Source organism: Chiloscyllium plagiosum, unplaced genomic scaffold (genome assembly GCF_037043375.1).
Source record: "Chiloscyllium plagiosum isolate Xiang-an unplaced genomic scaffold, Cpla_swu_hap1 HiC_scaffold_7, whole genome shotgun sequence".
Lineage (NCBI taxonomy): Eukaryota > Metazoa > Chordata > Chondrichthyes > Orectolobiformes > Hemiscylliidae > Chiloscyllium > Chiloscyllium plagiosum.
Window position 1 is genome coordinate 105628212 of NW_028270145.1, and position 250024 is coordinate 105878235.

A 250024-nucleotide genomic window follows, 5' to 3' on the forward strand; every position below is an offset into this window, starting at 1 on the left:
AGAGGAGAGAAAGAGAACGAGAGAGAGAGAGAGAGAGAGAGAATGAGAGAGAGCAAGAGAACGAGAGCGAGAATGAGAAAATGAGATAGAAGAGAACTAAGAGAGAGAAAGAGAGAACACGAGAGAGAGAATGAGAGAGAGCGAGAGAGGGCGAGAGAGAACGAGAGAGAGAGAGAATGGGCGAGAGAATGAGAGAGAGTGCCGCGAGAACGTACGAGAGAGAGAATGAAAGACAATGAGAGACAGAGAGGAACAGAGAAAGAGAGCACGAGAGAGAGGGATAGAGAACACGAGAGCGAGAGAATGAGAGAGAGCGAGAGAACTCAGAGAGAGATAGCAAGAGAGAGCGAGAATGCGAGAGAATGAGAGAAAGGGAGAACGAGAGGATGAGAGAGAGAGCGAGAGCAAGAATGAGAAAACGAGAGAGAGAGAAAACGAGAGAGAGAGAGAAAGCAAAAGAGAGAGAGAGCGAGAATGAGAGAGAGAAGAACGAGAGAATGAGAGAGACAGCGAGAGCAAGAGAATGAGAGAGAGCGAGAGAGAACAAGAATGAGAGAGAGCAGGGTAGAACAAGAGAGAAAGGGAGAACGAGAGAATGTGTGAGAGAGAGAGAGAAAATGAGAGACGAGACCGAGAGAGAGAGGTGGTGAACAAGAGAGAGAGAGAACGAGAGGAGAACGAAGAGAGAGAGAGAACGAGAGATAGTGAGAGAACAATAGACACAGAGGGAGAGCGAGAGAGAGGGAGAGATGGTGAACGAGAGAGTGAGAGAGAGAGGGTGAACGAGCACGAGATAGCGAGGACGAGAAGAGAGGATGAGACACAGAACGATAATGAGAGCGAGAGATGAATGAGAATGAGAATGAGGAAAGAGAGTTAGAACGAACAGAGTTGTTGTCTCTGGTTTGTTACCCGTGCCACGTGATAGAGATTCGAGGAATAGGAAAGAGAACACTTAAATGCGTGGCTACAGGGGATGGTGCAGGAGGGAGGGATTCCGGTTTTTGGATAACTGGGGTTCTTTCTGGGGACGGTGGGACCTCTATAAACAGGATGGTCTACACCTGAACCTGAGGGGCACCAGTATCCTTGGGGGGGTTTAAACTAACTCTGCAGGGGCATGGGGACCCAGATTGTAGCTTCAGGGTGCAGGGCCTGGAGTGTAGGAGATTAGGAACATGGAGAGTTTCCTGACACAATATGTAGACAGGCCAACAAGAGGTGAGGCCATACTGGATTTGGTTCTGGATAACGAACCAGGCCAGGTGTTAGAATTAGAGGTAGGTGAGCACTTTGGGGATAGTGACCATAATTCGGTGATTTTTACTCTCGTGATGGAGAGGGATAAGTGTGTACTACAGAGCAAGAGTTATAGCTGGGGTCAGGGAAATTATGATGCAGTGAGGCATGACTTAGGATGTGAGGCTTGGAAAAATAGACTCCAAGGCAAGAGTGTAAATGATATGTGGAGCTTGTTCAAGGAACAACTATTGAGTGTCCTTGATAATTATGTACCTGTCAGGCAGGGAGGAAAGGGTCGTGCGAGGGAGCCGTGGTTAATAAGGAATTGGAATCCCTTGTTAAATGGAAGAGGGCGGCCTATCTCAGGATGAGACGTGAAGGTTCAATTGTGGCGATTGAGAGGTATAGGGTAGCCAGGGAAGGACCTGAAGAGAGAGCTAAGAGCAGCAAGGAGGGGACATGAAAGGTCCTTAGTTGGTAGATTAGGGAAAACCCTAAGGCTTTCTATAGGTATGTTAGGAATAAAAAAATGACTAGGGTAGGAATAGGTCCAGTCAAGGATAGTAGTGGGAAGTTGCGTGTGGAGGCGGGAAGAGATTGGGGAGACACTGAATGAATACTTTTCTTCAGTATTTACTCAGGAACAGGCATTGTCGTCGATGTGAATACTGAGTCACAAATAAGTAGAATGGATGGCTTTGAGGTATGTAGAGAAGAGGTGTTGGAAATCCTGGAAAAAGGTGAATATAGATAAGTCCCCTGGGCCTGATGGCATTTATCCTAGGATTCTCTGGGAAGCAAGGAGGAGATTGCAGAGCCATTGGCCTTGATTTTTATGTCCTCTTTGTCTACAGGAGTAGTGCCAGAAGACGGAGGATAGCAAATGTGGTTCCCTTGTTCGAAAAGGGGAGTAGGGATAACCCTAGTAACTATAGGCCGGTGAGTCTCACTTCTGTTGTGGGCAAAGTCTTAGAGAGAATTGTAAGGGATAGGAATAATGTGATCAAGGATAGTCAGCATGGTTTTTGTGAAGGGCAGGTCGTGCCTCACAACCTTATTGAATTCTTTGAAAAGGTGACGAAGGAGGTTGATGAGGGAAAGCGGTAGATGTGGTATATATGGATTTTAGTAAGGCGTTTGATAAGGTTCCCCATGGTAGGCTACTGCAGAAATACAGAGATATGCATTGAGGGTGAGTTGGAGGTTTGGATTAGGAATTGGCTGCATGGAAGAAGACAGAGGGTAGTAGTTGATGGCAAAGTTTCTTCATGGAGTGCCGTCACTAGCGGTGTTCCGCAAGGATCTGTTTTGGGACCATTGCTGTTTGTCATTTTTATAAATGACCTGGAAGAGGGGTTAGAAGGTTGGGTGAGCAAGTTTGCGGATGATACGAAAGTCGGAGGAGTTGTTGACAGTGAGGAAGGATGTGGCAGGTTACAGCAGGATATAGAGAAGCTGCAGAGCTGGGCAGAAAGGTGGCAAATGGAATTCAATGTAGCTAAGTGTGAGGTGATTCACTTTGGGAAGAATAACAAAAAGATGGGGTACTGGGCTAATGGTCGGATACTTGGTAGTGTGGATGAGCAGAGGGATCTTGGTGTCCATGTACACAGATCTCTGAAAGTTGCCACCCAGGTAAATAGTGCGGTGAGGAAGGCATATGGCGTACTGGCTTTTATTGGTAGAGGAATTGAGTCCGGAGTCCTGAGGTCATGTTGCAGTTGTATAAGACTCTGTGTGGCCGCATCTGGAATATTGTGTGCAGTTTTGGTCGCCATACTATAGAAGGATGTGGAGGCACTGGAACGGGGCAGAGGAGGTTTACCAGGATGTTGCCTGGTATGGAAGGAAGATCGTATGAGGAAAGACTGAGACACTTGGGCTGTTTTCATTAGAGAAAAGAAGGTTTAGGGGTGACTTGATTGAGGTGTACAAGATGATTAGGGGGTTAGATAGGGTTGACAGTGTGAACTTTTCCCGCGTATGGAGTCGGGTATTACAAGGGGGCATAGCTTTAAATTAAGGGGGGTAGATATAGGACTGAAGTTAGGGGTAGGTTCTTCACTCAGCGAGTTGTAAGTTCATGGAATGCCCTGCCAGTAGCAGTGGTGGACTCTCCCTCTTTATGGGCATTTAAGCGGGCATTGGATAGGTATATGGAGGATAGTGGGTTAGTATAGGTTAGGTGGGCTTGGATCGGCGCAACATCGAGGGCCAAAGGCCTGTACTGCGCTGTATTGTTCTATGTTCTATGTTCTAGAGAGTGAGAGAACGAGAGAGAACGGGAATGAGAGAGAGAAAGAGAGAAAACGAGAGTATGAGAGAAAACGAGGAGAGAGAGAAAATGAGAGTGAGAGAACGAGAGAGAGAATGAGAGAGCAAGAGAACGAGAACCTGAGAGTGAGAATGAGAAAACGAGATATAGAGAGAACTAAAGAGAGAGAGAGAGAACAAGTGAATGAGGGGAAATTGAGAGAGAACACGAGAGAGAGAGAAAACGAGAGACAGAGCGAGAAGAGATACAGAGAGAGTGGGAGGGGGGAGCAAGTGCGAGAGAGCGAGAGCTCGAGAAAGAGAGATGAGAGAATGAGAGCGTGCCGTGAGAATGTATGAGAGAGAGAACGAAAGAAAAGAGAGAACGAGGGAGAGAGAGAGAGAGAGAAAATGTGTGAGTGAGTGAGTGAGAGGAGAGAGAACGAGAGGGAGAGAGAACGAGAGGGAGAGAGAACGAGAGGGAGAGAGAACGAGAGGGAGAGAGAACGAGAGGGAGAGAGAACGAGAGGGAGAGAGAACGAGAGGGAGAGAGAACGAGAGGAGAGAGAACGAGAGGAGAGAGAACGAGAGGGAGAGAGAACGAGAGGGAGAGAGAACGAGAGGAGAGAGAACGAGAGGGAGAGAGAACGTGTGAGTGAGTGAGAGGGGGAGAGGGAGAGGGAGAGAGAGAGAACGAGAGAACGAGAGAGAATGTGTGAGGGAGGGAGGGAGGGAGGGAGGGAGGGAGGGAGGGGGGAGGGGGGGAGTGGGGGAGTGGGGGAGAGGGGAAGAGAGAGAGAACGATGGTGAAGGAGAGAGAGAGCGAGAGGGAGAGAGAGAGCTCGAGAAAGAGGGACCGAGAGAATGAGAGCGTGCCGTGAGAATGTATGAGAGAGAGAACGAAAGAAACAAGAGAGAACGAGAGAGAGAGAGAGAGAGAACGAGAGAGAGAGAGAGAGAGAACGAGAGAGAGAGAGAGAGAGAACGAGAGAGAGAGAGAGAGAGAACGAGAGAGAGAGAGAGAGAGAACGAGAGAGAGAGAGAGAGAACGAGAGAGAGAGAGAGAGACGAGAGAGAGAGAGGAGAGAACGAGAGAGAGAGAACGATGGTGAAGGTGAGTGAGAGAGCGAGGGGAGAGCGAGGGGGAGAGCGAGGGGGAGAGCGAGGGGGAGAGCGAGGGGGAGAGCGAGGGGGAGAGCGAGGGGGAGAGCGAGGGGGAGAGCGAGGGGAGAGCGAGGGGGAGAGCGAGGGGGAGAGCGAGGGGGAGAGCGAGGGGGAGAGCGAGGGGGGAGCGAGGGGGAGAGAGAGCGCAAGAGACCGAGAAAGAGAGACCGAGAGAATGAGAGCGCGCCGCGAGAATGTACGAGAGAGAGAGAATGAAAGAAAACATGAGAGAGAGAAAAAGAGTGACGAGAGCACGAGAGAGAGAGCGCGCGAACGAGAGAGAGCGAACGAGAGAGCGAACGAGAGCGAACGAGAGAGCGAACGAGAGAGAGAGAGAGAGCGAACGAGAGAGAGAGAGAGAGCGAACGAGAGAGAGAGAGAGAGCGAACGAGAGAGAGAGAGAGCGAACGAGAGAGAGAGGAAGCAAACGAGAGAGAGAGAGAACGAGAGAGAGAGAGAACGAGAGAGAGAGAACGAGAGAGAGAGATGGTGAAGGGGAGAGAGAGGGAGAGAGGTGAACGAGAGAGAGGAGAGAGAGGGTGAACAAGAGAGAGAGAGAAAATGAGAGATAGCGAGAATGAGAGAGTGGATGAGAAGAGAGAATGAGAATGAGAGAGAGAGACAAAACGAGAGAATGAGAGAAATGAGAGAGAATGAGAGAACAAAAGACAGAATGAGAGAGAGAGAGATGAGAGAGAAACGAGAGAATGAGAGAAAATGGAGAAAGAGAGATAGAGAGTAAATGAGAGAGAACGAGAGAGAGGAGAACGAGAGAGAGAGAGAATGAGAGAGCAGAGAACGAGAGCGTGAGAGCGAGAATGAGAAAACAAGAGATAGAGAGAGAGCAAGCGAGAGAGGGAGAGATAGAGAGAGAGAGACCGAGAGAATGAGAACGAAAGAAACAAGAGAAGAATGAGAGAGAGAGGAGAGAATGAGAGAGAGAGGGAGAGAATGGAGAGAGGGGAGAGAATGAGAGAGGGAGGGAGAGAAGGAGAGAGGGAGGGAGAGAATGAGAGAGGGAGGGAGAGAATGAGAGAGGGAGGAGAGAATGAGAGAGGAGAATGAAGAGAATGAGAGAGGAGAATGAGAGAATGAGAGAGAGAGAGAGAAGAGAGAGGGAGAGAGAGAGAGAGAGAGGGAGAGAGAGAGAGAGAGAGAGAGAGAGAGAGAACGGGAGGGAGAGAGAGAACGAGAGAGAGAGAGAACGGGAGGAGAGAGAGAACGAGAGAGAGAGAGAGAGAACGAGAGAGAGAGAACGAGAGAGAGAACGAGAGAGAGTGAGAGGGGAGAGGGAGAGGGAGAGGGAAGAGAACGAGAGAACGAGAGAACGAGAGAGAGAAGAAGTGTGAGGGAGGGAGGAGGGAGGGGGGGGGGGGGGGGAGAGAGGAGGGAGAGAGAGAGAACGATGGTGAAGGAGAGAGAGAGCTCGAGAAAGAGGGACCGAGAGAATGAGAGCGTGCCGTGAGAATGTATGAGAGAGAGAGAACGAAAGAAAACAAGAGAGAGAAAGAGAGAGAGAGAGAGAGAGAGAGAGAGAGAGAGAGAGAGAATATGAGAGAGAGAGAATATGAAAGAGAGAGAGAGAGAGAGAGAGAGAGGGGGAGAATGAGAGAGAGAGAGAGAGAGAGAGAGAATGAGAGAGAGAGAGAGAGAGAGAGAGAGAATGAGAAGAGAGAGAGAGAGAGAGAATGAGAGAGAGAATGAGAGAGGGAGAAAGAGAGAGAATGAGAGAGGGAGAAAGAGAGAGAATGAGAGAGGGAGAGAGAGAATGAGAGAGGGAGAGAGAGAATGAGAGAGGGAGAGAGAGAATGAGAGAGGGAGAGAATGAGGGAGAGAGAGAGAGAGAGAGAGAGAGAGGGAGAGGAGGGAGGGAGAGAGAGAGAGAGGAGAGAGAGAGGGAGAGAGGGAGAGAGAGAGAAAAAATGAGAGAGAGAATAAATGAGAGAGAGAATGAGAGAGAGAAAGTGAGAGACAGGAAGACAGGGAAAGTGAGAGACAGAGAACAAGAGAAAGAGAGTACGAGAGGGATAGAGCACCATCTAACGAGAGAGAGTGAGAACGAGAGAGAGCAAGAGAACTCGAGAGAGAGAGAGGGAGTGAATGAGAGAACAAGAGAGAAAGTGAGAGAGAGGTAGCAAGAGAGCGAGCGAGAACGAGAGACAGAGAGAGAGACCGAGAATGAGAGGGACAAGAGAATGAGGGTGAGCGAGAGCAAGAAAGAGAGAGAGAAAACGAGAGAGCGAGAAAATGAGAGAGAACAAGAAAGATAACAAGAGAGAGACAGCGAGAACAAGAGAATGAGAGAGCGAGAGAGAGTGTGGGAGAGAGAGGGGAAGAACAAGAGGGAGAATGAGAGAATGAGATAGAGAGAAAACGAGACACCGAGACCGAGAGAGAATGAGAGAGACCAAGAGCGAGATCGAGAGTGAGAACGAGAACAAGAGAATGAGAGCAAGAGAGCGAGCGTGACAGAATGAGTGAGAGAACGAGAGAGAGAGCGCGAGAGAATGAGAGCGCGCGAGAGAGGTGGATACAGCAAGAGAGAGAACGAGAGAAAGCGAAAGAACAAGAGAAAACGAATGAGAGAGAATGAGAGCGAGATCGAGAGAGAGAAAGTGAGAGAGTGAGAGAGAGAAAGTGAGAGAGTGAGAGAGAACCTGAGAGATAGAATGGGAAGAGTGAACAAGTGAGAGAGAGAGGGAGAACGAGAGAGAGGGAGAACGAGAGAGAAGCGAGCAAATGAGCGAAAAAGTGAGATGAGAGTACGCAAGACATAATGAGAGAGAACGTGAGAGAGAAAAAAAACAAGAGAGACAACGCGAGAGAGAGAGAACGCGAGAATGCGAAAGAGTGAGAATACAAGAGTGAGAAAGGCGGAGGGAGACAGAGACTGAGAGAGGGAGAGCGAGAGAGACTGAGCAAGAGGGAGAGAGAGCGAGAGGGGAGGGAGGGAATGAGAGGGGGAGGGAGGGAATGAGAGGGAGAGGGAGGGAGATGGAGGGAGAGAGAGAGAGAGAGAGAAAGAAACAGTAGGTTCATGGCTGAGTAAAGAGAGGAGGAAGAGAGAGAGTAAGAGAAAAGAAAGTGATAGAGAAAGAGAGAAGCTTCTTAGCTGAGCAAAAAGAGAATTTAAACTTGAGAAGTTGCAACTTAGTCAGCAAAGTCAAGTTAATAGGATGGAGATTAAAAGAGATGGTAGTGATATATATTAATATGTCAAAATTCTGCCACAGTTTGATGAGAAAGATGTTGAAGCCTTCTTTATTTCATTTGAAAAATTAGCTACGCAGATGGTGCGGTCCAAGGATTTATGGGTAATGCTAGTTTAGACTAAACTGGTAGGCTCTTTTAAGTGTTCATGGATTCGTACCAGAAGCATTTAGACAGCAGTTCAGAAACAACGGAGGAACCAGGTCAGACTCATGGTAAGTTCAAACAAATTAAACAGTCATTTTGATAGATGGATGCGGGCCTTAAAGATAGAGAAGACCTATGAGGTTCTCAGAGATTATGCTGCTGGAGGAGGTTAAAAACTCACTTCAGAGATAAGAATTTATGGGGAGGAATATAAAGTTCATGAAGTGAGAAGGGCAGCAGAGTTAGCAGATGAAAACATGTTGGTGCATAAGACAAGCTTCCGGTCAGAATTTCATCCTGTGAGGGATAGAAGTTGGGAGAAGGGGAGATCCGATACAACGAAACAAAGAGTAGAGAATACTGATAAGAGTTTACCACAGGATAAAAAAAAGAAGCCCAAGAGAGTGGAAAGCAGGTGAAAGGACTCTGGTGATTTCACTGTAACGGAGTGGGACACAAAATTACAGTGCCAGTGGTTTCAGAAGGGCACGAGGAAAAGGCGTTTTCGCTGCCAGGAGGTGGAACATGTAAAGTCACAGTGCTCGTCATTAAAGAAAGGCACTGTGGGAAAAGATGCGGTAAAAGAAGCTAAGCCAGTGGCATTGGTGAAATAGTAACGGAAACCTCAAGAAGAGCCGAGATGCTGCAGGACAGTGCACAGCCTAGGCAGGGGCTGGGTAGGAGTTAGTTCCTGATCTCTATAAAGTATTTGCCTCTGTGGGTAAAGTTTACTCAGAAAGAACAGGGGGAAGGGGCAAAAAGTTATAATTTCAAGAGATACAGGATCTAACCAGTCGCTGATAGTAAGGGATGAGTAATTATGCACTCTTTCTAATTTGTTACCCGAGATTGTGGTAATTGTGCTGAACAGGCTGGGGCTGTTTTCCCTGGAGCGGAGGCTGAGGGGTGACCTTATAGAAGTTTACAAAATTATGAGGGGCATAGATAGGGAAATAGTCTTTTCCCTGGGGTCAGTGAGTCCAGAACTAGAGGGCATAGGTTTAGGGTGAGAGGGGAAAGATATAAAAGAGACCTTTGTAGCAACCTTTACCACACAGAGGGTGGTACGTGTATGGAATGAGCTACCAGAGGAAATGGTGGAGGCTGGTACAATTGCAACATTTAAGAGGCATTTGGATGGATATTTGAATAGGAAGGGTTTGGAGGGATTTGGCCCGGGTGTTGGCAGGTGGGACTAGATTGGGTTGGGATATCTGGTCGGCATGGACGGGTTGGACGAAAGGGTCTGTTTCCATGCTGTACATCTCTATGACTCTATAACCTCGAAGAAAGAGGTGCTTAGATTCTTGGGATTTAGCAGATTCTATCAGAAGTTTGTTCCAAACTTTAGCAGTACAGTGACAAAGTTAACCGAATAGCTTAAGAACAGTTTTAGTGGACAGAACAATGCCAGGAGGCATTCAACCATTTAAAAGCAATTGTAACCACCACACCAACTGTAGCTACACCAAACGTTTTGAAATCTTTCAAAGTCACCATCGATGCTAGTGACATAGGAGTTGGATCTATACTACTACAGGAAGATGGAATTGAACTGCCAGTTGGTTACTTTTCGAAATATAGATAAGATTGCTATTTATTCATATATATATATATATATATGGGAGAAGTCAAGATGAATTTCAGTTAAAGTTATCTGTATGTTATGGTAACCTGGTTAAAGAATAGAAAAAAATGAAGCCATCATGATGGTTTGTTTTTTTTTCTTGGTGGGAGGGGGGAGGTGTTATGAAGGTGTAGAGGTGTACTGTACCTTGAAGCGAGAGAGGAAGCTAGCAAGGACTGACAGGAAGCAGAGTGTCCTGAACAAGGTAAAAATGTAACACTTGGTCAAAACGAACAGCTGGAGTTGCCATGGAACAAAAACAAAGTCAAGTTCAGCCAATTTAAGTTATGCCCCAAAAAACAAAATCCAATCGAATTTGAATTTAGTGTTTTGATGACATCAAACCAATGAAATGATTCAATGTTTTGGGGTATAAAACCAGACATTTTGAACCGTTGGGGGTGAACTGCCAAGAAAACCAACAAGAATAGACTGCTACATGAATAGCTCTCTGAAAGGTACCTGTTCATATGAAAGACTTGTGAAGCAGAATACCGAGGAAAAGACGAGGGGGGAAAACTTACAGAGGAGGATACAAGGAGAAAATTCAATAGCTGGCTGGTTTTAAAACTTGAATTAGTTTTTTTAAACATGTTAATCAGGGTTATGAAGCGGACCAGTATTGTCGAGCGAGAGGTAAAAGATAGGTTTAAGAGAAAAGGAGTTGTAAGTAGTTGGTTTTAATATTCTCTGTTGGACTGAGAATAAAGTTAATTTTTACTTTAAATAACGACCTCTGGTATAGTTTGTTGCCTCAATTTAACAGATTACAGCGAGAGATGAGCTTCTGTGTGTCAGATTTAAATTAGCAGAGGGGCTTACCCAGTGTCGTAACACAGTCATCATGAGTGGTGCTGAATATTGATTGTACAATGAAATCTCTGATATCTGGCCTTATGTCGGAGGCAGAGATGAAGAGCCTGAAGATATTTGGGCCTGGAACACAACCCTGAGGAACACTCAATTGAAAGCATGGGTGGTTTACTGAGTGGTGATTAATGGGACAAAAAAGTCCTGAGGCACCTCCTATAGTGATGACCTGCAGCTGAAATGGCTGATCTCCAACTACGATCATCTTATGTGCCAGGTATGACTAACCGGAGGAGCTTGCTCCCTGATTCCCAATGATCCCAGATTTGCTAGGGCTCCTTGCTGTCATACTCAGTCAAATGCTGTTTTGATAGAAGTCCATTCACCTCTTTAGTCCATGTTTGAACCAATGCTGTAATGAGTTCAGGAGCTGAGTGGCTCTGGCGGAACCTTAATTGAGTATCACTGAGCAGGTTATTGCTGAGTAGGTGCTGCTGGACAGCACTTGGCGATACATTGAATCACTTTACCTTCATTTGCTATTAACAATAAAGTCACCATAATCCCAGAATTCCATTTGGCTGCTCTCTCTCATGCGAGAGTGAAGATCTAGACCCCCAAGGAGGGGCCTCTCGGCTCGGAGATCAGTCAAGTGAATCATTAGGAGTCCGGGCTATTTCAGCAAGGTTCACCAGTTTATTACGACGTCAGGCACAGGTTTGTCCAGCAACACAGGTTAACAGCTTCTGTATTCCCCGGATGAAACTGCACAATTGAATTTGAACAATAAGCCATTTTTGTGTTTAAAGATGCAGTACAACCTTAATTACAAAGGAAAACCAATCCAATGTAATAAGGTGACATAATGGACAGCAGGTTAATCCAATGATATTTCCTGGGAAACAGTATTGTCTCTCACACATTGTGTCTCGTGCTTGCAAGTTCAAGGTTAGGCAGAATCTTCAGTTAATGGCTTAGGATTCATTTTGTGAAGACTTCATTGTCTGCTTTGTCTTTTAATTCAGCCAGCTCAGCAAAGCAGGAAAGCAGCCTTCAACCATTTTAGCACAGTATTAATCCTGAAACAATTTTGTTAGGTTAGTTTACATTAAAATCCATTGTTATTAATAAAAAGCTTGCATAGATTTGTTGCTCCTGACAAGAGCTTAAATCCAGATTTTTAGATCCTCAAGACTAAAGGCTGATGAGGAGTATAAGCGGAGGGTCACACCACATTTTAGGTGAGGTGGAAATCTAACTCATGGCATTGGGGTCATTCTGCATCACAAACCAGTTGTTCAGCACACAGATAGATGGGACAGTAATTGGTCAGGATAGATTTGTTCTGTTTATGTATAGGACATACCCTGGGGAAAATTCTCCACATTGTTGGGTAGATGGCAGTGTTGTAGCTGTATTGGAACAGCGTGGCTAGTGGAACAGCAAGTTCTGGAGCACAACTCTTCAGCACTAATATTGGAATGTTTTCAATGCTCATAGACTTGGTGTCCATTTCTTGATGTCACATGGAATTGGCCGAATCAGATTGGCTGAAGCCTGGTATCTGTAATGCTGGGGATCACTGGAGACCGCAGAGCTGGAACATCCACTCATTGCTTCCAGCTGAAGATCGTTGCGAATGCTTCAGCCTTATCTTTTGCACTGATGCACTGGGCTCCCATCACTGGGGTCAGGAAGGGAGTTTCTGTGGAACTTCTTCCACCTCTAGTGAGTAGTATTAATCATTCATGAGTGGATGTGGCAGGACGTGGATCCAATCTATTAGCTCTTTCTATGACTTGTCGTTTACCCTGCTTGGTACACAAGCCATCCTGTTTTGTAGTTTCACCCTCACCTCCTTCCACCTATCGTATTCCCAGCGCCCCTCACACCTCCCCCCCCCCCCCACCTTTTATCTCAGCCCGCTTGGCACACCAGCCTCATTCCTGAAAAAGGGCTTATGCCCGAAACATCGATTCTCCTGCTCCTCGGATGCTGCCTGGCTTGCTGTACTTTTCCAGCACCACACTTTTCAACTCTGGTCTCCAGCATCTGCAGTCCTCACATTTTTCTTGTAGTTTCATGAGATTGACGAGAGTTTCCCTAAAAGGTTATTTCTCCTACAACCAAATGTCCTTCTACTTTTATGCTACTGAGTCCAGAGAAAGGGGCAAGAACACAAACAAATTCCATAAGTATCAAACACATGCAACCAGAAGACCAGTTTTATTTCTTTGTGCACTAGCTATGAACAGAGCAATTCCAACTACATTACATAAAATCACTGGGAATGAGCGATATCACAGGTTGTAACACCACACAGAAGTGATCAGGGCTGCTTGCATCTGAAAAAAAACAAACGGATCAGAACACAACGCTTGTGGAAGACACTGAGATAATTCACCAACAGAAACTTTTCAATTAACAAACTAATGTTCCAGTATTGGAAAACTGACAATCTTTTTTAAATAGGACAATACTGAAACAAACCACTTCCAAAATCTCACTGTTGGGAAACTATTATATTTACATATAGTCATACAGGTGGCAATGACTCACATTGAACATAATAGACACAAGATAAAAGTATACAGATGGCTAGCTTAAAACCTTGATTGCAAGGTAAACTAATATCTCACTCACGAGAAAAAATACATGGTTGCAGGACTTACAATAATTAAAATACTGGTAAGTCAGGCCCCTCAGGATTGGAGACAAACCTGCCAAGGCTACAGCAGCATTTAAAAAAAATAAAAGATGATCAACATCTTAATTCAGACCGCTTGCAATGAGCTGGACAGGTTTACAAGAACTCGAATAGGGCTCATGGGTTTATTTGGCATCAGTTGTCCCTGGGGTAGGGGAAGGAGTAAGAGTAAAAGTGAAAAAAAATCTCTGCTCCAGACTGTTACACACATTATCCAGCAGGGGGCATGGGGTATGCAGAGATGTCAAGGATTGGTTCCACCATCATGCTCATCTATCAGCTCCCACCATCCAATCCCTACAGAATTGACTGAAATACCTACAGGCTCCAGCAAGGTTCAATGGACCTCATGGCCAAAGTCCACAGGGTTAGCAGTAACCTCTTGCTTTGCCGAAAAGGAGTTGAGACCGATGCAGAAGGAAGTGTGTGATGTTTTGAGACTGGGAGTCATTAATGCTTCAGATAAAACGCCTTACAACCTGGTTGAGAGAATCAATTTCAAATTCATGGAAGACAAATTAACCTTGACCAAGGTTGAATGAACAATGCCAATCTGATATCACCCAGGGTTGCCAACTCTCCAGATTTGTCCTGGCTTCCTTGGATTTAGAAAGATCATCTCTGACACCACAGGAAAAGGATTTTAACATTTCTGCTCTTCTTTTTAAAAATGAGAGTTCGGAAAGAAAAAATGATCAAGGGACTGTCAAGAATCAGCCAAAGAGTAATAATGAAGAGCCTTCTTACTTTCTCATTGGTCAGATGCATTGCCGCAGAGCCAATGGGAAAGGGCTGTAAAAGGGAATAGGATGGAAGGTAGTCTTGGAAATATTCTGGGATGTTTAATCTCAAATGCAACTCTATCGAGAATTAGCTGCAGACTAATCTCTAACCACTGTTCCAGCCTATGAACAATGAGAAAATAAACTCCCAAACCAAAAGCAAAAACAAAAAAAAACAGAAGACTGACTTTCTACCTTTTGATAATATATCAATGAAAATCATGACTCTCCTGCAATTCTCTACAGCAGGCAGGCTCTTGTAGCAATCACCCAACAATTGCTTCAGAGATTCATTTTTCTCTCGCTCAAGAGTTCTCATGAAAATAATGAACCATTGAAAATAAACCAATGGACACCCCTTTCCAGAAATTATATAAAAAAGGTAGAATCAAATGTGGTTCAAGGGTATGAATAGCTTCATGTAAATTCAGTTCTTAACTGCCCATTTCAGTCACTGCCCTAGGACCATCCAATGAACATAACTTGAAAGAATGATCAAGCTTTACATTGGCTGTTTAAGGATCACACATTAACTGCATCACTTACATAATTGCCTCCTGAAGCATTTGGAAGGTCAGCTCAAAGACCTCTTAAAAAGCAACACCAGTAGCTTTAAAAACAAACACAATCAACCTTCTCCCACTTCTAATCTGGATATCACATAATACCTTAGATATGTTTGGACTTTCCCGTATGCTCAAATTGTCACAACAGAACTTCATGCAATGGAGAAACTAGAGTAAATTGCTGTTTTAATGGTAGAACTGCTTGTTCCAAGCACCAGCTGCCCTTTGACTAGCATTCAAAGCACCATAGCCCAGAGTTGGTAAACATGAACCACAGCTGAATGCTTCACATTTACAATGGCAACTTCTGCATTTCAGTTGACAGAATGAGGAAATTGCACTGGTGTGGGTCTTCCATTTGCAAGTCCCACGAGTTTCCTCCCACTTCTCTGCTCTTTCCTTTCCGACTGGTTATTGAACACGCTCAGTAAAGTTTGCTGGGAACACACTCCTGGCCGTCTTCAGATCTTTGCGCTGAATCCAGTCAATCTCCTTTATGCCCATGAGCCAGCCTTCATCCTGTGGAGGAAAAGATCATTACAAATAAACAGTGATGCAACATTAGCAAGAATCAGCTTTCCCATCTCAGATGGCATGGAGTTCAATTTCTGCTCACCAGTCAGTTTTATCACGATAAAAAGGGGTCATTTAGGACCTGCCCTTTTGTACCTTTCCCCAGGTTCGGGTAAAGGTCGCATGCTCAGCAGAATTTCAATGGTGAGGGACAGAGAGCTAAAGCCAACATTTAGATACACAAACATACATTTGGATACACCATTTATTTTGCATGGTATGTACGCAGAATGCACCCTGTTCATCTAGAGTGTCTCCCATTTTTCATTCACTGTTTTATATGACTGGTCCAGTTCAATTTCTGATCAACGGTAACCCCAGGATATTGGGAGTGGGATAATTCAGTAAAGCCAATGCCATTGAATGCCAAGATAAAATTGGTGACTCAAGAGTGCTATGGAATTCAGGAATGTATCAGTATGAGAAGACATTACTTGGGAGCCTTGTGTCTAGACCTGAAGTTAGAAGGAACAATACACTTAAAACTTGCATTTTTATAGAACCTTTCACAACCACAGGACTTTAAATGGATGTGAAGTGCTTTTGAAATCTAGTCACTTACAATACAGAAGTGTGGCAGCCAATATGCCCATAGGATAGTCCCACAAACAATGAGACAACTCACTGTCTCAGTCAAATTATATAGTGTCAGATGTGGCTTTGGTCACCAGGGAAGACTTCATTGCTCTTCTCCAACATAGTAGCTCAGAACCCTTATCAGAGGGCAAGCAGAGCATCCATTTAATCAGTTCTATCAGATGAGACATCTGAGAATGCAGCACTTCTTCACCATAAGTCAACCTAGATCATGTTCAAGTGGGATCACATTACTACAATCACATTCCCTGCCAAATACCAACTGCTCCTTTACTGAACTGTGTGAATGCATTGAACTTAAAATCAAATTGCAAAACGTAGGCTTTAAACACATCTTCAGATAGAGTTCCCATTTCCTCCTCTCCATTCCCATATCTCAGTAATCCAATAACTTTTGATGCTTTGTGCTGCAAAACGCCTGATGCTTATATCCCAATACTGTAAAGGAATACCATTTCCGATTTCTATCGGTGAAGCAGCAAGTTTTGGAAATATTCAGCAGACCAGTCAGTATTGCTAAAACAAAACACAAAAGGTAATATTATGGATCATGAAGAAAGCTTGAAGGAAGGTCTCTGACCAGAGATTTTAATGCTGTTCCTCTCTCCACAGTTACTGCCAGGAATGAGGAGTGCTTCCAACGGTTTCGGTTTATGGCATGGAGAACACATTTGCTTTGATCTTAAACCATATTAAGTGTTTGCCACTGCACTTTCAATTGATGCGGAAAACGGAAAGGAGGTCACATCATAGATGCCATAACGTCGTTTGGTCATGGAGAATTTTATAATTTGGAAGGCAAAGAACACAAAGGTTTTCGAAGCTCAGAGTAGCATCATTATTTCATTTTGTCCATCACCACTTGATTGAAGCTTGCAGCATTCAAATTGGTTGCCATGATTCCTATATGACTTTCAAAGTTAGTCTTGGTTTTAAAAGCACTTCGGGACAACATGAAGTTGTAAAAGGCAAACTAAGGGACTACATGAAATGGAAGATTTTCCACCTCCTTTTTCAACCCCAAATTTACCACACAACATTCTACACTGAAATAAAGTTGTGAAGTTCCTCTGACCATAGTTAATGTTTATGAACTGCTCACCTGTTCTTCTGGGTTTTCATGAGTAACAACAAAAATGACATCGCCTACTTTAAGGTTCAGCTCGTCGGTGTCTGTTGCATTGTAATCATGGAGAGCACGAACCTGCCACAACAACAAAGTTCATTACAATTCATGCGCTTCCGTTCTATTCCACAAAAATTTCAGCGTCAATTCTCATGGGTCGCTGACGCCAATATTTCCTTGGCACGAATCAGCAGCTTCAAGTTGTCTGCATTAACCAAAACATCCAAGGTGGTCACTGACATCAAGGGCTTAAAGGAGGGAATTCCAGTGCTCAGGGCAAAAACTGAAGCCACAGCTGCTAACAATGGAACTGAAGGAACTAGAAAGGTGTGGGCCACCAGAATTGAAGCAGTTCAGAGTTGCAGGGCTGAGACGACTGGGGAATCAAGGACAGTGGCATTAATAACCCTTTGAGTTCGAGCGGCAGGAGCAGAGAGCAGAAGAAGCAGAGGTTGCTGGGAAGGTAAGTGATTGTTGTTTTAAGTAGGTGCTATCTAAACCATACAGCCTCCCTCGCAGCTACCACCACTAACCTTGAGTTTGTAGACTCGGTTAGATTAAGGAGCCTTGGATGACGAGAACAGAGGAGCTTCACGTGAAAAAGAAGCAGGCAGGTTACGTAAGGTGGAGGTAGCAAGCGTCTAGCACAGCTTTACAGGATTACAGGCTTACCAGAAAGGAGCTCAGAATTGGACTGAGGAGAGCCAGGAGGGGGCACAAGAAAGGCTTGGCAAGAAGAAGGATTAGGGAGAACCCAAAAGGCATTTTACTCATACGTGAGGAATAAGAGAACGATCAGGGAGAAGGTAGGGACGGTCAGGGATAGCGTAGGGAACTTGTGCTGTGGATGCTGAGCAGATAGAGGAAGCCCTACATGAGTTTTTTGCTTCAATTTTCACTCAGGAAAGGGACCTTGTTGTGAGTGAGAACTTTGAGGAGCTGGGAAACTGACTTGAACAGATAGAGATTGATGAAGTTGATGTGCTGGAAACTTTGGCAAACATCAAGACTGATCATTCCCCAGGGCCAGAGCAGGTTTGTCCTCGATTGCTCTGGGAATTGAGAAATGAGGTTGCTAAGCCACTGGCGATGTTGTTTCCTCTCTCCATGGGAATAGTACAGGAGGATTGGAGGGGGGCAAATGTTGTTCCTCTTTTAAAGAAGGGGAATAGGGAAATCCCTAACAATTACAGACCAGTCAGTCTTATGTCTTTGGTCGGCAAGGCCTTGGAAAGAATTCCAAGGGATAGGATTTATGACTGTTTGGAAAAGTAGAGCAAGATTAAGGGCAGTCAGCACAGCTTTTAGGAGCAGGTCATGCCTCAAATCTTATCGAGTTCTTCGAGGTGACAATGAGACAGGTCGATGAAGGCCGAGCAGTGGGTGTGGCGTACGTGGACTTCAGCAAGGCATTTCATAAAGGTTCCCCATGGTGGGCTCATGCATAAAGTCAGGAGGTATGGGATACTGGGAGATTTGGCTGTCTGGATTCAGAATTGGTTGGCTGACAGAAGGCAGAGAGTGGTTGTAGATGGAAAATATTCTGCCTGGAGATCAGTGGTGAGTGGGGTCCCAGAGGGCTCTGTTCTTGGGCCTTTGCTCTTTGTAGTTTTTATAAATGAATTGGATGAGGACGTTGAGGGGTGGGTTAGTAAATTTACCGATTACACAAAGGCTGGAGAAGCTGTTGACAGTATCGAGGGCTATTGCAGGCTGCAGCATGACATTGACAGGATACAGAGCTGAGCTGAGAAACGGCAGACGGAGTTCAACCTGGATAAATGGCAAGTGATGGATTTTGAAAGGTCAAACTTGAATGCTGAATATAGGATTAAAGACAGGATTCTTGGCAGTGTGGAGGAACAGAGCGATCTTGGTGTTCAAGTACATAGATCCCTCAAAGTTGTCACCCAAGTGGATAGGGTTGTTAAGAAAGCATATGGTGTTTTGGTTTTCATTAACTGGGAATCAAGTTTAAGAGTTGCGAGGTTTTGCTGCACCTCTACAAAACCCTGGTGAGACCAGACTTGGAATATTGTGTCCAGTTCTGGTCGCCCTATTCTAGCAAAGATATGGAGGCTTTGGAGAGGGTGCAAAGGAGATTTACCAGGATGCTGCCTGGACTAAAGGGCTTGTCTTACGAAGAGGTTGATTGAGCTCGGACTTTTCTCCCTGGACAGAAGGAGGAAGAGAGGTGACTTGATCGAGGTGTACAAGACAACGAGAGGCATGGATAGAGTCGATAGCCAGAGACTTTCCCCAGGGCAGGACTGACTGCCATGAGGGGTCACAGTTTTAAGGTGTTAGGAGGAAGGTATAGAGATGATGTCAGAAGTAGGTACTTTACACAGATTTGAGAGCATATGGAATGCGTTGCCAGGGTTGCAGTGGAAACAGAGTCATTAGGGGTATTTAAGTGACTACTGGACATGCACGTGGACAGCAGTGAATTGAGGGGAGCGTAGTTTAGGTAATTTTATTTCAGGTCAAGACTTCATAGTAACCCTGATTATTGTAGTCATTCCAAAAACTGCTGCACATGGTAATGATACCAACTCAGTCACAGTTACATTTGGCATGGTTATTCACTATATTGCATTTATGTTCATGTGCTCTCAACTCTTTGTAGAGTGTAGTAGTGCGTCTTCTTCCACAATGTGTAACGCCAGTGGTATTTATACAGTGAGGGACAGCTCCATGACAGTACTGCAAGTTTGTTGAAGGGTCCTAATTTCCTTAAAAACACAAATGAATTCTCTACGTGCTTTTCCCAATTTAAATTTCAACCTGTAAATTGTTACCCTCCACACCCCTCAAAGGTAGTGTCGTAGCTCCAATAGTGGACAAGCTTTTCTCACTGTGCTGACCTCTGTCCATGAGGCTAGTGTAGAATACAGATGGGATATGGAACTGCAGTCTCTCCCATCCCCACACATTCAAAACAAAAGCCCTGCTGAACATACACTAACTGATGGACTTTTTATTTTTCTGGTCAAACTTGATTAAATTAGATTCCCTACAGTGTGGAAACAGGCCCTTCGGCCCAACAAGTCCACACCGACCCTCCGAAGAGTAACGCACCCAGATCCATTTCCCTCTGACTAATGCACCTAACACTATGGACAATTTAGAATGGCCAATTCACCTAACCTGCACATCTGTGTGTGTGGGAGGAAACCAGAGCAGCTGGAGGAAACCCACGCAGACATGGGGAGAACGTGCAAACTCCACACATACAGTCACCCAAGGCTGGAATCGAACCTGGGTCCCTCGCGCTGTGAGGCAGCAGTGCTAACCACTGAGCCATCGTGCCACCCCTAAAGATAGGAGTAATATGAAGTAGTAGCAGCTACTTCAATGCATTTTGCTACCAAATTAAACTCGACACCCACCTTAAACTGAAATCCAGGGGGCATTTCCATATCCTCAGCAGGGACTGTATCGTACACAGCTCCATTTGTGGTTGCTGGAAGAGTCTCGGTCACTACAGCTGGCAACGCATCCTTGGGCTTAATTTAGGAAAAATAGGCAGCATTTAGCATAATGCAAATTTCAGCAGCACTGAAGTAACGTGGAAAAACTAAACCATACTGCTTACCTACTCCACCTTACACTTGTACTGAGCCTTCAATGGAGTGCTTTATCAAATAACATTTGACAATTATTTGAACAAACACGAGGGGACAAAGGCTTTGTCTAAAAGTATCAAGGAGGTTCTCAAGATCTGCCAAGGATACAGCAGTTTAGGTGGGACTTCCAGAGCTCAGTGCCTAGATACCAGAAGGTACAATCAAAGTCTGGAACATTTAAATATCAGTGCTATGGCCATGGCTCCCCAGAGCTGTAGGGGACTGAAGAAGGTTACAAGATAAGAGCAGGCAATGTGAAGGATTCTAAACCTCCGAGGATTTTTTTTTTAATAAGTTGAGGCATTGTTGGACCAGGAGCCAAAGCTAGTCAGCAAGCAAAAGGGGTGTTGGTGAATGGAAATTGAAACCAACATACAACTAGCCCAGAGAGTGGTGGGGGCATGGAATGCGCTGCCTGTGGGAGTGGCAGAGTCAGAATCATTGGTGATCTTTGAGTGGCAATTGGATAGGTACATGGATGGGTGCTTAAGCTAGGACAAACGTTCCGCACAACATCGTGGGCCAAAGGGCCTGTTCTGTGCTATATTGTTCTATGTTCTATGTAACATTTGGCATGAACAAAAACTCAGTTTATTTGCCATCTTGTCATTTCAAACAAGTGTAGCCTTCACCATCACTTTAGGAGAGAACCTTTGAGACAACTCAGGAGTAGGCACCAATTGCGGTCACCCTTTGGGTGAGATGCTGAACCCCCTCTAAGAAATCCCACATCACTAATCCAGGAATACCAGAGGAATTCTCCTTGTATATGCTGGTCAACACTGATCTCTGAATCATCGAACCAGCACCAAATCTGATGAAGTCAGCTTGCATACAAGTTGTGGGATAGTTTTCTGTGCAGAATGGCTGCCATAATGGTTGGCAAAACAGAAGCAACTGCAGTATAAAGCTATACATTGGGGGCAAAGTGTTTTTGGACTTTGGACGATGTGAAAGGTCCTTGCAAGTTTATCACCCCACCGTCTCCCAATTCAAGTGGGCCCTTAGGGTACATGAAGATTTAAAAAGGGAATACCAGTGTCTGGGGGTTAAATCACTGAAAAGACAGTCAGCGCTGGGGAAGAAAAAAAAGAATGGCAAGTGTAGATGTGGCTGGAGTCAGAACCAATTGGGTTTTCAGAGCACTGACTCGAAACAGTGGGGACTTGGAGGGTTTGAAATACAAGCAGTTTGCAAATTTGAGACATTAGGAGACAAGAATTCAAGTGTAGGATGAATTGTACCCTCTAAGTTTGGCTTCCACGTGATCCTACTAAAAAGTCTGCACAGCTTCAGTTCAGTCAGATGTCAACAGGTCCACTCTGCTTTACTGTTTTAACCAATTCGCACATTATTCAAGTCCCAGGGTAGAAGAAAACCCAAAAACAGCAGCAGAGTGGAACGGATGCTACATATGAAAACGACAGACAAGACACCCGCTGGGATGAACAAGATAGTTTAACCAACATCCTTACTCCAGATTCCCTGAAAACACAACTAGGTTATTAATGACTATGAAATGTTACAGAACCAAGCTAAGTAGATGGACTTGTAATAACAAATCAACCACAATCTAACAGACGTGCAGGGCTGAAATGCCTCTATTGCTATGGTAGAAACTTCTCTCGATATTTCCCCTCACCATGGCCAGCTCTGTACCAGCTTCATTTTCCAAAAGTTCGTTCTTTGGTTCTGGCTGGGCCTCCAACTGAAATTCAGGGAAATATTATTAGATGGAAGACTGGCATCCAACATTACAAATCATATTCAAATAAAATGCTTTGATTACTAAGGTATAATAGCATAGCCAATGTCCAGAAACCCAGAGGCCCAAATGCTCAGAGACAAGTTCAAATCACAGCTAGGTAATTAAAATTCAACTCACCTAGAATAAAATCTTAGTCTGATGACTATGTTGCTGTAAAAACCCAACTGGTTCACTGAGAATCTTGAGTGGGGAGTGAGGAGTGAACCAGTTTTCCTTCTTCAACCTTCCACGTACACAGCTATGTGGCTGGCACTTGAGCACTCAGCAAACCACATGTGGGATTGATCCTCTACAGATGATGATACCATGTACCTACACAGTGTAGCAGCCCCTCCCCATCAAGGAGGGTCAGGGAGGCCAACAAATGCTGGCCTTGCCACTGATGCTCATGGGCCCAGCACAATTTTTTTTTTAAAAAGATGCTTTGTTAAATTGAGGTCTACCTGCTCTTCAGGTGATGTTCAAAAAGATCAATGGTCCAGGGCAGTACAGAGGAATGCTGCATAGTCAGTGGTGCCGTCTTTCACATGAGTTTGCAAATGGGAATAATAGAATCATGAGATAATCATTTAAGTGAATCAGTGGAGTCCACCCTGGTGTCATGAGTCCACAAATCACCACAATCATGCATCTCACTTTTACTGTGTATAAAATGACTCATCCTTAAAACATGGCCTATACTTTAAGAAATAAGTCATTGGAGGCAAAAAACATATCAGCCCAATCTACCAAAAGGTGCCAGTATAAACATTTTCTTCCACTCTGTCCATTAAATGGTGCGGACAAGTGAAGAGAATAAAAGTTCCAGAGAACTAGCACAGGCATGGGTAGACTTGCCTCTGTCTGAGCGACAAGATTCATTGCTCGAGTTCATCTGTGACAGTGAAGAGCCGAATAGCCTGCTAGCACCTTCTCAACCTGCACTCAGGTACTGACTGTACAATATCGATTGCTACTTTCAGTGCATGAGGGGAAAGAATTACATTGCACTTCTAAATTCAAGCTCCAGTCTTGGCAATGGTTGCTGGACGGGGGTGAGCACTTATGTTGGTGGATACATGGATGGGTGGGAGTCAGAGTCAGAGGCCAGAATTGGAACATCCTTTGAACTTCAGCCCTCAAAGTCTGCCTTTGTAATATGCACTCCATTCAGTAGAAGAAATAATCAACTTTCCAACTTACTCACTATGACTAACAAATCTGTCCCCTTTCATTTCCATCTCATCAGCAATCAAAAGGAAGTTGATCAGGGAAGCAATCTAAGGAACTCCATGCTTTGCTACTGAAACGAGCTGTATTTCTGGCCCTAAATTAGTTTCATCTTGATCTTAATATGAAAGAAAAAAATGAAACATCTGATTTCAGATGCTGCAAAAACCAAGCACAAAGCCAAATGATGTATGAAAGTCACCAAAATACACTCATACAGTATTAGTTATAGAAAGTCTTGGTTCCTACAACAGATGTAACTTTGTCTTCAGCTTCCTTCTCTGCAACTTCACTGGTGGCATTCACTTGCTCCACTGTCTGCAACAGAACAAAGTATAAAATTATCAGAGGAGCAATCCGTCAATTGAAAAATCAGAAATGCACTGGGGTCACTTATGGTCAATGTTGTGCACGACTTAGATGGCAACTTCAACAATAGGAAACACCCCAGAAACACTATCAAAGTGTGCCACTAACCTTGCAAAGTAATTAAGTGACTAAATTTTTAGTCGAGGAAACCAGTTTAAGTTGTGTCTTAAAGGAAGAGGAAAGAGGTACATCGTCAAAAAGTACCATTAAGTCCTTAATTGAGAACAGCACTCCCTTTGCCTGTCTGCATGGTATCTAAATATTAAGAGCATCAGTAGTCATATTCTACACTTTGTTCAAATGTATTTAAGATGGCAAAGTGTTAAATCCATACTTTTGAAAATATCAAATGGAACTCTTCAAGCCAGAGAAAGTTTCAGCTTAGTTTTGGGAGAAATAAGATGAAGAACACCTTCACAAAAATCTATGAACGAGGTGCCAGAAGACTGGAAGGTGGCTAATATGGTGGCAATATTCAAGAAAGGTGGAAAGAAAGAAAAAAATAACTATAGACCGGTGAGCCTGATATCAGTGGTGGCTGAGCTGTTGGAGGAGATTGAGGGACAGGTTTCAGATGAATTTAGAAAACACTGATTAGGGATAATCAGCATGGCTTCGTGCATGGGAAATTATGTCTCACTATCTTGAATTTTTTTGGGGGAAGAGGTGACAAAACATTGATGAAGGCAGAGCAATATATGTTGTCTATGTGGACTTCAGCAAGGCATTCGACAAGGTTCCACACAGTCGACTGGTTAGCAAAGTTAGTTCACATGGAATTCAGTAGGAACTAGCCAACTGGGTACAAAATTGGCCTGAAGGCAGGATACAGGTGGTGGTAGAGGTTTGGTTTTGGGACTGGAGGTGTGTGGCTAGTGGTGTGCCACAAATATCGGTGTTGGGTGCACCGTTTTTCTTCATATATTTAAATTCAAACTGTTTATAAGAGGTATGATTAGTAAGTTTGCAGATGACACCAAAATAAATGGCATGAGTATGGAGTACAACCACACCTTGATCAGATAGGCCAAGGAGTGGTGGATGAAGATAAATGTGAAGTGCTGCATTTTGGCAAGACAAATCAGGGCAGGACTTAGATACTTCACGGTAAGGTCCTGGGGGATGTTGCTGAACAAAGAGACCTTGGTGTGCAGGTTCATGGCTCCTTGACAGTGCAGTCACAGATAGACACAGTGGTGAAGGAGGCATTTGGCATGCTTGCCTGTATTAGTCAGTGCATTGAACATAGGAGTTTAGATGCCATGTTGTAGGTGTACAGGAAATTGTTAAGGGCACTTTAGAATACTGTGTTCAATTCTGGTGCTTCGACTAAAGGAAAGATTTTGTTAAAGCTTGAAAGGGCCTAAAAGACTTAAGGATGCTGCCAGGATTGGAAGGTCTGAACTGAATAGTGGCTTTTTCCACTGGAGGCTGAGGGGTGGCCTTAGAGGTTTATAAAATTATAAGGGACATGGACAGGGCAAACAGCCAAGGTCTTTCAGTTCACAGGTCAAAGGTGAGGCACAATGCTTCAATTCTAAACTGAAAGTGTTGTGTCCAACAGTGATGGCATTGTCTAAATGAGAATCGTATTCATGGCAAAGTTGGAGGTGATGGGAATAGCAAAAAGCAAATCAATGACATTACTAAAATGTTCAGTCTGAACATCGGGTTAGATGGCATGTGCACGTGCGTGCACAGAAATGTTTTAACAGCAATGCATCATGCTCCACCCCAACTGCCCATCAGCAAGAAACCCAGATCAAGTGCCAAATCAGGCATTAAACGGTGACTGGATGGCTGCAGGCTTCTCAACCAGACACATTTGGCAGCAAAGATGCCTCACCCCACCTGGAGCTGTCAGCCAGAGGCCAGCTATGGCAGTGTACAGCAGAGGGAGCAAAGCCAAGACTACTGGCCGAATACCAGCTCTTAAGCAAAATATTACTGCTTCGATTGGGAGTGCGGGGTCAGCAGTCAGAGTCAAGGCAGGCCATACCCCGAACTTCACCTGTGCTCCAAATTTCCTCTAACTTGGGCTAAAACCAAATAGGCTTTCACGAAGCAAAGGCCACCCATCTTTTGTCTGCTAGTAAGGCTGATGGCGGGTACATTTATCAGTTAAGGGATTTAATCGGTGCCTTCCTGCTCAAAACTTCCACTGTCAAGATAGTCAACACCTACCTGGTGCCACTACTCGGTATATGCTCCCCCATGATTTTCCTGGCCATTTGTCAAAGGGAAAATCCTGCCCAGTGTAAATAATCACCCAAGGTTATGCATGCCAAAAGCATGATGCGAAGAACTACCCTTATTCTGGAATGGTGCCAAAGGTCAGTTCCAGTACAAACACCAGAACATAACCTACGAACTCTCTCCCTGACCAAGTGCCACTGTGTTTAAAATCACCATTCTGATTTCAATCAGACTCCAGGTGGCATAGCAGGGCAGCTGCTGAACAGCCAAAAATAACTAAAGAAAAATAACTGGGTTCTGAAAGGTCACTAGACTTGAAGCACTTGTTTCTCTCCATAGATGTTGCCAAACCTGCTGAGTTACTCCAGCAACTTCTGTTTTGGTTTGTTTCTGATCTGGAATTTTCTCCTCCCTAGTGGCATTGTGGGTCAACCCACAGCAGGTGGATGCAGTGGTTCAAGGCGGCAGCTCACCACCACCTTTTTCAAGGGCAACTCGGGACGGGGCAATAAGTGCTGGCCAGCTAGAGATGCCCACATCTCATAGATGAGTAAATAATACTTCCAGCATCTGCAACTTATGATAAAAATAACAGCTTAACAAGTGACAACGTGGTAATTCTGTGCTCAACATTCTAGTCGGAGCCCTGATAACGGCAAACATTTGCAGGGCAACCTACAGTGCAGATATTGTATGTTTGCAGCACATTGTTCAGAAATGTACATCTAAAATTACACAGGCAATTATTTACACTTACTTGAGCAGGGGCACCTTCATTCTTGCTATGCAGGCTGGGCTGGGCTGACCAGTCCACTGCAAAATTGCTCTCACCAAGACCATCACTCATGGCCATACTAGGAGACGGGTCCATGGACATGCTGTTAGATGCAGTTTTTTCAGGCTGTACCATTCAGGGAGAAAAGATAAAGAAAGTAGTATAGTAAAAAGGAAAGACAGGCTCGCAGTGAAGAGACCCACATTAAAAAGAATGGCATGCAAACAAAAATGGCTTTTATCGCTACAGAGTTTATAGTCGGTCAAAACATTACTCCAATGAATCTTAAAGCACCAATTTTGTTTTTCTCAAGAGAATTCGCACTCTACTGAATGTTTGTAGAAGAAATTTTGTTCAGATCACATTGGCTCTAGCTTCACTTTTACTCAATACCATTATAAAATACTTCTGGTAAATACAGTTAGATTATTGTACTTTACAAGGCCTTCATGAACGCCATGATGCAGAACACCCTCTGCATGTATAGCTTCCCACTCCAGTTTGAAGGAAATGAACAATGAAAATTTACAGTTGAGTAATAGTGTTAAATGAAGACTCCACTACAAGTTTTGCAGAATTGAAGAAAAAAAAAGAGATAGGGACTTCACCAATTTACCGCCACCCTCCCCAGTAAAACAGTTACTTACCTACTTTAAAAATAATCAGTCCAATAAATTAATAACTCAATTGTGAAGTCAAGCTTAACCCCATAGTTACCACAGACTGCAACTCAGTTTAATTCCTTGGGATAATTTAGTTTTTTGCTCATGTCTGCAGATTTCAATATATGCTAATTTTGCATTTGATTGCTATCACTGTTGTAGGCGACCAGCCTTGGCAAAGACAAAGATAACTGGCAACATCTCACTGCAGAGTGTAACTATTTTATACCTAGGGAAAGATAATGCAGTGGTTACATTACTGGATTACTAATCCAGAGGCATGAACCAATGTTCCAAGGCATGAGTTTGAGTCATACCGTGGAACTTAAGTTCAATTAATTAAATGAATCAGGAATGAAAGTTAGCAACAGTTAGAGATTTTAAACTATTCAATTGTTCTGTGGTATACGTATGCCCTTTGGCAATGGACACATGCCATCTTTATCCAGTATCGATTGTACTCCAGTCCCATATTTCTGAAATGACCTAGTAAGTCACTCAGTTAAAGGACAATAGGAACAAGCAATAAAATGTTGGTCGGGCCATTGACATACACGTTCCAAACGTATCGAGGGAGAACATTTTTCATGAAACTGAACTGTTTTCCCAAGATTTTGTTCAGGACAGTTTAAAAGGAACACAATTAGAGCAGAAATGTTTGGATTTTACTGGGAAAATTAATTACGCCTAATTTTCACAATACTTTGTTTCACTAAGTAATTATTCAGGAGAGGTGTCAAGGACTCTCTGCATAATAAGGAGTAGAAACTCCTACTGGATTGCTTCTCATTCTTCAGCTGGGGTTAACGGAAGTCAGTTAGATGGGAACTTTTACTGAGAATGGCTGAGCTCATGTGAATGATTAATGCCAAGTCACATCAGCACTGAATCAGGCACTCTGATGCCTTAATATTTGGACATGCTACAAAACGTTAAAAGATCTCCACTGCTCTTAATCCACACAAGGGTCATCAATACAGTAAAACAGGTTCAAACACAAAAAAACCTCTTTGGAAGATTTATGTTAATTTTAGTGATTAAAACACCACATCACAACCACAATCCCACTGGTGCTTTACTGTTGGCATCATAGAACATGAAACATAAATTTCCAACATTATCTTCAAATACAACAAATAAAATCCTTTCGGCCATGAGAAGTTACCAATAAATTGCGTAGTTGAAGTGACTTCAATCTGACAAATCTGAGAGCACAAGTGCAAGGGGTGCCAGTGTACACAGATCCTACATGTCTCCTTGTAAGAAAATCTATTATTTAAACAAATTAGCTAAAGAAACCTATGATATTAAATACATATCTATACAAAAGAGCAAAAGAAAAAAGATACAATCCCCATAATTGCAGAAGACTTCAAAAAAAGTGCAACACTGCAACCTGATTAAAAACCGAAAGAACTGCGGATGCTGTAAATTATAAGTAAAAACAGAAATTGCTGTAATAGCTCGGGCAAGCCTGGCAGAGTTAATGTTTCAGGTCGAGTAACCCTTCCTGAGGAAGGGAAACGTTAACCTTGCTTTCTCTCCACAGATGCTGCCAGGCCTGCTAAGCTTTTCCAGCAATTTCTAATTTGCTTCTGCAATTTGATTGGACTGGTTGCAAGCAGAACCTATCCATCCCATAAAATGGGACTGATGGTACAATTCTGATGATCTGCAACATTGAATATTCCTCTCCACAGATGCGTCCAGATCAGAGTATTTCCAGCATCCTGAACTGTGCTTTGAGGATCCAATCCAAGCTTGCTTACATTGGATATCCTCAATAATTATCTTGATCACTCAGCATAGTACAACTCCAGCAGTGCATAAAACCATGTTTCACATGGTTGGCTGATCCCCAGAGTCAAATTTATTGATTTTCTTTTTAAAATGCCTTTACATTACCCACAGGTGATAAGTTTAAGGCAGCAACAGGACACAATTGGCAAAAGAAAATAACTGGATGTGTAGGTATTAAAGAAACTATCCCAAGTCAAGATTCTTTAGTCAGCAGGTTAAAAAAAATCACTTAATCTTGTCCATTTTGACTGTAAAACACTGAAACAAAGTACAAAGACAAAAGTAACAGGACATAACAGATTCGCTGCAACTTGAGAAGCCATTTGATAAAGATAAAGACAAGACTGGCACAGATGTAGGAGGCAACATTCACTTGTACAAGACATTGGGCTTTAAATGCAAAGCAACTGTGAGCAAGGTGCAGAGAGTCACAGGTTGGGTATATGAAAGAAGTTATTTTGCACGAGAAATAATGAACAAGTGCATGCTGGCGAACATTAGGAAAAGCACCTTACTGCTCATTCAAGCTCAGGCTCTGCCAGTTGTTCAGAACAGCACATGGACTATATATATACACACACACAACTGGATGGGCAGCAACAGGCAAGAATTGGTGAACATGCCAAAAGTTAAGTGTGTTTTAAAAATAAATGATCTATGGTGCTTACCTCCCACAAATCCCAAGGTAAAGACTAGCATGTTGAATAAAATACATAAAACAGGTGAATTGAGCAGGTGCTAGTTACATCATCTTGTAAGAGTATACTATACCTCAACAAGAGAGGAAGTGCATTTTAAAGATAATCAGTAAACACCCAAGTTAGAGTTAAATTAAACCTAGCTAATCTTGTGTTAGTTGACGAAACTAAATTTTCTTTTAAAGTATTTACTGGTGAAAAAGATCGCTGAATTACACAAGAAAGGAGACCATTTCACCAGTTTTGGCCCCAAATCTCAAATTTCTCCTGTTTCAATTTGTTGAACAAGATAAGTGGAAGGGAAAAAAACATTTATAGGGATATGGAGGTTGAGGGGACTGGGTCCAACTGGACAGCCCTTTGAAGAACCATGGGGACTCAATGGGTCCTGCGAACTCCTCCGAAATATTTTTTCCAAAGAAAGCATTCAGATATTTTAAGATGTGGCACTGAGGCAGCTGGGACTTGAACCTTGACCTTTTGGCCCAGAGGTAGGTACAACCATTGCGCACAAGAGCCTATGGATTTCTTCGATGCTGAATGATTCCAGCTTGATAACACCATGGCTTGATCCAATCAGCAAGCACTTCAAAAAAATAAACCAAAAGATGTTTCAAATAGTTTAGAACAAGTAGACGAAAGGGCAGCCTATGGCTACAGCCATGCTTGTCTGAAAACACCTGATCTCAAGCTAGACAGACTCAAGGTTGGTTAGGACTTGATGGGAGACTGCTCGAATATACCAGGTACAGTCAGGCTTTAAAAATGCTCTCATGGTGCACTGGTAATGTCTCTGCCCTCTAATCCAGGAGGCCTAGGCTCAAGTCCCACCTGTTCCAAAGGTTTATAACAACATCTCTGAATAGGTTGATTGAAAAAAAAAGGTTGAGTTAGAAAAAGAGGAAAGATCAAGAATTGCAAGTGTCTGACCAGTAGTTTTTAATTTAAAATTGCTTAGTGCCAATTAAACAGCTGTTTGAGCAAGTCACAAAGTGTGCTCTCCATTCGGTGCAATCAATGGGAAAGCTGGGTTAGAAAGCATAACATAGAAAAATCACAATGGGCGGAGGGGAAGCTTTGGAGAATCAGTGTGAAAGGTAGTCTGCACAGTCATTCCAGTGGGTTTTTCAGACCCGAGGACTAAATATTGGCCATGCTGCCAACACCACACCTACATAGCCTGCTTGTGGAAGGGGTTGAATGCGAGAAAAAATGACCGCCTCATTCCTGCAAGCAACCATGGGCAGTGGCAACATACTGCAAATACTTCATCATACACAGCCACAGGAAGGGGCAACCAGAAGCAATATATTTAAGAGCACTGGAAACTAAGGTGGAGGTAGATAAGGAGCAGGAATAATCTTTCTTTGGAGGCATTAGCAGATGCAGGGAAGACCTATGGGTGGCAACTCAAAACATCTTTCTTAACTTGACTGGGATTTGCAGAGTTGGTATGCCAATTACTGCTCAAAAATTAGTTAATTTTCTCCAAACCTTTAGAACTGTGAACATACACTGTCTAAGACAGACCATGCATTAAGTTAATCAGTGAGGGTTAATTTCCATTGTACCTTGGTGTGGCTTTTAAAAGCGTCAAGCAACTAAAATCTACAGGCTATATTAGGTCAATGCTCTTTCAGTCTCTTATCCTAGCTTGGTAGGTTCAAAATCATAAAATGCATTATCTTTATGATTGATGCTTAAAGTTCCTCTGAAATGGCCTAAGAAGCCAGACAGATAAACAGGAATGGGTAATGCCTCACCACAACACGATTAGTAAGTCAAAATAAACCTTAGCATTTTGTGCTCCATAGCACCTTGGGAGCACCATCACCTCACTGTTTAAAGTGGCTCTAAACTAGCACCCTAGGCCGTCTAGGGGCAGGCAATTAAAGACTCTTCTCCGAAGGTAATGGTGGTTAAAGTTTCAAGATGCATTGTTCTCCATTAAACCAAGAATGTGGTCAGAATCTTTGTCCCCACAATCGCAAACAGCCCAAGTTCCTCTCAGGAAAACAAGATGGTCTGATTCAATAACCAACCCTGCCTCCAAGTCGGTTCAATTTTCTACATCTTGAATAGTTGGGGCACTAACTGGAAAAAAGACTGAGCTAAACAAACCTGAGAGACTGGCGAAGCTGCTCTCACTACTGGATTGGACTCTGGCTTCAGAGGATCAAAGTCCAAGTCCAATAGGCTTCCTTCATCCTGCAGAGGCCCAGGTGCCTCAAACTAAGCAGGAGTGTGCATGGGGAGAGGAAGAGAAGAAACAGAAAAAGCAGTTTACTCATTTGTTACACAGGTATGTCATGAGTAGTTAAATATGACAGAAACACATGGAGGTTTCAGAGCAGCAAAAGATGGGGTATGTAAACAAAATGAGGCCAAAGAATGATAGTCTTTCACAACAGCAATTTTAAAGAATTATACTCCAAATGAAGAGACTGACAGACCAAAGCTACTTGCAGCAAGTTTGCCTTCATCCATATCTACAATCTTCATGGAGCCAAGGACTGAAGTCGTTTGTGATCAGACAGTGATGCCTTCTGCAGTAAACTAGATGAGACAAAACCTCCCTACAAGTCGCAGCAGCTCACTATTACCTTTTCAAGGGCAATTAGGGATGGGCAAGAAATACAGGCCCAGCCAGCAGCAACAATAGCCTGCGAATGAATAAAAACTGTTGATTTTGCTGTATACCTTTATAGGGATAGAGAGAAGAAAAATAATTAGGCAAGGACAATCAAATTCATGCCTTGGATCAGAAACGTTCCAACAATTGACTTTCCAGCAAGATTGACAGAAGATCTATTTGATTTTGTTTGCTCCCAGCATAGGAGTGGGTGGGGCATAGGGTAGATCGAAGGCAAGACATTTCATTTGGAATTAAGGGTACTGATCAGATCAGAGCACAGGTGGGAACTTAACTCTGATCACTGAAAATAGTACAGAGAAGTAGGAGACTATAGAACAGATTACTGAGCGTTCCATTTGTGGACATCCTATTTATTGAGTGGGACATGGCTCAAGACAGTTTGCAAATCAGTTGTTAACCATAATCCTAAATTAGCCTGAAATTAGTTGATTAGATGGCAGTTGAAACAATTCCACAGCAAAATAAAAGTTAAGAGCCCTTTAAAAATTTCACAGCAAAAAACATTGATTTGAGAAACAGACTGAACACATGAAGTTGACATGACAACACCCACTGCAATCCTTTTGCAATTTCACATTTACTTGGATCGATTTCAAACGGTGACCAGATAACTACAGGACGTGTCGATCAGAAGAATCTGTCACTGCAAGGGTGCCCTCCCATTCAAATCTGTGTTCACGTCACAATCATGGTTTAAGTTTTCACCACCTTTACCTCCTCTGCACCATCTGGTTGAAACAATTTTCTGAAGTACCTAGGAAGAGGTGAAATATCATACAAGGGACCCCAAGTGTTCCCTTATGTAGCCACACTTCATGTTACCATGGTGAAAATCGTGCAAAAACAAAACCAAGATGAATTAATGCAGTAGAGAAAAATTTAACAAAATGCAGGTACTGTAATCCCTTGCACTTGCTCTCTCAGAGGAGATGAGAAAGGAGAAGGGCTCTATTGAATAACATACTGTTCTTTGTTTGAAGTGGATACTCAGGACCCAAAGTTCACATCGAATAGATAGAAACTGGGAGTTTCCTCAGTATCTTCCTCTGGCCATTAGAAGGCAGTGGGCCAGGGAATGTAGATTTGTTACTGAAAAATGTCATCTGCACCTCACAGATGGTTTCTCAGAGAATATGGAAGATGCTAAACAAAAAATAAAAATAGTTTAGATAAATGTGGTGTTGCATTTTGGTACGACGAGTCAGGGCAGGACTTATACAATTAAAGGTAGGGGCCAGGGGAGTGTTACTGAACAAAGGGACTGAGGGGTGCAGGTGCATAGTTCCTTCAAAGAGCTGTCACAGGTAGCATAGTGAAGGTGGTATTTGGTATGCTTGCCTTTATTGGTCAGTACATCGGGTATAGGAAATGGGATGCCACATTGTGGCCAAACAGGATAGTGGTTAGGCCACTTTGGGAATACTGCATTCAATTCTGGTCTCCCCGCTATATGTTAAATTTGAAAGGGTTCAGAAAAGGTTTACAAGGATGTTGCTGGGATGGCAGGGTTTGAAATGTAGGGAGAGGCTTAACTGGAACTCTGACTATCAAAAAGTACATCTAACAGTCCCTACCATAAATAACAAACCCACCAGATGATCAATACGCTAAATTACAGCCTTTGGGAAAGTGTTACATATTAGTCTGCATTAACAAAACATTGAGGAGACCAATTACTTGAGTAATCAGAGGGGATTTAACGGGGTAGATGCTGAAAGGATGTCTCGTGTTCGAAGGGGACAATTTAAATATAAAAATGGTCACTGATTTACGATTGATATGAGGAAAATTTGAAGGCCACAACTGTGTGGAATTCTCTTCACAATACAGGGTGGAGATAAGGTAATTAAATATTGATTGGATAGAGATAGATTGACTTACTTGTCTGACTGAACTAAGGCCACAATCAGATCAGCTACAAACCTACTAGATGACCCAACAGGCTTAAGATGGCCAAATGGCCCAATTGGTGCTCCTAAGCAGTAGTTTTATATTTTAAATGAAATTTACAAAATATAAAAAAGGGTTAGAGGTGAAGGTGAAAGACTTTGTCGGAAACATCTCAGCTTTCGATCAGTCTACAGCGATTGTATTCCCATTCCCTTAGACTGGCCAAAACTCTGGCAATCCTAGAGCCCAGAAACAGATGCTGCTGTTCATCTCGTCCACGTTGACCAGACATCCCAGTCTGACGTAGTCCCATTTGCCAACATTTAGCCCATATTCCTCTTAACCTGTTCATATACCTATCCAGATGCCTTTTAAGCATTGTAGTTGTACCGTCTCCACCACTTCCTTTGGCAGCTCATTCCATACATGCACGACACACTGCGTGAAGTAGTTACCCCTCAGGTCCCTTTTATTTCTTTCCCCTCTCACATTAAACTGATGCCCTGTAGTTTTAGGTTCCACTCATCTGGGAAACAAGCCTTGGCTATTCACGATCTGTGCCTCATGATTTTATAAACTTCTGTAAAGTCACCCCTCAGTCCCCAAAGCTACAGGGAAAATAGCCCCAGCCAATTCAGCCTCTCCCTTTAGCCCAAACCCTCCCGTCCCAGTAACATCCTTGTAAATCTCTTCTGCACCCTTCAAAGTTTAACAACATCCTTCTGACAAAAGGACAACCAGATTTAGATGCAGTATTCTCAAAGCAACCTCACCAATGTCTTGTACAGCTACAAGATGACATCCCAACTCCTCTACCCAATGCACTAACCACTAAAGGCAAGCATGCCAAATGCCATCTTCACCACACTGTCTACCTGTAACCCCACTTTCAAGGAATGATAACCTGCACCCCTAGGTCACGTTGCTCAGCAACAATCCCTAGGGCTCTACCATTAACTGTACAATTCCTGTCCTGCTTTGCCTTAACCAAACCTCATTTATCTAAATTAAACTTCATCTGCCACGCCTCGGCCTGTTAACATATCTGTAACCTTCTTCACTGTCTCCTACACCTCCAATTTTGGTGTCATCTGCAAACTTTCTAACTGTACCCTCCAATGTTCACGTCCAAATCATTCATAAATTAAGCCCATTCCTCTGTTTGAATGGTGAAACAGCCTGCTCTATTTTGTCAACTTTACTGTTGCCTCAACATTCCTGACTCATTCACTTCCCAGTATTATCTACTGGGAGTGGCAAACAATCTGCTATTAGGTCAGGAAATACTCTAAGATAGTTTCACAGGTCACTGTGGCTTTCATCCAAGCGCCACATAAAATCACAAGTTCCACTCTTTCCATATTCAATACTTACGCTTGTCCAGGTACCTCCTCCCTTCTATAATGACTACAAAGCTACCTCTCCTCAATGATCCATTCCAGAGATCAAATAAACTTGGAAAACAACTTCTTCCTATATTTAAACCAACTCTTTGCCTATGGATTCTTTTGTAACGAAGCATATAGTCTAGGAGCCAAACTAATTAGACCGTATTCACTGGTATTTTAAGAGTTGATCTTAACAGATTGTCAAAATGGGCAGCACTATTTTTTTCAAATTGCTTAACTCGTCAACAGGTTGAAAAGTAAATAATTCTTTATAAAACATTCAAACAATTGATTGAAATTTGAGCAAACAGAAATGCAAAACCCATTTGATACCTCAACTCAGTAAGTTAAAACTTTTACTTTATAAAAACCATAACTTCCATTCTGGATGGACAGCCATTATTGTTGAAAAGCTTTAAATATTGATACCATGTAAGCGATTAGGGTGAAAACAAAAGCTGCTTATCAGAAGTCCATTGCTCAGATTGGAGCATGCAGACGACCACCAGTTTCCTCTGAATATACAACAACACGCACTGAGGAACAAATAGTAGTTCGATTTTACAGTCCATGGGAATCCCACGTATGCATGCACCGGCAAGAGATTGTACTAGACTTGGGCTGCCATCACAAGCAACTACAATTTAAAGTCAAACATTCAAAAATCGGGTTTCTTCCCCCCACCCCCAAAAAATTATTTTTTCACACAGATCCGTTGAGATTTACATGTCAAAACAAAACTCACATTTTGGTTAGAAATTGGTAAAAAGGTGACAGCCCCAATCTAGCTGTATGGAAAACAAGACAAGTGGTAGAGAACTGAAGGGTTGCACCAGACATGAGAAGCCAACAATAGAAACAAAGCATGCTTCATGCACAATGGATCGATGAAAATTAGTCAAGTGGTGAAGATGGAGGGGGAGTGTTAAGATGATGGTGGTGGAGATCACAAGTCCATGGTGATGGGTGGGTGAGGGGACAATAGCTAACCTGTGAAGGTGTTGTCACACTTATCTCAGGGATGAAACTGTCGTCAAACAGATTGAGGATATTTTCTTGCTTGATGTCCTTGGATGGTGTAACCTTTGGTGGCGGGGGTACTGGAGGACCTTTCCTTTGCTGCATATGCACAAAAATACATCAATGGCAACAAAGCAGGATAAAAAGGATCAACATAGGACAATGGTAAACTCTGCAACAAACATCACTCTAAAGACCAAGTGAATTGAGGAGTAGGAACAGCAGAGTAAGGTGGGCCTAGAAAGATAGGAAAGAACATATGCATCAAGCTGGCAGATTTATAAAATCTTGCTGTTTTTCACATTTATTTAGTTCCATTTAGATAAACATAAGAGGAGGAGATCTTCAACCTAGCAGGTGCCCATTACTCAGTAAAACATTATCCAATCTGACATGCCTTCCGAACCATCCACATGTGGCATCAAAGTGCTTTCTAAATGCAATGAGAGTTTCTGCCTCTACCTCACTCTTAGCCAGCAAGTGCCTACTGTCCAAGGTGGAACCCTCTTTCTTCAACACCCCAACCCTCTGTCTGAATGCTCAAAATCTCTCTCCCTGGTTATTGACCTGTCTGATTATGGAAATAGGTTCTTCTTAACCACCATCAAGGTCCCTTTAGATTGACTATAATTGATTTAAATTCCCCTCAGCATCCCTGATCTGAACATGTTAGTTTACATTAACTTTCATGCAGTTCAGCCTTTCAAATAGATGGTAAAAGCATTGGATAAGGCGCAGAAGTCTCTTACAATGCATCCAAACCTGAATTTTAAGACGACATGTTGCCTCCCAACCTGCAGAATAAACAGTCCTATACATCAATTTGTGCGAATGTACCAAAGGCTTAGACAGCCTTCATAAATGACACAATTGTTAACTGAGCCTCAATTGATATTTCATTACGTGGCCTCTACCTCTTTTGCTGGTCACCTAATAATTGGCCATCTGGTCACTGGCTCTCTTGCTATTGAAGATAATTTTATTTTACATTAAAAATTTAAATCATTGTAAACTTCCCCTGAAAAGGTTAAAAAGAACAAACCAGCTTCATCAGCCCTCCAATCATCAACTACAGTGCAAAATAAGAACACCGGGTCAGAGCTCAGTCAGACCGTGAACCCACAAGTTCCGGAAACACAAACACTGGCGCTCAAGCTCTAGTGTGCATTGAAAAAAGATAGAGTGGAAGGAAAAGAAAGTTCCCAGTTACAATTGAAGAGACTTCAGAAAGTAATTGGTGACAAACCAAGCAAAAAACAATACTCCACTACAGTCAGCCCTCTGATCATTCAAATTAATGTGGTTTTACTGCAACGACTGCATTTTCGGTGAGCTCTTTTCAACCTAAACAGACTGAAAGCAACATTGAGGTTTAAGCTGGGCTTACAAATTCAGAGCTACATACATTATACAGCAGAAAAATAGCCTATTTGGCCTGAAGGACTGTGGTGTTCATTCTACATAGGTGACTTTTCTAACCCTATCACCCTGTACACGAGTGCAGCTGACAGAATGGAAGGTTTGGGAGTTTAATAAGTTTGGGAACTTTAAGGCATAATCATGCTTTAAAAGTAGTGCTAATATGATTTGTTGTTTGAGTTAAAATTAAAATCTTAAGTTTCTTTAGGCTTTAGACAAGGAAGCTCTCCACTGAAACCCATTGTAGTGTAGTTAGAGAGCTAGTTAAAGCCAGCTCTTGTATAATAGCAGATCAAAGACACAAGCAGTAATAAACACAGGGACTGGAGTGTACAGGCAGCAGAGTGGACGGTTGGGAATTTGCTAAGTGTGGAAGTTTGAAAAACTGGGTGAAGGTGCTACACAGTTGTGCTTCCAATCTTTTTGCTGCACACCACTTCTGTTAGGAGCCAGCTCATGCAGAGTTTCAAACACAATACAAGAAACAAAAAAGGGACATGGTAGAAGTCTGCGAGGTTGATTGACCAAGTCCTGACATATAATTCATTTCTAAATGTTATCAGTATTTAATCAACAGTAAAGTTATGGTAAAGAACGATGAATTTTACAAAACTAGTTAAACATAATTCAGTAATATGGATCACTTAGCATAGAGACAATGGAGAAATATGCATCATATCATAGCTACAGAGGGTAGAGGACTAGATAAGGAAATGTAGAGGCACTTCTGTACAGTCACAAGCATGGCACAAGGTTTTGTGGTCTTCTCAGTGGTAGGATTCAGGTCATCTCATCAGGGCTTGACTGGAACTTATTGGGAATGTGGGAAAAAGTCAGGACTGCAGATGCTGGAGATCAGAGTAGAGTGTATGGTACTGGAAAACCACAGGTCAGGCAGCATCCGAGGAGCAGGAAAATTTGAGCATAAGCTATTCATCAGGAATGAGACTGCCCGACCTGTGCTTTTCTAGCACCCCACACTCTATTCTTATTGGGAAGGTGATGATCCAGGAGAAAATAAGGACTGCAGATGCTGGAGATCGGAGTCAAGAGTGTAGTGCTGGAAAAGCATGGGTCAGGTAGCATCTGAGGAGCAACAGAATCAAAGTTTCAGGCATAAGCCCTTCATCAGGGAAAGTGGTGATCCAGTTGGCACAGTCCATGCGGCTATCAATAACATTGGTATAACTTGGAAAGAACTTGGGGTCTGGATGGGTGGCGGGTCGGTGTGGACTTGTTGGGCCGAAGGGCCGGTTTCCGTGGGCGGCACGGTGGCACAGTGGTTAGCACTGCTGCCTCACAGCGCCAGAGACCCGGGTTCAATTCCCGCCTCAGGCGACTGACCGTGTGGAGTTTGCACATTCTCCCAGTGTCTGCGTGGGTTTCCTCCGGGTGCTCCGGTTTCCTCCCACAGTCCAAAAATGTGGTTAGGTGAATTGGCCATGCTAAATTGCCTGTAGTGTTAGGTGAAGGGGTAAATGTAGGGGAATGGGTCTGGGTGGGTGGCGGGTCGGTGTGGACTTGTTGGCCCGAAGGGCCTGTTTCCACACTGAGTAATCTAATCTAAGTAATCTAATCTAATCTAAATTCTGCTTAAACAGAGCTAATCACTAAATTGTAGAACAGAACCTCAGGTATAATCATCTTTGAATTACTACCTAAGCCACGTGCCAATTGGTTGAGGACACAATTGGTGAAATGAAGGAATAGCTCAGATTGGCAGAAATGGATCCTAGCTTCTGGTACACTGGTGTCAGTATTCATGAACGTCAGGAACTGTACTTATCCAAAGGGAAAACCCAGTACAGTAGGACTTGGAAATGAATGTACTGGTTATACTGGAGCACTGTTGAGGTTCAGAAAGCATGTTGGACTAGTATGTGTCACATGCAAGTTTTACTGAAGAAGAACAGACAACAAATAGTGGGTGTGCATGAGAGGTGTCTGAGAAACCCATTAAAATTTTAACAGAATTATATGCAAGATTCCTAATGGTGGTGGAGTCCAAAGCCCAGGGTCACAGTCTAAGGAAAACGTGGTAGGCCATTTAGGATTGATGAGAAGAAATGTCTTCACTCAGGAACAAGGGACTGAGTTGGATAAATCAGCCATGATCATATCGAATGATGGTGCAGGCACAACTGGCCTATACCTGTACCTGTGTACTATTTAAGTGCACTTTGATCTAAACAGAGATCGTTTTGCACTGCTGATAAAATGTAACTGCAAAAGGAAGCAGTCTTACTGAAGCCTCAGATGAAACAAGGGACAACAGAAAGCGCACGCACTTCAGAATCTTCTGCACAGTAGCAACATTTCAAAGAATATTTAGTCAGTCAAAATTTGAATTTGAATATTGTTCACTTCTGATATGATAATACACCCATTGTCCAAGGTTAAGTTCTAGGCAGTGAATGGATGGAGACTAAAATTGATCATATGGCATTAACACTTTTTAAGTAAGAGGGAACCCCAAACAGCTGGCCTTAGATTCAGTAACTGGAGCCAGATTGGGCTATGTATATTACTGAAATAGGTCCCATAGTCATACAGTATTAGGCAACAGTGTAGGAGCAGGAATTTATGGGAAATATAATTTTACGCAATGGCCAATTCACACAAGTGAGGTATGACTAGTTATCAAACCAACAAGGCACTTAAGAATCAGTAATCTCCTTTCAAACATCAGTCACCGTTCACAGTTTGTTCTTTCAGATCTTGTAAACTGTCCAAGTTTAAGCATGTGAAACGCTTTTATAGGTAGGTCATAAAAACATGAAAATCAAGTCCATTTGTTTTTAAAATGGCACATTTACACAGTATTTCACTAGTTAGCAGTAAATATTAAAATAAGGTCTAATTGTTTTAATAGGCAGAAGTGGCAATCACTTGGGGCAGGAAGAAACAAGACTCCAACTCCCATTACACCTAGTCACAGTGGGAGGTATATGATGCATAAACTGATTAGTCACTACAGGAGGGGCAGGAGCATACTTAATTTTCAGAATGGAGTTAATCCAATACATACACACATCAATCTCACTAATCCCCTTTTCCTGAGACAGGCCGGTATTGTATTATACTTGTACAGATCAACTTATTGCCTGTGGCTGAAAGCTCAAGGCTGGTCTGACCTCATTCGATAACTCCAAACAACAAAAGGATCTCACATCAGAGAAAACAACACAGGTCTGTAAAGGCCAGTACTGTGACTGAACGTTGAGGAAACTGAGGGCAGATTTTCAACTCCAGGAATAAGCTTTCCACTACTGTAGTGAAGGTGTAATTATGGGCATTTGGATTCTGTATTGTCCATACCATCTGGAGGTACAAGTAGCTGGGATGTCTAGAATAAGAGGGGACAAACCTTCGAGGAAGGCCATGAAGCAGTTCTGAACATCAAATGATTAAAATGAATGGCTAGACAATACGATGGTGTATGAGATCATAAGATATAGGAGCAAACAAATTTCATTCTATCGAGTCTGCTCCACCATTTGATGACAGCATATCTGATTATCTTTAACTCCACTTTACTGTCTTCTACCTTTAATTCTTCATTCCCTTTGGGATTTGCCTCTCTCAGCCTTAAATATGATCCAAGCTTGACAGTCCTCTGTGGCAAAAGAGTTCCACAGATTCACTACCCAAAGGAAAAAGCATCATTTCACCTTTGTCCCAATTTGGCAACCTCTTACTCAGATTATGTCCTCTGACCCAAAAAGGGAAACAATCTTTCCATACCTACCCCATCAAAGACCCCTAAAGTGTTTCAACAAGATTCCCAAATACAGACTCAACCTACTCTGTCTCGAACAGTTTCTGGAAGCCCAGATTCAACAGTGAAGTTTCTCTGGACTGCTTCCAACGCCAGTGCCTTTTTCTGCACTCGTGGAGTAGGGGAGAGAAATACATACAACTTGATTCATTTGGTCAAATGAATACTAGCCATTCTTAACTGAAGAGAGCAAATTCATCTATGCAGTACTACTATGAAATCAAACACCAATAGCATTGGGTTTGTCATCTAGAGATAATGGACTATTAATCTAGAGACCCAGGTAATTTTCTGGGGACCCGGGTTCAAATTTTTCCACGGCAGATGGGGAATTTGAATTCAATAAAAAAATCTGGAATTAAAAGTCTAATATTGGCCATGAATCCATCACTGTTTATCAGAAAAAACCCATGTGGTTCTCTAATATCCTTTATGGACAGAAATTGCCATCCTTACCTGGTCTGGCCGACATGTGACTCCAGACCCACAGCAATGTGGTTGACTCTGAATTGCCCTCTGGGTAATTAGAGATGGACAATAAATGCTGGCCTAGACAGTGATGCTCTCATCCCATGAATGAAAAGAAAACCTAATCAGTTAGTTATACTTCTAATATGAGGGTGCAAAACTGCAGCCAGCTTAGACTCAAAACCCATTTAAAATGACCAGAGCCTCACCCAGTGTAACTGGTGCTCATTTGCAATTTACAAGATGGAAGCTCATCTTCACCAGCAAATGCTTCTGATCCATCATTCCCAAAATCCCAACTTCAGTAAGTTCGCATTTCAACATTGGAGATGTCATTCACCACTACACTGACTACTTTAAACAAAGTTCTGACAACATCATAGGGTTGTTATTCACATTTGTGATATTCCACCAAATTATAGACCACTTTAGCTACTGGGACCTACTATTCAGTCACTTAGGAGAGAGCATGCCAGATTTCAGATTTGAGAGTCAGGTGGTGCAGGCCACTGAATGTGGGACGGAGTGGCACTTGAAATAGCAAAGTCTGTTGACTACTCTTGAACCACACCATGCCTGTGCAGCACCTTGCTAAATTGTCCAGCTAAGTTGCCTTAAAATTTTAATTGAAGTTGCTGTAACACCATCAGTTTTTTGGGTAGGCTGATTTGAGAGTCTACTTGCATCATTCAGTGGAGCATTAGTTTATCATGCTATGCACAGATAAAATGGAATAAAATCGAAGAACATTTCAGTCAGCTTCTCAATTTTAAACAGTCTCATCAGGAGAACACAATTCCCAACAGGTGGCTTAGAATAAATTGACAGCATATTCACAACAGAAAACCTGGTAACTGTTTTTACTTAGTGTACAATCAGCAAACAACTAAAGAATGGAGGAAACAGCAATTGGATGTGCACTGACCAGTTTAAACCATATGCTCCATAAAGTATACCATGGTCAGGTGGGCTTTCACATGGTTATGGCAAACCATTCCAAGCTGCAGTATTCGAGAACTATTCGCAAACACTAATATATATCCTGAGTTTACTTCCTATCCTTGTTACCGGGGGACAGATCTCCCACAGATAACACAAAAGCATGAATAGCACTACATTAGAAATCCCCAAGCTACTGAGGGAGACTGTGCAATCCACTGAAACCTGAATTAGAGAAAAAAGATCGGAGGGGGGTGGGGGTGATGACCACACAAGTACACAGATCCATGGGAGAATGTCCTCATAAAATGAGATGAGAATGTAAATGCACAAAGGATAAATAACATTATTTGATTGAAGAATGTAGGTCAAAGGGCAGCTTGCTACCAAAAAGACAAATGATGAACTACATTACCTGGGACGGTGACTTTGGTATAGAAGGAATATGTGGTGTGGGAGAAGTTGAAGCTACATGATTGTCGTCCTTTGTCACGGGACTGCTCGGGGGAGACTCATCCACTGGTGGTGATGCAGACTTCTCAACTTTCACGGAGGCTCTGTTGGAATAACAAAACTCATGAAAATGATAGATTAAATTGATTAAACTTCATAATGTAGTGTTCGGTAGTGTTTCATGGGATATTCCTCCTAAAAAAAAAAACAATTTTCATGATTTTCAGAACATCAATATACCCATCTAGTGACTTTCCCTTCATTAGTTTCTCTTACATTTGGACTATTTCTTTCAACTATTCCATGTAGTAGTGAGTTCTATTTCTTATCTTCAATTGTGTGCGCATTGGTTGGGGTCAGTTACCACAATTGCCTGGACGGCAGATTTGCATCAGAGACACCAGCATGGGTTCAATTCCCACACCAGCTGAGGTTACTATGAAGGACTCTGCTGTTCAACCTCTCCTCTTATCTGAGGCATGGTGACCCTCAGGTTAAACCACCACAAGTCTCTCTCTCCCCAATGAGAGCGCAGCCATGTGGTCCAGTAGGACTGGCGTAATGTTACTTTTCATATGTAGTAAGCACTAATTTACTCACTTATGTGGAAGTGACCACCTTTAATGCAGTACCTCATTTTTTTGAGATCTTGGAAATCTCAATCTGACATCAAGTCACACAAGTAGTTAGAATAAGTAACCAAGCACATGAGAGCCATGCCTTACTCACAAGTGCTTAGAATTTTCAAACAGAATGACAACGTAATTACACTTAGAGTGAAGTTGCTCAGCTGATGCTCCAGTGCAGTACTGACCAGAGTTCTGCACTGGTGAATATGCTATTTTGCAAGACAGATATTAAGGTAGAGATGGTCAGTTCATCTTTCCTGCCAACACTATGAAAATACCTAGGGTCCAAATCAAACAGCAACATGCTTTTCTAATAGAAATCTCACCAAGGTGCTTCCTAAGAATGCACATCAAGACTAAAATTGACAAAGGCAAGGAAAAGGATGCCCATTTGATTGCCAAAAATCTTCACTTAATCTAGTCTTGAGAAATGTAAAGACACCTAGCACTTCAACAAAGTAATTTTTTTTTGCCAAAAACAGCAGCCAAATTCTATGCTCCAACAAATGACAATTTGATAGCAACAGACAAGCTATTTCAGTGATGTAGGATGGGAAACAACTATTGGCCAGGACAGAGGAGAATTCCCCATGTACTCCAAAGAATGTGGTTTGGAGAACCTTTTACATGCACCTAAGAGTTTAGAGGGAGGATTAATATCACATGTTCAGCTGCAGTGCAGTACTGAGCAATTACTGTTTAGGCATTGCAAATTTTATATTGAAATCCCTACAGCCACATCTTCAGAGTCAAGAGCACCATCCACTGAGCCACATTTGAAATGAGGTAGTAAGGTAGGGAAATTAATGGAAAGCACTTCAGAGCTTCGAGACTACTTTGAAGGCACAAAGAACCGACAATATGCAAGAGGTCAGAGCTGGAGGTGCGCAAAGGAGGGTGTGGTGGGTTGCGAAATGCAACCTTCAGAAGAGGGACAAGACCAAAACAGGGTCTTCAATTCTATCAGTTTAAGGGATCTATTTTAGTAAATGTGACCAGTCCTAACTCTTTATCACAGCCATTGTACGATTACAAGACCACTTCAAAGCTCAAACATAAGATGATGCACAGTCTCTTGAAAAACCAGGTCCAAAATTAAAGTCTAATTCAACTGTTTCTCATACAGGAGTTAAGACGACATTCTTAATGCCTTTTAAACTGGGCAGCGGAAGTCACTAAACCCAATCAGAGACATTTTTCTTAATAGCAGCCACTCACCATAAGTGACTATCCCTAATGAATGTAACAGAACTTCTGCTAGAAAAGTGCCAATGTGGGTAGCAGCCAGATATTTGAAAAAAATCAAGTTGATTAAGAATTAGGCATCCAGAACTTCCACTAATCTCATCATCTAGCCTCTAAATTGGAGGGTATCAAAACCTGATTTACCAAGTTCCAATCACCCCTCATCCCTGTATTTATTGATTATGTATTGCCTCCCGGTCTGGCAGGCTGAATTTAGAAATTCTTACCGTGATTTTCAAATCCCTCACTGGTCTGGGCTCTCCATATGTATAAATTTCTCCTATCCCACAAATCTAAGATATATGTGCACTTCTCTAATCGTAGCCTGAAGCACTAAGGTGGAAGGAAGCACATGTTTAATCGCACTTCTCACATCAAAATGCTCCAAGGCATATTATATCTATTCAATACACTTTCAGGAGATATTCACTGCTGTAATATAGAAATAACAGCAATTGCACACAGCGAACTCCTACAATGACAATAGAACAGGATTGTCGTTAAGGATGTGTTTATCTGCTCATCTACTGATCATGAGCTAAACTAAAATATTGAAAGGGGGACCAAGCTTGGTGGTGTTGAGGAGGAGAGAGAGAGAGCACGCTACTCTGAAGCAGTCTCTATAGAGGGACTTGTCCATAAATCCCAAATGAAATCAATAAAAACAGTTCACACACCATTGCTTAGGTGGATAGTCACCCAGGTGAGTTAGGAACAATTCTGGCAACATCCAGATTGAAACCAGAACAAGTCAAATCCTGATGCACTTAAAAGATTTGTGAATGCAATGTCAAGGACATTGCAGGTTCAGTGCACAGGACCACAAAATCTGTTAGCTTGGGTCAACATTTTCAGTAGATTAAAGCGGTTTGACAACAGAGATAAATCACTGATGATTTGTTATCTTATTACACAGTAAGAATTTGTTACATGCCACTGTACAGCCACAGGAAGTCCCTGTTTGACAGCTAAAGTAGTGTAGCTGCTGTGTAATATAATGTAGCGCAGGAACAGGCCTTTTGACCCACAAAGCCAACACCAATCCCTAATCTCATATAGATCTGCTACTTACTGCCCAAATGAAGTTTCTATCTTACTGTTCGCACCCCCCCCCCCCCACCCCCACCCCCGGCACCCCTGCCCAGTTCCTGTGTCTATCAAGATACATTGCTAACATGCCTGTTTCCACCACCTCCACTGGCAGTGTGCCAGGCACCCACCCCACTGAAAAAGTATCCCCACACTTCTCCCCTAAAATCTCTTTGCCCCCTCCTCCCCCATACCACCTTGACTCTGTGCCTTCTTGTAATTGACCTTTCCACTCCGGAAAAAACCTGCCTACCCTATCAAAGCCTCAAGTTTGTAGATCTCTATCAGGTTGGCTCTTTTCCCAGTGAAAACAACCCCAGTTTATCCAATCACCCCTTATAACTAAAACCATCCAGACCAGGCAACATCCTGGTAAACCTTCTTTGCACCCTCTCCAAAACATCCATGTCCTTCCGATAGTGTGGCAACAGAACTGCATGTAAATTTCAAGTGTGGCCTAAAGTTTCATATAGCTGAATACAACTTGCCAACTTTCATTTTTGATACCCTGGCCAACAAAGGCAAGTGTGCTGTATACCTCCTTGACCACCTTATCAGAGGCGAGAAAAAGAGGTGAAACGAGGGCGGCCGGGAAGGGTGAGTTTTCCCGCATTAAAAGGGACTTACCTCGGGAGTCGGGCCTCCATTTGCCGAGAGGTGCAAGGGAAGAGCAAAGGACTTCTGGGAAGTCATATTTGCGTGGTTGCGTTACCCAAAACACTACTCGGGTAGTGTCTCCCACCCATCCTCCTGTAACCAAACAAAAGGACCTGTGCGCCAGATTGATAAGGTAATGAGTATTCTTTTATTCCTTATTTTTCATCAGTCTCTTTGGGAATTTAGAATAGTGGGAATGGAGGTTAGGGCAGTTGAATGTTCCTCCTGCAGAATGTGGGAGGGAAGGGTCAGCACTAGTGTCCCTGCTGACTACATTTGCGGGAAATGCACCCAACTCCAGCTCCTCGAAAACCGCTTTAGGGAACTGGAGCTGGAGCCGGATGAACTTCGGATCATTCAGGAGGCAGAGGGGGTTATTGAGAGGAGTTACAGGGAGGTAGTCACTCTTAAGGTACAAGAAAAAGGCAAATGGGTTACAGTTAGGGGACAGAAAGGGAACTGGCTGGCAGTGCAGGGATCCCCTGTGGCCATTCCCCTCAACAATACGTATACCGTTTTGGATACTGTTGGGGGGAACAATTTACCAGAGGAAAGCAGTGGGGTACAGGGCTCCGGCACAGAGTCTGTCCCTGCTGCTCAGAAGGGAAGGGGTAAGAGGACCAGAGTAGTCATTGGGGACTCCAGAGTTAGGGGGACAGATAGGAGGTTCTGTGGGGATGAGAGAGACTCATGGTTGGTGTGTTGCCTCCCAGGTGTCAGGGTTCGTGATGTCTCTGATCGTGTTTTTGGGATCCTTAAGGGGGAGGGGGAGCAGTCCCAAGTCGTGGTCCACATGGGCACCAATGACATAGGTAGGAAGAGAGATGGGAATTTAAGGCAGAAATTCAGGGAGCTAGGACGAACATAGTTGTCGTCTCTGGTTTGTTGCCCGTGCCACATGCTAGTGAGGCAAGGAATAGGGAGCGAGAGGAGTTGAACACGTGGCAACAGGGATGGTGCAGGAGGAAGGGTTTGGATTCTTGGATAATTGGGGCTCTTTCTGGGGTAGGTGGGACCTCTCCAAGCTGGATGGTCTTCATCTGAACCAGAGGGGTACCAATATCCTGGGGGGGAAATTCTCTAAGGCTATTGGGGTGTGTTTAAACTAATCCAGCAGAGGGATGGGAACCAAAATTGTAGTTCAAGTATAGAAAAGGTTAGAGTAGGGAGGTCCGAAATCAAGGTTCAGGGACGCAAGATGGCACCGGCAAGCAAGAAGTTGGTTTGAAGTGTATCTACTTCAACGCCAGGAGCATCTGGAATAAGGTGGGTGAACTTGCAGCATGGGTTGGTATCCAGGACTTTGAAGTTATGGCCATTTCAGAGACATGTATAGAGCAGGGACAGGAATGGCTGTTGCAGGTTCCAGGATTTAGATGTTTCAGTAAGAACAGAGAATATGGTAAAAGAGGGGGAGGTGTGGCATTGTTGGTCATGACAGTAATTACAGTTGCAAAAAGGATGTTTGGGGATTCATTAACTGAGGTAGTATGGGCTGAAGTTAGAAACAGGAAAGGAGAGGTCACCCTGTTGGGAGTTTTCTATAGGCCTCCGAATAGTTCCAGAGATGTACAGAAAGGATAGCAAAGATGATTCTCGATAGGAGTGAGAGACACAAGCTAATTGTCATGGGGGACTTCAACTTTCCAAATATTGACAGGGAACACTATAGTACAAGTACTATAGATGGGTCAGTTTTTGTCCAGTGTGTGCAGGAGGGAAGGTCTTACGAGGAAAGGCTGAGGGACTGGAGGCTGTTTTCGTTAGAGAGAAGAAGGTTGAGAGGTGACTTAATAGAGACATAAGATAATCAGAGGGTTAGATAGGATGGACAGGGAGAGCCTTTTTCCAAGAATGGTGACTGCGAGCACGAGGGGGCATAGCTTTAAATTGAGGGGTGATAGATATAGGACAGATATCAGAGGTAGTTTCTTTACTCAGACAGTAGTAAGGGTATGGAATGCTTTGCCTGCAACGGTAATAGATTTGCCAACTTTAAGTACATTTAAGTCGTCATTGGACAAGCATATGGACGTACATGGAATAGTGTCGGTTAGATGGGCTTCAGATTGGTATGACAGGTTGGCGCAACAGAGGGCCGAAGGGCCTGTACTGCACTGTAATGTTCTATGTTCTATCCACCCGAGTTGCCACTTTCAGGCATCTGTGGATCTGTACTCCCAGAACCCTCTGTCAATGCTCCCAAGGGTTGTGCCATTTATGTTTCGTTTGCACCTGAATTTGATCTTCCAAAATGCATCACCTTGTATTTGTCCGGATTAGAATCCATCTGCTTGCGATTTCTGCATTTATATGGCAACTTGTCCAGCAATTTCTCAAACAATGTGAAAATGACCAGGTAATTTATTCTTGTGCTTTTGACTGAGAAACAAGCAATGACAAAGAGACTTGGAATAAATTTCCCTGCTCTTTAAAATTCTGTCGTAGAATTGTTTGCATTCATCCGAGAGACTTGGTCCATCATTTCATATGAAAGACTGCATCTAAAACAAGCCTCCAAGTACTGCACGAGAGGGTCAGCCCAGAACATATGGCCATATCTCCAAAATAGTACTCAAAATCAACATCAACTTGAAGTTAAGGTGTGTTGTCACAGCCACAGCTAACATTGAGGGGAAACATGTTACTACACAGACATGGGCCAGTTGAAAAGTGACTGTTGCTTCCCCCCAGAACTTTACATTAAAATATATACAAGGAAATGCTTAAAGGAATCACAGCAAATTTAACACATCCATCAAGATTTCTACTCTAGAAAAAGAAAACATTAATCCACACCAGTCAGCGAACTCCTACTAAAGCATCACAATCTTCAGCCCAATCTTCGAGCAGACTGGTGACTGGCTTTCTTCACTTTCACAGGCTTGCTCCTTGCAAATCTTCGGGAGGCAGGAAAGGAGACAGTATGGAAGTACCTGGTGAATACCAGTGAATTTTCCAAATATTTTCAGAAACAATATTGCATTCTATCGAATACTTTGAGCCTTCCCAACACATCTCTCCAACATTTCAAGCAGAGTTGTGCAATCTTATTAACAGCAAGATTTGACTTGTGCATTAAAATACATGTGCAGAAAGCCTGCATAGGTTGGGGGCATTTGGCTCCAAACGCCTGATCCACCATCCAGCTAGACTATAGCTGACCGTCTACCCCTCTGTCATTTCCTTGCACTTTTCTCATAGCTCTGCAAAATGTTCCCCTGCAACTGAGCCTCCACACCATTCAGGCAGAGAATTGTGAAGATTCAATACCCTAATTGGTCAAATTACTCATCAGTCCTCCATGACCTACTCTTTCCCAATCTCTCTCTCTCCTCATTCTCAATTGTGCCAATCAGTAACATCCTTTTACATCCACCTTGTCAAGGTGTGCAAGCAGTTTTTATACTTTAGGTGAAAACACCACTCTCACATTCTAAACCCTAGGGAATAAAGACCCAGATACACAAACCTCTCCTCAATCCCAACCATCAGTTTGGTTTACCTTCATTGTATTTTTCACAGAGGAATTACATTCTTCCTGACAAATCGAAACAAACTATATACCACACTCTACATGCTGTTTCACCATGCTTACACAATTGCAACAAGACAACATTCCTTCTGTACTGAAATAATCTTGCAGTAAAGAGTACCATACCATTAGCCTAATTTCCAGCTACACATTGATATTAGCTTTTATTATGAAAAGACCACCCAAGTCCCACTATGCAACAGTTCCCAATTTAGCATTTGATACTACTTGTTTTTCCACATTATGTCCGATCTGTTATGTTAATAGTTAATTATTAAACAAGTCTAAATCCACCTGACAGGGGCAGCAGTGGCTGCCCCTGCCTCACAGCAACAGGGTCCCGGGTTCGATTCCAGCCTCGGGCGACTATCTGTGTGGAGTTTGCACATTCTCCTCGTGTCTGCATGGGTTGCCTCCGGGTGCTCTGGTTTCCTCCCACAATCCAAAGATTTGCAGGTTAGGTGAATTGGCCATGCTAAATTGCCCAGGAGAAAGTAAGGACTGGAGATGCTGGAGATTAGAGATGAAAAATGTGTTGCTGGAAAAGCGCAGCAGGTCAGGCCGCATCCAAGGAGTGGGAGAATCGACATTACAGGCATAAGCCGAAACATCGATTCTCCTGCTCCTTGGATGCTGCCTGACCTGCTGCACTTTTCCAGCAACACATTTTTCATGCTAAATTGTCCAGTGTTAGGTGCATTAGTCAAGGGTAAATATAGGGGAATGGGTTATCCTTCGGAGGGTCGGTGTAGACTTGTTGGGCCGAAGGGCCTGTTTCCACACTGTAGGAAATCTAATCTAATAAGTGTTCACACCCTCTCAATTCATCACCAACTTTAGTCCCGACGTCCAAATCATTGTTAAAAATTGCAAACAGCTGGGGTCCCAAGCATTGATCCTTGGAGCATCTCATTAGTCAGTCAGTCAACCCAAGAATGACCGTTTTCTCACTGTTAACCCATTTCCAATCCATGCTAACATATGACCATTGTTCATTCTAACTTTGCTTACTCAAGGCCTAATCAAAATTCTTCTGAAAATCCAAAGAGACACCACATAACTGACCCATGGGATTTAATCAAACTTTAAGTCTCACCAATCTCTCATGTACTTACTTTTTATTATTTTTTTAATTTTTTTTTTATTTTTCTTTACAATCTATTCCTCATTCTTCGTCCCTTGATATTCCCATTTCTAGCGGATTCTATTTAATTCTCTTTGAAGACAGTATATTTAGTTTCTCTACCATCTTATAATTACTCATTATAAATGTTCCTGTCTGACTGCAAACTGCCAAAATTTGCTTTAGTTAATATTTTCCTTTCCACATGCCTATTGAAGCTATGATGTTTCTTGCTAACTTACTTTCATGCTCAAGTTTCTCTCAGTTTCCTGGCCTTCCTTTGCAGGATTTATTCAGGAATGAAATAGTTTACTTTCCAGAGGATTTTGAAATTAAACTCTGCTCCTCAATGGTTGCGGAAACAATTAAAATTCAAAACTTGTGATCAAAAGAGGTTTCTTAAAAGTGTGTACAAGAGTGGGTAAATGAAATGGAAGCAGACATCAGCCACAATTTAAACTGAATTAGAGACAAAAAAAACTGCAGATGCTAGAATCCAAGGTAGACAAGCAACATGCTGGAAGAACACGGCAAGCCAAGCAGCATCAGGTGGAAAAAGTCAACATTCTGGATGCAACTCTTCTTCAGGACCGGGGGTGGGGGGGGGGTGGGGGGGGGAGGCGGGGAGGGTGGTGAGGTGGGGATAGGTGAAGACAGATAGAGGGTACAATTTGGTTGGTCAATGGGAGGAATGAATTCGGTTGGCGGCGAGAAGGAAAGGTTGATGAGAGGAATGGAAGGGAGAAGGTGGGGCTGAGAAGGGAGTCAGGGAATGGGAAAGGTGGTTATTTGAAATTGGAAAACTCACTTTAGGCTGCTAAGGTGGGAGATGGGGTGTTATTCCTCCAATTTATGATCGGATTCATTGTGGCAATGGAGGCGTCCAAGGATAGTCACGTCGGAAAGGGAGTGGGAAGGTGAATTTAAATAGGCGGTAACTAGGTGGTCAGGTCGGCCCCTGCGGGCCTCGCTGAGATGGTTGGTGAAACGTTCCCTTTGTTTACGTTTGGTCTGCCCAATGTTGAGGACAACACTGGTTCAAAAGGTTAAATGGTCCACACCTGGTCCCAGATATTTGGAGAAGAACCTTCTGCAGCAATTCCAGATATGCCCTTCTGTTTTTTGTTACAAGTAATTCAGAACCAATAAATTGTTTCGAACTAGGTGAAATGAGAGAAGGCAAGTTCACAATATCCCATGGATTTAAACACCAAAAGCAAATGTTACTTTAGTCAGAATAGTAAAGCAAACGGTACTGTTTGCCTTCTACCATTTAGAATTCATAAAGTGAATGCAAATTAAGAAAACCATGGTTGAATACACAACACATTAAATGAGATGCTAGCAGGACAGATCCCACAGATTTCTTAGCAACTGACCCAAACAATGATCCATGAGTTACAACATTTAATATGAACACCTTCTCCTTCTCTAGGCAATTCTTCTACCAAAAGATTTGGCTTCTGAATTTTCTTAAAAATCAACTCAAATTGCCTCAATTAATGTTCACCTCTCCGATGACTCAAACAAAAAGTGAAAAAACTTACGTCTAGCAGTACCCATGGTGAAGGTAACAGTCTAATCCGCCTCTCCAAATACTTTCAAAGAAGGCGTCTCTTCACACCTCTTCCCACAGATGGTGCTATCCTGAGTTTCTCCAGTACATTTTCCTCAATGGTTTAATCTCTTTTCCAGAGAGTGGATCCCTCCAAAGCACAATTCTAGCCCTTGCATGTCCAATTAGCTTCACCAATTTATCATGAATTTTTTCCAAACTCTAGCCTATCTGTGCACAGATCTAAAAAAATGGTTCACAAGGCTTCTGAGCCATTACCCTCTCCACACAACAAGTCACGTTCTGGTGCCTTCTCAATGTCCTAGGGCTTCAAGTCCCAAAGGGAACCAAATAGCACTGCCTGGAGCATCTTTCTCCTCCTTCCAGCTATGACAGGACTCCCTTTTCAGTGCATACTTCTGTGGTAGCTTTCATACTAGATCATGCAGACACAACTTGTTTGGATAGCCAAACCGTTGAACTGTCGGAGGAAACTGGAACACAGTCATACTGTGCTCTATGCAAAAGTGGAGTCTGCCTGAAAAAAAACATTTGACTTCTGCCTAGAAATAGACTAAGTTAGCTTACAGAAATTCAAATCTTGCTTGATGACCAGAGGTAAATATGACCAGCATAAAATATTTGAACCAATTATAAAAAAGTGGATTTGTGAAATCTGTAAAATTTGAGAGCAAATGGTGGATTACAATTTGCCACATACCAGATATTAACAGAACAATAAATGCTAGAATAGTCTTGTACAGTCAATAAATTGGGTTAAAAAAGAAAAAAATCAAGATCAAGCTTCTTTGCATCTTGGAGCAACAGGTTTCTTTTCAGACAAAAAACCCAGTTTGAAGTGTGGCCAGATAGCATGGTTTGTCTTCAGCTTTTAGTATTCAAATGTTATACATGAGATATGCTTGGTCAAAGAAGTAAGAAAAATGAAATTAGCCATGAAAGATTACAGTTCAATTGGTTGATAAGGTAATAAATAGAAGATCGACTGACTATATTATGCAAAGATAACTTAATAAAACACATTCCTGAGAGGATTAAGAATCAATTCAGAGGTAGCTTTGAAATGATCAATTGTTAAAATGGATTCCAGAAAAGATAACATCTTATTGAAGTGATGCACCTTTTCTCCTTTTTACATACTATGTTCCTTAAAGTTAGGAGAAAGTGGAGTTGACATTGAGCCCAATGACCCTTCTTCAGAACATTCTGAAGGAGCATCACTTGACCCAAAACATTAACTCTGCTTTCTCTCTACAGACACTGTCTGTAAGTCATTCCAGTAATTTCTATTGTTTCTGATCTTCAGCATCTGCAGTTCTTTGGTTCACTTTCCTTAAAGTGTTCTTTGGAGGCCTTAAAAGACAGAAGGCAGAAAGCCACTCTGTAGAATTAGCCAGAAGCTGATTCCATGTGCAGCATCATTAAGTGCCTTGTTTCCCCTTCTGTGAACAGAAGGAAGTTGACTTAACTGTTTAATGTTAACATAGCAGCTCGTTGAGAATGCTTTGATTTATGATAATGTTAGGTATGCATTTCCCTCTCCTCCCAAAACAACCAGACTGTTACACCAAGATATGAGTACTTCTTTCCCATATGATCACTGTGTCCCTCAGATGTTCCTGTTCACTGTATTCTCAGCATTCAAGAGACCACTCACTTTTTGTACCATAATTGGAAAGAAAGTAAGTTGGACTGCTGTACTGCTAAAAGCATCAAGAAAGTTTTTGAAATTTGAAGATCAAGTGGTATTATGTTATGTGTACTTTAGGTGCACGTGTTACATTTTGGAGCAAGTAGTTATTTTTTGAGACAGCTTGATACCAAGAGTCTTTGAGTTGAGGGAAAATTGCATGACAACAGCCTTAGATCTGGTCCAGCTACAAATTATCAGAGACCTGAGATGTGTACTCAGACATCTAAAAGACTACTAACAAGAAACATCTGCCACCGCCTGAGTCAAAAAGCCAAAACATGACAAAGTAACAGAGCAGATCTGGGCCCACCTGATCACCTATTGAATCAAACATCTGCTCTGTGTCATCATCTTGAAACAAGCCAAGAGAACTGAGGAACAAAAAACTCGTCCCACGTTGTAGTCTGGATTCTAACTACAGAATTTGTTCTCTAAGTCACCCATCATAAATATTTTCCCACCTGTAACCAGAGTTCCTTCTAAATTTCCGATTGGTTTTGTGGACAACCGAGGCCTGTGCCCGGCTTCTAGACTGGAGATCAATGCCATTGAGCTGTGTGCCATGACAGGATGGCCATGTGTGGAATAGTCAAGTGGCTGCTCACACGCAAGTAGCCTGGAGAGAACATTGTTCAGAACACATTGTGGGCGGCACGGTGGCACAGTGGTTGATCAAGACCCAGGTTCAATTCCCGCCTCAGGCAACTGTCTGGTGTGGAGTTTGCACATTCTCCCCGTGTCTGCGTGGGTTTCCTCCGGGTGCTCCGGTTTCCTCCCACAGTCACAAAGATATGCGGGTCAGGTGAATTGGCCATGCTAAATTGCCCATAGTGTTAGGTTAAAGGGGTAAATGTAGGGGTATGGGTGGGTTGCGCTTCGGCGGGTCGGTGTGGACTTGTTGGGCCGAAGGGCCTGTTTCCACACTGTAAGTAATCTAATCTAATCTAAAAGTAATCTAATCTAAAAGTAATCTAATCTAAAAGTAATCTAATCTAAAAGTAATCTAATCTAAAAGTAATCTAATCTAAAAGTAATCTAATCTAAAAACACTTGTGTCAAGCTCTGCTTTGGTCTGTTTTATTTGTAAATGGGAGCCTATATTTAGGGTTTTACAAAAGGTATTAACTTAATTTGTACATAATGAATAAACCATTTCTTGTTGGCCATTTGTTAAAGTAACTGTTATAATAAACAGTTACTTTACTGTTAATCATAAAACCCAGTGTGAATTTGGTCCCAAGCAGCAGTCAGGCAGATAAATTAACCATCTTCATAGTTTAATTGGATTGTTACAAATTTGGAACAGTTTGTGAAAAAGTGGGGTTCTATTATCAATGTACTCTTCCCAATTGAATTGTAACAAGGACAAGTTTTCTTTTTGTCTCCTTTCACTGGATTGCTATGTTAACCCAAGCCTCACCAAGACATCATTCAGTCTCTTTTGGAACCAAAATAATTCCCTTCACAATTAACTATTAAGCAATCAAGCATCGACTAACTGCACAGCGAAGTTACCAAGAAAGTGACTAAGTTTTTCAACAACTAACACGTTCTGCTCAACTTCCTTTGGAGGGGTTGGTAATAAGTAAAATTTGGATTTTTGCAGCAACAGAGAAAATGAAACTTTTTTCAAAAGGTTTTAGCTTAACAAAAATCATAAACATGGATTACAAGCCACACATCTCTACAGCATTAAAAGCAATGATACAATCTCTCTTAGAAGGAACTCTGAAGTAATCCTGTACATCTTATAAAAAACATGTAATGTGTTACAACAACTACCAATCACCATACTGCACCATAATTGGTTCACAGCATGTTACTGACCACAAATAATTTCAACCAAAAGTAAATCTCCCACAATACAATCAGTATTAGAAGATACGTGCAAGGACTGGAGCATAAAACCACATCATGCAAGTGTGGGTCAGCTCAAGTGCTTCTACTCTTTTAAAGGTTAAACATGGTCACAAGTTTCCATTCAGACTGTACAAAGCAAAGGCACAGGTCAACTAGCAGCTAGACTGGTTCAAATGATTTCATTTGCCCACGAGAGGTCTTTGAGAAGCCAGAATCAATTCCTGATAAATAGTGGAGTTCTCTGTACAACCCAAATTAGATTAGATTAGATTAGATTTCCTCCAGTCTGGCAAGTCCACACCGACCCTCCGAGGAGCAACCGACCCAGACCCATTCCCCGACATTTACCCCTGACTAATGCGCCTAACACTACGGGCACTTTAGCATGGCCAAGTCACCTGACCTGCACATGTTTGAACTGTGGGAGGAAACCAGAGAACCCAGAGGAAACCCACGCAGACATGGGGAGAATGTTAAAATTCAATGTTAATACTCATGGACGGCACGGTGTCACAGTGGTTAGCACTGCTGCCTCACAGCACTAGAGACCTGGGTTCAATTCCCTCAGGCGACTCTCCGTGTGGAGTTTGCACATTCTCCCAGTGTCTGCATGGGTTTCCTCCAGGTGCTCCGGTTTCCTCCCACAATCCAAAAATGTGCAGGTTGGGTGAACTGGCCACGCTAAATTGCCCATGTAGGGGAATGGGTCTGGGTGGGTTGCGGGTCGGCGTGGACTTGTTGGGCCGAAGGGCCTGTTTCCACACTAAGTAACCTATCTATCCACATGGACAGTTGACTGAGGTAGGAATTGAACCCAGGTCCCTGGTGGTGTGAGGCAGCAGTGCTAACCACTGAGCCACCATGCTGCCCAAATTATTTAAAGCAAATGCATGAAATCAACACAATTGTGCTTATGTGTACAGAGGAAACCAAAATATGCAAAGCAAATCTGCACCACACCGAACACATCATAGATGATACAAAATCAAGTTACTGGAATAAGTCAGGTCTGGCAGCATCTGTGGAAAGAAAGCAGAGTTAACATATCGGATTCAATGATCTTTCTTCAGAATTGATAACAGGTAGGAATCAACTAGGAGAAAGTGAGGACTGCCGATGCTGGAGATCAGAGTCAAGAGTGTGATGCTGGAAAAGCACAGCAGGTCAGGCAGCATCCAAGGAGGAGAATCAACGTTTCGGGCATACACCCTTCATCAGGTAGGAAAAGACCTGGGGTTTTGGGAGGAGGTGGGGCCTTAATGGGGGCACAGCCAATCCATTTTCACCTCCTTATGGTCCTCATTATCAGCTTGTTTCCCTCCCTACCATTATCTTTGTCTAGCTTTCCCTGAGTTGTCTCCATCTACAATTTACTCTGTTCCCATCCCAACTTCAACATATAAACACCACCTTTTCCTCGCCGCTATCCAGTTCTGAGGAAGAGTCAGTAGAGTGTAAATCTTAACTTTGTTTCTTTCTCCAACAGGTGCTGCCAGACCCTCTGAGATCCTCCAGCAACTTATGTTTCCAGCATCAGCAGTGCTACATATTTTTAAAAATCTTATTGTAGATACATTTTTCTCTGTCAAGAAACACAGTTAAATCTAAACCATTGAGGTTACAAGCATTGTAAGCTTCATATCTACAATCAGAGTAATTTAGCACAATAATTCTACAGCACTCTAAAATGGATCAACAGGGTTCAACAGACATTTGCCACCACAGCTCAGTAATCCATCAAGTCCATGCTGGCTTTCTGCACAGCAATCCACTCAGTGCCCTCCAACTGCTCAAATTCCTTAGCTCAGCAGTCTACTTCCCTCAAGTGCCCAGCCAATTTCACCCACCTCTCTTCTTCCCACTAATGCCCATCACCTACAAAGCACAAGTGTGGTATAAGACACTGGCCTGATGGAAGCAGCACTCGATATGTTGAGCATCCTCCTGTATGAAGCTTGCCACACCATTCACCACTTTAAATGCTAGCTTTTCCAACCACCACACCGGCAATACATCTATTAATGCATGGGAGTAATTCATCAAGATACCGAAGACAGCGTCTTCCAAATCTATGACTTACACCTAGAAAGCCAAAGGCAGCAAATGCACAGAAGCACTACCACCTTCAAGTTCTCTGATTCCCGCCCCACTGTCTTATAAACAAGCCACTGGCTTTCACTGTTGATGGATCAGAATCCTAGAAATCAGTCCTCATCAACATGTGCGCTCACATACACACCAAGAACAGCAACAATTCAAGGCAGTAGCTTACCTTCAACTGCAAGGGCAATCAGACATGGACAACAAAGGCTGGCCTTTAAGGGCAGCACAGCAATTCAGTGGTTAGCACTGCTGCTTCACAGCACCAGGGACCTGGGTTCGATTCCTGCCTTGGGTGACTGTCTGTATGGAGTTTGCACATTCTCCCAGTGTCTGTGTGGGTTTCCTCCGGGTGCTCCGGTTTTCTCCCACCATCCAAAGGTGAATTGGCCATGCTAAATTGCCAATAGGGTTAGGTGCATTAAAGGGAAATAGGTTTGAGTGGGTTACTCTTCAAAAGGTCAGTGTGGACTTGTTGTCTCTCTCCCACTGCAACCCCCAGGTCATCTCACCTTCATCTCCACCCCACTCTGACCTAATCAACTCCATCCCCACCCCCGTTCACCTATTTTACTCTATGCTACTTTCTCCCCACCCCCAACTTCCCTTATTTATCTCTCCACCCTGCAGGCACCCTGCTTCTATTCCTGATGAAGGGCTTTTGCCCAAAACATCGATTTTCCTGCTCCTCGGATGCTGCCTGACGTGCTGTGCTTTTCCAGCACCACTCGAATCTAGACTCTGGTTTCCAGCATCTGCAGTCCTTGTTTTTACCTAGGACTCCGTGCTGTCAGGTTTTCCAGTGCAGTCATGCAATGCTACTAGCTATGAGTGTATTTTCCCTTACTGCCCCTCAAACAGACAATAAAAATTGCCAAGTGTTGGCAGACACAAATATCCGATCAAGCAGCTTTAAGGGTCTACTGCAAACCACAATGCAAAAACAAAATTGTACTATATTACTACAATATTCATAAAAGAGTTTAAAGCCAGTCTTACAGGTGAAAAATAGCAAAGTGCAGCCCTGCCTATAGTGGTCATTGCACCATTTCAGAGAGCAGGGCAGTTTTGCATTGGCGTCCCAGCCAAACTTTATGCCTCACATCCTTCAGGCCATCATTACATTGGTGTGTGGCAGATTATTATACATAATTTGGGTGCCATGTTAATTATATTTCATGAGTACTTTACCAAAAGTGCCCTGAAAGATACTATGAAAATACAAGTCTACTATTTTTCTAAGCAGGATTGACAACGCCATTCCTAATGCAGAACACTTGAGTCTGAGGTTAGCTATCTCTGTGCAGACCAGAAATCAAATCCAAAGGCAAGTTTAGCAATGGAGGCAAGAGACCATATTGTTCATATTTTCACAAGATCAAAGTAAAAATATTCAAAAGAAATCCTCAAAGCAAATAAAGGAAATACTCTTAAAAGCAACTTCACATCTCCTTAGTGCACCCTTGATTAGACGAACCTGTCCACGTATTGCAGCTCCAATTGGTTCATCACGGATCCAAGATTTTGGTTCAGCTGTGAAGGAAAGAAAAAAGGAATGAGTCATCAGGATGGAGAACATCACATGGGGGATGATACAGCTAACAAGGAAACAAATGTTTCTTTGCCACAAGTGTCACTGGAATATGCAACTCTACACTACCTGCAGTGATTGACAGAAACAACTTGGATGAGTAAATAGGAAGCTAGATAAGCACAAGGGAGAAATGCTTAGCTGGGGGAGAGATTAAGTCAGTAAAAATTACTCATGGCAGTTAGTTCAGGTGGCTGGTTTCCAATGCAGACAATAGCATGGTTGAATACCTGTACTGGTTGAGGTCACTGTGAAGTTCCCACCTTGTTAATTGCTCCCCTTGCCTTTAGTGTGATGACTTTTAAGGTTAAACCAGTTGTCTCTCTCAAGTGAGACAGCAGCCCTGTGTCCTCTGGGACCATGCTGACTTTTACTATTACTGACATGGAGTGATGGAGCTTAATGCTTCATCTCTATGCCAGAAATAAAACCAAATTTAAACCAGTCCTCTAGAGAAGGTAATGAAGGGAAACAAGGACACACCAGCCACAGAATCTGAGCAATAGCAGGAGAGCATCACAGAATACCAGATTGTGTTTTGCAATTCTCTGCAGCAATGTGGCTACAATGACTTTAACAGCTTAGGATCTACAATGGAAATTGTGTTCAAGAAAATTAAGTGTATTATTCCACACACTAAGGCCAGACAAGTCATCGAACAATTGTCAGTCACATTCAAACTGTCAAGTTTGTGCAATGGTAACACTATTTAATCAAACAAAACAAAGTAGTCAACTATTGGGATAATTTGCTTTTGTGTAACCATTTCGCTCATGCCAACCAACCAGACCAATCCTAAACAAAGCTTCTCCCAATAAACACATTTTGATAAAATCTAAAGCAATAACTAATTAAAAATACAATTCACATTCTTGTCTCCAATTTTAATTTGATACTGCATAATCATTGCATGATTTCAATATTGCCAGACTCCAGAATAGATATGCTATGTTAGAATTCATAGCATATGAAGGAGTCCATTCTATCCATGACACCTCTAAGCTCTTTGAAAGTGCAACCCAACCCACCCCACTCCCCCACCATTCCCTTTAACCTTGCATGTTTTTGCTATCTACTCAATACTTATTACATTAAAGGCTGATCATACACAACTTTTCTATGAATCTCAAACTGTTCTTTCATCCCTTCAATCAGCACACTTGAAATTAACTGGCCATTACTTCATCTGCACCTAGTCCATCCTACTCTCGTGATGGCATTATTGAACAAAGATTACTGCTCTTGAAGACCCTTGGGGCAATTTTAAGTAAAATAACATCAAGACAAGAGGAGATATTGGTCAGATGAACAAAAACTTCAAAATGGAGAATCTGGTCAATGCAGTGTAAGGTGGGAATTCTTCAGCTCAGGGCCTTGGCACCTGAAGGCACAGCTGCCAATAGTGAAACAATTAAAATCAGGGATGCTCAAGAGCAGAGAATTACTGAGTGAAGGCTTCAGTGTGTCATGGGGCTCATGGAGTTGAGAGTTAAGGGGGAATGACATGGAAGAATTTGAGAGCAAGCATGGGAATTTAAAACATATTTTTATTATTTTGGGACCAGCAATACAGGATAAGGAAACAAGCCTTCATGCGCTTTAAAACACAGGCAGAGCTTTAGATCGCCAAGTTGACAGAACCTACGCTCTTCAAACATTAGAAATTAAAACATCAAGCCGACTAATCATCACATACCTTGCTCATTTCTTTATGAAACGTTTCCTCCAGACCAGCTATATTTTGGAATGTGTTCACATAAAAACCAACACGGCTGTGAAAAGCAAAGAAAGAGACACTCAACAAGAGCAAGGTAGTATGCAGTTAAGAACAGGATTAATATCACAGATCATTGCAAAGTTTGATTGTTACAACAATTCAAGTGTTTGAATGCAATGACTTCTTAAAATAGTAATGGTTGGAAGTGGAGAAAGTCCACATATGCAAGTTAAAATGTCATAAAAAGTTTTGGATGTAGGTTTGCTCGCTGAGCTGAAAAAGGTTCATTTCCACGACGTTTCGTTACCTTACTTGGTAACATCTTCAGTGGATCTCGTGCAAAGCAATGCTGAAATTTCCTGCTTCCTATTTATATGTTTGGGTTTCTTTGGGTGGTGATGTCATTTCCTGTGAAATTACTTCCTGTTCCTTTTCTCAGGGGGTGGTAGATAGCGTCTTACTCTGTTTGTTGATAGAGTTCCGACTGGAATGCCATGCTTCTAGGAATTCTCGTGTGTATCTCTGTTTGGCTTGTCCTAGGATGCATGTATTGTCCCAGTCAAAGTGGTGTCCTTCCTCATCCGTATGTGAGAATACTAATAAGAGAAGGTCATGTCTTTTTGTGGCTAGTTGGTGTTCATGTAGCCTGGTGGCTAGTTTTCGGCCTGTTTGTCCAATGTAGTGTTTGCTACAGTCCTTGCACAGTATTTTGTAAATGACGTTAGTTTTGCTCATGGTCTATAGTTTCAAGTTCATTAGCTGCTGTTTTAGCGTGTTGGTGGGTTTGTGGGCTACCATGATGCAATGGGGTCCGAGTTGTCTGGCAGTCTTTTTCAAGATATCTTTGAAGGAGGAGTGTGGCTCGGGTTTCTGGGCGCGTTTTGTCTGCTTGTTTGGGTTTGTTGCTGAGAAATTGGCAGACTGTTCATTGGGTACCCATTCTTTTTGAATACATGGTAGAGGTGATTTTCCTCTGCTCTGTGTAGTTCCTGTGTTGCAGTGTGTTGGATCGTTGAAATAACGTTCTGATGCAGCTTCGTTTATGGGTGTTGGGATAATTGCTTCTGTAGTTCAATATTTGGTCTGTATGTGGTGTTTTTCTGTAGACATTGGTTTGAAATTCCCCATTGGCTGTTCGCTCTACTGTGTCATCTAGGAATGGCAGTTTGAAGTTGTTTTCCTCCTCTTTAGTGAATTTTATGCCAGTGAGGGTATTATTGATGGTCTCGAAGGTTTCCGCTAAGTTGTTTCATTTAGTAATGACAAAGGTGTCATCCATGTAGCGGACCCAGGGTTTGGGATGGATGGTTGGCAGAGCTGTTTGCTCAAGTCTCTGCATTACTGCCTCCGCTAAGAACCCTGAAATTGGAGATCCCATGGGTGTTCCATGGTTTGTCTAAGTTTTGTTGTTGAAGGTAAAGTGGGTGGTAAGGCATCAGTCCACTAGCTGGATGATATTCTCCTTGTTGATCAAGTTAGTGGTGTTTGGTGTGTGTGTCTTTGGGTCTTCTAATAGTGTAGTCAGTGTTTCCTTGGCCAGGTGAATGGTGGTTGACGCAAACTAGGATGTTACGTCAAAGGAGACCATTATTTCATCCTCTTCTATTTTAGTGTCTTTGATGGTCTTCAGGAATTCTTGGGTGAAGTGGATGGAGTGGCGTGAGCCTTCTAAGTGTGTTAGCTTTTCGTGTAGCTCCTTGGCCAATCTAAAGTTGGTGTTCCGTGCAAGGACTGTAACAAACACTACATTGGACAAACAGGCAGAAAACTAGCCACCAGATACAGGAACACCAACTAGCCACAAAAAGACATGACCCTCTCTCACTAGTATCCTCAATGATGAGGAAGGACACCACTTCAACTGGGACAATACACCCATTCTAGGACAAGCCAAACAAAGACATGCACAAGAATTCCTAGAAGCATGGCATTCCAACCGGAACTATCAACAAACAGAGTTAGACCCCATCAACCACCCTCGAGAAAAGGAACAGGAAGTGACTTCACCACAGGAAATGACATCACCAACCCAAAGAAACCCAAATGTGAATAGAAAGCAGGAATTTTCTGTATTGCTTCGCATGAGGTCCACTCAGAGTAAGGTAAAGAAACGTCTGGAAATGAACCTTCAAGTTCAGTGAGCAAACCTTCATCCAAAATTTCAACCTGAGCTACAAATCTTCTCAAAACTCATCATAGAAAGTGTGGGGAAATCTGTGGAATCTGTTTGAACACATCTGTTGTGAGGTGTTTATTTATCCATGTTTCTGATCTATTATTTCTTGGTGTTAGAATACAAGTTTCACATTTATTCAAAACGGTGTCACTGCTGCAACATTACACAATTGTTTGTTCAAAATCTTGAAGCTGGCTCTGTTAGATGAAACTGGAACTCTATCAACAAACACGGAGTTAGACCCCATCCACCCCCCCCCCCCCCGGAGGAAAAGAACAGGAAGCAATGTCACAGGAAATGACATCACCAACCCAAAGAAACCCAGACATACAAATAGAAAGCAGGAATCATCAGCAGTGCTTCACCTGGAGACCCACTGAAGATGCTACCTAGTAGCATTTCCAGAGAAACCATCTGGAAATTAACCTTCTAGCGCAGTGAAGAAACCTACATCCAGAACCTCAACCTGAGTTACAAATCTCCTCAAACCTTGCTAATTTAAAGTAGTGGTTAGACCCCGCCTGGAGAATCGTAAGCAGTTCTGGCTCCACATATTAGGATGGATATATTAGCCTTCAAGGAAGTGCAGCATAAATCTACAAAAATACCTGACCACCATGAGTTAAGTTACAAGGGGAGAAGCAATCCCACAAACTTGTATTCCTGGAGTTCAAATGGTTGATTATAGTCTGATGCAAACATTATGGCAATAATTAAGTTTCAGCCAAATATTCTATTTCCACTTATCAGGGAACATAGAGTTAGGGACTAATACTGGATGAGCCTGGTCTTTCAGGAGTGAAGCTAGGAAATATGCCTTCATGTAAGATTGGTCAGAGCTTGGGATTCTGTTCACACAACTCAAAAGCAGCTCAGCCAGCTGTTAATTTTAAACCAGACTGCTAGATTCTTGGCAACTAGTTAAGGACAAACCAAACAAATCATAGGGCTATGTCAAGTACAGTTGCATTAAACTGACAGAATAGGCATGAGGTATTAATGGCTTACTCCTGTACCTCTGCTTTAAGAATGAAGCAGAATGTATAAATTTAACCAACAATCTCAGTAAATGTAGGTATAGACACGAGGATATAAAAGTGCTTGAGATGGAATATTCAAGGTTGGAACAAATAAGTTTGTATGACAAAAACAGGTGAAGGCAATAAGTGAGGATAATAGGCTGCAGAATATAAAAAGGTTAAGCAAATGCTTAAGTGACACTTCAAGCACTCATCCAAGTACTTTTTAAAACTTGAGGTTACTCAAATCAAATAGCTCTCAGTGCATCCAGACCCTGGCTACCCTTTTGGGTGAAGAGTTCTTTTTCTCTCACCTACCCTCAATCTCCTACCTTTCACCTTAAGTGTGCCTCCTTGTAATTGATACTTCAATGAAGTGGAACAGCTGCTTTCTATCCAAGCTGTCTATATCCGTCAATCTTATACACCTTTCTCAGCTCCTCCATCAACCTTCTCTGCTCCAGGGGTGGGGGCAGAGAGGGGGAGGGGAGTTCTTGTGGTGTCACGGTACTGTTCCTACCTCAAGCCAGGAGGTAGGGGTTTAAATCCTGCCTACTCCAGAGGTGTTTGATATCACTGGCAGGTGGATTAAAAAAAGTACACCACCTTTGAAATGAGATTGTGGGTCATCCTCTGCATTGGGTTCCATACTTTGGCTAACAAAAATCTGCCAGTTTGCCAGATGACAATGGCTAATTTGCTGCAGATCTCTGACAGAAAGAGCCTTCTGATCTCGATGTAGGTTTGCTACAAGAAAGGTTCATTTTCAGCTATATCCAGAACCTCAATCTGAGGTACAAATCTTCTCAAAACTCGCTAGCCTTCTGATCTATTCAGAGTTTAGATCAGAGTGGTGCTGGAAAAGCACAGGTCAGGCAGCATCCGAGGAGCAGGAAAATCAAGAATAGAGACAGGAAGCCTCCAGAGTGGAGAGATAAATTGGGGGGAGGGGGTGATGCTGGGGAGAAGGTAACAGAGTACAATAGGTGCATGGGGGTGGGGATGGAGGTGATAGGTCAGAGGTGAGGGTGGTGCGGATAGGTGAGAAGGGATCTGAAACCAGCTTTGACAAAGGGTCAGTTAGACTCAAAACGTCAGTTCTTTTCTCTCCTTACAGATGCTACCAGGCATGCTGAGATTTTCCAGCATTTTCTCTTTTGGAGGTGGTAACAGAGATTGGCAAGTAGGACAAGTCACGAGGACAGTGCTGAGCTGGAAGGTTGGAACTGAGGTAAGGTGGGAGGAGGGGAAATGAGGAAACTGGTGAAGTTCACATTGATGCTCTGGTGTCGAAGTGTTCCAAGGTGGAAGATGAGGCGTACTTCCTCCAGGCATCAGGTGGTGAGGGAGCGGTAGTGGAGGCAGCCCAGGACCTGCATGTCCTCAGAGAATGGGAGGGGGAGTTGAAATGTTGGGCCACAGAGCAGTGGGGTTGACTGGTGCAGGTGTCCCAGAGATGTTCCCTAAAGCGCTCTGCAAGGAGGCATCCAGTCTCCCCAATGTAGAGGAGACCACATCAGGAGCAACGGATACAATGAATGACATTGGTGGATCAACATATCATATAGACAGATAGGATGAAACACTGAAGCATTTTGTCAGGTTCTCCAATCTTACTGGTAAGGGTGAGAGTAACCAGGGTGTGAGTAACCAGACGATACAGAACTGATGATAGCTTGGAAAAGTGGTTGGTTATGCAGAAAATAGGGTGCAGGGAAGGGAGAAAGAGTCAACAATAAGTGGAGACAGAGCCCAAAAACAGAAAAGAACAGCTAGGCTATGGAACAGATAACCTTAGCCCAGGTGAATGAATGGCTGTTAATGCAAACTATTAAAGGCTAAGAATGGGTAGTCTGGAACAGCAGGCATGTGATAACAGGGCCTGATGCATGGGGGTGGTGGTAAGGGCATAGGGAGAAGGTGCCTCAAGCCCTTAAATACTTGAACTTGAAAGAGTCGAAAAGGCTGTAACATTACTCAAGTGAGAAATGAGGTGCAGTTTTTGCAGCTTACATTTTAACTAGTAATTGCACTGTTGTAAATTGGGAACAAAAAAAAGGAAAAAAAAAAGTGAGATGAACAGAAGATCACAAGACACAAGTAGTCAAATGACAAATTTTGTGGTGCAAGGCCAAAATGAATTGGCAATGGGACAAGGAACGGAACAAATAGATGAACCTAGAGGTTTACCAGCAGAAAGATGAACAGTTCCCAGCCAAAAGTAAAAACAAGATTAAAAACAATCAAAGCAAAGCTTGCAAAGCAAAAGGAAAATAAGGGGACAGACATTGGGCCTGAAATTGTTCAGTCCAGAAGCAGATAATTTAAAACGTTCCTCAAAATTATATTGTGCTTTATCAGAATACCACAGGGAGATCAAGGACAGAGGTCAGATTGAAACAAGTTGGAGAATTAAAATGACAGCAAATTTAGGGTCACACTTGGGGACCTAGCAAAACTGCTGCATAAAGTGGTCACTCAATTTTCATTTGTTGCCCACTGCACGTCAATCCACATCATAAGCAGTGATTATACTGACCTGGAAGGAATCTATGAATATCACTATCACGTGGAAGGAGTGCTACAAACCATGGTCATTCAAGGAGGGTTAAGGAAAGGGTAGTTGTTGCATATCCTGCACTTGGCCAGAAAAGCACTATGGGCAGGGGCTGACCCGGTTATGGCAGAAGGAATGTCTCTTTCAGAATCTCGAAAGCAGGGAGGAAAGCATGGCCTTTACCACCATGTCATTCTTACTTTCAGAAGTTTGTTCTAATGCTACTCACACCTCCTCTAGAGATCTTTGATTACTCATTGTGCTACTAAACTTCAACATTACCTTTCTGCCACTTACTCTAAATCTCTCCTGTCATCCACTCTCAAATTTACTCACCTGCCTGAACCCTCCCACTTGTACATTGAAAATCTAACAGTTGCAACTTTTCACTTCTGAAGAGGAGCCAATCATTGACCTGAAAAGCCAACTTGTTTTCTCTTAGCACAAACACCAACTGAATTTTCCAACATTATTCTTACACATTCAGGCTAGATGTTACCTGAACTGCAAGTCACTCAGCTTTGAAAATAACAGGGCCAGCATGTCAAAATGTTCTTGTAATAAAAGACAAAATGCAGAGAATTTTTATCAGAGCTTTGGCCATTCACAAATTAAATCAACATCAGTTATTTCTCAGTACAATAGGAAAAGCATTCAAAGAACAAACTGACCACTTACCTGTTCCATAGTGATGGCAATTCTTCCTGCAAGTCAATATTAATTTCCTCAAACACTTTCTGGGCTTTTAAAAATTCTTCTTCTGCCTTGAAACGCCAAAAACATTCCAAATAAGCAAAAGGCATTTTAACAATCACGATAGACCAAACACCCAAGTAAAAACATGAGCTAATTTAAAGGTTGAATTTCAATTGCCAGATTTAAAGGTTACTCATGGAAGACACTACACAGGGTAGCAGTTGCCATCAGTTGAGCATTCCAGAAATTCAAACTACACACCCAACTTCTACCTCCCTTGACAACCAAATGCTCTCTCTTTTTTGTTCTGTCAGTGATGAGTTGATCAGCTGTTCCAAATGCATCACCGTCAATCCTGTCACAGGCAACATCCCCATTCACATTGCTTTCCCAGGTCAATGAGGAACAAGGGCCACAAAAATACTCACTGCTGGTTTTGGGCGAGGCAGGTCAATGAAATTTAAAGCATTCAATTTGTGCACTGACTCCATGCTGAATACATGAATTAGATCTGCTTTTTTTATAAAGGTCTCCACCATCTACAAGGGAAAGTATTCCAAAGACTTCTGTCTCAAATGAGAGATCCCTACCTCTAGATTCATCACAGGAGGAAATTACACGGTGCATATTGAGGGGTCTGTCCTTTCTATCTTATGCTTCAATCAAGCAGCTTCTTATTTTTCTAAACTCTAGCAGATAGAAGTCTAACCTAATCTCAAATAACCTATCTACTAAGCTATCCCTAAATTGTATCCAATATATTTCATCCTTCCTTAAGCAAGCCAATAATGTACACAGTGTGTCAAATGTGATCACGCTGAAGGCCTGTACAACCGAAGCTCAACCTTCCTAATTTTAGAGTCAAAGTCAGTTTTATCATCACACTCAGCTTCCTGTGACTAAGCCAATTTTGGCACCAACTTACCAAACTACCTTGGATTCCATTTGCTTACTTTCCTGGTTTATTCCTACCACCCCTTTGAATAATAGTACCACATTAGCTATCCTCTAGGCCTCTGGCACCTCTCCTAGAGCCAGAGAGGATTTGAAAAATTAATATCAGGGACCCTATAATCTCCTCCTTTGTCTTTCACACTCACCTGGGAAACATCTCATCTGTGCCTGGGGATTTATCTAACTTTAAGCCCATTAAAGTTACTAATAAAAACCACAAAAACTTTTCCTCAATGTTGATTTGTTCAAAAATTTTGCACAGTCAACCTCCCTGACTTCTGTATCCATGTCATTTTTCTCTATCATAAAGAGATATGTAAAGTACTAATTTAAAATCTCTCCTGTCTTCCAGCTCCACGTACAATTTTGCACATCGGTCCCTCATGGACCCTCCTCTTCCCCTGGTTATTCTCTTGCCCACAATACATTTCTGAAATACCTTGAAGTTTTTCATGCCCCTGTGCTTTTCTAGCATTTTTGTTTAATTAACCCCTAGAGTAACTAGGGAAAGGAAAGGACCATTCAAGGACAATAGACAATAGGTGCAGGAGTAAGCCATTCTGCCCTTTGAGTCTGCACCACCATTCAATATGATCATGGCTGATCATCTTTAATCAGTATCCTGTTCCTGCCTTATCTCCATAACCCTTGATTCCACTATCTTTGAGAGCTCTATCCAACTCTTTCTTAAATGAATTCAGAGACTGGGCCTCCACTGCCCTCTGGGGCAGAGCATTCCACACAGCCACCACTCTCTGGGTGAAGTTTCTCCTCATCTCTGTCCTAAATGGTCTTTTTTTAAGCTGTGTCCTCTGGAAGGAAGGGTGTGTTTGGAATGCTTCATATCAGTATTCAACAAAAAGAATTACATTGACGGTGGTAAGATAGTCTAAGGGATGCCGATATTAAATAGGTGATGTAGATAGGTCCGCAAGGCCTGGTGGAATCTATTCCAGGAAACTGAGGAAAGCAAGGGAGGAGATCACTGAGGCATTGATAGAGATCTTTGGATCATCTTGAACTACAGGCAAAGTCCCAGAAGACTGGAAAATAACTAGTGTTGTTTCTTTAAAAGGCAACAGAGATAACACAGGAAACTAGTGTCAATAGCTCAGATTGTGGCAACATTAATGGATAAGGTGTTAAAGGCAACATACAGTATGCTTCCCTCAAAATTGGTCAGGGAATCAAGTATAAAGTTGGCAAGTCATGTTGCAGGTGTACAAAACATTAGTTAGGCCACATTTGGAGTACTGCGTGCAGTTCTGGTCACCATGCCATCCCTCTAGGCCTGCATAACCCCGTATCACACTGCCTAATGATCCCGAACTAGCCCTCAACATTCAGCTGGTCAGGGTTACACCAGAGCCCAAAGCGAGTCCTATCTCAACTCATGTTTGTCAAGAAGAATTGTCACACTGATGAGCATTCTTTACATTGCCGTGTAACAGTCTGTAATCTGGTTACACCCAAGGTACATCCATCTTTGGAGAGAGTGCAGCAGCAGCTCAGCAGGATGTTGCCTAGATTGGAGTGCAATAGCTGCAAGGTGTTGGAAATGTTTTCGCTAGAGCGAAGGTTGAGGGGTGATCAGATAGAAATATAAAAATTATGAGGGGCACAGATAGAGTAGATAGTTGTGGAATGTGTTTCACAGGGTGGAAAAGTCAAATATGAGGGGCCATAAGCTTAAGGTGAGAAGAAATTTAAAGATGTTAGAGACAAAGTTTTCCTTTAAAAAGAGGGTGGTAGGTGTCTTTGACATCCTATCATGCATTCTCAATAATGTGATTGCCCCATTTCCTTTTGAAGTGCTCAATTGAGGAGCCAGTGATGTCATCATTGCTTATTGCAATAGGTGATGAAACAACATTGTAACACCATCTCTTATACCCCTCCCTATCTCACCTGAAGTTTCTATACCCTACAATAACTCTTCTTTTCGCAGGAAGATCCAAGACTTTCTACATTCTGGAGACAATACAACACAAATAAATTCTTTGCTATACCCTTTAAAAACTTATCCGTTTGACTTAAAATTAGGGCCAATTCCATATTCAACAATTTCAACCCATCTCTCCATGCTGCATTTCATTTGACATTGGTTACCCACTCAACCTGTTTATAAATAGTTCACAACAATCAAGCACATTTGACATTTGCAAGTTCATAGATTCCAGCTTCACTCAAAGAAAACACAGCCCTATATACCAGATACAAAGACTTTTCAAACAGGAACATCGGTTTGTGTATTAAACCCACTGTTTCCAATTTATGGAGACTGTTTCCAACCCCACTCCAAATTCTACTTCCAAGGAATTGATTCCATCCTTTGCCCAAAAAAAGATGGCACCAGACACTTGAAACTGAGCTGTAAGATTTGACCCATAGATAACTTCTAACCTCATTCACTGATCAAGCTCACCTCAATTTCTGTCTCAGATCAAACTTTGCCATTCACCGTTCAGGCCTTCAATATTTCTAGATTCAAACCTTCCATGCACCCTTAATTCCCATATTTCTCCCACACCCATACCCTTGAACATATCTAAAATTCTGCTGCCTGTGGCTTATCATCCAACTGTTAGTCAGCCTAACTAGCTCAAAGTTAAGCTATATATCATTTGAAAACTGTCACCTGATCCCTGTATGGTCTCACTCCTTCCCATCTTTGCTTTTCCTTCTCAGCCCACAACCCTCCAAAATATCTGCTCTCCTCTAATTCTGGCCACTTGCGCATTCACAAGTTTTAATCACTTCACCTTTTGCAACCTTACCTAGACTTTCCACACTCTGGTTTATCCTCACCTTTCTCTAAAGAGTCTTTGCACGTTTAAAATCCTCTTGAAAACTGATCTTTTTAACCAAGCATTCTGTCATCTTACCCAATATCTTGTTCAACTCTGTGTAAACTTCTATTTCATTATGTTCGCGGGGGGGGGGGGGGGGGGGGGGGGGAAGGAGGGTGCTTTGGTACTTTTCATTAAAATACACATTCTTCCTCAAAATGAGTTGTTCAAGGTCACAGCAATTGAGCATACTTCCAGGAGTAGGAACAAGGCTCAGTGAAACCTAGACCCTCATCACTCAAATAACACTTCATTTTACGAATGAGCTGTATTTTTTAAAAAACTCAATTGGAAAGGATGACTAGACCAGGCCTCTTTAGAAAAAAATGTAAACACAGCTAATAGAACTCAAAGCTGTGAATGGGTTTCATAGTACAGATGGAATATGAATGTTTCCTGTAATGATTGTAATGAGGTTAACCAGGTGGAGCTGAGAAATGGGCTCCATGATTGGGGCTGTTAATCTCACCCAATCAGGAAACATCAGGAGTTTGAGGTTCTGTGCACTCAACTGACTTGGAGGAACCCATGACATGTGTGAAGGGTGACTTAGTGAGGGGATAGCGGCGTCTATAGAGTTATTTCAGTGGCAAACAGAGACAAAAAACAAGCTCCTGAAGAAATTCACTCATCTTTGAACTGGGGGACTTATTCAATTGTGAAGACTGAGCCCAGCATATGGAAAGAATGCTTTTGTTTTTCTGATCAACTGACACTGGTGTAGACGAAGTGCAAAAAGAATAATTCTCCTGGCTGCTTGTGGACTTGCAGCTTTCTCAGTTATTAGAAGTCTAACTTTCTCTGAGCACTAAGATACTAAAACCTTACAAGAATTATAAGCGGCATGGGCAGCATGGTGGCACAGTGGTTAGCACTGCTGCCTCACAGCGCCTGAGACCCGGGTTCAATTCCCGACTCAGGAGACTGACTGTGTGGAGTTTGCACGTTCTCCCCATGTCTGCGTGGGTTTCCTCCGGGTGCTCCGGTTTCCTCCCACAGTCCAAAGGTGTGCAGGTCAGGTGAATCGGCCATGCTAAATTGCCCGTAGTGTTAGGTAAGGGGTAAATGTAGGGGTATGGGTGGGTTGCGCTTCGGCGGGTCGGTGTGGACTTGTTGGGCCGATGGATTTAGTTAAGGAGTATTACGACTCAGGGGCTCCTCTAATTCTGAGATACTATCAGTTTTACTTGGCATTTCAAGAACCAGGGGAATCAGTATCAGGATTTTCAGCAAGGCTAAGACGATTGGCAGAGGCATGTATGTGACTTTGGTTTAACATCTGAATGAGATGCCAAGACACCATTTGGTATGTGAGATCAATGATGTAACCATGCAAAAGTGTCTACCAGCTGAAGCCCAACTGGCCTTCAAACAGGCACAATTGATTCTGTCATTAGAAAATACAGCAAATAGAGCATGAGTTGCAGGGTATGTCAATGGAAGTTGACACCTTTGCCAGGCTGAAAGGGCTTGCAGTACACTACTTGGGTGAAGGCATGTGCATAGCCTCACTCGGACGTATCTTGAACAGAGGGACTTTAGATCAGCCCACAGCAGAATTCCCCAAAAAGGTCAAGCCTTGGCCATGCGGTTAATATTTTCTTCAGAGTCTGGGCCAACAAGTCATTGTAGCCACGCTGAAGATGTTCTATAGAGTAGAATGCTGACTCTCCGACGAGGTATGAAACAAAGAGCTCATCTGTTTGGGAGGACATAATTAAAAACAGGAGACAAAATAGGAGAACAACTGCAATGGAGAAAATCCTCCAATTCTCAGTAGACATCAAAGCAAGTTACACATTTATTTTGTGGGCTCTTGAAATGCACAAACAGGTTGCCATATGGAGCAGATGGTTGCAAAGTGGTAAAGACACAGGTTTAGTAATCTAGAACCCAGGCTAATGGCGCGTGAACATGGATTTTAATCCCACCATGAAAAATTGGATTTATGAGTATCTGGAAAGGCACTGCTTGATTAGGGACAGCCAGCACGGATTTGTGAAGGGTAGGTCTTGCCTTACAAGTCTGATTGAATTCTTTGAGGAGCATGTGGATGAGGGTAGAGCAGTGGATGTAGTATACATGGATTTTAGTAAGGCATTTGATAAGGTTCCCCATGGTAGGCTTATGCAGAAAGTCAGGAGGCATGGGATAGAGGGAAATTTGGCCAGTTGGATAGAAAACTGGCTAACCGGTCAAAGTCAGAGAGTGGTGGTAGATGGTAAATATTCAGCCTGGAGCCAAGTTACAAGTAGAGTTCCGCAGGGATCAGTTCTGGGTCCTCTGCTGTTCGTAATTTTTATTAATGACTTAGATGAGGGAGTCGAAGGGTGGGTCAGTAAATTTGCAGATGATACGAAGATTGGAGGAGTTGTGGATAGTGAGGAGGGCTCTTGTCAGCTGCAAAGGGACTTGGATATGATGCAGAGCTGGGCTGAGGAGTGGCAGATGGAGTTCAACCCTGGAAAGACAAATAAGAATGCGGAATACAGGGTTAACGGTAGGGTTCTTAGTGAGGTGGAGGAACAGAGGGATCTTGGGGTCTATGTTCATAGGTCTTTGAAAGTTGCCACTCAGGTGGATAGAGCTTGTAAGAAGGCCTATGGTGTATTAGCGTTCATTAGTAGAGGGATTGAATTCAAGAGTCATGAAGTGATGTTGCAACTGTACAGGACTTTGGTTAGGCCACATTTGGAGTACTATGTGCAGTTCTGGTCGCCTCACTTTAGGAAAGATGTGGAAGCTTTGGAGAGGGTGCAGAGAAGATTTACCAGGATATTGCCTGGAATGGAGAATAGGTCGTATGAGGATAGGTTGAGAGTGCTAGGCCTTTTCTCGTTGGAACGGCGAAGGATGAGTGGTGACTTGATAGAGGTTTATAAGATGATCAGAGGAATAGATAGAGTAGACAGTCAGAAACTTTTTCCCTGGGTACAGAGTGTTACAAGGGGACATACATTTAAGGTGAAGGGTAGAAGGTCTAGGGGAGATATCAGGGTGGGTTCTTTACCCAGAGAGTGGTGGGGGCATGGAATGCGCTACCTGTGGGAGTGGTAGAGTCAGAATCTTTGGTGACCTTTAAGCGGCAATTGGATAGGTACATGGATGGGTGCTTAAGCTAGGACAAATGTTCGACACAACATCGTGGGCCGAAGGGCCTGTTCTGTACTGTATTGTTCTATGTTCTATGTTCTAATGGTGAAATCTGAATTTAATAAAATTGCTGATGCAAACATGATCACATTCTGTTGAAATCATAACATGTCTGGTTCACAGAGCCCTTGAGAAGAAAATCTACCATCCTGAACTGGTCTGGCCGAGACATGTGGCTGGTTCGCTAGATGATGAGGAATAGGCAACAAATGCTAATCTAATCAGTAACACCCACATCCCACAGATGACGAAAAAAAACATTCCTCCTCTTTCTCCTCCTTTCATAAAACCAGAGCATTTAAAGGCTTCCACTTGCTGTGAAGTGATTTGGCATTTCCTGAAAGAATGAATTATTGGCATCAAGACACAGTTAAGTAACAGCTCAATGTGCTTCCATTCTGTAGCCATGGAAACCTAAAGATACACCAAAACAGGAAGGAATGAAAGTAATGACTCACTTACATGGCACGTTTTACAAACCTGATGACACATGCCTTAAAGCTAAAGTGGCTTTACAGATGTACAATACTGTTGGATTGTGGGAAAAACATGGCAGATGACATGCAGACAGCAAACTCCCACATGGGAGAGAATAATTAGCAAATAACCCTTATTAGTTGATTGAAGTTAAACCCTAGCCAGGGAAAATTCGAAAGCTCTTCAAAATAGTATCAGAGACCTTTTGTATCCATTTGAAGTAACAAACTTGGCTTGATTTAATATTACACCCAAAAAACAGCATCCCCAACAGCACAGTACTCCCTTATCAATTCACTGGAGGATCAATTGGATTTTTTTTTAAAGCTGAAGCCATTGAACCCATCATCTTATGATTCCAAGGAAAAAGATGTTGCCAAACAAGCCTCAGCTAGCCAACAAAGGGTTGCACAGGTAGCCCACAGATGACAAATTTGCTTCAAAGACTTAGTAGGACAAAAGCAGTAGATGTATAGTTACACCATTACCTGCAAGCCTCCCTCCAAGTTACACACCAACATAACTTGGAATTAAACTACCATGTCACAAGGTCAAAGGTCTGGAACTCCCTTCCCACCAGGGCTGCATATGTACTTATACAAGATAAACCACAGTGGTTTTGGTTGGAGAAAACAGCTCACCACTACCAAGGTAATAAACACTGACCTAACCAGTGACGCACATATTGTCTGAACGAACATTAAAACAAAATGGAATTTAGGAGCCCCTGAAAAGGTTGAATGTGCAGAAAAGCAGCTAATTTTGGTCAAACAGGTTATAAAAGCAGCCACCAAATAGCAGTTTACCGATGCTCCTGCCTCCCTCAAACTTTCCTTTTGAATCTTGGCTTCCCATTTCTAGTCTCAAAATTTAAAACTAAGTGAGATTTACAGTCATCCTGGCTGTGGCCAAGTTCACATTTGTCTGCTCCTGTTATGTCAGGAATTTCTGACAATTTCAAACTGTAGCAATGAATCCTAGACCCACAAAAATTCTATTACAGCAAATGGATCAAACAGATTTGAATACCCAGTACAGCCTGGACTAATAACAGACAAGCCTCCTCCCATCCCTTGTCTTTACTACATCTGCATATCATTCTATTCCTGTGTGAAAAGGACCTCGCTTTCGCCTTAAAACATAACCATGCTATGTACCTTAGTTATACCCTGTCGTCATATATTCAGCATTCGCCCCATTTCTGACAAAGAAATTCCACCCGATTTCTCTATTGGAAACAAATTAGTGACTTGAATTTTTTTTCAGTTTCCAGCTCTCAATTCCCTCACAAGTGGAGATGCTTTTCTTTTTCAAAACAGGAAAAACGTTCAACGTATGTTTGGCAGGCACAGTGGTTAACAGTGCTGCCTCACAGCCAGGGACTCAAGTTCAAATTCAAGTCTCAGGTGACTGTGTGTGGAGCTTGCACATTCGCCCCGTGTCTATGTGGGTTTCCTCCCACAGTCCAAAGGTATGCAGGTTAAGTAGATTGACCATGCTAAAATCGGCCATATTACCCAGGGCTATGCAGGCTAGGTGGTCTGGACTCTGTGGGCCAAATGGTCTAACTCCACACTGTAGGGATTCTATGATTGCACTTTGTTTCCCAAAACAGAACACAACTACTTACAATCCAAGTGCTTCGTACAAGCTTACGGATTTGCAATTCCAAGCCTCAGGTTTGTTACGCAGTTTTTGTGCTCTGATCAATCATTTGTGTTTTCAGTTCTTTTTAAAACATTTAGGAGTGGAACACACCATCAGACACTCAGCTGGCAATTACTTTCAGCACAGATCATAAACTTCCGTGAAGTAAAACTTTAATTTAAAGAAACCGTGGACAATTCCAACTTCTCCTCAATTTCCCTACAGTCATCAACTGGATGATGCTGTCTATCATAAGTAATTCTGTTGTGGAGGTGCCAGTGTTGGAGTGTGGTGCACAAAGTTAAAAATCATACAACACCAGGTTTTAGTCCAACAGGTTTAATTGGAAGTTCTAGCTTCCAGACACCATTAACCGCCAGCGTAAAGTAGAAAGGAACTCCAAGAAGATTACGCATATCGACTGAGTCCAACAGGTATGCGATCCTTTGTTTTCATGGAGTGTGGAGCATCGCTTTGGCATGTGAACAGGTGACCCATCTCCACACCCACTCAAACCACATCATTCAGATGTGAGGTGGTGTTGCCAACACTGGTAGGTGTCAGTTGCATCTCAGTGCTCATAGTATTCACACATGCGTCCGCTGTTAGCTAATTTTTTTTATTTATCCAAAAATGTTATTCCGAAATCCGTAAAATTCTGAATTCGAAAAAACTGGCCCCACGGATTTCTGATAAAGGATTGCGTACTTCCAACTAAACCTGTTGAATAACCAGGTGTTGTGTGATTTTTACAAGTAATTTTGCATTATAGCTCCATACTCACAAGTCTTTCACAGCTAAGCCGAATGCCAATTCAGCAGTGAAGATGGTTTCAAAGCCAGTGATTAAAAGATACGGCACAGTGGGAAGCAATCCCCAAATCACTACACGTGTGAAAGATAGTTATTCCAAAATCAGTTTAGATTGAGTGCACTGAAGTAGACTTGTATTCCAGAGAGCTGGATTAAAACTTCAAACCAAAGTAGTCCGTGAATTTAAGTGGATGAATTAGATGCGCAAACAGGTAGATAGGTACAATACATATGGGATTAGAAAAACATGACTGTAGGGCGAGAACAGAATATACAGTTTTTAGGAAGGACAAAGACAAAAAAAGTGAGGTAGCAATATTGGATAAAGGGGAAATTAACCGAATTAGAAAATGACACATATCCTGTGCAAAAGTACAAAAGATTCAAAGGATCAGAATATACTTCGAGTCAGAGATGTACAGCATGGAAACAGACCCTTCGGTCCAATCCGTCCATGCCGACTAGATATCCCAACCCAATCTAGTCTCACCTAAAACAAAATCATTGTGGTCAACTGTCATTTTTCAAATTCAGAGTTGTGCTATTCAAGTATGGTTTGGACTAGTTTCTGATCCCACAAACAGCATGGTTATTTTTAAGAAAACAGAAGAGGGGACTAAGCAGTATCCGTGAAGAGGGAGAAATAAATTCAGATTTGAGCAAAAAGGCCATTGGCTTCAAAGTCTAAATGCTTCTCTTTGCATATTTCCTGACCTGCTGAGCATTTACTGTATCTTCTGATTTTGTAGACAAACAAACACTGCAAATCTAGTACATTTCCTTAGAGTTGGCCCCTAGTTAGAGTAACATTTCACATTTACAAATAACACATGGAGGAAAGAAAGATACATTGGGATAGGTGGACAACAAAACCTAGCCAAATCCAACCCCCTTACCAAATTCCATTGACCCGCTGCCAAGATGACAAACATGAATCAGGAAAGTGAGCTTCCTTCCCCTCTAACCATCTCCCATCCTGACAATACAGGTTAACAATAAATGCTGAGTATTTACTCTATCTTCTGTTTTTACTTCAGATTTCAAGCTCCCATAGCACTTGACTTTCCCCAAGCGTCACTGGCCATTTACAGTCTTCTGAAAAGACCATCAGGTCAGTTGAGGGAACGTTACAAAGGGCAGCCACACCGGCCCAAATGGATCATCACAGTAACCAACCACCAACCTCCCTAGGACAACTGGAGATGGACAATGAACTGGCCTTTCAAGGCCACACCGAGATTAATTTAAAGTACTTGGGCTGAAGGGCCCAAGTCAGCTACTGCACTATAACATGTTGCTTCAACTGGACTTTGCAGTTGAGAATGGAGAACTTGCTCACCACTTTATTGGATCTATCTCTTAAGCCCCTCTCTCTACCTGCACCTCAGTCTCTAATTAGTTACTGGCTGTTTTAAACATGCCTCTTCCAGTGTTCACTCCCTCCTCCCTCACACAGCAGCTACACAAAGCCTATTTGCAATGAGCATATATGTTAAATAAAGGAATAAAGTCACGCACCAGAGTCAAACACTTATTTACTGATTAAAGTAAAACATTTCAACCAGATAGGTGGTTCAAGGGAAGTCAGAGCGAAATTTTCTGAAGCAGCAAGGTGTTAAAAATCAGCTTTGCTCTCAACTTAGCATATATTCAGTTAGAAATAACCTCAAACTCTGGGCACAAATGCCAATGAGCTCTACAAACCAAAAGTGGAGGAGTTGGAATTGGCTCTATTCAGATGTCTTCAAGGGTGGCTGCTTACTTTTGCATGGCAATCTAACATTCCCCAGGGGGTGGTGGTTGCCAGTGGCAATGAAACAGCTAAACAAATAAAATTGTCCCTACTATAATCTTTGAATTCTTCGATGAAAAGTGCTCCTGTGCCATCAGCTGCAGTAATTGGAAGTGTTCAAAACACAGAGACACAGAGGGCTTAAAGCACCAACCACAACACAAGCAGATAGACAGTAAAGCACAGCCAGAGATATACCACACCAAGACAAAAACAAGTAATGTGGTCACCTGATTTCGGAGCAGATTTGATTGGGCAACGATATGCGCCACAAGCTTCCCCTGGCACCACTGAGGCGCAGCTTTCTCAAGCAACGAGACAGGCTAGGGAGGAAAAAAAACAAACAAAAAAAGCACACAGAAAGATTACAGCAAGAGCAACAGCTTGGTGAATCAGGGCTGTGGGACAGGTGAGGTAAAAGCAGCAAGGGAAAAGGAAGAACATTTTATTAATCAACAGCACCGAGCCACAGATACACCAACTTCTTGTGGTATTTCCCAGCAACAGTTAAACAAGAGCAGGTCAGCTGCAAAGAATAGGTTAATAAGACAGAAGAGCAGTTAGTCACAGCAAGTTACCAATCTCAACAATGCAATACATGGAAACACTTTAGCAGGAAGATTACAAAGTCATTTCCCAAATGACTCAGAAAACTATACTGGCAGTGCGCTTGGATACAGGAGAGAGCAATAGTTGTGCAAACCGAATGACCTGTGTTTCGCAGGCAAGCCTCTCCACGGGTGGTATAAACTGGTCAGGATTAGTACTAATTCAGGACAAACACAGCCATTTAACCATCAGTTACAGCACCTTTGGGTAAATGACTGAGGTGGTGTTGGACTTGGGTGTACAAAATTAAAAATCACAACACTAGGTTATAGTCCAACATGTTTATTTGGAAGCACTAGCTTTCGGAGCACCATTCCTTCATCAGGTGGCTGTTACCTGATGAATTAGTGATGCTCCAAAAGCTAGTGCTTCCAAATAAACTTGTTGGACTCTAACCTGGTGTTGTGATCTTTAACTTTTGGATAATGGCTGATTTGGGGATGGGAGGTGAGGATGGTGGAGTGTAAAAACAGTGGCATGCTCTTACACATCCTGACAGTTAACTCGAGTAACCTGGCTTGAGGGGAACAACCAGGGCAAAGGACAAGAAAATAAACAAAACACTGCAAATCTAGTACATTTCCTTAGTGCTGACCCCGGGTTAGGGTAGCATTCTAGATTTACAAACGACACTCAGTAATGAAAGATACGTTGGGATAGGTGGACAACAAAACCTAGCCAAATCCCACCCCCTTGCCAAATTCCTGTGACCCAATGCCAAGACGACAAACTTGAATCATGAATGAATTTTTTTCCTCCTCTAACCATCTCCCACCTGACAATACAGGTTAACAGTAGCTTCCACTGTACTTACCCAGAGATAGCCATTCACACCGGACCAATATGGACCATGAGGTCTCCTATCAACATGCAAAAGACTGAGGCAGCTCCATTCATTAAGAAAAGAGGCAAGTTCAGAAGCCTGCAGCACTGGCGTTTGTCGGTTCACCCAGTCCTATTCAAGTCCACTGAGGCAAGGAAACAAATAGGGTGGCATAGACAATATCACGGGACTAGTAACCCAAAGGCCTGGGATGGCGCTCTGGGATACTGTAACAGCTGGTGGAATTTATAATCAATTAATGAATAAATCTTGAATTGAAAGCTAATATCAAGTAATGGCAACCATATCCTCAACTGTTAAAAACACCTGGTTCATCATCAACCTTCTAACAGAAGGAAATCTGCAATTCTTACCCAATCTGACCTCCCCACAGTCTCAGACCCGCAGTAACATGATCAATGGTCAACTATTCCCTCAAATGGCTTGTTTAAGGGCAAATGCAGGTCTTGCCAGTGACATACACACAAACAAATGAGAGTGCACCAGCTGAAAGAGACAATTTGCCCAACAAATATTCAAAATAGCAAATGCTGGAATGATCCAAATTAAAACCAACTAAATCTGAGGCTTCCATCAGGTCTCCTTTAGTCTCATCTATTCTAGTGTCACAAAGCTAGCTCCTTCTTTTCTAAAAGCTGTACCTTGATCTTGTTTCAAAGGGGCAATAAACCAGACTGGAGTCTGATCAGTCTGGTTTGGTACAGAGTGGAAAAGGATTTTGAGGGGCCTTTTGTTTATATGTAAAGGTGAGACTTCAGGCCAAAGTGGTCATGTTTTAGAAGTGACCTGCATTGGGAAGGGGGAGTGGTCAGCTCTCTACCTGACCTGAATGGAGCAGTTTTTGCTCAGTCTTGAACTGGGAAGTTCAACAGGGAACTGTGTGGAAACACTCTTCTGCCCTTCAGCTTCGACCTAGAAGTATGTGTTCCAATTATACTGGTTTTTAAAGGGAGTTTGCTTATTAAAACTGTTGTGTATATTCAGAACAGCATAATTAAATCGAGTTGGATAGATTGGGTTCTGTTGAGGTTCTTTATTCTGTACTTTGTTTCATTGTGTAACTTTGTGAATAAATTTTTGTCTGTTTTAAAACCTGTTGGTCAACATAGTTACCTTAATCTGGGTAATTTTCACTGTACACTTACCAAAACAAATTGCAAAGTTATGGTCTAGCTTAGTTCATAACACTAGTGAGATCCAAGTATTGACAGAATCCCAGCCTCCCATGATGGGCAAGGTTACAGGAATACAGCTCTTAAAGAGTTTTAAATGAAAACTTTGCTTTGAAAACTAAAATAAATCTGAAAGACTTGATGTGTAATTGCAAGCCTCATTGTGCTTCCAATAGGATGGTTTCTGCACTGCATGCTTTGGAGACTGAGCAAGGAAAAAAAGTCTCCTGAGACACATACTGGCACCCCACTGTATTTGGTAGTTGGAGTCGTTTCACCACTTTTGCCTTGATGTAGCCCACGTCGCCTAGTTTCCCAAAAATAAAATTTTCAACAAAAAAAACAGAAATGCTCTGTGCTTACTCCCAATCCTTCAGAAAGGGAAGACATGGAAGTTTAAAAAGGTGACTATAACAGACCCTCAATGTTTGAAATCTATATCCTACTGACTCTAATGAAACAAAATATTCTCATTCTTTCCCAAAAAATCTTCCCCTCCTGAACATGGCAATTTAGAATGGTTTTAATCAGTGTGACAAGACTACTAGCAGATACAAATCTCAATTCTATCCTTACCTCAATATCCCCGCAAGAACTTCGCAGGGGTTGCCAGACAGATACACCTGAGGAGCAGACTTGAGCTATTTTCCCATTTCAGAGAACAGGCTACACAAGCTTTTAAAAGCCACTTAGGATCTTCCAAGAGCACCACATACCAGCTATTGAAGATTGCCACCACAGATTTTAACCTTCCATTGGCAGATGGGGGTTTCTCAATCTTCTCCACAGCCAGAAGTATAGTGGCTACAATGAATATGCTACACTGACAAGTACCTTGGAAAAAGCTGGCAGTCAGATGCACAGAAAAGATGCAGCCAAGAGCCCAAATAAAGTGAGTCAGGATAAGATCCACTTCGATATGGCTTTCTCCTTTTGTTCAAGAGCATGAAAACATAACTGGAATAGATTAAGGTTCACATTTTGGGGGACTGAATGATGGAGAAAACAGATTAAATTTTGGATGATAATCCATTTCTTCTCAAGAGGTCTGCAAAGTAGTGCCTGCTCACTTCAAGATACAGCACAGGCTGGATACAGAATCCTATATCCCCATTGACTCATGGTAATAAATCTGAAAATATTCTAGTTCTCTCTCATTCTCTCTCAAATTTCCTCCACTTCTGAAGATGAAGTCACATGTTCCCTCCGGTGCTTTTTAATATTGGACATTTCCAACCATTGCCAGTGTTAGCAGATATCACGTCCAATGCTATCTTACCCCAACATCCATATGCATAAACTTTGCTGCAGAAACAGAGGAGGAATAGATTTGTCTGTGCCTGATGCAGAAGATTTAAAACAGGATTATATATTTTTCACTAGTGGAGTTATATTGATAGCTCAGAGTTTTGCTTACCTGTGGCGAGAAAACACCTGTAATAAACAGCAGTTAAGTACAGGAATGTGGTCAGTGTTTTGTGCTAATTGGATTTCAAACTAATAAATTGCATACTCCGATTAATTTATTAATGTGAGGAAACAGTCATGGAGCTCAAGATTCAGCACTTTCCTCAAATAGTTTGCAACACAGTATAGGACTAGAGTCTACTTCTTACATCAACCAAATGGAAATGCACATTCATGTGCATTCTCAGGATTATTCAATAACAGCAGTTCCTGGAGATAAACTGAAACCTATGAAAGTCAATTAGCATTTATCAAAATAGGAGGGAGACTTTTCAGGGAACAACAGACCAATATCAGAAAGTACTTTTAGTCAAGCTGTGTCAACAATCTAACTGGGCAAAAAATTCATTATCAAGTTGGCAGAGACTTTTAACTTATAATAAAAGGTCCCAACCTATTATTTCACTTTAGAACAGAGAATGGTGGAGAAATTCAGCAGGTCTGGCAGCATTTGTTGTTGGAGGAGGGGACAGACAGTGTGAGTGAGAGATACTTCATGACAGCTCTGGTACAACGCTTTAAAACTGAAAGGTGTAGGTATTTTGTTTAAATACTTCTGTCAGAGGCAAAGGAGGAGCAAGGGGACAGATGGCATAGATTCATTGCTTTTCCTTTACCTGTCAAACAGAATAACTCAAAATTCCCAACACATTTCAGTTCAGAAGAGGAGTCATACCAGACTCCATGCTGACACACTCTCCCTCCACAGGCACTGCCAGGCCTACAGGGTTTCTCCCATTTAAAATATTGCAAATTTATCACCAAGGGGTTCATCATTTAATAGAAATATTTTGGCAATTCAAAGGCAAACAAACTACTGCAATTTTAGCAGAGCTCTCCTGGCTCTCAAAAACAACATTAAATATTTTCCAAACTCATTTCTGGCCATCATAATTCAAATTTCAAATGATTCCATCCTCATGCAATAGAACAGTATTTCTAGTTAACAACTGAATAGCCAGTTCTTCACATCTTGCACACATCACTCAAATCACAGAATTGGATATTGGATACAAGATGACAGTTTCTAACAGGGATCATTCAATAACCAGTGGAAGCACATCCAATGTGATTAGCAAACAACTACAACAGACATTCTTATGAATGTAATACAGCAGGATAAGATCGGGAATATCGGAAAGGCTATGGAAGCAGATTTTAAAAAGGTAGCTTTCAAAAGCTGTTAATTAATGAATAAATAACCGAAAAGGAATGTTTTTGAAAAAATCCAACTTTAATATGGTGCAGGTGGGCCAAATTGGATCGTTCAAAACGCCAGTACAGAAATTTTGGACCAAAGGCCCTTCTTTTGTGCAAAATGTCACAAATATGCAATATCTTTTACCTTTGCTATTTTTACATCATCTTTCTTTTTTGCACCTTGGAGAGATTCATAATGATGTCTTGCACTGTCGTAGTCAACAAGCTTCCTCCCACGCTTTGCAATACGAGTCTACAAAATAAATTATGTTTAAACTGTAGATTCACAAATGTTGCTCCTCTAAACAAAATCGTTTTTCCTTTGCATCTTAAGTCAAAAGTTATCAAATTTCAAAGCTGGTAAATGCTTAATTCCTAGATTGGAAAGGTATTAAATGAATATTTCATGTCAATTTTTACTGAGGAGAGAAAAAAAACAGAGGCTAGAGAACTGTGATATATTTGTTTCAAAATCAGTGCTCGAGGTCTCAAAGCATAAAAAGATATGTAAATCTCAGTAACCCAATGAAGTGTATCCAGGACTTTGTGGGAAGTTAGGCATCCTGCAATTTCCTAACAAATATTTGTATCACCTATAACCCTGGGTGGAGGAGCACAGATAAGGGGTACTTCCCTTCAGGTGGAGGAGTTCAAAACTTGGAGGAGGGGCTTTTTAGGTGACTTGAGAGATTTAAAAAAAGAGAGGACACGAGGGATAGCTTTTTTAAAAAAAAAATACAGTGGTTGGTGCGTGGAACGAACTACAAGGGAAGTGGTGGATGCAGGTATAATTACAGTGTTTAATATCTAAGTATAGATGAAAGGTTTTAGGGATATGGACCAAATTCAGGCAGGTGGAATGAGTTTAACTTGGGAACATGGTTAGTGTGGACTAGTTGGACCAAAGGGTCTGTTTCCATGCTGTTTGACTCTATGGCTCTATGACTATGACACTACTCAATGAGAGTCACAAATGTGAATTTCTAACCACAACCTGATGCTTTATTAATTGTAGATTCTCACACTAAAAAAAGTTGTGCGCTGACCTTCCAGAAATAAAGGTTGTACAGTCTGAATAATTAGTTCGAAAGGTGATCAAAGCCATCAGTACAACTTCAAGATGTAGACAATGAACTATGACTACACCCAATGCTGTACTTGGGGATAAGTGTGTGATAGAAGCAAATTCCACAGCGGTGTTCAAAAAAAGAACGTGTCCATTATTTGAAAAAAAAATTGCAGCACGTGAGAGCTAATGGGACTAATGATTAGACTCTTCAAAGAGTTCATACAGGCTCAATCAATGGGATGTTGGCTTTGTTTCAGGTACTGTGTTTAAAACTTTTACAAATGATTTAAAAGGTTTACAATTTAACATGTATCAATCAAAAAACAAATCTGGCTCATAGGGAAGTTCAGTTTGAGACTTTAATGTTAACTTGCAAACTCTCAATGATATTGTCATCTTAGTTATATTTAGGAAAAATGCTAAGCTTGAAAAAGAGGAACTAGTCACATGCACAAAGTTGGGCTGCATTTAAATCAGAAAATAGAGGAGGAATTGAAGTGAAACTATTTCTCAAAATGGGAACAGTACAAAATGTGCATAAAGGTCAATCAGCAACAGCAGCAGAAATCCACACGCTGAATTAACATTAGTCGCACATCTAGATCCCTGTCACGATTGCTGTTCTTATTAAAAAACCCATCTAACATTCCAGAATCAGGTCATTCAGCCCATCGAGTCCACACTGACACTCCAAATAGCATCCCACCCAGACCAATTCCCAACCCTATTCTTATAACCCTGCATTTCTTAAGGCTAATCCACCTAATCAGTACAACTGAGCACACCAATCTACCGAACATGCACATCTTTGGACTGTGGCTAACATCCCTAACCTTGGGAAATGAGCATCACATTAAAAAAGGTAGTAAATTAACAGGATCCATTCTGCCTAGGTTATAGCACACACAAAAAAAGACTCCTACTTTAATATCTGGGAACTGGCCGAGGTAAGTATCCAGGGTCAGGAGAGCTTGATCCACCAGTTTTTGATGATAGTCAGTCCAGAGAAGATCACTATTCTGAAGGTAAACAAAAAGACATTAAGACAAATGAGAAAGGTTTGTGAATCAAACTCAAGTTGAAACAACAGATCACCAAAAATAGGAAATGTGCCCAAAGCCTATTCCACAATTCATGACAGAAAACTTCTCTCTAACCAGCTGAATTGTTTTTGATTTTTTTAAAAAACAATTCATTCATGAGATGTGGGCAGTGCTGGTTTGGCTAGAATTTATTGCCCATTCTTAAATGCTTTTGAATTGAGTGGCTTACTAAACCATTTCAATTGACAGTCAACCACATTACCGAGGGTCTGGAGTTGCATATAAGTCGAGGTAAGAATGGCAGATTTCCTTCTGTGGCATTAGTGAACAGAATGATTTCTTTTTAACCCCCAGAAGATTAAACAGTCACATGGATGTCATTAGGCTAGCTTTTAATTCCAGGTTTTTACTGAATTCAACTTTTGCCCCAGCACTGCCCCAAAACATTACAATAAAGAACTATGGATACTGAAATCAGAAACAAAAGCAGAAATTGCTGAAGAAACTCAGATGTGGCAGCATCTGTGGAAAGAAAGCAGAGTTAACATTTCAAGTCTGGCAACTCATCACAACTAGAAAAAAAAAACAGTATTTCTGCTGAAGCCAAAAGCTGAAGGGAGGGGGTTTGGAGGTGTCATTTTTGTGGGCATGATGCAAGTGTTCTGCAAAGCTGTCACACAGCCTGTTTCATCTCCACCATGTGGTCTCCTCTGCATGGTGAACAGCAAGAATGACTGTGCTTCCACCAACATTTCTCTCAGGCCTGCTGCAGTGCTCCAGCAAGTCTCAGCTCAAGCTCAAAGAACATTTGCCACATGGGGACCCTGCAGCAACTAGGATTCAACATCAAGTTCAATAGTTTTACAGCCGGATTCCATCCTTCCATTTTTTTTTTAAACCCACTCCACACCCAAACCTGTTATGACATGGGTTGCTTTTAGCACAGCCAGCCATTCACGTGTATTATATGCCCATCACCACAATTAAACCATTTTCTCACTCAGTTAGCTTTTCTTCTGTCCTGGTTTCCATTATCTCCTTGCTTACCTAGCCCTTTCATAATTCTCTGGGGTCAGTCTCCACTTATTATTCCCCCTCGATTTTGGCTTCAGCATAAATACCAAGTTTACGTAGTTACTAATAGTTCTGACAAAGTGGCTAGACTCAAAAGTTATCATTGTTCCCAAGGAAGTTGCCAGACCTGTTGAGCTTCTTCAGCAATTTGTTTGTCTTCTCAAAACAATCTTCTGAATTACCTTTCAATTGACATCATCACTACTTCACTAGGTTCATTCAAACCTGCAAAAACCTCTCAGCATGAATATGCTGTAACTGAGCATGCACTTTGGAAAACTTCAAAGTCTTACAAAACACGGAATGGCAAGATTTTCCAAATGGCCAACCCCTTTATTCTCCAACTATGACCCTACACACTGCATTCCCCCATTACTGGAGGTCAGCCATTTTGGGTCTTTCAAGATGCAGGCACATCTGACAAGAATCAAATATCACAGAATCCCTATTACGTGGAAGCAGGGCATTCAGCATATCAAGTGCATACTGACACTCCAAGGAGCATTACACCGAGACCCATTCCCTCAACCCGATCCTTGCAACCCTGTACTTCCCATGGATAATCTACCTAACCTACCCATCCCCGGGCACGATGGACAAATTGACATTGCCAATCAACCTAACCTGCACACCTTTGAACCATGGGAGGAAACTGGAGCAAATCCACACAGACATGAGGAGAAATGTGCAAATTTCTCTCCCGTACAGTCGCTCAATAATGGATTCAAACCGGGCCCTGGCACCGAGAGGCAGCAGTGCTAACCAGAGCCACCATGAGCATTAATTGCTCTTCCTGAATTGTCCTTGAACTTTGTGGCCATTTGAGAAAGCAGTAGAGTGTCAGCCATTTTGGAGTCACATATAGACCAGTTACAGCAACAGGGTAATAATGGAGTTTGGGTGGGGCAGAGGAAAGAGAAGATATTCTTCTCTAAAAGGGATTAAACCACCCAATTGGGGTTTTCATAATTATATTCATTGTGGCCAAAGATTAACCTTCCACTGCAGATTTACTAATTGAATTTGAATTTTACCATCTGCTGTGTTGGGATCTGACCCTGTGTCCCCATGACAAAGTCCAGTGACACTGGTAGTACAGCCTCAAAACATCTCAGCATCTACACTGGAAAACCCTCAAAATTGTGCACTTCCATGAGATTGCCTCTATTATTCAAACTTCAAAATAATTTGACCAGTTACTCTCCCCAGTTATAAAAAATTAAGTCCAATAGAACCAGAAGTCACAACCACCAAGTTACAGTCCAATAGGCGGACTTTGAAATCACAAACTTTTGGGACACTGCTCCTTCATCACGTGAAATTTTACAGAACACTGAACACCAGCAGCCATCATTTTTTTCATGCCAGCTGCCATCACTTTAAAACAGCCATTGCTTATTCATTAAGCAGTGTAGATCCTCAGTCTGTGATTTATTCAGACTATGGTTGGGTTTTCGATTGTCTAGATGAAGATAGCCACAGCAATGTCCAAGGCAGTCCCTTGACCTGTGGGGAAGTAAATGGCAGTGAAACAAAAGTCTAACCTCTGAAATCGAATGGATTTCTTGTCTGCCGACCCAGTCTGGCTCATAAATTTCCTCCAAAACTTCTGACAGCTTCTTTGTGGCATCATGCATAGCTATAGAACAAATTTAAATTTACAGTCAGTTGTGTTCCAAGCAGTTGATACATAAGATTAAAAACTGAAGGAGACCTATTGGCCCTTTAATCTTGTTCCATTACACAATAGGATCATTGTGTAACCTTTGTCTCAGTATAGCCTTCCCTTTAAGCACCCTGGACATTGTCCTGAACGTACGCACCCATATCTTTCTGGGCTAGAGAATTCCTCAGAATGACAAAGTTGAGGGGAGAAATTTAATTTCAGTTTTTAGTGACACATATCTTGTTCTGACACCATGTTCAAGACTGCATGAGTGGAAATATTTTCAATCTACTCAGTCAATCCCTTTTAAAAAAAAGTATTAAGGAAATTATAGAACTATTTCTGAACTGCAAGGTATTGCAAGTTTAAACTACTCACCTTCTTAGAAGAATCTCAGGAATCAGTCTCATGAATCTTAATTGCCTCAAAGGCAACTTTAGAGTCCAAAATTGGACACAATGCTTCAGGCATGGTCTGACCAAGCTTGTAAGACTTCACATACCTGCTTCAACTCCTTTGTAACAAATCTCTTGCATCATTGCCTTTATGCAATTTGTGTATAAATACGAGTCCCCTGAATACCATTCTCAAGTCTCTTTCCGATCAAATTATTTTGCTTTTCTCCAATTTTCCAAAGAGTTAATGACAACTCAAAGTGAAACCACTATTTTTTCCCAAATGCTAGAGATCATCTTCCCCTGCTTCAATTTGACTAGTTGCTTGGGCTTCTCCTGTTGTCAGTGACTCTTGTAATAACCAACATAGACAGTCAACATCAAAATGGCCCGTTTATTTCTGTCAACAACCAACCCATGCTAATGGTAAGCCTCAGTATCACCAATTCTAACTTCGTATACTGAGTGAGTGTGACATCTGATCACAAGCTTACTGAAAATTCACATCTATTGCATCCATTGGTTCTCATTTATCCTGCTAGTTGCATTCTAAAAATAAAATTTCTATTCTATTTAAATTTGTTACAACTCTCCATATGATTTCTTTTTAAAGATTTATTTTCATGGAATGGCCAAACAGGCTTGAGGGGCTGAATGTATATTTTCTGCAAAGGAACAGGAGTACCCAATCAATTAGGGATAAGCTATTAAGCCAAATGCTCCAAACGTTCCCATTTTTGCTTGATCTCCTCTTTTGAAGAGAAGGATTTGGGTTGCCTTCATCCAGCTTACTGGGATTGTTCTAGAATCCATGGAATTCTGATGTACTGGAGAACCAGCTCTAGGGATTTATTGCACTGATTATTCATCTCATTAACTAGTCCAGTATTATTTTTTTATCATTGAATTTCTTCAGGTCCTTAGTTCCTGCTGGAACTGTAGTTCCCCACAAAGTGCATCAGTTTTCATGATGTGGGGGTGCTGGGTTTAACTGGGATGGACAAAGTTAAAAATCACAACACCAGGTTACAGTCCAACAGGTTTATTTGGAATCATTAGCTTTCATCAGGGTTTCATAATGAAAGACCAAGCATTCTATCATTTAATTAGTCCCCATTATAACTTATCCAAATTAATCACTGAATGGACCAACATTTATTCTGGCTTTCTAAGTACAAACATACATAAGAGCGTTACATCAATTTGATGTGTTCTCTACACATGCTCACAATATTGATAGAACATAGAACATTACAGCGCAGTACAGGCCCTTCGGCCCTCGATGTTGCACCGACCTGTCATACTAGTCTGAAGCCCATCTAACCTACACTATTCCATGTACGTCCATATGCTTATCCAATGACAACTTAAATGTACTTAAAGTTGGCGGATCTACTACTGTTGCAGGCAAAGCATTCCATACCCTTACTACCAAGTAAAGAAACTACCTCTGACATCTATCACCCCTCAATTTAAGGTTATGCCCCCCCGTGCTCACCATCACCATACTTGGAAAAAGGCTCTCCCTGTCCACCCTATCTAACCCTCTGATTATCTTGTATGTCTCTATTAAGTCACCTCTCAACCTTCTTCTCTCTAACGAAAACAGCCTCAAGGCCCTCAGCCTTTCCTCATAAGACATTCCTTCTATACCAGGCAACATCCTAGTAAATCTCCTCTGCACCCTTTCCAAAGCTTCCACATCCTTCTTATAATGCGGTGACCAGAACTGTACACAATACTCCAAGTATGGCCGCACCAGAGTTTTAACTTTATTGCTGGAACAGCACAGCAGGTCAGGCAGCACCCAGGGAACAGGAGATTCGACGTTTCGGGCACATGCCCTTCTTCAGGAATGAGCAGAGAGTGTTCAGCAGGAGATGATAAAAGGTAGGGAGGAGGGACTTGGAGGAGGGGCGTTGGAAATGTGATAGGTGGAAAGAGGTCAAGGTGAGGGTGATAGGTCGGAGTAGGATGGAGGCGGAGAGGTCAAGAAGACGACTGCAGGTCAGGAAGGCGGTGCCGGGCTGGAGGGATTCGGCTGAGACAAGGTGGGGGGGGGGGGGGGGGGGGGGGGAGAGAGAGATGAAGAAACTGGTGAAGTCCAAGTTCATCCCCTGTGGTTGGAGGGTTCCCAGTCGGAAGATAAGACGCTCCTCCTCCGACCGTCGCGTTGTTGTGGTTTGGCGGTGGATGAGTCCAATGACCTGCATATCCTCGGTGGAGTGGGAGGGGGAGTTGAAATGCTGTGCTACAGGGTGGTTGGGTTGGTTCATCCGGGTGGCCCAGAGGTGCTCTCTGAATCGCTCCGCAAGTAGGCGGCCTGTCTCCCCAATATAGAGGAGGCCACACCGGCTGCAGCGGATGCAGTAGATGATGTGGGTGGAGGTGCAGATGAATCTGTGGCGGATATGGAAGTTTCCTTTGGGGCCTTGGAGAGAAGTGAGGGGGGAGGTGTGGGCGCAAGTGTTGCACCTCCTGCGGTTGCAAGGGAAGGTGCCGGGAGTGGAGGTTGGGTCGGTGGGGGGTGTGGATCTGACAAGGGAGTCGCGGAGGGAGTGGTCTCTACGGAAAGCTGATAGGGGAGGGGAGGGAAATATCCTACTCCGACCTATCACCCTCACCTTGACCTCTTTCCACCTATCACATTTCCAACGCCCCTCCTCCAAGTCCCTCCTCCCTACCTTTTATCTTCTCCTGCTGAACACTCTCTGCTCATTCCTGAAGAAGGGCCTGTGCCCGAAACGTCGAATCGGCTGTTCCCTGGATGCTGCCTGACCTGCTGTGCTGTTCCAGCAATAAAGTTTCAACTTTGATCTCCAGCATCTGCAGACCTCACTTTCTCCTCGCACCAGAGTTTTGTACAGCTGTAGCATAACCTCATGGTTCCGGAACTCGATCCCTCTATTAATAAAAGCTAAAACACTGTATGCCTTGTATGTCAACCTGGGTGGCAACTTTCAAAGATCTGTGTATCTGGACATTGAGATCTCTCTGCTCATCTGCACTACCAAGAATCTTATTAGCCCAGTACTTTGCATTCCGGTTACTCTGACCAAAGGTGAATCACCTCACTTGTTCGCATTAAACTCCATTTGCCACCTCTCAGCCCAGCTTTGCATTTTATCTATGTCTCTGTAACCTACAACATCCTTTGTCACTGTCCACAACTCCACCGACCTTAGTGTCATCTGCAAATTTACTAACCTACCCTTCTACGCCCTCATCCAGGTAGTTCATAAAAATGACGAACAGCAGTGGTTAAAAAAGGTTATATTTTGGATATGTAACTTTAAATTTGAGATAATGAAAGTCATGTGACTTGTTCTAGACATCACCTGAGAGTCAGCCTGATTGCTAGAAATTATAGGAAAAATTGGTTGGTTGGCTCAAAAGAAACAGCAAACTTAGAGACAAAGTACATTGCAGCAATGCCTAAAAGACAACTATCCACCAGTTTATCATGATTAGACTTACTGCTCCAGAAAGATGTTTAGGTATTGTACTATAATTTACCCATTTATTTCTATGAAAGGGAGTGTAGAGCAAAGAAAGCTGATCAGCATGTGTCTTACTTTCCTAAAGAAAACCAAAGAATTACAGATGCTGGAAATCAGAAACAAAAGTAGGAACTGCTGGAGAAACTCAGGTTTGACAGCATCTGTGGAGACAAAGCAGAATGAACATTCTGGGTCCAGTGACTCTTCTTCAGAACAGTTTCACTGGACGCAAAGTGTTAACTCTGGTTTGTTTCCACAGATGCTGCCAGACCTGTGGAGTTTTTCCAGCAATTTCTGCTTTTGTGTCTTGCTACCTATTGTGTAGTCAAGTTACAGCTTCCCTACAATCAACGGAATATCCACAGAACAAAAGAGGTTGTGTGTGGACAGAGGAAGTCCTACTTGGCTTTGAGATATTCCCACCAAATATAGGAACAAGGCTGCCTCTAGTTGTAGACATCCACCAGCCTAAGGATTCCAGGAGATTGGTTGTAAATTTGACCAGATGATCCAGAAAAAAAAGCTTTAGGTGAAATGTGGATATTGAAATCTATTGAAAGTTAGGAGGATATTGGACTGATTTTATTTTAATCAATTGTTCCTTTAAAACAATTCCATTGAAAGAACATGTGCCAAGGGTAGAGGGGAATGTTCCTTTGTGGTTTGAATTACCTTTGCACAAAGAAACTTTCACATTTTTGTATGCTATTTGTTATACTGAAAATGTGAAAGCCCAAAACATTTTTGCCATGTCATTCAGTAAACTAGAAATGGGAATCTCAAAAAAGTTTCTCCAGCAATAGCACCACTTCACATTGTCCTACCTTAGCAAAATTCTTCAAATGACCCAAGCCTAACACTTGCCACTGACAAAACAAACCTCTCCCCTTGATCTATTATTATTGTTGGCTTCTCTTTAGCAACAGTTGGACATTTCCTATGGGCTTTTACTTTCTCAAAGTTACAACTTAATTCATATTCCCTGGATGGAAAGGTGCAAAGGAGTGCAAAAGGAAAAATTAAATATTTTCAAGTGTTAAGCAACTTAGTATCATGGTGATAAATATTAAGCAGCACAAATATTTACATTTCCACTTGGTCAACAATTCAACTGGAGGAGAAAGTGAGGTCTGCAGATGCTGGAGATCAGAGCTGAAAATGTGTTGCTGGAAAAGCGCAGCAGGTCAGGCAGCATCCATGGAACAGGAGAATCGACGTTTCGGGCATAAGCCCTTCTTCAGGAATGAGGAAAGTTTGTCCAGCAGGCTAAGATAAAAGGTAGGGAGGAGGGACTTGGGGGAGGGGCGTCGGAAATGTGATAGGTGGAAAGAGGTCAAGGTGAGGGTGATAGGTCAGACTGGGGTGGGGGCGGAGAGGTCAGGAAGAAGATTGCAGGTTAGGAAGGCAGTGCTGAATTCGATGGATTTGACTGAGACAAAGTGGGGGGAGGGGGAATGAGGAAACTGGTGAAATCTGAGTTCATCCCTTGCGGTTGGAGAGTTCCTAGGCGGAAGATGAGGCGCTCTTCCTCCAGCCGTCGTTTTGTTGTGGTCTGGCGATGGAGGAGTCCAAAGACCTGCATATCCTTGGTGGAGTGGGAGGGGGAGTTGAAGTGTTGAGCCACAGGGTGGTTGGGTTGGTTGGTCCGGGTGTCCCAGAGGTGTTCTCTGAAACGCTCCGCAAGTAGCCGGCCTGTCTCCCCAATATAGAGGAGGCCACATCGGGTGCAGAGGATGCAATAGATGATGTGTGTGGAGGTGCAGGTGAATCTGTGGCGGATATGGAAGTTCCCTTTGGGGCCTTGGAGGGAGGTGAGGGGGGAGGTGTGGGCACAAGTCTTGCACCTCCTGCGGTTGCAGGGGAAGGTGCCGGGAGTGGAGGTTGGGTTGGTGGGGGGTGTGGAGCTGACGAGGGAGTCACGGAGGGAGTGGTCTTTACGGAATGCTGATAGGGGAGGGGAGGGAAATATATCCTTGGTGGTGGGGTCCGTTTGGAGGTGGCGGAAATGACGGCGGATGATGCGCTGTACATGGAGATTGGTGGGGTGGTAGGTGAGGACCAGTGGGGTTCTGTCCTGGTAGCGGTTGGAGGGGCGGGACTCAAGGGCGGAGAAGCGGGAAGTGGAAGAGATGCGGTGGAGGGCATCGTCGACCACGTCGGGGGGGAAAATTGCGGTCCTTGAAGAAGGAGGCCATCTGGGTTGTACGTTTTTGGAACTGGTCCTCCTGGGAGCAGATGCGGCGGAGTCCGCAATTCCTTCGACTCCTCACCTACCACCCCACTAATCTCCATGTACAGCGCATCATCCGCTGTCATTTCCGCCACCTCCAAACGGACCCACCACCAAGGATATATTTCCCTCCCCTCCCCTATCAGCATTCCGTAAAGACCACTCCCTCCGTGACTCCCTCGTCAACTCCACACCCCCCCACCAACCCAACCTCCACTCCCGGCACCTTCCCCTGCAACCGCAGGAGGTGCAAGACTTGTGCCCACACCTCCCCCCTCACCTCCCTCCAAGGCCCCAAAGGAAACTTCCATATCCGCCACAGATTCACCTGCACCTCCACACACATCATCTATTGCATCCTCTGCACCCGATGTGGCCTCCTCTATATTGGGGAGACAGGCCGGCTACTTGCGGAGCGTTTCAGAGAACACCTCTGGGACACCCGGACCAACCAACCCAACCACCCTGTGGCTCAACACTTCAACTCCCCCTCCCACTCCACCAAGGATATGCAGGTCTTTGGACTCCTCCATCGCCAGACCACAACAAAACGACGGCTGGAGGAAGAGCGCCTCATCTTCCGCCTAGGAGCCCTCCAACCACAAGGGATAAACTCTGATTTCACCAGTTTCCTCATTCCCCCTCCCCCCACCTTGTCTCAGTCAAATCCATCGAATTCAGCACCGCCTTCCTAACCTGCAATCTTCTTCCTGACCTCTCCACCCCCACCCCAGTCTGACCTATCACCCTCACCTTGACTTCCCTCCACCTATCACATTTCCGACGCCCCTCCCCCAAGTCCCTCCTCCCTACCTTTTATCTTCGCCTGCTGGACAAACTTTCCTCATTCCTGAAGAAGGGCTTATGTCCGAAACGTCGATTCTCCTGTTCCCTGGATGCTGCCTGACCTGCTGCGCTTTTCCAGCAACACATTTTCAGCAACAATTCAACTGAACAATTTTCCTCCGAAATACAGAAGTCAAGTTTTGATGTTCAAGTTTGAAGATTCAAGGTGGTCAAAGGAGTATTGAACAGTGGTTAAAATTATGAAAGGTGTTGATGTCTAAAGTGACAGGATATGAATTTAAAATAATGACAGAATTCTTCTTTCCAAGAAAATCATTTCAAGTTTGATTTGCAATGCATGAAAGGATGGCAGAAAAATGGTAGAAAAACTTTAAAGGGGGAATAGAACTGAGTGGGAAGGGTTGAAGAGATGGCAGGAAACGACAACTGGGAAATAGGATTAAAAATTTCAAAGCTTGCGCCGGCAATAATGTGGGGCATATCCCATCTTGTACCATTCTCTAATTACAAAGTGCTTTATCTGGAGATCAAGTGCAAAATGCAGATCAGGCAATGACTGCAGCTGTGTCAAGCTTGATAAAGGTCATAAGATTGATGGATCTTATATATCCACATGAAGACAAAACTATGCCACTGATAAATATTCGCCTTCAGAATACATGGACAATGACAAATATTTTGCACATGATACTTACATTATTTTTTAAAATAAATGAGCTGACACACCAATCTAATAAAACAGGAGGTGCCAGCACAGCTTCCATTACTATGGATAGGCAAAATGAAAATGTCCACTGCAGATATGGTCAATTGGGGCTGTTTTTGTACTCAGTGGTCTGATATATTTTTAATATCAAAAGAAATCTTGTATCCACAAGCTCCAAAACATACTAAGGTTAACCTCAACACACCCTTTGTGAAGGCCAACATGGTGAGTTTGGCCAGTTAATCCATTAGATAAACACAAACTTGAGTATGCCATTTATATCCCAGAGTTAGTTTAGCCATTCAAAATGAATCATTTGTGGTCCAACGTTTCACATCCCTTATCAATGCAGCCAACATGGCCTTGCATCCTTTTTAATAGCAGCTGTAATGTTATGGTTTTCTCTCAAACACAGGTCTCATGCGTGTGACCTCCTTACCTTTTACTGCAACCAGGTACGCCCGCAGATCTTTCTGGAGTTTGCTTCCTTCATTCTGCAGCAAAAAGGAAAATGAAGCTTTGTTTGTTCGTACAAATGCTGCACATTTCTATACAATAGAAAGTAAAACAGCAAGTGGCCTTTTAGAAGCGCTTTCTTAACCAACGTCCCCTATTGGTTATAGATTAGTGTCACAAATCTGGCCCCTTTTTTCTAAAAGCTATTCCTTTTCAAGGATACGGTGTCCTTGGTTTAACTCAGAGGGGTAATAAAACACTCCTGGCTCTGACTAGACTGGTTTGGTACAGAGATTAAAGGGTATTGAGAGGCTTTTTTCTTTATATGCAAACAGATGAGACTTCAGGCCAAAGTGGTCATGTTTTAGAAGTGATCTGTATAATGAAAAGGGGAGTGGTCAGCTCTCTAGTTGAGCAGTTTAGCTCAGAACTAGTTAGGAGTTCAGTTGTGTGGAAACAGGCTCTCTCTGCTCTAACTCCAACCTGTAAGCATCTGTTCCACTTTGTTTTTTTAAGAAAAGGGGTTCGCTTATTGGGACTGTTGCGCATATTCGAAACAACATAATTAAGTCTAGTTGGGATAGACAGTTCTGTCGGGTTCTTTATTCTGTTCTGTATTCCATTGCGTAATTTTGTGAATAAATTTCTGTTTTAAAACCCATAGTCAACTTAGCTAACCTACTCCAGGTAATTTTCACTGTCCACTTACTGAAAAAAATTACAAAGTTATGGGTCTGGGTTGTTTGCTCAAGAATGTTTTGAGTGGTCTGGCCTAGTCCATAACATTGGTAAGAACAAAGGTTTCAGAATACCCAACCCTGACCAACAAGAAAAATATTATGGAGACTGAAACAATGGAAAGACAGACTTGAAATTTTATAGCACTTTTCCGAGCCAGTGTTTTTAAAAGTGCAGTCAATCTTGGAATGCCAGAATCAGTGGTCAAATTGTACAGAGCAAACCCCCAAAACAGCAGTGTGGTAATGAGATAATATTCTCTGTGAATGTTAATGGAGGCCTAGATATTGGCTGGGACACTTGGAATAATTCCCTACTCTTCAAAATAGGGTCATGGAATCTTTTACACCCACCAAAGCAAAATTGGGCCTCAGTTCAACATCACATTTAAAGTCAGTATCCACAACAGTGCAGCACCTGCTTAGTATTGCACCGTACCTCAGTCTTGATGTTTGTGGAATGAGGGTTTAGATAAGAATTAATGGAGAAGCAAGCACCGGTTTAAAAATAATATGAGTGGCTAAAGGAATTACAGACAAGAGCATAAACTTTGAACACAATGAATGCAAAATATTTGGAATACATAAGCTGATCCAGATTTAAAAGTAATGAAAGGTGCATAAATTATTTGAAATTTGAATTTCAAAAAGAGGTAGTGGGGTGCTGGTTGCTTCTGAAGGGTTTTCTCAAAAGAAAAACCTTTAGAACAAATTTATTCCAACATTTTGTAAGAACGCAGATGTCTGTGGATCACTGTGCTACTAACAATGACCACGAAACCATTGTCAGTTGTTGGAAAAACTCATTTGGATCACTAATGCCCTTCAGGGAAGGAAACTGCCATCCTCACCTGGTCTAGACTACATGCAACTCCAGATCCACAATGTAGTTGACTCTTAACTACACTCTGACATAGATAATAAATGTTGGCCTAGCCAGCAATCCAGTGAATGAATTTATAAAATGGAAACTTATTTATACTGTTAGGGCTATGACAAGTAGAGTCAACACGCAAAGCCATAGACTTGTTGTTCAGTTCAGAAGAATCTAGAACTGATCAAGTTTTGTTTTTAAATTCAGTTCAGAAGATACTAATGTGCATTAAGCACTTTCAATTTCCATCCTTGGAGAAGGATCCAGCTCTGTTCATAGAACACATCACCTTGCAGAAAGGTTTAGCTGGTGAAAACTGAGCTAGGCCAATTTGGTGAGAAATCGGATTTATAGCAGAGAAAATTTGCGTTTTCACTCATGAAAAGTTTGTATCAACACATTCTGGAAAGGATGAATCTGAGTGCCCAAAGCCCACAAAAGATGAAAGCCATCAGTAATCAGTTAAGGAGTTCCCGAAAGAATTCAAACTTATGCAATTTATCTGAACTTGCCTCATGTATAATGTTAGGAAGCCAATTAAAACAATTTTGCAGCGTGGGCTGGTGTCCCATTTCCCACCGACTGATCTGATCTGAGTCATGCTCAGCTGAACCTCATTCACAAACTTCAGAACTTAACTCTTTCCCTGCCTGCTTATATCCTACACACTCATTCCTTCCTTTTATCATTCATGATAACAGATGGCACTGCCAGCTTTCATTTACCTCTTGACAGAAGATATTTAAGGTATTGACACAGCATACATAAAAATTACTAGTCCATTACATTAATTAGAATTTGAAGAATCCTCCCACCTGGGGGAAAAAATTCACCAGTAAAGTTCTTAAATCCACAATCCTTAGTGACCACTCCATCCTCTCTATGTTGAGTGGAAATGAGACAGTTCTCCAAAATCTCCTTTACTAAAGTCCAACCTGAAAACAAAATTCAGTCTGTTCTTGCATCACTTCTCAGAAATCTGATTCCTGAGAAGTTAAATACTTAAAGCTGAGGAGACTTCCATCCTTCCGGAGATGCTTCAGATGGAGGATACCAGTGCACCTGAGCGTGCAGAGGCTGCAGCTGTAGGCTAGGTGAACTCAACATCCTTTGCTGCTTCTGCTCCCATTCTGCTGTTAAATGTAACACAGCCAACTGGCTATTGTGACGTTACCTTAATCAGTGAACCTTCATATCCCATAAATGAGAAGGTCGGTACGCCCTTTGTCAGTGGCCTTCCTACAGACATTAAAGGGTTTTGTGGTCATATCGCAAAGGCTCACGTTGTTTAATGTCTGTAGAAAGGCCACTGACAAAAGGCGTACCGACCTCCTCTTCACTCTTGTTAATTTTTCATTTTTCTTGCTCATGACTGGGGAGCTGATTGAATCCGTTGGATCAGGTTGTGAGGGGTGGGCGGCGGTCTGAAGGAGTGTTTTACCTGTGAATGGAGAAACCCCAGAGAAGTATCTTTGCATTTCCTATCTCATTCCTTCCTTACCAAAGTGGCTCAGTATGGAGACAGTCACACATTAAACTACACTAAATTGTGTCTGCCCGTTTCAACATTCTTTGAATTCTTGAAATCTATTACTCTGTTCAATATTTATGACATCAAGTTTTATACAATCCATAAACTTCTAAATTGTACTGCCTAAACAATTCAATTATAAGCAACAATTCAATTATAAACAACAATCAATGGTCCTAAAATTAAACCCTCAGGGGAACCCCATTCAGGTTATTCAAAAATTATTTTCCGTTAACAAATTGATACTTGGCTAACGTGAAACTGACCGGAAAACGTATTTCAAAAGTCTGGAACAGCAAGAAAACAAAATGTTTCCTTTGCTTTAGCAATTGAAGAGGTAGTTTCAGTTCAGATTTAAATCTCATTAGTGGGAACCAAATGCTGAATATTTTAAAGTCTGTTCTCCAAATGAAACTTGCCAAATAAAACTGTTGGAATTACAGTGGCAACATTGGTAGAGATCAACGTTCTTTGAATTTGCAATATGAAGGTCGGCCTCAAGTTCAAATATTCTCTAAACATCTTAAAACATCAAACTGAAGATGCACACACTTCTTTTTGTGAAAACTCTACATTAAAAACACAAAGATCTTGTCATACAATACTTTCATCTGGCCACTGACCCAAATGTTTGTTTTTCAAACAAATCAAGGGATCAAGGCACTCAGTTTGCTTTAAGGTTATAAGTCTGATAATTTTAAAAAGGACAACATTGTACAATTTGAATGTAAAAGACAATCTGCCCAACTACATAGCCCACAAAACACATTGAATGGAGATCCGGATTCAAACAAGGCAAAACAGTTACTTAAAAAGGAATTTCTGAACCAGTATTTTAATAAACGAAAATTTTTAAATATCAAACACTCTCAGCATGGCACAATTTACACAAACATTCGTTTTTCAACCCAAGTATTAGTACAACCTTAACTTCAGCATTTTCTTTTTTTTTGCATCCTCACTGGAATTACACTTATAACAAGAGAAAGTCCTCACAGCGGACCACACGGGGCCACAGTACAAGCCACTCTCTTCCACCAAAACAATTACACAGAGCCTCAAATTTCATCACTAGGGGACTTTAACCCCCTTCTCACTTTACTCCTTCTGGGGACTCCAGAATCAAATAAACACAAAATCAGAGTCCTACGTAAACGCAGACGATGCAAATCCCAATTAAACACAGAGCACAAAGCTCACTTAAACCCAGAAAGCTCGAACCTCAGCACAGTCCGGAGGGACTTGAACCTCAAATCAACCCACCTAATAAACTCTAACGCCAGTACTGCGCAGAGGACTCTAACTTCAATCAAACCCATCTCTGGGGACTCTAACCACAGTACTGCACAAAGGACTCTAACCTTAATCACATTTCCTCGCCCCAATGCAGCCCAGAGGACTAGCACCTTTGCCTGTCAGCATGTTTGCGAAACTGTTTTCGATTGAACTAATTACCATTCGAGGAATCCGTAGAAGAGAGTGTGATTGAATTGGGGGGGGGGGGGGACTATCTCTGGCACACATGAATAATTGAGAGGGGCCAAGGGTTTAAAATCTTACCTTGCGGGCCCGTCCGTCTCGAGACACCAATGTTCTGGGTGGCCACTGACACTGTCCAATTGTAACTATCCATTTGGATCCTGCAGACTACGCCATGTCATCCCATTCCCCTCCCTTGTAAACCCATTATCCTTGCCTGCAGCACCCCAGTGTTAACTAAGTTCATTTGATCAGAATCACCTGTCAGCACCCAGCCCATATCTCTCCAAACCCTTCCTATTCATACACCCATCCAAATGGCTCTTAAAACGTTGCAATTGTACCAGCCTCCACTATTCCATACATGTACCACAGAGTGAAAAAGTTGCCCCTTAGGTCTCATATCTTTCTCCTCACCCTAAACCTATGCCCTCTAGTTCTGGACTCCTTGACCCCAGGGGAAAAAACTTTGCCTATTTATCCTATCCATGCCCCTCAATTTTGTAAACTTCTATAAGGTCACCCCTCGGCCTCCGACGCTCCAGGGAAAAAAGCCCCAGCCTGTTCAGCCTCTTCCCTATAGCTAAAATCCTCCAACCCTGGCAACATCCTTGTAAATCTTTTCTGAACCCTTTCAAGTTTCACAACATAGTCATCACTGAAACAGTCACATGAACTAAACAAAAAATACTGAGGCCAGTAGAACTGTCAGCTGGAATCATAAGTAATTTCACAAAGAATACTTGAGAGAAAAAGAAATATTTTTGTATTATTCAGAGCTGGGAAGTTGATTTGCAGACGTTTCCTCCCTGTCTCGGTCACACCTTCTTTGCTTCACAGGAGGCTCCAAAGCCCTGAAGAAATCACTTAGGCAGGGGACAAAACATCTGCAAATCAACTTCCCAGCTCAAACAAACCCACAACTACAGCAATGTGTTATGGTCTATTAGACGTCTATAAAATAAAGAGGTGTCGTCTCAGTTTACCTACAACACAAAATACTAGTTGCAAGTTTGCTCACTGAGCTATAAGGTTAATTTATAGATGTTACTGATGTTTCACCATATTAGGTAAGCCTCCGGTGAAGCACTGGTGTTGGTGACCTGCTTTCTATGTGCTTAGGTTTCCTTGGGTTGGTGACATCATTTCCCCTCAGATGTTATCTAGTATGGTGAGGGTGATGAAACATCTGAAAATGAACCTTCCAGCTCAGTGAGCAAACCTACATCCAGAACCTCAACCTGAGCTACAAATCTTCTCAAAACTCCTCAACACAATACTAATTTAGGATTTCAATACTCCAATGTTGGTATCTTTGAGATTTATCATTATTCGATCATTAGTGGAGGTGTACCTTCAGCTGTGCAGCCCCCATACGCTCGAATTTCCTCATTAAACTTCCATACCTGACCCTCTCTATATAAAGGCCCTCCTTCAGAAAAGGAAAACTTCAGGCAAGCCGGTTTTAAAGAAAACAGCTGTCCCAAAATCTTATTTGGCTCAGCAACAAAGTTTGTTAGATAGCACTTCTTTGAAATCCAATTTACTATATTAAAAACAGCACAAGAACACAAGTTACCTTAGAAAAAGTTTTAAAATGAAATTCAGAATTTAAATAAATTGAAATCTGTTCTCAAATTTATCCTGAATTTTGATGATAGACATCAAAAATAACTGAACTGCTGTCAGGTATGTATTTTCACATGAGTGCAATGTGAAGCAAGCAGTCACCGGTCAGATATTAGCACAGTAGCTTCCTGGATCAGAAACTCTGAAGCAACGGTCTTCCCTTTATTGCTAATGAGCCTTATTCCAAGGTGTAGGATGTGTATTCTACATGTGTATTAAATTTGGCAAGTACTAAAATTCCTATAGAAAAAGGATAAAACTGAAAAGGAATGAAAAATTTCTGGCAAAACTAAACAAAGACCCAGAATAAAAAATGGCCTTATATTGGAGCCTTATATTTTTAAACCCTTGCACTTGTAAATCAACCCAATAGATAGGAGGTCATTTCATCATGCATTTGAGCTGGCTCTAATTAGCACCTGCTCAGTTTTACAAAAATCATTAAATCATTTACACCACTGACAACAGAATAAAAATGTCCAAGTTGTGTGTGCGCAGAATGAAACCTACTGTCTTGTCAATTCACTGATCAGCATCTGTGTGGGGGCAGTAGCAGATGGGAAAGCTAACCATTCTGTACCAGTAACAGATGAATCAGCAGCTCCATTAATACCAACCTGCCCTGACTGTGTCAAGCTCTGGAATTCCGAACATGTCTCCCCGACACCTACACAAAAAGATTCTCCACATGTTGCTCTGACAAAACATTCAAAATACTAATTTTCTTTTGGAAAAAGATAGACTCCCCTTTTCACCATATTTCATAGCATTGCCCCAAGCAATGCCACATAAATAAAATCTAAACAATACAATTTGAAAAGAATAAAAATAGAGTATTGGAGAAACTTAGGTTCCGGCAGTGCCTGTGTGAAGAAAAACAAGGATAAACACTGAGTCCAGTAACCCTTCAACTAAAGCAACACTCCCCTGTGATAGGACAGTCGCAATCAAGGGGACAGACTTAAAATTAGAGCTAGGCTGTTCAGGGAGGTCAGGCAGCACTTCAAAATTAAAGGTAGTGAAAATCTCCAAGTGTAGGGATCAGGTCAATTCAAAATTTCAAGAGATGGTTTGACAGGGGTACACTGCATTAAGACATGATCTAACTAAATGATACAAAGGCTTCAAGAGACCGAATAGTCTCTTCCAACGTGCTTGAGGCAGAATAAGCAAGGTGATTGACCCAGTCATAGGACCAGATTGGAAAATGTTCATCTTCTTAATGTTGCTACCCTCACATTTGTGTAAGCTTATAATCACCAAATAGGGCTTTAATTATAGACATTGCTGCCTACAGTGGTAAAATACTGACCAACATCCTCATTCCCTTGGAAAGACAAAAAGCCCATTTCACCGCCAAAGCAAACGCAATCCTTTCAAATATTGCAAATGGATACAAACTGAGCCACACCCTAATTGCTTTTATGCAGCTACAGTGTGTAAACATTTCAATCAACTAGTACTGGGTCCAATCAACAGCAATGGACAATTTTCACAAGCAAAATCTAAATCTGTTGGATAGAAATCTCAGCAGCAATAAATCCAAAAGAAAAACTGGTCTTTTGCATTGACTTCCAGACTACACAGAACTAAAAGGGTCAAGCCAACCAGTAGGAATGAGATGAACACATGTCCATCTTTGTGTCACTGCAACATGGGGAAACAAAAGTTAGTCCCTCCCTTCAGCCTGCTGCTTCAGACCACCTTTATTAACCAATTGAGGTTACCTACATGCAGCACTTTTTCCTCAGCATCAGAAGGTTATGGGTTCAAGTTCCAAGTGAGTCTGGAATTCCCAGCTACGCTGACATTTTGTATACTCCAACAGAGGCACCAAATATCCTCTGACATGATTCAAAAAGGAGTTCTTTCCAGTGTCTTGATCAAAATTATATTCCTCAATCACCACTGAAACGGATGCCAACTTGAGAGAGATGGCTCTTCGTAAATTAAGTGCCAAATTTTCTTGCAATTGAGTACACAGTGAGTAGTCTATTGGTTATAAAGTACCTGAGATTTACCAGGATATTGCCAGGTATGGAAGGTTTCAGTTATAAAGAAAGGCTGAGATTTTTTACTGGAGTGTGGGAGGTGGGGAGGTGAGGAGGTGACCTTATAGAATTTAATAAAATCATGAGGGCATAGATAGGGTTAGTGGTAGTTGCCTTTTCCCTAGGGTGGGAGATTTCAAGACTGGGGGGCACATTTAAGTGAAAGGAGACAGATTTTAAAAAAGACACATGGTGCAATTTAAGAAAACAGAGGGTGGTTTCCATGTGGAATGAATTTCCTGAAGAAGAGTGGATGTGAGCCTAATTACAACGTTTAAAAGACATTTGGATAAGTGCAGGAAATGGAAACATTAGGAAGGAAATGGCTCAAACACAGGCAGGTAGGACTAGCTTACTTTGGGATTATGTTCAGCATAGACTTGTTAAGCTGAAGGATCTGTTTCCATGCTGTATGAGTTATGAACGATGCCACATAAATGAAAGTTCCTTTTAGTTCCATGAAACCTTGCTCCACAGCTTTAATTGTATGATTCAGCGATCAATTCAGAGAGTGACTTAAGTGGCACTCCACAATTTGAGCATGAAAATTAAGACTCTCATTCCAATGAAATACTGTCATAGTTGCCTTTTAGATGAGGCATTAAAAAGGGCCCCCTCCATTCTCAGCTGGAAGCGAAGATATTACTGCATTATTTTGAAGCATAGCAAGTATCCTGGCCAATGTTTATACCTATATGCTAGTTGAGACAGTTTGCTGCTAGGTTTATTACAGTGATGATTGAAAAGTACTTCAAAGTTTGAGAGAAGATTTGTAGCTCGGGTGCTCATTGTTGCGGTTCTGTTCGCCGAGCTGGGAATTTGTGTTGCAGACGTTTCATCCCCAGTCTAGGTGACATCCTCAGTGCTTGGGAGCCTCCTGTGAAGCGCTTGTGTGATGTTTCCTCTGGCATTTAGTGGTTTGTCTCTGCCGCTTCCAGTTGTCAGTTCCAGCTGTCCGCTGCAGTGGCCGGTATGTTGGGTCCAGGTCGATGTGCTTATCGATTGAATCTGTGGATGAATGCTATGCCTCTAGGAATTCCCTGGCTGTTCTGTGTTTGGCTTGTCCTATAATAGTAGTATTATCCCAGTCGAACTCATGTTGCTTGTCATCGGAGTGTGTGGCTACTAAGAGTAGCTGGTCATGTTGTTTCGTGGTTAGTTGGTGTTCATGGATGCGGATCGTTAGCTGTCTTCCTGTTTGTCCTATGTAGTGTTTTGTGCAGTCCTTGCATGGAATTTTGTACACTACATTGGTTTTGCTCATGCTGGGTATCAGGTCCTTCATTCTGGTGAGTTGTTGTCTGAGGGTGGCTGTTGGTCTGTGTGCTGTTATGAGTCCGAGTGGTCACAGTACTCTGGCTGTCAGTTCAGAAATGCTCTTGATGTATGGTAGTGTGGCTCGTCCTTTGGGTTGCAGCATGTCCTTGTTCCATTGTCTTTCCCTTTGGCATCTGTTGATGAAATTGCGCGGGTATCTGTTTTTGGCGAATACATTGTATAGGTGTTCCTCTTCCTCTTTTTGCAGTTCTGGTGTACTGCAGTATGTTGTGGCCCTTTTGAACAGTGTCTTGATGCAGCTTCGTTTGTGTGTATTGGGGTAGTTGCTTTCGTAGTTCAGGACTTGGTCTGTGTGTGTGGCTTTCCTGTATACCTTTGTGGTGAATTCTCCGTTCGGTGTTCTCTGTACCATCACGTCTAGGAATGGGAGGTGGTTGTCCTTTTCTTCCTCTCTAGTGAATCGGATTCCTGCGAGTGTGGCGTTGATGATCTGGTGTGTGTTCTCTATTTGTGTGTTTTTAATTATTACAAATGTATCATCTACGTATCTGACCCAGAGTTTGGGTTGAATTTGCGGTAAGACTGTTTGTTCTAATCTTTGCATTACAGCTTCTGCTAGGAGTCCAGAGATGGGTGAGCCCATGGTGTGCCGTTGATTTGTTCATATATTTGGCTGTTGAATGCGAGGCACAGGTCCAGTAGTTTCAGTATGCCATCTTTGTTGATAGGTTCAACGCCCTGTTGTCTGTTCTGTATATCCAGCAGGTTGGCTATTGTTTCTCTGGCTAGGGTTTTGTCAATAGAGGTGAACAGATATACAGGAAAGCCACACACACAGACCAAGTCCTGAACTACAAAAGCAACCACCCCAACACACAAAAGAAGTTGCATCAAGACGCTATTCAAAAGGGCGACAACACACTGCAGTACACCAGAACTGCAAAAAGAGGAAGAACACCTATACAATGTATTCGCCAAAAACGGATACCCGCGCAATTTCATCAACAGATGCCTAAGGGAAAGACAACGGAACACTACCATACATCAAGAGCATTTCCGAACTGACAGCCAGACTACTGCGACCACTAGGACTCATAACGGCACACAAACCAACAGCCACTCTCCGACAACTCACCAGAATGAAGGACCCGATACCCAGCATGAGCAAAACCAATGTAGTATACAAAATCCCATGCAAGGACTGCACAAAACACTACATAGGACAAACAGGAAGACAGCTAATGATCCGCATCCATGAACACCAACTAGCCACAAAACGACATGACCAGCTACCTTTAGTAGCCACACACGCAGATGACAAGCAACATGAGTTCGACTGGGACAACACTACTATTATAGGACAAGCCAAAGAGAAAACAGCCAGGGAATTCCTAGAGGCATGGCACTCATCCACAGATTCAATCGATAAGCACATCGACCTGGACCCAATATACCGACCACTGCAGCGGACAGCTGGAAGTGACAACCGGAAGCGGCAGATATAAATCACGAAATGCCGGAGGAAACATCACACAAGCGCTTCACAGGAGGCTCCCAAGCACTGAGGATGTCACCTAGACAGGTGACGAAATGTCTGCAATACATGAAGAGTACTTGAAATCGGCGGTAAAGCATTTTGGAACAGTGATCTTCAAAAGCACCAAATTATTTCAATTAACAAAACTTACCAGTTGTCTACTGAAGTTCTGTACACACTGCTCAAATTGTTCATCTTTTGTCTCATCAGCCTTGCCCAGTTTCTGAAGGACCTGCAAGTGAGAAAAATAAAAATCAGCATGACCAACATGCAAGCACAATCTGGACAGGAGAGTATCCATGTTTGGAGATACAGATATACATAAGTCAGAACAGAGAATAATATGAACACAAGAAACAGGAGGCATAAGCCATTCGGAGCCTTCAATAATATCAGAGTTCATTAGATTGTAGTAGTCACTCCATTTTCTTGTCAGCCCCCCCAATAATCTTAACAGCTGTGATCAAATATTAGGTTGTAAGTTTGCTCACTGAGCTGGAAGATTTGTTCTCAGAAGTTTCGTCACCATGCTAAATAACATGGTCAGTGAGCCTCTGTTGAAGCACTGGCATCCTGTCCCACTTGCTATGTGCGTATCTTCGTCTGTTGTGGTGGGTGATATCACTTCCAGTTCTTTTTCTGAGGGGTTGGGTCCAAATTGATGGGCCTGTTGGAGCTACAGTTTGAATGTCAGGCCTCTAGGAATTTCCATGGGTGTCTTTGTTTAGCCTGTTCCAGGATGAATGTATTGTCCCAGTCGAACTGGTGCCCCTCGTTGTCGAAGGATACTAATGATAGTTGGTCATGTCTTTTGGTGCTTGTATATCCTGGTGGCTAGTCTCCTGCCAGCCTGTCTGATGGTAAAAACAAGGACTGCAGATGCTGGAAACCAGAGTTCTTTAAACCAGCAGAGTTCGGAACCGAACAGGACAAACAGTACAGACTACAGATTCAAGAACACCAGCAATGGTTCTCCTTCAAGATCCTTCACTCCACACTCGCAGCAATGTGCCTGCACCTAACCTCTCTACAGTCAGCCCTGCCTCAGCTGAGGGCCACACATACTCAGAATTGCAAAGGACCCCTTCTGTACTACATTCTCAGGAGAATTCATATTTTACTCTATTCCTGAAGGGCTTTTGCCCAAAACGTCGATTTTCCTACTCCTTAGATGCTGCCTGACCTGCTGTGCTTTTCCAGCACCACTCTAGAGTCTGTCCGATGTACTGTTTGTTGCAATCCTTGCAGGGTATTTGGTATATGATATCCCTAGAGGCCTGGCAGTGAAACCGGAACTCCATCAACAAACATCAATTTTGGACCCCATTTACCAACCTCTCAGAAAAAGAACCGGGAGTGATAACACCGACCACAACAGACCAAGACAGATAGAAAGCAGGACAGTTACCAGCACTTCAACTGAGGCTCACTGATGTTACGAGCATGGGGATGAGAACAAATCTTCCAGCTCAGTGAGCAAATTTACAAGTAGAGGGTGTAGTGCTGGAAAAGCACAGCCAGTCAGGCAGAATGCAAGCAGTAGGAGAATAGACGTTGAACATAAGCTCTTCATCAGGTAAGCAACTCTGAACCACAACCTGAGCAAAAATCTTCACAAAAAACAGTGACGGGAAATTTAAGTCCAACTTGGCCTCCGCTGCTCTCTAGCAAAGACTAAAATGACCTTCAGCACAAATTCATTACCAGCTGAAATGGACATCTGATGTTGAAACTGGGCCTTCATTGTATATTTTCCCATGACAGGATATGTCTCAGCATCTACAATGTCAAGTCACCTCAGAATTGTAGATTGTAAGACTCAGGATGAGAACTTTGGCCTATCTGCCCATCACATTCACTCTGCCATTCAGTTAGATCATAGATAACCTGATAATCTCCAACTACTTTCCTGCCCTTTGTTTAACTTTTAACTTCTTTACTGATTAAAAGTCTGCTTCTCTCAGTCACGAATATACTCAATTACCCAAGCCTTAACAGCCTTCTGCAGTAAAGAATTCTGAGATTCACAACCCTCAACCAAAAGGCCTTAAATGAGCAGCTCCTTAACCAAACTATGCCTGCTGGTCCTAGACTCAAAGAGAAACAGCCTTTCCACATTTACCCTGTCAAGCCTCCTCAGAATCTTGCATCTTTCAATACAAATCACCATTCATTCTCCTAAACTCCAATAAGTACAAGCCTCAGCTACACAACCTCTCATTAGAAAAGTCCTCCGTACCCAAGATCAATCTAGTGAACCTTCACGAGACTGTCTCCAATGCCAATAGATCTTTCCTTAGATCAGGAAAACAATTGTTCAGTGCCTCAACTGTGGTCTCATACTTCAACAGGAGCAACTCATTCTTCAAAATAGTCCCAATCTTTTCAACTATTCGCCATATTCCATAAATGTGTTCCCAACAGGAGAACGTGTAAACATACATGTGAACATTATAAATACTTCATAATTTCATAACTACTTGGAGCTGGAAAGCCTAAGTGACCGAAATGACGATATACAGAGGAACCACGATTATCTGAACGAGATGGGCAGGCACTATTTTGTTTGTATAATTGATTATTCGGTTAATTGATTTCCTCTGGGGCTCGGAGTTTTCTGTGAAGTCTGCTCCCCGCTCATGAGACTAGGCAGCAGCACACTGTGCGCGAGCCCCCACCCCACGCAGCCGGACTGTACCCTAACAGTCAGACTGCTGCTGCCGTTATAGGGTAAATCTCCAAATAATACACACAAACCTTTTCACTTTGACAGGTTTCATCTTTGCCCTGAACAGGTCAAAGTTGGAGAGATTTTCTGGGGAAGGATTGGTGGTGGTGGAAGAAGAGGGGAGAGGAGGGTGTTAAGGGTACACCCCTGTGTAGAACTCCAGGGAAAGTCTGTTTTGAAGGGGGGGGGGGGGGGGGAAAAGAGGGAAAGAGGGGGAGAGAGGGAGTGGATTCTGGGAAGATGTTTTCATTGGTAGGAGAGACTAGGACAGAGGTCACAGCCTTGGGTAAAGGGAAGATGGGGGAATAAGGGGAAAGAGAAACTTAAGCCATAGGGTGGAAAATCTATGGAATTTATTGCTACAGAAGGCTGTGGAAGCCAGGTCAATGAATATATTTAAGGTGGAGATGGGTTCCTGAGTATCCAGGGTTGCAGGAAGAAAGCAGGAGAATGGGGTGAAGAAATTTATCAGCCATGATTCAATGGCAGAGCTGAGAATGTGTATGGGGTATAAGCAGGCAGGTTCAGCTGAGCATGACTCAGATCAGATAAGAACTTACAGTTAACAATAGAGTACTGGAGGCAAGGGTAATGGGTTACCAGTGGAAAAACATTATGTAGAACCATTTAACAAGATGAGGTAGCATTCAATATGTGACGTCTTTTAACAAGGAGAAAAGTATTCATTATGTGAAGCCAGTTAACAAGGTTAAGAACATTCATTTTTTTAACAGCAGATGGCTTAATCTTTACTGTTGATGCTCGCTGATTGTAACAGTCACGTAATCAATATGTTTGTTGCCTTATCTGGATGCTGCATCCTGTAAAATGACTACATAGTTCATTGAGAAACTGCTGTTCCAAAGAGGATTGTGAACTCATGTCCTTGTGCACATGGGGGATTTACCCCCGCACCTCATCTTTCAAAACTCTAGCTTTATACCTGATAGAGTCCTCAAACTTTCCTCATACATTAAGCTTTTCATTTCTGGGACCATTCTCGTGAACCTCCTCTGAACACACTCTACGATCAGTACATCCTTCCTGAGATATGGGGCTCAAAACTGTGCACAATACTCCAAATGTGGTCTGACCAGAATCTCAGGAGTACATCCCTACTTTTATATTCAAGTCCCCTCAATATAAATGCCATTATTGCATTTGTCTTAACTAAGTTTTCCTTGAGAGAATCCTGGAGTAGAACCCCCAAGTCTCTGTGCTTCTGAATTTGGTCTCCATTTAGAAAATAGTCCATTCTTCTATTCTTCTGACTAAAGCGCATGCCCTTACATTTTCCCACAGTCTTCCAACTACCACTTTTATGTCCACTCTGCTAATCTAAATTCTTCTGCGGCCTATCCACTCCACCCTCTCCTCTCTGACCTATCGCCTTCATCCCCTTCCCCACTTACCCATTGTACTCTATGCTACTTTCTCCCCACCTCACCCTCCTCTAGCTTATCTCTCCACGCTTCAGGCTCACTGCCTTTATTCCTGAAGTGCTTTTGCCCGAAACATCGATTTCGAAGCTCCTTGGATGCTGCCTGAACTGCTGTGCTCTTCCAGCACCACTAATCCAGAATCTGGTTTCCAGCATCTGCAGTCATTGTTTTTATTATTTTTAGTAGCCAACCAAGGCTTTTAACAACTGAAGTGTGACTCACCTTCCAAGGCATTTTACCCCAATACAGTCAAATCACTTAAAAACATTTTCTCAAATCAGCATAGTACAGGTGAACTATCTCCAAACCTTTCCAATTCAGACATTTCCCTCCTTGGGTAATAATTCTGACAGGCCTGGTAGTTAGTCCATTTGGACGGAAATTCACAAACAAGTCAGCAAGGTGAACACATTTATAATTAGATTAGATTAGATTACATTACAGTGTGGAAACAGGCCCTTCGGCCCAACAAGTCCACACCGACCTGCCGAAGCGCAACCCACCCATACCCCTACATTTACCCCTTACCTAACACTACGGGCAATTTAGCATGGCCAATTCACCTGACCTGCACATCTTTTGGATCGTGGGAGGAAACTGGAGCACCCGGAGGAAACCCACACAAACACGGGGAGAACGTGCAAACTCCACAGTCAGTCTGAGGTGGGAATTGAACCCGGGTCTCCGGCGCTGTGAGGCAGCAGTGCTAACCACTGTGCCACCGTGCCGCCCAATGCATACAGAAAATTTGGAAGGTGTGGTGATGGGACATTTCAATGAACTGTGTCGTGTATCTTGGAGATGGGCTTTATTTGGGAGGTTGGCACGACTTGAGATTCTCACTCTGATCATGTGAATGCTGCGAGGAGGTTTACAGAGCAGGATATATAATCGCCTTGCACTTTTCTAATCTGTGCTCAATACATTTTTTTATAAAAATCAATCTGTTCAGACATGTTACTTTTGTGCAGGTGGAACTTGAATTCAGGTCTTCTGGCTCCGAGAAAGGGAGACTACCACTGCACAACAAGAAATCTTCTGCTGCCAGTGGGTGGGTGTGGTCCAAATCAAACAAGTTGCTTTTTCCTCAATGATGTCAAACTTGTGGACATCAAGCTGCACCGTCCAGGAAAGGTATAGACTATACCTGTTCTTCTACTTAATATTTATGTCGCTGAACCGGTTCAGATTCTGATTAAATGGTAAACTCAGGATGTTCATAGTGGGGAACTCAGCGATGGTGTTACTGAATGTCAAGAGTTAATGGGTCGATTCATGCCACACATCGACTTAAGTCAAGGTATCTTCCTGTTGTTTTGCATTCTGATGTGGATTCCATCAGTATCCAAGTCGTTGTGAATGTTGTTGAATGTTGACTTTGCTTCCTTCAGGTATGTGAAGCAGCTAAAGCCAGTCAGGCCTAGGAAACTTCCAGTGATGTTCTGCAGCTGAGACGGCACTAACAATTCCTTGCTTCTTTTCCCCCTCCATCTTTCTTCCCCTTCCCCTTCTCCACCAACCTCCACCCAATTTGCATTGATAAACTTCACTGGAGCTCCTGGATGCGATTCTCACCCAATTGCATACTTGATGTCAAGCAGTCACCTCACTTCAGGATTTTTAGCTCTGGATGGTTGAACCAAGCCCAAAATCAGATTAGGAATCAAGTGGCTATGACAGAATCCAAATAGATTAGTGATTATGTTTTAAAAAAAAAAATTCACTCATGGGACCTAGTCATTGCTGGCCAGCCAGCATTTAAGTGTGACAGATAATATTGTTGATGATCCCCTCATCACTAACAGTTCGGGTAGACAGACAGGGTGCTAGCTGGAAAAGTTGAATTTGTTGTGCTTTTTGTGCAAAGGATATAATTGGGCAACTTTTCATATTGGCATTTGCCTGAGCATTTTAATCGCCCTGGAACACAAGTCCCCTGTATTACTGCCATCGATTAAAAGGCACGTGGATATGTACATGAAGATTACTTCGAAGAATTATAGGGAAAATGCTGAGTGGGAATAATTCAACACTTGGCACACGTTTGACAGGTCTAGCATTTTGCGCTAGAATCTATGACCCATATACATAGAATACACAAACTCATCGCCAGTACATGCACACTACAGATCTCACTTTATGGCTCAGATTGATAAAAACCAGATTTAAGACTGTGCTGATACAATATGCAAAACTGAAAAACAGCACTGTTCAAGATTAAAACAGTTGAACCAGCAATTAGGGAGGTGGTGAGTTTGTTAAAATTCAATTTCTTTCAGACCACTGATGGCATAACCTTTACTCACTCCAAAATTCCCTGTGTTGTTGAAGGTGGTAGCCTAATGGTGTTATTGCGAGACTATTAATCCAGAGAGTAGAGTAAGGGCAGAATGCCAGATGGTGGAATTTAAATTAACTTTAAAAAATCTGATATTAAGGATCTAATGACAACCATGAAACTGTTGACATTTGTTGGAAAAACCCACGCCTTTCATTATTGCCTTTTAGGCAAGGAAACTGCCATCCTTGCTTGGTGTGGCCTAGGTTTGACTCTAGGCCCACAGCAATGCAGCTGTCTTACCTGTCAGGTAAAAACAATGACTGCAGATGCTGGAAACCAGATTCTGGATTAGTGGTGCAGGAAGAGCACAGCAGTTCAGGCAGCATCCGAGGAGCAGTAAAATCAATGTCTTACCTGTCCTCTGGGCAATCAGGGATAGTCAATAAATGCTGGCCTAGACTGTATTATAAAAACCCTAGCCATTGGAGAGAGCACCTGACCACATTTGGGGGATGGGGGGTTAAAAGATTATCTGGCCCTATTTCAAAGACAGGAATGTTCGCCCATTCTCTTTCCAATATTTATCCTCAACCAGCATCAAACATTCAGGTCACTATAAAATTCCTGTTTTACAGGGCTTTACTGCATACAACTTAAAAAGGGCATTTAACAATACTTTCAAGTACAGTAGTCAATCCACTAGCATCTCAAGACATAGCCTGAAAAGGTATTGTGTAATACAATTAGTGTTGTTATATACTGTAGTACAGAAGGGACTCCATTTACATATACAAGTGAAAACAGGCTCAAGGGGAGACCTCCAAACTATACACGTGATTCAGTTTAAAAAAAGATCTGTTTCACACAATCAAAACTTTACATAAAGGTTAGTTTGAGACTGTTAAATCTGCAGCTAGCTGGATTCAGGTCTCTGCAGCAAATCTGTTTTCTCAGTTAGTCAGATCTCTTGTCTTCTGATTATTGAACGTGTCACAAGGGATGACCCTTGGATCTCAGAATTGCAGAAGTGCACCTCTCTGTACAAAAATATAGTGACATAATGAAAATAATAGATTAAGTATGCAGCCTGAGCCACAGAACCCAACTGTGCCCACAGCTCAAGAGCCAGTTGCATTTCAGATAGCAAACAATCTCAGTCTAGTGATTCAATAAAAACACTAGCTAGCTCAGAATGAAACTTTTGAAAATAATCTTTTCATTCTCAACCTTAAAGCACAAGAGTGTTAAGATGACTAGGTAAATTAGACAAATGGCAGAATTTCTTCCCTGAAGCACATTAGTGAACCGGATGAATGTTAACAGCAATTCATAGACACGATTGACAAGACTGCTTTAGTCAGAGGCTCACTGAAGATGTTACCTCGGATGGTGACGAAACGTCTGAAAATGAACCTTCCAGCTCAGTGAGCAAACCTACATCCAGAAGAGTGCTTAAATTAAACTTAATAATGGAATTCAACATTATCTGGCATGTGAGATTTTAAGTCTCAAGATTACTTGTCCAGTATTAGTACCACTATGACACACTTCGTGTTGGACTAACCAACAATCCCAGAGGCCGAATTGCCCATTCAGCAAATTAGGGCATCCTTCGCTCCATCGATGACTAGGAGCGCATTGTGGCGGCCATACAAAGTGGTTGAACAGTTCATCAACTTCACTAACATCTTCCACCCCGCCTCAAGTTCACCTGGACCATCTTAGATACCTGCCTCCCCTTTGAGCTCTCAATCTTGATTTCCAGCAACCGACTCAACACAGACACCTACTACAAACCCACCTTCTCCCTCCCTGCTTCCTGTAAAAATGCTATCGCTCATTCCCAATTCCTGTACCTCTGCCACATCTGCTCCTGGGAGCATCAATTCCACCATAGAACATCCCAGATAGCCTCCTTCAAAGTCCGCAATTTCCCCTCCCACATGATCGACAATGCCTTCCAGCACATCTCATCCATTTCCCTCATCTCTGCCCCCGAATCCCACCAACCTCTGGATACATCGTAGCATCCTCCACTATTTCTGCCTACAAACATCCCCACCACCAGGGATACAGTTCCCTCCCCACCGCTATCTACATTTCAGAGAGACCATTCCCTCAGCAGCTCCTTTTTAGGTCCACGCCACCCACCAAACTACTCTCCACTGCCGGCATCTTCCCCTGCTACTGCAAGTGCAAAACCTGCGCTTACACCTCCCACCTTACCTCTGGCCAAGGCCGCAAAGGATCGTTCAACATTTGACAGACATTTACCTGCACTTCTACACACATCATCTGTGTCTATTTCTCCCAATGTGGTCTTCTCTACACTGGTGAGACAGGACACCAGTGTGTAAAACATTTAAGAGAACAGCTCTGGGATACATGCACAAAACCGCATCACCCTGCAGTCAAACTCTCCCCACCACCCCCCTTCCCACACTCCACTAAGGCCATGCAAGTCCTGAGCTGCCTCCACCATCACTTGATGCCTGGAGGAAGAACATGCTTTCTGCCTTGGGACCCTCTAGCCACACAGGAGGAATGTGGATTTCACCAGTTTCCTCATCTCCACTTCCCCCAAAACAGAAGGCTCACCAGGGGAGGGCAGCAGTTGCCAAAATCATGACACCATGGTGGTTCAGGGCAGGAAAGACTCGTAGGGCCATGGACATAGGGGTTTCTAGTTTAGGGTGGGGGGGGGGGGGGGGGCGGGGGGAAGAGGGGAGATAGGCTGTTCTGTGGCCGAAAACAGGACTCTGGGATGGTACGTTGCCCCTCAGGTGCCTAGGTCAGGGATGTCACCGATTGGCTGCAGAGCATTCTAAAAGGGTGAACGGCCTGTTGTCTTGATGCATATAGACACCAACAATATAAGTAAAAAACAAGATGAGGTCCTGAAAGAAGTCAGGGAGCTAGGAGAGAAGTCAAAGAGGAGGACCTCAAAAGGTAGTGATCTCTGGATTACGACCAGTGCCTCGTGCAAGCCAGCAGAAATGAAAAAATAGGCAGGATGAACACGTGGCTTGAGAAATGGTGTAGGAGGGAGGGATTCAGATTTGTTGGACATTGGGACCGGTTCTGGGGAAGGTGGGACTATTACAAAATGGACGGTCTACATCTTAACCAATCTGGAACCAATGTCCTCAGGGGAGTTTTTGCTACTGCGGATGGGGAGTTTTTAAACTAATGTAGCAGGGAGCTGGGAACCAGAAGGGAAGACAAGTAGACAGTGAGGTGGAAACTGGAGACTGTAAGAATCATGAAGATAGCATAAGGGGAAGAGTCGGGAGAGAGCGAATGAACGCAAAAGCACTGGTGGCCTGAAGTGCATCTACACTAATGCAAGGAGCATAGTGTGTAGATGAACTTAGGGCTTGGATTGATGCCTGAGTGTATGACATTATTGCAATCACAGACACTTGGTTGAAGGAAGGGCATGATTGGAAACTGAATGTTTCAGGATACAGACGCTTTAGACAGGACAGAGAGGGAAGTAAAATAAAAAAAAAGAGGGGGGGCATGGAGTTGCATTGCTGGTCAGAGATGATAGTACAGCTATGCTATAGAAAGACACTATGGAGGGCATGGGTAGTGAAGCATTATGGATGGAGCTGAGAACGAAGGTGCAGTTACATTGTTGAGGCTGTATTACAGGCCTCCCAACAGTGAGCGTGGGGTAGAAGAACAAATATGTAAACAGATTATGAAAAGATGTAGAGGCAACAGGGTAGTGGTGATGGGAGATTTTAATTTTCCCAACATTCACTGGGATACACTTAGCGTCAGAGATCTGGATGGGGTAGAATTTCCAAGCAGCGCCCAGGAGAGTTTTCTAGCACAATGTCAATAGTCTGACGAGGGGAGAGGCCATAGTGGACCTGGTATTGGGGAATGAGCCAGGCCAGGTGGTAGAAGTTGCGGTGGGGGATTTCTTTGGCAACAGTGACCACAGTTCTGTAAGTCTTAGAATACTCTTAGACAAAGATGAGAGTGGTCCTAAGGGAAGAGTACTAAACTGGGCCAAGGCCAGTTATAATCAAAATTAGGCAGGAACTGGGAAATGTGGATCGGACACAGCTATTTGAAGGCAAGTGCACATTTGACATGTGGGATGCTTTCAAAGATAGGTTAAAGGTAGTGCAATAGGCATGTCCCATTGAAGGGAAAGGATAGGAAAGGCAAGATTCTTGAACGGTGGATGACAGGAGAAATTGTACAACTAGCCAAGAGGAAAAGGGAAGCATACATACGGTCGAGGCAGCTAAGAACAGAATAGGCCCTGGAGGAATATCCGAAGAGTAGGACCAGTCTTAAATGAGAAATCAAGCAGGCTAAAAGGGATCATGAAATAGTTTTAGCAAGTAGAATTAAGGAGAATCTCAAAGCATTTTATTCTTATATAAGAAGCAAGCAGATAACTAGATAAAGGATTGGTCCACTAAAGGATAATGAAGGAAGGCAGTGTGTCAAGCCTGAGAGAATGGGTGAGAATCTGAATGATTACTTTGCATCAGTGTTCACTGAGATGAACATGATGAATCTTGAGATCAGAGATAGAAGTTTGATTAGTCTGGATCACGTTGACATAAGTAGGGAAGATGTGTTGGGTAGGCTAGGTTATTAAGGTGGACAAATCCCCAAGACCGGATGGGATCTATCCCAGATTGCTGAGGGAGGCGATAGAGGAAATAGCTGGGGCCCTGACAGAATTCTTTGTGACATCCTTAAATACAGGTGAGGTGGAGGAGGACTGGAAGGTTGCTCATGTTGCCCCCCTGTACAAGGATAGTAGAGATATTCTGGGTAACTACAGACCAGTGAGCCTGACATCGGTGGTGGGGAAGTTGCTGGAGAAGGTACTGAGGGATAGGATCTATTTATATTCAGGAAAGAATGGGCTTATCAGTGATAGACAACATGGTTTGTGCAGGGAAGATTGTGCCTTACCAACTTAGAGTTCTTTGAGGAAGCGACCACGTTGATAGATGAAGGAAGGGCTGTAGATGTCATGCACATGGACCTAAGAAAGGCATTTGATAAGGTTCTGCATGGTAAACTAATAGAGAAAGTGAAGTCACATGGTGCGCAGGGTGTTCTAGCTAGGTGGATAAAAAAACTGATTGAGCAACAGGAGACAGTAGTTGAAGGGAATTTCTTGAAATGGAGAAAGGTGACCAGTGGTGTTCCACAGGGATCAGTGCTGGGGCCACTGTTGTTTGTGATATACATAAATAATCTGGAAAAAGGCACTGTTGGTATGGATCAGCAAGTTTGTAGATGACACAAAGATTGGTGGAGTAGCAGAAAGCAATAAGGGACTGTCAAGGACACAGGCGAATATAGATAGACTCGAGAGTTGGGTGAAAGGTGGCAGATGGAGTTAAATCCAGACAAATGTGAGGTAATGCATTTAAGCAAGTCTAATTCTGGAGCAAATTATACTGTAAAAGGAAGAACTTGGGAAAAGTTGATGGGCAGAGAGATCTGGGAGTGCAGGTCCATTGGACCCTGAAGGTTGCTGCACAGGTGGATAGAGAGTGGTCAAGAAGGCATTTACTATGCTTGCCTTCACTGGATCGGGTATTGAGTACAAGAGCTGGCAGGACACGTTAAAATTGTACAAGACATTGGTTCTGCTGCATTTAGAATACTGTGTACAGTTCTGGTCGCCACATTACCAAAAGGATGTGGACGCTTTAGAGAGGGTGCAGAAAAGGTTTACGAGGATGTTGCCTGGTGCTAGCTATGAAGAAAGGTTGAGTAGGTTAGGTTTGTTTTCATTAGAAAAAAGGAGATTGCGGGGGGACCTGATTGAGGTTTACAAAATCATGAAGGGTATCGACAGGATGGATAGAGATCAGCTTTTTCCCCCAGGGTGAAGGATTCAATAACGAGAGGTCACACTTTCAAGGTGAGAGGTGAAAAGTTAAAAGGGGATACACGGCAAGTACTTCAGTGGGTGGTGGGCATCTGGAACGCATTGCCAGCAAAGTGGTAGAGGCAGGCACGGTAGATTCATTTAAGAGGAGTCTAGACAGATGCACGAGTAGGTGGGGAGCAGAGAAATACAGATGCTTAGGAATTGACCGACAAGTTTGGACAGTACATTTGGATCGACTCAGGCTTGGAGGGCCGAAGGGCCTGTTCCTGGGCTGTAAGTTTTCTTTTTTCTTTGTTCTTATCTCAAATTTGGTAGAGTGTGCAAATTAATAGTTGTGTATCATTCAATGAAGACACTGAATTGGAAAACACTCTCTGCAATGACCTCAGCTACTAGCCAAATGTTGAGATTATTTGAAGAATGTGTATTTTAAGAGTTGCAGCATCTTTGCAGCCAGACATCTATCCATCAGGCCAAAATAATTCCTTCAAACTGTCAGAGAAGGGATTAAGGAATTTGTACATTCAAAATGATTTCACCCCCAAAGTCTGATTCCTCCAATCATCATCTCTGCAGCTGATCTAATTAATTCCAGTAATACTGCCAGTGATCACCAAGTTCAGTCAGAACTGGAATTAGTGACAATTTAGCTAAGAGCATCAACTGCTCATTTCCAAACAGTACTGTCTACTGCAAGGATATGGGCAAAGGAGAGGGAGATAGAAAAATCAGGAAACTTCATGATTTCTGACCCAACTGGAGGGTTAAGCATGGTGGGGAGGAAAGAGTTAAATGTATTTTTCACCATTGCCGGCTAACAGTTGAGAACTAGAAATCATCTTTTTCAATTTACTTTTATGGGCCACAATGTCTTACCTTTGAAAAAGTGGTGAGCTGTCTTCTTGAACTGCTACAATCTAATGAAGCTACTCTAACAATGATATGGTTAGATTGGAGTTTCAAATTTTTATGCATGCCAAATCTTAATGGCTTGTAATTTGAAGTGGACTTGATCACATTATTGTAATGCCTCACTGAGGTAGCATGCTGGAAATCAAGCCGTGCCTTGTCAAAGAAATTTGCAATTTCATACAAGTATACAAAATTCCTCAGTTTACCGGTCTTTTAGGCCCAGGGTGACAAATTACAGACCAGGCTTCTGTACTGATGATTATTTATTACAAATAGATTTTAGCTACAAGAAAACATTTCAACCCCATTGACGCAAGTTACATTCTAACATTTAAACTCCCCTATACAGAAAAGTCATACGTCATAGGCAAAGGGAAAGGCTATGAAGATAATTCAATGTTCCTTGTCTACACAATTCACTATAATGATCCTTTTGGCTTGTCAGGTCCTGTTGCTTCTTAATCATCCTTCTATATGAACTTCCAGTGGTTTGTACAAGGCAAGGGACAACTGGTTCACAACTGAAATCACAGGATCCCTACGGTGCGGAAAGAGGCCACTTAGCCCTTTGAGTCTGCAGTGTCCCCAAAGAGCATCCCCACCCAGTTCCCATTCCTGCTCTTGAGAGCCACTTTATATGCTCCTTTCCTTCTAAAATGCCTGTAGGAACTCTGGCCATCTGTTCCTACAGTTCTGGTTCACTTCCTCTCATGCTCTAATTTTTTTTTCTCTCCTAATTAACTTCCGACCTATAAAGAACAGTAGAAAATGATTAATCAGTTTACCCTTTCATGTCAGTGACCTCAATTCAAAAGTAGATTACTAGTAGTAAATTGTTTTGGGGCAACTTGATCATGAAAATTACAAGTGTAATTTTTTGTATTACCTCAACTTGTGGCGTCCATGCTATAGAGAAATTTATATTTACATTTCAGCCACTTCAAAACACACTATCATGACATTCAGTTCTAGTGGAGCTTGATACTACAGTGAGTCACAAGTTAGAGCAACTCAAAAACTTCCCAAGTACTGAGTGGCAGACACGGTCTACCAAGATCATAGCCTATTGTCTCACTCTTCCCATTACCCAATCCTCACTGAGAAAGCCCAACAGAAGCCAAAAGAGATAGTTTCACTGTGCTCAGGGCTTGGTCATTTAAATATGTGCGGACAGTTACAGCAGACATAAGCTGTAAACTTAACAGGGTTGGCAATGAAGAGATCAGAAGAGAGGAAGGAAGACTGAATGCTAAAAATAGATGCCAAAGTGCACTATCAAAAGAACAGTGACTAGACCAAATACTTGGCAGAGTTCTGGTTTCAATTTTACAGAAAAAGGAATAAAGGCATTAAGAGTAAGGATTTACATGAGTAAAACCTCAGTTCTGGCATCAGCCAAGAGCTCTGTCATCTAGATGTGGCCTGTGGAAATCTTAAAATTATTAAGGGCTTAGTTGATGCTTGTACTTCAGCAGGCAATCTGAAACTAGGGACCACATATATATGGTTAGTAATAAACCCAGTAAAGAGTTTAGGACAGTGGAGTTTGCCATAGGTACATCTAGCAAGCTGTCTAAGCACAAAGAACAGCATAGAAGGATATGACAATATGAGGTTCATATTAAATACAAAACTGGCACAGCCCAACTGGGTTAAATGCTCAGAAGCTACACAATGTATTGGACAACTACTGCACTCTAGCTTTGAACCTATACTGTAGGGAAACTCAAATCAGTCCTCCCAGTAACAGAATTTCAGCTGGCTGAGTGACACCAGCACCTCAGGAGTCCAGAACTATCAAGCAGGAATCTAATTAAAATGGCAAATTAGAATCAGTCCAGCATTCCAACTGCATGCCTAATTACAAGGTTCCACTATCTTCAATTCTGCAACAGCAATCTTTGGTTAATTTATCATACTATCATACCAGGCAGAAGAAAATGGATCATCACTAACTACAAAGACTAGGGAATACAGATTTGGACAAGAGATAAAGGAGGGATGCAAAGTGCAACCTTTTTAAATTGTGTTAATTACTTGGACCTGTTAACTACAGACAACTGAGAAATTATAGGCTACAAATGATTTCAGAAGTAAATTAGATGGGCACACAAAGGGAATAAAGTTACTAGAGGAACAAAGCACAGAAATGGAATTGATCATGTTATTGCTCCTGAACAATTCAAACCTGATGGGCCAAATTGTTTCTTCTGTGCCCCAATGACTCAGGTTCCATCTCAGTCAGATCACGACAGATCTGCATCACTGGATGCCCAAAGCACACTGCATCTGATTAAGAATTTCTGAAGTGCAGTCACAGTTGCATCTAGGAAATACAGCAAATACCTGTTGCACAGCATGTTCACAATCAAAATGAAAATGTATATAACTGTAGAAGCAGGCAGGGAAAGAGTTAAGTTCCGAGCTTTATTGATCAAGGAGATCAGCTGAGCATGACTCAGATCAGCTAAGAACGTGGTTGGTTAACAATAGGGCGCTGGAGGCAAGGGTAATGGATTAACGAGGTGGAAAAGCATTCATTATGTACAGCCATTTAAGAAGGTGAGGTAGCATTCAGTACATAACATCAGTTAACAAGGTGAAAAGTATTCATTATGTGAAGCCAGTTAACATGGTTAAGAACTTTCATTGTCTAAAAGCAGATGGCTTCATCTTTAGTGTTGATGCTCACTGATTGTAAAAGTCACTCAATTAATATGTTGCCTTATCTGGATGCTCCTCCTTATAAAATGACTTTATAGTTCATTGAGAAACTGCTATTCCCAGAGAAGACCGCGAACGCATGTCCCTGTGCACATGGTTGATCATTTTCCCTCTCCAGGGCCCGTAAAACTATACTGTGTCTGAGCATTTTGCCTCGACGGTAGCAGGTGGGCAACCATATTGAGAGATGTTGACAAAGGGATAAATATTGACCAGGATAATGATTTGGGAATGTCATGGGATTTTTACATCCATGGAGATGGGGTCTGTTTAATGTTTCATCCAACAAATGGCAACTCTAATAGTGCATTTATCCTTCAGTACAACAGTATGACCAATTTTGAAACTCCAGTGCAAAAGCCAGAGGCGAGACAAAAAAAATCCAGATCTTTGTCTCATATGCTACCCATGGTAGGCTTATGCGGAAAGTCAGGAGGCATGGGAGAGGGGGAAATTTGGCCAATTGGATAGAAAACTGGCTAACCGGTCGAAGGTTAGCCAGTTTGTGAGGTTGTCCATTTTGGAAAGACATAAGAATGCGGAATACAGGGTTAACGGTAGGGTTCTTAGTGAGGTGGAGGAATAGAGGGATCTTGGGGTCTATGTTCATAGATCTTTGAAAGTTGCCACTCAGGTGGATAGAGCTTGTAAGAAGGCCTATGGTGTATTAGCGTTCATTAGTAGAGGGATTGAATTCAAGAGTTGTGAAGTGATGTTGCAACTGTACAGGACTTTGATTAGGCCACATTTGGAGTACTGTGTGCAGTTCTGGTCGCCTCACTTTAGGAAAGATGTGGAAGCTTTGGAGAGGGTGCAGAGAAGATTTATCAGGATGTTGCCTGGAATGGAGAATAGGTCGTATGAGGATAGGTTGAGTGCGCTAGGCCTTTTCTCGTTGGAACGGCGAAGGATAAGGGGTGACTTGATAGAGGTTTATAAGATGATCAGAGGAATAGATAGAGTAGACAGTCAGAAACTTTTTCCCCGGGTGCAACAGAGTGTTACAAGGGGACATAAATTTAAGGTGAAGGGTGGAAGGTATAGGGCAGATGTCAGGGGTGGGTTCTTTACCCAGAGAGTGGTGGGGGCATGGAATGCGCTGCTTGTGGGAGTGATAGAGTCAGAATCTTTGGTGACCTTTAAGCGGCAATTGGATAGGTACATGGATGGGTGCTTAAGCTAGGACAAATGTTTGGCACAACATCGTGGGCCGAAGGGCCTGTTCTGTGCTGTCGTGTTCTATGTTCTATGTTCTAAGCAACAACTTGTAAGCTCTAGCTCTGGAATCCATTACTGTAGCCGCATTAGAGTTTCCCTAGAAAACAATTATATAAACCAATGGAGTATAAACTATGTTCTCCATGTAGATGGTGGGTAAGCTTTGGAGAATTAGGTGTTAAATTACCAACACAGCATTCCTTACACATCTAACCAGAAGCTGCACTGGAATAGCCACATAAATACTGTGTGGAAATCAATGCCTTGCATGACCTCTTTGTATTATCTAACATTTTTAAAGCATTAAAGTTACAACAGCAGTCACAGACTTACGACCTTGGAGCTCTCCACTATCAGAGTCACTGGTCCAGTTGAAATCACTTGGCAAGTCTTCAAAATCAAAAGTCAATGGACATTATTTTTATAGAGGCTGACTATCAACACCTGGTCATTTCCTTTATAAAGAGTAAAATTTCCTTTAAAAAAACCTATAGAAAACAGCAGCCATTTTGTGCCAGAACAGTCTTATTTGAGTGCCCCTTCTTGGCAAAGAGGAAAAGTTTCAGCCACAGGCAAGGTCTATTGTTAAATGAAGATTCAGACTTCAAATCACATCCCAGTATGATAGGGATGACAGTACATTTGCAGCAGTCGGATATGAGGAGCCGATGATCTAAAGAACAAATCTGATGTTAGCAGAAAATCCTATTCAAAACTACAGGCAGAGCCTTTGAATTAGTCTCCAATTCATCAGAAAATGTAGTCTTGTACCTGGATTCATTTGGAAATAATCGGGCAATATAATTGCTTAAAGACAAACTATTTGATTTCAGAAACATTTGGTTGCCTCTCCCATTATCCACAAGATTAAGCAGTCACTAAAGAAAACAAACACAAGCAAGTTTAGGAAACCAGATCATCCCTCAATAAAACACTGGTCTCAAATTTGAAAATTGCATAAGCTACCTTATCTAAATAGACATTTAGTCGTCAACGGGGTCGTCAACGGGACCGTCAACTAACATCAGATTGGTTCTTTGGATCCTGGGTTCCTCATATCCGACTACTGCAAATGTACTTTATCAGTCACACTGGGATGTGATTTGAAGCTTGAATCTTCATCTTACAGTAGACCTTATCTGTGGCTGAAATAAAAAGAATTCTACTCAGTCACTCAATAATTTACCATTATATTTACAAAGTGAGTTGTTTAACATGGCAATTAGTCATGAGAATGTCCTTCCTTCCTACAGAGCCTGACCTCCCCAACCTAGTGGGAAACCACAGCACACCTGCAATGACAGGAAGTAGAAACAGCATAAAATGACATTAGCCAGACAGCATTTAGAGTATAAATGGCAGAGTGTGTTGGAAGGAATCAGGAGCTTCTCCACACCTCTACACAGTTAAAATTGGTGTGTGACAACAATTTAAAACAAGTGCCTATAACCCAAGAGCAAAACCTGGTTACTGGATTCATAACAAAACACGATTGAGTCTGGTTTTTAAAAAAGGTGCATAACAAAAGCCACTACACCAAGTGAATGAAGGATAACTGAAACGACTTAATACAAGGCAATTTGATGCTGGTTTAAGCGGTGCACTCTGCCAAAAAAAACTTGGAGCTCCACCCTGTCATGGTTGGGCTTCTGTGCTGCATTTGCAGAGTAAGTTCTTTTTTGTTCCTTTATTCTTTTACAGGATGTGGGCATTACTGACAGGGCCAACTTTTGATATCAGTGTTCATTGCCCCTTGAACTGAAGAGACTCCTAGGTCATTTTAAAAGCATGGTTGGGAATCTAGCGTTAGGTATAGATCAGAGCAGGTAAAGATGCCAGATTTACTGCCTTAAAAAGATATTCATAAAAACCAAACATTTTTGACAATGATGGTTGCATAGTCACTACACTTATTCATTGTACGCAAGTTTCACTAATGGTGGAAACGGAATCCATAACATTGGAAAGCATCAGCCTGGGCCTCTATTCCTCGTCCAGTGACATCATAATGCCATCATGTGTCCTTGCTGTGATTCAAGATTTAAAAATGACAGATTCATTCACCAAGAGGGCACACAGCTATCTACATGCTCCTCTGTATCTCAGTGGTCAGCTGCCATTACCCTTAACAACATTGATTACAGAAGCAGTAGGCTCTCATTTACCTTTATCATAGACAAAAAAAAAACAAGCAGATTACTGTGGTTAAAATCCCACTGTGAAAACACTGCAATATCCTGTTGCAACATGAGAAAAAAAATGTACAGGAAAAACATCAGATCAAGGTCAAGAGCTTTCATCTGCAGCCTTGCCTGAAGTCAAAACTACAAGATGTTCATCCCAAAGGGAAATCTTGATTGGGCCCACTTCCACATCCACTGCAGATGCCATTCCCTCCCATTACTTAATTGTATTTAGATTCCTAAAAACAGGATTATCACATCATCTATATAATATCCAAAGATGACAACAGAATCAGAGCTCCAGCCAAATGAGACGCTTTGGTGAGCAGGCAACGAACTTTGATTCTTGTCTGAAAAAAAAAGAGACTATACCCTGGCTTTCAATTGTCCTACTGCAACACCTGATGAACTAGAAGATTCAAAATTGGAAATATTGAATCAATCAGCTCCCACTCTTATACAATTATCACATTTATAGAACGTCCTTCACATCAACATTACTGAAACAAAAACAGTGGTTGCTGGAAAAACTCAGCAGATCAGACAGCATCTGCGAAGAGAAGAGAAATCAAAGTTAACGTTTAGGGTTCAGTGACCCTTCCTCAGAACACTGCTGACATGGTTATGTAAATAAACCAAACAACAAATAGGAAAACTGGAGGGCAGTGACAAACAATAATTTTGCCTCCAAAAAGACTCTTCAGCGTCTTCTAAACTTGGAATATCACGACCAGGGAGCAGCTCGTCAGTAGTATAGAGCCAGGATGTACAACGGTACCCTAAAATGCTCAACGTGGCTTAAGACATTACATTTTGGCAGAAGGAAAGATTACTCCTACCTAAAATAAACTGACTTCAGAAAATAGTTTGGGATGTGCTTAATTACATTTCCTTGCAACTCATTGATACTAAGACACAATCTAATCAAAGATATTGATGTTGTATTGCACTCAGGGCATTCCAAAGCCCTTTATGGCCAATTAAATACTCTAGGATAGTCATAGGAAAAGATGCAACAAGTTTGCCTAGGGCAAGCTTTCAAAAGCATTGATATAATTGGTTTTTAGTAACACGGGCTGAAGAATAAATACAGGATAATAAGTGGTCTCCTTTGAAATAGTGTCCCGTGCAATCCTTTACTTCCACCCCAAACAGCAGACAAGGATCACTGTTCAATTCAGATCAAATGAAACAGCAGTGAGAAAACAGCAGAGCACTCAAGTCACTGAAGAAAGGAAATTTAAAAATGACCAATCTTATTTGTGAACAGCTTCTTTTCAGCAACAGCCTGCAAAGGTCACAGCACAATGCTGGGAATTTCTCAACACTGCAGCTGAAACTCACGAATGGTATTCAGTTCATGCAAAGATGGATACAAACAAAAACAGCCACTAACATGAAATCATGTAATATAGTAATAGGTACTTTTTTGTTGCCATAATCTTCAAATGCATCCTACTTCCTGATTTTTAAATTTAAAATGAGAAGGAAACAAGTTATTTCAAGCAGCATGTCGTGAGGCTCATTACCACAGGACCATAAAATGTCCCAATCAACCAAAAGGGTTTCAGACTGAATACTGGGGCACACGACAATTCTGAAAGCCATATTATAAAGACAGATGGCACAAAAAAAGATATAGGATGACAGCAGGAAAATAAAAAGATACAACCATCTGGGAAAGGGGAGTAGGCTGGCTCTCCTGATCATAAAGGGAAAGGAGAGGAAGCAATATCCAGATCTGTAAGTTAAAAAGACTGCTTAATTGGGCAGTGTTCCCACTTGTGGGAATGAGCAAAACAAAACTTAATTCAGGAGCAACATGTTTACTCAGACAGTGGCAACAATGTGAAACTTGCTACCCAGGAAGCAATTAAAGTAACGGGGCAATTAACTCAAAGGCAAACAGATTGACTCACTATTAGTCACAAATCTAAGGACAGTATAAACAGAGTTACGCCACAGTCCAGTTATAATCTTAGAAGAGTAACAGAGCATGCTTGAAGGGACTGCTGCTCCTAATCATGCACCCCTTCTCTAGTATATACTGTATACCAACTCTTTCCTAGCCACAATCAATCTGAAGAGTCATCACTGGACTCCGAAAACATTAATGCTGTTTTCTCTCCACAAATGCTGCCAGACCTGCTGAGGTTTTTCCAGCAATTTCTGATTTGTTTCTCAAAAGTACATCGTTGGTTCTAAAGTGATTTGAGACATCATAAAAGACATTGATGAAATGCATGTTTTTTTTCCTACTATATTCTGCAAGTTAGTCAAAACAGCTAAGTTTGATGTTAAAACCACAAACTAAACATCATCCTCCAATACCAAAGCTAATGCTCAAAGTAGATATTTCAAATTGCAGCTGAAGCAACATGTTCGCTGTTTCATTTAAGCCAGGGTGCACCAACATGAACATCCAAACCACACCAAGAACAAAACCTCAAATAGCAGAGGCATTTTTTCTTTTTTAAAAAGCTACTGCATCATTTAAATGACTGACCACTCCAGAAATGAAGGGACAATTTATTTTTAAAATCAATATCATCTTTTCCAAAAATTACATTTTCAAATCTCTCCATTGTCTCTACCCTCATCTAAAGCTCCTCTTACTCTAAATTTCCAGTGATCAGATTTTCTCCAGTTACCTCCACGTGAATGTTTCCTGCACCTTCAAACCCAAATTCCTTTATCTTTTGGGCAGCACAGTGGTAAGCACTATTGCCTCACAGCGCCAGAGACCCGGGTTCAATTCCCACCCCAGGCGACTGACTGTGTGGAGTTTGCACATTCTCCCAGTGTCTGCGTGGGTTTCCTCCGGGTGCTCCAGTTTTCTCCCACAAACACAAATGTGCAGATCAGGTGAATTGGCCATGCTAAATTGCCTATGGGTTAGGTGCATTAGTCAGAGGGAAATGGGTCTGGGTGGGTGACTCTTCGGAGGATCAGTGTGGACGTGTTGGGCCAAAGGGCCTGTTTCCACACTGTAGGGAATCTAATCTAATCATTTCAAATTGGAAACAAAGCTAGGTGAAACAACCATAGTTTGAATATATGGAGAAAAGGTCTGGTAAACCACAGGCAGCTTTACTCTTGCTGGTTCTGAACACTAATCCTATTATACACTGAATGAAACCTCAGTGTCATGAAGGACTTTGTATTTTCTCCTGATCAATCGGGAGATATTTAAATGCAAGTGACTAGTGTGTACATTCTGCATCCAAACACAAGTGCGAAGCTAAATGACAAATTGATGTACATAACCCACATTTGATCAGCTTGCTGAAAATTCATCAGCTCAGATGAGGGCGGGGGGGGGGGGGGGGGAAGGAGGGAGAAGAGAGAAGGAAATCTAAACAAGTTAGGATTGATTACCTCATCAAAATGCTATCATAGGTAGACAAAATGAGAGGGGTTTGCAATTTGTTGCCTTCTCTAATTGTCAGAATATGTAGAACTAAATTGGAAGCTTTAGGAAACATTAAATTGCACTTACACAACATTGAAGTGTCAATTTCCAATAAGTGCTTCAGATTTTGACTTTATAATCACTAATCATTCCACATATAGCATAGCCAATGACTGTTTGGTAAAAACAACTTTCTGTTTTTACTAATGGTACCATGAAGTTCTTTGCTAAAGTGGAAGGAATTTGGTAACATTTCTCCTAAATCCTATCATTCAAAACATAGTACCTAATTCAGCTGGCTGAATTGAGTCAAGAGCTTAACACAGAACTGGAGCCACATATAGGTCCAAGTCAGGTAAAATCTTGGATGTTTCCTTAGCTATATGATGCCCCTTTTTCAATGCCACAGGAAACAAAATACCAAAAGCAGGAACTCTGCTCGAATAAATCTCGTTTTGCTAGCTTACATGTACATCCAGCCAACTTGCACGTTTTACCTTTCTGCGGTTGTTGTAAGCAATTTGTCAGAAGTGTCGACTTTTATGTCCTCTTCACTGCTCACATCCTAATAAATGGCTAAATTTGGAAGTTAACAAAGGTTTAGAATTCAGCAATTGGTTTGCAAAGAAACTCTGACAGATGATAAACAATGCTACTGTGTTGCAAATTCTGTCTCTATTTGACATAGATGAAAGTTGCTATTAAATGACTCAATGTTTTCTTTTGGGGAGAGAAACAGGGAGACCCCCATCAGCTGGACAGCTGGCTTGCCATCCACATGAATTCCAGACTGGGTTCAACTCCTGCAGCAGCAGAGTTTATTATGAAGGGCTCTCTTTCTCCAGCTTTCCCCTCAGGTTAAACCACCACGTCATTTCTTTAATGAAACAGTGGCCCTATGGTCCAGCAGGCAGCTTTATCTTTAACATGGGAAATAAATAAACAACATTTCCACACTGGGCGGTAGGAATCTGGAACTCTACCTGTATAGCAGAAATCCTCACCACATTTTAGTATTTAGGTGCCAAAGCATACATGACTACAGACCAAGGGCTGAAAAGTGGAATTAGAATAGTTAAGTGGTTGTTTTTGACCAACGCAGATACAAGGAGCTGCAAGGATTTCTGTGCTGTCGATTTAACTTTGAAGCAACATTATTTAACTTTTATATATGTAAAAAACAAAAATGAGAATACTATGGATTCTAAAAATCTTAACTATAAACAAAATGCTGCAAAAACTCAGGTTTAACAGCATCAAGAAAAAAATTAACTTTCATATTCAACTCAATCTTTCCAACTCTGTTGGATCATATGAATGTGGAGTCATATGTAACTGTTCATTCCAGACAGCTGGATGAAATGGGTCGAATGGAGTCCTTTGCTGTCAGTTCTACAAGGCGGAGGGAATTCCAGAGCTTGGGCCTTGGCAGAAAGCACTGTTACCAATGGTGGTGCAATGAAATTCAGGACAGCACAAAAAGCTCAGCTATAGTAATGTCAAGATCAACAAGTATTGCAGTACTGGCAAAACAGTTCAAGACAGGAGGGGTTTGAAAAATAAGAATGAGAAATTTGAACAAGCAAAGTCCACACCTCATTAGCCTCCCTGAAGAATTAAACTCAATTTCCTCACGTGGCTTCACAGTGATGGTCTTCTTTAATTGAACGTCCCAAAACATTCACCTGTTGATCAAGCTATTTGACAACATGGAGAAAGTGCTCTGAAGTGACTGAATTAATTTCTCATTTGTTTTTCAAATCTTAACATGCTAAAGCTGTATTGCATCATTTCATCATAATGAGCACCATCAGGCCTCCAGGACACCTACATTGGAACTTTGAGACAGTAGTTTCACAGAGCTGGCTCAACTGGAGCAGTGCTCTGAAAGTTTGTACTTTCAAATAAACCTATTGGACTATAACCTGGTGTTGTGATTTTTAATTTAGCTTACCACAGCCCAACACTGGCAACTCATCACATCTTCCCATCCACACTTGATTACAGAAAGGCAAATTAACAGGAGACAGACATTTATCAGCTCATTGTAATCTTTTCTTTCTAAGGCCCCCTTATAGCTGTGCTAGTGTCCTTAGTGTCTGGGAGGCAAAGTTTCAAGTCCAACCTGCTCCGGAGGTGTGTAAATAACATCTCTGAATGAGTTGATTAGAAAACATCTAATCTATTTTGTAACAGACTTGTAAGCAAGTATTGTAGAAAGCCTTGGGTAACACTATGTTGGAAGAGATGGCAAGTAATTGATGTAGATTGTATATAGCTTGCTTCCCAGTATGGAGTGCACAGTAAAGAAGGCTATCTCAGAGTATAACAAGATCTTGATCAGACAGGCAAATGGGCTGAGTTGGAGATGGAGTTTAATTTAATGTGAGGTGCTGCATTGTGGAAAGGCAAATCAAAACAGGACTTATACACTTAAATGGTAAGGTCTGGAGAGGACTGCTGAATGGAGACCTTGGAGTGCAGGTTCATTGTTGCTTGAAAGTGGAGTTGCAGATAGAATAGTGAAGGCGGCATTTGGTATGCTTGCCTTTATTGGTCAGAGCATTGAGTATACAAGTTGAGAATTCATGTTGCAGCTGTACAGGACATTGTTAGGCTACTATTGGAATACTTTGCAATTCAGATCGCCCTCCTAGAGCATATTGTGAAACTTGAAAGTGTTCAGGAAAAATTTACGAGGGTGTTGCCAGGGTTGGAGGTTTTGAGCTATAGGGAAAGGCTGAATAGGCTGAGGCTATTTTCCCTGGAGCAGAGGCTGAGGGGTGACCTAGAGGTCTATAAAATCATGAGGGCAATGAATAGGGTAAATAGACTAGGTCTTTTTCTCAGTGCGGGGTGTCAAAAACTCAGGGACATAAGTTTAAGGAGAGGGGATAGATTTAGAAGGGACCTAAGGGGCAACTTTTTCCACAGAGAGTGGTTTGTATATGGAATGAACTCCAAAGTAATGGAGGCTGGTACAACATTTAAAAGGCATCTGGATGAGTATATGAATAGGAGGGGTTAGAGGGATATGGGCCAAATGCTGGCAAATGGGACTAGATTTGTAGAGGATATCTGGTCGGTGTAGACGGGTTTGACTAAAGGGTTTGTTTCTGCACTGTACACCTTTATGACTCCATGAAGACTTCAGTTTGGATGTAGAAGCTCACCAGCACTTTGTCAAAGGCAATTGGGGAAGTGCAAAAAAGGTTGTCTGGCCAGTGTCCACAGTTCCTTTATCCAACTTGCAATTCACCACCTCCTCTTGGGTCCAAACTTTTGAGCAAAAGCTATTTTTTCCACATAAGTTAAGTGAGAATAGCATTCAAAGCCATTTGGAAAAACAACATTAGGGCAAGAGGGATAGGTGTTGGCTCAAGGAGAGACCAAATAAAATGCTCATTCAGGCATTTAGAAAATAGCAATCATATCATGTAGAGTTATGAGAAGGCTCAAGAAACAATTGAATCTTAAAATACTCAATTAAAATAATCAAATACTTGAGTTATAATTTCAGATTTGGAAGAGAATGTCGCTCAAGTAGATTGGATTCAGAGTCATAGATGTACAGTATGGAAACAGACCCTTCAGACCAACCTGTCCATGCCGACCAGATATCCCAACCCAATCCAGTCCCACCTGCCAGCATCCAACCCATATCCCTCCAAACCCTTCCTATTCAGATACCCATCCAAATGCCTTTTAAATGTTGCAAGTGTACCAGCCTCCACCACTTCCTCTGGCAGCTCACTCCATACACGTACCACCCTCTGTCTGAAAAGGTTGCACCATAGGTCCCTTTTATATCTTTCCCCTCTCACTCTACACCTATGCCTCTAGTTCTGGACTCCCTGACCCCAGGGAAGCTATTGTCTATTTATCCTATCCATGCCTCAATTTTGTAAACCTCTATAAGGTCACCCCTCAGCCTCCAATGCTCCAGGGAAAAGCACCCCAGCCTGTTCAGCCTCTCCCTATAGCTCAAATCCTCTAACCCTAGCAACATCCTGGTAAATCTTTTCAGAACCCTTTCTAAGTTTCACAACATCTTTCCGATAGGAAGGAGACCAGAATTGCACGCAATATTCCAACAGCGGCCTAACCAATATCCTATACAGCCGCAACATGACCGCCCAACTCCTGTACTCAATACTGACCAATAAAGGAAAGCCTTCTTCACTATCCTATTTACCTGCGACTCCATGAACCTGTACTCCAAGGTCTCTTTGTTCAGCAACACTCCCTAGGACCTTACCATTAAGTGTATAAGTCCTGCTAAGATTTGCTGTCCCAAAACGAAGCACCTCACATTTATCTGAATTAAACTGGAAGAATATCGGAAGAGTAGGACAAGTCATAAACGAGGAATCAAACGGGCTAGAAGGGATCATGAAACAGCTTTAGCAAGCAGAATTAAGGAGAATCTCAAAGTATTTTATTCTTATATAAGCAAGTGGGTAACTAGAGAAAAGATTGGTCCACTAACGGATAATGAAGGAAGGCTGTGTGTCGAACCTGAGAGAATGGGTGAGAATCTGAATGATTACTTTGCATCAGTTTCACTGAGGAGATGAACATGATGAATCTTGAGATCAGAGGTAGAAGTTTGATTAGTCTGGATCACGTTGACATAAGTAGGGAAGATGTGTTGGGTAGGCTAGAGGTTAAGGTGGACAAATCCCCAGGACCGGATGGGATCTATCCCAAGTTGCTGAGTAGGCAAGAGGAAATAGCTGGGGCCCTGACGGATATCTTTGTGGCATTCTTAAGTACAGGTGAGGTGCCAGAGGACTGGAAGGTTGCTCATGTTGTCTCCCTGTACAAGGAGGGTAGTAGGGATATTCTGGGTAACTACAGACCAGTGAGCCTGACATTGGTGGTGGCAAAGTTGCTGGAGAGGGTACTGAGGAATAGGATCTATGTATTTTTAGAAAAGAATGGGCTTATCAGTGATCGGCAACATGGTTTGTGCAGGGGAGATCATGCCTTACCAACTTTCTTCGAGTTCGAGGAAGTGACCAAGTTGATAGAAGGAGGAAGGGCTGTTGATGTCATATAATATGGACTTTAGGAAAGTGTTTGATAAGGTTCACCATGATAGACTATTGGAGAAAGTGAAGTCACATGGTGTGCAGGGTGTTCTAGCTAGGTGGATAAAGAACTGGTTGAGCAACAGGAGACAGTAGTAGTTGAAGGGAGTTTCCCCGAAATGGAGAAAAGTTTTCCGCAGAGGTCAGTGTTGGGGCTACTGTTGTTTGTGATATACATAAATGATCTGGAAGAGGGTACTGTTGGTATGATCAGCAAGTTTGCAGATGACACTAAGATTGGTGGAGTAGCAGAAAGCTAAGGGACTGTCCAGGAATACAGGAGGATATAGATAGACTGGAGAGTTGGGCAGAAAAGTGGCAGATGGCTTTCAATCCAGACAAATTGAGGTGATGCATTTAGGCAAGACTAATTCTAGAGCGAATTATACAATGAATGGAAGAGCCTTGGGAAAAGTTGATGGGCACAGCAATCTGGGAGTGCAGGTCCATTGAACCCTGAAGGTTAATGCACAGGTGGATAGAGTGGTCAAGGCAGCATATAGTATGCTTGCCTTCATTGGACGGGGTATTGAGTATAAGAGCTGGCAAGTCATGTTAAAATTGTACAAGGCATTGGTTCAGCTGCCATGAGAATACTGTGTACAGTTCTGGTCGCCACATTACCAAAAGGATGTGGACGCTTTGGAGAGGGTGCAGAGAAGGTTTACGAGGATGTTGCCTGGGAGAGAAGGTGCTATGAAGAAAGGTTGAGTAGGTTAGATTTGTTTTCATTAGGAAAAAAGGAGATTGCGGGGAGACCTGATTGAGGTTTACAAAATCATGAAGGGTAGAGACAGGGTGGATAGAGACAAGCTTTTTCCCCAAGGGTGAAGGATTCAATAACAGAGGTCACGCTTTCAAGGTGAGAGGTGGAAAGTTTAAGGGGGATACACGCGGCAAGTACTTCACACAGAGGATGGTGGGTGTTTGGAACACATTGCCAGCAGAGGTGGTAGAGCAGGCACGGTAGATTCATTTAAGATGCGTTTGGACAGATGCATGAGTAGGTGGGGAGTAGAGGGATACAGATGCTTAGGAATCGACTGACAGGTTTAGACAGTACATTTGGATCGGTTCAGGCTTGGAGGGCCAAAGGGTCCGTTCCTGGGCTGTAAATATTTTGTTCTTTGTTTCATCTGCCACTTCTCAACCCATTGACCCATCTGGTCAAGATCCTATGGCAATCGAAGGTAACCCTCTTCGCTGTCCACTACAACTCCAATTTTGGTGTCATCTGCAAATTTACTAACTGTACCTCTTATGCTCGCATCCAAATCATTTATGTAAATGACAAAGTAAAGGACCCAGTACCGATCCTTGTGGCTCTCCATTGGTCACAGGCCTCCAGTCTGAAAAACAACCCTCCACCACTGCCCTCTGTCTTCTACCTTTGAACCTGTTCTGTATCCAAGTGGCTAGTTCTCCCTGTACTCCGTGAGATCTAACCTTGCTAATCAGTCTCCCATGGGGGAACCTTGTCGAACGTCTTACTGATGTCCATATAGATCACATCTCCCACTCTGCCCTTAACAATCCTCTTTGTTACTTCAAAAAACTCAAATCAAGTTTGTGAGACATGATTTCCCATGCACAAAGCCATGTTGACTATCCCTAATCCGTCCTTGCCTTTCCAAATACATGTACATCCTGTCCCTCAGGATTCCCTCCAACAACTTGCCCACCACCGATGTAAGACTCACTGGTCTCTTGTTCCCTGGCTTGTCCTTACCACCCTTCTTAAACAGTGGCACCACATTAGCCAACCTCCAGTCTTCCGGCATCTCACCTGTGACGTTCAATGACATATCTCAGCAAGAGGCCCAGCAATCACTTCTCTAACTTCCCACAGTTCTCTGGTACACCTGATTAGGTCCAGGGATTTATCCACCTTTATGCATTAAGACATCCAGCACTTCCTCCTCTGTAATATGGACATTTTACAAGGTGTCACCATCTATTTTCCTACATGCTATATAGAGTCGATACAAAATACTCATTTAGTATCTCCCCCATTTTCTGCAGCTCCACACAAAGGATCTTTGAGAGACCCTGTTCTCTCCCTAGTTACCCTTTTGTCCTTAATGTATTTGTAAAAATCCTTTGGATTCTCCTTAATTTTATTTGCCAAAGCTATCTCATGTCCCCTTTTTCTCTCCTGATTTCCCTCTTAAGTATACTCCTACTTCCTTTATACTCTAAGGCTTCACTCGAGCTATCCTGTCTATACCCGACATATGCTTCCTTCTTTTTCTTAACCAAACCCTCAATTTCTTTAGTCATCCAGCATTCCCTATACCTACCAGCCTTCCCTTTCACCCTAATAGGAATATACTTTCTCTGGATTCTCATTATCTCATTTCTGAAGGCTTCCCATTTTCCAGCCGGCCCTTTACCTGCGACATCTGCCCCCCCATCAGCTTTTGAAAGTTCTTGCCTAATACCACCAAAATTGGCCTTTCTCCAATTTAGAACTTCAACTTTTCGATCTGGTCTATCCTTTTCCATCACTATTTTAAGTCTAATAGAATTATGGTCGCTGGCCCCAAAGTGCTCCCCACTGACACCTCAGTCACCTGCCCTGCCTTATTTCCCAAGAGTAGATAGAGGTTTGCATAAGAAAAATGTGATGAATAATGTTAGCAAAAGAAATCTTTGTGGGATGATATTGTATGAGTATTATTTAGATATTCTCAAGACAGAAAAACAGGGCAGTCGAGGTCAGAGCTCCATAGATAATTAAAGAGTCTGGGTTCAAAACACCAAGCTGAATACAAAAAGTACAGAACTGAAAATGGGAATAGGAGAAAGGGACTATAAAAATACATTTTAGGATAAATGAAAACACTTTATTCTCTTCTGAACTTTGTACAAGTTCACTTGTTTCAGCATTGAATGGATTCCATGTGGACTCAGCCCAACATGTACAAAACCAAATTAAGGAACTCTCGCAGCAGCTGGCATAACCAGTGAAGTTAAAGAAACGAATCCACGGTTACTTCAAGCTCAGTTTTTTCCTCTGACTCCCAACCTAACAGCCATGCTAAGTACCTGAGCCATTTATAGGGTTCTTTTATGATGCTGCCTTGAAAGAAGCTTGGTGTCTCAGATCAGGAAGATGCCATATTCTATCAGCAGAATGTGCACTGGCTGTTCTGCCAAAATAACAGTGAAAAAGGTGTAATATGTCCAGTAACATTTCAGCTGAGGTCAGTGGTTAAGGACAGGATAGATGGAGGCACCAATGCTCTTCATTATCAAAATCTCTACGTAGAAACATCCCCAAATATGTACAACATCCAAATAACTGATTTTACTGTGCCCTCCCTGCCACAAAGGATAAAGAATAAACTGAAATGTTCTTGGCTGACCTCAGCCAAGGAGCATAAAGACATGTATATTTACAGTCAAAAGGCCATTCTGCATGTGTAATTCTAGGATATGCTTTCATAATCTTGCTTAATTTCTGCCTCAGGATACCATGTACTCAGCAATCTTAATATCAGGTTCACTACTCCTTTCCTAAACTTTGGAAATCCCCAACTATTTGTGCCCACTATTTCCTACCATAAGGCCCTTCAAAAGCTACCATAAAAATTTGGTTCCCTACTTCAAAAATTCTTTCATCTATGCTGTGTGCACAGTTCTATCCATTTATTGTTTTAAAGAAGTAGTAAGTTGAGACGTACCTGCTAACGTTTATTGGGGAGCTAACACCATGAGCTCTCCAGAATGACTTAACTGGGTGCCAGGGAAATTCTGGGTTTATATCATGGTAATCAATTCACATGCATTAAACTCCTTCACACAAGCAAAGTCAGCAAATTCCAACTATCCTTCAGAATACACAAAAAGAAATCTGGGAATGTGGCCAGCACTACTATTGCTGCACCGTAAATCTTACACACATCCCTTGCACTGGACTGAACTTCCAGGGAAGAAAAATTATGCTACAAAATGCACACTTGGGAATCTTTTTGGATGAAGTGAATTATAAACCAAGACTTGCAGGGAAAAAAACAGCAGCTGTGCACGGGTTCACTCAAAATAACTGAATAAATCACCACTGCTCTATACAGCACACCAGGGCTACATTTAGCAACAAACTTAAAAATAAAATTATTGCAGCCCCGCTTGTAACCCCACAAATCAGTGCCCTTAGCCCAACCATCTTTTGTAGAGTCAACAGCCTGCACTCCAGCTTTAAATCCATGACAGCATCACAAGTAATGAACTCTGACAATAAAACATTGCCTGCCAACTGACAACAGGCCATTGGTAACATTGCTTGCTATAACTGAAGCTTGAAAGACACTTTAGAACTATTAAGGGGAGTTGGAGGTGGCCATAAAACCTGTTGCGAAGCCTACATGACAACAGGTTAGGCCTGACATGACCCATCAAGATTAAGGCCGGGCCAGATTATTTTGACCATAACAGCAAGAGCAGAAGTAGGCCATTCAGTCCATCAAGTCTGCTTGACCATTTAATATGACAGTAATTGGATGGTCCTCAACTCCATTTCCAGCCTTGGTTCCTTTACTAATAAAATATGTCAGTTTTGAATATACTAAATGATCTATTCTCACCAACCCTTCACAATAAAGAATTTCAGATTTGATGCTGAGAAGAAATTCATCATGTCTCAAATGGGTGACCCTTTACTCAGATTATGCCATCTGGTGCTGCACTCTCCCACACAGGGAAACAACCTCTTCACACCTGACTGACAAGCTCCTAAGAATTTTCTATGTTTCAATAAAGTCACTTCATTCATCTAAGTTCCAATGAGTTCAAATTACTCAATCTTTCCTCATAAGAACTTCATTCCCAGAATTTACCAATAAGCCGCCTTTAGACTGCCACCAATGCCAGTACACCTTTCATCAGATAAAGGGGCCCAAAAATGTTCAATATTCCAGTTGTAGTCTGATTATTACCAACAGTTTTACCAAGACCTCCTTTTTGTATATTCAATCCCCTTTGAAATAAGGCCAACATACTATTGCGTTCTTCATCAACTGAATTTGTATTCTAATTTCCTATGGTTGAAGCACAAGGACCATCCACCGGAGCTGCAGCTTTTTGTTGTCTCCTCCTCCATTAAATTCCATCTGCCAAGATTTTACCCATTTGTTTTAACCTATCTATATCTCACTGCAGGCTCTCATCCTCGTCATTCGACCTATTTGGCAAAAGTGGGTACTGCAGATACTGGAGATTAAAGATTAGAGTGGTGCTGGAAAAGCACAGCAGGTCAGGTAGCACAAGAGTAGGAAAACAGATATTTTGGGTAAAAGCCCTTCATCACCTATTTTGCATCTTTCACAATTGTGTCAATAGAAACTTCACTTCCCTTATTTAGGTTAATATATTAACATATTCTAAATGTGTGGCTCCAGTACTGATCCATGTGGCACTCCACTAGTTGAAGGCTGCCATCCTGAAAATGTACCTTATTCAACTATTAGTCAATCCTCTATCCATGCTAACATACTAGCACCAAAACGATTAACTCAAATCTATAGCCCAACATGTAGTACCTCAAACACCTTCTGAAAATCCAAACAGGCTACATTCACTGCTTCCCCTTTACCTAACCTGCTTGTTACCACCTTAAATTGTAATAAATTTGTCAGACGTGATGTCCCCGTGAAGTCATACGGACTGTTTAATCATGTAATGTTTTTTAAATGCTCGATTACATCTTTTAATGGATTGCAACATTTTCCGAATAACAAACATCAAGCCAACTAGTCTATAGTTGAAAATCCTCTGGGACTTTTCCAGAATCTAAACATTTTTGGAAGATTGCTACCAGTGCACCATGACCTCTGTTGGAACTTCCCAAGATGCACGCCATTAGGACTGAAAGGACTTATTGGTCTTTCATCCCACTCGTTTCCACAGCACTTTATCTGCAATGATAGTTACTGTATTTTTTCATTGCTCCCACGCCCTCCCCACAAAATACCTTTGCGCCTTGATATAGCAATTTGAAATGCTACTAGTGTATTCTACTATGAAGACTGATATTAAGTATTTATTCAACTCCTCTATTTCCTAGTTCCCCAAATTATTTACCCAGCTTCATCAAGAGGCCAAAGTTCACTGTGGCTTTCCTCTTACTTTTTCATACATTTAAAGAAGGTCTTACTCTGTGATATTACTTACAAGTTAACATTCGGTTTTAAAAACCAAAATGACAACAAACTTTCCCAGTCCTCTGGCTTACTCATTTTTGCTACACTGTATAGAAAACATGAGTCACAGCCATTCACAAACATTAGGCTGTTCCTGCTTTCCCCACCACTACATCCCCATATGCCTTCATCCCTTTTACCCCAAGTTATATATTCAACTGCTCCTTGAATTCAGAAATGTTTTGGCCTCAACCACTTTGTGGCAGTTAATTCCACAGGGTCACCACACAGGCATTTCTTCTCATCCCGGTCCTAAATGGCCAATCCTCTACTCTTAGACTGTGACCCCTGGTTCTGCCCTCCCCTGCCATCAGGAACATCCTTCCTGCATCTTTCCTGTCTGGTCTTGGTCAAAACCTGTAAAAGTCTACGACATTCCCCTCACCTCTGAGCTTCAGTGAATGTACTCCTAGCCGATTTAACCTTTTCTCACATATCAGTCCAATTTCAATTTGTTGCCATCCTCAAAATCACTAGTTCACCAGTCCCTTCTTAGAATGCTTGTTTTCTGGAAGACATCCTGCTGTGAGCATGATGTATTTTCTTAATCATGTCATTATTCAACTCCTTTTGCTGCTAAACCCCTTTCCCAGCCTACTCCAGCTAGCCCTGTCGCTATTCCTTTGTGGTTACCCTTAGTGAAGCAGAGCATTGTTTCTGACCCATGCTCCTCCTGCAAACCAAACAATTCTACATTACAGTCACTATTCCTTAGGGGATCTTTTACTCATCATTTGGTAAATCCGCTTCAATACATATCAGCAAATTCAAATAGCCAGATCCCTGGTTGGATCCACGGCCTATAATTATAGGAGACTGCCCTAAATACACACTATGAATTCTTGCTCACGACTACTTCTGCCAATTTAACTATGCCAAACTACAAGATTAAAGTCAACCGTGCTTAATGCATCACCTTTGTTGCATGCCCTCAATATCTGATTTATGGTCAGGGAGCCAAGAGACAACTTAGTGTTGTCTTCCCCTTCTTGCTTCTTACCTCCAAACACAGATTGTTTCTTACTATCATTTATTCCATCCTGAATCAACAATGCTACACCTCCATCCTTTCACTCCTGCCTCTTTTCAAATCACACTTTCCTAATGGTTTTCATATCAGTTAACCTATATTTATGCCATTAATTTTTAAAATCCAAATACTATATGCATTCAAGACTGAGTCACTCATTTTGCCCATTTATCATTTCTCCCCTTTTGATCCTGTTGCTGAAGATGCAATGTGTACACATTTAGGGACACTGGCATTAGAATTTATGTTTACAGTGGCAGAGATTGGCAGTCTCCAGTTACGGGTAGACTTGAGAATCAAATTGTAAAGGTACACTTTAAACTCAGACGAGTTGCCTGCAAGGACGAAGACAAAGAGCAGTTAGAGAGACAGTCTCAAGGTTTATCGCATAAATTGGTCTTGGAGTTCTGCCACTGGAAACCTTAAATCCTGATGCTTTAAGACCCTCGATCATCTAGCTTTAGCTAAAGATAGAATCTCCAGGAAAGCAAAGTTGCATTGTGACAGTTCTCGGGTCAAATGTTACCAGACTGGGCAAGGTAAAGAGTGGAAGCAAACTCTCAGACCAATTTTCTTGGTAACGATTCTTGAACATTTGTTTAAAAGCAGCATAAATTTTATCGTGAAGTGTTTCACTAAAAAGTGAAAAGGGGAATTAGGCTCTAGTTTAATTAACCTACTATCAAAAGTAGTTAGTCAATATGCCTGAGTTTATAGTAAAGTCTGAAAGAGAAATATTTGTTACCCTTTCAGCTAAACTTAAAATGAAATTTAAATTTCCAGTTAACCACTTCAATGGCAATCCTAACAATTAAGCAGGCCCCATAAAGCTGACTAATTATCCTTTCACCTTGATCTTAAATCAGTACCTTAAGTTTAACTGGACAATTCATCAAGACATGGGAAATTGGAGTAGCTCATCTACTGACCTTTCAGTACCCCTCCACCACCCACCAGACTCAAGTAGAGCATGTAACATTCGGAGCACTTGTGCAATCCAGTCAGTCCCAATTCTTCACTTATTCCAAATGACTAAGTTAAAAATCACAACACCAGGTTATAGTCCAACAGGTTTATTTGGAAGCACTAGCTTTTGGAGTGCTGCTCTTTCAATAGGTTTATTTGGAAGCAATTTATAGGCAAAAGTTTACAAACTGAAATTATATTGAAAAATAGCTGGATTGTTTGTTAAGTCTCATCTTTTCGAATAACCATTTTGGTTTCAGTTCTTTCATACCTAAAAGATGAGCTAGTGCTTCCAAATAAACCTGTTGGACTATAACCAGGTGTTGTGCGATTTTTAACTACGTACACCCCAGTCCAACATCAACATCTCCAAATCATGACAACATCCAAAAATCTAATTTCCTCAAAAAATACCATCCAATTTCTTTTTGAAATTCTCTGCTTCAGTCAGTGTTCCAGGTCGCTGCATTAAAAAATATGCCCAACATCCTCAAACAGTATTCCCCAATCCTTGCACCATCACCCAAAGTAAATAGCTAGTCTTCCATCTCTAAACCTGTCATATTATTCACTTTAAATCAAATCTTGCCTCATCTTCCTCAATTACAAGGAGACTTTCACGAGGTTTGGTGGGACAGCCCGGTGTTTGAACAATCTCAAGCCTGTCATACGTGTTAAGCAATGTTTCTATCCTAGAGAATGAGAAGGGGGGAAAAAGGCTGGAGTATTGCATTGCCAACTGAGATAGTCATGCAGAACACCTCTGGCTTCTCTGGACCTACTTCTGACTGTGACAAGGGAGCTCACAATATAGAAGGCAAAAACTTATTCAGTCTGATTTTTAGACTGTCAGAGGGCCAAGAAAAACTGGGTTTTTTGGTAATTTCCTGAAGGTCAAATGTTACCAGACTGGGCAAGGTAAAGAGTGAAAGCAAACTCAGACCAATTTTCTTGGTTACGATTCTTGAACATTTGTTCAAAAGCAGCATAAATTTTATTGTGTAGTGTTTCATTAAGCACACTACTTCATTAAGGCACAAATCAAACCCTGCTCTTGTCAGAGTCTGTGGAGAGAAATCAGTTAACGTTTCAGGTCCGGTGACCCTTCTTCAGTACACTTCCTCTGATGGCTTCTCCTTGTCTTGTGTAAAGTGCCAGCCATCCAACTGCCTGGGAACCACAGTCGTTGGCAGGCAAAAGGCTGGTGTCATTGTTAACTGGTCACTCATTAGTTCAAGCAGCTACTTGCTGCCAGCTGAATCTCAATTTTCACACATCACTCTGCTCTAACACAACTGCAAAGTGCTTGTAATAAGTACCAGGTTAGTAGCTTTCAACACAGCAATCCTTAGTTTTTAAAATAATCTTTCCCATTTCAGTCTGCAGTCATAAATACAGAAAGAGAGAGTGTTTTACAACATGGCTGAGAGAACAAGTATTTACTCATGATTCAGGCAGGCCTGGTGAATCATTTGTACAACTGAACAGGCAGCAGTTTTTCACATTTGCAGTACTGCATGGTAGAATCCATTCCAACACCTATTTTAGTGGGAGGCATACTCAACTTACACCAGATGAATGTGGGTTGAAGCTCCACTAGAGACTGGAGCACCACCTTGCTCAGACAAGAATGAAACAGTGATATAGGCAATCATCTTGCAAGCATGTTTCAATCTACTGGATGACTATACATTTAAAAAAAATTGAAACTTGGCAAGCTCCCAGTTGTGGAAACTACACACCTATTAGATTTGCTGCATCATGACAACAGATTCTCATTTCCAAAATCAGTGCCATCCAGTGTGTTTTGTTTCCAAGCCAGTTTCACAAGACCTATTTGTATATACAACGCAAGACAGAAATAACATTCTCATTAGAGCATTTTGATAGGGTTCTTTGAAGGAGTTGTTGGGGTGGGTGGCATGAGGGAGGGGGGTGTGGTAGTGGTGGTGGTGTCAGGGGAAGTATCCCTTGAAGCATTACCAGTTGCAGACCAGTTCAGCCAAATGGCCCATGTTATAGCTTCTAGATCATTCCAGAAGTCATTCCTTTCAACATGAAAATAATAGATCCTTCCCTCTGGAGGAACCATTTTTCCTTTTGAAAACCAAAGTAACATGAAAAAGGATTTGCAGCAAGAGTGCGATCTGATTTGGATAGCTGCTACCTGCACACATGCAGCTGTGCAGTAAGAGATTAAAATGCATCCTTTTTACTGGTTATTGCATCATGGAAGATGTAAACTAATTATAGTCTCCTCTGATGAGACAGTCCCACCTATGCTCCCCAATTTTGTCGATCTCAGCCTTCTGTGCTCCAAGGAATAAAACTCTCGTCTCTGATCTCTCTTCAGAGCTGGAACACTGCTGCAAAGGAAATATCCAGATATACCTACATTACATCCTGTCTGGGCAATCACTATCTTCCTACAGTGTGTACAGTACTAGCAGCGAGCAAGCATAACCCCCCTGATTTTGTATTATATACATCAAACTATAAAGAGAAAGTGAGCTCTGCAGATGCTGGAGATCAGAGCTGAAAATGTGTTGCTGGAACAGCGCAGCAGGTCAGGCAGCATCCAGGGAACAGGAGAATCGACGTTTCGGGCATAAGCCCTTCTTATGCCCGAAACGTCAATTCTCCTGTTTCCTGGATGCTGCCTGACCGGCTGCGCTGTTCCAGCAACACATTTTCACATCAAACTATAAGGCAAGTATCTCTTGCTTTAAGCATTTAATGTCACTGCCTCATCTTCAGAAATTTATGGGCATGCCAACCAAGGTCCCTATGATCCTTTATTTTTTAGAATGCTAACATTTATCATGTATTCCCTAGCCTGGTTAGGTTCCCCAAAATGCAACACTTCACGCTTTTCAGAATTAAATTCCATTTGTTTTTGTTATGCCCATCTGACATATAGTATCAGGCTTTCCCCGTTCGCTATTTCAATAACAATTTGCGCCATGGCAAATTTACTGGTCACTCCTCCTACAGTCAAGTCTAGATCATTAATGTAGACTATATACTGTAAGGGAGCCAGCACCTAACTCTGTAGTACACCGCTGGACATTGGCTTACAACTACAAGCAACTTTCAACCATCACCCTCTGCTTCCTGCCAAAGGTAATCTTGGCTCCAATTTGCCAAATTGCCCTGATCCCCCCCCTGATCGCCTGGGCTCTTTCACTACCTTTCTATGCAACACCTTGCCAAAAGTCTTATCAAGTCCATAAATCATGAGGGGTATAGATAAGGTGAATGTTAGCTGCCTTTTCCCTGTAGTAGGGGATTTCAAGACTAGGAGACATTTTTAAGGAGAGAGAGAGAAAGATTCAAATAAGTCATCAGGGGCAACATTTTTTTTTGTACAGTGGTTTGCATGTGAAATGAGCTTCCAGTGGAAGTGGTAGATGATGGCACAGTTACCACATTTATTTGGACAGGAATAAGAAAGATTGAGGGATAGGAGCCAAACACAGGCAAATGGCACAAGTTTAGTTTGGGATTAGTTTTGGAGTTTGAACATCCTGACGCATCTACATTACACCCTTTCTGGGCAATCACAATCTGCCTAGTGTGCGCACAAAGTATGGGCTGGTTGGATCAAAGGACCGATTTCCAAGCAATTTAGAAATAAAACTGCATAACCTTCATCTATACACCTAGTTACCTTCTCAATATTCGATTAAATTTGACAGTTATCACCATCCTAAAGCCATGCTGAGTAATCTTGCCTCTCCACATGGAAATTCATTCTGTTCCTGTTAGATTTACTCGCCAGGTTTATAATCGTCATACAGCTTGGAAACAGACCATTCAATCCATCAAGTGCATGCCCATCAAGTTTCCCCAAACTAAACTAAGATAATCAGAGAGTTAGATAGGGTGGACAGGGAGAGCCTTTTACCAAGTATGGTGACGGCGAGCATGAGGGGGCATAGATTTAAATTGAGGGGTGATAGATATAAGACAGATGTCAGAGGTAGTTTCTTTACTCAGTAGTAAGGGTATGGAATGCTTTGCCTGCAATGGTAGTAGATTCACCAACTTTAAGTACATTTAAGTCGTCATTGGACAAGGATATGAACGTACATGGAATAGTGTAGGTTAGATGGGCTTCAGATTGGTATGACAGGTCGGTGCAACAGTGAGGGCCAAAGGGCCTGTACTGCGCTGTAATATTCTATGTTCTATAAACTAGCCCCATTTACTTGTGTTTGGCCCGTCGCTCTCTAAACCTTTCCTTTTCCTGTCCACGTCTTTTAAAATGTTGAAACTGTACCCGCATTTACCACTTCCTCTGGTAATTTATTTCATAAATGCACTAACCCTCTGAAAATGTTGTCACTCAGGTCACCTTAAACCAACACCCTCCAGTTTTGAACTCCTCAATCTAGAGGAAAAACTACTACCCACCTTTCTTACAGAATTTTATAGAATCCCTACATTGTGGAAACAGGCTATTTGGCCTAACTTCCACACCAACCCTCCAAAGGGTATCCCACCCAGACCTATTCCCCTACCCTATTCAAGAGCCTCAATTACCCAGCATTTGATTATCTCAATTTCAGATTATCCAAACAAGATTGCAAGGTCCCATTGCTTGGCTAAACAGTGTTATCCGGCTTTCGATTATCCAAACAAAATATCCATGTCATTTGGAAAATTGAGTTCATCTATACTCTATATTTATCCCCAACTAATGCACCTAATCTACACACCCCTGAACACTATTAGCAATTTAGCTTTTAGCTTAGCCAGTTCACCTAGCCTGTACATCTTTGGGAGGAAACCCATGCAGACAGGGAGAACGTGCAAACTCCACATAGACAGACAGTCACCAGAGTCTGGAACCGAACCAAGGTCCCTGGCAGCAGTGTTAACCACTGAGCCACTCGATTTTATAAACCGCTATAAAATGGTTACCCCTTAACCTCGGTGCAGAGAAAACAGGCGAAAGTGAGGACTGCAAATGCTGGAAATTAGAGTTGAGAGTGTCGTGCTGGAAAAGCACAGCAGGTCAGGCAGCATCTAAGAAACCAGGTAAAAAAACAAATCAACATTTCAGGCAAAAGTCCTTCATGAGGAATGAGGCTGGGAGCCTTAGGGATGGGGAGTGGGAAGGTAGCTGAAAGTGCAATAGGTGGATGGAGGTATCAGTAAAGGTGATAAGTTGGAGGGGAGGATGGAGCAGATAGGTGGGAAGGAAGATGGACAGGTCGAACAGGTCATGAGGGCGGTGCTGACCTGGAAGGTTGGAACTGGGATAAGGTGGAGGGAAGGGAAAATGAAGAAACTCGTGAAATCCACATTGGTGCCATGGGGTTGAAGAGTCCCTCGGCAGAAAATGAGGCGTTCTTCATCCAGGCACCAGATGGTAAGGGAGTGGCAATGGAGGAAAATAGCCCCACCCTTAAGACCATAATACATGCAGTGGAAGGCAGACCATTTGATTCATCAAGTCCACTCCACCATTTAATCATGGCTGATGGACATTTTAACTCCACTTACCCGCACTGTGGTCTTCTCTACATAAAAGGAGAAGACACTTAAACTTAGGGAATGGTTCACTCAGCATCTCAGCCAGGCCCACAGGAGCTAACTGGACCTCCAAGTCACAGCCCATTTTAATTCCCCTTCCCACTCCCTTGCTGACATGACCAGCCTTGGCCTCCCCCATTGCCACATGAACCAAACCGCAAAGTGGAGGAACAGCACCTCATCTTCCACCTGTGCAGCCGACAGCCCGGAGGACTCCACATTGAGTTCTCCAATTTCAAATACCTCCTTCCCAGCCCCTCCCCCTAGCCACCTACCAGATTCATTTCTCCCACTGACCAAGCAGGTCATCCTCGCTGCCTGCCATCACCTATCCCCAGGAGAAAGTGAGGACTGCAGATGCTGGGGATCAGAGCTTAAAAATATGTTGCTGGAAAAGTGCAGGTCAGGCAGCATCAAAGGAGGAGGAGAATCGTCATTTCGGGCATAAGCCCTTCTTCAGGAATCACCTATCCCCACTTCACTACCCTGCCCCCAACACCCACTTTACATGCAGCTCTCCTTACACCCACTCCTTTACATGAACACTTATCAGCCAAGTTGCAACAAATGACTAGCAGCCCAATGATTACACCATGGATTAGAAGGCCAATTAATGTTTGCAGCTGAACTTGCTAATTTATCTTCCTCTTGCTAGGAAGGTGGGGGTGATGGGGGCTTTGCCTCCTAACTCATATCTTGGTTTATGATCCAGACATCTGTATCAATGAAACACTTGAACTTCACTTCCATGATGTTGAATGTCAGAGGGCCATTCAGCCATTCAGATGGATAAGAAAAGGCTACAGGACAATTTCAAAACATTAAAAACAAAAAGGAGTGGGGGAGTTTCAAAAAGTGCCACAGGCAATATTGATCCTCCACAAAAACAAAAGACCTCAGGTCAGTGCTATTCCTGGCTACTTGCTATGCAGCAATGTCTATAGTCATGACTATACTATAGTAACTCCACTTTGTTGGTTACAAAGCAGTTTCAACAGTCCAGACTGTTACAAGCTGCATACAAATCTTTTGCACCTTTGCACAAGCCTCACTTTTTTGCGACAAGTAACACTGCCAAGTGGGACACAGATCACAAACCACGGTGTGGTATTATTGATGCAATAGGAAAAGCCAACCAGAAGTGCATACAAATCAGAGCCCAGGAACTGAACACAAACCTGCTCCATCACATAGCTAGAGCTTTATTAAGTAACTGGCGAAAAAAACTAATTTAATTTTGGACCATTTCTCAATCATAACATCTATTAAAACTGATGGTACTAAAATAAATACATGACCCCTGCATATGAGGAAAGCAATGCAACAGATGCACACCAAGATCAAATGGCAGTAGTAACACGACAACAATTTTAACAATCCAAAGCTCCACTAACAGATCAGACTGCCCACTTCTAACAAACAAATTAGGACAAAATTAAATTCCATACACAGTGTTGTTTCCAACAGGTTTCCCCTCTTTTTCTAGCCCCAATATTAAATGCCTCGTGCTCTCAACTCCTCTCAAGATGAAAAGTGCACAACCTGGCCCCACAATCTGTTAAGGCCAGTCTGTTTAGCCAGTCAGTTGGTGAGCCATGCTGACATTCAGCTCACAGAAAAAAAATCAATAATCCCAGTTAAGGAAATCAAAAGCCAAGTCCCCAGTTCTAGGACTGCGTGACAAACACTATTAACATAACCAGTCATCCTTACACATACTAGGGAAGAGTTCCATATTTATTGCAGCTCAAGGAGGAAGCAGCAAGATGAGAGCTGAGCATTTGCTGCCTGTGCCCAAGTGTCCTTGAACAGAGTGGCTTGCAAGGTTAACTCAGAATAGTTAGAAGTCAACCATATTACTGTGTACTTGAATCCCAGTTAGGACAGATTGGCAAGGACAGATGGCCTTCCCAAAAAAAACATTAGTGAATTAAATGGGTTTTTAATGACAATGATTGCTGGCATGGTCACCACACAGACAAATCTCAAATCTAAATCTAAATCTCATTTCCAGTGAAATTTGAAATGAACAATGTCCCAAGGGTATCAACAAGTTATCTTAGATCTCAAGTGCTCAAACTTTATCTATTTCCCATGTGGGACCTTGTCAAAGACCTTGCTTAAACATACATGCAATACATTAAATGCACAACCCTCATCACCACCTTGAAAATTCAAAATGTGGAAGGCACAACCTCCCTCTGACAAACCCATATGCTGACTATCCCAGGTGAAGGGCCTATGCCCGAAACGTCAATTCTCCTGTTCCTTTGATGCTGCCTGACGTGCTGCGCTTTTCCAGCAACACATTTTTAAGCTCTGATCTCCAGCATCTGCAGTCCTCGCTTTCTCCTAGTTGATTTTAAACCTACTGCGAATCCCAGATGAAACTTTAATTCAAATTCTCTCCTTTGTGTGGAGCCACAGAAAATGGGGGAGATACTAAATCAATTTATTGCATCAGTATTTACTGTGAAAAAGGATATGGAAGATATAGACTGTAGGGAAATAGATGGTGACATCTTGCAAAATGTCCAGATTACAGAGGAGGAAGTGCTGGATGCCTTGAAACGGTTAAAGGTGGATAAATCGCCAGGACCTGACCAGGTGTACCCGAGAACTCTGTGGGAAGCTAGAGAAGTGATTGCTGGGCCTCTTGCCGAGATATTTGTATCATCGATAGTCACAGGTGAGGTGCAAGACGACTGGAGGTTGGCTAACATGGTGCCACTGTTTAAGAAGGGCAGTAAAGGCAAGCCAGGGAACTATAGACCGGTGAGCCTGACCTCGGTGGTGGGCAAGTTGTTGGAGGGAATCCTGAAGGACAGGATATACATGTTTTTGGAAAGGCAAGGACGGATTGGGGATAGTCAACATGGCTTTGTGTGTGGAAAATCATGTCTCAAACTTGATTGAGTTTTTTCAAGAAGTAACAAAGAGGATTGATGAGGGCAGAGCAGTATATGCGATCTATATGAACTTCAGTAAGGCATTCAACAAGGTGCCCCATGGGAAACTGATTAGCAAGATTAGATCTCATTGAATAAAGGGAGAACTAGCCATTTGGATACAGAACTGGCTCAAAGGTAGAAGACAGAGGGTGGTGTTGGAGGGTTGTTTTTCAGACTGGAGGCCTGTGACCAGTGAAGTGTCAAAGGATCAGTGCTGGGCCCTCTACTTTTTGTCATTGACATAAATGATTTGGACGCGAGCATAAAAGGTATAGTTAATAAGTTTGCAGATGACACCAAAATAGGAGGTGGAGTGGACAGCGAAGAGGGTTACCTCAGATTAGAACAGGATCTGGACCAGATGGGCCAATGGACTGAGAAGTGGCAGATGGAGTTTAATTCAGATAAATGTGAGGTGCTACATTTTGGGAAAGCAAATCTTGGCAGGACATATACACTTAGTGGTAAGGTCCTAGGGAGTGTTGCTGAACAAAGATCTTGGAGTGCAGGTTCATAGCTCCTTGAAAATGGAGTCGCAGGTAGATAGGACAGTGAAGGAGGAGTTTGGTACGCTTTCTATTATTGGTCAGAGTATTGAGTACAGGAGTTGGGAGGTCATGTTGCGGCTGTATAGGACATTGGTTAGGCCACTGTTGGATTATTGCATGCAATTCTGGTCTCCTTCCTATCGGAAAGATGTTATGAAACTTGAAAGGGTTCTGAAAAGATTAACAAGGATGTTGCCAGGGTTGGAGGATCTGAGCTACAGGGAGAGGCTGAACAGGCTGGGGCTGTTTTCCCTGGAGCGTCAGAGGCTGAGGGGTAACCTATAGAAGTTTACAAAATTATGAGGGGCCAAATTCTTTTCCCTGGGATCGGGGAGTCCAGAACTAGAGGGCATAGGTTTACGGTGAGAGGGGAAAGATATAAAAGAGTCCCAAGGGGCAACTTTTTCACAGATGGTGGTGCATCTATGAAGTGAGCTGCCAGAGGAAGTGGTAGAGGCTGGTACAACTGCAACATTGAAGAGATATTTGGATGAGTATATGATTAGGAAGGGTTTGGAGGGATATGGGCCAAGGGCTGGCAGGTGGGACTAGATTGGGTTGGGATATCTGGTCGGCATGGACGGGTTGGACCGAAGGGTCTGTTTCCATGCTGTATATCTCTCTGACTCTATGACACTCTCCTTCAGAATTTGATCCAATAATTTCCCTACAACCAAATGTGCGACTCGCTAGTCAGCAATTCCCTTGTTGATCTTGGCCACCAGTCTCCTAAAATGGAACTATCTTTGCTGTCCTCTTGCACCTTCTTTGCAGCCAGAGAAGAAATAAAACTTTGACTTGCAGACCCTATAACTTTTTCCTCTTATTTTCCATAGCAGTCTGGACAGGGAGATGTGCATACTTTTAAGCCTGTCAAAACCCACATACCTCCCTACTCCCCATGTCAATCTGCACAAGAACCTCAATTCATCTTCCCAACCTCTGTACCCATGTTCTCCTCTTCCCTCTCCACCCCAACAGAAGACGATGTGAAAGTCATTTAACACCCTACCACTACCCTCCAGCTGCACACAAATTTCCCCTAGCATGGCAAAGTGCTTTAAAAGCCACAGATCTAAAGCCATGTAGAGGAGATGGCTTTGTCATTGGACTAGTAATCCTGACACCAAGGTATATCCTGGATACCTTGGTGCAAACCTACCACAGCAGGTGAGTTAATTTAACCAAAACCTTGAATTAAAAGTCTCTGATGACCATGAAACCAACCATTTTCAGTACACAAAAATACATCTGGTACAGTAGCATCCTTTGGGGAAATTAAAGCTGTCGTCCTTACCTGACTGAACTACAAGTGACAGCAATGTGGTTGACTTTTAACTGCGCTATGAAATGAGACAAGCAACTCAACAGTACCAGCTGCATAAAAATCTCAAAAGAGAAATGGAACAGACTGACCACCCAGTATCAGCCAAGGCACCAGAAATAACAATGACAAATTCTCAGTCCTATTGAACTCCGCAAAGTCCTCCTTACCAACATTTGGGGGCTAGTGCTAAAATAGTCTCAGACTAGACAAACAACAGCCTGATCTCGTCAATCAGAATTATACCTGAGACAGATAATGTCTTAACCAACACTATCACCATCCCCATCCCTGCACAGGTGAGAGAACAATGCTTCAGAGAGACTGCCCTGGGGAATCCTCAGTATTGATTCCAGACGCCATGAAATTTCATGGTATCATGTTAAACATTTGGAATGAAACTTGCTGACTACCACATGCCACCACCCCCTTGGCTGATGAATCAATACTTCAAATTGAACATAATGTGGAGGTGGCACCAACGGTGCCGAGCTTACTCTGAGCGAGGACTATAAATACCACTACTTAGACTAAATAAGTTGAGACAGTAAAGAAGCTGGTAGTATGGGACTGAGGTTTGAGGGAGACAACAAAAAAGGAAACACACGACTCCACCCTCAAGTTGCTGCTGCAGATGTTACTGTCCAGAACAGTATCAGTAAGTGATCACTGCACAGTCCCAAGAGACAAGGTCCTGTCTTCACAATGATCCCACCCCCAACCATCAAGCTGTTTGTCACTACCACAGTACTAAATAGGATAGACTTCAAACAGTTACCAACTCAAGACCAAACATCCACTGCAATAGCTCTGAAACATATACCACTCCAACACAATCTGCAGCCTTATACCAAGCATATCTCCCACTTTACCATTACTACCAATTCAGGGTATCTAGCCAAGGTTCAGTGAAGAGTGCAAGCCAGGAGCAACATCAGCCATACCTAAACATTAATTGTCAAGCAATAAAATTATAAAACAAAGTATAAGCAGCTAATAATGGACAGGGTTAAGTAATTCCAAAACCAACAGATCAGATGTAAACTCAATCCTGCCTCAAATTGTGAATAGTGGAGGGCAGTTAAATAACTCACTAGAGTAAATGCCCCAAAACAAAATCCCCTCGTGCTTCCCAGCACAGATACCAGCTTTCTGTCAATTCAATTCATTCCATTTTGTAATATCAAGATAGGTGAAGGCTCTGGACATTGCAAAGACTAAGCCCTGACTATATTCCAAGGCTAATACTGAAGATTAGTGCTCCAGAACTTACTGTATCCCTAACTAAGCTGTTCCCATTGCAGGACTGACATCTAACAATATATAAAATTGCCCAGGCATTCTTGCACACAAAGCAGAACAAATCCAACCTGGCTCCTAGTCTACCCTCAGTCATCAGGAATATGTTGAAAGAGTCATCAATAGTGCTATTAAGCAATACTTGTTTAACAATTACCTGCTCACTGACGCTCAACTTGGGTTTTGCTCGAGCCACTCTGTTCCCGGTGTCTTCACAGCCTTAGCTGAAAAATTGAAGTCTAAAGGGAAGGAGAAAATCCTTGCCATCAAGCAACATGTGGTATGAAGATGATGATCTTATGTTTGTTGAAGGCATCTCAGCTAAAGATCCTCAGTAGAGTCCCAGGCCTAACCATTTCACTTCTTTCAAAGACCTTCCCTCTAAAGGAAGGCCAGAGGCAGGGAAGCTCACTGATGGCTGCACAAATGTTCACAACTCCTCAGATACTGTCGTCACCCATGCCCAAATGCAGCAAGACCTGGATAACAAAATTGGGCTGACAAGGGGCAAGTAATATTCATGCCACAAATGCCAGGCAACAAGCATTTTTAATGCAAGAATTTAACAATCACGCCTTGATATTAAATGGCATTAACATTACACAATCTCCTCTGCCCATCAGCCCTCAAATGAGCAACATTCTGCGATTACTACTATGGCTAAAGAGCAGCTCAGAGGACCCAGGACCCAAAGCATCTGATTGGTACCAGAAATAATCATAAAGCCCTGCTGTATGAGGAGAGTCGGGGGCAGAGTTGAGTATGGTGGCCATTACAAAAGAGAAAGTACTTGAAAAGCTAAAAGTTCTAAAACTTGATACATCTCCTGGCCCGGATGAGCTACATCCTAGAGTTCTGAGGGAGGTGGCTGAGGAAATAGCAGAGGCATTGGTTGCAATCTTTCAATAATCACTGGAATCCGGGAAAGTCCCAGGTGATTGGAAAATTGGAAAAAAAACCCTGTTCAAGAAAGGATCAAGGCAAAAGATGGAAAATTATAGGCCAATTAGCCTAAAATGTGTAAAATTCTATAATCCAACATTATGGATGAGATTTCTAAATTCTTGGAAGTGCAGGGTCGAATTAGAACAACTCAGTACGGATTTAGTGAGGGGAGGTCATGCCTGACAAACCTGTTAGAATCCTTTGAAGAGGTAACAAGGAGGTTAGACCAGGGAAACCCAATGGATGTTGTTATCTACGTCGACTTCCAAAAAGCGTTTGATAAGGTGCCTCAAGGGAGGCTGCTGAGTAAGGTGAGGAGGGACCATGGTGTTTGAGGCGAGCTACTGGCATGGATTGAGGATTGGCTGTCTGACAGAAGACAGCCTTGGGATAAAAGGTTCTTTTTCATAATGGCAGCTGGTGACACGTGGTGTCCCACAGGGTTCAGTGTTGGGGCCGCAGCTGTTCACTTTATATATTAATGATCTGGATGAAGAGACTGGGGGCATTCTGGTGAAGTTCGCCGATGACACAAAATTACGTGGACAGGCAGGTAGTACTGAGGTGATGGGGAGGCTCCAGAAAGATTTACAGTTTAGGAGAATGGTCCAAAAATGGCTGATGAAATTCAATGTGAGCAAATGCGAGGTCTTGCACTTTGGAAAAAAGAACACAGGCATGGACTGTTTTCTAAACAGTGAGAAAATTCATAAAGCCAAAGTTCAAAGGGATCTAGGAGTGCTAATACAGGATTCTCTAAAGGTTGACTTGCAGGTTGAGTCCATGGTTAAGAAAGCAAATGTAATGTTGTCATTTATCTCAAGACTGTTCTAATGTAAAAGTAATGATGTGCTACTGAGACTTTACAAAGCTCTGGTTAGGCCCCATTTAGAATACTGTTTTGGGCCCCACACCTCAGGAAGGACATACTGGCACTGGAGCATGTCCAGCAGAGATTCACGCAGATGATCCCTGGAATGGTAGGTCTAACATCCGATGAACAGCTGAGGATCCTGGCATTGTACTTGTTAGAGTTTAGAAGGTTGAGGGGAGATCTAATAGAAACTTACAAGATAATGCATGGCTTCGAAAAGATGGTTGCTGGGAAATTGTTTCCATCAGGCAGGGATACTAGGACTCGTGGGCACATCCTTAAAATTAGAGGGGGTCAATTTAGAACGGAAATGAGGAGACATTTCTTCAGCCAGAGAGTGGTGGACCTGTGGAATTCATTGCCATGGAGCGCAGTGGAGGCCGGGACGTTGGGTGTCTTCAAGGCAGCGATTGATAAATTCTTAATCTCGCAAGGAATTAAGGGCTACAGAGAGAGTGCAGGTAAGTGGAATGATCAGCCATGATTAAATGGTGGAGTGGACCAATGGGCCAAATGGTCTTACTTCCACTCCTATTTCTTATGGTCTTATCTTCAATAGTAGTAGCAGTGTACACAATCTACAATACGCGTTGCCGAAGTTAACGAAGGCTCCTTAGCATCTTCCAAACCTGCAACCTTATCATTAAGAATAAGGATAGCAAATATATAGGAATATTACTTCCTGCATGTTCCTCTCCAAGTCACTCATCACCCTGAATTGGAACTATATCATTCATTCAACACTGTTGGGTCAACAATCTGGAATTCTCTCCCTATTGGCACAGTGCGTCTACCTACATCAAAAACAATTGCAGCAGTTCAAAGAGGCAGATCACAATCTTCAAAAGCAAGATGGAATAGTCATTAAAGCTGACCTAGCCAATGGCACTTCATCCCATGAATGCTAAAACTGAACTCATGAAACTCATGTATGCTACACATACAACGTAAATGATTGGAACAATGCAGTGTATTTATTTTATAAAAGAAATCTATCCAAACAGCCTCAAGATCATTGCAGAGGTTTTGCTGAAGCCTCCAAAGCTTGGAAGGTTTCAATAAACACCCAAGTAGCAATTATACATGCTGTTACTCTCCAGATGTAACTCAATGGTGTAACCAAAACAGTAAAAAATTCATGCAAGGATCAACTCAAGAGGGTTTAAAAAACTTTAGATGCTGGAAGAAAGTGGATTCAAATGGGTTTCCATGAGGGAAAAAGATGCACAAGCAGCCCAGAGGCAAAAGAAAGAGACATCTGGTCAAACATTACTTCAGAGTGAAATCACCTCATTGGCTGACAGAGAGGGAGGTTGCGTCTGAAACACTATTCACAAAGAAAACAGCTTAATAATGATCACTGTTACACATTGTTACACAGTTACAACAGCTACTGTTGTTACTCATGAAAACATAGGTGGATAAAAACTGAAGCCGGTAAAAGCATCCAGGTCAAGCAGCAGTGAAGGGGAGTCGACATTTCAAGTCAGAACCTTTCATCAGAACCAGATGAAAAATTTAACCTGAAACACAGACTTCCCTTCTCTGCTGCCTGACCTGGATGCTTTTTCCAGCTCCACTTATCCACCGACTCTCCAGTATTTGCAGTTCTCACTATCCACACATGAAAACATAGTGACCATAAACCATAAAGTAGGAGGACCAGATAATACACAGAAGTGGAATCAATTTGGACCATTGTGCCTGTTTGAGTGTCATAGGATACAACAAGGACAAAGATACTTGGGTCCAACACATCCACACCAGATACCTTAAACTAATCAGTTCCATTCAGACTATACGACAAAGGGGCAGTAATTAGGCCATTTGGCCCATCGAGTTGGCTCTGGTATTCAAGTCATGGCTGATAAAGTTTCTCAACCCCATTCTCCTGCTTTCTCCCCATAACCATAACCTTTGATTTCCTTGACAATCAATAACCTATTTGCCACCATTTGGCCCACATCTCAACCTTTCCCATTTATGTACCCATCCAGATTCCAATTAAATGTTACAGTTGTACCAATCTCCAACACTTTCTCTGGCAGATTGCTCCACACATGCACCACCCTGCACGTGAAAAAATTGCCCCTTAGGTCCTTTTTAAACTTTTTTCCCTCTCACCTTAAACCTCTGCCCTCGCATTTTGGACTTCCCCACCCCAGGGAAAAAAGACCTTGGCTATTTACGTTATCCTCAAGATTTAATAAACCTGTATAAGGTCACCCCACAGCTTCCTATGCTTCATGGAAAAAAGCCCCAGCCTAGATTGCACTGCATACAACTCAAACCCTCCAACTAGCTTGTAAGTCTCTTCTGAATCTTTAACATCTTTCCTACAGGAGGGGGGTGGGGGGGGGTGTTGGGGGGTCTCCACAAGTGAGTTATTCACAGCAGAATTGCTAGCCTCTGATCTCCTCTTGTAGGCATTGTACTTACAAGGTGAAGCCAGTTTGAGTTTCTGGTCAATGTAGTCCCAAGGATGTTAATAGCAGGGGATTCAGTGATTATAACAGCATTGGATGTTAAGCAACAGTGGTTAGATTGTCTTGCATTGGAGATTGTCATTGCCTGGCATTTAAGTGGTGCAAATGTTACTTGCTATTTATTGGTCAGCCCAAGTCTGGATACTGACCAGATGTTGTTGCATTTGAACATGGACTGCTTTAGCTGCTGAAGAGTCACAAATGGTGCTCAACATTACATAATCAGCAAATGGTCCCACTTTTGACCTAAGATGGAGAGAAGGTCCATGATGGTTGAAGCAGCAGCTGAGGATGACTGGGTGTAGAACATGACCCTGAGGAATTCCTGCAAAGCAACCTCCAACCATAACAATCTTATATGCTAGATAGGACTCCAATCAGCTATGGCAGGATTTGAACCCAGATCCACAGAACATTAACAAAGTTTCTGGATTAAGAGTCTAGCAATACTACTGAGGTCATTGGCTATCCTTACCAGCCTAACTCTCCTGTTCTCACAGAATGGCAATAATTGTTTTTTCAATCAAATTTATCTTCATTTCTGAAAGTTGGTTCAATCTACTTCCACCATCCTTTCAGACAGCATCTTCCAGATCCTAACACTGGGTTAAAAAAAAATCTACTCATCTGTACTGCCACTGGCTATCTCAAAATAACAAAATTATCCACAACCAATGGGCCACATTTTGTTTAATAAAGCAAGGGGTCAACCAAAACACAAACTGTTCTTTATTTAAAAGAGGAAAGATCTTTCACTTCCACTTAAAACAGGTTCAATTTCGTCACATCTGTAGTTTTGACAGTAGAACACTCCCCCTATCATGAAAGTGACAAGTGCCAGAGAGTGTCCAAATATATTATGCTCACATCTCTAGGAGCAAGACTTCAAACAACATGGACTATAAAATGATAGGCAAATGACATTAGCATCACTGTCGTGGGTAAAAATGACGCACTGCACAAACAGCCAGAGACTTGTACCAATTGCACACGAATCTAAGCATTAATAAACAAGCTTGAAACAGGAGACTGCCTTTCAGCTCTGCGAGCCCAAGATCCTAACTGATCTACACCTCAATTCCATTTTCTGCTTTCCATCCTTCACTCTCCTGGCAATCACCTTTAGGACGTTCCTACATTTCCATCATTATTGGATAAAACTACCCTGAATCTGCTCCTGAAGTGCCTAGCTTGAAGATGATGTCACCACGTTCTCTTTTTCCAGACAGAAAAGTTTTTAACGTCTCAATTGAACTACGCCGGTCTCCAGTCCTCAAAGGATTACCAATTTAGCTCTCAAAGGATTGGCACATTTGACAGTTGTAACAATATAATGTAAAGCACTTGCACTGCAAAACAGATATTGCAGGAAAAAATAGTTAAAGTGGGCAATTGGTGCTCACTACAAGCCAGCAATAAAGTTGCATAATTTAGTTCTGCTCCTTCAAATGATTGCCAGGTGCAAGGCCCACTGTGTTTCAAGTAAATGGATACACAGGTTTCTGACTCAAGTGCTCATATGACTGAAAAGGTAGGCTCTCAACCCACCGATCTTTCAGCACAGGATGGACCACTCGACCAGGTAACGGGATCCAGAATGCAGGGCTTGCTTCCTTTTCTTGTCACTGTGCTGGGAACTCCGTAATAGTTTGATAGACAAGTTGTTGCCGTTTTGAAAAGACTGGAGGTGCTTGCTTCCAGTCAGTAAATGTCAATACTACCACACTTCAAGAGCTCGACAGTGAAGCTGTAGAGGTTTATGGCCAGGTGGCCAGCAGCAGAAATGGCTATGACACTGGTTAAGGGCTACAATCAGTCAGGAGGCTGGAAGAACACAGCAAGCCCCGTAGCATCAGGAGGCGGAGAAGTCAAAGTTTCAGGTGTAACCCTTTTTCCGGGCCGAAGGAGGGTTACACTCGAAACATCGACTTCACCAGCTCCTGATGCTGCTTGGCTTAGTGTTCTTCCAGCCTCCTGTCTGCCTATTTTGAATTCCAGCATCTGCAGCTTTTTTTGTCTCTAAGAGCTACGATCAAACACGCTGGGAATTTGGTAGAGCCAATTTAAACTGACCTCTGCTAAACCCGCAGCTAGGACCTGTTATGACCTGCAGTTTCCTGCCTGACCAAATAAAAGGAGTGGAATGGTATCTCTAGACATACTGGCACCATATTACCTTATATGGAGGATAGAATGCAGCTGTTTACAACTTGGAGGCATTTGGGAGTTCACAGTAAAACTTCACTGGCTCAGATTAAACAATGTGATCAGGCTTTGGTCAATTCATTGGACGAGTGTCAGAGAAGCTTCTGGAAACTGAGCACATTTGAGATAAGTTAGCAGATCAAAAGATTTTCTTAGGAGAAACCTTTGAAATCAACATGTCAGAAGTGCATACCCTGAAGCAATTTTCAGAGAAGACAAAGAACCAGGAGGCAAGACCTACAAGGACAGCAAAGTTGGTAACTTCACTCAAACTGGGTAGTTTCATAAGAGTCAACGTACAGCATAAAAACAGACCCCTTGATCCAACTTGTCTGCACCAACTACCTATCAGATATCCTAAACTGATCTAGTCCCAGTTGCCAACATTTGGCCCTTACCCCTCTAAACCCATCAAAAACGAGATTGACAAGGATGCTGCCAGGATTGGAGGGTTGGAGCAATAAGGAGATGATGAATAGGCTGGAGCTTTTTTCTCCTGGAGGCAAGGGGTGACCTTGGCAAGGTTTATAAAATCATGAGGGGCATGGATAGGGTGAATAACCAAGGTCTTTTTCCCAGAGTACTAGAGAGCATAGGTTTAAGGCAAGAGGCTGAAGAGTTGGAAAGAACCAGAGGAGCAACTTCATGCAGAAGATGGTGTGTGTATGAAACGAGCTGCCAGAGGAAGTGAAGGAGACTGGTAAATTACTACATCTAAAGGTCATCTAGATTGGTACATGAATAGGAAGGGTTAGAGAGATATGTGCCAAATGATAGAAAATGGGACTAGATCAGTTTAGGATATCTGAAGAACAAAGATGAGCTGGATCGAAGAGTCTGTTTCTGTGCTGTATATCTGACTCAAGGGATATGCTTTCCAGACATGCAGAATCTAGTCCACCAAAATTGATTTTTGCCTCTGGATGTAGGTTTGCTCACTGAGCTGGAAGGTTCATTTCCAGACATTTCGTCACCCTACTAGGTAACATCTTCAGTGGGCCTCCAGACGAAGCACTGTACATGATTCCTGCTTTCTATTTATATGTTTGGGTTTCTTTGGGTTGGCTATGTCATTTCCAATATCATTTCCAGTCGAAACCCAAACATAAATAGAAAGCAGGAATCATATACATTGCTTCCCCTGACGCCCACTGAAGATGTTACCTAGTAGGGTGACGAAACATCGGGAAATGAACCTTCCGGCTCAGCAAGCAAACCTACACCAGGACCTCAACCTGAGCTACAATTCTTCTCAAAACTCGCTATGATTTTTGCCTGTCAGGAGTCAACTTTAAGAACACTAACATTTGTTCAGTGGCATTCTTCATAAATCTAAAGAATGTAGTCCAAGCATTGCTGATGGCATTTCTCTAGCATGTGTCAGCGTGTCACATTCAGGTTTCACTACATTATAGGAGTGTGATTATGACACCTGTTCTGCACTATACGACATTTTTGATAAACTGGTCTTTGACAAATCGCTACTTTTTTGAAGGCTGATCTGGCATACAAGGAATAGCAATAGTTTCAGAGTCCCACTCAGAGGCTGAAGATATTACATTGATGCTCTAATTACAGTACCAAATAGAGTGCTGCACTGTCCAAAGTATATCTTCAACACAAGCCTGAAACTATGCAATGTTGTAAAATGGAGGAAAGATCTTATGGCTCAACAGCACAGGACTTTGCACTGGCTAATATTTATCCTGAAAATCAACCTCAGCCAGCTATAATATGGAGTGAAAAGCTTGAAGCAGCTGCAAATTTTCAATGTTGACTAGAGGCAATGAATCTGACAACTGTTAAACACCCATGCTGCTTTGAAATGATAGCATTGCACTCCAATTATACAAAGATAATGAGTACATAACATAATAGTGCTGTTTTACATTTCAACTCCGCCAATTTACACTCCAAAAAGAAGCTTTCAATTCACCAATTATTAAAATCCTTAAGGAATCAGCCGTTGTATAGTACCAGGAGCAATCTCAGCTGCATTAGTGGGACATGAGATTAACTCCTACTCCTAAATAATGCAGCACAATCACGCATACTTCATAGCACTGAGACCATGGCAGTACTGGAAAAGACATTAATTCTTGCCCTGCCTAACAAGTGGTGATGAAATATCCCAAGACAAGTACTGTGGCCAATACTTTAGATTTATACAGATTTCATAGCCTCAACTTTGCCATTCCACTGCAAATTTTGTCTACATTCCAATAAGGATTGCACACAAGATGGCTTCATATTATTGTTTATGGACTTTATAAATTCAAGGCCAAAAAAGGCCCATCGTAATCACGTTTGTCTGTTTCACATTAGGGCATTTTACCTTGGTACTGCATTGTAATATTTGCAGTGTCTACCCTAGATTGTCTATCCAGATGAGACAGTCTATCATATAATCCCTACAGTACAGAAATAGGCCATTTGGCCCAACAATTCCAGACTGATCTCCCAAAGAGTAACCCACACAGACCCATCCCCCTATTGTATTACTTAATATTTACCCCTGACTAATGCACCCAACCTACACATCCCTGAACATTATGGGTACTTTAGCATGGCGAATTCACCTAACCTGCACATTTTTGGACTGCAGGAAGAAACCGGAGCACCCAGAGGAAACGCATGCAGACACGGGAAGAATGTGCAAACTCCAGAGTCAGTCACCCACCTGAAGCTGGAATTGAACTTGGATCCCTGGTGCTGTGAGGCAGCAGTGCTAGCCACTGCGGCACACTCATTATAAGTATTACAATACTTGGAAACACAAAGCAACGTTTATGCAAACTACCAGCAAGTAGTCAAATTGCACTGCAAACAGTACCACAACAACCAACATTATGCACGCCAAATCTCATTTTCATGAAGAGTATTTAACATTTTGTTTTGAAATTTTTTGCAGTTATGCACAAAGTAAGTGGGGAACCACACTGTTGAGGGTTTACTTCCTTTCCTTCCTTCACTACAATATGTAACCAGGATCATTTGAACAGTGATTCAGAGATTTGCACAGAAACAAAAACAAAAATCTGAGCTTGTACCAAGAGTAACAATATTTGATTGGATAATCTGCAAGAGTTTACATCGGAGTACAGGACCATGGAGCAGGTGTAGGCCATAATGGCCTTCAAGGCTGGTTCGCCATTCAAGAGGATTATGACCGGACCTCAACCTCACTTGTCCATCCCTGAATTTATAGAATACTGAGAGGCCTGAAGAGTAGATGTGAAGATGATGTTTCCAATAATAGGAGAGACTGGGACCCAAGGGCACAGCCTCAGGGTGAAGGCATGATCCTTTCTAACTGTGATAAAGGAGGAATTTCTTCAAAGGGTGGTGAACCTGTAGAACTCATTGCTATGGAGGCATAGTCATTGAGTATTTTTAAGATAGATGTGTTTTTGTTTAGTAAGGGGAGCAAGGGTTACGGGGAGAAGGCAGGTTGAGAAATCCATCAGTCACGACTGAACAGCAAAGCAGTTTCAAATGGACTGAATGGGCAATACTGCTCCCATTTTATGGTCTTGTAATCCTCAACTATTAAAAATCTATCCTATTCAGTCTTCTGTATTTTTCAAGCAAACTCCACTCAACACCACAAAAATTCTCAGATTTTCAAAGACCTCTTATGCTTAAAATGTACCCCTCAATTATAGCCTACTTCAGATGTGGAAATATTCTTCCAATCAAATCTTAGCATCTGATGTCTCAAGAAGATCATCTTTCATTCTACCAAACTGCAATGGGTACAGGCTCAACCAATCCAACCCTTGCTATGTTCAACCCTGATCACCTGGAAGTAGTGAACCTTCTCAGAACCACTAACACAATGATATCCTTTTTCCTACATCCTATAGTAAACACAGGACAGTGTTCACTGTAGCTTAGCACTAGGTTTAAAAATACAAATTCCAGCTAGTCTCCAATTCACTGGCTGACTCAGTGTTACTATTCACTTTGCTTTTGTTTAAATTGAGCACATCAGATCATTCATAGTACATAGCAACAATATTATTCATAACTAGTGCAAGAGTTATATCATCCCCACCCAAAATATCCAGCAATCCTTTGGGAAATTATAATTACCACCTCCCAAACTCAGCACTTTCCAGTTCATGTTTTTTTCCAAAAGGCAGTGCGCCTGCCACAAGGACTCTCGCTACGATACCCCGATGAATATTCTATTGCCAATAAAACAAATCAACCAATTGAAACAAAAATCAGGATATATACCTCCCAAAGGGAATGAACATTTTCCTTGCAAGTGAAGTTAGAAGACTTTCAACAGGCAATTCAACTACAGGAAGGGTCTGAGAAAGGGTCACTGAACCCAAAATGTTAACTCATTTCTCTCCACAGATGTTGCCAAACCGGCTGAGCTTTTCCAGCAATTTGTTTTTGTTACTAACTTACAGAATCCACAGCTCTTTCAGTTTTTAATTCAACTACAGGGATTTGGAGTCAAAGTCCAATCCCAAACCCTGGCAATTCTCCAGTCAAATGGTCACTGCTCCCAATAGGCAGCAGGAAAATAAATCCTCCATATTGAAATCCTCCACACTATAGGCCCAATCTACAAAATCATAGCATGCCATGTCACAACCAAGGTTAATTAACTCAAATTAAACCTGAGACATTTATCTTAAATCACACCAGAAACACTTGTAAATGAGGCTAGGTGCCGTCTATTTTATAGACAATAAGATGCAAATTTGAACACAATGGACCAGTGTACAAATTCTTACTTGGTCTTGATCTTTACATTACTGGTCTTAATATTAACTACAAAAATTTCTGAAAAGCTCATCTGCAAATATCAAGGGTTTTTGCAGACTGCAAGCACACATTTCATAACATACCAAATTACACAATTTGAGGGTTTGAATGAGTATTTTTTTGCTGGTGCTGACAAGCAACAATACAGTCATCATTTCAGCCAGGGGCAAGAGAGAACATCATTTTTAAGGTTCAACTTACGCCCAAGGGAAGTTGGATGGACTAGAGAAAGCCTCCCACACCTGCAGGTTTATGGGCAGTACATATCTGGCTTATAGCTTACAACACTGTATAACCAACCCAAAAAGGTAAAATGGTCTTGTAAAAGGGGATGACATTACATGTTTTTTGATGAAAACTAATGAAAACTTTTTACAAATACCTGGAATCAAATAAAACCAAGAACATAAAGTACAGCAATGGCTATCACAGTATGGGGGATTTGTTATAAATAAAGCAGCCATCTTGTCACGTATTAAAAGACTGAAAACCATTTTAAATCTCATTTTCGTGTCTGCTTGTTAAGCTTTACCTTGCCAGGCTCACTGAGGTGGTTGACCTTGTAGCTGTAGCAACACAGGAGAGTGAAACTCTTTCCCAACATGGGAATGTTCTTTTACAAGAATCTAATGTATACTGACACTTAACTACTAGCCAACATTGTCCAGTCACCAGCCCTAGTCATGTAGTGTCTGGACAAAGTGCCTGCTTACTCATTATACTGCAGTTAATAGTTTGCTAATTGTTAAATGATTGTAACCTATTAACCACACAACTCTCTGTATCTTGGAGTGACTTTGACCATTAAGCCAACTTGTCTGCCCCCCCCCCCGTGAACTCACGAATAAACAGTCAATAACTCAAGGTTTGTGTGGCACGATTTATTGCTCCCCTAAATTGGACTGCGACGAGTCAGTCACCCACTGCATAATTCATTTAATCCCCAACACAAAGTACACATACAGCAGACTGGGTGACAAATTATTCTCCCATCAGCTGTTCTCATTTCTCCAGGCATACAACACTACAGGTATTTAGCACACTAGGGACTCCATAAAGACAGACTTTTCCAGGCTCAGTCCTAATGGAACTGGGTGGGATACAAGTGTAAAACAGAGATTTATGACTTGGAGATAGGAAAGGTTTTTAGAAGATCCAGAAACTTTTAAAGGTGCTGGAAATTCCACCATCTTATCTATGCAGGTTAAGAAAAGGGGAACCAAGTCCAGGGAACATGAAGAGAGCAGCCATGGCCAAAAAATAAAAATCACACATTCTGCATTTAGCACACTTGCCGTCATTGTTTAAGCCTTTGAGTATAGGAGTTGGGAAGTAAGGTTGAGGTTATGCAGGACATGAATGAGGCCACGTCAGGAATACTGGGGCCAGTTCTGGTTGCCCAGTTATAGGAAGGATATTAAGTTGAGGGGGTTCAGGGGAGAATTAGCAGGATATTGCTGTGAATGGAGGTTTTGAGTTATAAAGAAAGGGTCAGAACGTTTCCATTGGAGCGAGAGGTTGAGGGACAATCTTACAGAAATTCATAAAATAATGATGGATATAGATAGGGTTAATGCTAGTTGCTTTTTTCTTAGAATTGGGGATTTCAAGACTATGGCACACAGTGTTAAGGTGAAAGGAGAGAGATTTAAAGACGACATGATGGCTAAATTATTTAGAGGGTGGTGTGCGTGGGGCATGAACTTCCTGAGAAAGTGATGGATGTGGGTACAACATTTAAAAGACATTGTATAAGTACATGAATAGGAAAGGCTTGGAGGGATTAGGATCAGGAGCGGGCAGGTGGGACTAGTTTAGTTTGGGATTACAGTTGTCACGGACTGGTGGAATCGAAGGCTTATTTCTGTGCTGTATGACGAACTAGAAAAGGTTCACAGAAGATTACCTGAACTAGAAAATTTTGTTTGTGAGGAAAGATTGAATAGGTTTTTAAAAGAAATTATTTCATAAGCCAGGACATCACTTATAGTACCAACATTTATTATCCATCCTAACTGCTCCTAAACGGAGTGACTGGCTAGGCCAATTCAGATGGCAGTTAAGAGTCAACTACATCACTGTGGATCTAGAATTACATGTAAGTCAGACCAAGTAAGGTTGCCAGATTTCTTTGCCCAAAAAGATGTTAGTGAACCAGATGGGTTTTTCAACACAACGAGGATGGTTTACATTGTTATCATCAGTGAAACAAACCTTAAATAATTTTTGTGTTGGACAGAATCCAAAGGCAAAAAGTGAAACAAAGTTTTTTCCAAACCTCATCAGGACAAGGACACATGAAACCAGACTTGGGAAAAGGAAGGGAACACCAATTTATACAGCATGAGTGTGCGCTCATTTGTTTAACTATCAAGTGTGAGGTAGGAACAGTTGACTGTCAATCTTGGTTCTCAATCCAGGCATGTACACTGCTTGGGAAAAGGATAACATCCTGGTTAATGCCTTTGGATCTCAGAAACGAATAAAATTCTAACAGGACCATACAGGGTAAACACAGAGGCTGTTTCCAATAACCAGGGAGTCAAAACCAATTTACAGGGTAGGCTATTTGACTGAGGGGATGAAAAGTTTCTTCACCCACAGAGTGGTGAGCTTGTGGAATTCTCCACCACAGAAAGCAGTTGAGGTCAAAACAGTAAATGTTTTCAAGAAGGAGTTAGAGTTCTATATATAGTTCCTGGGACTAACAGGATCAAAGGGTATAGGGAGAAAGCTAGAACAAAACACTGAGTTGGATGATCAACCATTATCACAGGGAATGGCAGTACAAGCTGAAAGGCCTACTTCAGCTCCCATTCTCTATGCCTACTTAAAACAGGCTATACATTTCGCTTCTAGGGCATGTAAGCTCATGAAACCACAAACAGAACTGAATCATAAATTGGTTTCTGCTGCAGTTCTAAGCACAGTACAGATTATTTAGTAAATGCTGTCTAATATTAGAACCACATGTAACACTGAGCACGGTGTGGTGAGTCTTCCAAGCACAGGCTGGTCAACCAGTCTCAGCAGGCAGTATGCCAACTATGCTGAACCTGATGAGTGCAAGATGAAAAGATTTGATTTTGTCTCCATGTGATAAGTTTAAGGAACTCGCTTTATGTTTCAGATTTAGTGACTGCATTTAAATTCTACCAGCAGCTGTGGATGGATTAGAACCATCGTCCCCAGAGCATTAGCAAGGGCCTCTGGATTACTGGACAATTAATATTACGACATGTCATCTCTGTGGAATACTGGAAGCAAAGGAGGCTTAACTGATGCAGATAAAATGGGCACAAACAGTGCAGATGGGAGGACCTATTTCCATTTGCACAGAGGTCAACAACCAGATTGCTTATAAATTGCAAAAGGAAAAGTGGGGAATGAGGATGTGGAACTCATTACCCAGGGTAAAAAAGCAAAAATCCTCATAACAGCAATGCAAAGCCATTCAGAAGAGCTGAAATCCACAAGGCTTAAAGGTAAAACAAGATTTATTCTTCATGCAGCAGACAACAGACCAGCCTGCTTATGAATAAAAACATTGCACCTCTATCTCAGACCGACAATATTAAAAGTAGAAGGTTTTTTTTGGGTGGGGGTGGGGGGCGCACAGGAGGCACCAGAGTGAAAGAACTCCCTTTTCCCCATCCCCCAGGCAAGGCAAGTAAGGCAACACATCACTTTTCCCCTGCTCACAGCATCTACGAATGAGCAGGTTAGGTGGATTAGCCATAGGGAATACAGGACAACAGGAGAGAGAGAAATGCACACCACCTTCCCTCTCAAAGTGGTGGTTAAAAGGACCCTCTTTTCCAAGAAAAAGTCAATTAAAAGCACACGCTTCACATTCATCACCAGAAAAAAGACAGGAGATAAGAAAAAACATCCTGTTCCTTTTGCCCACCCAGAAAATAAAGGTGGTTAAGGAAGAGTACCCCCACCAGAAAGAGAAGGTTAAGAAAAAGCAACCCCTTCAACATCTTTGGGCGGCACGGTGGCACAGTGGTTAGCACTGCTGCTTCACAGCGCCAGAGACCCGGGTTCAATTCCCACCTCAGGCAACTGACTGTGTGGAGTTTGCACGTTCTCCCAGTGTCTGCGTGGGTTTCCTCCGGGTGCTCCGGTTTCCTCCCACAGTCCAAAGATGTGCAGGGCCAGGTGAATTGGCCATACTAAATTGCCCGTAGTGTTAGGTAAGGGGTAAATGTAGGGGTATGGGTGTGTTTCGCTTCGGCGGGTCAGTGTGGACTTGTTGGGCCGAAGGGCCTGTTTCCACACTGTAATCTAATCTAATCTAATCTTTAAGGGAGATTAGGAAACATACCCTACACCCAAGAAAAAGCAGTCCCTCTCCTCACTCATCACAGTGAAGGGTGAGAAGTCAAGTGTTTTGTGGTTAAAAGAACGAAAGGGGCAAGAGGAAAGAACGAAACAGTGAACCCCATCACACCTTCCCATCACCTTTGACCCTCCCTTTCCCCCACAATAAAGGGGATGTCTGGGAGAGGGAGAGGTATGGGGAGGGTGGGTGAAAGGGGTACATACAACACCAGCTCCCCCAGTCCCCCTCCTGCAGCACTCCTACCCCCAGTCACCATCCACCCCTCCCCCAGACTGCAGGGGACAGAGAGGCCGAGAGAGCGATGCTGAAGGAGACCGTCCACCTCGCGGTTGCTGGAGAGCGGCAGTGGCGGCTCCATCCATTAGCGACAACCGTTCACCACCCCCTCCCCCGTCCAACCCCCCCAACCATCGTCCCTCACAACTCTCTCCCATCACACCACCCCCAGGCCCCTGGGGAGAGCTCGAGGGAGACCCGCTCCCCTTCACCCCTGGGGTGACGTACAGAGAATCTCACCCCCAGGTGAACAAACCCAATCCCTCCGGCTCGGCTCACCTTTTCCTGCGCCCGGTTAATCTTCTTCTGGACGTTCTTGGCGATGAAGCCGGCGCTCACTCCTTTCCCTGGTTCCGCCATTTTCCCTCCTGGAGCCGGGCGAAGGGGGCGGGGCCAACCGTTCGGAGGGATTTAAAGGGACCGCCCCGCCCACAGGAGGCGGGGCTTACTGGGGCGTCACCGCCCCTATGGGCGGTTGGGGGCGGGGTTTACTGGAACGGTACCTCCCGCAGCGGGGAGGAGGGCCGGACTTACAGGCACGGTACCGCCCATGGGGCGGGGTTTAACTGGATAAAGCCGCCCATAAGGGGCGGGGTTTTGGGAAGATACCGCCCACACGAGGCGGTGTTTAACGGGACAGTGCAGCCATGGTGGGCGGGGTTTATTGAAATGACACCGCCCATGTGGGTATGGGCTGTCTGATGGGGCGGGGTTTATTGGGACGGCGCCACTTACGTGGGCGTGGTTTAATGGTACAGTGCCGCCCACAGGGATGGGGTTTACTCGGACCGCCCGTGCTGTGGGCGGAGTCTAGTGAGACGATACCGCCGACATGGGGGCGGGATTTAATGGGACGGTACCGCCCACGTAGGGCGTGGTTTACAGGGGCGGCACCGCCCATATTGGGTGGGGTTTACTTGGACGGAACCGCCCATGGGATTTAAAGGGGCCGGACCTCCCACAGGAGGGGAGCACTTAAAGAGGCCACGCCGCTAAGAAGGGATCTCAACACCCCAGGTTGAAGTGCATAGGAACATGTGATAGCTTTTGTTAGATTGTTCTTCCAGGAAAGGGCATTTAAATCTGAGGTGGTCCTTAAAGTGTCTACACCACCCAGAGAGAGGGTAATGGAATCTGGAGCAATGTTCAAAGGGACTGCACCGCAGAGGAAGGACAGTGAAAAACATACATATCTTTCAAGGAGATGTGCTGCAACTGGTTATGGAAACCTGAAAGATCCTTTAACACTTCATAGACAAAGGGACGTTAGACATCACAGCAGCCCTAATAAAACTAATTTAATTCTGCACCATTCAAGATAGAAAGTGGATGTAAATCAATCAAATAAATGGACACTCGTCCACATTGGAGAGTTTAGAATCATTACAGTGCAAAGGGAGGATATTTGGACAATTGAGTCTGCAAGAATCGTCTGAAGATCATCCCACCAAGAATCAAGCTCCTTCACCATAGTCCCACATTTCCCATGGCTAATCCATTTGGTCTGCGCATCCCTGCACGACAGGACAATCTTAACATGGACAATCCCCCAAACAGTCCTTACGGAGATGAAGTCCTACCTTTTTTTGGGCGGTACATTGACTCAGTGGTTAACACTGCTGCCTCACAATGCCAGGGTCCTGGCTTTGATTCCAGCCTCCAATGACTCTCTGTGTGGAGTTTGCACATCCCCTCTGTGTTGCCACTCTAGTTTCCTCCCATTGGCCATGACAAATTACCCATCTTGTCCGGGGTTGTGTAAGCAACGTGGATTAACCATGAGAAATGTAAGATTATAGGGTTAGGATACAGCATGGGAAGCTCATCGGAAGGGCATTGTGGACTCGATGGGCCGAATGGCCTGTTTCCACGCTGTAGGGATTCTATGAACCTAGACATCTTTGGACAGTGGGAGGAAACCAAAATTCTTGGCAGAAACCCTTGTAGACAAAGGGAGAACATGTAAACTCCACGCAGACTTCTCCACCCAAGGCTGGAATCAAACGCAAGAGCCTGGCACTGTGAGGCATCAGTGCTAACCACTCTGCCACCCCATGGAGTTCTGCCACACAGATTCACAAACAGGTTTGTACTGACTCACTGCACCACACCAATTGTAACAATTTTAACAGTATTACAAATATGAAATTATCCTTATGATTTCATCAGATTTAGTATAGATTTTAGTCATGCACTTGACCATTTAATAATGGGAGGTGTATATGAAAGGCATTTTAAAAGGTCCCCATTAAGAAACTTTATTGCGACATTAAGAATTGCGAAGTCATTGAGTTTTAAATCAGAAGTAAGTCTCAATACATGGTTTATTTACAGGAAGGGGAGGAGGAGGAGGCAGCATGCAATGGAGACATGCTAGGCTGGTCTCTATGTCTCAAAGATAAATTATGCTGATATATTGCCCCCATCTGGAGAAAACTGAGCCTTCCTCTCAATCTATTCCAGTCCATGCAATGTTTGTGAAGGTTTGTAGCTCAGGTTGAGGTTTAGGGTGTAGGTTTGCTCGCTGAGCTGTAGGTTTGATATCCAGACGTTTCATTACCTGGTTAGGTAACATCATCAGTGGCGACCTCCAAGTGAAGCGAAGCTGTTGTCTCCTGCTTTCTATTTATATGTTTGTCCTGGATGGGGTTCCTGGGGTTTGTGGTGATGTCATTTCATGTTTGTTTTCTGAGGGGTTGATAGATGGCATCTAGATCTATGTGTTTGTTTATGGCGTTGTGGATGGAGTGCCAGGCCTCTAGGAATTCTCTGGCATGTCTTTGCTTAGCCTGTCCCAGGATAGATGGGTTGTCCCAGTCGAAATGGTGTTTTTTTTTCCTCTGTGTGTAGGGCTACGAGGGAGAGAGTGTCGTGTCTTTTGTGGCTAGCTGGTGTTCGTGTATCCTGGTGGCTAACTTTCTTCCTGTTTGTCCTACGTAGTGTTTGTGGCAGTCCTTGCATGGAATTTTGTAGATGACGTTGGTTTTGTCATGGGTTGTACTGGGTCTTTTAAGTTTGTTAGTTTTTGTTTGAGAGTGTTGGTGGGTTTGTGTGCTACTAGGATTCCGAGGGGTCTTAATAGTCTGGCTGTCATTTCTGAGACTTCTTTGTTGTATGGTAAGGTGGTTAGGATTTCTGGCTGTGTTTGGTCTGCTTGTCGTGGTTTGTTCCTGAGGAATCTGCGGACTGTATTTTTTGAGTATCCATTCTTCTTGAATACGTTGTATAGGTGGTTCTCCTCTGTTTTCCGAAGTTCGCCTGTGCTGCAGTGTGTGGTGGCTCGTTGGAATAGTGTTCTAGATACAGCTTCGTTTGTGTGTGTTGGGAAGGTTGCTGGTGTAGTTAAGTATTTGGTCAGTGTTTGTCGGTTTTCTGTATACGCAGGTTTGTAGTTCTCCGTTGTCCTTTCTTTCGACTGTGACGTCCAGGAATGCGAGTTTGTTGTTGGCTTCTTCTTCGTCGGTGAACTTTATGCCTGTGAGGGTGTTGTTGATGATGTTAAATGTCTCTTCTATCTTGTTTCATTTTGTGATGACAAAGGTGTCATCTACGTAGCGGACCCAGATTTTTGGTTTGATGGTTGGTAGGGCTGTTTGTCTAGTCTTTGCGTTACCGCTTCTGCCATGAATCCTTATAGCAGAGATCCCATGGGTGTGCCGTTGGTTTGTTTGTAGATTATGTTGTTGAAGGTGAAGTGGGTGGTGAGGCACAGGTCCACTAGCTTCATGATGTTTTCGTTGGTAATGTGATTGATGGTGATTGGGGTGTGTGTGATGGTCTCTTCTAAAAGTGTGGTAAGTGTTTCCTTTGCCAGGTCGATGTTGATGGAGGTGAACAGTGCTCAACATCTTTAGCTTCCAGAAATCTATCCATTTCTTTCTTAAATATACTCTTTTAAATTCACAGCCTTTTATGGCAGAGAATTCCATAGGTGGATCAGCCTTTGAGTGAAAACATTTCACCACATTTCGGTCCAAAATGGCTGACTATATATCTTGAGACTGTTACCCTCTGCTCTGGATTCACCAATCAGGGGAAACTCCATCTACCACTCCTCGTTGTAATCTGAGGTAACCTTCACTGTCCATTACACCTCCAGTTTTGGTGTCATCTGCAAACTTACTAACTATACCTCTTATGCTCACATCCAAATCATTTAGATAACTGATGAAAAGTAGTGGACCCATCACTGATCCTTGTGGCACTCCACTGGTCACAGGCCTCCAATCTGAAAAACAACCCTCCACCCACCACCCTCTGTCTTCTACCTTTGAACCAGTTCTGTATCCAAATAGCTAGTTCTCCTTGTATTCTGTGAGATCTAACCTTGCTAACCAGATTCCCATAGGGTAACTTGTCGAAAGCTTTACTGAAGTCCATATAGACTACGTCCACCACTCTGCACTCATCAGTCCTCTTTGCTACTTCTTCAAAAAACTCAATCAAGTTTGTGATTTCCCACGCACAAAGCCATGTTGACGATCTCTAATCAGTCCTTGCCTTTTCAAATACATATACATCCTGTCCCTCAGGATTCCCTCCAAAACCTGCCCACCACCGATGGGAAGTTATCAGCTAGATAAATGAAGTACTCTACAGTGTCACCCAGTGAACACAACCTTCAGCTGCATACACCTCCAAAGGAGATCCCTAATATTCTTGTTGCTTGCTGACAGGTGATGTAAAAACATCCAAATCCAGTATTAACCAGACAAAATGTAAGAGTAAACACAATTAGCATTGAAGAAATTATTGGACTTTTTCGTATAAGGATTTTGAATTGAGAGATGATAGAAGGTACAAGTGATAATGATAAAGATTTTTAAAGTGTGGCGATTCTCTAGAACCATGGTGAGCTACTGTTGCTTATTAAATAGGGAGATAGACAAAATGGGAGGGGAATGGGGTTGGGGGAAGATAGCTGGGAATGTGATAGGTAGATGAAGGTGATAGATTGGGGGGGGGAGGTGGGGAGGGTGGAGCAGATAGGCGGGAACAAAGACAGATTTCTTCATTTACAACTGCCACCTCAACCTGTCCAACCCCCTCACCTACTCCAATCTCTCACCCTCGTAACGCACAGCCCTCCACTCCCTGTGCTCCAACCGAAACATCACCATCAAACCTGCAGTTGGGGAGGGGTAGGGGGTGTGTGGCAGTGATAGTTTGGCGCAACGACCTCTACACTGCTGAAGCTAGGCACCAACTTGTGGGCACCTCTTCCTACTAGCCCCTCCACCATGACCTCACCTCCCATCAGGGTAAAAACAATGACTGCAAATGCTGGAAACCAGATTCTGGAGTAGAGTGGTGCTGGAAAAACGCAGCAGTTCAGGCAGCATCCGAGGAGCAGTAAAATCGACGTTTCGGACAAAAGCCCTTCATCAGGAATACTCACCTCCCACCACCAAACCATTGTTGTTGTAAAATTAATAAACCTCATTTCGCAGCAAGTCAATCAAATTTAGAAGCAAGTCAATCCAATGTATTAAATCAAAAGGTTTTTGGAAGGGCAGCAGATTCGGATGGTAACTTGGGGGACTTGACCATGCGTCTCTTCCCAAACAACAGGTACAGCAGTTTTTATAGTCTGGATGACATGTACAACAAAAAGTCCACGGAAAGACTGTTTCTCGTGTTCTGCACATGTGCATGCAGAGATCGCTGTTTCTGGGAACAGCGTACCCACGACGTTGTGTTGTGCAAGTACTTCTTCAGATAGATTCTGTTTTCTGTGCCCCCCACCCCCCCTTGTGCCCCCTCGCTGGAGCTTGGCAAAACAGACCACCTACATCCAGTAATCATCAATGGGGCCTGAAAGGGAGGGACCCCCAGGTGACTCAACGTGGAGGTGAGCACCCGGCATAATTCTCATTGTCAAAAGTTTCCAACATGAGTTAAGGACAGCCATAACAACGCAACAAGCAATGACAATAACAATGAACATGATGGAGGCATGCAAAAAGTACAAGCCACAAGATCCGCCTTGTAACCATTCTAGCCTATCCCAGGGGATCACAGGCATGACCCTGTTTCCCTTCCTGCTGGATCTTATCAGCCTCCAGACGGATGGGATTCGCTAGGTTAGTTTAGTTGTCCGAGGCATCCGGAATGTATGTGCGGCACTCGGGGCCTGTAACAGCACAGGTGCCACCTTGTACCGACAGCAAACAGTTCTGCAACGCTACAGTACAGGTGGTAATAATCTCAGCCTACACCTGAGTTGGCCATGCTAACAGCTGCAAAGCCATCGTTAGTCTCACCTTTTGCAAGGTTGAGACCACATTGATCAGTTCCCTAGCAGCCTTAGCAGTCCTATAGGTGGGGAAAGCGATTATAAAGAATCGCACAGTCTCAGTGATGGACCGTTTGGATCGAGTAGATGTAGGTTGGGATGAAGGTGGAGGGAACTGTAATGACAACCAAAAGGGACCACGTTGGCAAGGTAGCAAGATCCAGACCAATTTGGAGGGAGCCAAGGATATATTTTGAGACCACAGAGAAAATAAGTACCATTGTAAGTCCTCAGGTAATCAGCCTGAATTGTGGTCCCAATGGGTTTGAACATTTTACCCGTAGTCAGGTTGACAATCTCAAGACCAAGAATACTTCCAGAAAGAAACAATCGGCAGCTGGACAGGGTATGGAGCAGGGAATGGGAACGTTCACTGGTTCCGGCGATTTACATTTATACAAATAGTCCCCCGTGGGCGCTCTCAGGTGACCTTATCATTAGCAGCATAAAGGGACAGTCAGGGCCTCGCATGAGATTGTCTGTCAGACCCCCCACCCCTCTCGGCCAAATGGATAATTGTGAGGATCGGTCCTGGTCCAACCACCATTCCACCATTTCTGATTCATTAAATGAAACGGGTCTTGGGAATCCCCCCACTAGAGTGTGCAGGGATTCCAATACAGACCCAGCATTTAGAGATGTTGTTTTGCTGCACGCGCATATAGGGCATGTATAGGTACATGTTAACATGTAACCTGCACCTACTCTGGTGAACAGTACCTAGGTCAGCACAATTCCCTCAGTGCTCCCCCCACCCCACACCACACACACACACACACACACATACACTCACACACACACCTGCGCGATTGGCTGCGAGGTAAAGGGCGAAGGCAAAAAATAAACAGAAACATCTCAGAGCTTTCCGAACAGAGATTAGATTACTTACAGTGTGGAAACTGGCCCAACAAGTCCACACCGACCCGCCGCAGCGCAACCCACCCAGACCCATTCCCCTACATTTACCCCTTCACCTAACACTACGGGCAATTTAGCAAGGCCAATTCACCTAACCTGGACATTTTCTTTGGACTGTGGGAGGAAACCCATGCAGACACGGGGAGAATGTGCAAACTCCAAACAGTCAGTCGTCTGAGACGGGAATTGAACCCGGGTCTCTGGCACTGTGAGGCAGCAGTGCTAACCACTGTGCCACCATGCTGCCCATTGCCACTGTGCCTCCCATAAATACAATGGTCCAAAAGCTATACAGCCCACGCACAACAGCCCACGCGCTTGGTGTGTTCACAACAACTGCGTGTGCACCAACAACATTAGCAGGCCTCGTGAGGATTCGGTCTGAAAAAAAAAAGCAGAGGGTGAGGATCATGATCTGGTGTCTATCTTTCTTCACTGGTGACCAGTGTTTCCAGACCCCCTTTCCTTGCAGGTCAATACAGGCGCACGTGTCACTGCTCATGATAACCTCATAGGGAGCATTCCACTTAGGGGCGAAGCCAGATTTAATGGGTAGAGTCTTAACCATAACCTTACTATCTGCTAATGGGACCTCCAGACAATCCTCTAAATGCCAATGTTCATCCCCCGCCTCCAATTTTCCCGAACTGTTTGCTGCATCTCCTTCAGCTGGGCACTCAGTTCGAACACATAGCGATGCATTCAGTCACAGAGAGGGCCAGCATCGGAACCCCCCTTGATAATGGACTCAGGCAGTTGCATTGGCGTGCCTGTCATCAACTCGTAAGGGGTCAAACCAGTCGACCGGCTTGTGGTGGACGGGAGTCGCATGAATATAGCAGGCAGGACTCAGTCCAGTCCTGCACGGCCTTAGCAGTGGAGGTTTTGAGAGTTCTGTTCATTCGCTCCACCATGCCAGAACTTTGTGGATGGTAGGGTATGTGAAATTTGTTTATTGCCAGTCAGTTGGCATATGGTTTTAACAACCTTTCCAGTAAAATGGGTCCCCTGGTCAGAATCAATCTGGGACGTCACCCGCCACCTGGGAATCAGATCCTTAGCTAAAAGGATTTGTTTTGGGACCACTGCTGTTTGTCATTTTTATAAATGACTTAGACGCAGGCATAGGTGGATGGATTAGTAAATTTGCAGGCGACACTAAAGTCGGTGGAGTAGTGGACAGTTTGGAAGAATGTTACAGGTTGCAGGGGGACTTGGATAAACTGCAGATTGGGCTGAGAGGTGGCAAATGGAGTTCAATGCAGATAAATGTCAGGGGATGTACTTTGGGAAGAATAACAGGAAGGGAGAATATTGGGTCAATGGAAAGACTCTTGGTAGTGTGGATGTGCAGAGGGATCTTGGAGTCCATGTACATAGATCCCTGAAAGTTGCTATCCAGGTGGATAGTGCTGTTAAGAAGGCATACGGTGTGTTAGGTTTCATTGGTAGAGGGATTGAGTTCCGAAGTCGCAATATCATGCTGCAACTATACAAAATGCTGGTGCAGCCACACTTGGAATATTGTGTACAGTTTTGGTCCCCATATTTTGGGAAAGATGTGGAAGCATTGGAAAAGGTGCAGAGGAGATTTACCAGGATGTTGCCTGGTCTGGAGGGAAAGTTTTATGAGGAAAGGCTGAGAGACTTGGGTCTGTTCTCATTGGAAAGAGGAAAGCTGAGAGGGGATTTGATAGAGACATACAAGATAATCAGAGGATTAGATAGGGTAGACAGTGAAAGTCTTTTTCGTAGGGTGATAACGTCAGCTTGTACGAGGAGGCATAACTACAAATTGAGGGATGATAAATTTAAGACAGATGTCAGAGGCAGGTTCTTTACTCAGAGAGTGGTAAGGGCGTAGAATGCCCTACCTGCTAATGTAGTCAACTCAGCCACATTAAGGAGATTTAAACAATCCTTAGATAAGCACATGGATGATTTTGGGATAGTGTAGGGTGACAAGCTGAGAATAGTTCACAGGTCAGTGTAACATCGAGGGCTAAAGGGCCTGTTCTGCATTGTATTGTTCCATGTTCTTTAAAACTAACTGAACTGGGCACTAAATCTCTTAATCCAGACGCAACAAGTGTTAGGTAGTGCAGAACGCCCACACCATAATTTCACACATTGGCTCAAGTCCCCTTACTTTAAGATCCTTCAGAAATGCTGAAAGGTTTCACAACTACAGAACATTATGAAGTGCTTTACAGAAAAACTAAACAGTTTGGAAGTGTCATCACAGTTGTAATGTAGAGAGCACAGCAGCTAAAACACAAAGTACTCGATCAAAAGATTCACAAACATGACACTCGGCCAAAATGTTTCTTGGAGAGTCACGTCACAAACCTAGGAATGGCAGCTCATCTATCAACCTGACACTGTACACCTTTCTGGACTCAGTACTGAGTTCACAAGTTTCAGATCATAACCTCTTCTTCACCTTGCTTCATGTGTTTTTTTGACTAGTTTGTTTTCTTCACTTGCTTTCTCTTTACTTCAAATTAATCTGTGATCCTGCTATTCACATACCTTCTAGTTAACACAGACAATTCCTACAGTGTGGAAGCAGACCATTCAGCCCAATGAATCCACACCAAACTTCCTGAGAGCATCCCACCCACATCCACCTTCCCATTACACTGCACTTCTGTGGCTCACCTCTCCAAACCTGCATATCCCTGGATGCTTAATTATCTTGAACTAACCCCCACTCTCTGCAACTGGATCCTCAGTTTCCTGATCCACAGACCACAATCAGTGAAGATTGGGGACAATATTTCATCCTCACCAACACTTAACACTGGAGCCCCCCAGGGGTGCGTACTCAGCCCCCTACTGTACTCACTGTATACCCATGACAGCATCGCCAAATACCAGACTAATGCCATTTACAAGATGACACCACCATAGTCAGTCAAATCTCAGAAGGCGACGAAACAGACTACAGGCAGGAGGTGAAAGACCTGGAAACATGGTGCACTGAAAACAATCTAGCTCTCAATGTCAGCAAAACCAAGGAACCATTATTGACTTTTTGCAGGATGTTACTCATGCCCCCCCTACACATTAACAGCCCAGAGGTGGAAAGAGTGGAGAGTGTCAGGTTCCTGGGAGTGGTCATCCACAACAACCTTCTTGGACTCTTCATGTGGATGCACTGGTTACAAAGGCCCAATAAAGTCTCTTCTTCCTCAGGCAGCTGAGGAAATTTGGCATGACGGCAATACCCTTACAAACCTTTATAGGTGAGCCATCAAGAGCATTCTGTCTGGATGTATCACTACCTGGTATGGCAACTATACCATTCGAGATTGGAGACAGTTACAGAGAGTGGTGAACTCAGCCCGGACAATCACAAAGGTCAACCTCCCATCTATAGAATCCATCTACCAGGCCCGCTGTCAAGGAAAGGCCGCCAGCATTCTCAAAGATCCACCCCACCCTGGCAATGTTTTTCTACAACCTCTACCATTGGGGAGAAGGTACAGAAGCCTGAACACAAGCACCAGCCGGTTTCGAAACAGTTTCTACCCCACTGTTGTTAGAATACTGAATGGAGCAACAAACTCTTAACATTCGCCTGTACCTGTGTTTTATTTTTGCCGCTGTTTATTTATTATTTACTTACCTGTGCTAATTAATTCTGTGATCTGCCTGTATTGCTCACAAGACAAAGCTTTTCATGTGACAATTAATTCAATTCAATTTAGTATTGATAATCTACAAACCTGCACAAAGTTGGATTGTGGGAGGAAACGAAAGCACCCAGAGGATATCCACGCACACGTGGGGAGAATGTGAAAACTCTATACAGTCATTTCCTCGAGGATGGAATCGATCCCTGATCCCTGGTGCTGTGAGGCGGCAGTGTTAACCACTGAACCACTGATCTGGCCCCACCATTGTTGTTTAACAACATTTCTGCTTCCTTTGGCTTTTGCACCTCTTGTTGTTTAATTATTCCTGCCCTTCACCCCACCCCACACTTTCCCTGTTATCACTTGCCCCCCTTCAATCTTCTGCTTGTTCAAAGACCAAGTACATTTCTTACTTTCCTCAGTTCTGACAGGGTGCTTGCATTGCAGAGGTAATTATTGCCAGCTGAAAAATGTGTTGCTGGAAAAGCGCAGCAGGTCAGGCAGCATCCAAGCAACAGGAGAATGGACGTTTCGGGCATAAGCCCTTCTTCAGGAATGAAGAAGGGCTTATGTCCGAAACGTCGATTCTCCTGCTCCTTGGATGCTGCCTGACCTGCTGCGCTTTTCCAGCAACATATTTTTCAGCTCTGATCTCCAGCATCTGCAGTCCTCACTTTCTCCTAATTATTGCGAGCTAACAGTTAGCGTAGAATCCTGCCACGGATCTTCCTTTATGAATTGGGTCCAGGGGCTTATTCTGTTAACAATGGTAGAGCAAGCACCACCAGTGAGTCTTAATAGGAAGAGGCACTTATCTTAACAAGATGTAATTTATTGCAAGATAACAATATAGGTACAAGTTGCATTGACTAGTTAAACATACTTAGTAAGGCAATCAGGAGCCTGGCTTGACAGATTTGACTTCATCAGGATCTCGAGTTAGGCTCCTCCTTCTTCCTAACCAAGAGCTTAATGCAATCTCCAACATTAAACCTTTCAAAACCATCACCTTATGCTTCATGACAAAAAGTCATTGACCGAACAGGTTAACTCTGTTTCTCTTTCCACACAAGCTGAGAGGCCTGCTGAGTATTTTCTGGCATTATCCATTTTGATTTCAGTTGGTTTGCTGTCTAATCCTCCCTCAGCTCAAGCATTGGATCAGATTAGTCTCAATGAGGTCATCTGTTGCTTGCATGAGCCACAGATTCTTTTGCTTGAGCACTTTTCACTCATTCCTTTCTAGTTCCATCGACCGGCAATAACCGTGTTCACTACCCACGTCACAAAGCGAACATTTCTGTTTATTTATGGACACAAAGGCAACACTGAAATCTTCTGCATATGAAAAGCAGCATAAAAAACAAATCTTCCGCAGAATATAAAAACACTGAAGCACCCAACAGTGACTGCAGCAGATGTTTTTCATACGTGCCAGTGACAGACTTATACAGGATTTCAATGATTTGAGTTAAGGGATAATCATCAGCTTAGAAAGGGAGGAGAGAAGCTGCATGATATTCCAAAAGACTTGAAGGAAACAAATAAAAATAATGTTTGCATTTATACAGCATCCTCCAGGACCTCAGAGCATTCCGAGTTGCTTTACACCCAATGGAGTACAATTTAATGACCCATACATTGCAAATGTATGAAGAAGTAGCAGGAGTAGTCCATTCAGCCCTTTGAGCCTGTTCTACCAATCAATAAGATCATGTTTAATTTGATTGTAACCTCAAATGCATTGTCCCATCGACTCCTGATGACTTTTTACTCTTTTACATGTGCAAAGACTCAGGACAGCGTGGTAGCTCAGTGGTTAGCATTGCTGCCTCACAGTGTGAGGGATCTGGGTTTGATTCCACACTCAGGTGACTCTCTGTGTGGAGTTTGCACATTGTCCCTGTGTCTGTGTGGGTTTTTTCTGGGTGTTTTAGTTTCCTCCCACAGTCCAAAGCAGGTTAGGGTGAAATGGCCATGAGAAATGCAGAGTTACAGGGCTAGATTGAGGGTGTGTGCCTGGGATGCTCTTTGGGGTGTTGATGTAGGCTGAATAGTCTGCTTTTATGCTGTGGGGACTCTATGACTCTGCCTCCACTGCCTTTTGTAGGAGACAGTTGCAAAGACTCTTGACACTGTGTGCAACAAAAAATGGTTTCCTCATCTCTGATTTAAATGGGCAACCCCATATTTTTAAATAATGGCAACCAGTTCTAAGTTATCCTACATACAGCCTGTCAGGATCCCTCAGGATTATAATGTGAAACATGAAGAAATGTGATTGTCACTAATCTGCTTCAGTGATGTTGATTGAGTCAAGTCCAAACCTGACACTCTCTCTCTTTCTCTCTCTCAATTCTTCTCCAAGTGTCAGCCTGAACTAGGCATGACATTCTGATAGCAGCGTGTGTCTGTGGGGGCTGATCAAATGGGGAGATGAGGTGATTTGTCATTGGGGAAGGGTGGGTGCGTCTGCAAACACTGATGCTCTGAGAATGTGGGACAAGGGTGAGAGTGTAGTATTTGGAGCTTTATGCTTATCTGCGCCATCTCAGTTACTTCCTCAGCCATGCCAGTGTCCACCTCCTCCTGTCCAAGAGGAAACTGCATCCCCCAGCAGACTCAAACAGCCCACAGCATCACGTGGTTTCCCTTTCCACATTGAGCTTCCAACTCCTGTCTCTGTCGTGACACATTCAAAGGGTTGCAGTTTGACACCTGATCAGAGGAGCAAAGAAGTAGCACTCCTCCAGCGCTGCGCCATCAATCCTGATGATATGCTCTTGCCTTTGGAATGGAACTGAGATCCCAACCTATTCTGATCCAGAGGTTTAGAGCTGCCAACTGAATGCTGGCCGACAACACATGTTAAAGGAGATTTGAGTTGGTGATAGGGGAGAGTTTGGTGAGATGACCGCAGTCCATCAGTCACAAACAGCTCAAACTTCTAAAGAGGTTCCTCTTCACAAGCAGTTGCAAAATCATAATCCAAGCAAAAGACTTGGTGACGTCTGAAGTGGGCCAGGCAAGCCTTAAGTATTTTATAGCTATAGTTATCCAAACCTAACAGATTAGATTATCACCTTGAAGTAATTTCCTGCCATCTGGTGCTTCGAATTATCTGTACTGTTTAACCTGATGTTTGTGTGTGTTTTAATGATTCTAGCTTATTATTTATCACTTGTAAATTTGGAATTGATTCTCCACTTTGAGAACCGAAAAATGCCTATTAAAAGGGATACATGATTTGTAGATGGGGATGCTAATCTGGCAAGCTTTCCAAAAGGTTTTCAGGAATTGAAGATTAATCTCCCTTCACAAACAAAAACAGAGGGGTCAAAACATAAAGGCATCAATCAAAAATTTGGGCTTATAGAATCGTTAGTTATTGAGTCAGTACAGGGTGTTGCCTGGAATGGAGCAGTTTAGTTTTTAAGAGAGGTTGAATAGGCTCAGGTTATTTACTTTAGAGAAAAGTAGTTCATAAATTCATAAGGATACAGGAGCAGAATTAAGCCATTCGGACCATTGAGTCTGCTCCGCCATTCGATCATGGCTGATATGCCCCTCAACCCCATTTACCTGCCTTCTCTCCATATCCCTTCAACCCATCACCAATTCAAAATCTGTCCCAGCATCCACCACACTTTGGGGGAGTGAATTCCACAGAATCACAACCCTTTGGGAGAAGTAGTTTACCCTCACTCTGTTTTAAATTTGCTACCCCTTCTCCTAAGACTATGACCTCTCGTCCTAGAATGCCCCAAAACAGGAAGCATCCGCTCTATGTCTATTTAATCCACACCTTTTATCATCTTGAATACTTCAATTTGATCTCCCCTCATTTTTCTAAATTCCAGAGAGTATCGGCAAAACTGTTCTATCTCTCTTCATATGATAAACCCATCATCTCTGGGATCAATCTAGTGAACTGCCTCTGAACTGCCTCCAGTGCAACTACATCTTTCCTCAAATAAGGGGACCAAAACTATGCATAATAGTCTGAGGGAGAAATGTGATTTAGACTTGGACAGGCTCTTGAAGGGTCAATAACATCGGGGCATAATTTTAAGGTGAAAGACAGGAGGTTTAGGGGAGATTTGAGGAAACTTTTTTTTCACCCAGAGGGTGTTCAGGGTCACTGCTGGGGAAGATAGTTGAGGTGGGAAATCTCATAACCTTCAAAACATACTTGGATGAGCACTTGAACTGTCATAACATCCAAGGCTATGAGCCAAGTGCTGGAAAGTGGGATTGGTTTAGGTAGGTGGGTGCAGACATAATGGGCAAAGGGCCTCTTCTGTGGTATATGACTCTATGACTCTGGGCCATTTGGCCCAGCAGGTCAATGCCAGACCTGGGGTAAAAAAATGACAGTTTCACCGAAGTTCAGTGTTAACCACTGAGGGCCAAAAAGCCTGTTCACTTTCCAATTGGCCACAGATAGACAATGCATGTGGATGACAGATCCAATGGTAGGGCATGGTGGGGGGTGGGGTTGCAGGTGGGGTTGCAGGTGGAGATGGGGTGATGAGTTGGCAACTGTACCTGTATGGATTGTTGATTAGTCACTTTGCTGTGACTGCTGGAGTTATAGAATTGAACTGAATTAAATTTATTGTCACGTGTACCAAGACACAGTAAAAAGCTTTGTCTTGCGAGTAATGCAGGCAGATCGCATAGTTAAGTAGCATTGATAGTAAATAATAGGTACATAGCGGCAAAAACAAAAGGGTGAATGTTAAGAGTTTGTGAATCCATTCAATATTCTAACAACAGTAGGGTAGAAACAGTTGCAAAGCAGGCTGGTGCATGTGTTCAGGCTTCTGTACCTTCTCCCAGATAGTTTAGAAACATAGGAACAGGAGAAGGCCATTCAGCCCCTCAAGCCTGTTCCACCATTCAATGAGATAATGTCTGATCTGTGGCCTAGCTGCATATACTTGCCTTTGGCTCCTTTCCCTGAATACGTTTGCTTAACAAAGAAAAGCCATCCAAGATTTAAAATTAACAATTGATCTAGCTTCAGCTATTGGTTGTGGAAGATATCTCCAAACCTCTACCAACCTTTATCTGTAGAGGTGCTTCCTAACATCTCTTCTGAATGGTCTGGCCCTTGTTTTTAAACTATGCCCCCAAGTTCTAGAATCTCAACCAGTGAACATAGGTTATCTTTATCCACCCTGTCTTTTCCTGTTAATGTCTTGAAGATGTCAATCAGATCACTCCTTAATCTTCTATATTCGAGTGAAAACAGACCTAATTTGCGTGCTCTCCTCTTAATCCCTGAAGTCCAAGGTATCATACTTGTAAACCAATGTTGTACTTGCACCAAAGCCAGTGTACCCTTCTAAAATTGTCGTTCTCAGATCCACTCACAGTGCTTCAAGTGGGCTAAATCTAAATTGTGTACCAGCTAAAAAGTCCAAAATGGATAACCTTAACTTTGCTTACAGTGAATTCCATCTGCCACAGTTTTGGCCATTCACCTAGTCTATCCTTCATAATTTTAACCATTTGTTCAAATGAGGCTAAAGGGGGGGGGGGGTTATAGGCTTCAGAGCCCACATTCCCCTCAGATTCAGAGCCTTGAATCACAAATACAGCCATTTATAGTGACACTGGAAAAGATGGCCACAGGAAGAAGAATGGGACAGTGTGATTGGGAAGACACTGTAGGTAAGACTGCACTTTCCTGCGCAGGATATAACAAAATATGGGAATACTGCAGCACTTCCTCACCATGATTACAGTTAATTGATGCAAATTCACTGTCAACAAAGTAGGAAGTGTGTTTGTCGTTGAAATTGAGTTGATACAGAAAAGGACAAAGCAAAGTGGATTATGTATGGACATTCCATGATTTTGGTGAATGAAACATTTTCACTTTTAGAGCAATTGAATTAACATCAACAGAGTACTGTGCCACTCAGTGGGACAGTGTATAGGAGATCAAGCTCCAGATAAATTATAATCCTAATTATGGGAAGTGTTGGCCTAGCGGCATTATTGTAATCCAGAGACCAAGGAATGCTCTGGGTACTCAGATTTGAATCCCACCGTTGCATAATTTGAGACCAATAAAAGCCTGGAATTGTGAATCTAATGATGACCATGCAACTGTTGTCAATTGCTATTAAAAATAATCTGATTCCTTTAGTTTAGTCCCACAGGAGAAACAATCTCTACACATTTACCCTGTCAACTCCAGTGAGGAACGCGCTCAATCCATTAATCTGTCCTCATATGACTTCCAACAATACTAGTACATTATTCCTTAGATATGTTCCTGAGATCGCAGTATTCCAACATTCTTTCACTCTCATGTGGGGTGTGGGTGTCACTGACTGGCCAGCATTTATTGGCCGTCCTTAGTTGCCCTTGAGAAGGTAGTGGTGAGCTGCCTTCTTGAACTGTTACAGTGCTGTGGATACATGCATAATGTATTTAGGTTGGGAATTTCAGGATTTTTACCCAGTGATAATGAAGGATCAGTTACCTGACTTGGAGGGGAACTTGCAGGTGGTGGTGTTCCCATCAATCTGCTGCCCTTGGAAGTAGCTGTGGATTTGGAAGGTGCCATCTAAGGATCTTAGACAAACTTCTGCAGTGCATCTTGTAGATAGCACACACTGTTGTTACAAAGTATTAGTGGTGGAAGGATACGGTACCAATCTAGTCAGCTGCTTAGGCCTAGATGGTGTCAAGCCCCTTGAGTGTTGGAGCTGCAGGCCTCCAGGCAATTAGGAAGTATTCCATCATACTCTGGACTTTTTGCCCTGTAGGTGGTCGTCAGGCTCTGGGAGTCAGGAGGTGATTACTCGCCACAGTATTCCAAGCCTTTGAGATCATTGTCTGGCCATTGTATTTATATGATGAGTCCAGTTGAGTTTCTGGTCAATGGTGAACCCCAGTACATTGATATTGGGAATTCAGTGATAGTAACAACATTGGATGTCAAGGTGTAGTGGTCACATTATCTCTTATAGGAAATAGTCACTGCTTAGCATTTGTGTAGCCCTAATATTACTTGCCACTGTTAGCCCAAGCCTGGATATTGTCCAGATCTTGTTACATTTGAACATGGATTGCTGGAGTCATAAATGGTGCTGAATGTTGTCCAGTCATCAGTGAACATCCCCACTTCTGACCTCATGGTGGAAGAAGGTCATTGATGAAGCAGCTGAAGATGGTTGGGTCTATGACACTATTCTGAGGAACACCTGCAGGGATGTCCTGGAGCTGAGATGACTGATTTCTAACAACCACAACTATTTTTCTATGTGCCAGGTATGGCTCTAATCAAAGGAAAGTTGCCCCTCTGATACCCATTGATTCCAGTTTTGCTCGGGCTCCTTGATGCTATCTCGGTCAAATGCAGTCTTGATGTCAAGAGCTGTCACTCTCCCCTCTCTACTGGAATTCAGCTTTTGTCCATGTTTGAGCCAAGGCTGTAATGAGGTCAGGAGCTGAGTGGCCCTGGTGGAACCCAAACTGTGTGTCACTGAACAGGTTATGCTGAGCAGGTGTTGTTTGATCGCACTTTTGATGACACTGCCCATCACTTTACTGGTGATCGATTATAGACTGATGGGGCAGTAGCTATCTGGGTTGGATCTATATCTGTGGTCAGACTAGTGCATAGTGTGGATTTTATAGTAAGACTTCCCTACTTTAATATTATATTGCATTTGAAATAAAGACCAGCATTAAATTTGCCTTCTCCATTACTTGTTGAACATTTTATGCTAACTTTCTGTGATTTATGTATGGGGCCTCCCAAATATGTCTGCAATGCAGGTTTCTGCAGCCTTTCTTCATTCAAATAGTATTCAACTCTTCTCTTCCTCCTTACATTTTCCAACATTATATTCCCTCTACCAAGTTATTTCCATTTGCCTTCCAATCTATTTTTATGTCATCAACAAATGTGGCTATTTTACATTCTCTTTTCTCATCTAAGTTTCTTATATCTTGTAACTAATTGTGCACCCAGCATTAAATTCCTCTAAGCATTGATCAAAATTATACGCTCTCCCATCCCAACCCTCTGTATTCTATTAGTTAGCCAATCCTGTATCTAATATTATATCTAATGTTACCTAATATACTCCAGTACAATACTTCTAAAACCATGAGGTCTTATCTTATTAAGAGACCTAGCATGAGGCAACTTATCTAAGTACTTGAGAAAATCTAAACCTATTGCATCCACTGTTTTCCCATTATCCATCCTACCTGTTACCTCCTTGGAGAATTCCAATAAATTTGTTCGGTATGATTTCCCCTTTGATGACCATTAAGAATAACATCCATACTTGAAATCTTTCAAAGATCAATATGAAAAATATCGGAATGTATTAATGAGTTAAAGATCCCATTTTAGTTTAACTCAGTTGGCTGGATGGTTGAATTTTAAAGCAGTGTGATGCTAACAGCTTGGGTTCAATTCCCATCACTAGCTGAGGTTACCATGAAGGACTCTCTTTCTCAATCTCTCCCCTCGCCTGAGGCATAGTGGCCCTCAGGTTAAATCCCCATTGGTTGTCTCTCTGTCTAATGAGAGAGCAGCCCTATGGTCTGGTCAGACTACAACAACATGTATAACATACCAATATATGGCACCACTAAAGAAGAATATGATCATGGCATTAGAACAATCATGGGCATATTCAGAATGTAGTTTAACAGAAGGAATGATTAATAAGGAATGAGGATTTGCAAAACCAAGAATAAATATCACAGATATGATATGCAGGAATTAGCAAGTTTTGAGAACTACAGGAATATCAATGTATCCTCAGAAAACCAAAGATATTAGACAATTTCCAAAGAACATCCTTCAAGTCTAAAACTTCTTGTGTGAATCAAATGGGAAACATTTGACAATGGTTGGCAAAGTTTAACGTGCCTTTAAGACAGCTCCTCTGCCTAGGTCTACATATTGTTAGAATGTCGATCAAGGAAAAGCTATCAACAAAATCAAGCCTCTCTTCAGAAATCCAAACACTATAATTCACCGATCTGGTCTAGTAGACTTAGAAGTAGTTAAATCTCTAAGGCCGGACAAAATGTATTCCAAGTTGTTGAGTGAGGGAAGAGAGGAAAAGCCGGAGTGCTGCCAATAATATTTGATTCTTCTCAGGAGAGGTTCCAGAGGACTGGGAGACAACTGTAGTACCACTATTATTAAGGGAGCAAGTGATAAAGCAGGAAAACACAGGCCTGTCCGGCTAATCTCAATGGTAGAGAAAATATTGGAAGCAATTCGGAGGCACAGTATTAATCTGCACTTGGAGAGGCAGGGATTAATTAAGACCAGTGAGTGTGGTTTTGTTCATGGGAGCTCATGGGGAAAGTGAGGACTGCAGATGCTGGAGAGTCAGAATTAAAAAGAGTGAAGTTGGAAAAGCACAGCAGGTCAGGCAGCATCCGAGAAGCAGGAGATTTGATATTATGGGCGTAAGCCCTTTATCAGGATGTGGAGGAGGAAGGAGGCTGAGAGATAAATAGTGGCGGGTGAGCGTGAGGCTGGGGGAAGGTAGGTAAGAAGGTGATAGGGGAATTCAGATGGGAGATAATTATGATAGTTCGGTGGGGATGGTAGAGCGGATAGGTGGGAAGGAAGATGGACAGGTAGGACAGGTCAAGAGGCCAGTGATGAGTTAGAGGGTTGGATCTGGGAAGAGGTGGGGGTTGGAGAGATTTGGAAACTGGTGATCGTGATGCTGTGTGGTTGTAGGGCCCTGAGGCGGAAGCTGAGGCGTTCTTCATCCAATTGTGTGTTGCTTTGATCTGGAGGTGGAAGAGGGCCAGGATTTGCATGTCCTTGGGGGAGTGGAAGGGGAAGTTGAAATGATTGGTCACAGGGCAGTGAGACTGTTTGGTGCGTGTATCCCAGAGATGTTCTCTGAAACCTTCCACAAGATGGCAGCCTGTATCCCCAATATAGAGACCACATCAAGGGCAACAGACACAGGAGATGAAGTGGGTGGATCTGCAGGAAAATCTCTGTCAGAGGTCATGCCAGACTAATTTGATTGAGGTTTTCGAAGAAGCAATCAGGTGTGTGGATGAGGGCAATGCATTCACATAATCTACTTGGATTTCAGCAAGGTTTTTGATAAAGTCCTGTGTGGGAGACTGATAGGGAAGGAAAGAGCACCTGGGATCCAAGGAAATTTGGCAAAATGGATCCAGAATTGGCTGAGTGGCAGGAAGCAGAGGATGATGATTGAGGGATGTTTTTGTGATTGGCAGCCTGTGTCGAGTGAGGTTCTGCAGAGACCCTTGCTGTCTTTGATTTATAGAAATGATTTAAACTCAAATGCTGGAGGGTTGATCAGTAAGATCAGCAATAATTGGTGGGCTGGTAAATAGCGACAAGGATAGCCTGAGGTTAAAGAGGATATAAACGGGCTGGTCAGATGGGCTGATCAGTGGCAAATGAAATTCAGTCTGGATTAATGTGAGGTGATGCACTGAGGCAGGAAACCGATGCAAGGGAATATTTGATGAATGGTGGGACTCAAGGAAACACTGAGGATCAGAAGGACTTTGGTGTGTGTCCCCTCTGGTCCGTTAAGGTAGTGTCACAGGTAAGAAAGCATATGGGACTCTTGCCTTTAATAGCTGAAGCATACAGTGTAAGCACAGGGAGGTGATGCTCGAACTGTATAAAATGTTGGTCAGTGTATTGTGAGCAGCAGTATTGTGTGGAGTTCTGGAATCCATGTTAGAGGAGGGATGTGATTGCACTGGAGAGAGTACAGAAGAAATTTACCAGGATGTTGCCTGGGCTGGAGAGTTTTAATTGTGAAGAGATGTTCCACGACACCAGTTTACAGGATTACTTGCAAACGTGAGCGCTTCCCCTTTGTCAGGTGAAGCCACTTCCACCCGAAGAAGGACCAGTGCTCAGAAAGCTTGTGATTTCAGATAAACCTGTTGGACTATAATCTGCTGTCATGTGACTTATGACTTTTGTCCATCCCAGTCCAACACCGGCACCTCCACATCATGAAGATAGATTGGATAGACTCGGAACACTAGACACTGAGGAGGGACATGATTGAGATGTATAACATTATGAGGGGCATAGATAGGCCAGACAGGAAGGAAGTTTTCCCCTTGATGGAGGATCAATGACCAGGTGGTATATATTTAAGGTATGGGCCAGAACGTATAGGGAGATGTCCCTGTGCCTCAGGTGGAATGATGCTATATCATAACTGAAAAAGAAGCTTCAGCAGTAACATAGGCATGCAAAATATTTTCATACTGTGTAATAGACCTACATTTTAAGATAGAAACCAACTCTAAGCCATTGGTCACTCTTCCGAACACAAATGAAACAGGCAAAATGCCATCCAGAATTCCATAGTTCAGATTGAGGCTAATGAGACATGACTCACCTACAAAATATGTATCAGGAAGTTGACGTGGAATGTATCCAAATTAAAAAAAATAGAGTTTAGAAGGATGACCAGACTATCTAACTGACATTTCAGTACTACACTTGAGCTATGTAGACATTTCAATATCATTAACAACTTGCTTGTCTCCGATGAACAGAAAGGGCTCTTAAACTTGAAATTCTTCTGAGATTTCGGCAGGACCATTTCAACACCATGAAGTGTTGTTACAGAGTGCAGCAGTGAGTATTCTGGGCAAGATTATACATTCAATTCAGGAAGTGATTGCACTCTAGTTATGGTGAACAACAAAGAGAAGAAAGAACTGCAATTCCAACAAAACTATGGGAGCACTTGGGAATGGATTTATTTGAATTTAAAGGCACATTCATTGTTATCACCATTGACTATTATTTAAGTGGATTGAAGTGAACAGTTTAGACAAAATCCCAGCAGTCACGGCTATAGAATCACACAGGAGAATCTACAAAAATACATGGCATTATTGACATTGCTGTCTCCGGCAGTGATCCGCAGTTTGCAAATGAACAGCTTAAGAGATTCACATCTGAATTCAATTGTACTCATTCCACATGTCTATCCCACCACCATCAAAGTGAATGGAGAAGCTGAGTGAAGAGTTTATATAATCAATGCTTTATTGAAGAAGAATGAAGATTTAAATCTTACACTGTTAAGATGAAGATTTTCATCATGACAGAACAGGTATAACCATCAGAGTGCTACACCTCATTGGTTGGTGCTTTGGAACTCAAGACCCATTCTTCCCAGAGTTGTCACAGACATTTGTGTACCTTATAAAATCTTTAACTTTTATGTTAAAATGCCTTGATTTTCCTGTCTCTTAAACCCAGGTTGACAGAAAGCACTGACCCAGTTCCTGTACTTAGCACGATTTTCAATTTATGGCAAAATAAATAGATTCTAGCTACGGCTGAACAGTTATTGATCATTGTCATATAACTCTCCTAGTTAAAATTCTAAACTCCTTATAAACTTACCCCTCTTCCCACACATACAGTCAGGAAAATAGTCATTCGTACAATTTATTTTTTATTCCTTTGTGGGATGTGGGTGTCACTGGCTATAGCAGCATTTATTGCCCATCCCTAATTGTCCAGACAGAGATTAAGAGTTAACTACATTGTTGAGGATGTGGACAAAGGTCAGACCAGGTAAGGATGGCAGTTTCCTTCCCCAAAAGGACTTTAGTGAACCAAATGAGTTTTCCCAACAGTCAACAATGGATTCATGGTCATCATTAAGCTCTTAATTCCAGATTTTACTGAATTCAAATTCTACCTTCTGCTGTGGTGGGATTCAAATGCACATCCACAGACCATCACCTGGGCCTCTGACTAAACAGTCCAATGATAATACCATTAGATTCTCGCTTCCCCTATGAACAGAAGAAAAGATTGGGAAGGCTAGTCAGTTGTCTTTGTCCACAGGGTTTGCCGAGATGATCCTTTTGCTGATCGGAATGCTGCCTCTTGATCTTTCTTCTCCAGGTACTTTCACTTGGAGGCACAGGGTGACTAGTTCCCACTTAAAAAGCTTTTGACTTATCAATTAAAAGCCACAGCTTGCAGTAACTGGAAAATAAACTGGTTATCCTCTGGATTGAGGTGCTTTTCACTGCTCAGCAAAAACTGCTCCTTCTCCTCCAGAGGTCTGAAGGTATCAGCCAAAACATTCACACCTACAAGTTGTCCAGCTACCAGAGAACCAATCATATTGGTGTTGGCAGGCAGAAGGCCTTTGTCATCGAGAGCTGGTCACTAGTTCATAGAACAATCAGATTCTTATTGTCAGGAGAAAGTGAGGACTGCAGAGGCTAGAGATCAGAGTCGAAGAGTATGGTGCTGGAAAAGCACAGCAAGTCAGGCAGCATCCGAGGAGCAGGAGTGTCAAGTTTCAGCCCTTCAACGGGAATGTGCGATTCTTGTTGTCAGCCAAGGCTCCATTCATACAGACCCCTCGGCTCCAATTTATCTACAAACTAGGCTGCTCCTGCTGCTTGAACAAACAGCTGTGTAACTAGTACTTGCACTGAGAGTCAAGTTGCTTACCTTTGAAATGTGCAGCAATCCTTCAACAAACCTTGTTTTTTTTAAAAAAAGACTCTTCTATTACCATTTCAATCCACAATTAAAAATACAGAAAAATAAAAACGTACAGTATTGACAAGGAAAATCTGCCCTTATGAAAGAGATTGTCAATCATTAGTGATAACATTATAATGGGAGAGCAGGAGTGGTTTTATGTTATACTGAAAGACATTTCTGGCGGAATGAGAACAACAGATTTGTGAATAAGAAGAAACATTTTCAAAAATGTCAGCAGAAAAGTCAATATTGTAAATATTGTGGTGGACGACGGCACTTGCAAAACGGAGAATATCCGTAGATCCAAGGAATCCCAATACATCTTTGAAATGATCTCTTTACCCCATGCCACTGCTGAAGAAATTCTGAGACAACTTTACCGTAGTGATTGTAACAAGGTCAGCCAGGTGGCCATGATAGAGTATGCATTCCCTGATTGGGGCTGTTAATCTGGTCTCATCAGGGAGCCCTGGCTGATAGAAAAGAACAGGAGTGTGAGACATCCCGTTCATTCTGAGGGCTGGCTCTGAGGGAGCTGGACCAATGTCAAGGGCATGTAAATAAGGAGTGACTTGGTGACAGAGTACCAGCCTCTGTGAGTTATTTGCTTGTCAAGGCAAAAGTCTTTACTACTCTCGATGTGAAGGATGGTTGCCAGTGAATGCAGCTGAATAAAAGCAGTAGGTTTTTAACTATGTTCTGGATGTAATTTGGGAGATACAGATGGTTGTGTATGCTATTAGGCATTTCTACTGCCCTGCAAGAATATTAAAACTGACAACATAAGATAGTCTGTCACCATCGTAGAGTAGAAGTATTCAGGATGACCTGCTAGTTTATAAACATGGAGACTCACTGGAAGAAACCATCGCTGACCACAATCAGAAATTTGTGTGACTGGCGATTTTTGAGAAGATTTTAGCACATGTTGAGGTTCTGGATATGAGTTTTCCAATGAGTCTGAGAAGCCTGGAAGTCATTTCGGAGATGTCTTTGATTTATGGTAATGTGGCTAGAGTTCCTAGGTGCATTGTGTCTGCTTGTTTGGGTTTGTTGCTGAGGAACTGGCAGACTGTGCTTACTGGATTCTTCCTGAATACGCTGTATAAGTATTTTTCTTCTGCTCTTCATAGTTGCTGGGTGCTGCAGTGTGTTGAGGCTCGTTGAAATAATGTTCTGATGTAACACCAATTGTGGGTGTTGGGATGAACGTTTCGGTAGCTAAGTACAGAGGAACCTCGATTATCTGAACAAGATGGGCGGGCACTATTTCGTTCGGATATTTAATTATTTGGTTGATTGATTAAATGCCTTTCCTCTGGGGCCGGAAGTTCTCTGCTAAGTCCGCTCCCCGTTCAGGAGACGAGGCAGCAGCACACCACGCGTGAGCCCAACCTGCGCCCCTGCTTGCCCCCCAACCCCATCCAACACCACCCCCACCCTCCAACCCCATCCAACACTGCACCCCCCAACCCCGACCAACACCGCCCCACCCTCTGCCCCCCAACCCCATCCAACACCGTCCCACCCTCAACCCCATCCAACACCGCCCCCCAACCCCGTCCAACATCAACTCCCAACCCCGTCCAACACCGCATCCCAACCCTGTCCAACATCGCCCCACCCCCACCCTCCAACCCTGTTCAACACCGCACCCTGCCCCCATCCAACACCGCTCCCCTATCCATTAACCCTATCCAACACCACCCATTCACCTGTCTGCTAACTCTGTCCAATACCACCCAAACCCCCGTCCACTAACCCCGTCCCCCACCCGCCCCCCCCAGCCCATCCACTAACTCCATCCAACACTGCCTCCCCAACCCTGTTGAACACCACCTCACCCCCACGCCCTAACCCCGTCCAACACCACCCCGGCCTGTCCATCAACCCCGTCCAACACTGCGCCACATCCACCCCCCCGCCCACCATGTCTACCCCTCCCACTGCCCAACACCACTCCCCAGCCCACCCCACTCACTCCCGTCTGCTCCCAACCCCTCTCTGGCACAGCCAGACTGGACACTAACAACAAGACTGCTGCTGCTGCTGCTGCCTTTTGGGGCATGAATCTCCAAATAGCACGAACACGCAAGCCCACACACACACAATTTTTTACTGCAACATTTTGACAAGTTCCATTTTTGCTCTGTACAAGACAACATTGGAGAGATTATCTGGGGAAGCAGGGTTCAGGATACACCCATGTGTAGAACTCCAGCAAAAGTGTGTGGAGGGGGAGAGAGAGAGAGAGAGAGAGAGACAGAGGATGGGAGGTCAGTCATTTGGAGACTGTGGCTGGGTTCCCATCGATGTCCAGGACTGTATTCGGCAGCATTTCAGGAAGTGGAGTTCATGTTTAATCACTGTAAACAAAAGATGCGATCAGTGTTGGAAACACGTCTTTGATGTAATGTTTCTACCCGGACCTCGCGATCTCCTTCAGATAATCCGATATTCAGATAATTGATATTTGGATAATCGAGGTTACTCTGTATTTGGTCTGTGTGTGTTGACTTCCAGACTACTCTGACCCCTTAGCATCATGCTGGCCCACAAACCTACCAACACACTTAAACAGCGGCTAATGAATCTTAAAGGATCCAATAGAAACAACCAGCAAAACGAATGTCATTTACAAAATATCGTGCAAGGACTGGAGCAAACACTACATTGGACAAACAGGCAGAAAACTAGCCACCAGGATACATGAATATCAACTAGCCACCAAAAGACTTGACCCACTCTCACTAGTTTTCCAGCATTCAGACGAGGAAGGGCACCACTTTGACTGGGATAACACATACATCCTAGGACAAGCTAAACAGAGACATGCATGAGAATTCCTAGAGGCCTGGAATTCCAACTGGAACTCCATCAGTAAACACATCAATTTGAACCCCACCCACCAACCTCTGAGAAAAAAGGAACAGGAAATGACATCAGCCACCTTAAGAAACCACGACCCATAAATTGAAAGCGGGACATAACTGAGGCTCACTGATGATGTTAGCTAGTATGGTGATGAAATGTCTGAAAACGAACCTTCCAGCTCATCGAGCAAACCTACATCCACTTGTGTGACTGCTAGAGAGAGCTCACAGGATGAATCTGAAGCTGAACAAGAAAAGAATGTGTTTGAAATTCCCTGAAGTTAAGTACATAAGGCAGCTGCTGACATTGAAAGGACTTCACCCATATCCTAACACATTGTGGGCTGTAGCAGAGATGCAGCTGCAGAGGTAGAAGCAGCACAATGAGCCAAAAACGCTGACTTTGTAATGGTCTTGCCTAATTTGCTATCAGCGTGTAATCTGTAAGCAAACTTCCTGCCAAAAGACATGCAGTAGTGTTAACTGTTGTCATTGCTTTTGAGTATTTTGATTAATTCCTATTTGGAAGAGCCACAGTGACCACAAGCCACATGAAAGCATCTTCCTCAAACCACTTCTGTTTGCTGCAAAGTTTCTGCAAAGGATATTACTTCATTTGCAGAAATATTAATTGGATGTTAAGTATGTGCAAGGGGAACAGATATGCATTGCTTTTGCTTCGATTCCCTTCAGTGTGGAAACTGACCCTTTGGTCCAACAAGTCCACACTGACCGTCCGAAGAATAACCCACCCAGACCCATTTCCCTATGACTAATGCACCTAACACTTTGGACAATTTAGCATGGCCAATTCACCTGACCTGCACATTTTTGGATTGTGGGAGGAAACCAGAGCACCCAAAGGAAACCCATGCAGACACGGGGAGAATGTGCAAACTTTACACAGGCAGTCGCCTGAGGCTGGAATTGAACCTGGGCCCCTGTCACTGTGAGCTACCGTGCCACCCACGGAGAACGATGGAGAACAGCACTCCTTATGAAAGGAGTTGAAGACATTAAGACAGTGTGAAATCTTCCAGATTCAATGAAAAACTTGATATCCTCTGGAAATGATCAATCCAGCAGTGACATTCAATCTGAAAGATAAGTGTCTTATTCAAATCAAACAAACAACAAAGATGTGACTCTCCAATTGCTGCAGAGAGTATTGATGACAGGATGGTTTGAATGTTTCTAGGATAGATCTATTATTATAAGAGTATGGGTTTCTTTCAATCATTCATTTGATGTGGGTGTTGCTGGCTAGGCCAGACCTTATTATCCATTCCTAGTTGCCGTTGAGAAGGTGGTGGTGAGCTGCCTTCTTGTACCACTGCAGTCCATGTGATCTAGATAAACCCACAATGCCCTTAGGGAGGGACTTCCAGGATTTTGACCCCAAAACAGTGAAGTAATAGTGAAATATTTTCAAGTCAGGATGATGAATGACTTGCAGGGGAACTTGTGGGTGGTGGTGTTCCCATAAATCTGCTGCCCTTGTCCTCAAGGTGGAAGTGGTCATGAGTGTGGAAGGTGCTGTCTAAGAATCTTTGGTGAATTTCTGCTGTGCATCTTGGAGACGTGCACACTGCTATGACTGAGTGTCGGTGGGGGAGGGAGTGGATGCTTGTGGATGTAGTGCCAACCAAGTGGGCTGCTTTGTCCCAGATGGTGTCAAGCTTCTTGAATGTTTTTGGAGCTGCACTCATCTGGGCAAGTTGGAAGTATGCCCAGATACACTGGAATTGTGCCTTGTTGTTGGGGGACTGGCTTTGAGGCATCAGGAGGTGAGTTACTCACCACAGTATTCCTAGCCTCTCACCTGCTCTTGCAGCCATTGGCTAATCCAGTTCTGTTTCTTGTCAATGGGAAACCCCAGGATGTTGATGGTGAGGGATTCAGTAACACCATTGAATGTCAAGGGGCAATGGTTGGATTGTCTTTTATTGATGATGGTAGTAGCCTAGCATTTGTATAACACAAATGTTACTTGCCACTTGGATATTGTTCAGATCTTGTTGCATTTGAATATGGATTGCTTCAGTATTTGAGGAGTCACAAATAGTGCTGTCATTGCCAACCATCCCCACTTCTGATCTTTCATGGAGACAACATCATTAATGAAGCAGCTGAAGATGATTCAGCCTGAGACACTACCCTGTGGAACTCCTGCAGAGGCGTCCTAAAGCGGAGATGACTGACCTCCAACAACCACAACCGTCTTCCTATGTGCCAGATTTAACTACGACCACTGGAGAGTTTGCCTCCTAATACACATTGATTCCACTTTTGCTGGGGCTCCTTGATGCCACAATGCAGCCTTGATGTGAAGGGCTGTCAGTCTCACCTCACCTCTGGAATTCAGCTGTTTTGCCTATGTTTTAACCAAGGCTGTAATAAGGTCAGGAGCTGAATGGCCCTGGCAGCATCCAAACTGAGCAGGTTATTGCTGAGCAGGTGCTGTTTGATAACACTGTTGATGACCCCTTCTGCCACTTTGCTGATGATCGTGAGTAGAGTGTTTGGGGCGATAATTGGCTGGGTTGCCCAGGTTGACCTCCGGGGGAGGGAAGCACGGGCACCAGTTGGCCGGTGGACTGGGTTGGATTTGTCCTGCTTTTTAAGCACAAGACTTATATGGGTAATTTTTCAGGAGACATCAGTGTTGTAACTGTATTGGAAGAACATGGCTAGGAGAGTAGCAAGTTTTGGAGCATACGTCTTCAATATTATTGCTGGAATGTTGTCAGGGCCTGTAGCATTTGTAGAATCCAGAGTCTCAAACTGTTTCTTGATATCACGTGAAATTGCAGTAACATTAGAAACTCTCAGATAATACTTCTCAAAAGATTATTTTTTCCCATTGAGGGAAGATATCCTCCTCACTTGGGGCTTGAAAGTAAAGCATTTACTTCAAACACTGATGGATATTTTACTCCTGGCCATTCTTGAATAGTATATGTCGAAAACACAACAGGTTATATTTTGTCAGAAATACCTTCGACTGTGGTCGTTCCTGACTTAATATTTAATGTAACAATATATTTTATTCTTACAAAATTTGCAAGTACAAATTAAAAGGTCATTAGACAGCTCTGTACAGTCTTTGCAGCACGGTGGCTTCGTGGTTAGCACTGCTGCCTCACCGTGCCAGGGGCCCAAGTTCAATTCCAGCCTCGGGTGACTATCTGTGTGGAGTTTGCACATTCTCCCCGTGTCTGTGTGAGCTTCCTCTGGGTGCTCCAGTTTCCTCCCACAATCCAAACATGTGCAGCTCAGGTGAATTAGCCATAATAAAATTGCCCATAGTTTTAGGTGCATTAGTCAGGGGTAAATGTAGGGGAATGGGTGTGGGTGGGTTATTCTTCAGAGGGTCGGTGTGGACTTGTTGGGCCGAAGGGCCATACAGTAGGGAATGTAATGTTTCCATTCTGTAGGGAATCTAATCAAATCTAAACAGCACGTAGGAAATGGATATTCCTCAAGGCTTCCCTCAAGTTGCAAAACAAAAGATTTTCTACTCATATAGAGAAATATTTAGATTCATTAGAGACAACAACTTTGTCTGACAACTTGACAGAGCCTCCCCGGACCTTGGAATGTACCAGTCTGCAACACGCAGTCAGGGTCATCTCTTTCTGTCAGACCAGAGTATCTTTCACTGCGTTGGGAGATATAAATCAGTTCAGCACCCAGAGAGATCATGGAAGAAGCTTGAAGTAGGAGGTGGTTATCTTGTTACCATTAGTGACTAATCTAACAACTGGGCTCAGTCTGAAGCTTCTCAAAAGCCAAATGTTGTGTGGAAGCTCAGAGCCTCATGGCAAATAAATTAAATTTAACCAATTTAAGATACAAATCACAAGCTTTCCCACGGTGGCCCAGTGATTAGCACTGCAGCCTCAAAGCATCAGGATTCAAATCCAGCCTCGGGCACCTGGCTGTGTGGAGTTTGCACGTTCTCCCCATGTCTGCATGGGTTTCCTCTGAGTGCTCCAGTTCACTCCCACAGTCCAAAGATGTGGATTGACCTTGGTAAAAATCCGATACGGGGATAGGATAGTATGCTCTTCAGAGGACCGCTGATGGGCTGAATGGCCTCTTTTTGCACTGCAGGGATTCTATGATTCCTGGAAAACGTGTTAATATGCAATATTGGCACGTGTGGATGGGGCAGCTATGGCTTTCACTCCTGCATTTTCCCAACTCTGTTCAGCCAAGCAATCTCCCTGTGCACATGGCAGAGCAGGAGTCAGCCTGCTGTACAATCACAGCAATATTCTCAGCAGAATTTCCCAATGCTGAGTGGACGCTGTCCTCAAATCGAGGGACAATCAATGAGGATAGCGAGTCCTGAAGAAGGGTCCCACCTGAAACATTGACTCTCCTGCTCCTCAGATGCTACCTGACCTGCTGTGCCTTTTCCAGCGCCACACTTTATCAACGCTGACTCTCCAGCATCTGCAGTCCTTAATTTCTCCTAACAATGACCACCAGCCAGCCTCACAGTCTCTCCTGTTGACTTTTGGGTCTGCCTCCTAATCATGAGAGTTATGGACAAGGTCTTTTCCCCGGGGTGGGGGAGTCCAGAGCTAGAGGGCATAGGTTTAAGGTGAGAGGGGGGAAGATTTAAAATGGACCTAAAAGGCAACTTTTTCACACAGAGGTTGGTACGTGTGTGGAATGAGCTGCCAGAGGAAGTGGTGGAGGCTGGTATAATTGCAACATTTAAAAGGCATCTGGATAGGTGTATGAACAGGAAGGGTTTGGAAGGATATGGCCCAGGTGCTGGCAGGTGGGACTAGATTAATTTAGGATATCTGGTCGGCATGGACGAGTTGGACTGAAAGGTCTGTTTCTGTGCTGTACATCTCTATGACTCAATGACTTTATGAATTTCTCACCATCCTCATACTGAACAATGTGCTCAGCTGTAAAATTATCCACAAGGTGACCTGTTACTGCAAACGGTGACATGGCCCAACATGGTCCTGGTCCTCACAACTGAACAGGTCAAAGAAAGAGGTAAAAATTTGAGTCTCAATTTCTGCCACGTATGTCTCTTCATAAACATCCACAAGGGGGCGCCAGTGAGGATGAAGACTTGCATTTATATAGCACCTTTCATCAGTCTAGAATGTCCCAAAGTGCTTTACCACCAACAAAGTGTAGCCTCTGTTCTTATAACAGCCAATTTGCACACAAAATGCTCCGACAAACAACAGGATAATAACGCATAACTCAGTAATGTCATAGCAGCATCCAGGGAACAGGAGAATCGACGTTTCGGGCATAAGCCCTTCTTCAGGAACTGAAGAAGCCCATTCCTGAAGAAGGGCTTATGCCCGAAACGTCGATTCTCCTGTTCCCTGGATGCTGCCTGACCTGCTGCGCTTTTCCAGCAACACATTTCCAGCTCTGATCTCCAGCATCTGCAGACCTCACTTTCTCCTCAGTAATGTCATAGGCAAGACAAATATTAGCCAGGAACCCCTGTTTCTTCAGAATAGCACTCATGAGATCTCTCTACGTCTGCCACGGAAAACAAACAGGGCCTCGGCTTGATATCTTATCCAAAAGATTGGATCTTGCATGGTGGAGCACTGTTGAAACTTTATTGCTGGAACAGCACAGCAGGTCAGGCAGCATCCAGGGAACAGGAGATTCGACGTTTCGGGCACAGGCCCTTCTTCCTGAAGAAGGGCCTGTGCCCGAAACGTCGAATCTCCTGTTCCCTGGATGCTGCCTGACCTGCTGTGCTGTTCCAGCAATAAAGTTTCAACTTTGATCTCCAGCATCTGCAGACCTCACTTTCTCCCTGGTGGAGCACTCCCTCATACTGCACTCCCCCAGTCTGCAGAGCCAGGAGAGGATGGTGAATAGCACGGAACCCCTTCCTTATGGAAATTCCACTATGATTCATGGAAGGACTCCTTGTGAAGGAACAACTGAGATTTAGGAAAAGCCTCTTCCTCACCAATTACGGGTTCAACTATGGGATTCAAGAATGATTCTTTAAATAGAAAAATGTGCAGTTTTATGGGGAAAAGACAGAAGAATAGCACTCTGGGTCATTTGGAAAGCCAGTACAAGAATGATGGGCTGAAAGGACTTCTTCTGCCCTGTAATATTTTTGTGGATCGGTGATGCTGTGACGTATGGAATGTGAAAGCAAGCTATCATTTTGTTGTCACAAGTGTTTAGAAAAATAAGCATCTCTGAATAATAGTGGCTGAAAATACAAAATACAAACATTATAGGATTTCAGTATAAGAGCGAAAATGTCTTGCTGCAGTTGTACAGAGCTTTGTGGAAAGAGCTCACTGAGAGTATTGTGTGCCGTTTTGGTCTCTGTACCTGAGGAAGGATATACACCCTCTGTGGTGTGCAACAGAGGTTCACCAGATTAATCCATTGTGGGCAATCTAGAAGGAGGAGTCATAATTTAAGACTGATAGGTGACAGATTTACAACAGAGATGAGGAAGGATTGCTTCTCAAGTGTCTGTCGAATTCACGATCCCAAACTGGGGCTGATGGATAAATTTAAAGGGAGATGGACAGATTTTCAATTATTAATGGGAGCAGGCAGCAGAGTGGAGTTGAGGCTGAGATGAGATCGGCCAGGATGGTATTAAATGGTGGGGCAGTTAAGGGGCTGAATTGTCTACTCCTGCTCTTAGCTTTTATGTTCATATGGAGGGATTGTTTTATGAGGATAGATTGTAGAGGCAAGGACTGTCTTCCCCAGAGTTTCAAAGAATGAGAGGTGATCTGATCGAAACTTCGAAAATGCTTCCAAGGATGTTCTCTGAAGCGATCCAGAAGAAGGCACCTTGCCTCCACAATGTAGAGGAGACCACACCTGGTGCAATGGATGCAGTACATGACATTGGGAGAGGTACAGGTATTCCCCATATTCCACATATTCCCCACTTTACCATTCCCACCAAGGGAATCAGTCCTGGTTCAATGAAGAGGGCAGCTATGTATGCCAGGAGCAGCACCAAACATACCTAAACATGAGGTGTCAATATGGGTGGGGTTCGGTTTAGCTCAGTTGGCTGGCGAGCTAATACAGAAGCCAACTGTGCGGGTCCAATTCCCACACTAACTGAGGTTACCACGTAGATTCATCTTCTCAATGGCATCAATGGATAAAGTCATAGAGGTATACAGCACAGTAACAGACCCTTTGGTCCAACTCGTCCATGCTGCCCAGATATCCTAACCTAATCTAGTCCCATTTGCCAGCCCTTGGCCCATATCTCTCTAAACTCTTCCCATTCATATACCCATCCAGATGCCTTTTAAATGTTGTAATTGTACCAGCCTCCATCACTTCCTCTGGCAGCTCATTCCATACAGGTACCACCCTCTGTGTGAAAAGGTTGCTCCTTAGGTCTCTTTTATATCTTTCCCCTCTCAATCTAAACCTATGCCCTCTAGTTCTGGACTCCTTCACCCCAGGGAAAAGATTCAGGGATATGAAGATAGTGTAGGAAATAGTGAGCTGAGTTAAAAGTTCAATTTTAATCTAATTGAGTATCAAAGCAAGATTATTGGGCTGAATGGCCTACCATTGTTCCTACATTTCTATCACTGCATAATTCAAGACTAGACATCTCTGAGGCACTGTAGGCCATCAGCAATAGCAGTACTGTACTCTAATGCAAGCTGTGACCTCTAGGCTTGACATATTCCCCATCAGGAGAAAGTGAGGACTGCAGATGCTGGAGATCAAAGTCAAGAGTGTGGTGCTGGAAAAGCACAACAGGTCTGGCAGAATCCAAGGAGCAGGAGAATCGACATTCCGGGCATAAGCCCTTCATCAGGAATGAGGCTTGTGGGCTGGTGCTGAGAGATGAATGGGAAGGGGGTGGAGTTGGGGGATAGGTAGCTGGGAAAGCGTTAGGTGGATGAAGGTGAGGGAGAAGGTGATAGGTCAGTGGGGCAGTGATGGATGGGTCTAGAGGGCGGTGCCGAGTTGGAGGCTTGGGACTGAGATAATATGTGGGGAGGGGAAATGAGGAAGCTGTTGAAATCCATATTAATCATATGTGATTGCAGGGTCCCAAGGTGGAATATGAGGCGTTCTTCCTCCACGCATCGGTTTGGCAGTGGAGGAGGCCCAGGACCTGCATGTCCTTGATGGAGTGGGAGGGGGTGTCGAAGTGTGCAGCCACAAGGTGGTGGGGTTGGTGGGTGCTGGTGTCCCAGAGATGTTCTCTGAAATGATAAGCAAGAAGGCGTCCTGTCTACCTGATGTAGAGGAGACCACACCCAGTGCAACGGATAGAGTAGATGACATTGGTAGAGGTATAGGTATTCCCCATATTCCCACTTTACCATTCCCACCAAGGGGATCAGTCCTGGTTCAATGAAGAGTGCAGATGGGTATGCCAGGAGCAGCACCAAACATACTAAACATGAGGTGATAATATGGGTGGGGTTTGGTTTAGCTCAGTTGGCTGGACAGCTAATACAGAGTAAAGCCAACAGCGTGGATTCAATTCCCACATTAGCTGAGGTTACCATGTAGATTCTTCTTCTCAATCTCTCCCTCACCTGAGACATGATAACCCTCAGGTTCAACCACTACCAATCATCTCTCTTTAATGAGACAACAGACCTGTGGTCAGAGCAGAATTAGGCCAACCCATCCTTTGAGTCTGCTCCTTTGTTCACTCATCACTGATATGTTTCTCAACCCTATTCTCCTACCTACTCCCCATGACCTTTGAACCCCTTTTTAATCAAGTACCTATCGATCTCTATCTTAAATGCACTCATTGACTGGCCTCGACAGCCTTTTATGACAATGAGTTCGACAGATTCACCACCCTCTGTTCTCAGTTCAAAAGGGCCATTCCTTCACTGTGAGACTATCCCCTGGAGTCCCAGTCCCTCCCCTACTTGTGGAAACATATTTCCCATGTCCACTCTATCCAAGCCTTTCAGTATGCTGCAGTTTCAATCAGACTCCCCCCTCATCCTTTTAAACTCCATTGAGTACAGACCCTGAATCCTCAACCAATCCACATATGACAAGGATCATTCATGGAAACCTCCTCTGAACCCCCTCCACCGCTAGCACATCCTTCCATAGACCTTACACCGACACTCTCATTCATTTGGCCGAACTGGTCCTCACCCTTAACAATTTCTCCTTCGAATCCTCCCACTTCCTCCAGACCAAAGGGGTAGCCATGGGCACACGTATGGGCCCCAGCTATGCCTGTCTCTTTGTTGGCTACGTAGAGCAGTCCATCTTCCGTAGTTACACTGGCACCACTCCCCATCTCTTCCTCCGCTACATTGATGACTGCATTGGCGCCACCTCCTGCTCCCGCGAGGAGGTTGAGCAATTCATCAACTTCACCAACACATTCCACCCTGACCTTAAATTTACCTGGACCATCTCTGACACTTCCCTCCCCTTCCTGGACCTCTCCATCTCCATTAATGAAGACCAACTTGACACTGACATTTTTTACAAACCCACCAACACCCACATGTACCTGGAATATACCTCTTCCCACCCTACCTCCTGCAAAAATGCTATCCCGTATTCCCAATTCCTCCGCCTCCGCCGTATCTGCTCCCAGGAGGACCAGTTCCACCACAGAACACACCAGATGGCCTTCTTCTTTAGAGACAGCAATTTCCCTTCCCACGTGGTTAAAGGTGCCCTCCAACGCATCTCATCCACATCCCGCCCCTCCGCCCTCAAACCCCACACCTCCAACCGTAACAAGGACAGAACCCCCGTGGTGCTCACCTTCCACCCTACCAACCTTTGCATCAACCAAATCATCCAACGACATTTCTGCCACCTCCAAATGGACCCCACCACCAGGGATATATTTCCCTCTGCACCTCTGTCCGCCTTCCGCAAAGACCGTTCCCTCCATGACTACCTGGTCAGGTCCACGCCCCCCTACAGCCCACCCTCCCTTCCTGGAACCCTCCCCTGCCACCGCAGAAATTGCAAAACCTGCGCCCACACCTCCTCCCTCACCTCCATCCAAGGCCCCAAAGGAGCCTTCCACATCCATCAAAGTTTTACCTGCACATCCATCAATATCATTTATTGTATCCGTTGCTCCCGATGCGGTCTCCTCTACATTGGGGAGACTGGACGCTTCCTAGCAGAGCGCTTTAGGGAACATCTCTGGGACACCGCCCTGTGGCCCAACATTTTAACTCCCCTTCCCACTCTGCCGAGGACATGCAGGTCCTGGGCCTCCTCCACCGCCGTTCCCTCACCACCCGATGCCTGGAGGAAGAACGTCTCATCTTCCGCCTCGGAACACTTCAACCCCAGGGCATCAATGTGGACTTCAACAGTTTCCTCATTTCCCCTCCCCCCACTTCATCCTAGTTCCAGCCTTCCAGCTCAGCACAGTCCCCATGACTTGTCTTACCCTGCCTACCTTCCTTTCCACCTATCCACTCCACCCTCCTCTCTGACCTATCACCTTTATCCCTTCCTCCATTCACCTATTGTACTCTTTGCTATCTTCCCCCACCCTCCTCTCTGAACTATCACCTCCATCCCCACCCCCATTCACCTATTGTACTCTATGCTACATTCTCCCTACCCACACCCCCCTCTCATTTATCTCTCCACCCTGCAGGCTCCCTGCCTGTATTCCTGACGAAGGGCTTTTGCCCAAAACATCGATTTTCCTTGTCCTCGGATGCTGCCTGACCTGCTGTGCTTTTCCAGCACCACACTAATCTAGAGTCTGGTGTCCAGCATCTGCAGTCCTTGTTTTTACCATCCTTCCTTAGATACAGGACCCAAAACTGTATTCTGAATGCGATCTGATCAGAGCCATACACAGCCTCAGCAGTACATTAGATTAGATTAGATTAGATTCCCTTCAGTGTGGAAACAGGCCCTTCAGCCGAACTAGTCCACACCGACCCTCCGAAGAGCAGCCCAGAGCCATTCCCCTATATTTACCCCTGACTAATCCACCTAACACTACGGGCAATTTAGCATGACCAATTCACCTAACCTGCATATCTTTGGATTGTGGGAGGAAACCAGAGCACCCGGAGGAAATTCACACAGTTTAGATTACTTACAGTATGGAAACAGGCCCTTTGGCCCAACAAGTCCACACCAACCTGCCGAAGTGCAACCCACCCAGACCCATTCCCCTACACCTAACACGATGGGCAATTTAGCATGGCCAATTCAGCTAACCTGCACATTTTTGGACTGTGGAAGGAAACCGGAGCACCCGGAGGAAATCCACGCAGACACGGGGAGAATGTGCAAACTCCACACAGACAGTTGCTGAGGCAGGAATTGAACCCAGGTCCCTGGTACTGTGAGGCAGCAGTGCTAACCACTGAGTCACCATGCCACCTGTACATCTCTGTTCTTGTATTCTAGCCCTCTCAAAATGAATGCTAGCGTTGCAGTCCAGAAAGATTATGGCAACCTTTGCAACTTAACGATGCTACACGACAGGACTACTTGCATGGTAAATTGCATAGGGAGCAAGTGCCAATCAGAGCTAAGTAATTTTTAAATTTAATTCAATTTAATTTAATTTAATTGTGATCCCACACCCTATGGATTGGATCTAAGCTCTGGGTCCAACCACCACTAGCTCTGAGTGGTGGTGCACAATTGCACCACTCACTGGAGGAGTGAGCTCCATAAATTATTCTCATCCTCAAAGCAGGGGGAGCCCAGTACATCAGAACAACAGATTTACAGCCATCTATACTCAGATGTGCTGAGTGGATGGTCCATCTCTGCCTCCTCCTGAAGACCCCTGCATCACACGTGCCAATATTCAGCCTGTTTGATTCACTCCATGTGATCTCATGAATTGGCTGAAGGAATTAGATAATAATGCAAAGGCCATGACAACATCACTACCAACCTCTCAGGGGCAATGTAATGTTGGCTTGACCAGCAACATTCATGAGTTCTAAGAAGTAGTACGTGCAGCATAGAAACCGACAATTCAGCGCAACCACTGCATGCCAACATTTATATCTCTCTTGTGCACCTTCCCAATCTTATCCTATCAACATAGTTACTGCCCCTTTATAACTCAGGAACTAATGTCACTTCATCTTAAAGGCACTCATGCCATTTGATTCAGCAACATTTCCTTCTTGGTTGGGATGTAAGTGTCACAGGCAAGGCCAGCATTCAGTACCCATCAGGACCATAGGGAGTCCAGAACCAGGGGTCATAGGTCGAGAGACGTGGGGTAGGCCAGTTAGGACAGAGACAAGGAGAACTTTCTTTGCCCAGAGAGTAGTGAGCCTGAGGAATCCTCTGTTACAGAAAGTGGTTGAGGACAAAACATTGAAAGTTTTCAAGATGAAAATATACGTAACTCTTAGAGTTAAAGGGATCAAAGGGTGTGGGGAGAAAGCAGGGGCAGGAGACTGAGTTGGATGATGATGCATTTGAAGGCAAAGCAAGCTTGAAGGACCAGATTCTATTTTCTACGTTTCTATGATTCTGTCTCAAATTACCCCTTGAATCAAGTATTTGGATCAGATATGAGAGTCTACCACATTGCTGTGGGTCTTCTCTAAGGCACATTAGTGAACTAGAAGGGTTTGTTTCATAAGAAATAATAGATCAACTTGGTACTTGTTGACAACATTTAGAATTCCACCCTTTGCCTTGGTGGTTTTGAATCCATACCCACTTTCGACGAGATCACTAAACTGGATCTCCAGCTTACTTTGATACTACCAGCTCCCTCTTGTGGGAGGCGGCTCCACATTCTAAACACTCTCTCTGACTAATGACGTTCTGTTGCATTCCCTGCTGGATTTATTCATAACTAACTTACTTTTATGGCCTCTTGATTGGAACTCCACCAGGAGTGAAATCAGCTTTTCTACATTTGCCCGAATGAAATTCTTGAAAATTAGCAAGACCCAGGATTTCACCCTAAATTTGCCCGAATGAAACTCTTGAAAATTTGCAAGACCCAGGGTTTCACCCTAAAATGAGAACCCTCAAACTGTTCAGTCTTTCCTGACAGCTAATTAATTCAGGAGTCATCCTTCTCTGCATTTCCTCCAACGTGTCAATTTTCTATTGTAACACGGAGACCAGAACTGTGCACAATACTCCTTGAAGGAGAGTAGAGGGAAATAGGAAAGTGCTATTCATGTTACGGTCTGGGAACTGCACTGGCTTTTATCTGCTTCTGTGCCACTTTTAAACAATGTCATTCTCTGCAAAACTTGGCAGAGGCAGGGAGCAGAGAACCACAAACACAAAGAGCCCACTATTTTCATGGGAGTTAATAGCTCTTACTGATGAGATTCATCATAGGAGAAGCCAAGTCACCAAGGGAGCCACTGAAGCAAGAGTCCGTGCCTTGCAGAGGAGAGCTCAGTGTCAACTCTCTCATCTCCACTGACCAAGATAGCCATTAATCTGACCAGTACATACAAGACAACATACTAATCAGTCTCCCCTACCTTCCTTGAACAGAGATGAATTATCAGCTGTACAAATACCCATCTCCTGAAATCCCCAGCTTCACAGATGCCAGTCCTCAACCGGTTCAACTCACACCACAGACTATCAAGAAGTGGCTGAAGATACTGTGATGGCTTGGAGCCATGACAACAGTCCATCAATGGTACTCAAGAATTGCATTCCAATACAGTTACATAACATGAGAACAGAGGAAATAGGAGCAGGAGTAGGCCATCTGGCTCCTCAAGCCTGCTTTGCCATTCAATACGATTATGCTTAATATTTTTCATGGACTCAGCTCCAATACCTGCCCGCTCACCATAAGCTTTAAATCCGTCACTGTTTAAAAATCTCTTTACCTTAGAAACATTCAACGAGATACTGCTTCACTGGTCAGGGAATTCTACAGATTCATAAACCTTTGGATAAAGACATACCTCCTCAACTCAGTCCTAAACCTGCTCCCCTACATTTTGAGGCTATACCCCTAGTTCTAGTTTCACCCGCGAGCGAAAACCCATCTCCCTGCTTCTATCTATATTTACAACACTAATATCTACTCGACGCTGTGGAAAGTTCTGTCCACAAAGAGCAGAACAAATCCCATCTGGCAATTACCAGTCGTAAGACTATTAGTCATTAACAGCAAAGTGATGGAAGATGCCGTTGATAATGCTATCAAGCAGCATCCACTCATCAATAATCTAATCACTGACACTCAGTTTGTGTTCCACCAAGGTCATTCAGTCCCTGACCTCATGTAATCTTGGTCCAAGCATGAACTAAAGGGCTGAATTCCAGAGGTAAGGCAAGAATGACAGCCCTTCCTATTGAGGAAGGATTTGTCAAAGTAAGACATTATGGAGCCCTAGCAAAGCAGGGCATGGGAATACGGAGAAAACCTCTCCAAGGTAGGAGCTGAAAATGTGTTGCTGGAAAAGCGCAGCAGGTCAGGCAGCATCCAAAGAGCAGGAAAATCGACATTTCGGGCATGAGCCCTTCTTCAGGAATGAAGAAGGACTCCTCCTTCTCCAAGGTAGGAGTCAACGGAAGCATAAAGGAAGATGGCTGAAGTTGTTGGAGACCAATCATCTCAGTTTCAGGACATAGTAAAGACATTCTTCAGAAAATGTCCTCGGCCTAGCTCTCATCAGAAGCTTCAGGAATGACCTTCCCATTATTTTAACATCAGAAGTCAGGGTTTTCACTGGTGATTACACAATGTCCCAACAACTTTTGTGATTCCTCACTCACTGAAGCAGCTAACGTTCATATGCAGCAACACCTGGGCACTATCTAGACAGCGGCTGATAAATGGCAAGCCACACTTGCACCACACAACTGTAAGGCAATTGCCATCTCGAACAAGAGAATGTAACTGTTTCCTCTTGACATTCAATGGTGCTACCATCACTGAATCCCCCACTACATCCTGGACATTATCATTGACCAGAAGCTCAACTGGACTCACCTTTTAAACACAGTGGCCACAAGAGCAGCGAGGAATACTGCGGCAAGTAACTCAGCTACTGACCCCCAGTGCCTGTCCACCATCTACAAGGCACAAGTCTGTTTTATTCATTTAGGGGCATCACTGACTGGGCCAGCATTTATTGCTCATTCTTAGTCATCCTTCAGAAGGTGTTGGTGAGCTGCCTTTTTGAACTACTGCAGTCCATGTGCTGTCGGTAGGCCCACATAGTATTAGGGAATGAATTAGGAGAAAGTGAGGACTGCAGATGCTGGAGATCAGAGCTGAAAAATGTGTTCCTGAAGAAGGGCTTATGCCCGAAACGTCGATTCTCCTGCTCCTTTGATGCTGCCTGACCTGCTGCGCTTTTCCAGCAACACATTTATCAGCATTAGGGAATGAATTCCAGGATTTAGACAATAGACAATAGACAATAGGTGCAGGAGTAGGCCATTCAGCCCTTCGAGCCTGCACCGCCATTCAATATAATCATGGCTGATCAATCCTAATCAGTATCCTGTTCCTGCCTTATCTCCATAACCCTTGATTCCACTATCTTTGAGAGCTCTATCCAACTCTCTCTTAAATGAATCCAGAGAGTGGGCCTCCACTGCCCTCTGGGGCAGAGCATTCCACACAGCCACCACTCTCTGGGTGAAGAAGTTTCTCCTGAGCTCTGTCCTAAATGGTCTACCCCGTATTTTTAAGCTGTGTCCTCTGCTTCGGCACTCACCCATCAGTGGAAATATGTTTCCTACTGCCAGAGTGTCCAATCCTTTCATAATCTTATACGTCTCAATTAGATCCCCTCTCAGTCTTCGAAACTCAAGGGTATACAAGCCCAGTCGCTTCAGTCTTTCAGTGTAAGGTAATCCTGCCATTCCAGGAATTGACCTCGTGAATCTACGCTGCACTCCTTCAATAGCCAGAATGTCTTTTCTCAAATTTGGAGACCAGAACTGCACACAGTACTCCAGGTGCGGTCTCACCAGGGCCCTGTATAGCTGCAGAAGCACCTCTTTGCTTCTATACTCAATCCCTCTTGTTATGAAGGCCAGCATGCTATTAGCCTTCTTCACTACCTGCTATACCTGCATGCTTGCCTTCATTGACTGGTGTACAAGAACACCCAGATCTCTCTGTACTGCCCCTTTACATAAATTGATTCCATTGAGGTAGTAGTCTGCCTTCCTGTTCTTGCCACCAAAGTGGATAACCATACGTTTATCCACATTAAACTGCATCTGCCATGCATCTGCCCACTCACTTAACTTGTCCAGGTCACCCTGTAATCTCCTAACATCCTCATCACATTTCACCCTGCCACCCAGCTTTGTATCATCAGCAAATTTGCTAATGTTATTGCTGATACCATCTTCTATATCATTAACATATATTGTAAAAAGCTGCGGTCCCAGCACGGATCCCTGCGGTACCCCACTGGTCACTGCCTGCCATTCCGAAATGGAGCTGTTTATCACTACCCTTTGTTTCCTATTAGCCAACCAATTTTCAATCCAATCTAGTACTTCGTCCCCAATACCATGCGCCCTAATTTTACTCACTAACCTCCTGTGTGGGACTTTATCAAAAGCTTTCTGGAAGTCCAGGTACACTACATCTACTGGATTTCCCTTGTCCAACTTCAGAGTTACACCCTCGAGATGACTGATTTAGGTGCAGTCACAGTGAAAAAACATGTATTTCCAACTCAGGATGGTGAGTGGCTTGGAGGGGGACTTGACGACGGTGGTGTTCCCATGTATCTGTTGCCTTTGCTATTTGAGGTGGAAGTGGCTGTGGGTTTGGAAGGTACTGTCGAAGAAGCTTTGGTGAATGTCTGCTGTGCATCTTGTAGATAGTACACACTGCTGCTACTGAGCATCGGTGGTGGAGACAGTGGTAAAATTGCGGCTATAGTGAAAATTAAGCAGGCTGCTTTGTCCTTCTTGAGTGCTGTTGGAGCTACACCCATCCAGGCAAGTGGGGACTATTCCATTGCACTCTGATTTGTGGCTTGTAGATGGTGGACAAGCTTTGGTGAGTGAGGAGGTGAGTTGCTCACTGCATTCCTGGCCTCTGAACTGCTCTGAAAGCCATTGTTTTTATGTGGGGAGTTTCTGGTCAAAGGTAACCCCCAGAAAGTTGTTCTGGGGAATTTAGTAATTTAGTAACCTTTGAATGTCAAGGGGCATTGGTTAGATTGTCTCTTGTTGGTGAAAGTCATAACCTGGCATTTGTGCGGTACAAGTGGCATTTGCCACTTGTCAGCCCAAGCCTGGATGTTGGCCAGGTCTCGCTGAATTTGAACATGGACTGCTTCAGTATCTGAGGAGTCGGGAATAGGGCTGAACATTGTACAATCATCAGCAAACATCCCCACTGCGGACCTTATGGTGGAGGGAAGGTCATTGATGAAGCAGCTGAAGATGGTTGGGCCTAGGACACTACTCTGAGGAACTCCTATAGAGATGTCCTGAAACCGAGATGACTGACCTCCAACAACCACAAACATCTTCCTAAGTGCCAGGTATGACTACAACCTGCAGAGAGCTTGCTCCCTGATTCCCATTGATTCCAGTTTTGCCAGGGTTCCTTGACTTCACACTCAGTCAAATGCGGCCTTGATGCCAAGGGCTTTCACTCTCACCTCACCTCTGGAATTCAGCTCTTTTATCCATGTTTGAGCCAAAGCTGTCATGAGGTCATCAGCTCAGTAGCCCTGGCAGAACCCAAAGTGGGCGGCACAGAGCAGGTTACTGCTGAGCAGGTGCCCCAAACACTAGCTGAGTTTCTGGATTAGTATTCTAGTGATAACACCACCAGGCCATCACCTTGCCATACCACTCAGGCATTCCTATTTAGGCACCTTACAGTTTGCAGTGGGAGAATTGATCATGGACAACAAGGAAATGGCAAGATCAATTAAACAGTTACTTTAGTGGTTATTTCAGTCTTGACAGAAGAAGAAATAAAATCTTTCTCAGAAATGATAAGAAGCAATCGTCTTTTTGGAGAGAAGAATTCAATATTTGTAAAGAAAAACATAGAGAAATGAGAGGGACTGAATGCTGATAAATCCCCAGATCCTGATCACCAACATCCAGCATACTAAAGGAGATGGCCATGGAAATAATGGATGCATTGGCTTCATCTTCCAAAATACTGACGATTCTGGAACAATCCCAGCAGATTGAACAAAGGCAAATATAACTCCAGTAGTTAAAAAAGAGAGGGGGGGATCAGAATGGGCATTACAGACCGGTTAACCTAACAATAGTAGCAGCAAAAATGCTGGAGTCTATTGTAAAGGCTGTGATAACAGGATACTTAGAAAATACCAATGAGATTACAAAAAGTCAACATGGATTTGTGAAAGTGAAATCATGCTCATCAAATCTCTAGGAGTATTTTGTAAACTAGTTGAGGAAGAGCTATTGGATGTGATATACACTGATTTTCAGAAAGCTTTTCAGAAAACATTGTAAAGGCTTATACAAAAGAAACAAGGGTGATATTAGTGAAGAAAAACATTCTTACACAGGAGTAGTTAGGGTCTAAAGTGTACTGCCTGGAGATGTGGTGGAAGCATGCTCAATTGAGGTCTTCAAGAGGACATTGGATGGTTATTTGGAAAGAAATGGAGTGCAGGAATATGGGGAAAGGCAGGAGATTGGCACTAGTAACATAGCAGGCAAGATTAGATTAGATTAGATTACTTACAGTGTGGAAACAGGCCCTTCAGCCCAACAAATCCACACCGACCCTCCAAAGAGCAACCCATCCAGACCCATTCCCCTACACCTAACACTACGGGCAATTTAGCATGGCCAATTCACCTAACCTGCACATCTTTTCGGACTGTGGGAGGAAACCGGAGCACCTGGAGGAAACCCACGCAGATACGGGGAAAATGTGCAAACTCCACACAGACAGTCGCCCAAGATGGGAATTGAACCCAGGTTTCTGGCACTGGAACGAATGTTTAGATCAGAGTGGTGCTGGAAAAGCACAGCAGGTCAGGCAGCATCCGAGGAGCAGGAAAATCGATGTTTCAGGCAAAAGCCCTTCATCAGGAATGCAGATGCATTCGCTGGCTTTCAGCATCTGCAGTCCTCACTTTTGCTTAGATGGTACGAATGGCCTACTTGTGCACTGTAACAATTTTGTGGACAATTCTTTGGATGAAATCCCACATAAAAGGTTGGAGCACAAAATGAAAGCACATGGGATTGGTGGTAATATGCCAGCATGGATTGAGAATTGGTGACAGGAAACAGAGAGTAGGAATGGAAAATAGTAAAGAGTGAGGTACGGCAGGGATCAGTGCTTGGGCACCAGTTATTCACAATATGTATCAATGGCTTGGATGAGGGAATATTATGTAAAATTTTCCAGTTCGCAAGCAACACAATGCTAGGTGCAATAATGAGTGCTGAGGAGGATATAAAGAGGTGTAAGAGATGTAAAGTCTCAGAATTACATGGAGTCACAGAGTCATAGAGATGTACAGCACGGAAGTTGAACCCTTCAGTTCAACTTATCCATGTCAACCAGATATCTCAACCCAATCTTATACAACTTACACAAGCTGAGTGGGTTAACAAATACACAGCAGCTGCAGTATAATATGAATAAGTGTGAACTTGTCCATTTTGGTAAAATAGACAAATAGGCAGAGTATTATTAAAATAGTGATAACAACAGTTGATGAATAAGGTGCCCTTGTGCATGGTCACTGAAAGCAAGCATGTAGGTGCTTCAAGCAGTGAGAGGCAAATGGTATGTTGGCCTTTATTGCAAGAAGCTTTGTTTGGAGGAACAAGGAAGTCTTACTGGAGCTGTGCAGGGCTTTGAGACCATATCTACAGTGTTGCATGCAGTTTTTGCCTCTTTACCTAAGAAAAAATAGACTTGCCATTGAGGGAGTGCAGTGAATTTTCAGCGGGCTGATTCCCGGGCGGGCAGGTTTCTCACATGAAGATTGTCAACTAGGCCTGTATTCACTGGAGTTTAGGAGAATGAGCGAGGATCTAATTGGAATGTATATAATTCCAACGGTGCTGGACAGACTAGCTGCAGGAAAGATGTTTCCCCCTGGCTCAAGGTCTCCAGAACAATGGGGCACAGTCTCAGGATGCAGGGTCAGCCATTTTGGACTGAGGTAAAGTAAAATTGTTTCAATCAGTGGTTGGTGGACCTGTGGAATTCTCTACCAGTGAAGCCTGTGGAAACCAAGTCACTGAGTATATTTAAGAAATAAATAGATACATTTCTAGAGGCTAAAGTTTTCAGAAAGGACTGTGAGAGAGCAAATGTAGGATGCTGAGATAGAGGATGTTGCCATGTTGAAGATTGGGTCAAAGGCCTACTCCAGCTCCTCGTTTTTAATCTTTCGATGTTTGCCATCAGCAAATTTTATATATCTACTTAACACAGATGTTGAAAGAACACTATGATTTTTAATGTCTTGATGATTTCTGTTCAGGGCTTTGCTCATTGAAGACTACCTGGAGATGAATCTTCAATCCAGAGGGTTGACAGCCTTAACCAGATGGTACCTCTCAGGTTTTTCAGTGTCTGAACACTGCCACTAAGCCCAATCGTTATGATTGATCAGTCCTGTGCATTTGATACACTCACTTCAATGCAAGTTACAGATTTTATTTACTGTGATTTCATGAACCTACAAGCATAGATGTTAGGAGATAAAGGGGTACGGCCATGCCAAGCATGGATAAATAAGCAAGTCCTTTTAAACGCTTGGCAATGTGCTGCAGTGGATTGCCATAGTCCTCTGTAGATGGCAGTTTCCCCTCTTCTATGGCTTTAAGCAATTACAAGCGAGTTTTTAAAAATCTAAAAGAAGTGAAAACACAGAGGTGCAATGTATTAACAGACAAGCAAGGAGCAACAGTAGGCCATTCAGCCCTTTCAGCCTGTTCCGCCATTCAGTAAGATCTGATTTTAACCTCATTTCTACATTCCTGCATAACAGCCCCTCTTCGATGATCTTTCATCCTCTTGGTCATCAAGAATCTATCTAACACTGTCTTAAAAATGTTTAAAGATTCTGCATTGCCTCTTCCTTTTGAGGAAGACTCTGAGCCCTCTGAGAGAAAAAAAAGTTGCTCATCTGTTAGGCAGCCACATGAATAGGTCAGGAACAGAGAGATACAGACCATGTGCAGACAAATGGAATTAGTTTAGAATGGCTTCATGGTCAGCACAGACATGATGGGCCAAAGGGCCTGTTCCTATGCTGTACTGTTCTCTGTTCTTCATGTGACTTAACTGGGCGACCTTTTACCTTTAAACCATGACTCACTACGGTAGTAAAAAGGTGAATGATAATCAAAGGGTCAGAAAACATCAGCAGGAAAATATAAGAAAAAGCAGCAGGAAAATATTAGAACCAAAATAAGTAATAATTGTAAGAAGTTAAAACTTAAGGCTCTTTATCTGAATGCATGCAGTATTTGTAACAAAATAGATGAGTTGATGGCAGAAATATAAAATAAACGAATGTGACTTGATAGCTATTACAAAAATGTGGCTGCAGGGTGACCAAGGCTGGGTCAGAATCTCTTCTCCTGAGTTGAAGTGACTCAAACTGGGGGTATCCATTTAAGGTGAGAGGGGGAAAGTTCAAAGAAGATGTGAGGGGCAAGTCTTTTACACAGTGAGTGGTAGGAGTGTGGAACATGCTGCCAGGGGTGGTGGTGGAGGTATAGACGATAGGGGCATTTAAGAGACATTTAGATAAGCACATGAATATGCAAGGATTGGAGGAATATGGACGAAGGACAGGCAGGAGGGATTAATTTAATTTGGCCACATTTTCATCATAACATCATGGGCCGAAGGGTTTGTGCCTGTGCTGCACTGTTTACATTCTATGTTCGAACTCAATATTGAAGGTTACTTGATATTCCAGGAGAATAGATAAGAAGGAAATTGAAACTTTATTGCTGGAACAGCACAGCAGGTCAGGCAGCATCCAGGGAACAGGAGATTCGACGTTTCGGGCACAGGCCCTTCCTCAGGAATGAGCAGAGAGTGTTCAGCAGGAGAAGATAAAAGGTAGGGAGGAGGGACTTGGAGGAGGGGCGTTGGAAATGTGATAGGTGGAAAGAGGTCAAGGTGAGGGTGATAGTTCGGAGTAGGATGGAGGCGGAGAGGTCAAGAAGAAGACTGCAGGTCAGGAAGGCGGTGCCGGGCTGGAGGGATCCGGCTGAGACAAGGTGGGGGGAGGGGGGATGAAGAAACTGGTGAAGTCCAAGTTCATCCCCTGTGGTTGGAGAGTTCCCAGTCGGAAGATAAGACGCTCCTCCTCCGACCGTCGCGTTGTTGTGGTTTGGCCCCAAAGGAAACTTCCATATCCGCCACAGATTCACCTGCACCTCCACCCACATCATCTACTGCATCCGCTGCAGCCGGTGTGGCCTCCTCTATATTGGGGAGACAGGCCGCCTACTTGCGGAGCGATTCAGAGAGCACCTCTGGGCCACCCGGACGAACCAACCCAACCACCCTGTAGCACAGCATTTCAACTCCCCCTCCCACTCCACCGAGGATATGCAGGTCATTGGACTCATCCACCGCCAAACCACAACAACGCGACGGTCGGAGGAGGAGCATCTTATCTTCCGACTGGGAACTCTCCAACCACAGGGGATGAACTTGGACTTCACCAGTTTCTTCATCCCCCCTCCCCCCACCTTGTCTCAGCCGGATCCCTCCAGCCCGGCACCGCCTTCCTGACCTGCAGTCTTCTTCTTGACCTCTCCGCCTCCATCCTACTCCGACCTATCACCCTCACCTTGACCTCTTTCCACCTATCACATTTCCAACGCCCCTCCTCCAAGTCCCTCCTCCCTACCTTTTATCTTCTCCTGCTGAACACTCTCTGCTCATTCCTGAGGAAGGGCCTGTGCCCGAAACGTCGAATCTCCTGTTCCCTGGATGCTGCCTGACCTGCTGTGCTGTTCCAGCAATAAAGTTTCAACTTTGATCTCCAGCATCTGCAGACCTCACTTTCTCCTCCAAGAAGGAAATTGAGGCATGGCAGTAGTGTTGATAAAGGAGATATCACTGTGGTGATGAGTATGGATATATGTGCAATAGATTGTGATGTGGAATCAGTTTAGGTGTAAAAAATCAATAGCAAGAGAAAGAAGTCCTGGGTAGTAATCATCTGTAGGCCACGAAACGTCACCTCACTGTAGGACAAAGAATAAATCAGAAAATAATAGAGGGATGTAAGACAGGCAGTAGAAATGTTTTGGTTAATTTTAATCTGCATATTGACTTGTCAAAAACAGATGGGAAAGGGTGATGAGGAAGATTAATTTGTCAAGTGCATCAGGAATTATTACTTACAGCAGTATATTACAAAACCTACTGTTATTCAAATTCCTTCTTTCTTTTGTTGTATTTTAGTTATAGTGCTTTAAATCCAGTAGTTTGACCAATCAAATTGCATCCGGAATGCAACACCTTACATTTACCTTTAAAATAAGAACATATTAGGGTCAAGACTATCTTCTGAATATTTTGAGGGGTTTGGTCTGGTCCATGACAGGCTGGTAAAAAGGAGGAGGTGAGGATTGGAGCAGGCCAGCTGTGATCCTATAGAATGATGGGGCAGTATGTTCCTGCTCCTATTTCTTACATCCCTCTTACCAATTGGAATTGGTGTATATTAGAGAGAATTACAAATTGATACTTCACCAGCTTGGCCACATAATGGACTTGTTTGGACGTCGAGTCCTAGAGTAGGACTTGAATCCATGGCTTCTGGCTCAGAGGCCGGGGTGCCACCATGATGCATCACAAAGCTGCAAATGAAACTCAAACATGTCTGCTCCAGCTTCAAGCTCTTTCTATAACATTTTTATTTTTCTCTGAGCCTACACCCAGGCTCAACTTGTGATATGATATGAATATACCATTAAGTGTATATTCATTCATCAGCCATTCAATTCCTCAATAGGATATGATGCATTAGTCCTCGGATTTGCTGAAGCAGGAGTCAGTTATACTACACTTACCTTCCAGTGCATATTATCTTTTTATTGTCTACCCAGAGAGGTAAATCAATGAAACAGAACAGTAATACTGGGGAATGAATGTACTGGTCATATTGGAGTCAAGATGAAGGGCTTTTGCTTGAAACGTCGATTTTCCTGCTTCCTGGTGCTGCCTGACCTGCTGCGCTTTTCCAGCACCACTCTAATCTTAACTCTAATCTCCAGCATCTGCAGTCCTCACATTTGCCTGGTCACATTGGAGCACTGTTGTGTGGAATATAAAACAGTTTGGACCGCAGTACAGCATTTGATAGTATTTCCTTCTTGTGTATCATCAACTAAAGATTCCACATTAATGTTTACCATTCTTTGTGTGTGATGTGTGTGTCGACGCTTGAGAGATAGGTGTAACACCACAGTGAGCTTCAATAGCAAACTCATGCACATTATCAAACATAGAGCAATTGAATACTGCAATCAGGTACCCAGAGGTGCTGACTGTAAAGCCTTTGGCATGTTTAAGCAACAAGTCAATGTGACACTAAAACATCAAAACAAGAAATAACAGGAAGCTGCAGTTACCCATATTAACACTAGATGAAGCCAAATATTAACAAACCTGACTTCTCACTTTGGATTTGTTGTGGCATATATAAAGAGCTGATGATCATTGTTTGCTTCGTGATTTGATATTTCTGATTTTAAGAAAAGTGAGAACTGAAAAAAACTTCCTCACCATTTGCAAGTTCCATTACAATTGATAATTCTTCAAATTGCTTTGATCTGGAACACAGTGTTAGAAAGGCTGGCGGAGACAAACTCAATTATAACTTTCCAAAGGAAATTGAAAATGCAAATTCTGTTGAGTTATGGAGAATAAGCAGAAGAGCAGGACTAATTGGATCATTCTTTCAAAGTGCTGACCCAGAGGACATGGGTCTCATGCTCTCTCGATCTGGTACAATCCTCTGAAATAAATAAAGTACATTGTCAGTTCTTCAAACTGGCTCATTGCCTGTCAAGTCAGCCTGACTGTTTTCTCCACATGGAGCGACCAGTCCCATCCCATTTATTGCATGAAGAAATTTCTGATATTGATTGTGAATTTGTTTTCCTGAACATAGGGAGTAAGTTGAGCAGATGGGATTTGGCTGGGTTGGATTAGCCCGGCCTTTTTTGTACGGGACATAGCTGGGCCATTTGCCACATTGTTGGGTATGATGAAATTGTTTCGACTGGACTTGAGGCACTTGGCAAAGACATAATCTATTTCTGGCACATATCCTTACAGCTGGGACCCACGAGGAAATATTGGACATAGTGCACTTGTTTTTGCTTACATTTAGAAGAATGAGGAACAACTTGATTGAAACGTATAAGACCTTGAATGATCTTGAGACAGTGGATGTGGCAAGGATGTTTACTCTTGTGTCCAGAACTAGGGTCCACTTTTTTAAAATTAAAAGCATCTTTTTGGGACAGAGATAAGAGAAAATGTTTTCTCCCAGAGTTAGAAACAGACTCAGCATGTCTGGCAGCATCGGCATGTCTGTGGGTGGCACGGTGGCACAGTGGTTAGCACTGCTGCCTCACAGCGCCAGAGACCCGGGTTCAATTCCCGCCTCAGGCGACTCTCTGTGTGGAGTTTGCACATTCTCCCCGTGTATGCGTGGGTTTCCTCCGGGTGCTCCAGTTTCCTCCCACAATCCAAAAAATGTGCAGATCAGGTGAATTGGCCATGCTAAATTGTCCGTAGTGTTAGGTGAAGGGGTAAATGTAGGGGAATGGGTCTGGGTGGGTTACGCTTCGGCGGGTCGGTGTGGACTTGTTGGGCCAAAGGGCCTGTTTCCACGCTGTAAGTAATCTAATCTGTGGAGAGAACGCAAATTCAGAAAGCAGATTTTCAAAATCCATAGTTCTTGGTTTTATTGTTCGAATCTCAGAGGGTTGTGTGACTTTGGAACTCTGCCTCAGGAGACAGTAGAGGGGATGTCATTGAGTATTCTTGTGGTGGAGGTTGATATCTTCTTGTTAGACAATAGAATTAAATAATACCGATGGTAGATGCAAATTCAAATGCAGATTCACAACACAGACTGTTCAACCAAGATCTTAGAATCATAGAGTCATACAGCATGGAAACAGATCTTCTGGTCCAACTTGACCATGCTGACCACATTTCCCAAACTAAGTTATTCCCATTTACCTGCATTTGGTCCATATCCCTCTAAACCTTTCCTATTCATGTACGTGTGCAAATGCCTTTTAAATATTGTAGCTTCACCTGTATCTACAACTTGCTTTGGCAACTCATTCCATCCACGCACCACCTTCTGTGTGAAAAAATAGCCCCTCAGGTCCCTTTTAAAGCTTTTCTCTTATCTTACACCTCTGTCCTCTAGTTTCAAATTCCTCCACCCTGGGGAAAAGACCTTGGCTATTCATCTTATCCGTGCTATGAGCTCACCCCCTCAACATCCTATGTGCCAGCGAAAGAAGTTCCAGCCAATTGCTCCTAATTGTGAAGCAGGTTTAAAGGGTCAAATGGCCTCCTGTTCCCAGTCAATATGTTTTCTGGACTGCTAACCTTTGCTGGTTTTTCATATGTGGAAGTGCCGGTGTTGGGCTGGGATGGACAAAGTCAGGTAACTACCCAATGAAGGAGCCGCGCTCCGAAAGCTTGTACTTCCAAATAAACCTGTTGGACTGTATCCTGGTGTTGTGTGACTTTGAAGGTTTTTCATATGATATTGAAATAAGTGAAGATTAGCTTATGAAGCGGTGGGGGAGGGGAGGATCCTCAGCATTAGACTGAGTAGAGTCAACCACATGGCATTCCTGCGATGTCGAAGATTGGTTTTTGCAGGCATTTGCAAGGCTAATGGAAGATGGAAGCCCTTTCTCCTGGTGGTTGCTTCATTGTCCACACTGTTCAAGATCAGATAGAGCTAGCTGTATTGTTTTTGGAAACTCCATGCTCTGTTTAAATATATCCTTTGATCCATTTAGCCATAAGCCTTTAGAAATCATGTGACATTTTGGTCTCAGCTGCTTTCTGTGGCACAGAATTTCACAGGTGCACCACTCTCTGGGTGATGAAATTTCTCCTTATCTCAGTCCTAAATGGTCTACCTTATACCATCAGTGCTGTGACCCCTGGATCTGGACATCCCCATCATCGGGAAAATCCTTTCTGTGTCTAACTCGTCCGATCCCTGTTAGAATTGTTTAGGTTTCTCTGGGATTTTGCCTTCATTCTTCTGAATTGCAGTGAATGTAATCCTAACCCAATTCAACTTCTCCTCAAACATCAATCCCACCATCCCAGCAATCAACTAGGAGAAAGTGAGGACTGCAGATGCTGGAGATTGGAGCCGAGAGTGGGGTGCTGGAAAAGCACAGCAGGTCAGGCAGCATCTGAGGAGCAGGAAAATGTCGATCATTTCATCCTTCATCAAGCCCTTTTCCAGCACCCAGTCTCATCCTAGGAATCAGTCTGGTAAACTTTCACTGCATTCCTTGATAGTAAGGAGAGCAGAACTGCACACAATATTCCAGGCATGGTCTCACCAAGGCCCTGTATGATTGCAGTCTCTATTCCTGCACTCGAAACCTCCTGCTCTGAAGGCCTACGTACCATTTCTCTCTTCTTTTCTGCCTGCTGCAATGGCAAGCTTACTATCAGTGACCATTGAACAAAGACATCCAGATTTCATTGCATGTTACCATCTCATGATGTATAGCCATTCAGATAATAATCTGCCTTCCTGTTTTTGCTACCAAAGTGGATAACCTCTCATGAATCCTGCATGTGTCATACATCTGTCATTATACTGAATGAGTCATATATTTGCCCATTCACTCAGCCCGTCCACTCAGTTCTATCCTCCTCACAGCTCACCCTCCCAACCAGTATTGTCTGGTCAAATTTGGAGATATTCCATTTAGTTCCTTCATCCAGATCATCAATATATATTGTGAATAACCAGGATCCAGGTGTGGCTCAGTGGTTAGCATTACTGCCTCACGGTGCCCGGGATCCAGGTCTGATTCCAGCCTTGAGTGTCTGCCCATGTGGAGTTTGCACATTCTCCCCTTCTTTGGGTAGGTTTCCTCCGGCTGCTCCAGTTTCATCCCACAGTCCAAAGCTGGGAAGGTTAGATGGACGGGCTATGTTAAATTACCCATAGTATCCAGAATGTGCAGGCAAGATGGATTGGCCATGTTAAAAGTTGCTCCATTGTGTGTAGGTTAGGCGGGTTAGCCACAGTCAAACCACAGTGTGGGGTTATGGTGATAGGGTGGGTCTGGGTGGGGTGCTCTTAGAAGGGTCGGTGCAGGCTCGACAGGCTAAGTGGCCTCTTTCTGCTCTGTAGGGATTCTACAACCCAAGCAATGATCTCTGTGGTAACCCATTGACTGCCAGTCAGGGAAAAAAAAGGCCCACTCATTCCTGCCCTTCGGTTCTTGTCAGCCAACCAGTTTCCCATCTATCTCAACACATGCCCCCAATTCCATCCACTTCCATTTAACAGATTAATCTCTTTTGTGGGACTTCATTGACTGCCTTCTGAAGGTCCAAATAAACCATATCCATTAGCTCTCCTTTGTCAACTCAATGAGATACAGTCTCAAAGAATTACAGTAGACCTGTCAAACATGACTTTCCTTTCATAAATCCATGCTGACTCTGTCCAGTTCTAAATACAGAGGAACCTCGATTATCCGGCTTTCGATAATATGAATTTCGGATTGTCTGGCAAGACTGCAAGGTCCTGATGCTTGGCTAAACTATGTTATCTGTCATCCAATTATCCAGAATTCGATTAATCGAACAAAATACTCCCTGCGCGTGGCCTTCGGATAATCGAGGTTTCTCTGCAGACGTGAAATGTTAACTATTCTCCAATCTGTAGGAATTGTTCCAGAATCTATGAAATCTTAGTGTCATAAAATCATGCAGTCTGTACTGCCAAAAATACACTACTTCATTCCTGATGAAGGTCTTATGCCCGAACCATCAATTCCCCTGCTCCTCGGATGCTGCCTGAACTGCTGTGCTTTACCAGCATCACACTCTCGACTCTCCCTACATTAATCCAACTTTCCCACTCGAGACTCATAGCTTTGAAAGTTAAGACACTTCAAGTGCCCATCCAAGTAGCTTTTAAAAGGTTGTGAGTCTCAACAACTCTCCACAGCGTTCCACATCCCTGCCAGCCCCTACCCGCTGGGGAGAAATGCTTTTCTTCAAACCTCCTGCCTTTCCCTTTAAAACAATGCTCCCTTGTTATTGACCGTTTGATTAAGGGGAACAAGCTGCTTTCTATCCACCTTGTCCATGCCCTTCATAATCTTACACACCTCTATCAGGTCCCTTCCTCAATCTTCTCTGCTCCAAAGAAAACAACTCGAGCTTATCCAGCCTCTCTTCATCTCTCAAATGCTTTATCCTCGGCATCATCCTGGGGAACCTCCTCTGCAACCCCTCCAGTGCAATCACATCCTACTTTTCACCTAGCGACCAGAACTGCACATATTACTTCAGATGTGGCCTATCCAAAGTTCTGTGCAGTTCTAACGTAAACCCTCTGCTCTTACAATCTTGGAAGATGACCACTAATTCATCCTTTATTTCTGGGGCCACTTCCTTTAGTATTTTGGGATGTAGATTACCAGGCCATGGGGATTTATTGGCCAACAGCTCAATTTATCCAACACCTTTCCGTAGCAATATTGATTTCCTTCGGTATCTCCTTCTCACTGAACATGGTGTTCCCCATTATTTCTAGAATGCTATTTGTGTCGTTTGTGAACACAGAACCGAAGTATTTATTTAGTTGGTCAGACATTTCTTTGTTCCCCTTCATAAATTTCTGACTGCAAATTACCTACATTTTTCTTCACTCATCTTTTCCTCTATATTATGAAGATATAATCTGCAGGGAAAAAGTGAGGACTGCAGATGCATGAGATCAGAGTCTAGATTAGATTGGTGCTTGAAAACACAGCAGGTCAGGCAGCATTCAAAAAGCAGGAAAGTCGACGTTTCGGGCAGGAGCCCTTCATCAGGAATGGGGCTGGGAGCCTCGGGAGTGGAGAGATAAATGAGGGAGGTGGGGCTGAGGAGAATGTAGCTGAGTGTGCAATAGATGGATGGAGGAAGGGGTAAAGGTGATAGGTCAGAGAGGAGGGTGGAGTGGATAGGTGGGAAGGAAGATTGACTGGTGGGACAGGTCATGAGGACGATGCTGAGCTGGAAGGTTGGAACTGGGGTTAGATGAGGGAGAGAAAATGAGGAAACTGGTGAAGTCCACATTGATGCCATGGAGATGAAGGGTCCCGAGGCAGAAGATGAGACATTCTTCCTCCAGGCATCAGGTGGTGAGGGAATGGTGATGGAGGAGGCCCAGGACCTGCAAGTCCTCGGCAGAGTGGAAGGGGGAGTTGAAACTTTCAGCCAACGGGTGGTGGGATTGGTTGGTGCGGGTGTCCCGGAGATGTTCTCTGAAGCGCTCTGCAAGTAGGCATCCTGTCTGCCAAATGTAGAGGAGATTGCATCAGGAGCAACGGATACAATAAATGACACGTGTGGAAGTGCAGGTGGAACTTTGATGGATGTGGAAGGCTCCTTTGGGGCCTTGGAAGGATGTAAGGGGGGAGGTGTGGGCGCAGGTTTTGCATTTCCTGCTGTGGCAGGGGAAGGTGCCAAGAGGAGAGGGTGGCTTGTTGGGTGGCATGGACCGACCAGGTGGTCATGGAGGGAACGGTCTTTGCGGAAAGCGGATAGGGGTGAGGAGGGAAATATATCCCTGGTGATGGGGTCCATTTGTAGGTGGCGGAAATGTTGGTAGATGATGGTCGACACTGTCCTATCCCCCCTGGTCCAGGAACTCCCCACATATATTCGAGACATCACCCATGCCCTCTACCTCCTCCAAGACTTCCATTTCCCGGCCCCAACCCCTCATCTTCACCATGAACATCCAGTCCCTCTACACCTCCATCCGCCATGACCAAGGCCTCCAAGTTTTTTCCTCTCCCAACCTCCCCAACAGTACCCTTCCACTGACACTCTCATTTGTTTGGCTGAACAGGTTCTCACCCTCAATAATTTCTCCTTCCAATCCTCCCACTTCTTCCAGATGAAAGGGGTAGCCATGGGCACCCACATGGGCCCCAGCAATGCCTGTCTCTTTGTTGGCTACATGGAACAGTCCATCTTCTGGAGATACACCGACACCACTCCCCACCTCTTCCTCCGCTACATCAATGACTGCATCAGAGTCACCTCATGGTGTCACGAGGAGTCGAACAGTTCATCAACTTCACCAACACATTCCACCCTGACCTTAAATTCACCTAGACCATCTCTGACACCTCCCTCCCCTTCCTGGACCTCTCCATTTCCATCCACAAGGACCGACTCATCACTGACATTCTTTACAAACCCACCAACTCCCACAGCTGCCTGGATTACACCTCCTTCCATCCTACCTCCTGCAAAAATGCTATCCTATATTCCCAATTCCTCCGCATCTGCTCCCAGGAGGACCAGTTCCACCACAAAACACACCAGATGGCCTCCTTCTTTAAAGACTGACACTTCCCCTCCCACGTGGTTGATGATGCCCTCCAATGCGTCTCATCCACATCCCGCACCTCTGCCCTCGAACCCCACCCCTCTAACTGTAACAAGGACAGAACCCCCTCCTTGTCCTCACCTTTCACCCTACCAATCACATCATAAATCACATCATCCACCAACATTTCCGCCACCTACACACGTGCCCCACCACAAGAGATATATTTCCCTCCCACCCCCATCCACTTTCCACAAAGGCCGTTCCCTCTGTTGACTACCTGGTCAGGTCCATGCCCCCAACAACCCACTCACCCACCCCCCGGTATCTTCCCCTGCCACTGCAGGAGTTGCAAAACCTGCACCCACACCTCCCCCCCTCACCTGCATCGAAGGCCCCAAAGGAGTCTTCCACATCCATCAATGTTTCACCTGCGCATCCACCAATGTCCCGATGCGGTCTCCTCTACACTGGGGAAACTGGATGCCTTCTCGCAGAGCGCTTCAGAGAACATCTCCGGGACACCCGCACCAACCAATCCCACCACCCATGGCTGAAAATTTCAACTCCCCCTCCCATTCTGCCGAGGACATGCAGGTCCTGGGCCTCCTCCATCGCCATTCCCTCACCTCCCTACGCCTGGAGGAAGAACACCTCATCTTCCACCTCGGAACACTTCAACCCCAGGGCATCAATGTGGACTTCAACAGTTTCCTCATTTCCCCTCCCCCACCTTACCTCAGTTCCAACCTTACAGCTCAGCACCGTCCTCATGACCTGTCCCACCTGTCAATCTTCCTTCCCACCAATCCGCTTCACCCTCCTCTCTCCAACCTATCACCTTTACCCCTTCCTCCATCCACCTATTGCACTCTCAGCTACCTTCTCCCTAGCCCCACCCCCCTCCCATTTATCTCTCCACCTGCCAAGTCTCCCAGCCTCATTCTTGATGAAGGTATCTGGGCCAAAACGTCAATTTTTCCTGCTCCTTGGATTCTGCCTGACCTGCTGTGCTTTTCCAGCAACACACTGTCAACTCTGATCTCCAGCATCTGCAGACCTCACTGTCTCCTTGCAGCATAGTAGTAGTCTCCCTTCCTCTGAGCTTGGAGACCCACATTTAAGTCCCACCTGCACCAGAGATGGATAATAACATCTCTGAGCTGGTGGATTAGAAAGTATTTACAAAGGCATAGAAAATTGTCTGGTCTTAGCAAACCCACTGCAGGTGTCCTGTAGTGGTTCAAGAGGCAGCTCACCACCACCTTCTCAAGGGCAACTAGGGATGGGTAATAAATGCTGGCCCAGCCAGTGACATCCATATCCCACAAATGAATAACAACAAAATGAATTCCTTGTCTTTTGTTGAGTCTTTCTTGAGAAATTAGAGAGGCACAGTGGCTCAGTGGTTAGCACTGCTACCTCACAGCACCAGGGTCCCAGGTTCGATTCCAGCCTTGGGCGACTGTCTGTGTGGAGTTTGCACATTCTCCCTGTGTCTGCCTGGGTTTCCTCCCACAGTCACAAAGATGTGCAGGTCAGGTGAATTGCTCATAGTGTTCAGATTTGCGTAGGTTAGGTGCATTAGTCATGGGAAATGTGGAATAATAGGGTAGGAGAATGGGTCTGGATGGGATATTCTTCAGAGGGTGTGTGGACTTGTTGGACTGAATGGCCTGTTTCCACGCTGTAGGGATTCGATGAAATTGTTTCCTCCACCTCGTGCTGTAAAAACCTTGTGAGCTTTCCACCTTAATCTTTCTTCCTGTTTGCCACAAAGAGGGACAATTCCCCTCCCTGCAGTTTAAAGCATTAAGCCCCAGAAGTGAGTTCTCCAACGCAACAACATCAGCACCTCACGTGACTTGAAAACAAGTTCCAGAGGCAGAAAGGCAGGTCACTCAATGATATTGATGCACCCAAAGCGTTTGTGCTGCAACATTAAAATGGGAAGAGAGACCAGACGTGGGGACAGACAGAAATCAGGAACCGTGGGCCAAGTTCAGTCAAGGATCAGGTGAAAGGTCAGTGCCATCAATTTATTGAAGGTAAGAGTGATAAAAACCTAACTCGCAAACACCCGCTGGAGAGAAAGTTTTACAGCTATGGCTATAATCTGCCTGCTTGATAGGACATCAATTGCTCTTGTAGATAAAGGTGCAGGCAATCTGAAAACATGAGTTGCCAAATGCTTGTTTATGGTGCTTCAGTGATCTAATGGAATAGCAACTCACCTCTTATTGTAAACATGGTGACGCTGGGAGCAGAGATTTCAAAAGCTGATCAAATGTGAACACAGGAGTTAATCAACTCTCCAACCCTGCCTTCCCCACACCTTTCCTGTGCTGCCTCAAGGCTTTATTGATGAAAATCATTGCCTTTTGGTCAAACTGATCTCTGCAAACTAACAAGTCATAGAGTCGAGGAGATGTACAGCAGAGAAACAAACACTTCAGTCCAACTCGTCCATGCCGAACAGATATCCTAACCTAATCTAGTCCCATTTGCCAGCACTTGGCCCATATCCTTCCAAACCCCTCCTATTTTTTTAGATTAGATTACTTACAGTGTGAAAACAAGCCCTTCGGCCTAACAAGTCCACACAGACCCATTCCCCTACATTTACCCCTTCACCTAACACTACGGGCAATTTAGCATGGCCAATTCACCTAACCTGCACATTTTTGGGTTGTGGGAGGAAACCGGAGCACCCAGAGGAAACCCACGCAGACACAGGGAGAACGTGCAAACTCCACACAGAGAGTCGCCTGAAGTGGGAATTGAACCCAGGTCTCAGGCGCTGTGAGGCAGCAGTGCTAACCACTGTGCCATCGTACCACCCATCGTGTGCCACCGTGCCGTGTATACCCATTCAGATGCCCTTTAAATGCTGTAATTGTACGAGCCTCCAGCACTTCCTCTGGTAGCTCATTTCAAACACACACCACCCTCTGTGTGATAAAATTGTTCCTTAGGTCCCTTTTAAATTTTTCCCTTCTCACATTAAATCTATGCCCTCTAGTTCTGGACTCCTCTAACCCAGGGAAAAGACCTTGTCGATTACTTTTAATCTGTTCACTGGGTTTGCTATTGTGTACTGGAGCTGGGACATCATGTTGAGTTTGTACAGGATGTTGGTGAGGCCACTTTTGGAGTTCTGCCAGCCCTGCTCGAGGAAGGATATTCTTAAACTAGAGACGGTTCAGAAGAGATTTGCCAGAAATGGAGGGTTTGAGTTAAAGGAGAGGCTGGATAGGCTGGGACTTTTTCCCTGGAGAGTAGGAGGTTGGAGGGTGACCTTATAGAGGTTTATAAAATCATGAGGGGCAAAGATAAGGTGAATAAGAAAGAATGATTTCCCAGGGTAGGGGAATACCAAAATATTGGGCATATTTTTATGGTGAGAGGAGAAAGATTTAAAAGGGACCTGAGGGGCAACGTTTTCACACAGAGGGTGGTTTGTACGTGGAATGACCTGCCAGAGGAAGTGGTGGATGCGGGTACTGTTACAACATTTAAAATACTTTTGGATAGGTACATGAATGGGAAAGGTTTAGAGGGATTTGGGCCAAACACAGGGAAGTGGGACTAGTTTAGTTTGGAAAACCAGGTTGGCATGGATGATTTAGACCAAAGGGTCTGTTTCCGTGCTGCATGACTCTATTCTTGCTCTGTGCTGACAGGCAGCTAAAGGGGGTAATTGGAGCCTGAGGTGAGGGAAGGGAGCCAGAGATACCCATGTCCAATCATTATCCAGGGACTTTGATTCTGCTCCAGCTGGGATCTCCAATGCTAGCATTCTCAAAAACTTGGAGCGTTTTTTCCATTGAACTCCTTCTTTGTCAGGCTGGATGGTCGGGACGTGGGGAAACAAGCCATGCCTTCCCCCCACCGTTTTCACAGCTTTCGCTACTGCATTCTGCACATGCTCTTTCACAAACACACTGAAACATTTCGAGATTTCCAAAGCAGAGGAACTGTCCCTTGGAATTTCAAGCATTCCAAGCAATGGGAGGGAAAATAAGTGCTGGCCCTCTCATGTCCCATGAGTGAACAATATAAATTCCACACAGGACTTCTAACGGGGCCTTATGGGATCCAATGGGGAGAGTGCCAGTAAATGGCGTTGAAATGCCTATCAGCCATGATTGAATGGCGGAGTGGACTCGATGGGCCGAATGGCCTTACTTCCACTCCTATTTCTTATGGTCTTAACTGTTCAAAGACTCATAAACGGCCCTGTTGAGAAAATAAGGAAGTACCAGCAATTCAGAGTCTCAGGTTAATGTTCTGAGGGAACTGAGCTTGAATGCACAGCAGATGGTGAAACTTGAATTCAGTAAAATACTGGAAGAGATTTCGTTGGGTTGGGTGCGCCTAGGGAACAGAATCAGAGTCCTCATAGCCAATCATTATCTGGAGGCCATGTCCAGGAAGTGCACATTGTGTGAGGTCATTGCCGATGATGCGATGCCCATCCACGTGGTTCCATGGGCTTTGTGAGACCCTCACATCAGCCTTACACATGTCACAATGTGGGCTGGGGCCTCAGCTTGTTCCACAATGGCCCCGAAACTTCCAGGATTGACAATCCTTATTGGATTGCTACTCCACACCCAATTTGCTTCTTTGTGCTTTGCTCAGAATTTCTAGCCAGGAACATCCAATACTAGCGTCATCCCGAAATGCGGAGGAACCTTCCAATCAGCCTGTTCTTTGTAAGGCCGGATACACTAGGTATCGGGGATGGGGAAAACAAACCGTACCGCCCTGATTAGTGCATGTCCTGTTGTATTCTGGTAAGTGTTCATGCACAAACACACAAAAACAAACCTTTGTAACATTTAAACAGCAAGTGGATGGTTGGAGGAGGTACATGGATAAGAGGCACAGTGACAGTTTGGTCGGTGGCAAAAGGGTGAGGTCAGCTATGGGGTCAGGAACAGTGATCCATTCCAAGGCTGATCTGTTCAGGCAGGAGAGCAGGAACAGGAGTTAGACTATCAAGGGAGAATTTAGGGATGGATTTTGTGGGGCTCAGGAAAGTCACTGGGGGTTGCCAGTTTTGTAATTAGCTAGTGTCACAAAGTTAGTCCCTTTTTTTTTCTAAAAGCTGTTTTTTGGCTCAAGGAGACTCTGTCTTTGATTTTTTTTTTCAGAAGGGCAATAAACCAGGCCAGGCTCCGCTCAGTCTGGTTTGGTACAGAGAGGAAAATGACTTTGAGAGGCCTTTTGTTTATATGTAAACAGGTGAGATTTCAGGCCAAAGTGGTCATGTTTCAGAAGTGACCTGCATAGGGAAAGGGGAGTGGTCAGCTCTCTAGCTGACCTGAACTGAGCAGTTTAGTTCAGTCTTGAACTGATTGGAAGTTCAACAGGGAGCTGTGTGGAAACTCACTCTTTCTCTCTTTTCTGCCCTTCAACTTCAACCTGTAAGCATGTGTTCCATTTATGCTGGTTTTTAAAGGGAGTTTGCTTATTGGGATTGTTGCGTATATTCAGAACAGTATGCATAAGTCTAGTTTGGATAGACTGAGTTCTGTAGAGATTCTTTATTCTGGTCTTGGTGTTTCATTGTGTAATTTTGTGAATACATTTTTGTCTGTTTTAAACATGGTAGTCAACCTCGCTAACTTTACCCAGATAATGTTCACGGTACACTTACCGAAACAAATTATGAAGTTATGGTCTGGGCTGCCTGCTTAAGAGTGTCCTGAGTCATCTAGCCTAGTCCATAACACTGGGTTCGCTCCACGTAATGTTTTTTGCATACCTATCTACATAATTAAGTTGGAACTTGATGATGTCTCTGAATCTAACCTCGAATTGGAGACAAATGTCTGTGTTCCTATATTTGAAAGGATCCTGGAAGCAGGAGCATTTCCCTTTGGAAGTCCAAACATTTCAGGCAATGAATGGGCAATATCAAGCTCAATAATTTTAGGGCCTGAGCACCTTCTTCCATATCCTTTACCCCCAACCTCACACCCCAAGCCCTGTTATCACATTGGCAGCTTTCAGTACATCCAGCTCATTCTCACCGACTTCTGGTTCCCATTCATAGCTTTCCATTCTCCCTGGCTTAATATTATCTATTTCTTTGTCTATTTACTTGTCTTTCTCTCCCTCTGAGGTTTATACTAAATATTTATCACCTTTTCTGAGCTACTCTTATTTCTGAAGAAGGGTCACTTCACATTAACTGTGTTTTCTTTCCAAAAATGCTACTAGACCCAGCTAAGTTTCTCCTGCAATTTCTGTTTTTGCTTCTTTTAGAATTCATCTGGTCTCTGACTGTTCAGAAACCAGAAGATCTGGACCCTCATTTACAAATGACCCTGTTGTCAGAATAAGGAAGAGCCTGCAATTCAGGACCTCGGGGTAATGTTCCGGAGACGTGGCAGAGATGAAATGACAGGGTTGTTGAAGAGGTACTTTGCATCAGTTTTGACTGTGGAAGACACCAGTAGCAAATCAGGACTTCAACAGAATTGGGGCAGAGGTGAGTATAGAAGCTATCATTAAGGAGAAGGTGCTGGGGAAACTGAAAGGTCTGAAGGTGGATAAATCACCCAGACCAGATGGACAACAGTTCTGAAGCAGACAGCTGAGGAGATTGTGGAGGCATTGGTGATATTCTTTCTGGAATCACTCAAGTCAGGGTGGGTCCCATAGAAACTAGAAAATGGCTGATGTAGCACCCCTGTTTAAGAAGGGGGGGAAGCAGACAACAGGAAGCTACAGGCTAAATAGCCTGACCTCGGTCTTTGCTAAGTGTTCAGAGGCCAATATTAAGCTTGAGATTGTGTAGTACTTGGAAGACCATGGCAATATAGGGCTTTGTCAAGGAGAGGCCGTGCCTGACAAATCTGTTTGAATTTTCTGAGGAGGTAATGAGCAAGGTAGACAAAGAAGGACCAGTAGACATGATCTACCTGGATTTCCAGAAGGCCTTTAGCAAGACTCTGCACAGGAGGCTGTTAAATAAGATGAGTCCATAGAGTTGAGGGGCAAGGTACTGGCATGGATAAAGCATTGGCTGACCATCAGAATGATACTAATAATAATTTATTTTCACATTGGAAGTGTTCAGAAAAGATTTACATGGATGTTGCCAGGGTTGGAGGATTTGGGCTACAGGGAGAGACTGAACAGGCTGGGGCTGTTTTCCCTGGAGCGTCGGAGGCTGAGAGCTGACCTTATAGAGGTTTACAAAATTATGAGGAGCATGGATAGGGTAAATAGGCAACGTCTTTTCCTTGGGGTCGGGGAGTCCAAAACTAGAGGGCATAGGTTTAGGGCGAGGGGGAAAGATATAAAAGAGACCTAAGGGGCAACGTTTTCATGCAGAGGGTGGTACGTGTATGGAATGAGCTGCCAGAGGAAGTGGTGGAGGCTGGTACAACTGCAACATTTAAGAGGCATTTGGATGGGTATATGAATAGGAAGGGTTTGGAGGGATATGGGCCGGGTGCTGGCAGGTAGGACTAGATTGGGTTGGGATATCTGGTCGGCATGGACGGGTTGGACCAAAGGGTCTGTTTCCATGCTGTACATCTCTATGACTCTATGTATTTATGAACACAGTAAGATATGTATAAGTCGCCATAAGCCCTCCCCATTTTAATTCCATAAAATATAATAAGAAATAAGTCCTACAAAATGAGGACAAATTTCAGTTTCTTGTTCCATCCATGACTTCTTGATTTCCGAAGTGGCTATTGGATGTCACCATATTCTGCAGGCACCAAAGCTGTCCCCGAGGCCATAATATCAAGGGAAAAAACACACTGAACCTTCCCCAGCCACCACCAAGAATCTCTGTTCCAAGCACCACCACAAGCTGAGCCGACCACCCGCTGAGGCCACACATCAACAACTCATGAGGCCTATCAAAGGCGGGTGAGCCCACTCCAGGCACCACCACCAACAATGCAGCCGGTAACCCACAGAGCACCGCTGCAACCCGTAACCCACAGAGTACCGCCACAGCCAGTATACCCATGGAGCTCCGCTGCAACAGGTAACCCACAGAGCACTGCCACAGCCGGTAACGCACAGAGCACCGCCACAGCCGGTAACCCACAGAGCACCGCCACAGCTGGTAACCCATGGAGCTCCGCTGCAACAGAAAGCCACAAAATACCGCTACAGCCGGTAACCCACAGAGCATTGCCACAGCCGGTAACCCACAGAGCACAGCCGCAGCCGGTAACCCATGGAGCACCGCTGTAACCGGTAACCCACGGAGCATCGCCACAGCTGGTAACCCACAGAGCACCACCACAGCCGGTAACCCATGGAGCTCCGCTGCAACAGGAAAGCCACAGAGTGCCGCCACAGCCGCTAACCCACAGAGCACCGCCACAGCCGCTAACCCACAGAGCACCGCCACAGCCGGTAACCCACAGAGCACCGCCACAGCCGCTAACCCACAGAGCACCGCCACAGCCGGTAACCCACAGAGCACTGCTGCACCCGGTAACCCACAGAGCACCGCCACAGCCGGTAACCCACAGAGCACTGACGCAGCTGGTAACCCACGGAGCATTGCCACAGCTGGTAACCCACACAGCATTGCCGCAGCTGGTAGCCAATGGAGCACTGCCACAGCTGGTAACCCACAGATCACCGCCGCACCCGGTAACCCACAGAGCATTGCCACAGCTGATAACCCACAGAGCACCGCCGCAGCCAGTAACCCACAGAGCATCACCGCAGCTGGTAACCCACACAGCATCACCGCAGCCAGTAACCCACACAGCACCGCCACAGCCGGTAACCCACGGATCACTGCCGCAGCTGGTAACCCACGGAGCACTGCCGCAGCTGGTAACCCACAGAGCACTGCTGCAGCCGGTAACCCACACAGCACTGCCACAGCCGGTAACCCACGGAACATCGCCACAGCCAGTAACCAGCATCCAGAATAGGAAGTTCCAGCTCGAGCTCAAATGCTCCATCACATTCTTTTTCTTTCCTTCTCCCTCTTTTCCCTCCTTCTTTGTTTTTCTTCTCCCCAGCTGTCTTCTGGGACTCTCGGACATGGCCTCCCAGCCCCAGACTCGGACTCCCGGCCTCTGAAGTGGGTTTGGTGGTTGGTGGCCTGGAACGGGGATGCCAGTGACCAGCGGCCCGAAGCAGGGTGTGGTGGCAGTTCATGGTCGGACCACGTGGAGGCCCGCTGCGCTGCTTTGCTGAGTAGACCCTTTGGGTGAAAGACTATGACCACAACTTTGCATCTTGTTTTTCTGACCTACAGTTATAATGTGTATCACTGTCATGTAACTTTATTTCTGCATATCTCTATTCTGCAACTAAGGATAGTACCTAAGGTGGTGCTGTGTGTTGGTGACACTGTTGCATTGTAATTAACCTGTATCTGAAGAAGCTGTACTGAGGTACATAAGATGGCGCTGTAAGTGCCAATGTGTAAACGTTTCACTGTACTCCTTTGCGAATATGTGACAATGAGGCTGATTCTAAATTCTAAGAACTAAGAAAGCACTTCACACAAAGGCCATACATCGCCCAACAGGGGTCAAAACTGAGCTTGATAGATTCATAGTTCGGCAGAGTTGAAGGGTTACATAGCCTAGGCAAGTAGTTCAACTTCAGATCAACCATTGATGTGGCAGAACAGACTTCAAGGGTTGTTTGTTTGTGAGATAATTAAAGAGGCTTCACTTTTAATTAAAATATTTAAAAGTCAGTAGAGTAACTGCTTCTTCTGCTGTAGGAGCCCAAGACAAGGAGGAATAGCTTAAAATTAGCATTAGGCTTTTGTGGGGGAATCTAGGAAACATTGCTTCACTCAAAGGGGTGGATGAAATAACTCTGTCTTTCAAAAGGAAGGACCAATTGAACATTTCAAAACACAGATTGATAGATTTTTGGATAAGCATATTAATAGTTTCAGAACCTGGGGCAGGTAAATGGTGATGAAATACAGATCGGCGATGGTGTAACTGAACGACAGGGCAGACTCGAGTGGCTGAAGGGCCTTCTTCTGCTTCCTTGCTCCTATATTCATCAACATGCAAACAACAAGGTTCAGATAACATCTGAGGAAATTCATTAGACAGGGTTACTCCAGGCACCTTCCTCCCCATTCATACTGAGAACCCCGAGGGGATGGGGTGGTGGGGAGGTAACATTCTTCATATGCCAGCATTGGTGAGCACAGGACCATCACTGTAAAGGTCTAATGTTAAGAGACAAGCATAGACAATGATTAGCAGCAAGAATAGCCACTGATATATCTGTGACTTCCCCTTCCCCCTCCCACCCACCCATACATTCCCCACATTCTCCTTGCCACTCTTGTCTAAGATTCACAGCAGCTTGTTTTGGAATATTACCAGATCTTTCTGTACATCTCCGGTGGACTTTAAAACAAAATTTCCCAAATCACAAGACGGGAGGTAGAACAGACTGTTCTTTGGCCTCTGCCAATGTGCGTCTGGGCCTGGGTGCTAAGCGATCTGTAGAGGTGACCCAGCACACAACCGTGTTGGCGAATTGCCTCCAACGAAAGCAAAGCATTCCATCCGGACACCCTTTTACAGCCAGTGAGGCACTTTTTCACACATGGTCCCTGCTGTGATGTACGAGATATAGAAGCCAATTTGTACACAGCAAGCTTTCACAATCAGGTATGGTCAGGCTCTTTAGATGGCACAGTAACCAACAATGTAGTCTCAAAATCGAATCCATGGCGGGAAGGACAATGTGAACTGAACTCATGGGTAATATTTGTCAGTTTTAGCTCAGTGGATATATCATCACCACCTCTGAATCTGAAGATTAGATTACATTCCCTACAGCCTAGAAACAGGCCCTTCAGTCAAACAAGTCCACACCGATCCTCCGAAAAGCAACCCACCCAGATCCACTCCCCTATATTTACCCCTAACTAAGGCACCTAACACTCTGGGCAAATTAGCATGGCCAAGTCACCTAACCTGCACATCTTTGGACTGTGGGAGGAAACCTATGCAGACACGGGGAGAATGCAAACTCCACACAGACAGTTGCCCGAGGCAGGAATTGAACTCAGGGTCCCTGACGCTCTGAGGCAGCAATGCTAACAACTGAGCCATTGTGCCTCTGTGGATTCAAGCCCACTGCTGAGAACTGAACACAGGTCCAGACTGGGACTCCAGTGCTCACTGTCAGAGATGTGTTGTTAAATTGGGTGGTCCACTTGGATTGCTACTTCCCAGCATTCATATCAATAGTAAAATGTCAGGCAAGTGCCTGAGCGCATCTAATTGCTGAGTGAGGGTCCTTAATAATAAGGTGAAGTTAATCCCTCAGGTACACGTGTTAAATTGGGGGAAGGCAAACTTCAACAATATTAGGTAGGAATGGGAGATAGATTGGACGCGGCTGTTTGAGAACAAATCTGCACTAGACAAGTGGGAGTATTTCGAACAAAAGTTGATAAGAGTTCAGGAGGGGCACGTTCCTGCGAGAATGAAGGGTCGGTATGGCAGGTGATGTGAAGCTTGGGTGACCAGGGATGGTATGACTACAGACAAAAGGGAAAAAGGAAGCATATTTAAGGTTCAGGAGGATGGGAACTGATGAAGTCCTTGAAGTATACAAGGAAAGTAGGAAAGAACTTAAACAAGGAATGAGAAGTGCGAAAAGGGGCCATGAAACATGGTTAGCAAACAGGATTAAGAAGAATCCCAAGGCTTTTTATACATATATAAAAAGCAAGAGAATAGCCAGGGATTGGCCCGCTCAAGGACAAAGGAGGGAATGTATGTGTGCAGCCAGAAGAGGGTAGGTGAGGTCCTAAATGAGTATTTTGTCTCACCAGAGACAAGGAATTGGTGGAGGTTGATCTCAGGGAAGGGAGAGTTGAATTATAAGCCAAGTTGCTATTAAAAATGAAGAGGTGTTGTGTCTTAAAAAATATTAAGGTAGATAATTCCCCAGGTCCTGATTGGATCTATCCCAGAATATGGAGGGAGTCAAGAGAACAAATTACTGGAGGATTGCCAGACAACATTGTATCCTCTTTGACCACAGAGAACTGGAGAATACCCAATGATATCCCATTGTTTAAGAAGGGTAACAGGAATAATCCTGGAAATTACAGGTCTGTCAGTCTCATTTCAGTGGTCCCATTTCAGGGACAAGATCTATATCATTCAGAAGCAAATGGACTTATTAGTGACAGGCAGCATGGTTTTGTGAGGGGGAGGTCATGCCTCACTAACTTGATTGAGTTTTTTGAGGAGGTGATGAAGATGATTGATGAGGGAAAAGCAATTGATGTTGTCTGCATGGACTTCAGTAAAGCCTTTGACAAGGTCCCTCATGGCAGACTTGTATAAAAGGTGAAGTTACATGGTATCAGGGTGAGCTGGCAAGATGGATACAGGTCAAAACAAGGACTGCAGACGCTGGAAACCAGAGTCTAGATTAGAGTGGTGCTGGAAAAGCACAGCAGGTCAGGCAGCATCCGAGGAGCAGGAAAATCGACGTTTCAGGCAAAAGCCCTTCATCAGAACTGGATATAGAACTGATTTAGTCACAGGAGACAGAGGGCAGTGGTGGAAGCATGCTTTTCAAAATGGAGGGTTGTGATTAGTGGTGTTTCACAGGTGTCAGTCCTGGGACCTCTGCTGTTCCTGAACTATATAAATGATTTGGAGGAAAACATAATTGGTCTAATTAGTAATTTTGCAGATGATACAAAGATTGGTGGAGTTGCGGATAGTGAGGAGAATTGTTCGAGGATACACAAGGATATAGATCAGTCAGAGGCATGGGCGGATTTGGCAGATGGAGTTTAATCCGGATAAATGACACATTTTGAAAGGTCAAGTACAGTGGTAATTATACAGTGAATGGAGTATTGATATGCAGAGGGATCTGGGTGTGCTGGTCAACAGATCACTGACAGTGGCAGAGCAGGTAGATAAGGTAGTAAAAAAAGGCCTATGGCATACTTGCCTTCATTGGAAGGGGCATTGAGTATAAAGTTAGGCAAGTTCTGCTGCAGCTTGATAGATCTTTGGTTTGGTCACGCTTGGAATATTGCTTACAGTTCTCGTCACCACACAACCAGAAGGATGTAAATGCTTTGGAGAGGGTATGGAAAAGGTTTACCAGGATGTTGCCTGGTATATGGGATCTTAGCTATGAATGAAGGTTGGATAGACTGGGTTTGTTTTCACTGGAGCACAGGAGGTTAGGGATGACCTGATGGAAGCTTATAAGATTGTGAATGGCATGGAAAGAGTGGAAAGGATGAGGCCTTTTCCCAGGGTGGAGGGGTTAATTACTAGGGGTCAGAGGTTCAAGATGCAAGGGTGTGGGGAATTTAAAAGAGATGTGTGAGGCACGCTTTTCACACAAAGGGTGATGAGTACCTGGAATGCGCTGCCAGAGGAGGTGGTGGAAGCAGACACAATAGCAGCATTCAAGAAGCTACCGGACGAATACGTGAGTAGGAAGGGAATAGAGGGATACGGATCCTGTAAGTGTAGACAGTTTTGATATGGAAAGGCAAATTGTGTCAGCGCAGGCTTGGAGGGCCAAAGGCCCTGTTCTTGTTCTTTGTTCTTTGTTTAAACAGTGCACAGTGCATCTTTCAGCAAATGGTTGTCTGATGGAAGAGGTGAGATACACACCCTTGATTTCCCATCAGCAATACATCAGCTGGGGCATGACTACAACTGCTGCAAGGCTAGGTCTCAGTTAGATCCTTCTCATACTCAACAAAAACCCAAGCCCACATTCAACACAATGTCAATACTAAGATTAGAGTGGACTTCCTTGAGATACAGCTCATGGGCAAATGTATAGGTTTGCAATGCCACACTCCATCCCTTATCAAGGAGCTTCAGTTTTTGTTTCCCTTCAGATAGTTTATTAGATTAGATTAGTTACAGTGTGGAAACAGGCCCTTTGGCCCAACAAGTCCACACCGACCTGCCGAAGCGCAACCCACCCAGACCCATTCCCCTACACCTAACATTATGGGCAATAAATACCAATGATGCCCATATCCCATGAACACCTTTTTCAAAACACACTCCCACAAAAAGAAATGGCCAGACAATCCACATTAATAATGTTGGCCAACAGATTGACATTAATGATTTCCTTGCTAATTTTCAAAATTGTCACCATGGGATTTTTTAACATCCACCTCAACTGGGAGGGAAGGCATTGATTTAAGGTCTTGTGTTAATGACGGCACTTCTAACTGTGCAGAACTCCCTCAGTACTGTACAGAAGTATCAGTCAAGGTTTTGTGGTCACATTGCTGGTGTGGAACTTCAGCCAGTGACTGTCTGACTCAGAGGCATGCTGTCAATTGACACCTGACTTTGCAACAGTGACAGTTTGCAATAATGAGAGTTTGATTATATTTTCTTGTCGAGGTTTACGAGTTGGAATATGCTTGCGCATTATAGTTCCACACCCAAAATAATCAAACTGAAAAGCTCCCTATGTTTATGTGGATCTTTATACATATATGACTCTTGAAGTTTTGCAAATTCGGTTTCATAAACATTAAGATAGATGATGATCAAGACATTCTTGTTTGAAACAAGTAGCCCTGTGTCTAAGCAAGTACTAGTCAGGAATTTGTACCCGTCACATATTTGTAAACCCCTGAGCTTTGTTTCCATGGGAAACCAAGATGGCATATCAAAAAGCTGTAAACCCTGATTTTTATCAGTTTACATGTACAATAAATCATGAATCGATGTTCGGATATCTCCGAGGTTTATTATTTAATTGGAGAGTGTGCTCCAGAGTGTATTTTGACTATCATGCCTCTTCTTGGATTGGAGTGGCTTTTTAAGTGTCCAGGGCTTTCAATGCTGAAATTCCAGAGATAACAACATATTGTAAAGGATTGGTAGTCAAGGAATTCTAAGTAATAGCCTGTAAAACAGAATTTGCTATCAGCTGAAGCCTTCTTGATAAAGAGCTGCCACGGAAAAAGAATATACTTTCATTTTGTGTAATGCACCTTTAAATGTTTTGCATTTCTGTTCCCCAGGTAATGCCAGCTGAATCGGATCTGAGTGATGTGTGACGACACTCCAATTACTCCACTGCTCGCATCTCTGACTGTCAACAGCACCGAACCCCGATTGAAAGGTTGGCCAAGTCAACAACAACTTGCATTTCATCAAGTTATAGAGTCATAGAGATGTACAGGACAGAAACAGACCCTTCGGTCCAACTCGTTCATGCTGACCGGATGTCCTAACCTAATCTAGTCCCATTTGCCAGCACTTGGCCCATATCCCTCGAAATCCTTCCTATTCATATACCCGTCCAGATACCTTTTAAGTGATGAAATTGTACCAGTCTCCACCACTTCCTCTGGCAGCTCATTCCATACATGCACTACCCTCTGTGTGAAAAAGTTGCCCCTTAGGTCCCTTTTATATCTTTTTCCTCTCACCCTAAACCTATGCCCTCCAGTTCTGAACTCCCCCACTGGCGAGGTAATGAAACGTCTGGATATCAAACCTACAGCTCAGCGAGCAAACCTACTCCTTAAACCTCAACCTGAGCTACAAACCTTCATAAACCTTGCATTTTATAAGCCTCTATAAGGCCACCTCTCAGCTTCCGACACTCTAGGAAAAACAGCCCCAGTCTATTCAGCCTCTTCCTATAGCTCAAACTCTCCAACCCTGGCAACATCCAGGGCGGCACGGTGGCACAGTGATTAGCACTGCTGCCTCACAGCACCAGAGACCTGAGTTCAATACCTGCCTCGGGCAACTGTCTGTGTGGAGTTTGCACATTCTCCCCGTGTCTGCGTGGGTTTCCTCCGGGTGCTCCGGTTTCCTCCCACAGTCCAAAAATGTGCAGGTTAGGTGAATTGAACATGCTAAATTGCCCATAGTGTGAGGTGAAGGGGTAAATGTAGGGGAATGGGCCTGGGTGGGTGGCGTGTCAGTGTGGACTTGTTGGGCCGAAGGGCCTGTTTCCACACTGTAAGTAATCTAATCCTTTCAAGTTTCACAACATCTTTCTGATAGGAAGGAGACCAGAATTGCGCACAATATTCCAAAAGTGGCCTAACCAATGTCCTGTACAGCCACAACATGACCTCCCAACTCCTACACTCAATGCTCTGACCAATAAATGAAAGCATACCAAACGCCTTCTTCACTATCCTATCTACCTGCGACTCTACTTTCAAGGAGTTATGAACCTGCACTCCAAGGTCTCTTTGTTCAGCACCACTGCCCAGAACCTTACCATTAAGTATATAAGTCCTACTCTGATTTGCTTTTCCAAAATGCAGCGCCTCATATTAATCTAAATTAAACTCCATCTGTCACTCCTCAGCCCAGTGGCCCATCTGATCAAGATCCCATTGTAATCTGAGGTAACCCTCTTAGCTGTCCACTACACCTCCAATTTTGGTGACATCTGCAAACTTACTAACTGTACCTCTTATGCTCATATCAAAATCATTTATATAAATGACAAAAAGTAGTGGACTCAGCACCGATCCTTGTAGCACACCACTGGTCACCAGCCTCCAGTCTGGAAAACAACCCTCCACCACCACCCTCTGTCTTCCACCTTTGAGCCAGTTCTGTATCCAAATGGCTAGTTCTCCCTGTATTCCATGAGATCTAACCTTGCTAACCAGTCTCCCATGAGGAACCTTGTTGAACACCTTGTTGAAGTCCATATACATCACATCCACCACTCTGCCCTCATCAATCCTCTTTGTTACTTCTTCAAAAAACTCAATCAAGTTTGTGAGACTGGATTTCCCACGCACAAAGTCATGTTGACTTTCCCTAATCAGTTCTTGCCTTTCCGAATACATGTACATTCTGTCCCTCAGGATTCCCTCCAACAACTTGCCCGCCACTGTCAGGTTCATTTCCATGGTGTCTTTAATGCAATAAAATATCCCAAGGGTCTTCACAGAAGTGATTATAAATCTAACTTTGACCCTGAGCCATACAACAAGATATTAGTATGGGTTTTTAAGAAACGCATTAAAGGTGATTTAAGGGAAAGGTGGAAAGGTTTTAAGGAAGAAGTTTTGAAGGATAACATCATTGCATTACGGTTATCCATAATGGAGTGAGTCAAGTTGAGGGTCAGGATCAGAGGAGTGCAGAAATGTTGGAGGTTTGCAGAACTGTTTAGAGAGACAGGAACAGGCTACCGCTAGTTCCATTTTGTGATTGTACAGTATTTCCAGGAGAAAGTGAGGACTGCAGATGCTGGAGATCAGAGTTGAGAGTGTGGTGCTGGAAAAGCACAGCCGGTCAGGCAGTGTCTGAGGA

At 43.3% G+C, this 250024-nt stretch overlaps 1 protein-coding gene across 6 annotated transcripts; it reads right to left on the reverse strand.

Moving 5' to 3' along the window:
* Window positions 1–12662: 12662 nt before the first annotated feature.
* bin1a (bridging integrator 1a) lies at window positions 12663–174285 on the reverse strand. Of its 6 annotated transcripts, XM_043694267.2 has the most exons (20): window positions 174157–174285; window positions 110374–110454; window positions 99090–99144; window positions 90891–90985; window positions 88153–88248; window positions 86306–86413; window positions 81099–81191; window positions 69167–69252; window positions 62716–62791; window positions 60906–60961; window positions 43884–44025; window positions 36835–36963; window positions 32032–32142; window positions 29881–29904; window positions 26733–26876; window positions 23660–23728; window positions 22076–22141; window positions 20197–20313; window positions 16781–16882; window positions 12663–15027 (listed from the first exon to the last, which is right to left on the reverse strand). In XM_043694267.2, exons 1-20 carry the CDS (start codon window positions 174235–174237, stop codon window positions 14920–14922), a joined length of 1839 nt encoding a protein of 612 aa, XP_043550202.2. In that variant the 5' UTR covers window positions 174238–174285; the 3' UTR covers window positions 12663–14919. The 6 variants fall into 6 exon arrangements, with proteins under 6 accessions (XP_043550202.2, XP_043550204.2, XP_087845460.1 ...); XM_043694269.2 differs by lacking the exon at window positions 81099–81191; XM_087989334.1 differs by lacking the exon at window positions 36835–36963.
* Between the last annotated feature and the right edge of the window lie 75739 nt (window positions 174286–250024).

Coding starts and splice junctions, on each gene's coding strand:
- bin1a (XM_043694267.2), bottom strand. CDS start 174,237: ATGGCGGAACCAGGGAAAGGAGTGAGCGCCGGCTTCATCGCCAAGAAC. Junction 86,414..88,152: donor GCCAGTTCCCAGATATTAAA/GTAGGAGTCTTT, acceptor TTTATTTTGTAG/ACTCGTATTGCAAAGCGTGG. Junction 81,192..86,305: donor ATGATGTAAAAATAGCAAAG/GTAAAAGATATT, acceptor TTTCCTCCCTAG/CCTGTCTCGTTGCTTGAGAA.